Source organism: Lemur catta, chromosome 8, assembly GCF_020740605.2.
Source record: "Lemur catta isolate mLemCat1 chromosome 8, mLemCat1.pri, whole genome shotgun sequence".
In the NCBI taxonomy this organism is placed as follows: domain Eukaryota; kingdom Metazoa; phylum Chordata; class Mammalia; order Primates; family Lemuridae; genus Lemur; species Lemur catta.
In genome coordinates, this window is record NC_059135.1 from 65,771,511 (window position 1) to 66,031,981 (window position 260,471).

Here is a 260,471-nt window from a genome sequence, read left to right on the forward strand (position 1 = left end):
ATAAATATGAATGAATTATCATCCCCTAGGAGCCGTGCTGGCTCAGGGTGGTCCTGCTTTCTCGGTTCAATTGGGATCAAGAATCAGAAAGAGTGCAGAGGGCCAAGGAAGTAGAACTTGCCCACCAGCAAGCTAATCAGGGATGAAAATGTCCGATTCTGATAGATGTACCCCGTGCACGTGCTAAAAGGAAAACAGAAGCAGCCCGCCTGAGGGTGATGGTAAACATTCCCTTCCCGGGCCAGTGCCCTCCTCCTCAATACACTCCCAAACTGACCTTTAGAAGGACGTTTGTATAGTGGGAGGTCTCTTTTAACCTCCAGTGAATAGGGGTATGAAGTGGTGTTTGCTTTTTGCCCTTTGTTCTCTGGCTGAGAAAAGTCTGGAGGCGGTGGAGTGAGGCTGAGTAATACAATTGCCTTCCCTTTCAAATGCTAAAGAGGGTTTTTGCTCCTGGTTTAGTATAATCTGAGAGTTGTGAAGGTCTGGAAGGGATCCACTCCCCTTCATTTTTGGCATCTCATTTCCTGCAGGCTAGGGGTAACTGCAATTAATTTAAAAACCAGAGCTGTAGAACTGTAGTCAATATTCCCCCCCAAGCATCTCTGCGAGGTGAGGCAATGTAAGAGAGTTAAACACTCAGTTTACAGGAAGGACATCCAGGTGAAACATGGGATACATAAAATCCCGGCGGTCCTGAAGCTGGCCACAGGTCCTGATGTTCCTGGGATTCTCTGCACCCAGGAGAGACCGTGAGTCCAGAGAATGCCTGACTCCAGGTGGCATCTTGTCACAGCCTTTGACTCCCACAGGGGCGTGGATGTCAGTTTTAGGGCATGACATTTGTGCAATTTGGAGGGCTTTCCAAATTAAGAAAGAGAACATTATGGATAAAATCAGGTACAGGGCTTTGAAAAGATCTAGTGCAACTGAAGGCCTTCCTTGGCTTCATGATACATTCACATCCCAGCCCTCCAGCCCCCCACCCAGGACACTGGAAAAGCTAAATCTTGGGAGCCCTTGGACAAGTGACTCACTGCCTAAAGCCTTTATTGAGTAATCTGTAAAATGGGACCTTCAATTCCTTTCCATGGAGATAATGTCAAGATGCATGAGACAGTGGTAGAGAAAGTACCTACTGTTTTAGGAGGGGCTCACTACAAATGTCCTCATGGAGACCTTCTTCCTGTGAGTTTATAGATCCCTCTGGGCTACCTTCTTCCCTTGTCTTTATTGAAGTTTTTGCAGATACTGCTGTACTCCACCTGGAATATGTATTATTACCTGGAGACTGAAGGAAAGTTCTCCAACGGGCAGCTGAAGTCAACACATTTTTCTGTGTCAGGTTTTAGTCTGGAATGTCGATTCTTAGTTCGCTCATGGCTGAATAATGACCAGACGCACCAGAGTAAGTTAAGCATGAGGTGAAGTGTATCAAGGGGGAGCAAGATAGGATTATAGAGCAAGAGCAAGGCATAGGTTTACAAAGCATGATACAAATCATGATACAGATGATGACCAGACCCCTTGTTGCTGCAGAAAAAGAGAGAACTTGGTTATGGTCTGGGTCTTGTTTTATGGTGTCTGGGTAGGGACCTCCCTGTGGTTCCAACATCACCCTAGAACCACTTTGATTGGACAGTTGGGAGATGCATGAGCTGAGTCTTACTGCACATGTGGGTTCTAGGTCACTTCCCGGACTTTATGGTACGTATGCTGCTTGGCCCATGGACTAGAGAGTCCTCTGCATTCTTTTGCAGCTGGCGCACCAAATTCTGACTGGTATTCCCTCCTCTCCCAGGTATGGAGAATTAGGGTGGGGCAGGACCAAGATGGGGGCTACAGCACCCACTTTCGTCCCTAGGAGACCCAGAATCCCTCCCTATGTACCTAACATTTAGGTATTACAAAATTTTGTAATAAATTCCATTTGCTTCAATTTTTTTCATATTTTTCTTTGCTTTACTTTTTAAATAGCCAGTCCAAGGTATGTGTGGTTTTTTTTTTCCTTTGGTTTGTTTAATTTGATTTGTTGTTTAATTTTTTGCCACTGTGCAAAATGCAATTCAAAGGTCAGTCTGGGGGTGGGCTATGTGTGTGTTTCCGTGCAGGATGAGGACCATATTGTTTACTATCCCTCACCAACTCCACTTTTATAATTCTGAGGCATCTAAGTTTATAATAAATCAAAATCAGCTAGTACACCTATAGAGGAGTGGGAAAGGAAGAAGGAACATGATGATGACGTGAAGCAATATGTAGCAAGCAGGTCAATAGTATTGGAGTTAGGTGGGGAGCCTCTGGCCTTATACCAGCTGGTTCAACTCCCAGATTTGTCACTTAGCAGTAAAAACTCTTACAGTAACTTCTTGATGTATTCATTTGGGCTTTCTGAATCTCACTTTGCTCATCTATAAAACTGGGATATTTATAGAATTTTTCTAAGAGTTTCACTGTGAGGATTAAATGAGAAAATCCTCTTGAAGTGCTAAGAACAGTCACTGAGACAGGGTAAACCCTCAATAAATGTTAGTTATTATCAAGAACACCTCCTGCGTAGCCTGTAGTGAGCTTTATAGATGCCATCTCAAGTTCACAGCACTGGGAGGTTAAATGACCCGCCTAAGATGGGAAAATGTAAGAGTTTGGATAAGAAGGTAGTTTTGGCCAGGTGTGGTAGCTCATGCCTATAATCTCAGCACTTTGGGAGGCCAAGGTGGGAGGATTGCTTGAGACCAAGAGTTCAAGACCAGCTTGGGCAACATAGTAAGACTCCATCTCTTTAAAAAAAAAAAAAAAAAAGCCAGGTGTGGTGTCCCACACCTCTAGTCCCAGGTACTCAGGAGGCTGAGGCAGGAGGATTACTTGAGGTCAGGAATTTGAGGCTCCAGTGAGCTATGATCACACCACAACACTTCACCCTGGGATTACACAGTGACACAGTAAGACGCTGTCTCTAAAAAAAAAAGTTTTAATGAGTTTTCATATACTGCTTTTTACCAAATTAAAGACTCATGGATTTGTAAGATGAATGCCTATTTCCAAGTATAAAAGTATGGAAAAAACTGTGTGTCTCAGACATGAAGGATAATGGTGCTCTTTCTACCACACTATGTCTTATATTTCTTCCCTAAATTTCTCTTCATTAGCACCCTGTCCAATAGTAGATGTGCCTATTTATGAGCTGGATTATATAGAGAGACATCAATGTGGGGGCCTGTAGAGTTTTTATTATACCTTCCCTTGTCATCACTTTAAAATGTGATCTAGATATTTGGCAGATCAAGCTGAGAAGGTGACCTTTTTCCCAACTAAAGAAAGCCACTAGGCAACTGCATGGCAATGTTCAATTGTATCCTACTCCCAGTTTTCAGCTGACCCATTCTGTAGACCACCTTAGCAGAGGCTGGGGAGACCTGGTTGTGGAAATCCCCTTGTGGGAAACCGAGTAACATAGGATATGAACTCAGCATTTGATGTGGAGGACTTGAGTCCAGTGGCAACTTCTTCCACACAAGTAGCTATGAGACTTTGGGCAAATGACATCCTCTATAAAATGAAACCAATAATCCCATCCTATCTACTTCTGAACATCAGAGTGAGAACTCAAGATGTAAAGATTGAGCATCCCTAATTCAAAAATCTGAAATTTGAAATGCTACAGAATTTGAAATTTTTGAGCACTGACATGATGCCTCAAATGGAAAATTCCACACCTGATCTCATGTGACAGTTCACAATCAAGATACAGGCACACAACACAGAGTTATTCATCTTTCCCAAAGGAAAAAAAGACCCTCCTGGCCCACTTTAGCTATGAAATCTTTTCTGTGCACACCCAGGTTCCGCCAGGAAGGCACGCCCACAAAGGATAGAAAAATGGCAATGTGCAGGCCAGAGGCACCAATGCCAGGCTCCCCAAATGCCCCAGTGGCGCCAAGACCTATGTGCAATGCTCACTGTGGGTTTTTGCTTGTTCTCTGCTCTGTGTTGTAAGGCTATTGTTGAAAATATCAAAAGGGCCTGCAGATACCCTTACAGGTAACAGTGATAAGCAAAAGGGGGAGCAGTCATGTTTGTCTATAGCACAGAAAGTCAAGCTGTTGGAGAAACTGGACAGCGGCGTAAGTGTGAAACATCTTATGGAAGAATATGGTGTTGGAATAACCACCATATATGACCTGGAGAAACAAAAGGATGAAATGTTGAAGTTCTATGCTGAAAGTGATGAACAGAAGTGAGTGAAAAATAGGAAAACACCACATAAAGCCAAAAATGAAGATTTTGATTGTGTATTGAAAGAGTGGATCTGTCAGCATTGCAGTGAACGCAGGTCGCTTGATGATACACTGGTTATGAAGCTAGCAAAGATATATCATGATAACTGAAAATTGAAGGGAACTGTGAATATCCAACAGACTGCAGAAATTTGAGAAAAGATGTGGCATTCAATTTTTAAAGATTTGTGGTGATAAAGCGATTGCTGATCACAAAGCAGTGGAGAAATTCATTGATGAGTTTGACAAGCCCATTGCTGATGAAAATCTGATGCCAGCCCAAACTATATGCCGATGAAACAACACTGTTTTGTTGTTATTGCCCTAGAAAGACGCTGACTGCAGCTGATCCAGTCCCTATAGGAATTAAGGCTGCCAAGGACAGAATAACTGTGCTAGGATGCACTAATACAGCAGGCACGCTCAAGTGTAAATTTGCGGTGAGAGGCAAAAGGCATCCTTGTTCTTGTCCTCGTTATCACTGCTTTCAAGGAATGAATTTCTTACCAGTTCATTATTATGTTTAAAAAAAGTCATGGATCACCAAGGACATCTCCTCTGATTGGTTTCATAAACATTTTGCACCAGTGGCTCACGCTCACTACAAGGAAGCCGGACTGGATGATGACTGCAGGATTTTATCATTCCTTGACAACTGTTCTGCTCCAGCTGTTTCCTCCAGCTGAAATTCTCACCAAAAATAATGTTTATGCCATGTATTTTCCCCGAAATGTGACTTTATTAATTCAGCCATGTGACCAGGTTATCCTTAGATCAATGAAGAATAAATGTAAAAACACTTTCTTGAACAACATGCTGGCAGCAGTGAACGGAGGGATGGGAGTGGAATGTTTTCAAAAGTTTAGCATGAAGGATGCCATATATGCTGTTGCCAGTGCTTGGAACACAGTGACTAAAGACACAGCTGTGCAGCCTGACACAACCTCTGGCCTGCGATTATGTTCTGTGATGATGATGAATAAGATGGTGACTTTAAAAGATTCCATATGTCAAGTGAGAAAAAATGATGTCTGACCTCCTTACATATGCAAAACAATTTACCTTCGGAGGCCGTCCTCAGCAAGCTAGAAGAGGTGGGTATTGAAGTTTTTAACATTGATAATGAGACTTCAGTTGTTCATTCATTTTGCCAATGGTGAAATAGCTGAGACAGCTCTGAATCAAAGTGATCGTGATAATAGTGACAATGAAGATGACATTGTTAACACCGGAAAAAAAAGTGCCTGTAGGCGACATGGTGAAAATGTGTGATGAGCTTTTTGAGGAACTAGAGCAGTGTGCATTCGTAAGAGAACAAGGTATCATGTCAATTTATAAAATCAGAGAGAGACTTTGAAGACAAAAACCATTGTTAGTGAGGCAGATGACTCTGGAGGGAACGTTTAAAAAAGCCATCCAGCAGCATGCCTCCCCAGCCCTAGAAGACCCACTTCCTGGTCTCTCAACTGCTTCTGATGTTTCTTCTCACCTAAAAACCAAGACAGTGTGCAACAGCAACCTTTTAATCGGAATATGGCACTGCAGGTGGAGACTGAAAGCCCAGCACTGCTTGTTGTTGCTGTTGTTGAACAGCTGATACAGGCACTCCGGTGATGCTATTGTGCTGCGTAGTTAACTTGAGCACAAATTTTATCGATGTATTAATTGTATGTCATACCTTTTACTTTTAAGTACTTGAGTGTGAATAAGTGTAAGACAGTGATTGCCTCCTGCTAGCATATAAATTCAGAGTCAGGAATGAGGGTGACGCCAAGCTACCATGGACTGTCCACATGGGTGTCTAAGATAGGGACAGCTTTGCTTTCTGATGGTTCAATGTACACAAACTTTGTGTCATACACAAAATTATTAAACATAGCATATAAAATTACCTTCAGACTATGTATATAAGGTATACATTAAAACATAAATGAATTTTGTGTTTAGACTTGGGTCCCAGCCCCAAGATATCTTATTATGTACGCACAAGTATTCCAAAATCTGAAAAATATTCCAAATCTGAAACATTTCTGGTCTCAAGCGTTTCAGATAAGGTATACTCAACCTATGATGTATGTGAAATGTAATGTGTTGGATACGCTATACACACATAACCTTTATTAATGTCATTGTTAATTGCTATAGCTTGTTATTTTTAGGGGAAATAGGAAATAGGATGGTAGAAGTTGGGCAAGTCACTTTTGGAAATATATATGCACATATAATTATGTATGTTCTGCAAAGTCTGAAAGTGTATATTCCAAATTGTATATGGTAGCGGGGCTTTTGTATTTGCTTCTGCATATGTGAATTATTTAGGTTATTTTTACAACAAATGTATTTTTCAAAACTTTTATTTCAATAAATTCCTACAAAAACAACAAAGAATCCCTGTGCTAAACAGAGGTTCTTTCAGAAGCTGTGGTTTGATCAAATTGAATCCATTTTTAAACAGATCATGTGAAAAAATAACCCCTACTAACCAACTCCTCTCTAAACTCTGTGACCTAATTTTTGGTGGTGGCTGATTTTAGTGTGTTTTTTTCCTTACAGAACTTTAGTTACAAACTCTCATATAAGAAAGGGATGCCCTTTTTGAAGACAAAAACAATGAATTTGCACACCACTAATTATTAAAATTTATAATCAAAAGGAACCCAATTTGAGCAGGAAGGCACAACATCTCAGAAATTGGAATTTTCTTATAAAAGGCTAAAGACCAAAAAAAATTACCTTTTAGGAAAACTAAAACATACATAATTTCACTGCAGTGAATTTGGCTCGTTTGCGGGTGGGACGCCCTCCTCTCACCTGTGAGACTGACAAGATGTTTATACCTCTGCCCTCAGACCCAGTCTGCTCCCTTACACACTCCTCTTTGGAAATAGATCTTCCTCTAGTTCCCCCTCATCTATCACCTCTTTACATCGAATTTTCAAATATTTTTCTCTGGCCTTAACCACCCTTTTCATTCCTGTAAAACTTTTCAATTATCAGTTAGCTCAATTTACATTCATTGCTGGTATCTCAACCCAAACATGCTCAAAACCAAATTCATTTTTCTTTCTTTTTTTATTTTTGGTACACTGTAATTCTTCCCAGTGAACCAAGGCAAGCCAAGACTGTTATTTTTTTCCTGACTTCTTCCTTCTCTGTGCCCCACAATCCTTCACTTAGATTTTTATTATTACATCCATTGCTTCTTCCCGTATCTACTACTCCTACCTCTCTGGTTCAGGCTCTTGCTTTAAAAACAAAAAAAGCAACACAAGTGAAGAGTGACAAGCAACAGGAGGTCAGACAGCACTCACAACGGGTGTAGCATGTGACCAGAACTTGAAAGATACTCTCCTTCAGTAGAAAAAGATATTCTAAGATGATAGAACAGCATCAATAGTGGCACCGCGGGCACAGATAAGCCTGGCATCATGAAAGAAAGGCAAGGAACTGGTGGGGTTTTGTTGGTGTTGGGTAAGTATAAAGATTCTCAGGGATTAGGTTGGGCAGTTATGTTCATTCCATGAAGACTTTGAATTCCATTCTCTAAGCGGTGGAAAAATACACTTATGTGGCAAGAAAATCTGTTCTAAAACTGTTGTGACAGCCAAGGGGAAAAATCATGGAAGCATGAATTATGGCAATAGGAATTGATACACAGCCTATTTTGCTGTTACAATCTATTGTTTTGGTGACTAGTTACTTGTGGGAGGGGGGCAGGTGGGAGATAGAGGTGCCAGAGATGACTCTGAGTTTGGGAGCCTGGGTGCTTAAAAGCATGACTAACCCTGAAGAGAAATGCAAATTAAGCTTTGTGCTTCTGAATGACGGTAAAGTTCAGTCTTAGGCATGTAGAATGTGATGTGTCAGTGGGATATACAGGTGGAGAGGTCCAAAACACACTATTACCTCTGTGAGGATGATCTCCTGGGAAGTCTATTCCTAGCTCCCTGTTGGATACATGGCTTTTATTTGTATATTCCATCAACCCAAAGACAACCTGTCTGTCCCTGAATCTATCATGGTTCCTTTGCCACAAACCGCCCTCACCTTCCCACCAACCCATTTTGGCCAACAATATTTTCATTTTCCAAACTCCTTGTCTAGAACCTATGGGTTTTCAGTTCTTCTCCTTCCTTTAATGCTCATCTTCATGTAGGCAGCAAATCTCCTTGATTTTTCTTTCACACTTTCTCTTACTTTCACCTCTTCTGCCTCTTCTAACTGCTACTGCCTAACTCTGGCCCTTTATATTTTTATAGTCACCCCCTAAGGGGACCCTTGCCTTCAGTCTGTCCCTTAACAATCCACTCTGTCCACCACAATAATGTTGCTCTTCCTAAAATCCTAAATTGATCTTGTTACTCCCTTTCTCACAAACCTTCATTGACTTTCTGTCATCTACAAGATAAAGTTCAAATTCCTTAATATTATACAATTCATAATAAATATACTCTAGCATTTTCTCTGGCCGGACTAAACTATTTAGCATCCTGGGAACCTACTCTTCTCTCTCTGAGCCTTGCTTCATTGCCTGCAGTTTTATTGGAGTATATGAAGGGTGAGAGATAATTTTACAGAAATACCTTGAAATGCAAGAAAAGAGGTGCTTGGTATCCTGGCAAAGTCTCAGGTGGAACTCCGTTGAACACAGCTGGCTAACTTGCCATGCTGAGTGGGCTCCAATCACAGATCTAAAGACTAGCTAGGGGAAAGGAAAGAGAAAAGAAGAGAAAGTAGGAAAAAAGGAAGAAGAGATGAAAGAAAGAGACGCATAGGAGTTGGTCACAAATGACACAAATATCAGCATTCTCAGGCCTATTTTAAATAACCAGTCTTTATAAACTTAAAAGTGGTTACCTTCTTGTCTCTGAGCTGTTCAAGGGCAGAAACCAGGTCTTGGTTCTATCTGTCCCCCAGCACAAAGGGTGGCACATAGATGGGGCTCCAGAAATGATTCTTGAACAAAACAACACCATTCGACTCACCTGCTCGCAGGTTACATTTTGCAACTGTAAAGATTTCTTGTGCTTTCTATGTGCCTTTTCCAAGATGTCAGAACAACATGGAGGGGGGAAAAAAACAGCACCCAGAAAGGATTTCAAAAATACAGTATATAATGAGTAAATTGATTTACCCCAACATACTCGTATTTGTCAGTACATTTTCAGCATCAAGCTTGACTTTCTGTCTCATTTCCAGTTAGGAGCAACTTTTACTGTTAACTCTTTCCAGCAGCAATCATTCGCTGTTAGTCACTGGCCTTGCTATGTTGGTATAATCTGTTTTCCCTCTTAATAAGCGTATTACTCTGTGATCATTGCTAATGAAGTTCATTCTTTTTGCCTCCACCTCTTCTCCATCTTGCCAGACCATTTGGATTCTAATCCTGTCCTGGATGCTCGCCTTCCTCACTGACGATGGGTGTCATCTGCTAACAGCATGCGCTCATCTGTCAGCTCTAGGAGCTTATTTTCTGTTCTATCCGTGTAAATCATTGATGAAATATTAAAGGATCAGTCCCAGAAGGGAGTCCTGGGGGACATGATTTCTAATGGCCCGAGTTTAACATGAGTACTATTGATAATGAACTTGTTGCAAAACTACCCACTGCGGAGCCACGTTTCCCCAGTGTGTTGATTGAATACAGTCTTGGGGAGGGGAATCAAAAGTCTTTCTGGGGCCAAAGAGCTACGGAAAACTTTAGGGAGAAGACTGACATGCTGACGGCCCACATTTCTGCTGAGTACTTTTTGTATGTTTATTTAATCCCTCTGCAACTCTATCAGGCAGTATAGTATAGTGGTTAACACCATGGATCCTTAGTTAAACTGTCTGAGGTTGAATTTATACTCCATCGCGTTCTAACTGTATGCACTTGGCACAATATTGAAATTCTCTGTGCTTAGTTTCATCACCTGGAAAATAAGAATAATAGGATTCACCTCAGAGGATTGTTTTGAGGATTCCACTGCATGGAAAGCATTTAAACAGAGCCTGGCACATACTGGATCTTCTACAAATATTAGCTATCTCATTATTATCTCATATTAAAGTAGAGGAAATTAAGGTTGATATGTCGTGGAGCCAAAATCTGAGACCTAGGGGTGTCTGATTCCAATTCTCAAGCTCTCTCCATTCTATTTTGCAGACTTTTAAATTCATATTCTACATATTTCCAAAAGTGACTTCAGATGAAAATGGCTCTAGCAATCAGAAATGCATAAAATTGTTCCTAAACCTCATAATTTAAGCCACTATTTCTTTGTTGGAGAGGTATTTATATTTGGTTGAAATCTTTTTTAAAAACACATAATTTTATAAGAGAAAAAAACCTAATTTTAAACTAAAAATCAGAAAATATTAGGTTTGAAAAAAACTTCAGGGATCATCTAGTTAAAACTACAGCATAATGAAGTTTCTTTGGTTTTTTTTTCTTTTTACCTTATTTTTTAATTACATATGGAAGTAGTAAGTGCTCAAAGTAGAAAACTTGGTTTCCCTGAAAAGTCCAGAGGAGAAAAATCACCCATAATTCAAACACTACTGATAATCACTATTAATTCTTTTATGTATGTATTCTTTAGTATTATCTTTCTTTGCAAAATGAAAAAAAATTCATTTATCTTTCTTTACAAAAACTTTCTTTACAAAATGATATCACAATATATATACTAGGTTAGGAGCCTTTTTTGACTTAGTAATAGATCATCAGCTTTTTCTCACTTCATTATTTTACTGATTTTTAATATTTGTAAAATCTACAAAATATAAATCATATGAAATACCATAAATAACCTACCTAATCCCCTTTTGTTGGACATTTAGGTTGATTCTATTTTTTCCCCTACTATTATAAATAAAACTGTCATGAAGAGCCTTGTATTATGTTGTTGCATAATTCCCTCATTATGCACAAATCCTTCTTATCCTTAACAGATGGTTAGCCAGCCTCTGTTTGATCACTTCCAGTAACAGGGAGCTCACTTCTTTGCCAGACAGCTCATTCCATTTATGGACAACTCTAATTGTTAGAAAGTTCTTTATTTTTAACCAAAATCTGTTCCCCTTAACTTACACTCATTGATTCTAGTTTTGTGGTCTGGAATTACCCAAAGCAATCTTTCTTTTTTGTACTTGGAAGTCCATCAAATACTTGAAGAAGGCCATAATGAAACTTCCTAAGTATTCTCTTCTTGAAGATAAATATCCACACTTATGAGTCTTATGACAAAAAAGGATGAGAAATTGGTAGTGGTGGGGGTTTCCTCAAGAAAAATGTAAATTTGGTGACAGATCATATTTCCCTTTTTGCTTTGGCCTCCTGGAAGCTCACAGCCTAATGGGCTGCTCCATTTGTATAACAGTAGAACCCTGTCACCTGCATAGGTGCATTATCTTTTCCCTTGGATCTAATCATCCTATTTTTGCCTATAGTTTTCCTGGCTATAATTTTTCCTTTTAAAAGATTTACTGGTTGATCTCATGAAGATAAGAGTGTAGAATGGTAGTTACTAGAGGTCAGGAAGGGTAGGGGAAGGGGGATGAAGAGAAGTTGATTAATGGGTTCAAATATACTACTAGATAGAAGAAGAGCTGGTGTTCAGTAGATCAGTAGAGTGACAATAGTTAACATTAATCTGTTATACATTTCAAAATAGCTAGAAGAGAATAATTCAAATGTTCCTAGGCTAAAGGAAAGATAAATATTTAAGGTGATGGATATCCCAATTACCCTGATTTGATGACTTGAATATATGAATGTATCAAATTATTACATGCACCCCTAAAATATGTACATTTATAATGTATCAGTAAAATATAAAATAAATAAAAATTAAAAACTTGCATCGTACCTCTATAAGTTCTCATAAATCCTCTCTGTGGTACAAGATATATTATTATCAAATAAGTTTCTCCATTGCCTTTAGCCACTCTTTGTATGAGATTAGTTGGTCATTCTTGTTCCCTTTCACCATTTTAGTACACGTGCATGTCTTCTACTTCCAAAAGCTATCAGAACAATAGAATAGTTTTCATGCCCTGCCCCTTTTCTCTGGTGGAGAAGCTGAATGGAATGGGAGGATAGAAAACATAGTCTAAGTTTTCCTGAATCCTTAGTAGTTTCTATCAGATTTTCCGTATCTCCTCTGTCATCCAGCAACACCATTTTCTATGTTAAAGGACATTAGAGCACACAGCTCACCCACTCTCAGAGCAACCATCACCACGTATGACCCTTCAGGGTCGATGGCCTTTCCATACCACGTGGGGAGGGCTGATCCTCTCCACAGCACCCCTGAGAGTAAAATGGTATTATCCTCCTTCTTCCTAAGGAAACAGGGGCTCTAACCCAGGCCCCCTAACTCTCAATCTAAGCGCCCATGCCTGCCCCTCAAACACACAGGGCTCAGAAGAGCTCTGGGCAGGCCCAGGCCGAGAGGATTTCGCTACTGTTGGACAGGAGGCAGCCGCTCTGCGTGCTCCTCCTCTCATTCGGGAATCCAGCTCTGATTATCCTCTTCCCACAGAGAGAAGCGTGGTGGCTGCCAGTTGCATATGGCTTGACGAAGATAGGAGAGGACATAAAGACACCCCCCTCCTCCCTGTGCCCCCGGATGAGAATCAAGCAGATTGTTTCCTACGTGGAAGAAGGAGACGTGAGAAACCTAAGGCAGCAGGCAAACCTCAAACGGGCGAGAATCAAAACCACTCCCCCGACCCCCTTGCAAGTTCCATCTAGAGGAGCCAGGTACGAAGCCACCAGGGCTGTCCGTGGGCCAAAGAGCTAGAACATTCCGCCGCAGGAGCTTCCTTCCTGAGCTCCCCTCCTGAAGAGAGGCCTCGCCTGCCTTCGGCCTCCCTGGAAGACCTCCGCTGCTGGCAGGCTGGCCGATGGAACAGCTCAGAGTTGAAACCCTCTTAAAAATAGCTCTGTTCCCTTCTGGGTTTAGCAACTCACACTTGAAAAGCTCTTTATTCTTTATAATGAATAGAGAGCAGGGACTTTTCATTGACAAAGAAGAGCTATAATACGAAATCCAGGCAGACCAAGGGTAGTTATTCTTTTTGAAGCGGTGGACAGAGAGGGCTTCAGCACTCAGCTTTCATAGATATCAACCCTTTCCTTGGGTTATTCCTGGAATAGAGGCGTGGAGAGGCTTTTGAGTGGCTCTTGCTGTCAAAAGCTCATGTGTGGTGGGCAGTAGTTCAGGTGACAGCATTAGCTAGAGACCAGCAGAGCAGCTTGAAGTTGAAATTTCAATCTAATTAATTGACTACAGGAGCAAAGGACCTGAAAGAAGGGCTTAACTCTTCCCTATCCAGACCCCTAAGGCTCGTGGTCACACTGAGCAAGGACTGGGCAGCCTTGACAGTAAAAGGATGGGAGGAAAGCGGTCAGGAAGTCGCTACTTACCTTGGTGGGAGGAACCGCTGTTGGGTATGTGCTCCGGAACTCTGCGTGCCAGAGAGGCCAGAATTCCTTGATTTATGTCTTTTCCATAATGAAAAAGGAATTCAGATGGAGAGATAAGGTGAAACTCTTAGTCTATAATGTCGAGTCTTATTTCAAAGTAACTTATTTTCTTTAAATCAAATGGAATGCATCTCTCCGAGTCCCACTGAGCCAGGGAGAAATTCAACCTCAGCTATTAGTTGGGTCTCCCCCGCTCCTTCCAAATATAAGCATCTGGGAGGCATATGTGTTGCATGGGAAAGAGGGGTAAGACGTCTAAATTAGGCAGGGTAATTGAAGCTGATCATATGCTAAAAACTCCAGATCCCATTGTCTGAAGGTAAGAATTTCATTCCTTGCTCACACAAAATCCAGTGTAGATATTCACGGTCAGTAAGCCACCCCGGGCAGCAGGCAGTATCTCAGGATCGAAGCCCCTTCTATCGTGGGGCTCTGTCATCATCTGGGCTTTGGAATCCTTTGATTCCTGCCACTCAGACTGGAGAGGAATTGGAGGTACCGATAAGAGAGATCATGAGGACATCTTTAAGGGTCAGGCCCCAAAGTGGCATACGTTACTGTAGCCCACGTTCAGTCAGTCAGACTCCGTCACTTGGCTCCATGTAGATACAAGGGGCCTGGCAGAGAAGCAGAATTGAACTGTGTACCCAGTAAAGGGAAATACCTATTGATGAAATTTAGCAATCTCTGCCAAAGTATATCTTCAGACTATATATATATTTTTTCAATAATTCTCCCTGTTTGCCCCACATGGTCCTCAGAAGCCTGATGCTCTGTTTCTCAGTGAGATTCAGTGAGCCTAGAAACTATACCTGCAGTGGTCTTGCTGCTTCTCCTAGAGAGGGGCACCATGGATGCACCAAACTCTAACCCTGTTCTGCCTGGGGAAAACCTCTTTCTCTCTCCTCTAAAGCCCACTTCTCTCTTCCTCTGACTCCTAGTATAACTTTTCCAACAAGCTTAGCCTTTCTCAGAAGATGAGCAGTAAGGCTACCAAAACTCCACTTCAGCTTCAACCAAGCAATGGCCCAACCATTTCCTTGGAATGAAGGGAGGAGAAAAATATAGACAGCACAACACAAATCAGTACTTCAATAAATCATCATGCTACCAAAGTACATGAACCCCCTGAAGGTCCTGAAGCATTTGACTCAAGGCCACCACAAACTTCCAAATTCAGGAATATCATCTTTTTTAGACCTTTTTTTACTTTAACACAATAGGAGATAGCTTTCTTTTCAGCATCATTTTCATAAAGACAGAAAATTTATAATCACTGTAATGAGATAAAGAGTAAGAACCCAAGTGGGATGCAGTGGCTCAAGCCTGTAATCCCAGCTCTTTGGGAGGCTGATGTGGGACGATCACTTGAGCCCAAGAGTTTGAGACCAGCCTGGGCAATATAGTGACACCCAGTCTCTAAAAATAATGAAAAAGAAATTAGCCAAGCATGATGGTGCACACCTGTAGTCCCAGCTACTCTGGAGGCTGAGGCAGGAGGAACACTTGACCCAAAGAGGTTGAGGCTGCAGTGAGCTATGATTGCGCCACTGTACTCTATCCTGGGAGACAGAGTGAGACACCATCTCTTAAAAGAAACATAAAGAGTAAGAACACAAAGCACACGTTTGAGTTGGGCATGCCGGGCAGTTGGCTAGGCTCAGACGGTAGCTGGCAAGCTGATGTCAATGGGCCAGAGTCTAATGCTTCCGCAAAATACCGAATTTCTACCTATCACGTATCTCTGAATCTCCTGTAGATAGTTGAAAACTTTGATTGACACTTGCCTAGTTTGTTTTAATTTACCCAAAAGAGGCAAGATTTGGTAAGAGTTCACCTGGTGGTTTTTATGAATTCAAGTCTCTAGACCTTGGGAATTACACTCCATGAGGCTGAAGGAAATTCAAGTACCATTTAACCACCACAGTGGGCAGTTTCAGAGGAAATGTGGCCCATGGGAGTGGCCTCAACAAACACCGGGGTGAGGTGGGAGGATCATGTGAGCCCAGGAGTTCAAGGTTGGAGTGAGCTATGATGACACCACTGTACTCTAGCCTGGGCAACAGAGCGAGACCCTGTCTCCAAAAAAAAAAAACAAACAAAAAAAACCCACAAACAAAAGACCACAAATGGAAAGGTAATCTGATTTTTAAAAGGAGAAGAAGTGAGAATCACAGAAGCTAGAAATGTATAAGTTCAAGGCCAACTCTTTTTAATACTCATCTAGATTTTACTAATCAATGGATAACTTTAACTTTTAAAAGAAACATAATAACCTCTTCATATTATGATGAGTTTGCTCAAAGTAAGTCACACTTTTGAGCCAAAATGAATCAAACTCGTTTCCTTTCCTTATTTAGTTGGATTATTAAGTTGTCAGGTTAGGGGAATATGATAGACCCGCTTTATCTGGAATATGTGGAAGGCCTCAATAATAATATGTTTTGATGGATTTGAAGCTGTTGAACAATTAAATTTACAGTGTTGATTAAGATTGAGGTTTGGGAATAGTCAATTAATAACAATTTGCTCTTACCTGTCTAAGTTTGAAGCGATGGATAAATAAACACAGCTGTCAACCAGATGGAGGAAAAAAAAACCCTCACCCTTGTTTTTGGTAAAACTGATGGGAGAATATGGCTTGTTATGTGTCCACAATCCAGCTCCTAATACTTGCTGATATTCCATCTTGCAAACTTCCTCTCCAGTCATAGGCACAGCTGGACCACCCTCCACCTCCCCCAGGTGGCAGCTCAGTGATTGGTGCAGGAAGAGATGCACAGAGGCAGCTTCAAGGACAGACTTGTTCAGGCATTTTCAGTTCCTTTCCAAAATTCACCAACCACCTAGCACAGTTGGAGGTGGAGGGAATGAACTAGAAGTGGTAGAAGTTGTGATCCTGACATTTCTGGAAGGGCAGAAGCTCTTATTTTATAGGCCAAGTTAGGACTGCACAGGGAGGGATAGAGTGATTCCTTCTGGGAGACAAGTGGGGTAATCTACAGTCCTCTCTTCTGGCTGCTGTTACAGTCAATATTTTGCTATTTGACGCATACGAAGGTATAGAAGGAATGTATATCTTTTTTGAAGTTGGTACAAAAATAGGAAGAATGACATGACAAATAATGGGATCACAATTAAAAATTATCTCAACTGAGTGAAACCTAGGCTGAAATCACCTACCTGGATGCAATTCAACAGCAATAAATAGGGAGGCCTTTCTTTAGATTAAAAAAACTCCATACACCATGCAATTGCTCAGATACAGGGTAACGAACAACAGCTTTGGCATCAATTTATATAAAAATGTTCTAGCGGCTTTAGGTCACCTGAACTGACTATAAGACAACTATTATGCATCTGCTAAAAATGTTAGTGCAGTCTCCAGCTGCATTTGTTCAACAAGTGATTGTTCGGCATGTATTCCATGGCAGGCACTGCGCTGGGCCCTGGGAATTAGTGATACCATAGTGTCTGGAATAATCTGCCCACTTAATAGCATATACTTTAAGAGCAGCATTAATGAATTAAATTGGAACTTCAGCAGGTAGAGACTTAGTCTTATTTCTTCAGGCTACCATCATGCAATACTACTAACCCATAGGAACAATATTTCAGTATTTTATTGGTAAGAATTATTTTAGCTGGAAATGACAGAGACACTGGCATAATTAGCTTAAACAAGAGGAAAATTAGTATCTTTTATAACAACAACTTTAAAGGTATAGTAAACACGTTATAATTGGGGCCAGGGATCTATTTCTCAGCCCTTCTTTGAGCTCTTCCACCTTCTAGGAGGATGCTTTTTCCTCCGACTGGTTCTTCTTGGTGACTGCCATCAGCCCCTGGAATAACATGCCTCCTCATTAGAAAATCTTTCTTCCAATCTTTGAACAAATACCTTCAGTCTGGTTAGGCTAGTTTGTATCATGTGCCCAACCCTGGTCCAACAGCAGTCTCTAGAGTAATGTCATGCATCTTCTGGCTGAAGCCTAAATTCTGGAAGCAACCATTTGCAAGAGGATTAGAGCTACTATGATTGGCTTGAGTTGAGGATAAGCTCAGCTTCCTGAGATATTTGGGCAGCATAAAAGAGGGAGGGCTTCTGTAAATAACATCAAGGTTCTATCTGAAAGGAGGAAAACAGTGGGAATTGGTCTAAATAAGCAATCCTAGGAGAAGGAAGGTCTCCTTGGATGTGTGGGTTTCAGGGAAAAGAAGCTAGGCATCTTTCCTGCTTCTCTTCCAGGAAAACCTGACCTTTCCTAGTGCAGTTGCCTTTCATCATGTGGTAATTGCTGTAACTCATACCCTCAAAACCTTGCGCAGTGGTGTAGATTCAGTTGTCCTCCTCTGTATGTGACTGTGTCAGATAAAGTCAATTAGGGTAGGGAGTAGTAGGAAGGCTGGTTGTGATCAAGGTCCAAATTCTACTCTCAAATCTATGTTTACTGGAAATAAACTTGACCTTCATCTTTTGGATTCCTGTGTATATTTCTAATTAATTCATAACCAGCAAGGGGGTGTGGTGGTCACCCCTAAAAACTTCTGGTGTGACCTCAGGAGCAAACCAGAATCTAAAGGATTCTGACAACTCTGGCCCATAGAAGAAATGCAGAATTCAGTATTGAGACTTTCTGCTGCCATCAGACAGCTAGACACGAGAGATATTCAGAAAGTCCAGCGGGCATGAAATTTCCAGGGCACAGCAATAGAGAGAAGAGGGCTCTGCTCGTAGTGGAAACCTTGTCTTTGGAAGTATTCACACACACACTGAATGACCATCTCTCCAGGATGCTTTAAAATGGAATTCTGCACTTTTAGGGGGATGGGCACAGCTATTTCTATGGTATAATCCAAGATGAGGGCCTCAGATGCATTCTCAGAAGCAAAAGTTTTTCTCTGCCCTTCTCTCCTCCTGCCTCTTAGTCCCATTCTCCCCTGAGGTAGCCATAGAAACCAGAATCCCTCTTCCTCAAGGCAGATCATAAAACCTGAACCCCTTTTCCTGAAAGCCTGCCATAAAACCTAAAATTATTCTGCGTAAAAACTGGCTATAAAGAAATTATCTGCCTTACCTTATTTGACTGTAGGTCATAAGACCCCCATTCCAGTGAGGGTCCTGCCCCACTCCAGAAGGAAGGAATGCATGCTCAGAGAGGCCAAAAAGACTCTAGAAAACAGGCCTTGCTGGGTTTCCCCACTCAGTCTGTTAGCATTAGATCATACCCTTTTTGTCCAATCATATTTCTACACGGCTGTCCATACTTTGTTGAACCTAAGCATAAAAATGGACAATTTCCCCTGTATCTTTGGGTCTTCATTCTGAAGGATCCTGTGTATACACATTAAATAAAGTTGTATGCCTGTTCTCCTTTAATCAATCTGCCTCATGTCAGTGATTTTTCAGTGAACCTTTATGGAGCCAAGGGCCTTGGTCCCTACATACTCCTGTTATATTGATTGTTTGACCTGTGGTTTTCAAAGTGTGGTCCCTGAAGCAGCATTGGCACCTGCTGGGAACTTGTCAGAAATGCAGATTCTCAGGTCTGACCCTATCTCTCCTGTTACAGGTTGAATTGTGTCCCCCAAAAGATATGTTGAACTCCTCACACCAACTACCTCAGAATGTGACCTTATTTGGAAATAGGGTCATTGTAGATGGAATTAGTTAAGCTAAGACGAGGTCACACTGGAGTAGGGTGGGCCTTTAATCCCATATGCCTGGTGTCCTTATGAAAAGAGGAGACAGAGACACAGACGCACAGGCGGAGACCTCCACAAGGTGATGGAGGCAGAGAGTGGAGGTATGTACCCATACATCAAGGAACATAAAGGATTGCCAGCAAACTACCAGAAGCTAAGAAGAGGCAAGGAAGGGTCTTCCCTATGGGTTTCAGAGGGAGCATGGCCCTGCTGACACTTGGACCTCAAACTTTTAGCCTCTGGAAATGGGAGAGAATAAATTTCTCTTGTTTTAAACTACCACCCACTTTGGAATAATTTCTTATGGTATCCCTAGAAACTAATACATCTACTAAATTGGAAGCTCACATATGGGGGCCCAGCAATCTGTGTTTAATAAGTGCTCTAGATCTGTGGTTTCCCCCCAACCCTGGGCTGGGGACGGGTCCTGGTCTGTGGCCTATTAGGAACTGGGCCACACAGCAGGAGGTGAGTGGTGTGCGGGTGAAGCTTCATCTGTATTCACAGCTGCTCCCCATCACTCGCCAACCTCCCCCCACGCCCTCCCCAGCTCTGGTCTGAGGAAAAATTGTCTTCCGTGCAACCAGTCCCTGGTGCCAAAAATGTTGGGGACTGCTGCTCTAGATGATTTTGCTGCATGCTAAAATTTGAGAACCATTGATTTCTATTCTAGATCTAGAAAGCAATACCTCTCTCACATTTATGTGCATGTGACTGAAATGGGGATTTTGCTGAAATGAAGATTCTGATTCAGTGGATCCGGAGTAGGGCCTGAGACTCTGCATGTCCAGTAAGCTCTTATGTGATGGCATACTGCTGGTCCAAGGACCAGACTTTGAGTAGCAAGTGTCTAAATCAGTGATACCTGGTAGAACTTCCCATGATAATGGAAATGTTCTATACCTGTGCTGCCCAGTAAGAAAGTCATGAGCCACAGCTAGCTATTAGATGCTTGAAATGTGGCTAGTCTAAGAATTGAATTTTTAAATTTAATTTAATTTAAATTAATAAATAGCCACATGTAACATATAGTGTAGGTCATCCTTTTCCTGTTTCTAATCTTAAATGTCATGTTTTGCAAAACTTTCAGGGCTCTCAACATTTGTTCATCTGAAATATCCATAATTTAGTAGTCAGGACTGGCAGTGTACACTATACAAGACTGTGTGTGCTCAGTAGTATATTAGGAGCCACTGGAGAACGTAAAATAAATAGATTACAGGGTCTTTGCCCCTGAGGAACTTCCTGTTTATTAACTAGCTCTCATTGTGTTTCTTCCAGTTTCTGCCAAGCCTGAAAGTGTTAGTTCAATGTTAAAGGAGGGGGTGGGGGGAATTAAGCAATAATTAGGAGAGATGATGCTTGGCAGGGGCTTTTTTATCTCAAGGCTACCAGATTTTGTTCATGGAATTTGAGAACATGAGTGATTTGCATATGTTGCATAAATTTGCATCTTGTATTCAAGAGACCTGACTCCAAGTCTATGAAGTACAATTTAATTAATTAGTGGAACCTACTATAGTTGCATTCGGAACAGAATTCAGGGCACAATACCCATGAAATAGCTGGCTGTTGACAACAATTCAGGAGATTTCAGACCAGGTCAGGAGACACACAAAAAAGGAGCCAAAGAGGTTGACAGCAAAAGGGGAAGGAGAAGTGTGGGGGCTTCAGTATTATGCCTGACCCCTGCCTTCGGTGCCCCTCAAGGCTTTGTCTATTGGGTGGCTGATTTCCCACAAACTGCACTAGGCACAATGAAGTTCCACAAAAGTATAAAATTATGCCTTTTGTGCCCACTAGTATCTGTTTCCTTATCTTTGGCATACCCCACACTTCTTGCCTTGCTTCTTTGCCTACAACTGAATTCTGCAGGGGATGTTAGCAGATAGTTTTAAAGAGGAAAGACAGTAAAGGAGAGGATGTCTAACGAAGTGAAGTGTCAGGTCCTTTTTTTCTGGCCTCTCTTCTTCATTCTTTCCTCTCTCCTCTGCTAACCACTTGCTCATTGTCTGTGCCAGGTCTATGGTAGGCCCTGGGGTACAAAGTTAACTAACGCAGGCTCCTGCCTCAAAGCAGCTCAGCACTGCAGCAGGGGAGGTGGCCACATAAGCAGAAACCACCATGCTGTGTGTACAGAGAAATGATGAAGGCATGTCCTGGGAAGGGGGGCCCCCGAGGAGACAGAGATACACTCCACTCGCGTGGAGGGATGGGAGGAAAGTTGTCACACAGGAAGAGCTTAAAGAAAGAGAAGGACTGAGGTGGGCAGTGCATTCCAGGCAGAGAGAACTGCATGCGCAGAAACAGAATGATGCGTTTAGCATACTGTTAAGTATCTCTAATGTGAAGGGGAGGAGGGAGGTCAGGGAGAGGAACAAAATCCAGACCAGCCTATAAATGCCTTATTAACTTGCTTTCAAGAGCCGGAGGAATGTAACTCAAATAGGCTACATTAGACCACCTTTCCCAGGAATGAAAACATGGCACAAACCCCCATAGAAGGGCTAAAATATCTTCCCCCTATGAAACAAGTCCTAGCACGTTAGCTGTGGCTCTGCCCTTAACATTTCTTACTTGCACTGCTTTCTAGGAGAACCAGAGTTTTTTCATGACCCAAGTGGCCTAGTGATAGGCATGTGTATAAAATATCTGTTTGCTGCCTGTAACCAAATATACCCCCACCTGCTGGGCAGACTGTAGAGGTCAGTTAGAGCTGAAGGATCATCCCGAAATGATCCTGCTAATCACCTGAAAGACTCCCCTGGATTCTCTTGCCTCCCCATTGTGTTGGTTTTTACTCCCTTTATTTTGGGAACCTCACAACCAAATGTGGCATCTGCATGCAGCCCCGGAGATAACTGAAAATTCATCTGGTCCTCCCAGTGGCCAAATCTGGGAGCCACAGAGCTACCTCTCCCTGCAGAGCCGGCAGGATGGCACAAGGTTGGAGACTGTGTCTAGTGCCTGCCTCGCCATGTAACTCTGCATGGTATGGGAGGACTGGCTTCCATATTTCACTGATTTACTAAATATTTTAGAAAAACAAAAAGTACAGAGTAAACAATAACTAATAGGTACTTGATCTTCAGCTTAAGAATTGTAATAAAACATTTAAAATTCAACTGAAGCTCTTTTCTTTTTTTTGGAGACAGAGTCTCAACTCTGTTCCCTGGGCTAGAGTGCTATGGCGTCAGCCTAGCTCACAGCAACCTTAAACTGCTGGGCTCAAGCGATCCTCCTGCCTCAGCCTCCCGGGTAGCTGGGACTACAGGCATGCACCACCATGCCTGGATAATTTTTTCTATGTATATTTTTAGATGTCCAACTAATTTCTTTCTATTTTTTTTAGTAGAGACGGGGTCTTGCTCTTGCTCAGGCTGGTCTCGAACCCCTGGGCTCAAACGATCCGTCCACCTTGGCCTCCCAGAGTGCTAGGATTACAGGCGTGAGCCACCACTCCTGGCCTCAAACTCTTTTCAATCCCTCCCTAATTACATTCCTTTCCTTCCTCTCAAGAAGTAATCACTATTCTGAATGTGGTGTTTACTATACCAAATGCTTATCTTTATATAGATACCATAGTATATTGTGTTGTTTTAAATATTTTAATATTTACAAAAATGTTATTCAGTGGTATCCTGGTAAATGTTTAACAACTGGCTCTCCAGGGAGGAGAAAAAAAATTTGATTTAATACATTGACTGCCCCACAAAAATACCAGAAACTTTTCCTTGGGGACACAGTGTTTTATTAATATTACAAAAATAGAATAAAAACTTTGAGTGTAATTTAAAGGTAAAAATAAATAGAAAAATGAAATTTATTGACTTCTATTCATTTAATCTATGGTTTTAGAATTAAATTGTCAATATTGATTGTAACCAGAAGAACATTGACAAGTAAGGTTTTATATATGCTTCATGCATCCCCAGGGTCAAAACTAGAGTGAGTAAAATACTACTCTCATGGCAATTAATGTGTTAAAGCATCTGCCAGTTTCCATGGTGTAAATATTCCCACCATGGCCAGTTTCAAGCTACCACATAATGTCAGTGAACAAAGAGTTAGGAGAGAAGACCCCAATACATGTGAGTGCACTCCAGCCCCCCACTGATTTGATATGCTCTATGTCCTTCATTAACTTGATTTTTTTGCTCAACATTATTATATTTGAGATTTGCTCACATTGATACATGTATTTCTAGGTTTTTTTCACTTCTACTGATATATAGGGTTGATTGTATGAATGCACCAAAGTTTATTTTTCCTTTTTTTTTTTTTTTGATGGATATTTAGGTTGCTCCCAATTTTTTGGCTCTTAAAAATAATGCTGTAAAAATAATGTTTGAATGTACTTCATGATGCACAGGTGCAAAAGACTTTCCAAACAGAGTGGAATTAATGGGTCTTAGATATACATGTTTCCACATAACTCGATTTTGCCAGATTTTTCTCCTAAGTAGCTATGATGATTTACCCTCCCACTAGTTGTGCATGTGTTCCCATTACTTTCATTTTCTCCTGTTCTTAGTTTTGACAGATGTTATAAACGGAATTGTGTCTGCCCCAAATTCATATGTTAAGCCCTAACCCCCAATGTGACTGTATTTGGAGAAAGGGCCTTTATGGAGGTAATTAAAGTTAAATGAGGTCGTAAGAGTGGGGCTTTAATCCAACAGAATTGATGTCCTTATAAAAAGAGGGTGAGACAACAGCGGTCCCCCCAGCATGTGCACAAAGAAAAGGGCACAGTGAGAAGGCGGCCATCTACAAGCCAGGAAGAGAGCCCTTACCAGAACCTGAATTTGCCAGTGCCTTGATCTCGGACTTCTAGCCTCCAGAACTGTAAGAAAATAAATGTCTCTTGTTTAAGCTACCCAGTCTATGAGATTTTGTCTTGGCAGCCTGAATAGACTAATACAATAGACTTTTTAAATTTTGCCTTTAAACAGATGTAGTTTTCCTTTATTTATTTTTATTTCTTTATTTTATTTTTAATTTTTGGAGACAAAGTCTCTTTCTGTTGACCTGGCTAGAGTAGAGTGGGGGGCATCATGATAGCTCACTGCAACCTCAAACCTTGGGCTCAAGTGATCCTCCTGCCTCAGCCTCCCGGGTAGCTGGGACTACAAGTGTGTACCACCATGCCCAGCTAAGTTTTCTATTTTTTGTGGAGATGGGATATCGTCCTTGCTCTGGCTGGTCTTGAACTTCTGAGCTCAAGTGATCCTCCTGCCTCAGCCTCCCAGAGTGCTAGGATTACAGGTGTGAGTGACCACACCTGGTCCTCCTTTATTTTATTTTTAAAAATTCTTTGTTTCCTCCTAATCAAACGTTGACTCTTACCTAGTTTGAAGAAACTCTCAAACTGGCCTCTCCCTTAATAATCCATCCAACTTATTTATTCCCAACTTACCTGTTTCAGAATTGCTCCATTCAGGCCGATTTTCTCAGATTTGCCAAATATATCATGCTCATTCTTACCCCACACATTCATTAAAGTAGCTCTACTTGCCCAGAAAACCCTGCATTTTCCCCTGAGCATATTAATTAAAATCCCAATAACCTCTCCACTTCTGAGTTGCTGCTGTAGCTAGGGCATCTCTTGCTTAATTATCAACTATCTTGTGTTTTGTGCTAAATCATAATCTTAAAAATTAGGGATCATCCCAACTACTCAGGAGGCTGAGGCAGGAGGATCACTGGAGTCCAGAAGTTGGAGGTCAGCCTGGACAACATAGCAAGTACCCATCTCATAAAAAAAAAAATGGGGATCATATATTCATTTACTGTGTATCTTTCACAGTTCTTAATAGAGAACTGAGCATATATCACACAGCTAACAAATACTTACTGATTCTCAACCTGTGACCTGCAGATCTTTTAAGTCCATTCCTATTGACTTCAACTGCAGTTTTAACTCAAATTGCAATTTTGAAGTTATAATGAGATTCTAGAGGTAACATGGCCAAAATTGTGTCTAGTGCATTGCAATTTAGAAAATACTCTTATAGTCTATGATCTTTACAAGTGGATAGAAGGCATGTACTGTCTCTACTTTATAGATGAGGAAACTGAGACTCAGTGTGGGTAGTCATCTTGCCCAAAGTAGACCTGCTGGTAAGTGGCAGAAATAGATTAGCCACAGTCTGACTGGGCCACGGGAGCAGTTGGCTTTCTGTCACAGCCCTAGAGAGAGCTGAGTGTTAAGGGAGGTGTGGTGAGGGACTCTTCTAGAAGCACAGCTCTGTGGGCAGCCTTCAGGAAGCTCTGATCGCCGCTCCATTGTGTGAGGGCTCCGTGAATGGATCGGCCTGTGGAAACTCTACCTACATTTGGGCACCCGCTATCTGGAGCGTGTGTTGGAAGCCCGGAACCAAAGCATCTCTGTGGCCCTGAATGTTACTGAGGAGAGATGCAGCCACATTTAAATGCCAGATGATAGAAGCAAGTGGCCAAGCAGTGTAGGCATTTTTGCCAAGTTGGAAGGGGAGCAAGTGTGACTAAGCCAATGGGACTAGAGGTGGCAAACAATTCCTGTCTGGTTGGAATCAAGCTCTGTGTTGGCGATAACACTTCCAGAACAAGCAAGGGTGACCATAAACTCGTGTTCCAAGGAGCCCTGTAAAGGAATGAGCCGCACACACTCATGCTATTTAGCAGAAATCCACTAATGTGGCCCATCTTCTAACCTCAGCAAGAACAGCGACGTCGACAATGTCGTTGCCAGGCTTCCCCTGCCTGCTGCTAGCCCAGCAGAAGCTTGTAAAGACAGAACCTCGGGGCCCAGACGTCTTGTTTCTGCTGCTTTTGCCAAAGACTTGCTCCAGAGGAGGTTTGCATTGTGTTATAATCACATGGTTTGCAAAATGATAGTTAAGAGTCTGTTAGCATTTCCACCCCAAACCTCATATTTTCAGCTGCTCACAGTGACTCAAATATAAGAATTCTCTTTAGGCTGAAATTTGGCACACAGGGTCTCAGGCCCAGCTGGGGAGCAATTTCAACCTTTTTTGGGACCGGATTTCAATAACATCCATTTGGCTGTTTTTGAATAACAGCAGAAGTACAACAGAAGAGAAGTTAGCATTTTTATAGCAAAATGTTGCCATTATGTGACTCAAGAATTGGTACGGAGGGGTGGGGGGAACCCACCCTGGCAACTCCCAGTAAACCCTGGCAGGTGATTAGCCTTTGAGTGGACCAAGCATGTATACTCTTTTCTTAAATATGTATTAAAAAACCCAACTGCTAGTCTGTTGTTCAGAACAGAGGAGAGATTGTGTTTAATAACATATTGTGTTTTTGAAAAGCAAAGTTGACTCAGGAACAATGACACATACCAGTGGATATTGAATTTCTACTACACCCACTCCTCGGTGCAACTGGGGCAGTGGCAAATTATAGGATGCAACCGAGTCCCCAAATGTACAGGGAAAAAATTGTGAGGGGGTAGGGGATAGGGAAGGGAGGGCAGCGCTGTGACCACAAAGAAGACATGAAAAATATTCCTGATGATCTAAGATAAGGGACCTGAGATCGGGTCCCTCTTTCTGGAAGGAAGAAGACATCGGAACTCAGATCCTTTCCTGCTACTCCCCACTCACTAATGACAGCACATCAAATTACAAATGACAGATTCCAACAAAGCAAAATGATTCCAAGCTTGTTTTGTGTTTAATGAAATATTTCAGGGGAAAAAAGGCATAGAGAATAATAAAACCCATACTCATGTATCCACCACTTGGTATATGAAATAAAACATTGCAAATACAGTCAAAGTCCTCTCTGTGTATTTATTTATCAGCCGTCTTGATGATTTCCTTATTTCTTAATGTGAAGATTTATTTTTCTCTTGATACACAATGTTACATCTCCAATTTGTATTTCATGGAAGTAATTGTCTATAATTCTTCCTCCTCTTCCTTCTACCTTATTCAAGTTTATCTAAATTCTGTTTAAATTTATGCCTTTTCTTTCTAGAAGTTCCTACGTTCCACCACTGAACAGTAGTCACCTGTACCAAGGTTGGCAACCTGAGATTCAAAAGCACCTCTCCTGGTTAAAGTCACATCTAGACCATTTTCCTCAACCTCTGCCAAAATGATACCCCAGCATACCTTAGAAATTTTCTAATAGGGATTGATCCCCAGCGCCTTCAAATTCCAGCCTTCGTATACATTCTGCCTCTTTTGCAGTCTAGGAAACGTCCCCTGACGTGGCCATCAGCCCCATCCCTTCTGTGCTGACCAACACCTTTGCAAACAGAAACCTTGATTTATAGGCACCTTGATTCTGTGTGAGCTGCACCCGATGCTGTCCTGATAGGCTAACCGTGATCTCAGACAGAGCTTCGAACACCAGACTGTAAAGAAACTCAGTCAATCATCAGATCTGGAGATACATTTGGCGCAAGAAGTCCCAGTGCAGTTGTCTGTGCAAATCATGGGATTCCCTCTTCAGAAGCCACCCCCAACCATTCCCGACTCATAGACCCCTGATTTTGTTCATGTGCCTCTGGAAGGCTGGGCCCCTCTCCAGCCCCAGGGCAAAAAGCAGTACAGCATAGTGATTAACAATCTGGGTTCACGATTCCTTCATTTAGTACTTGTGTGACCTTAGATAAATTACTAAGACTCTGTGTCTCAGTTTGATTCCTCTTGTCAGAGATTGTGATAGCCAATATGCTAGGGTTGGCAGGGTTAAAAACAAAAAACAAAGAACCCTGGGAACTTGTTAATGCTGTTGAGTCACTGAATTAAAACAACCATAGAATATAAACTCTCTGAAGGCAGAGATTATTGTCTGCTTTATTCACTCATAAATCTCTAGCACCTAGAACAATACCTGGCACATAGTAATTGCTCAATAAATATTAGCCAAATTGAATTGATGTGAATCTCAGATTCACCAAATTTCAGGCAACACTGTTTGTTATGTGAGATAATAAATAACCTGTTACCTATAGCCAAAAAATCTTGATAAACAAATATCATTTGTCTAGACAGTATCATCCTTTTCCAGCAACTGTCCCCTCCACACACACAAACATGGTTATGATGAGAGCTGAGTTAATGCGTTGTGACCCTGTGGCTACCATTGATTCATTCAGGGGTAAGTACTTGACCCAGTCTGAACCAATCTTAGTCCTTTCCCAGGAATTTGGAATTAGACTAAGATTCACACTCAGTCTTGTGCTGCTGATTGAAATGGAGGAAACATGAACTTGTGGCCTGTTGGCTGTTGTGTTTCCCAGGTGCACCAGAGCAGGTTAGCTGTCAGCAAGGAAAGAAGGAAGCAGACTGACTGGCGAGACAAAGACAATAGAGAGACAGACAGAGAGTGCCTGTGGTATTTGAGTGTGGTTCCAGTTGTTTTTGAAATCCACCTACATTCCAGTTCTTGGAGTCTGGGAAACACATGGATTTTCTTATAATAAAGTCTCGTTTCTCCTTTGGCTATTCTGAGTTGGGCTCCTGTTAATTGCAGAGAAAAGATCCTATGAGTTTTTTTGTTTTTAATTATAACTATGAATTCTGAGCAAACCACACCTCACTTGCTATAACTATTATGTACACCCATGAAAAGTAAACACTTTAAATAAAATAGAAACACTGAGGGACAAATATAACCCAAAACATAACCCTAAAACCTTTGCAAACTTACATGAGGAACAAACTATAGAAGCCCAGTTGTCTCAAGTCTGCCTTTAAGCCGCCTTTGTGACCCTTCCCAATCTAATCCTCTTTGTCCATACGAACATGTTGACCAAGAGCTTCTCCCAGGTTTCTAATGCTGTGCTCCAACACCATGCCTGGTTTTTCCATGTGGAAAACTCAGTACCTGGAAAACCTTTCTCTTTCAGCTGTTCAGTACATAATTCCAGAAGTTCTCTCTTTTTCTAATCAGCTTCAAATGACTTCATAGTTTTGCTTTTATTTTTCACTGAGGTGTCAAGGTGCAATTCCAAGTACTAGCTATCTCTATCAACCTGAAATTGGCTGGGTTCCATGTTGACAATTTTTCACCAGACCATAGGGACCATCCGGTCTGAGGCCACAACTCTGTTTGCCATTTGTGCAGCTGCTTGCACATCTGTAGGTTCTGATGCACCCTTTTATTATTGTCTGCTTCCCATTGCATGTTGTCAAAGACCTGGGGACTGCATCTGTTTGAATTTTGTCTGTAGAGCTCTGAACATAGAACAGTGTGTGGTTAAGAACACAGAAAACATTACTCTCAGCAAACTGGATTTATAAAAGAGTCAGGATGAATGGAAATGATGAGATAAATTTGAGCCCAGGAATAGGGACTGAATTCCATATTTACCTCCTACCTAAGAATGATTATTTTAAATGTTCCCACACTGAACTACCTTATCAATACTTTGAGCTGAGACCTGCTCACACAATGATTATTTCCTTATAAATACTTGTTATTTAGTTGAGTTAGCTGTTTAAATATTAATAGTTTTTATACTGGCTTTTTAGAATTGTCATCATATATTCTTACTCTTTAATATGTATTCCCCTATCCTCTCTCTCTCTCTCCCCCTACAACACACACACACACACACACACACACACGTTCATTTGAAAAATCAGGCCTTAAGGCTGGGTCTATACTTGGCCAACATCTTCAAGGTCACTAATGTTACTTCTTGCGTCTCCTGTGTGGGAGCCAGAGAGTGAGTCATCAGGGTGAATAATGACTCTGTAATACTACCAGATTGTGTTTGTCTCCACTTCAAAGCTCTTAGTTTGAACAGAATAGTATTTCTCCATCCCGCCCACCCAAACAGCAGTCTAGATGGCTGAGAGCTAACAGTTAGATGAACAGTAGTATCATTTCCATAGGGTGGACTCTTATCCCACCTACACCCCTCAAAATACTAGCAGGACCCCTTAGGGAAGTTCTCAGGTCACATTCTAGGCAGGTTTTGTTGACTAGAGATCACAGCTCATCACCTGTTTTCCTTTCCTTTCCTTTCCTCTTTCTTTCCTTCATTCTTTTTTTTTTCCTCATTGAAGATTATGCCTTTCCTGATCAGTGTTCAGTTACTTCTTGTCCCTTTAGCTCTTCACTTTCTTTTCCATTCTTTTCCATAAACTCACCGGTGTTTATGACTTTGAGTTGGGGATTGGAGGGGTGGGGAGGGAGAGAGAACTCTTCAGACTCAAGAATCTATTCCCATTTCACAGCATCCTCATGTCTCCTCTTGTAATAACTCTTTGTTTTAAAAGTCATGTGACTTTGGTGACACTATAGCATAGAGTGGCCAAGATGGAAAGAACAATGGTGGGACTGCCATTACTGAGCATCTACCCATGGTGTCAAGTGGTTTATACACTCATTTCATTGACTCCCCACAACTGAAAGAAGACTTATTATCTTTTTTACACACAAGTAAAGTGAGATTTAGAGATATTGAATAACTTGCCCAGGATTATAGCCAGTAAGCAGAAATGGGGGAAATATCTAACTCTGTGTGGTGCCAAGATCCATGCTTTACTTTTTGCTCAGCTACTTGGTGACATTAACCAGTCTAGATTTCCTAGTTTTTCCATGCCCTATTTTTCTTGATGCCAATGTATGGGATAATATGAAAGAGTATAGTTTTCTCTGATAATTCCTACATCACTTCCCAAAGCACCTTCTTCTTGTCAACGGTATTTAGGTATAACTTCCCTACACTAGTGAATAACATATCTTAGAAATTTTGCCAGTCCTTATTCGTGTCCTATGTGTGCTAAGCAAATTTCCTCTAGGCCTAGGGTAATGATATACTCTATCATCTGAACTGGGACATTTTTGAGATAAAAGAATGCTATTAATAATTATACAGGGCATACTGGGATCTATGGCCACCCTCTTAGAATAAGCTATAGCCAACCTAGTGCTTCCAGTGGACAAGGAGGGTGTGACTAGTCCAGCCTTAACTAAACACTATGTAAAACAAGAGAACAGAGGTTGTGGGGAAGAGAAGCTAGATCTACCAGATTCCAATAGCTTTGTCTGGCTAGCAATTGCTGCATTTCTGGGTCTGAGTGTGTGTGGTGAAAAAGGGAAGGTAGCTGAAATCACTCAGAGTTATCAGTATCCCCACTTCTTAAGGAAGTGGTGCTTGAATGTCAGTGTGCTTAAGAATCACTAGTCATTTTTAAATAAAATGTAGATCCCTGAACTCTACACCTTAGACATGCTGAAAATCTAGTCTGAGATGGGCCCAGGAAACTGCATCTTAACATGCTCCTCTAAAGATTTTGATCTAGGTAATTTGTCAACCACCCTGGGAAGAAAAACAGTATTCTAGGATATAAAATCTCAGCATACTCACTGTACAAAGACAGGCACAATTTCAGAGGAAGTTCCTGCAGGACTCAACAACACAACAGTTTACAACTTTAAGATTTGTTCACAGATATCATCTGTATGGCCTGAATCACTATTGGAATCAAATAATTTAAACCACATTAACCTTATAATTACTTTCAACATAGATGCTCAGGGATTCTTAGCCAAATATATATATGTGTGTGTGTGTGTATTTATATTTATTTATATGCTATTATATTTATTCTTAATATCTTTATGTTGTATTCAAAGAAAAGAGAGAACATTTTCTGTGCTTTCTGATGATAGCAGTAATAATATTTGCCATATATGAAATAACGTACTTGTGTCAGGCATTTGTGTTTATCACCTTGAAGACAAAGACCATCAAAGGTAAGTTATATGAACTTTGTTTTATACATGACGGATCACAGGCTCAGAGAAGTTAGATGACTTGCCTGAAGACTCACAGTAGTCACTGGCAGAGTCAGAGTTGCAATTTGAAACCAGGTCGGCTGCCTCACACTTGAAATATTTAGTGAACTCACAAGCACCCCGTGAATACTGAAAAATACTTGTTGGAAGGCCACATCATGCATGTCAGCTAGTATGATCTTTCAAGAATACTAATTCCTAGACAGAGAGAAGACCTGAATGGTGACTTTGAGACATGCTAAAGCATTTTTTTAATATAAAAAGGCTGAATAAAGCCGATATTGGTTAAAATTTGGGGAACTTCGAGTCAACAGCTAACCATTTTTCAGGCTAACCTTTGGATTTATTTCTCTTTTGTTGCCTGTGCTGCTGCTACACTCTTTATTCATATTTGCAAGGAAACACAAGCAAAGCGAATGTTCTCTAATTGCACTCCCTTCCTGCAGTCAGCCTGCTCTCCCTGAGCACCACGGGCTGGTGCCACACGCAGCTCATCGTGTGGAAGGGCTGGTGGCAGCTGCAAGTTGGTGTGTGACACATTGAGTAGTCATATTTCTCTTCTCTGTGGCCCTCCAAAGCCCTTTCCAACATAACTTTTCCCCATCTGTTCTCGTTTGCACTGCATAATAGGGGACAGGTTTTGGAACTTGGGATTCAAAAAAACATTAAGAGAAAATAAAAATGAGATGGAATTTGAGTAGAAAGAAACTCACTGGCTTCCGCCCCTCCCCCCTTCCTCAGTTGCTGGGATCACTACCAGAGTATTAAATCGATTAAGTTTTTACTCTGGTCTATTTGGTTCTCTTTATGAGGTAGTGGGGAGATGTGAGAGCATTAAAAAAATCTCTTTAAACTGTCTGCATAGCAATAAGATAGGTGGCAGGGCTGAGTCATTAGCAGGGATGGCGTTGCCCAATACCTGACTTAAAGTTTTTCCACATTTGCTTAGAATCTCTAATAAGTTACATTAATTGTCTCAGGCTTAAGGTTCTTCTCTATAAAATGGATACCTGATGTGAATCTGAGGATATTTACAGACAGTGTTTTCTGAAGTGCCATAAACCCACCTCTGTACACATACTGAGTGATTTTGGAAATGATACAAATGTCTTTAAATTTTAATAGTAATAAATTTCTTCTGATATGCATTGGGAAAAAAACTGCCAGTAGCACAGCATACCCTTGATTTCACAATATATTTCTTTTTGCTTAGGATGTGGCTAAACTAGGCATTTCAGATTAAGAAGTGAATAAATTTAAAGAAGAATATTAGGTAAATGATAAAAGTGAATATGGTGAAACAAAAACAAGAGTACAAGAATGGCTGCTTAAAAAGCACCTATATCAGAGCAGTGGTTCTTTTATTTTTTCATTATGTTTTTTGAAAACCTTTATTGTATGGGCCTTAGGTTCCCAGTGTTAGAGTAGTCATAATCCTTGGGTCGTGCCTATTATCATCATTGGTCCAGTAGGGGCTTATAATCCTTTTTACATAGCAGCTGTCTTTGAAAATCTGATGAAATTTATAGATTTTCCTGGAAAAAGTATATTCTCATATACAAACAAACTTATATAGGATTTCTGGATTTTCAGGACCATTTGGGGTGCATCTGTGGACTCCTGGAGGTTTCAGGTGTGTCCAAAGTTGTGTCCACTTGCTTCTCTGCTTTCTTGAGTTCACAGGTCAGCAGTTGAGCCTTTATGCCACACCTTTTGTTTGTTTGTTTGTTTTGTTTTTTGTTTTTTTTAGAGACAGGGTTTAGCTCTGTTGCCCAGGCTGGAGTGCAGTGGCATGATCATAGCTCACTGCAGCCTGGGCTCAAGAGATCCTCCTGCCTCAGCCTCCCAAGTAGTTGGGACTATAAGCTTGCATCACTGTGCTCAGCTAATTTTAAAAAAAAATTTTTGTAGAGATGGGGTCTTGCTGTGTTGCCCAAGATGGTCTTGAACTTCCGGCCTCCCAAAGTGCTGGTATCACAGGCATGAGCCACTGCACCTGGCCAAGCCACACCTTCTATATTTCTGCAAGAGACACCATCTTATCTTCCCTCACTGTAAGCCAAGGGAAAAGCTACCTAGCCTGCTGCCTGTGATCACATAGATAGCACAGAAAATATCCACTCCCTTGCCTAGCTCCCCACTCTCATCTTTTTTTAAACAGAAATACTAGAAAAATGTCTGCAGTTGGAACTTGTTGTCATGTTTGCCCAGCTCACCTCCTCATTCCTTGGGATCTGCTCCTTCCCACTCCAACAGCCTGTGTGAGCTGCCATCTCTGCTGGCTGGTCCAGAGACAGGCACCTGCCCCAAGCCAGACCAACCAGCATCTTTCCACATCAGAACTTGGAAAGTACATGCTATGAAAGTCGGGGGCAAGGGGGCCCTTGTTTGTTAATTATGTGGAGAAGAGTGCCAGGTGTGGACAGGTGTCCTATAAATGGTTATGATGCTATTGATTCCTTCAGCAGAGCCCTTTGGAGCTGAAAATGTTTTCAGTAATCACTTCCATAACTCCCATCATCAGTATCCACTCTGTGCTCCAAATACCCAGTTATTATGAGAAGGATGATGATAATATTAATCAGAAGAGTAATAACCGCTGGCATCTATTGAACACATCCCAGGCACTGGACTAGCCCCACTGCATGTATATCCATGTCCTCATGAACATCCTCGGCTCCCTCAGGAGGCAGGTAGCACTATCTACTCCACTTTACAGAAAAGGACACTGAGATTATAGGGTCAGAAAGTGCTAGAACCAGTATATAGAACCAGCACTGCCTCACTCCGGACCCAGAAACTTTTTCTTCTTTTCAATTTTTGAATAGGTAATTTATTCAAATAGTCTTTTTTTTGTTCTGTTCAAATTAGAGAAACATTTGCCTTGTCCTTTACTTCCTCCCTGTTGTTCCAAGCCCCATCCTGTCTCTGAGAATCTGTGTCCAGTTATACTAGCCAACATAGATGTATGTCCCTCCTCCTTTTCTTTAAATGCTAGTATATGGTAGCAAGTGATCCATTTTCCTGAACCTTGCAGAGCTTTTTTTTCGTCACTTACCACTATATTGAGGAGCTCAGTTTATATCAACAGATCAAGAACTTCCGCATTATTATTCTTTTTAAAAAGCTTCATAGTGTTCCACTGTAAAGATGTATCATAATTTACTGATTTAATATCCTGTTGATATACATTTAGGTTGTTTTTAGTCTTTTGCTATCATATATATATATATGTATATATATATATATATATAGTGCTGCAATGAAAACCTTCTACATCCATCTTTTCACAACTGGGTGAAGAGATCTGTAGGAAATAGTTTTAGAATGGAATTGCAAGGCCAAAGCGTATGTGCATTTATAATTTTGCAAGGGAATGTTAAATTGCCCTCCACAGACCTTGTACCAACTTTCCACTTTGACCATAATGTATGAGAGTAACTAGCATCATTCTTCATGATTTCAAGTTATTCTACTCCCACATTTTAAAGTTTCATCTTCTCCAAAATGTCTCAAGTTGCTTTACTAAAAAGAAAAACAAAACTCACTCTCAGTTTCTGCCCTCTACCCATCTTCCATGCACACATACACTTAATTTTTTCTGTTGTGCAGTTTCACCTAATTTGCTTAGAGCGCCCCCTGTCTTCCAAAGGAAGCTCAGAGGATAAATGGTGGGAGGGCTCGGGACACTCTCAGCAAGTCACTCCTGCTTAACCACTCAACCAGCTGACAGTGGATCAGGCATCCCCACCGCAAAGCCCCTGCCTCCAGCCTTCCTAATAGTTCGCCCCAATTATGAATACATCTTTGGAATCCCGCTACTTTATTTATTCTTCACATTCTTTGGAAGGTTAACGACTTTTTGAAAATCTAAAACAGTCCCTCCTCAGGAAGTGGTAAAAGTCTCTTGGAATAACAGAAACAAGTCTTGAAAGAGCCGTTTAGTTCATCTGCATTTTAGGCCAATTAAAATATCACAAAAGAAACAATGATATGCATAAAAATTCAAGATGATATAATGGGCAGTGACTAAAATCTGATAAATTTATACAGATGCTGTCCTTTATGAACAATCAGAAACATTCCCCACTTTCTCTTCTTCACAAATTCATGTCCCTTCCCCCCACTTTAAGTCATTTTAGATAGCAGTTATTTAGCCAAGAAGAACCAGAAGCAGTATCCTCTTTGTAGTAACAAGGCTTTGTCTTCACAGGAACTCAAGTTCAGTTCAGAAACTTTCAAACATGGTTTTAAAGGCTTTCGTGAGTCAACTGTTAGTGAATCACACAAAAGGGGCCTTTATTAATAAGCATATTCTGTTCATTATAGATAAATGAAAGCCTCAGAATAATTCACTAAATGTTTAAAGAGAAAACAAAAACAATATGGTAAACATATCAGGCCTTGATGAGCTGTCTAGGTAATTGGTTGTTTCTGCGCACCTGGTTCAAAAGACAATATTTAATGTGTAATCTGTTTCATTTGCTTGGGGAAGTTAAGTGTAACTCTACCCCCTGGATCACATCTGCATTAAAATGAGGGGAGGCAGAGTCTCGTTTCAGTGAGTGGAAATTTATGCACATGAGTTGTCTTTTACATGGAGACAGCAATTATACCCCTAGAAATGCAGTCTGTGGGAGAAAATGACATATTCAACGCTGAGGAACAAAAGCCTAATGCTAAGGGGACATTAACAAGGTTGGGAACCCCCTCCCAACAATTAACATGATCATTTACAAAATCTGCAATCTATAAAATTATTTTAAAAACATGTTTCTCAAAACAATGTGGTTTTTCTTTTTCCCAAAAAAAAAAAAAAAAAAAGATTCAGCAGCAACCGTCTAGAATCTATTAGCTACTCCACAGTAGCAAATAATATTTTAATATCTCTTACCATATATCTGAGGATTGAAATAAATAAACATCAGGGAGTGGTACGTGATCCCTGGTTTAACAGCCTTATAAGGAGCAGGGGGGCAAGTATGGCCAAGAATTTTTCATTTTTATGTGGGGAAGTTATGGTGTTTAAAAGCAACAATTCTTAATCAGAATTCTAAAATACAGAAAGAATTTTTTTTTTAAACAGAGCATATTCAAATAAAAGTCTTAGCTAAATAAAACTACTTTTTTAAAAAATGATTTGTTGGTTGATTTTATTAATGTCAAAAAGGCAAACCTGGAGCCATTAAAGTGAATTTAAGTTTTTGCTTCTCCCATCTTCTTTGGTGACTTTAAGAAATGGATGAGGAAGGATATGTTCTCTGTTCTTAATGCCCCTGTGTCCTCTCCACCTTGGTACTTCCTGGACACATGGACAGGATTTATTCCTCACACTGTGCTTCACTTCATGTGCTCATTGTATCACCAACAGGAAACTATAGGCCCTGCCTAACTAAGACAGAACACAGTTAAGTCAGTGAAACCTGTCATTTGTTTTTGAAGTTCTCTAAGTTTTTAATGCTTAATTTTAATTTTTGGTACATGCGTATGTGCATAATCGTTCCTCGAGTAGTTTTGTTTCAAAAGCTGAGTGAAAGCACTAGTACTTTCTGCTGATTTATTCTGAGGTTTATTTATTTATTTGGGTTTTTGGAAAATGAGTTTTTCAATTAATTTTGGTATATTTTCAGAAAGTAACATTGATAGAGTAACTTCAACGGGCAAGCTGCAAATTCTAAATGCTGACTGACTTTTGAAAAATACTAGGAATTTTAGATGTAAATAAACATGGAAGGAGAGTTTTAAATGTTTCTAATATTTTCAGAACCACTATGATGGCAAAATCATAGATACTGTAAAATTATAGCATGGCAACATGATATATAGGAAAGGGCACAATAGAATAGGGTTAGAAGACCCGAATTCTACTCTGTATTAACTACCTCTTTTGGAGGAATTCATACAAGCTCTTTAAGCCTGTATTTCTTCAACAGTTGGAAAAAAAGTAAAATGGGGGAGCCCACTGACCTGGTTTCACCAACAAGTCAATGTCATTGTCACCATCATCGTCATCATCAAGAACAATAGTAACAAAAATGGGTAGGGGAAACAAAGAAGAGGAGTGGAGAGGACTAACTGATTTCAAAGTTAAAAGAGACTTAAAAGGCTGAACAGTCAAATGCAATAAGTGGTCATTATCTGGCCCCTGATTTGACAAAAGGCCTTTCTGAGAAAATTCAGGCAATTAGAATCTGAACTGGGGATTGGAGGATACCAAAGAATCATTAATTTTGTTAGGAACCATTACTTTTCTTAGATGAGAAAATGTCATTATGGTTATGTAAGAAAATGTCCATATGTTTTAGCGATGCTTATTGAAATATGTAGGGATGGGATGACATGATGGCTGAAGTTTACTTTAAAATACTTTCCAAAAAAAAAAAAAAAAAGAAGAAGAAATGGAAAATAGATAGATGAATCAAGTCTGGCCTGAGCTTGATCATTGCTCAACCTGCCAATAGATAAATAGGATTCATTATACTATTTTTTCTCTTTTTGCTTTTGTTTCAAACTTCATTAAACAGAAAGCCTAACATTATCAAATTCTCAAAAAGAAAAACTGGAGGCTGTATTAAATTAGTTCTAAATTCTTTTCAAAATTGAAAATTTTATCATTCTATTTCAAAAGCTGAATAGTGATGACTGTAAAAATATAAATTTTTGTTTTATTTTGAAATTCAAATACTATCTAATTAAGACTGTGTTCTCATTATTAAATTTCACTGCTGCCTAATATGTAACTAAGCATCAAGTGGAAGCAGACAATTCACTGTGGAAAAACTTCTGATGAATACTTGATTTGTCAACAAATCTACATTTGCTTTGCCAACAGGGAAGCTCTGGATCTTTAGCACTGATAGAGTAAGCTCATCTCAGCTCCATGGGACATTGTGTAGAAGGCCTTTGCTGTGCGTTAACCCAGATCAATACATTGCCCTTTCCTTCTCTCTTTTCACCAAATAGATTGTGTGGCTATTTTCTATCCAAAAATAATCACCGTCACCAACAATTTTTTTCCTTGTTGGATGCGTATTTCTTTTCCATTCTAAGGTCCTTTCCATTATGGAGAAATTCAAATGCTTTCACATTTCACATTTTGAAACTACAATTTCTTAGATGTGATCAGTGACATCTTTAGCTGTTAAAGAGTGGGACGTTTATTTCCTTCATTCCAAATTGGATTTCTGTGTTAGAAACTGAAGGATTTGGTAACCTTTCGTACTCTGTGCTAGAGCACTAGGAGGAACTGAGTCATAGTCAAACTTCAGACTGTTCATTGGTTTAAAAACTCATGTTTGTCAAAGAGAAAAGTAAAATGAGATTTGGTGCATTTTATACTCTAGCATACCCTAGTTTATTTGGCTCACTATTGATGTTAACTTTTACAGGGATGGATGGATTTGGTTGAACACAGCATATCCGACTACATAGGAAAATCAAACCTTACATAATGCAGTTTTTATACTATTAGAAGTATCTACAATATTATTTTGGGAGCATTAGAATGAAATAGGCAAACAACTGTTTTCTTCCCAGACCATTCCCTCCCTCATCTCTATCCATTACTTTGGTACAATAGAAATGAAAAGAATCCCCACAAGAAAGGCAGCCAAATCCCACTGCAAAGATGTGGAAAATAATTAGTGAAAATCAGGTTAATCTTTAAAAGTTGTTTATAGCTTAGCATTTTTACCTGGTCAGTCCTCAGCAGGAAAGAAAAAAAACCCCACTTCTTTATACTCTTATCAATAAAAATAACACTAACATTCCAATGGAACAATAGGCAAAGGGGATTAACTGAAAAGAAAATTAGAAATATCCAAAAACAGTTAATATGTTTATGGGCAAGGTATAGCCTCATTAACAAGCAAATACATGTAAATTTATTTAATTTATTTAAATGAAAACAGATAACTTTATAAATTTCCAAATTGGCAAAGATAATAGAGGGTGGGTGACAAAGATAATAAAAGGTGTGGTGAGATGGACAAGCCATTGGAAAGAGTTTGAATTACTTAGCAATTGGAAATACATGATCTGGATTCCTACTTTTAGGAATCTATCCGAAAAAAATAATGAGATTCCATCAAAAGTTGTGGTACAACCATAGGTCAAAAAAATCATATTCTCATAGAACATCTAATGAACTGGGAAAATGCTCATAACTAAAAAGAGTAAGAGAAAACTATGGGTACTTGTATATAATATGTGAATATGAATAGAAATGGCCAAGAGAAATTTATCTGACGTATTAACTATTTACATTGAACACTAAAATTAGTTTTACCTTCTTTGAAATACTTTATTTTCTCTGTATGTTTTTTATAGTGTGTGTCGTATTACTTTAACTTTATTTCTAACAAATTTGTTTATTTTTATTATAAAAGTAACAACTATTGCAAAATTTTTAGGAAATACAATGTAAGAATAAAAAGTATAAGTATGGTGAGAAACTGCTAATGGGTGCAGGATTTCTTTAGGGGGTAATGAGAATGTTTTAAAACTGATTTCAGTGACAGTTGCACACCTCTGTGATACACTAAAAATCACTGAATTGTACACTGATTAAAAAAATCACTTTTAAATGGGGGAGTTGTATGGTATGTGAATTATATCTCAATAAAGTTGCTATCAAAAGTAAAAAAAAACAGGATAATGGTCACCAGCACTGCCACCATCCCAAGATTACCTTGGTGAATTACCTGTCAGGACCTTGGTGCACAGCCTTCCAAACTCATTTCTGTGCATCACACATGCTTGTTTAAAGAACAAAAATTGGATCATACCATGCATACCATTTAAAAAGTATTTTTAATTGCAAAATGTATAACTTCATAATTGAAAGTAAAATCAAACTGGAGGAGGGTTAGAAGAACCAAGTTCTAGTTCCAGCCTTGCCTTAACTAGCTAGAGACCTTGAAGAGTCACATGGCTTTTCAGGGACAAACTTTTTCTAGTATAAAAGGCAGGCTGGGAATAGAGGAGATCTTTGGTCTCTTCCAAGTCTAGAGTTCTGTGCTTCCCTGAGGGGGCGGCACAATAGGATACTAAAACCTTGGATGTAACAACTTTGTTGTAATAAGGAAGACTGTTTATCAATAGGAGATTAGTAATCTGCAAGATCCACTATTACGTTAATTAAAAAAAAGCAAAGGATAGAACAGTGTACACACTCTTGTTACTCATGTTATCATCTCTGTTAAGGCAAAAGAGAATACATGTATAATTTCATATACCTAGAACATTTCTTTAAGGATATTAAAGAATTATTGAAAGGGACCTGGGTGGCTGGGAAAAAATGGTGATTCTGGAATTTACTTTTCACTATACAATATATTTTTGTATTTGTGTATTTTGTATCTTTTAAAAAATAATAAAATAATAATTAGGAAAAAAATCTGGTTAACAACGGAATATGGATGTCTTGGGTATAGCGATAAATGGCGTATGAAGCAAACTTGTCACTCACTTCCTTGCTTAAACCCTTTTAATCACGTCCCCCGACCCCCAGTGACTTGTGAGACCTGTGTAATTGGGTCAGGCCACCTCAGTCCTCCTTCATGGCCACCTGGCCACTTCACTTCAGTGACACTGGCCTTCCGTAAGTTCCTAGAAATCTTAAGCTCTCTGTCCCCAGCAATGTCAAATGCCCATCAGCGACTTCAGATAAATTGGCTTCCTATGAATTCCAACTCAAGCTGAGGAATTTCAAAACTCAGAGACCTCTAAGGTGCAACCAACTCACTCTACACCTGAGGAAAAACTAGGTTCTGAAATCTGAAGTTACTTGCCTAAGGTCACACAGCTAGTTCTCCACTACATATATGTAATTAACCTTAGCAGCTGCTCTCTGGAGTTTCATTAAACAAAAGTAGGTTAATAAAAAGGAAGCCTTTGGATTTTAGATATTGGTAGAATGGGGCTATGTTAGGACTTAGAAAATTAATTTGATTTCTTATCCATGAAATTGTTTTCATGATGCCAACACTCAGAGGGACCAATCAGGAAAAAGAATGTTTCCTAAAAATGAAAAGCTACTATAAAGCTGGATTCTACCAAGAACCACACAATTATATTTGAAATGTATTTGTTTAATTCGAGGAAGAAATTAATTTGATCTTCCTGAGGGCATTCATCCAAGGAACTAGCTTTTAAAATCTACATCTAAACAATGTAGCTAAATTAACCATAGTTAAGTAAATTAGAAACTCAAGGAACTTCATAATGTGAGCAAGACCATGGCAAGTTCTGATGGCCATCTATCCCTCCAGGCTGCAAGGAAGTGGGTCACAAAGAGCCCAAGATGCTGGCAAAGGTTGCAGATCAAAGCTGAGTCCTCTGGGAAGTTTTCCTCTGAAAGAAATGGACCTACCAGCATAACACAAAAATGTAAAATTTGAATTCCATTCTCAACACCCCACTTCCCACTTTTCAAATATAAGTCCATATGCATCCCTCACTAGTAAGATTTTGTTCCATGACTGTCAGATCCTTTAAAAATATTTCTACTTCTATGTTTATTATTTCTGCTTATAAAAGGTACATGTTATAGAAAAATTGGAACACAGACATGTAAAGAAGTAAGTAAAAGCCGTTATCCATGATAAGTACTGAACATCCTGGACTATTTCCGTTTAGTCTTTTTTCTTTGTGTATACGTGACTATCAGGGATAAATGTGCTCATAAGGGGTACAGAATTGGTGTATTATTAATACCTTTGTGATCTTTTTTTTTCAATTTATGTTTGTCAGTTCCAAAGTTATTAGATGATTATTTTACACACATTTTTGTGTAACTGATGATTATTTTCATAGCATACATTTCTGAAATGGGATTAAAGTATCAAATGTAATAAATATTTTTAAGATGTTTGATACATATCACCTAATTATTTTCTAGAAATTGCTTTCCAGTTTGCATTCTCCATGGCAACTGTGTCCTTTATAAAGTCAATCTCACCAATAGACAGTATTCTCAATTACTGACAAATTGTGTGAAACATTTTATTTCTGTTTTGTTTGCATTACTTTTTCTTCAATTTTTACAGCGAGTAAAATTTTTTCTAATTCTCATATATAATAGATTTTTTCTTATCTATTCGTGATATTTGTCCAACTTTCTATAGAGGATGCGTTTTGCTGATTTGTAAGACTTTTTTCATATATTAAAGATTTTAACCCTTTGAGCGTATGTTGTAAATAGTTTTGCTTCTTCCTTTATTTCTTCTTTTGTCTCCTATTTGTCTGATTTTTTGCTAAAAAAATTTAGGGAAAATTTCGGGAAAATAGAGAAATTTTTTTATATAGTCAAGCCAACCAATCTTTATTTCTTCTGTAGCTTTCTTTCTTCCATGGTCCTTTTCCAATCTAAAGATAAGTATTTACCTATATTTGCTTTGAGTTAATGTATCATTTTCTAAAAAAACATATTTAACACTTTATTCCTTTTGGAAATATTTTCAGAAATGGTGTGAGGGGAGGCACTATAGAATTTTTGCCAAGTGCTTCGACATCACTTAATGAATAATTAGCACAATTTTGTGATGCCTCTTTTATCACATGGTTGGCCCACAGTTACACACTGGTTTGGATGTCACCTGCTGTGCCAGGAGTGACTGCACCAACTTCCTTAAACTACAGGCAGCTTGAGGACTCCCTGCACAGCTCCCACAGTTCCCTGAATATGGTAGATGGCCAATAAACTCTTGTATGAAATGCACAATTAATGAGTCATTGATACATTTGGGAAAGTTTAACTTGAAGATAAACAAATGTCTGCCCTGACTGGTTTAAACATTTACCTTTTGGGAAAAAGGGTGCCAAACCCGACAGAATCTTTAGTGAAACTTTCAGCTTTTGATTTTCTCTTCTTCTCTCCACTATTCTGATTTAGTCACTTAGATTTTTAGAATATAATATCTGTTTCTTAGGGCTTCAGGACTATAACTAAATTTCAGATTTCAAGACCTTTTAATTCATCATTCTCCAAGAATAGTTATGATGCATGCAGCTGGGGTAGTATTTCTCACACTTAAGTAATGTACATACCTTTAAAAAATTGCCATGGAACTTCAGTGATACCTTAAGTTATTTTTATCAAAGTATCACTCAAATAAACTGCAAGTCCTTATAGGTACATAGCAAAAAAGGCAGTAGGATTGTGGTTGCGTGGTAGACACTCCTATGATCCAGAATATGCATGATTTTGATTTCTTTAGTATGACACTAATTCTTTTAAAATATTGTAATTGAAGTAAAAGCACAGATTTCATGGATTCATAGAGAACTTGGAGACCCCTAAGAGTGTATGTCCTGGTTCCAGTCTAACAAAACAGAAATTGGAGTATCACTTTACCAGAAACCACATTCAATTCTCAAACTTTGCCATTTTTCTAAGCCGTTTGGATGCCTACCCAGTTTTCAATGCTCAATTTTAATGTGAACAATCACTAAACTAGATATAAACTAATCTGCATATGCTTGTAACCATTACACAACTTAATGAAACCAAAATTAAATATGAACAAAACTATAAAACCAATGCTTCAAATAACCTTAATTAATGAGACAGATGCCATTGTGTCGCTGAACAAAAATGTCTGCTTAGATCATAAACTTGGTACTACTGTCTACTTGGAAAACAGGGTTTTTTTTCAGTTTCACATGCCCATTACTTACTTAGCAAACAGGCTTATCTGAATTTGTTCATTCCTTCAACAATTACTCTATTTTTCTTCAAGAAACCTTTAGAAATTGAACGGCAGCACATCAATCCATCAGGATTTTCATCAACACCCCCAGCTCTTGAACATCCCAGCAATATTCTGAAGAATTTGCTTCTGGAAGTTGATAACTAAGCTGACTTTTGCTTTATAGGTTTTAATAAAACATATTCTTATCCCATTATGAAATAAAAACTCTCTCTGAAACCAAAAAGAAATGGCTTCAAGATGAAAGAAAATTACTCAATGTAGTTACTTAAATATTTTAAGTGAAATAATTTTTTTAAATTATGATTTATATCCTGTGTCACTTACAATCTGAGTGCAGAGAGGATGTGGTTATTGTTTGTAAGTCTAAGAGCTTAACTGCAACTGAGAAGCTGTCTGCAAAATTTTATAAAATGAATTCTCCAAATTTTACAGGAAAATATCATACAGGTCTCTTAGGTTGCTCAAGACCCTGTTTCCTAATAGTTTTTGAAAGCTGTTGACTTTTAGAAATGAACATGTTGATCTGGGCATAAAGGAGGAGGATATGCAGAAAACAGAAGAGATGCCAATTCACAATGCAGCAGGCAATTAATTAACAAGAGTTGTGCTCCTTGAAACATATGATCGAGGAGATCTGAGAATCTCAGAATAACAGAAGATGTATTAATATTTCCTTCAAGTAACTATACTGGTGTGATTTTCTACCAGAGTTAAATCAATGGATTAGATCTTGGGGTATGGTGGTGGCGGTTTCAACAGGGGGCTGATCTCCCCTCCTCCAGACATTTGGCAATGTCTGGAACATTTTTGGTTGTCACAACTGTGGGGGGAGGGTGTCCTACTGGCATCTAGTGGGTAGAGGCTGCTAAATATCTTACAATGTATAGGATAGCACCCACAACAATTATCCAGCCATAAATGTCAATAGTGCCAAGGTTGAAAAATTCTGGATTAAGATGTCCAAGCTATATCCTTGAGTGCAAGGGCTTGCGTAGAGGGCTGGATCCTAGAGTATCCTCTTGCTTTATACACACATACACACACATACAATTTATGCTGCAAGGCTACAAGTACCACTCAGAATCCGACCAGACAGTTTCTTGGAACACAAGTGAGTCCTCAGGAGGGTTGTGTTAGAGGGTTTTGCATCGAGCCAGCCACACAAGAAAGACCACCACCAAACGAACTACTTAAGGAATAGATAACAGGAACTGTTCAAAACATAACAGAATTCATTAGTTCATTTAGTCACTTATTCAGCAAACCTTTATTAAGCACACTCATGTACCATTCTGCTAGGATGGATGAGGCATGGTGAACACAACCAGACCTGGTCCCTGCCCTCATGGAGCTTACAGCCTAGGGGGGGACTCTGAGGAAGGTTACCAACAAGAGGCCAGTTTGGACAATGGGGACTCTGTAAATGTCCATGATTGAGCTTGACAAGCTTTCACATATGTGTAATGTCATTTGAACTGCTGCACAACCACTTCATAAGATAGTCTTTATTCCTTTCTTAGGTTAATAACGTGCCCAAGGTCAAAACAGTTTGAGTGGCAGGGCTGACAGCTCAGCCCAGTGACACTGAGTCCCTATTATATTGTTCCATAGAGCAGGGATACATATAGGCACTCTTACCTTGACTGGTCCTGGAATTTTCTCTCCTGATCCCCGGCAATCATATAGGTATAAAACTTCTCTTTGTGAAAAAATGCTCCCACCTACTCCATCCTCTTGCTTATATAACACCTGGGGATTATTTTCTAGTTGTTTCATATACATATGCCTTGTGTTGCTAATTAAATTGTAAACTCCCAACCTGCAGGGGACAGATCTTCCATTTCCTTTGCAACCTTTTGCAGTACTGCAGTCACCCAATAAATGCCCTCTGCATGAATGAACCTGTAGAGATAAAAATACTTTATGGTATTCCCATTTATTGGTTTCATGCTTTTATTTTGCTTTGTGACAGAACTGTACATTATAAGCTTCTACAGGGCAGAGAAAATGGCTTGGTGCTTTCCTTTACACTCAGCAGGCACCATGCAAAATTTGATCCTTGCATGCCTTTTGATGCTCTGGCTCACTGGGGTGTTTTTGTGTATCTCAGGACCAAGGTTGTCAGCCTTTCTGCAGCCAAGAATGTCCCTTCCCTTCCAGTGTAAGCTCCCATGGCGCCTAGGACAGGGCTAGATTACTGCGGAAGCCCCTCCGTGCTTATTTTTATTGCTAAGGAAGACGACTGCGAAAATGGCAAGCTCTTGCATAATAACCTAAGACCTTGCGAGGAAATGAGCAAAGTGGAGGGGGATCTGAAGGCAGGTCAGAGATGGCCTGGATGAGGACGCCGAGGCTTCTCTCTGAGAATGCAGCCCAAGTCTGGCAAGCCGCACTCGAGTTGTGCGCCGCCCGCAGTCCCGGGGCCCGGGATGCAGCCCGCCAGCCCGCCCGCCCGGCCCGCGCGCCCCCGGGAGCTGTCCAGACGGCCCCGCCCGCGCCTACCTGGGCACTCACCCGCGCCGCGCGGCCTCTCCTCCTCCCACCCAGGCCGCGGGGGCCCGGCTCGGGCCTGCCCCGCCGCCTCCCCGCCTTCGAGCGGCCCCGCGGGCCGCGCGCTCGCGGCTTCCACCCGGCCGACCGACCGGCCGGCCAGCCAGCGCCAGGCGCCCGGGGGCGGCGCGGTCAGGCTCGGCGGGGTTCGGCGGGCTCGCCCTCGGCCGGGCGCCTGCAGGGGGCGCGGGGACGGCCCCGCCCCGCCGCCTTCCCTCTCCCTCCCGGCTCCCTGGATCCGCGCCGGGAGGAAATGATGTGTTGCTGCCTGGTTAATCACAGCTCCAGACACTCATTGGCCGAGCGCTCCGCAGCCACTTCCTCCTCCTCCTCCTCCCGCTCCTCCCGCTCCGGCTCCTGCTCTTTGCAGCCGCCGCCGCCGCCGCCGCAGCCTCCCCCTCGGCGCTGGGGGAACTTTTCTACTCTCTGTGACCGTCTCCCGCACCGCCCCCGGGGGCCAGCCCCCGGCCTGCCCGCCCGGCCCGCCCGCGGCCGTCCTCCCAGCCCGAGCCTCTGCGCCTCGGGAAGTTTATTCCGCCCGCCCTCCTCCCCTTCCTCCTCCTCTTCACCCCGCCTCCCCTCCCTCCCCCGGCTCTTTCCCCCGGGTGGCTGCCGCCGCTGCCGCTGCCGCTGCCAGCCTGCTCCTCGGCCAGCCGCGCCGGCCCGAGGGCTGGGCAGCCCCTGGCGCCGCGCACCGCTCCGCCGCCGCCGCCGCCGCCGCGCGGGGCCGACCCCCGGCCCCCGGCCCCGGCTCCGCAGAGTTCCGGGCTCCCTCGCCGGCTGCACCGCCCCGCCCCGCCCCGCGCCGCCCCGCGCCGCGCCGACCTGCAGCGCCCGGCTGCCTCGCACTCCGCCTCCCCCGGCTCAGCCCCCGGCCGCGGCGGGACCAGAGGTGAGGGCAGGTCGCCGGCCGCGCCTGCGGGAGCCGGGAGGACCGAGGGAGGAGGGAGCCCAGCGGGAGAAGAGACAGGGGTTGGCGGTGGGAGGGTGGGCGTCTGCGGTGCCTCCCCCTCGCTTTCATTCCTTTCTCCCCCAAGCCCGATCCCCTCTCGGTGGGGGAAGCAGCCGCGGAACAAAACTGTCTTGCTCTGGCCCTGAACTGCTGGTGGGATATGGGGGAGGGCAGAGGCATGGAGCGGGGGTCGCGGGTTTGCACTGGGCTGTGTGTGTGTGTGTGTGTGTGTGTATGTGCGTGTAGTGAACTCCTTCAGGGTGTGCACCTCTGACTTGTAAATGGATCTGGCCGCCGGGCCACGGGGCTTACCTTCCTAGCTGAGCTTGGTAGAGTAAAGAGATGGGCGAATCACCCCCACCCTCAAAATATCCGTCTCTTCCAAGAGGAATTTTCTGCTGGAGAGACAGCCAATAAACTCTGCTCAACTCCCGCCCTCCCTCCGTTCTTCCTAGCTGCAGTTTCAAAAAGCTTCAAAGCCAGGAATGTGGGATTCATCTTCCGATCCCCAGAAGGCAAATGTGGTTACAGATGTTGCACGGTACTTTGCCAAGTTTAAAACCCTTCCTTCAACACTGTAACCAAAACAGCGAGGCTAGAACCTTGGGCGCGCTGGGGAGAGATGTGGGCCTCTGGGGCCGCTGGATTCGGTAACTTCCGTCGGGTTCTAGACTGGCTCAGCTCTGTCCAGTTTGTGCCAGATATGTCTCCCACCCTCTCCTCACCTCCTCTTTCCCCTGGAGGTTTGAATGCTCCTTGCACGAGAGAGAAGCTACTTGGGGAAGAAAACATTCCACTTAGTAGTAGCAAAAAAGTCTTGGTTGAAAAGTTGTCATTAATTTGGCTTTTGGAGAGAGGTAGCAAGGTGATACAATGGATTTGTTAATTTTATTGGGCTTTTCTTTCTTGTTTGAGGGGTGTATGATAGGCGTTAGATGATGGGAAAAGGAACCGGTTCTATACACGTATTATGTATTTTTGAAAAGAGACCCTTGAATTGAGACATAACCCAGTGGTTTTAAAGAATCCTGTCCCAGAGATGCAGATTGCTCTGACAGCCCAAGGGAAGGCGGTGGCAAAAAATAGACACCACCTCCCTTTTCCCCAAAAAAATTCTTCCTGGAAAGGTGGTGTTAAGAAATTTCAGAGATGGGCTGATCCAAGTGGCGGGCCTTAAATGGAAACACTATAGTATGTCCTGGCACTTGTCTCTGGAGGTGGGTTGCTGGCCAGGGGCCCGGGCTTGGGCAGCCAGCAGACACTAGTCTTGTGCTGACCTTAGACACTGCCTTGCCATGCAGCTTTGCTGTTTGCAGACTGCTTAAGTATGAAATAGGGGCCTCATCCATTTCACTGGTGGGGACACGGGTCAGGAGGTTATCTTAGGCTTGGATGGGACCTGGATCACTGTCTTCTAAGATCAAATCACTTATTTTGTGATTCACTTGTTTTTGTTTTCTGTCTTGGAATGAAAAAACAGAAGTCTTTTGAAGCCTGAAATGTAGACCTTAAGTTGATATAATTGGGAGTTGGATAATAATATCTCTACTATCACCCCTCATGCAGATACTCAAAGGTGGTAAATGGTGTTGAGATAAATTCTGGATAGATCACAAAGACCAAGAATTGAGATGAATATAGATTGAGTTCATTCTCTCCTTTTCCAGCTGTATTAGTGAGTTTTACTTGAGGGTGGTTTTAAATAAAACTTGATGTAGGTAGTAGTCTTACAACTTTCGTACCTTGGAAGAGAGTGATCATTTGAGTCCAAATAGGTTCCTTGCTATCTCTAAGTCATTTAAAAGAATATTAAGGATGTGGAGTAAAGATGCCATATTCAGGAATGTAATGAATTTCAGAAGTGAGGAACTTAATTTGATGAATAGCATTGTAATGATTTTTTTTTTTCAAAGTAGTGATTTACCAAATTTTCTTCATGCATCCACGAGATAACATGATTGAGTCAGTAAACAGAGGTTATACCTCTGGTCTTACCCTAGATCAGACAGAACTAGTCTTGTGATGATCATGACAGGCTTCTAGGTAATTCTCAGGGCTGGACTGAGGAGTCCAGCTTTCTGAGGGAGGGAGGGGAACAGGACAGAAATGGATTTGAAAAATGATCCTGCTCTTCAAGGTCATGAGGTGAAGATGGAATCAATGCTGGGACTGGGAGCTGTCGTCGGTGGCTTGTTTGGCTGTTGGATCCCTGCATCTTGATTTATTTTTATGTGAAGAGATCTCATGCCCAACTGGTTAGGAATTCTGCGGAAGTAAACCGTTGATGGTGGCAAGACCCTATGATATGTTTGGGTGATTTTAACGATGGGGTAATTGGGGGGTATTGGATATGTGCCAGGCACTGTGCTCAGCTCTTTACATGCCCTTTTTCATTTCCATTTTCACAACAACCATATGTTTTATTATCATTTTACCTTCTACAATAAGAAATTGAGGCTTGGCAAATTTAAGTGGTGGAGTGAGGATTTGAACCAGGGGTCTTCGGGACTCCAGAACTCATGTCCTTAGCCACTTTTGCCAGTAATTGTGCAACTGGCATTCGTTCACATATGATCTTCGTGAGTTTACCATGGCTAAGTCTCACTTAGCCTATTAATTACTTAATATTTTTCTTTAAAGCAATGATTCACTTGAAAAAAAAGACATCATCTTTTAAGAGGAAACAATATATCACTGCCACATTTGGAAAGCCAACTCACTTGTTAGGAATAGGAGATAGTCATAAAGATGCATTCATACTTGTACTGAAACCCCCAAATTCAGGATAATGGTTATTTGGGGGTGTGTGTGTGTGTGTGTGTGTGTATGTGTGTGTTGTAGGAACCTGGAATAAGGATGGAGGAGGAAGGTAGATGATATAGTATTGGTGATGTTCTGGTTTTTGGATTGGGTGCTGGGTTCATGGGTGCTGATTTTATTTTTAGACTTTATAACCTACATACACGATACATACATTTTTTGTAAAACGATAAAGAAAATTAAACACATAACCATTAACAATGATCACTTGGGGAATATTTTACTGTGCTATGCTGACTATATAGACTTAGCTTGGTGCCTTGTAAAAAGTAGGTACACAAGAACTATTGGCTGATTGACAGGACCCCAGGTAATAATTTTAAAGCAAGCTTATTGTTTGTTATACTTGAGTAAAGTTGAAGTATGTCCGTCCCCCCCTACTCCTGCCCCCACTATTTTCTCCTGCTTCCACTCTGATTTCCAATATTGTGACTAAAATAATAGCATGGGCTACCGTGAGGTTTTGCCTGACTCCAATTATGGGAGACATGGTCTGGGCTGAAGCTGGTACTTTTCAACATCACCTTGTCTTATATATCTGGTACTTGGGATGGGGCAAAGAATGCTGTGGTGAAGTGTTAAAATGCTTTCATATTTTTTCCCCAGTGGTAATTCAGAGCTGGAAGTGGTGTTTAAGTTAAAGCGGTGCCTAGGTAAAATGTTAACAACATTAAACTGGTGAGGCTGGGAAATAAAGCCATCAGATTTTAATTGGAATCCATAGAGTCTCCTGTTTTATTTTCCCAAGCAAGTACTGGGCACTGTGGCTTTATTCCTGGAAATGAGGATTTGGAATTGAGTTTCCTGGTACAAAATGCCCTCTTTGATCTTTTGGAGTGAAAACTTTGTGTTTCTTTCTGTGGCCAATTCCAGCTCTCAGAAGAACCAAATGGAAGATTTACCTCTTCGTTTTTAGTGGTTGGCCAGGGACTGCTCCTGCTTGCCATGCTAGTTTAAGAATCAGAAATTCCAAACCAGGATTTGTGTGTTGGAAAGGACTTTCAAATGAAAGACTCCTTTTGAAAGAGCTTCATCAAGTTGGTGTGGTCAGCCTTTGGTTCAGATGGGAGGTAGTTTTGCCTGAACTAACACTCTCAAAATTAATAAGAGATCCAGGAGCTTCCTTCTCAGAGTTTAAAAAGAAAAATCCACCCCCTGCTCCCAGTCTTCAAACTGACTGCACAGTTGAATAATATTCCTGTGCTCTTATAGGCAAGTTTGGGAAATCTGAGCTTGTTTATATGTCCAAAGGCTCTTATGTGATCTGTGAGAGCTTTGTTTTTCAGAGCTGCCACTACTCAGTTGTTTGATTTTTGAGTTTCACTCTCTGACCAACATTCCACTCTGCCCATTAGGGTTGCTTCATTGTTGACTCTGGGTATTTGGCCTTTGTTTCTGTGACTGGGAAAGGTAACTTTAAATTTCAGTCTTTCCAAATTTTGTGGAGGTCGTTTTTTGGTGAACAGGGTGAGGTGAAGGGGCCACATTTAGCACAGGTGTCCTGGTGATGTCCAGGAGGTCAGCTCTCCTTCACTCTAAGGCCAAACCTTGACTGCTCTTGCTCTCTGCATCACCCTTTCCCCTCTCTTGTGGAGAGCCAGATCCTTCAGGGCTCAGGGTAATCTCATTGCAAGCAACAATGCTTCCCGGATTTTGCCATTTTTGCCTTTGGAGTCTGCTAGCATTTTATCATCCTCACTCCTCATTTTGGGACTTGATTGATCTCTTTGAGGGCAAGGACTTAAAGTTATTCATTTCTTCATTTATTCTTTTGACACAATTCATTCCCCTTCACCAATTTAAAACCTTCCAAATTCTCTTACTGGACTCCTTGAAGACAGGGACTGTGTCTTTTATTCATCATTTGTGTATCTTTTGCACCTAACACAATGCCTGGCCCAGACCACACACAGTCCATGAATCTTTTTTTAATTGCTGAGAGAATGAATGGATAATTGCATATGAGGGGAGCAAAGGGACCCAGTCCTCTAGGGAATTAGGGAAATCTCAGAGAAGATGAGGCCAGTCACTGGGGTCCTTAAGGATGAGTTTGGGAAGCAGAGACGAAAGACACTCTAGGTAGAAGGAACTTTTTGATACTCCTCTATGCTTGATGTTGTAACTTGTCTGTCCTAAGTCAATTCAACAAACATTTATTGTGTTCTTTTCAGTGTATGTTCCCTTTTTTGTTTGTTTTTGTATTTAAAGGTGATGCTTCCATTTTTGGGAAGAATATTTCAACTAATTTTTTATGTTCTATGGAGCAAGGAATCCTGCATTAATGTGTGTATGGCTGGGACCTAAACACTCAGTGAATCGACCCCTTTACTCCGACTTCTTCCTGTTGCATATGTTCCCAAACAGTTGACCTGTGAAAACACAGGGTGGTAGGCAGTGCTTATGTGCAAGGTGGAAGAATGTGCATAACCTCTTTGGAAAATGGGTGGAATCCAAAGTAAACTCTTATTTTGATAGGCTTTAAGGGTTGATTTGAGCGGACACACCACATAGAACTGTTCAGCTTGCATACTTGATGGCTGGCTGTTTTGCTTATTTGTGAAAGCCAAGATTGGCCATTGATGGTCACTCTGCAGCATAGATGCCATTGAGAAATAAGATGGCTCTAGTTTTGGGGATTTTTCTTTAGCCAATTATGGAAGAATTATTGATTGAACATTGAGTTTGTTGAGAAATGTACAGAGGGGATAAGAAAGGTAGGGGTTATATTGGATAAAACTGGATGTTACAAGTGGGATGATAATTGGAGTTTAGAGAGTGGCTACTGAGAAGAATGTGCAACAAAAAGAATTTGAGAAAAAGCATTCTGGAATAAAGGGATGAGTTGAAGTGGTATTTTAAACCAAGTTCTGAATCTTCCAGTATTGCAGCTATTGATGAGGAGTGCTACACTCTGGGTGAAAATAAAATGTGTTTGATTACTCTCCTTAAGTGGTGGGTTAATGCTTGTAAGCAAACATGACCATGAAAGCTGGAGCTTTTGGAACAATTTCTCTTGTCTTGATGTCACAGACTTACAGAAGATAGCAATATACCTAGGAACAAAAAGCATAGGTGGTTATTCTAGAGTGACCCTTATCTTCCTTTTCAGGAGTAAGGAAAATGGTAAGGGACAAGTGTGCCGAATGATATTTTTCATATGTTTTTTTGCACTTGAAGAACCTGTACTGTTGTGAACAACAGGTGGCAAGAACAAATATCTTACGTGTATGGCCTAGTAAAAAAATGGAAAAGCTCAGTCAGTCAGCAGAGATTACTTTATATAAACATAAATGTTTTATTTCAGTGTTTTAAAAACATTTTTGACTCCCAGCAATACATTTTACATCACAACCTAGTACATGCAACATACATACACATGCATATTTAAAAACGAAGCTGAATTACCGGTTTTACAAAACGATATTGTAAATGTTTTGTAGTTTCTATTTAATTTTTATTAAAATTCTGGTCTCTATCTATTAAATTGATTTCACAACTTGCTAATGGGTCCTAATAAGCGGTTAGAAAAAACTGTTCTAGATATTGTGGAAATTAGCCTTAATTTGTTTATTGACTAGTTGCTGGTCTGGATGATAATTTTTTGGGGGGAGGATATGGATTTCAATCATTCTATAGAAAGTCCACACTCCTATCCTATGCTGTCTTCCCCCGCCAAATTATTTTGTCTGTGTAAGGGTCTTTGCTTGTTTCTCCAAATCAGATTAAAGTGAGTAATCTGTGGTTTGGACCAGCTCCAAGAGTGCATCATCATCATCATCTTGATCCCCATCAGCATCAAAGGTGGGGCGGCTTCATCTAAACTGGTGGCAGGAGCCACTTAGCTCCCTGTTTATTTAGATTCTATTTGAATAGGATGGCGACTTCCAGTAATAAGGGGAAAAGCAGGAGTACCTGCTGAGATCGCATGCACCCAAAGGGTGAGAGGGAAGTGGAAGAGATGACCCCATATATTGTTAGTATGGACAGCTCTTTGCAATTAAAGACATAAGAGCTTAACTGGTGGCAGCAGTCATCATTATTGTCATTGTCCTCATCATTAAAATCTCCCTGTTTTCTTGCTCCTTCATCTTGTCCCCTTTTGTTTGTCCTTCATTTATTGAGCTTTTATCGAGTCTTCCTGTGCTTTGGGCTGGACATGAAAAGCTCAGTAAAGCCAAGTTGATCTTAATGTGCACTTGAGTAGGACAGTGAAGAACTACACATCCAACTGTAAATGGCAGAATGCTGAGTATCTTGGTCGCAAGATACGGAGGGATAAGGATCAACCAACACCTTTGAGGAAGTGGCCTTTGAAAGAGGTCCCAGTTTGATGTTATCATGTTGAGAGGTATCTATATAGCTTGTGGAATAGGCAGCATTCCAAAAAGAGGGAATAGGGCAAGGAAATATGAGGTGGTTGTTTTTGCTTAGGAGCCATGTTGTATAAAACAGTTGCACATATTTTTAATCACTAGAATCAGACTCTGTCCCAAGACCTAGCCTCCTAGGGAGGTATGTATGCAAGACCTGAGACAACTGGAAAGAACAGCAGGTTAATTGTTAAAAGTGCTTTGTGATTCGACTTGACTATACAAAGTCAGTAAGGTGAGCATCACAGAGGCAAGCCTAGAAAGGGAGATTGGGAGCCACACTATGGTTTATTTTGAATGCCAGGCTGAAGGTTAAGATGATACATGCACAGCTGGCCTTCATCAGGCCCCCTTGTAGTATCTCATGTAATGCTCACTCTACTCTGTGAAGTACCTACTCTTATTATCCCAATTTTACAGAAGGAGGAATTGAGACTGGGAGAGGTGACGTGACATGTTTGAGGTCACACATCTGGACTGTAACCCCTCTCTATAGCAGAGGTTGAAAACTGGTGGCCCCTGAGCTGAATACACCTCACATTTGTGCCCTGTATGATACTGTATTTAGAACATTTTTTGTTTTGGCAATGGTTGCCATCATTTAAAAATGGGGAGATTTCATTAAAAGATTTCAAATTTTCAGCTGCTCCTGCAACGTTGAAAACTCTGGCAGCACCAGGATGGCGTTCCTGCAGGAACCTGCCAGAGCTACTTGTGATTGTGTCAGTCTGAGGGGACATGGGCACTGTGTTCACCACAGTCCCAGCTCGTCCTGTTTTCTCCCAGACACCGAGGCCCAGCATTAGTTGCTATTTATTGTTTATTCTTGTGTTGGTGGGTTTCTTTCTTTTTTCTTTTTTAACTCTTAGCCTGCATCATTTCTGTCTGCTAACTGCATCGTGCCTATAGGTGTGTGGGTTTGAGCCCCTCTCACATGGCCTTCTGTTGGCCAAGGTTGATGGGGCTAGTGGCAGAGGGTGGGATGCCTGGAGGCTGGGAGGAAATGAGAATGGATGGAGCTAAGGTTTTGCCCTTGGGCTGGAGAAGCCACAGGGCTTGGCAAATAAATTACTTTTGTGATGAGAAGGAGGGTAGGGGGTGGACAAACATACTTGAATTCTGGAACCTAGATGACTGGGAGAATGGCATTGATCTTTAAAGAAAATGAAAAGTTGGCAAGAGGAGTGGGTTTGAGATAGAATGTGGCGTTGCGGTGGAGGTTCTGGTGGAACAAGAACATAGAAGTCTTGCTGGAGTTCTGTGAGAAGTTGGGAAGTTGGTTCTGAACCCTGGGGATAAGGGTTTGAGGCTTTGGCTTTGTATTGGTTATTGGATCTGTTTTGGCACTGGTAAGAGGATCGGAATGCTCTGGAGGAAAGCATCCTTTTGGAAATGGGAAGAAGCTTTTTATTATTGACCAGGAATAGCCAGCTACAAACAGTTCAAAGTCTCTTATTGACTTTTTTGGGTCAAGTGCCTTATCTTGCAAATAAATCAAATGTTTATCCTAATTAAGGAGTAAAATCACAGTCTTCAACTTTTGAACATGGGAACCGATAAACATCTGCTCATAGAATCAAAGGCAGATATGCTGTTTGATGGGTGACGCCTGTAACTCACGTTTACATCTATTTTGCTAAACGTTATTTAGGTGAAGCTGATTCTAACTATGGCTTCTTTTTTTTTTTTTTGTATCACAGGTGATACAAAAGGGGAAAAAGAGGTTGCTGGAGCCCTGAGATGAGGAAAAAGTGCCAGAGTAGAATGACTCTGCTAGAGATTTACCCTTGCTTTTAGCCAGTTTAGAATGGAATGTCCTTTTCAAATTCAGATGAGTTTTTTTTTTCCTTGGCTTGTTTGCTTAGGATTCCCTCCAACTCATTGTTTCTTAATCAGCTAGGTCCACCTCAGCTCCTCTCCCTTCTCCCACTTGGTTCCCCTTTGATCCCTTAAAGTCATATGGTTTTAGGGCATTCTGAGCATTGGTGGGGTAAATCAACCTCAGATGTCGGTGTTGTGCATGGAAATCTTCCTGGAGGGCATTTCTTTTGTTCTCAGAGATTTGTCTCCTTTTGGGGCCACACAACTCTGACTTTTTAAAAAAAAATTTGAATTGGTGTTTTTATTTTCATCCCAGATAGCACAGTAATGTGGGTTCCTATACATTTTTTCTTAGAAATTAAATAATTTCATTAAGAGGTTTTATGTTTTGATATGTTTATATTATGAAAGGAATACGTGTACACAATGCAAGATATGAAGTAAAGGAAAGGTGTACAGTGAGACCATTGTCAGTAATGGACTGTTTAAATATATAGGATTCAGTACTGTCTGAGGTTTCAGGCATCCACTGGGGGTCTTGGAAGGTATCCTCACACCCACAGATAAATCATTCTATCTGTCTATATGTCTATCTATTTATCTCCTATATATCTGAGGGTAAATACCAAAGATTGAAATTGCTGAATCTAAGGGCATCTGCATTTTAAATTTCAGTATAGGTTGTATCATGAATTTGGTTTTTGTTCTGTATTTGTGAAGCCATGTGGCATGGTGAGAATGAGAGAACAACCCATAGACTCAAGCACCAGTCTACTCTCCGGTGTAAATCAATTTTGTGGCCCAGGAAAGTCCTTTTCTTAACCTTTGTCTTCGTGGTGTTTTCCTTTTCTCATCTGTCAGGAAGGGCACAGACAGCAGTATCGTAGCCAATGAGGTTTGTCCGAGGCGTGATTATTGCTAATTGAAAACTTTTTCCAATACCCCACCATGCAATATAGTCGGCATTAGCAATTTTCGATACCCTCTTCGGAGGCACTAAGAAAAGAAGAAGGACGTAGACTAAGTTATTTCTAAAGTTTAAAAATTTGTTCATTCTCTTTCAGTCTTTCTCTTTTTTGTTCCTTCCAGTAAATGGAGCTTGTTTTTTTTTTTTTTTTTTTTTGTTTGTAAGTTTGAGTCTGTGAAGAACTCAGGGCTTTGGAAGCCTTGCTAACCACAGCTTTACTTTGATTGTTTTAAAGCACCATGTCTGGTTTGTGCTTTATGTTAAAAGCAGAGCTTCTATGGCCGATTATCTTTTTCTTTTTCTTTTTTTTTTAAATATGGTGAGTGGTAAGTAGGCATTTAGTGACCAAGAAACTCATATAGTCAGCTTTTTATTATTGATCAGGAATAGCGGCAAAGGATTTTTAGACTTAGGGAAAAAGTTTTATTTTTATAATAGCTTTAAAAAAGGCAATAGGCATATGACAGTCAGTCTTTAAAAAAACAGCAATATTTTATTTATGACTTTGGAACGTACCAGAGGAGACAGCTTTTGATCTTTTGAAGTATTTTGTAATGTGAAGAAGGTAAAATAGGGATTATTGAAATTTTGAGCTATGTAACCAGTATTGCTTCATCTGATGATTGGATTTCCTGGTGGTTAGCAAACTGGATGTATTTAAAAATTGAAGCCCAAGTAAATAAACTTTAATATAAAATTCATGTTTATTCCTTGTACTATATTTTTTTCTTTAGAATTTGCTCTCCCAAAAGCAAGCAGTGTGTTTGAATTCCAAGTTCAAAGACTTGGAAATTTTGAGTTCTTCATGTAAATGTAATTTTTCTGGAAAATTTTTGAGCCTTTTTTACTCATTTAAAAAAATCACTTATTAAATCCCTTTTTAATTTCCTTTTTTTTTTTTGAGACAGAGTCTCACTTTGTCTCCCTGGTGGAGTGACATCATCGCAGCTCACTGCAACCTCAAACTCCTGGGCTCAAGGGATCCTCCTGTCTCAGCCTCCTGAGTAGCTGGGACTACAGGTGTAGGCCACAACGCCTGGCTAATTTTTCTATTTTTAGTAGCGATGGGGTCTCACTCTTGCTCAGGCTGGTCTAGAACTCTTGAGCTCAAGCAATCCTCCTGCCTCAGCCTCCCAGAGTGCTAGGATTACAGGCGTGAGCCCCACCGCGCCTGGCCTAAATCTCTTTAAGTGTAGAGATTTATTCATCTAGCTGTAGAGTAGCAAATAAAAGAAAAAGGAAACAAATGTTCTACAAGAGGTTAGGTTTATATATATATTCATAAAATGGAAAAATGGAACCTTATGTGATCAGTAAAAAGACTATTTTAGATAAATTATTAGAGACAGATCTCACTTTAAAAGTTACTTTCTCAAAGAGGCTTTTGTTGGCTAGTCCATCCTTAATTCTTTTCTGTATCTTACGTATGCTACCCTATATATACTCTAAGTATGTATATGTGTGTGTGTGTATATATATATATATACACTATCAATATAAATAGGATATGTCTACTTGATACAGTGTGTGTGTATCCTTTGCCTGGTATACTGCCCTATCCATTGTAGACATGGAGAAAGTTTTGCAATGAATTAATGATCACAGAGAGTACTCAGAGTAATATTACATAGAAAAAGCAGGACACTAAAAACATAGTATGATTCCATTCATGTAAATTATGTACAATAAAGTAGTACAGTTCCATACACATAAACATAAAACATAGTACAGTTTCAGATTTGTAGTTATATACATATGGATATAGAGGAAAAAAAGATCGGTAGAAAAGCAAAATGTTAGCTCTGCGCTGTGGGTCATGCATAATTTTGAAGAGACAATCTTGAAATACAAATGAGTGGAGTAAATATTAGAAGATTATGTCACCTCGATAATGTATTTTACCCTTTCAGCATTAAAGGTGGTCACCTTACCTAAAATGATGTATTACAATACCATGGCCTTTTCTCCTCTTGAGTAAAATGTACTGTATCTCTGTAGTGTGACAGGTTTTATATCTACTTTAGGATTAAATTATGATCTGAGAGTTGCACTTTAAAGAAACTGGTTTTAATTTCACATCAGTTGAAGTTAAAGGGTAGAGAAAGTATATTAGATCTGGTACAAGTGTCTAATTATAATTATTGACACATTTTCAAATGCTCTCTTAAGTGTGATGCATTGCCCATGTTTTTGACAGCTGTGACTACATTAAACCTGCTGGAGTACTCTTTTCACAAAGGTTTGTTTAAACTTAGAATTGTCAGAAGGATTCTTCATAAAGTAGAAGAACATAGACTTAGAGGTGAAATGGTAGTTCATTTCCCACTGTGCTTCTTGTTGAGTTTTAGTCTGTTAAATGTTAAACAGAAGATTTTCTGGATTTAGTTTTCATGTCAGGAAACCTGGGAATTTTATTTTCTTATACAGTAAAAAAAAAAAAAAAAAAAAAAGCATGGTGTTGTTCTTTTGTGGTTTGACTCTGCAATGCTAGTGTAGATTCTACTTATTTTTCCTGCTGAAGGTCTCCAACCACATAAATTCAAACTGACAGACTTGATACTGCATAACAGCCTTGTTTTCTAAACGTCTCCCTCAAAGTTTATGCATTATCTCCTTTTCGTGGCCATTCCCTCCTTCTATACAGATTTATTGAGTAGCTATTATGTGCCAGGCACTGAATGTATAGATAGAAAGGCTGTCAGAGAGCTCAGCTTGGCAGAGACAGAAAAATAAATAGCCAGTATACAATAGAGTGAAGTGCCAGATCGGAGCTCTAAACATGAAGTTGAGATGAGCAGTTCTGTTTGAGAGGGCATCGAAGGTCATCTTCTCAAGGGAGTGATGTTCTTGAGCATCCTGAAGGTTGAGTAGGCAGTCATCAGGTAGAGAAAAGGAGAAAAGGCTTTCCAGGCACAGAGGCTTACAGTAAAGACAGCATCCTTTAAAACTGACCATGGCCACAACCTTAGTACTCCACGTGTGGTAGTCCTTGGATCAGCAGTGATGGCATCACTAGAGCTGTGGTCTCAGGCCGACCTGTATCCTACTGAGTTAGAGTCTGCTTTGCAACAGTATCCCCGGGTGATTTGGATGCTTCTAAAAGTTTGAGAAACATCGGACTCCAGCACAGGAAGGGATAAAAGATGGGAATGCTGAGAAAATAGACCACCTGCAAAGGAGTTTCATTTTTTTTTTTTTTTTTAAGCACAGGGTTAGATAATGGAGAAGTAACATTATCAGATCTATGTTTTCTGAAAATTGTATGGAAGTCTATGTAGGGCAGCATTTACCAAGAATGTTTGTTGAAATCTTAATTGTACATAAGGTGCGTCACAGAAAAAAGTCCTCATAAGTTTGGCAGATGCAGGACATTATATCTTTCTTTTAATGTAAAGTATCTTAGTACATTGAAAGTTCTGAGATGTTGGCATTGAAGAGAACCATTAACTTAACCACTTATCCTGGGATGTCCCTGGAGTATTCCACCTTTATTCCATAGTGGATCCCTGGGTAGCCTCACAGCTGTTAATACCACAAGGATAGTGGATACATTGTGCTGAACACATTTTTCTGAAATGCTAGCACTGCTTCCCAAATTTCAGACACTGCCTTATCTGAGTGGGGTGGACTGACTGTCCGGGTTTGCCTGGGACTCGTGATGTGCTGGACTTTCAGTGCTAAAGTCCTGGGCAAGCCAGGGTGAGTTGGGCACCCTTCCTATCAGTTTGCCATATATATGACTATTTACTTTCTTTAGGTACACTCAGCCTTTTCCCCTCCAATTCTTGCTTCAGGCTCATTCTAACGGACTGGTTCTCAAACTTGTCTGCATTGGAAACACCTCCTGGGAAGTTTCTAAACCTGATGCCTGTGCCCACCACATGAGGTTGTGATAGTCTATGCAGGGGTATATATGGCCCATGCTGTATGGGGTGGAATTTTTCAGAGGTCCCCAGTTTATTCATGAAAGTTTATTCAAAGCACTTATACTTGTGGAAATGCAGTCTTAATGTGCTACTTAGGAGTTTATTTTAATATCTAATAGGAAAAACACTAAGCAATAAAAAGGAAAAAAAAAGCCGAAGAAACACCTACCTAGCAGTACGTTGGGGGACCACTGGTAGTACATGTTCCACACTTTGGGAGACGCATAGGGGGAGTAGCCGTCTAGGCAAGAGATGAGGGGGGCCGGAGCTTGTTGTTGGCCGTTGTAGCTGGAGAGGATGTTGGAGCCTCAGTGCTGTCTGGGAGGCGGAGCTGATGAGCTGTGGTGACTGATCTGATCTGTAGGGTGGGATCAGGTGGATGGTGATCAGTTAACAGAATAGGGAGGAGAGTGGAGAATGCTGGAAAGTTACAGGCTCAGTTTGAGCAGACTGGTGGAGCTGTCCAGTGGGTAGTCAGAAGAAAAAGAATTAATAGCTCAGAGGAGAGGGCTGCACAGATGAGAGCGTCTCCCTCCTGGTCCAGGGGGCAGTGAAGTTCAAGGGGGAATCGGAATCTCCTGGGGGAAGGGGAGAGGGTGGATCTGCCCCTTGGGCCCAAGGGATGAGGCTTGGAGGACCCTGAGAGAAGAGCCTGGGAGGTAGGAGGACAGACAGAGGCTCCTCTCATCACAGAGGAAGGCAGGGCCCCTCCCAGGTACTCCTGGGAAGCAAATGGGAGAAGAGCTCAGGAGGGCAGTTTGTGTTGGTAATTTAGTCGTCTTTAGCAATGTTTGTGTAAGTTTGGCACGAGGGAGGAAACCAGATATAGTGGGTTGAGAGGGAGGAGACGGCTAGAGCAAGTGACTTTTTCTAGAATTTTTAAATGAAGAAAAAGCCTGGCATAGAATGGGATCTTAGGGAATAAATCTGGGTTAGTCATCTGGTTACTCATGGAAGTTATTTCAACAAGGGAAAAAAATTACAAGGAATATTCAGATATTCACAGAAAAAGTGCCAGAGCCCTCTGGGGCTCCACGGAATGCCTTTACTTTCAAATTGTAGCCACTCAGCTTCCCTGCAGCTTCCCTGGTCATTCCCTGGGCACAACAATCTCAGTTTCTGAATTTATATATTTATAGATGTCATTAAGGATTTTTTAGTGGTGATGATAAGGCAGCATCTGGTTAAGGGTTCAAGCTTTGTTGCTATGTAGCGCACGTTTGTGGAGGGCTTTGTAGTTTACCAAAGCAACACCATGTCTCACGTGATCTTCTTAACCTCACGCAGGAGGCAGGGCAGAGAATAGTGTTATTTTATTTTACAAGGGGAAAAAAAAAAACCTTTGAAGTTTGAATATATTAGGGAGAACTTGCTGATGGTTAATAATGTACTGATGGATCAGGGTAGAATCCTGGCCTCCTGGTGCAATATTTCTTCCATTATATTGAGGAGGAGGATGTCTCCATTTTTTTCCCAATTAGTTTATAAATTCCTTTAGGGCAGAGATGGTGTGTTCACTGTTGAGACCTGGGTTGGTAGTGGGTAGGAGGGTCCTTTGGCCCAAGCTTCCCACTCACAAGGGGCTTCACATTAATCTTGACATTACCTTTGAATGATAGAGTCCTAGAAATATGCTAACAGGATTGAAGGAAGGTGATGTGGATCATCTAACTTTGAACTTGTGTCTTACTACTGGACCATGTAATTATGTTGAGACTAGCCTGATAGTATTGCCTGGCATGTTTTTTAAGTATTTAAAACATGCACAGTGTTTGTTACCCTGTTTCATCATTAAAAAAATATTTTAATACCGGAAATCAACTGCAGTGGAAGAGGTCCAAACCTCTCTGGACTTCAGCGAGGCCCTTCTCTGTTTGTGTGTGGAGGGACATGAAGATGCATCAGCCCCTCTCACAAAGCTTTAAGTCCGGTAAAGCTGATCTTGTTTTGTAACTACTACACAGCACACGATGGGCTGTGTAGTGGTTACAACAAATACTTGTACTTTTAAATGGAGGGAGGTGTTATTTTGTGTTATACATTCTCCATTTTATCACAGTGGACCACTGTCAATTTTTAAATTTCTAAAATTATCTTTCCCATGAGTCATTAAAGATACACTGTTAGGATTTGGGGAAGGAGAATGATGAAAGAGAATACAGAAATGGGATCAGCAAGTTTTAGGACAAGAGACGAGAGGTTTTGAGTGAGTGGTGAACAGTTGAAAGCAGGAAGGAGTCACTCAGGGGAAGCTGGAACTACGTGGAGGCACTTTTAAAAAAGCACACCAAAGGGATTTGAGGATGAGATAGGAGTAATTCAAATCTGATGATATCTTAGAGGGTAAAACTGAAGGCTTTTCTTTCCAATCTTAATTATAACCATAGGACAAAAACACATAGCACTTTTTTTTCTACCTCTACTAAGGGCTGGTTGGATATAATCTCTTTTGTAGATTCATGTCAAAGAATCTGCACTTCAGAGTATATTGAAATTTATTTTTTGGGATGTCATAGGTTGAGGAAAAGAATAAACATTTGACTCCTGGCTGGGCATGGTAGCTCACTCCTAGAATCCCAGCACTCTGGGAGGGTGGCTTGAGCCTAGGAGTTCGAAACCAGCCTAGGTAACATAGCGAGACCCCATCTTTATAAAAAATTAGCAAGGCGTGGTGGTGTGCACATTTAGTTCTAGCTACTATGGAGGCTGAACTAGGAGGATCACTTGAACCTGGAAGTTAGAGGCTGCAATGAGCTATGATCATGTTGCCCAATCCAGCCTGGGCAACAGAGCAAGACCCTGTCTCACCAAACAAAACCCCAAAACCAAAAAATAAAAACAAAAACAAACTGACTCCCTTTCTTATGTTTACATAAAAATTTCAAGCTGCTGGTTCATGATGAAGCAAGGAACTTTTTAGTCATCGAAGAGATTTAGGTGGATGAGTTAATGTTTGGTCATCAGAAAATGTAGCATGAGGAGCATGTTTCTCTTGGGAGGAGAAAAAAGCAAAATATGAGTCAGAAAAAACATAAAGTCATTTCCCTGTACTTGATTCAACCACCCGTCTGCTGAAGGTCCAGCGACCCTGCAAGTATAATTCAGACAGTAATGACCACCGGCATTTGTAGCCAACTGTACAGTTTATAAAGCTGTTTCCGCCCAAACCACCCACAGTTGCTGTGACTCTAGTAAAGTTGGCACTTCTGATGAAGGAGGGCACAGATGAGTTGTTCTTGGGAAGGTGCTTTGATCGATTTAAAGCCTAAAAATGCCATCTGTGGGTCTAAATGGGACAGAATTTTCCTTTGCAAGAGCCTATCAGTTGTTCATTGGCATTTATGAAAAATACTAAGAGGTGGTAAACTAGCCTGTAACACTGGGAAAATGTAAAGTTTGTTTTGTGGATAAAGACAGACACTCTTCTGTGCATTTTGGATTTGCCAGTCCTACGGCAGAGCACTATCATTCTCTCCCTCTCTCTTTACTCTTGATCTTTCAGAGATTTTTATGTTGTGTTCTCTTTTGCTGGGGATTGAGATATCATCAAATCTTTGTGCAAATCAAGAGAGATAACTAGCTAGAAATACGTCTATAGGATATGGGTATGAAATGTTAGGATTAAAAAAATGCTTCTATCATTTTTTTTTAAAAAACTCTTTTAGAGTCTATTTGATTCATGCTTTTAGCTCTTCAATTTTTCTTTTGCTTTTTTCTGAATACCAGTTATGTGTTAGGCTCTGTGCTGATGACATGGGGACCCAAGTTGCTGTTCCTGGCTTCAGGAGAGTTCACAGCTTAGTAAGGGGAAACGTGAATCAGTGGTTACAGTATAGCTTGGCAGATGCAGAAGGTGCGTAGACCATGAGGCAGTGATCCAAAGGGGGAGCAGTTGACTGGCTTTGGGGGGAAGGCTGTAGGGAAGGTTCTGACCCTAGAAGGTATTAAGTGCATACTTTAATAAGTGGAAGTTAGCCTGGCAATATAGGGGAAGGGTATTCTAGCACAGGGAACATTCAGTGTAAAGATACTAGGCATAAGAAGAGCATGGTGTATGCTGGGAACCACAAGTTGTTTAATTGGACTGTAGCTTAGGGTACGAATGGGAGTTGATGTGACACAAGGCTGGAGAGGAGGGTGAAGGCTATACCATGAAGACTACTTACTGTGTGCTGAATGATTCCGCTCTTATTCCCAAACTGTACTAGCTATGGGGAATTTTATGCAGGCAAGGGATCTGATTAGATTTGGATTTTGGAACAGTCACTGGCTGCAGTTTTAAGGATGATTGTTTAAATTATATGTATTCATCTATGGTGTGGACTGAAGAGTGTCCCGCTCCACTCGTGTGTTGAAGCTCTAACCCCCAGTGTGGTGGTATTTGGAGATGGGGTCTTTGGCAGGTAATTAGGTTTAGATGAGGTCATGAGGGTGGTACCCTCCCGATGGGATTAGTGCCTTTATAGGAAGAGACACCAGAGAACTTTCTCTCTCTCTACCCTGGTGAGGACACAGGGAGAAGGCTGCCCTCTCTAAGCTGGAAGAGAGCCTTCACCACAACCTGATCGTGCTGGCTCCCTGATCTCAGACTTCCAGCCTCTAGAGCTGTGAGGAAGTAAATTTCTGTTGTTTGAGCTACTCAGTCTGTGGTGTTTTGTTATGGCAGCCAGAGCAGCCCGATACAATCTATTTATTATTTGGGTAATTGTGAAACTAGGGACAGAAAAGATATTATAATAATTCAAGTTAGTAGCAATCATTTGGCTATTCTGTTCTGTTTTAAAAATATTTGAACATGGAACAATTCATTTTTACTTAAAATTTATTTTTGAGATGTTACTGTTAGAATATCACTAGCTAAGGTAAGTTTTAAAGCGAGAATTTTCTCCCTTCAAACATCTCAACATAGTACCTTTCATAATATTAAAGTAATCCACTAATGCCATTTACTATAGAAGCCTTGGGTCTTTTTATTGTCTTTCATTCAGCAGGTTGGTACAGCTCAATTATCAGTACCTGGTACCTAGTGCCTGAGGGTTAAATCTGTTACACAGTCCTCTGCTGCTTCTAATTTTGCTACTGTGACATTTATACTGTTTTAAAGAAATCTTCTGTGTATGCTTTCAGGAATTCCATGGGAATTAATATCGTTCAGAGGATCATGGAACTATGGCAGATTGTGGTGTTTGTGATAAAATTGCTACCTATCCCGTGTGTGTTTGAAAAACTATTTAAAAGAGAATATTTTTAAATAGTTTTCTTTGTGCGTGTGAAGATGTGTCTTAGACATCTTATCCAGCACTTAACTCTGTGCCTAATATTTTGAGATTGAGTCTAGGTTTCCTTTTCTGTTTCCAAGGTCTTGCTCTTCATTTTTAAAACTCTGTCCTTTTCCCTCAACTCTCTCTGATTTGTCCTCTTTTTGGCTTTTTCCCTTGAGCTTAGAAATAGGCTTAAGTCTTCTCTATCATTAAAAAAAATGTTTTGACCCCTATGTCTTTCATAAGCCACTTCCTTAGGAAGCATTTCAGAAAAGAGTCCACATTTATTACTGCTGCCTCTTTAGTCTCTGGTCTTCAGAACATAACATTCTTTCTCTCCTAATATTCGTCTGATGTTGCTCCCATACGTTAAATGTTTCTGAAGTGCCTACCAAATGCCAGGATTAGACGCGCGTGCGTGTGTGTGTCTTTCTGTCTCAGGGGTGTTCATGACTTACCCAGGAGACTCTCCGTAGGGTCACAAGATCGGGAGGAGGTATTTAGTCCATCCATTAAGTGCCTGCCATTGCTCTGCATTGTACCCTGTGAGTGCACCCTCATCCGTCACTGAAATTGTGCAAAGCTAGGGAATGTGATATCTGCTAAGAGCCCACTCCGCCTTTGGACAACTCTGGTAAGGTATTTTTTTGGTCTATAGGAAATACAGCTTCTGTTTATCCTTTGCTCATAGATCTTCCCTTTTCAGCTATACAAAATAGAGTATAATAGTATTTTTGACGTGATTAGAGCTGTCATGTTCACCCTTCTTATCTTTTGTAAGCAGAATATCTCCAAGTGGTCATCACCATCCTTGCCTACCTTGTTGCCCACCCTTCTGTTTGATTTAAAGTCTTTAAAAATCAGTATCTAGAGATGATTGCAATATTCTTGATTGGGTTTTCTCTCCCTCTCTCTCTCTCTTTTATTTTACGTCCATGCCTGTATTACGCAGCCAACACTGCTATATTTCAGATTCCAGACAGCCGCATGGTCCTGCTTGCATAGTTGACTGCCAACAGAAACCCCAGTCTTTTTCCTAGATGCTACTGCCATGTCCTCTCTCCCTCACCCTGTGTCTGCTTGTGCCCCCATCTTTTATTCCTTTTACTACATGTAGAACCTTAAATTTACCTTGGTTAAATTCCATTTCCATCATTTTAGGGAAGATAGGTGTTTTTCCTAAACAGCACCCTTTGAATGTAGTAACTTAACAGATACATTTGTTTAACTTTTTATTCATCTTGACCACAAATATTTCATAAGAGATTTTTTTCAAATGCCTTGTTAAAATCTGGATGCGTATGGTCCCTTGAACTGTCAGAATGTAGGAATTTTTTTTTTTTTTTTACGGGACAGGGTCTTGCTCTGTCACCAAGGCTGGAGTGATCACAGCTCACTGCAACTTTGAACTCCTAGTCTCCTGAGTAGCTGAGACTACAGGTGTGCACCACCATGCCTGGCAAATTTTTAAATTTTTTTTGTAGAGATGGGGTCTCACTATATTGCCCAGGCTGGTCTCAAACTCCTGGGCTCAAGCCATCCTCCCACCTTGGCCTCCCAAAGTGCTGGGATTATAGGTGTTAGCCACTGGGCCCAGCCAGGAATCTTAATGAAAAAGGAACTGGATTAATCTTATACGACTTGCTCTTACTATTGGGGTGCCTAGGGATAAACACTTTCTAGGTGTTTAAAATCCATTCTCAAATTTTGTCTGGGACTTTGGTCTGTGTCTGTATGGGCTGTTGGTATTTTTCCCTCATTTTAATTTTCTGAAACATCTAGTGATCACATGATCCTTTCTGATGTGGTTCTTTGCCGACTTCCTTTTCCTAGAATTTTGAATTTTCTGAGATTGCTTTTCCTCTCTTTTTCAATCTCTGTCTTCTGAGATTCTCTGTACCTGCATTGTCCGATAAGGTGGCCATTAGCCACAAACAGCATACAGACGTTACGGGCTCTAAGGAATCTACTGACTTCAGGTTGAAAGCCAGAGCAGGAAACGCTGACACATGGAGTAGAAGGTTAAGGTCGACTATTCCGGGAATCAAGAGAGGAGCATGAGAGAGAAGTGGTCACAATTTAACCAGTTTGACTTGCTTGTTGCTGTTGCCAGATTATCCATGTATGCTCGAGGCCCTGTCTGCTGCTAACAATGAGTCATTCTTGCAAATAAAGTACATATTAATAAATTTATGTGTAGAGTATTTTTTACAAAATCCTATGACTAGTGTGCCAAGAGGTAATGAGTTTTGGAAGCAAAATAAGTCAGTAAATTGACAATTTGGACACATGATTCTGTAGTGCTGCTAACCTTACTAGGTTATTCAAATACTATACAATAATGTTTGTAGACATTTTTTAGTATTTGAATATTTTCTTTATGCTACCGTTTTTGTAAATACTACTGAGCTTAATATTACTAAGCAATTTTAAAAAGATATTCATAATAGTGAGTAAAGAGTATTGGAAGTATTTCAGTACTACCCAGGAATTCCCAGGAATTCCAATTTTTTGTTTCTAAATCATGAAAATTTGATATCTATAGAGAATTTGAAAACAATAGTCTATAGTTCTTATCCCAAGAACTATTTGTTCCTCATCTATAATATGATAGGTATAGAAATTGAGACTAAGCATTCAGAGACTGTTATGGCGATTTGACATTACCATGACTGAACAAGTGGTCATGGACTGAACTCATTGAAGAAGGTGTTTTACAAAAGTATTTGTCTATTACAGATGGTAATTTATTTGGATAAGCACTGGTTTAGGTGAAACATAGTGATTGCTTGGACCAGGCCTACAAATATGAGAAGAGGATGGGTAGAATCAGGATATACTTTGATGATAGAGCCAAAGGGATTTGCTACTGGATTAGATGTCAGATTATTCTAGATTATTTTTCCCTCTCAAGTGCTTCACTTGTAAGATGGGTATAGTTATGAGAGCCACATTCATGATTGTTGTAGCTATGTCAAATGCTTCTTTGAGCTTGCTGGAAATCCCTCATGCATATTGCTGCTAATAAAATCTTCCTAACCCAATCATGTATTTAATAATTCCCTTTACTCATCAACTGCTCACCATTTTATATGGAAGAAACTTTAAACTGCATATGTTGACTTTTAAGATATTAGGTGCATCTTCTTTCAGACTCTTCTCCTTGGTTATCTTCTACCACATCCTTTATATTCTTAACAGTAGCCCAGCTAGACTGCCTACTGTGCCAGTCAGTCTCCTGCTGCATAATAGACCACCCCAAACATGGTGGCACGAAACAATAGCCATTTTATTGTGCTCACAATTTATTGAGTCAGGGATTTGGAACATGCACAACCAGGACAGCTTGTCCCTGTTCCACAATGTCTGGGACCTCAGCTGGGAATACTTGAAGGTTGGGGTCTGGAATCATCTGAAGGCTCCTTTATTCACAACGTCTGGCAGCTGATGCTGGCTGTTGGCTGGGCGCTCAGCTGGGGCTGTCAGCTGAAACACCTACATGTGGTCTCTCTGCATGGGCTATTTTGAGCTTCCTCAGAGCATGGCGGCTGAGTTCCAAGAGCCAGTGTCTCAAGAGACAGGAAGTGGAAACTAACAGTTTCTTAAGACCTGGTTCTAGAAACTGTTACAGTATCACTTCCACTATATTCTATTGGTCAAGCTGTGACAGAGCCTGATTGTAGGGGAGAGGATATAGATCCCACCTCTTCATGGGAAGAGAGCCAAAAAATTCTGAAGCCATGTTTTAAAACTGCCACAGCCTACTATTCACGAGACTTCCTCTACACTCTAAGTCCCTCTGTCAACTGCTTTCTTCCTCCACTCCCTGCACCCCTCCCCCGTGCAAATGCCATCTCAGTCTCTCTGCAGCCTTTCTTGGATCTCATCTCCTGGCTAAAGTCAGTTTCTCCCTTTTCTGTGTTCCTGTAGCATTTACTTTTTGTTGTTCTTTAGTAGTTATTTTTTAGTATTTTCCCTCCTTGGTAGATTATAAACTATTTGAAGGCAAGGGTCATGTCTTGTTTCCCTTTGCATATCTCACAGCAGATAGGTTCCTTGAATCGAGCACTCAATATCAAACTGAGTCTCAGATTTGGGACCCAGATGGGTTGGGACTTAACAGTAGTTAAGTAAAAAATTATAATGAGAAAATTAAAAACTTTCCTTAAAAACAGATGTTGTATTTTAATTTAAAGCTCTTTTAATTGGCTCTCTGTTGTAAAGTAACACTTCTAAGCCTTTTCCGCTATAGCCGTAAAGCTAGAAGAGAGGAAGAGAGTAGGTTTTTGATATTATCAGCATCTTTTTGCCCAGGTCAGTCCCTGATACTCATGCCTTAGTGTTTTTGCAAACTGTAGGTCTCAGTCCATTACTGGATCAATTTAGTGAGTCACACCCAAGATTAGAAATAAAAGGAAATAGATGTTTTGAATAAAAACTCACAAGTTGCCAGAGTAAGAATTGTTTCATGAAAATGTTTGTTTTCATTTTATATACACGTGTGTAATGAGTTGAAGTGTAAAATATAGTTTCTATTATAATTAGGGATCAAAAATTTTTGGAAGGTACTCTCTTAAGCAACACCTTCTAAACTGTTAATATTCTGGTTCATTTCTTTTGTTTTTGTTTTCTTAGCTTATTTCTTTTGGTGTCCTTTCCAGGGGCTTATATACAGATCCCTTCTGGGGACCGTACATACATGGTCCTTAATGCTCAATTTTCACCTGTCCAGCCTCTTTTTATAACAAACGTCAGTTTCCCAGTGCGACATACGTTGCTGTCTCTCTTCTTCTTTGGAGACTTTAAACCCACTCTCCTGCCCTCAAGAAGTGAGGAAGGGGAGTCAGCTTATTCTTTTTTATGTTTTCATTGCGGCATGGAGCCCATACAGTAAAGAGTACAAATCCTACGTATACAGCTCATTGAATCTTTGCATCTGTATTCATCCATAGAAGCATCATCGCAGATGAAGATATAAAAACATTTTCATTACTCTGGAGGGAAGCAGCTTATTCTTAAATCCTTTCTGGAACAGGTGGGCGTGTGAGTAAATCAGTAGATTCTCTCCGACTCCTTTATGTGGCATATGCCGGTAATGATGTATAGTTTTGAAGGGCGCAAAGGTCTGAAGCAACTGAGTTAGGAAGCGTTAAAACAGAGGGAGATGGGATGTTGAACGTGAGCCTTGAAAGAATTCAATGGGACCAGCTTGGGTGAGCTGAGGGGAAAAGCAAGGAAGAATCATTGCAGGAAGAATTCAGGGGAAGAAAGTTTTATCAGAATTCCAGAGGAGAAAACATAAAACTTAGTTTGCTGTTGCCACTGTAACAACTCACGACAAATTTAGCATCTTGAAACAACACAAATTTATTTTCTTGCAGTTTTGGAGGCTCTCAGGGGAGAATCCACTTCCTTTGGCTTGTGTCCCTTCCTCCATCGTCTTCAAAGCAGATTACTTCAGTCCGTTTCCATTGTCATACCACCTCCTCCTCTCCGCAGGTAAATCTCCCCCGTCTCCCTCTTAAAGGACACTTGTGATTATATTCAGGGCCCACCTGGCTAATCTAGGATAATCGACTCATCTCAAAATCCTTAATTTAATTACATCTGCAAAGTCCCTTTGTCACGTAAGGCAACATTCATAGGTTCTAGGGATTAGGACGTGGGCACTTGATTTTTGTTTTTCAAGCATCTTTCTTCACAAAAGGAAGGTCTGCCAGATATTTGCTTCTAGTTCACTCTCCTTTTAAATACTAGATTAATTTTCCTAATACAACACGTTGTACGTTTTATTTCCTTGCTCAAACATCTTTGGTGACTCCCCATTGGCTAATAAAATTAATAGGGCCTAGAATGACATTCAGGTTGCTGTTTAACCCCAAGTTACATGTCGAGCTTTTCTCTTCCTCTTTCCTCTCTGAAGCAGCAGCAGCATCTCCTCACTGTTGCTGCCGTGACTGCTTCTCTCTGTTCCCTCCTCTGACTCTTCCTCCTGCCTCTGGGGCCCTTGCCCGGCCTTCAAGGTCTTCCCCAGAAGCATTTTCCTCGCCATCGGTAGCAGTTTCCTAGGGCCACCATAAGAAATTGCCACAAACCTGGTGGCTTAAAACAACAGACATGTATTCTCTCACAATTAGGGAGACCCAAAGCCTGAAATCAAGGGGCCAGCAGGGCTCTGATGGCTCTAGCAGGGAATCTTCCTTGCTCCTTTCGACTCCTGGTGCCTCCATGTGTTTCTTGGCTCGTGGCAGCATAACTCCAGTCTCTGCCTCCATCTTCATGTGACCTTCTGTGTTTCTTCATGCGTCTCTTATGAGGACACTTGTCATTGGATTTAAGGACCACCTGGATAATTCAGGATGGTCGCATCTTGAGATGTTTAACTTATTTAAATATGCAAAGACCATTTTTCCAAATAAGTTCACACTCACAGGTTTTGGCATTGGGACATTGACATGTTTTCTTGGAGATGACTGTTTAAACCATGACACCACTTCAGCCAGCAGTTGTAGTTTATTTCTTTGACCTCTTGACATTATTGGCATGCTTGTAGAACTTATTTGGACCCCATCATCTCTAGTCTACTATTTTCGGACAAGTCTTACCTCTTGTCAGATCATGACCCCTTATCTTAGCCCATTTAGGCTGCTATAACAAAATACTTCAGGCTAGGTAGTTTATAAACAATAGAAATTTTTCTTTTCATTTATTCACTAATTCATTTAGAGACGGGGTCTTGCTTATTGCCCAGGCTGGAGTGCAGTGGCTAGTCATAGGCATGATTCTAGAGCTCTACAGCCTCGAACTAGGCTCAAGTAATCCTCCCGTCTCAGCCTCCAGAGTAGCTGGGACTATAGCTGTGTTCCACCACACACAGCTGTAAAAAATAGGAATTTATTGCTCGCCATTATGGAGGTTGGGTTCAAGATTATGGTGCTGGCAGGTTTGGTATCTGGTGAGGACTCGCTCTCTGCCTCACAGACGGTGCCTTCTTCCTGCATCCTCACATAGCGGAAGGGGCACGGGATCTCCGTCAAGCCTCTTTTATAAAGGCGTTAATCCCGTTCATGAGGGTGGAGCCCTCATGACTTAATCCCTTCCTAAAGATTTCACTTCTTAATACTACTGTATTGAGTTCCAACGTATGAATTTGTGGGGGAACACCAATACTCAGACCATAGCAGCCCCGAGATGATGAAGGCTTCTTTTGCTCTGTAACTTTCAGCTCCTAGTGGGTTGCTTAGTCATGTGGTGCTTAAGAAATGTTTATCGGATGATCGACATTTTTTTGTGGATAAAATGAAAGATGGCAAGTAAACATCCTGGCATGGTGATTACCGGGAGAGTACTTTGAAATATAGCAGGTGATATTTCTCACTGCCGGTTTTTTATGTTTTTGTTAATTTTTGGTGTTCTACTTTTTGGGAGGAGTAACTAACTGCTTTGTATTTCTCTAGACCTGTGAGTGAGTGGTTGGGAGGGAGCAGAGCTGATGTTGGGACCAGCCAAGCAGAATGGGTTTGGAGGTCAGCCAGATAAACCTTGCAGGCCTGTTGGCAGATCTGTCACTGTTACTTGGGAATTTGTCTTACCTGGTCTTTTGGAAGTCTTTATCTTCCCGGGAATCCTTTGCAGTCGCTTTTACACACTTAGAAGACACTCTTGAAGGCATCTGCACCAGCAGCAGTGGAGGGCTGTGCGGAGGGCAGCCTCCAGCCTTGCTCTCCATAAGGAGATTTCTCAGTGCATCTGCATGACAGGGTCTCCTTGGCCTGCCCTGTAAACACAGTGGGTCTCAAGCTTACCAGTGAGCACAGGTCTTAGGCTGTTTTCCCAGTTATTCTCTTTTCTCTATTTGGCTTAATTTCAAGGTTATCTGCTAATGTCTCCTTTTTTCTTTTTCTTTTGTCTCAGTCTTAACTTTGAGTGGATGCTGGCAGTCTAACCCTATTAAAGTTTAAGTGGCTTTTTGTACTAAGCATTTGAAGGTGACTGATTTTCAGCCTTTTTGGTATTTTTAAGCAGGTAGTCAATGAGTCCCTTCATTTGGGGTTTTACTATATCCATGCATTGTAATGTCGCTGCTCAAGTCTGTGAAATGTATGTAGCCATTACCTACAGCAAGAGCGTTCTATGGCAAGGTTGACCCATAAGGTGCATGTTAATCCTCCCCCATGATATCGTGGGGGAAAGGAGAGGCTGGAAAGGAATGCAGAGACCGTAGCATAATGGGTAAGAATGGCTTCTGGTGTCAGGCACGTGTAGGTTTGAATCTCACCCTGCCACTTCCCAGCTTTGTGACATTGGGGAACTTAATTCACCTCTCTGAGCTTTAGTTTTATCAAGTGTAAAATAAAGATGATAATTGCTATTGCATCATTGTGTGTTGAGAGGATTAAGTGTGGTAATATGCATGCAGATCTCTGTCATAATAGTGTTTGGGTCTGTGGAAGTGTTCAAAAAATTGTGACTGCTATTATTTATTTTTCAGAGAAAAGCGAGGCACTAGCGATAATTACGAAATGTTTCCAAGTCACCCCACAGTAAGAGTCTAACTTGTGGGATTTAGAAAACAGACCCATTAATATGTTGAGTAATGCAATATTGAATAAGTCAGTTATTAAAATCTGGCTCTATGGTGTTTATTTGGTTAGTTTGGAGAAAGACAAATGACAAGACTAAAAGCACTTATTGACTTTCTTACTGATTTGAAGCATTTATTATGCTAGATGTATAAAATTACACTTCTCTTAGTTCAAGGTCTCTACCTCCAAACTGAATGAGAGGATAGAATTTAGTATGGTTTAATTATTAGTGTTAAATTCATATTTTTAGGAATAATTTTGTGACTGAGAGATTTATTCTATATCACGTGGCTTTTATAATAGAGATGTGATTAAATACATTGTTCTTTGTACTAGGAAACCTTGAATTTCTACACTGTTTCTCTGGTTTTCAGATCAAAGAAAAAAAAATCATAGTAGATGAGTCTTAGAACAGTCCCCTGCCCAGAGTTAATATTTTAGATTAAAATTACTTTACTTAAGGCTCTCTGTGTATTACATCATTTCTGAGCTTTTCAGGAGGAACAAAAAGGAGTAGGGGCATAAAGTGCTAGAAATTGAGTAAATTGCATCATTATCTAACCTTGAACATCGATATTGTGACTGGATGTTGAAGACTTTACCAGAATTCATTGGTTCGTGAGTTGAAGAATTCCTTATGTAGGGGCACGTGTTCTTACATGGGAGAAATAATCACAGAATTGGGGTCTTACAGCAGGAGATACAAGGTTAGATGCATGAAAGAACTTCCCATGTAGAGTCTTCTGCCTGAATGTAAACTCTATGAAGGTAGGAACTTGGTCGCATTTGCTGTTATACCTCCCGTGCGTAAATCAGTGCCTGGCTCACTGTTGGTGCTTAGAACATCCTGGTCAAGGGCATGAATGATTACGGGGAGGAAAGGCAGTGAACTTGCTGGGGTTTAGGACACCTTCTGTACTCTGTACTCTGTGCAGTTTATTTCAGGCTTGGCCTTTGCTAAGGGTCAGAAAGTTGGTTGGAAGAGAGATCTATCCACATGTTGGAACACCGGCTGTATTTGAGCACTCTGCCAGATGCAAAAGATGAGATGGTACAAAGTCCTTCTGCAGTGTATTCTTCGGTATTGAATTGTTTGGGGTTCTATCTTTTTCTCAACAGTGGTTGTAACAAGGGATATTTCCCTAGAATGACTTTTCCTAAGGTAGTAGAGTGATCTCTGGGTTCAGGGGATTGGGTGAATTTTTTTTTTCAAAGGGATGGGGTCTCACTATGTGGTCCAGGCTGGCATGCAGTGGCTTCTCACAGGCGTGCCTAATAGCACACTATAGCCTGCAGCCTCCAGCCTTGAACTCCTTAGCTCAAGCCATCCTCCGGCTTTAGCCTCCGTAGAGGCTGGTTCTACAAGCATGCACCACCATGCCTGGCTTTGGGCAGATATTTAACCATTAAGCTTAAGTTAGTCCTGACAATTTTGGTTCATTTTATTGTCCCTGAGAAGCAGCTCGGTAAATGTGGTCATTTAAATATATGATTTCCATGTCTAAGCAGCCTTAATGGCCTTTTTGTGCTTCTTTTTGCTCCCTCTCAATTTGGGAGTCTGGACAGATCCTCCTCTCCCCATCCCATCCCCTTATAACTTCAGACAAAAGAATGAAATGAGGGTTTGAAATTCCTATGATCCTCTTGAAGGAGAAGGGTCGAGAGTGAGTTGGTCTTACTGTTTTCCTCCCTGCCTTCCTATTGCCATTTTGAGCCTGTGTGTTCTATAGTTTTTTTCTCAGCACCAAATTGAGATCTTATTTCTATCTTTTTCAACTTTACCATCTCTTCTTTTTTATGTTTGGGGATGAGAAGCCACATATGGACAAGAGGTAAGTGGGAAACAAGTCTTACCAGGGCATTCGGTAAGCTTTTATGTCCATTTCATCATTTTCACCATACCTGGTAAGTTGTGCTGAATCTTGGGGAAAAAGCCTAAAGTTCTGTTCCTAGCAGGGGAACAGGAGTTGTGGTTGCTGCTGGGACCACAGCCAGGAGGATATTTATAGTCCTGAGTGAGTGGCTGTGAGCCCACCGTTCTGGGTATGCCTCCTGCCTTAAAGTTCCCGGTGTTCTTGAACCGGACCCTGCACTTGTTGGCCAGACAGTAGTTAATGATAAAGTGGATGGCTGCAGGATGTGGCGCGTGATGGCCTTGGCGGCTCACGGCCTGCAGGTGCTTGCGCTTTGGCTGACCTGAACACCCAGCCGCAGAGCAGGCGTCCCCTCCCCCACTCTGGTCAAGGCTGCAGTGGCTTCCTGGCCTTCCCTGAGCCAGCTTCATAGACATGGAGCTGACGGACCGCTCGCTTACTGGAGTCCACTGTCTTTATACCACACGTGCATGTTGGGTTGAGATTTGTGACATGGAAAGAAAATGCAGGTCATGAATTTAGCTTCTTCATCTCTCTTTGAATTCAGGTCAGATATCTAGACTTGCCAAAATCAGGTGACATGTTAGCACATTTTAGCTCCCTGTAAGGTATAAAGACTGAAAGGAAAAAGTGAAAGAGTAAGTTCTCACAAGAAATAACCAAAAATGCAAATTTTTTTTCTTGGTTACATAGTAAAGTATAATATGCGCATTTGTGTTGACCCTTTGGGTCCTTTGGTGGTGGAGTGATAGTTTGTGTTGTGTGTTCGTCTGCATTTGCAAGTGACAGAAAACTCAGCCCAGACTGGCCTTGGTAAGATGAGCGTGCCATTCTGGGGAGTCCAGGGTAAGGGCAGGTTTCAGATCTGTTGTGACCCAGGGCTCAAGCAGTGTCCCTGGGACCCTGTTACGTTCCCCTCTAATTCTTCTTCTTTTGTAGGCTCCATTTTCAGGCAGGTTCTCCGTTCATGGTACCAAAATGACTATGGCATATTCTCTAACATTCTACTGTCATTTCTGGTAGTTCCTATAAAATCCCAAGAGTCATTCTGATTGGACTAGCTTAGGTTCTGTCCCACCCCAGAATCAAATGTGGTATGCTGATTGGTGTGGCCCCTCTTCTCTCACCTCTGCGCAGTCTCAGACTAGGAGTGCGTATATACCAGGCCAAATCCAGGGCTTGTTGCTGGAAAGGGGTGGGGGAGAAGCTGGGGAAGCAAGCAGTTCCTGCAAAATGATTCCATGAAGTACATATTGGGGGCTTTCATTATCATGAAAGAGCACTGTTCTTGGGCTTTTCAGACTGTTGGCTTGGTTTTCAAAAAGTAGTAAGTTCTTGGTGTGGTTTCTGAGTAAGTCTGGCATCCCCCAGAAACAAGGAGCCAGCGATTTTGCGGATGCCCCTGGGGTGCTCAGTGCGGAGTATCAAATTACAGTAGGTTGTAATGGATGCCAGGCTAGGTAGCGCTATGGTGTGACATTAGACCAGTTAGCTTTCCCTCTATGCCATTACATCAAGGACTGTAGCTGGACAGCTATTCTCAACATATGTTTTGTTTGTCTCCAAAAACACGTGTTCCATTTCTCTCTGGCCATTCAGATTCATTTTGGGTGACTGTCTTGTCAGCTTGGGCTTGGGGAGAGAGGAGGACAGGCTTCATGTTGGCAGTGCTTCAAGCCTGGAGCAGCATCCTGCAGCCAGCACCATAAGCTGTCTAATTTGTCCATGGAGGCCTATGCATTATAGAAATGAAAATTCCTTCTCTGACAGCATTCATTGCTTAGCACGCAGCAATTTGGTCGTCAGAAACAGCTGGCCCTGCAGGGTGGGACAATAGAAAGGCGAGCCCCGAGAGGCCAGTGCTTACTCCAGTCTCCCACTGTGAGCGGATCAGGTTACTGAGACTGTCATTGACAACAGGCTGCTAGGGGCTCTGGGCACAGCTTCCACTGAGCAGGAGCCCATGGCTCCGACAGTTAGTGATTTCCCCCTTTTTTACTGAATGTAACAAAAATAAATAAATTAAGAGTAAACTACTAACCTTTGTTGACACTCGCATGTTCGGTTCTGATTGTGTCTTCTGTTGGGTGATGTGCATCTCTGGGGAAGTAAATCCCTTCTAACCTAAGTCAAGTTGTCATCAGCACATTGTAGAAAACTCAGAAAGAAGTAGGGGTGTGGGTTGTGGGGCAGGATGGATCACTTGACACCACATGTTGGAGGGCTGTGTTCTGTTAGGTCCTACTTACCTTAGAAGCAGTGTTGAAAGGAGCAACACTGGGGACCTTATGAGGCATGTTGAAGCATGAATAGAAACCAAGGTGTGCGTTTTCCCCAGATGCATGTACTGGGAAGAGTCATGCAGCCAGGGGGAGGAGGGGGACAGAGGAGCTGTGTGGCTTAAACCTCCTGTGTGAATCTGCAGTGGGGCTGGCTCTGTGCTTCCTGTATCGATTCTGTGACTCACGGAGCATGAGCTAAGCAGAAAGCAACACTTAACTACAGAGGAGACAGCTGTCTGTTACAGGAGGACATATTTTCTGGTTTCATGGCGCCACGTTTTTTCTATTAGTTTGTACACTAGAGATGTATTCACTAGAGATGTAATGTCTCATAAAGGGTCTTTTTTATCCTTTTTGGAAAAAATAAGCACTCTTTTAAAAAATCACCTTCTAAATATTATTCTTGGCTTTTATTTCCCAACTGGACTTCCCATCTAGGAAAACAGCACAAAAATTTTGTTTTCCTTTTTGTAAAAAAAAAAAAGCTACCTATCAAAATGAGATTATTTTTCTCATGATAGCAAGGTCTAGCAGAAGTATAAAGCACTGCAGTGGGAAGTCCCTTGCCTTTTTGAAGTGAAAGGCATTTCAGAGATACTGGGTAGCTCAAGGTTAGTTTGCCTGTTGGAATTTGGTGGTGGTTCAATGTGGCTGGAACTGTACCTCTCCCCCCTCCCCCCTCCCTCTAAATCTGTTTCCCTTTTACGTGATAGAGGCTGAAGTTCCCAGATGTTGTTTAGATTAAAGAGTGTGTGTGGGGAGGGGGAAAAAAAGCTTTCTTAATGATAATAACAGAGTCAGACTGGCTGGTTCTGTACTGACAGGAAAATGGAGAGATAAAAACTCCATTAATGGTGTGTGCACTGCCTAAGTAGCCAATAAAACAATGCTGTCCTCACTGGAAGCTGGTCCCCAGACTGGCAGCGCTTCGTGCCAACTGCAGGAGACAACAGCTGCAAAGAGGGGCAGAGGTATTCCAGTCAAGAGTCCATGTTAAATGACTGCCTTGGGGGGCGGTTCTTTTGTTCTCTTCCTCCTCCTCCTCCTCCTCCTCCTCCTCCTCCTCCTCCTCCTCCTCCTCCTTTGCCCATTTTCCTTGATGAGCCCCTCTTAATGCTCACTGTTCCAGAAATTGAACCACATCTGATTAAAACTTAATGGTTATTCACAGAATGAAGTTGGCTGGTAGTTTCCAAGCCTGTTTGTCTGGGTTAGTTTGAGTTTGTGACAATAGAAATTGTTAATTTGTATAAAAATGTATCCAAGCATTACAGTCCTTAAAGTTTCATAGCATAGTCACTTACCACAGATGTAATGCTGTATTTTCTCCCCAAATACATTTGAATTTCCTTGCTCAAAATTGATAGTAAAAAACCAATTTTTTAAAAAAGCATCTTTTTTTTTTTAGAAGAAAACAGAGAACGGCAAAAGGCTTGGTTTGGTCAGCTTTCATTCTCTGTGTGCTTCCTGAGCCCCCTGCTCTGAGTGAAGCCCTCTACTTGGACTCTGAGCCAGGTAAGGCTTGCGCAGAGGAGACCTGACTTCGGGAATTTATTGTCAGGTCAGGTAAGCTCCTAGATCACCAAAGAAAGGAAGGAAAGAAATGCTGTTTAAGTGACGTAGGAAAGCATCCTTGTAAATTCAAAAGCAAGGTGATCCAGTTACCTAGCTCTGTCTGTGTTACCTGTGAATTTAAAATCTGAGTTACTTTGACTTTTATTCATAGTATACAAAGGGGAGGGAACAGATATTTGAGTGTTTATATTCATGCCGTGTCCTGCGCCACACACTTTACCTATATTAGAAAGTTGGTATCCGTTGCCTCTTTTGACAGGTAAGAGAAACATACATCTTAAGGAACTAACTTACTGAAGGCTGCAGAGTCTGTTGCTCCTGTTCATGGGTGCAGCTGTGAGGATATGAACCAACAGTCTGGTATTTATTGCACATGATTACAGTGGACATCTAAAGAGGAGGTGGGATGTTCTTTATCTAGACTCTTCAGAATGCTGGTGGCGTAGGGTAGAGACACACATTGCTTTTAAATCCTGGAAGGCTTCATGGAGAAGTAGAGACATCCACTTATTTTTCAGCACATTCCCTTGAGTGCACACCCTGTGTCAGGTACCCTGCCAGGGACTGAGGACTCAGAACTGAAGAGGACAAAGGCCATCAGCTGTGAGAGGGTGGTGAGCATTTCCTGGTGGGCAAAGCCATGGGAGAGGAGAGCTTGGAAATGGTTCTTGGCGATGAGTTTAGCTGGGGAGCGAGGCTTGTCCAGGTTACCCTTCTGAAATGGACTTGGAGTGCAGAGTGAAGATAGTGGATAAAACGTGTAGGGAGTAGCAATCAGTAATGCTTTTAGGTGTCACCTGTGTTTCCTTTTTGGAAGCTACATGTGGATTGTGAGATGTCTCAAGGTTTTTGGCTATAGACTTCTCATTCTCAGGCCACTCCCAGGCCACACCAAGTGGCTAGTGGCCATAATATTTTCAGCGTGGTTTCTTCTCTCTTGGGACTAAAGATGGCAAAGTAGGTCATGGGAAAACTATTTAATATGTTCTTTTAGATAAAGCCTTTATGTTAGGCATTTTTAAAAACAGTACTTGGCCTCTCCTAGTATAGTTTTAATTTACATGGCAAACTAGGGAGACTGTTCTGAGAAAATATGACTCCTCAGTGATTAATATTAGATATAGAACAGCCTTCAACATGTCATGCTTGTACTACTGTGCTAGCTTGTCTTTTTCTAAATGTCAGGCCATCACTATGTTAATTGTATATGTTTAAAGGACTTGGGTGAATTCCAGGTATGACACTTTGGTTTCCATTTTCACATTTGATAGTAGTTTCAATGGCCCCAGTGTTCTTGACAGATGCTTGTCTATGTGTGTATTGATGAAGAGTAGTGTATATATTAAATTAAAGGCGTTGTTGACTGATTGGTTGGTGGTGACTTGCTTTTCATTTTCTGTTCACTAGATGATGCTTGGAGGATGGAATCTGCATACTAGTTATCAATCTGAAGGTTTCCCTTTATTCTATCAAAAAACTCTACTGGTTGAGGGATCCCTGCTTTTACCATTGGTTCTTAGCCCCACAGATATAGACTGTAGTTCGTTGTGAGTATTGCTAAGTAATTTATTATGTATTATTGAAGTAAAAATGTTTTGATATGCGTTAGAGCTGACTGAGGACCATGCATTCTTTCAGAGTGAGAAAAGGGAATTCAAAGTAACTATATTTTTTAGTTGGTAAAAGGTAAAAACTATTAAGAAAAGGGAGGAAATAAGTATCACAAAAGTCAGGATTATGGTTATAAGAGCATCAGTGATAGCAATAACTTACCCTTTAATAGTGCTTATATCAGATTCTGAGTGCTTTACATATATTAACTCATCTAATTCTTGAAATAATTCTGTAAGGTAGGTACAAAGTGTTACCTGAATTTAGCAGATGAAGGAAATGAGGCACATTAAGTTAGTGCCCAAGGCCTTAAAGGTAGCAAATGGCAGGGCAGGGATTCTAACTCAGCCAGTCTGACTCAGTTTTGGGTTTTAACCACAGTGCAGGGGAGGACACGTGGAGTGGGGTGGGGCATGGAATGCTAGCAATTTCCTAAAAAAGAAACATTAGGATGCCTGCTAAAGGTTTTAGTTGCAGTTTTAGTATCTATGGTTTTCTTAATCCATTAGAGCTGCTGTAACAAAATACCAAAGGCTGGAAAGCTGATAAACAATAGAAATTTATTTCACTTCTGGAGGCTGGGAAGTTCAAGATCAAGGCACCGGCAGATTTGGTGTCCGGTGAGGGCTTCTTGGCTCATAGGTGGTGTCTTCTTGCTGTGTCCTCCCATGGTGGAAAAGACATGGTAGCTCACTGGGGTGTTTTTATAAGGGTACTAATTCCACAAGGGCACTAATCCCATAAGGCTCTGCCCTCATAATCTTAGATCATAATCTTAGAATCACCTACCTTCCAAAGGCCCACCTCCTAATATCACATTGGTGATTAGGTTTAAATAAATGAATTTTGGTGGGAGGGGGGACACACACATTCAAACTATAGCATGGATTGAATATATATGTATATTCATATAATACATATTACTATGTATGCATATATGATATATATTAATATTTTTCCATGGATTTATACTATATGTGAGAAATCCCAGTAGATGTGTATGTGAGATATGTAGTTCCCTTACCATTCTTGCTGTTTGATGTACAATAAACCTCACAGTTGGGAACCACTCACCTACCTCTGGAGAGAGAACATATTCACATATGGAAGCTATGAAAGCTTTTCCCAACCCTGGCATGCCCCTACTTCTGTGGAATATTCGCATTTATTTGCCTTTTTTAAAAAAACTTACCTTACATATTGGATCTTGTCTTTGCCAAAGGCATTAGGAGTTGACTGTAACTCAGAAGTAGTAGTTAAAGCATTTTTGTGTGTGTACATGTGCTAGGAAAGTTCATCTAAAATTATATTTAAAATAAGATATCTTGTATGTGACCTGCTTTTTTTTTTTGTTTTACCAATTCTAATTTATTTCTCAGAAAAAAAAATTTTCTTCTAAATAAAGAATCAAAACTTGCCCTGATTTCTATCTAGTTGTTCCACTTACCTTAGTAAAGTATGTAGACAGATGACCTGCTCTTCATATGTGCAAAGTAAAAAGCAATAGAAGGACACCTCACGGTTGTGTTAAACCAGACTAAATTTGGTTTGAAGTTCTAAGAGACTCAGTTGAATTTATGCTAATATGTATTGTCTTAAAATAAGCCTAACTGAACAGCATTGCTGGCTGAACCAACAAAAATGCTGCACATGAAACAACTAAAATGTTTTTTTTTTTTTTTTAAAAAGCTATTATCTAAGAGTCTCCCCCCACCCCATACTTAATGCATTTAAAATTAAAACTAACAGAAGCTGGCCTTATCCTTCCTGACAATTTTAGAAAATAAGCCATTCTAAAACTTTTAGAAGATTATCATTTCCCTCCTGGATTTAAAAAGTAAAGAAGCAGAATCAGGGAGACAAATGTTTATGAAGTGGACTAGGGTTCAGTGACCTGAAACTCAGCTGAATTTTTCTCAGAATTGTTGACAGTGTGAATGGTAAACACAGGCAATTGCCAATGTTTTTATTTCCTTTTTATATGCGTGTTGTACTTTCATGTCCCATCTTTTTATTGAAGCGGCACTGAAGGTATTAACTGTTTCTTACCACGTCTCTCTCTCAGTGATACTCAACTCTTCGGTTGTCCCTTTGAGTCACCTGGAGAGTTGGGACAATGCAATCTCCAGGCACTTTTAATGTTCGGCTGAGGGTTTTGGGTCATCCTTCCGTGCCCTGCCTCGTCAGCCCACTGAGCTTGCATATGTGCTGGACATCCGGGATGCGAGGATACAGGAAGCCAACCTCTGCAACACGGAGACTAGTTTATTAACCCGTTGCTCTCTGGAGGAACTTTTAGTGAGAGAATTTAGCTGGCTGTAATGTCGCCTCTACCTGAGGGAGGTTAGAGGACAATTTGCTAATCTCTAGCTCTTCTTGAATTGCTATTTTAAAGGCAGAAATGTGTGTGGCATAAATTATGTACATATATATATGTATGTGTATATACGTGTATGTGTGTGTGCGTGTATATATATATATATTTGAAGATTTTTTCTCCTTTAATTGTTGCTTGGACACATAGAGCACATTTTAAATGAGAATGATATTAAGACCACTCTGAAGAATTAATTTCACATTAGCAATTCTGGCCCAGTTGGGAATTTGGGTTATTGATGGTAAATATAGATTGTTCGTATTAATTGTGAGGTAAGTTGCTTCTTAAGAGTGGTGATATCACAAATGATCAAAAAGCTGATGTTTCAACTTGTGCTGATGTAAATTAATCACAGGTGTGGAATCTTGAGGCTTGCGATGAAAGGACTGCTAACACAATCAACTTCAGGCATGTTTAGTTTTATAGAATTAATCTATAAAAGATGAATCCTGGTGCAAAACTATGTGTTCTAATTAATAGTAACCAAAACCAAGAGGCTGTAATTCCATTAGTGGATTGAATGCTTAATGACACTTAAGCAGATTAAAGTATGGAAAATATCTCTGTTTTGTGGTTACTCATATAAAATTACTTGAGTTAAGGAATCCAGAGATTTAAGTATCATAGATAATGTAGTCTTCATAATAGCACATAATTCCAGGAGTAGGCCTGTAGCCACCTTCCCACCTGACATTATGCCCACCCCAAAGTATCATTGGAACCCCAAAAAAGATTCCAGGTAGGTTGGCCTGACTCTTTACTTGCCATAATCCTTCCTACTTTTTTGTCTTCCCTTTTATTTTCTTCCAATATCTCACATGTCCTTTCTTAGAGCCTGTTTCATTTTAATTATCTGAGTATTTGTCTGAAGTTGGTGGTGATTTACAGGTTCTCAGCGGTCCTCATCAGATAGGTAGGTGGTGTCTGCCTCTTTATTAATAGATGGGGACACAGGTTCAGAGTAATGTGGTCGAGGTTGCAGTGCCTGGGAAGTAACAGGCCTAGGTTCAGTTTCTAAGCTGTGTGATTGCAAAGCTTTGGCTCATTCCTCAAAAATTAATTGGGAGACAAAGTATGTTCAGGTATTAACAAGTACAGCGCAGCATACACTCAAGGTCTGAGTTGTACAGAAAAGGTTTTAAGAGCTTTCAGACTGATGTTTTAAAATAACAATTTTATTGAGTTAGTTCATATTCTAAAACATTCACCCTTTTATACTGTACAATTGAGTGGTTTTGGTGTATCCACAGAGTTGTGCAACCGACACTACTACCTAATGTTAGAAGATATTCACCACCTTGAAAAAGAAACCATTAGCATACAAGACTGATTTTAAAGCTAAAATCACTGGAATAGAAGCCAAGGATTGGCCTCTCAATCATCCTGTGAACCTAGAGAGGGTAGAAACAGTTCCTGGGCCAAACCTGTCATAGGCACAGAGTAGACATCAGTGTGGACTCTCACAGAATCCTCCAGAACAGTGAATTCTCAAATTTATTTAAAAAACCCATTCCCAATTTTGATGAACTCAAGAATCTCACATTACTCTGCCCATGTGTATTAGAAAAACAACAGGACTTAACATTTTTTTCTAGGTGCACATTTATGTTTTTTGATTCTTCCAAAATGTATCTGCCACCCCCATTATTTTGATTGGAGAATCATCTGCATCTCAAGACTTCTAGGTCATTTTCATTGCAGGTTTGCTTGAACACATGAAATGATTCAATACAGTCATGATTTGAAATGACTCACACATTAAGCGATTTCATGTTTAAACTTAAAGTGATCCTGGCCAGTGAATGCTAATAACAGGCAAGCTTATTCCTTGGATCTTCCTACTCTTTTATTTAACATTCCACTTGGGCTGTGGCCTCCTTTCTGTTACCTTTTTCACACTTACTAAAGTAGGTTACATAACATTATGTAGCAATTTATGTTATTTGTTCTTTTTTTCCCATTGTGCGTTATAAACAGGTTGGGTCTGGGAAAATGTGTGGTGGGGTGGGGAAAAACCATTAGGAAGACAGCATCGTCATGGTGAGAGGAAGAACACTTCTCTTTCCTACCTCAGCCTCTTCAGTCACCTTGATTGACAATATTTGGAAGGAGGCCAGCCAGTGAGAGCTTGGCTGCGGGAATTGTATGGGAGCATGGTTCCAAGTGACCATCTCGGGAATAATTTTCAGGAAAAAAAGCAACATTTTTCTTGTAAGATGAAGCATCTCCCTTATATTTTACTGACAACATCTTAGTTTCCAGTAATATTACATTGTGACCATGGTATTTAAGTGTTGCTCTCAAGTTATTTTGTGTGTGTGTGTGTGTGTGTGTGTGTGTGTGTGTGTATGTGTGTGTGAGCATATAAAATTTAGGAAAAAGATTATGTTCTAAAGTGTTGGAGTGGGGAATACCTCTTTGTTTTCAAATGTAAGCCAGTAGGAAGCTATGGTTGGGTGTATATATTTAGTTTACATGTTGTCTTTTTGCATGAAATAAGATATACTTGTTGTTTTCTCTTAGTCTCTACAACTTAGGGTTTAGAGGAGTTGGGTATTTTTTGTTTGTTTGTTTTTGCTTTGAATTAAAAGCCACAACAACACTAAAAGTAGGTTCTGGTAGAACTACCTCCTCTTTTTTGCCATTAGCACAATTATTTCTCTTTCATTTTTTTAATTGTTAATATTTCTCTTGGAGGTTCCCTTTTATGCTTTGATGCTATTATCAGGGTACACCATTCATTCATCTACATTTATTAAGGGCCTATTATTTATATGACTGTCCTTGATGTTTCAGAGGTGAAAAATACAACTTAACTTTGAGGAGTCCATGGACATAGTAAAATTAAAACGTTGGAATGAACTTGTAGGGGCCATGATAGTTACATTTGGGAACACCACAAGAGGGGGCATATAGCTAAGACAGGATGTGGACTTGGGGGCTTCTGGAAGTGATGCTGGAGCTGATCCTGAAGCATAAGGTTTGCCAGGATTTGCCAGATGGAAGAAGACATTTTAGGCAGACAAGTGCAAAAGCAGAAGGTGAACGAGAACATGGCATCCTCAGGGAGCTGGAAGGTGCAGTTAGGGTGAGGGTACCTATGGGGTGATGACTCGATGAGGTTGGAGATGTCTCGGGCCAGATAATGAAAATCAGGAATCTACAGGTGCTAGGGAGAGCCATTGACAGCTTTAAGAAGAGGAGAGGCACCAGTTTTTCCTACTGCTTTCCATTTAAGCCTAGGTTAGACACTTAGCCATTTAGTGATAGAGAAGTTTTCTTATTAAGTTTATGAACTTGAACTTGGTAATGCTTTTGGTTTTTCTATAACTTTAGACTTCATTCACTCCACAAATATTTAAATGAGTTTGGTACGATGGTGGCCCAGGCATTGGAGATACTGCAGCACATTGGCTACACAGAGTCTCTACACAGTGAAGCTTGCTCAATGGATGATTGACTGCACCATTGGGAAACAGAGGAGACTACAGAGGAGTTGGCTGGAGTACTGCTGGTGGGACAGGTCAAGGACTGGAATGAGGCAGTGGTGGGGTTTGTAAGGTAGACTTGGTTTCTGGCTTGGTCAGCAAGGTTCATCAATGGATCCATTGCAGAAGATAGCACATAAAGGAAGATGAGCAGGGTTGGGCAGTGGATGAGGTAGACATGACTTTAGTCCTGGGAACCTGGATGTATTCTTATACCCTTTGAGAGACTGTTCTTGATAGACCCCCATGTTGTTCTACTTCTCTTTGTGCATTTTTTTTTACTCAGTTATCCTCCAATTGGCAAGCAAATTATTGGTAAGCAAATTAAATTAAAAGCAAACCTGTAAGTTAAGAACTAAACTACTAAATTAAGTGAAAAATGTTATTTTTACTTTTTTATTTTAACAAGTTTGTTGGGTGCCATCTCAGTACTGGAGTAGATTGGAAAACCATCTCTAATTAAAGAGTGTCCCTTCCTGTTAGCATAATTCCTGAGGAATCCTGTAAGTAATTGTGAAAGAAATGTCTAAACAGAGTATCTTTGAGCTAGAAGGAAACTTAGCAACTTGGGCCACCACCCTGGGCTTATAATTAGGAGTAAATGGATACCAAAGAAGGGTGAGTGACTTCCCAGTGTCACACGGCAGTGGTGCAGGGGCATGGCTAGCCCACTGGGTCAGTGTTTTCTCTGTTGGACCTTGATGACTCCCTGTGTAATTCCATAGAGATGATGGAGCAGAGTTGGAAGAACTCTGATGTGCAAGATCACTCAGTCAGTGGTAGACCCAGAGTTACCTACATTCTTGACTTTAATCTTATTTGAAATTAACTCACTGTTCATAGGTCAACAAGTATTTGATGACTAACTAGTATGGAAGGGATACTACCAAAATTATTATACAACTAAAAGATAAATAAAAGACTATTTTTCTCTTCAAGAGTCTTGCAGAGTAGTTTTTCAGATAACTCATTTATAGGACTGGCAACTACTTCTTATAAAACACACAGCTTGTCTGACAATAATTATGGGTATGTAGTATATATATACACACACAGTAAGAAAATAAGGCCACACCAAACATCCCCCACCCCCAACTTTACTGGATCTTTTTTTGCGTGTTACCTTGTTCTTTCTGTACAGGAGGCAAGCAGTTTCTTGACTAGCCTTGGAAATGCCTATATGCCTGCAGGCAAATAATAAATTAAACCAAACAATTAGAAAAAGAATGTTGGTTGTCTTATTCAGTTTATTTTTGTTGAACCTTAATTAGGTTGTATGATCTGGTGAAAATTTTATTTGAGTTGGTAACTGACATAAATATTTGCAAGAGGGCATAAGGGTATTTGTTACTTTTTGCTACTGCTTTGCATTTAAGCCTAGTGTAGACACGTAGCCATTTAGTGATAGAGAAGTTTTCTTACTAAGTTCATGAACTTGAACTTGGTAATGCTTTTGGTTTTTCTATAATTTTAGACTTCATTCATTCCACAAATATTTAAGTCAGTTTGGCACGATGGTGGACTAGGTATTGGAGATACCGCAGCACATTAGATAACACAGAATCTCTACTTTCAAGAGGTTCCTCAATGAAGCTTTGCTAAATATCTGTCTAGTGAAGGTAAATAGACATAGGAACCCCAGAGGAAAGCTTAGGAGAAACAAAATGCCAGACACCCCATTAGAAAACCAGAAAATCTGGTCCTGGCCCCGTGGGTGGCAGCCCTGTGAACTCTTGTAAAAGTGCTTTGAGATCCTGAGTTGATGAAAGCCTGTATAGTCTTATGTGTGAGGATAATCATCAAGGATTGCCACACTGCTGTGAGAGGGCAGCTAAAACATGGCTGTCTCATGGTCGTGGGGAGTGCTGAAGTGCTGCTGGATTGGGAGGTGCACACAGGAGAGGCGATCTCTACCAGCGAAGTCTGCTTCTGTTTAGGGAGTAGTGGGTTGGGAGAATGGAAGAAATGACCAGTTCCTCCTTTCTTCCCTCTGCCTGTTCTTAATCCCTGTCTACCATAGGTGCTCTAATTCCTCTCTCAGAACTTTTCTAAGATGTAGATACAGCTGCAGTAGAGCTACTTGGATTTAGTCTTGGGGAGAGGTCATGAAGCTCAACTTCTCATGCAGGAATTGACTTGACTCCAAGGGTCAACGACAGATCTGTTAATTGGGTAAGAGCTGATGGGATTTGAAAAGAATGAAAGACAGATAGAAAAATAAGGGGGAAAGTGTGATGGATCCGTTGGATTTCTTTATTGAGCTACCAACTGCTCTAAAAGGCCTATAGAAAGACCTGCTATGTAATTGGTAACATTATGTAGACCAGATATGTTGTGTCTATTTCCTTTCCCAAACTAGTAAACAGAAGACTCCAGTGGACCTTGTGTAGGGAAAGAAATAAGGAGAGAAAAGGGAGAGAGCAGGAATGGGGAAGAAAGAGAAAGGAGTAGTGATATGGGCTGCCTATGAGTGAGAAGAGTGTGTGTGTGTGTGTGTGTGTGTGTGTGTGTGTGTGTGTGTGTCTTTCTGTCTTGTGGAATCTGTTTTTCTCTGAAGTCACACCTCAATATCTAGTGAGGAGTTGACTAAGGGGATATTCTATTTTAGTCAGTAGCCTTCCTATTTGGTGTCTGGATTTCTTCTAAGTCACCACCAACAGAGGAATGAGTATGGGGCTATTAGTCTTTCATATTCCCTCTTTTCAGGCATTTTTGCAGACCTTTTGTAATATTTATTTAAAAATTGCTATTTTGGCCAGGTGCAGTGGCTTACACCTGTAATCCTAGCACTCTGGAAGGCCAAGGTGGGAGGATCACTTGAGGTAGATACAAGCCTGAACAAGAGTGAGACCCTGTCTTTGCTAAAAATAGAAAAATTCACTGGGCATCGTGGTGTGTGCTTGTAGTCCCAGCTATTCAGGGGGCTGAGGCAGGAGGATCGCTTGAGCCCAGGAGTTTTAGGTTGCAGTGAGCTATGATCATGCCATTGCACTCTACCCAGGGCAACAAAATGAGACTATATATAAAAAAAAATTGCTATTTTGATGAGTCAAAATGGTCAAATTTCAGCAGTTTCATAGGATTCAATGTAATAATTTAACCCCAGTCACTGTCACTCTCTTCTTATGGCCACTCCTTAAATATTAAGTTTATAATAATAGCTACCATTTATTAGCACCCACTCTATGCCATGTGTTTCACATGTGGCAATTCTGCAAGGAAGTCATGATGCCCGTTTTGCTGGTGGGAGACAGCATCTAGGGCAGTTGGCTCAAGATTACATGGTGAGTGATTGGCAGGGCTGGGATTTTAGTTCAGTACTTCTTGGTTCAAGTCCAGAACCCTCTTTGTGCTACTGTAGCCCACTGCCTTTGTTCCCTCAAGATTTATCCTTGATCCTCTTACTTTATATTTCTGGCACAAATAAATGAGTCTTTGGCTGGACAGATGAAAGAGATTTTGATGGACCACCAAACCACTTCAGTTGAGGGTTTTGAGGTTACGGAGTATAAGTAGATTGTCTTCAGAGGTATAGTCTGTTACTTAATTAAGTCGGTAATTAAGTAATCTACAATGGGCCCCTCTTGATTCAGCTAAATTATACTTTAAATTCTGGAGGAGAAAGGTGCTCTGATATTTGGGCCTTACATCCATCACTGGGGCCAAGATGTTAGCAAAGCCCATCTTCTTGGTATCTCCACTTCGGCCTGTCTTCTCTCCAGGCTGTGAGACAGACCTTAATCTTTTCCTTAAAACATTCTAGAGATTTTGTTCTTCCTCATGACCTGCCTTCCCTTCCGTTTTTTTTTTCCCTTCATTCTTTAAAAGTCTGGTGAGTTTGAGCCCTACTCAGTACCCAGATATACATCTAGAGAGAATAGTCTTTCCATGGAAGAATTCCTTCCCCAGATTTCTGGGGAAATTTTTGTGTTTTTCCAAATCTGGAGAAAAATCAGTTATGAGGTAAATGGGAAAAAGTCTTAACAGTTCTCTTGTGAGAATTAAAACAGTCAACGTGGGGACATGAGTAGATAGAAGGAATCCACTGATGTCAGGTTGAAAGCAGGAACAGGAAAAGTTGACCTGTGGTGTTGAAGGTAAGATTGACTTTTCTTGGAGCCAGATCAGGATAGGAGCATGTGGGAGAGAATTGGTCCTGATTGCCTGTAGCTGTTGCTATGTTATAAATGTGTGTTTGGGGCCCAGTCTACTACCAGTGCATCATCCTTGCAAATAAAACAAGTTTATGTGCATAGCATACTGTATACAAATCCTACACGTGGTATTCCAAGAAATAAGTTTCAGAAGCAAAATAAGTCTTTAAATTGTCAATTTCTACATGTGATTCTGTATAGTACTGTTAACTTGTGTGTAGATCTAAATGTGGGTCATTGCACGGGTCAACAAACTTTCTCTTTAAAAGGCCAGATAGGAAATATTTTAGACTTTGCAAGCCATACGGACTTTGTCACAACTATCAACTCTGCCATTTCAGTGTGAAAGCAGCCATAGACTATGTAAAATGAACAAAGTATGCCTGTTCCAATAAAACTTTTATTTGCAAAAACAGACTGTGGGCTATGTTTTGCCCACTATTAGAATACCATCCAATAATGTTTGCTGGCATTTTCTAGGATTTTAATATTTGCTATAGTCTACAATTCTTTGTAAATACTAAGTATGATACTTCCTATTTAATAATCTTTTTAGATATCCATAATAATGAGTAAAGAATGTTTGGAAGTATTTTAAGAATAATATATTTTTGGGAATTCTAGAGAAATTCCTGGAAATTTCCATTTCTCATGCTTATTCTGTGTAAAATAGGAATAGTACTTTCTCTCAATTTTGTTATTATTAGGATTAAGTCAGACAATTCAAGTAATGTCAAGTAATTCCACAGCAAGATCCACCGTGGTTTATTTGGGTTATGGGTCTGGGTGGACAATAGGGAAGGTATGAGTGATTCTTGAAAGGGCAGGGATTTGCAATATTTGGAAGTCACAATTTCTAGAAGCCAGGGATATAGTTATAACTAAAAAGTTGAGAAAACTTGTCCTGATTTTTTTCCCCTGTTGCTTAGCTGCTGTGTTGACTGCCAAGAGCTTGTTTGATTCTAAGTACTTTTTACGCTTGACTGTTATTCAGGTCTCTTCATATTACAATGACTTTTCAGAAACTATGCATGTTCCTTTAACCAAGATTAAAGAAAAATGTACTACCATGTTAAATGCCCAAAACTGGAGTTAGAAAATTTGACTGAGTGTCCCTTTTCCCTTTCTCATAGTCACCCTCCAACCTCCTTTACAGGAATGTACTCTTGACCTTTATGGGCCAGGTTTTTGCACAGGTTGATTGGCTGCCAATAATTAAAACTCCATAGCCAAACAAATAAGTTGACTAAAGTTTTAGGAAAAAACTCAGCTCAATGAAAGTTTTGTGACAAGTGGCTAGAGTTTGTTACATAGACATTTATTTTATAGCACTGAGTTTAATTAGTGTGTGTCATTTTTTTGAAGTTTGTTTTTGTTTTTTTAAATCACCGTTGGGGTTTTGAACACAACCGCTTTCCACTACCTTTCAAGTCTGCCAGGCTTGCATAGTGACATGAGGATATTTGTGGGGAGCTGGATCCTAAGTAGAACATTTGTAGAGTTAAATATGCAGAATTTGTTCAACACTTGAGCTGCTGTTTTACCAACCTGTTCTTCCGTGTAGTACACCACAGTTTTTACTTCAATCCGTGGGTTATTTGAGAGCCCAGTGAATTTTAAAACAAATGCTAAAATATATTTAATTTGGAGATTTGATGTTTATGCAATAACTTTTGAGCACTAACTGTATACTAAGTGCTGTGAAGGAGGGTTGGGATAGAAGAATAACATGTGATCTTTACTTAGTTGTAAATTGGTTTGGCAGTTCATGGCAGAGAATTAAGTGCCAAGTTGAGTCATATAGAATATAAATGCCAGAGGAATTAGAAGGGGAAAGATCTGGAAAATATAAGAATCTTTAGAAAAGGCTGAACAGGGGTAGGAGAACCCAAACACTGTCTTGAAGGATGGGAAGGAATTCCACGCAGTGAAGATGAGAGGGCTGGGATGTTGGAAGGGGAGTGAGAAGTACCTTTGTAATTTAAAAAAAAAAAAAAAAAAGCTGATCTCTGATTCTTAAAAAGAGAATTAGAAAAATATACACCAGTATTTCCTTATTTTCTTGCTTATCTAAGGCTCTCACCTATATGGCATCTATAACTAAAGGACATGGTTGACCCAAGTCCAGACAGGTTAGCACTGGCCTCCTCCTCAGATGCAGCTGGTCTTTGTCAGAGGGGAAGGCAACTTTAGTGCGAACCTGCCAAGTTTCCCTGGCCCCGGCGTCTCGGAAAATACCAGTATTTCAGCAGTTTGTTCTGAAACTCAAGGGTTTGTGGGTGCTGCTCAGCTGATGAGTTTGTTTTCAAGGGTACCCACTTTAGGAATGGAATTTTACTCTTATACTTTGCTAAACCATTGCTGAAAATGGCACGTATCTGGTTGACCTCTCTATGGGGGGGGGGATATTTTTATGTGTCTTATTTTCAGTGTGCCTTTTACATGTCTAGATTTTCTTTTCAAATAGATTGTGAGCCCTAATTTAAGCTGAAGTGAGGAATGGTTTGATCGTATCTATAAGACACTTCCCTTGATTTGCAAGTTGGCTAGGAAGATTTTCTTTTCACATTATTATTTAGGAATGTGGTATTTGGGGCTTATTTTCTGCTTAGTTGTATTTACATGAAAGTTTTCTTGGCACAATGTTCTTTGAGGTTAAAAAAAAAGGTACTGTTTTCCAAAAGAAGTAAGTTCTTCAGTGTTTTGTGTTATTTAATGATTTGAATGGGAAAGTTTGGTTCTAATAAAAATTTCCTTTTCCTCTGGCAAATGTTGATGTTTTTCAAATCTTCCTAAAGGAAAAGGGAGCTTGGGTGGCTTTTTGTTTTTTGTTAGTTATCTCAAACTCCCCTTCCCTTCCTTTAGGCTTGGTGTTCCTTCTCCACTATTGTTTTATGAGTCTTTGAACTTGATCTATCTACCCCTGAAAATGTTGCTTGAAAATGGACCTAAACCAGATATTTCTAGTGAATATGTAAAGAATTGGTTATTCTGGCATACTGGATATCTTTCAGAGGGGCCAGAGGTCTGGGAAGGGAGGAAGACTTTCCTTTCTATACTTTGTACTATTCAGAGTTTGTTTTTAACCAAGTATTAATAGATACAACAATTACTATGTACAAAGTCATTGTTTTTTGTTTGTTTTTGCAGGGAAGGGGGATGGTCTAGCCCAAGTGCATGGTATGTGGGCTTGAAAGGTACTTGATCTTGAAATGTACCAACTACAGGTCTTAACTGGGTTTTGTGTTGTTGAGAAAAATAATTTAAAGACCAGTAGAGATCCATGACCTCCACACACTGCTTATCAGTGTTTTCAAACTTTTCCATACTTGCTGCACTTATAAATAAATCGGCTTTGTTTTATGGTCCCCATTGAAAGGCGTGTCCAATGCGCACTTCCTTTAGCCAGGAACTTAGCTGCCTTTAGCATATTCACAACTGCAGAATTTTCTTCTGCTTAGCTGGTTTCTTTTCTTCTTCCCCTCTGTAGCCCTGAGCACATGGCGTCGCATTGCTATAGTGAGGGCTGCTGGAGAACTTGTAATTCCAGAAGCACCTCTCCTACTCCCTGAGTCCCCCAGTGCACAGAGAGAGAAGCTCTGAATGAAGGCACACTGCTCGAAGGACTGTGGGCAGATGTGACTGGGAACCAGCTTTAAGGCAGCTGAGTCAGCTTTACCCAGGAGCTCTCAGTGGCGGTGCCAGAGCTGACAGTGCAGCAGCCATTTCAACAAATCACCTCTTTTAATGCTCTTCATCAGAGATCAAATCTACAGGGTAAATTCTTTGCCACAAATGATTATGTTGTTGCTTTATATTAATCTATTATAAGACAGTTAGGACCAGGCTCATAGTTCTTAGTTCTTGCATTGCGTTCATGATATACTTTGTTGGGTGCATCTGCACAGCTATTCTTTAACTTTAGCCAAATTGTTCAAATACTACCAACATTTCCCTACGTATAAAATGCTTCTGCCAGATTTTTCACCTTACAGGGCTACTCCATTCCTTTTTTTTTTTCTTTTAAATAGACCTTAATTTTGAGAGCAATTTTAGGTTGAGCAAATTGAGCAGAAAGTACAGAGAATTCTATATGTCCCCTACCACCTCTTCTACTATCAATATCCCACATCTGAGTAGTACATTTATTACAATCAATTGACCTACATTGGCACATCGTTATCACCCAAAGCCCATAGCTTACATTGGAGTTGACTCTTAGTGTTGTACATTCTGTGGGTTTAGACAAGTGTATGGTGACATGCATCTACCATTATAATATCATACAGAGTGGTTTCAGTGCCTTAAAAATCCTCTGTGCTCTGCCTGTTCATCCTCCTTTCCCCACTAGCCCCTGGCAGCCACTGGGCTTTTTACTGTGTTCACACTTTTACCTCTTTCAGAACTGCATTTTAATATTACGTTTCCTATGGAGTACTTTGAAATCTGTATAAAGAAGTCTTGCTATTCAGGATGAAATGCTATTAAGGTTGTGATAAGTTATGGGAATAATATGAATACCTACTTGGAATAGAGTCAGTAAGATGTTTCTATAAGGGGACACCAGAAGTATAAAATGTTGATGTATGTGATCTATATGAATTTAATGTTTGCCTTGCTCAGATGTGGTTTGAATCTTGTATTTGGAGACAGAAGTAAGGAACTCAGGATTAAAACCTGCCAGGGTTGGTCTATATGGCCTCTTTGGATTTAACATTAAAAAAAAAAAAAAATTCTGTTTTTTAGTTTTTTTAGGGACAGGGTCTGGCCACGTTGCCCAGGCTCGTCTTGAGCTCCTGGCCTCCAGCGATCCTCCTGTTACAACCTACCGAGTCACAGATTTAACACTTTCGAGGAAGGTCTCTGATAGCTGTCAGGTGTTTTCTTTTTTTTTTAAAGGAAAGCTTAATTTATTATTTTTTTAAAAGCTATTCTTTCTGTAAAAATTTACTTTTGATAATTTCAAGTAGTACAAAACAGACTACAAAACAGTATAAAATACAGATATATAAAAAGATAAAGATTCTTCCCTTCTTTTTCTTTTTTACCTTTGGTTGATTGCTTGGAACACACACTTTCCCACATACACACCATACAGACATTTTTGTATACAAAAAATATGCATATTAATTATGTTTAAAAATTGGTGGAACATGACCACATATTTTATTTTACAACTTGCTCTTCCTCTGCATTTGATATATTGTGGACTTTTTTCCTTCTAAGCAGAATTTAATCTCAGTCTAAGTAATGCCTGCTTAGTGTTCCTTGTATGTCTGTAACGTAATAATAACCAGTCCTCAAGTGAGAGGACTCCAGTGAGAGGTTAGCCTATAATTTAGAGGAGGATGGGGCGGGGGGAGACCTTTCACGTTAGGGACAAAACTAAGTCCATGATTGTTGACATTGGGCTTGTAGTCATTAAGGATGTGAGTTTTTAATTTCCAAGGCAGATGATCCACTGTTTCAGGCTGTTGCCAAGGCGTCAGTTTTGTCAGATTTTTATTTTCTGGAGGCTGTGTTAATGTATTAGCATAGTTGTTTGTTCTGGCTACTGTCCTTTGAGTATTTTGAGATACTTTCATGTCCTTTAAGGTGATGTGAGGATGAATTAGTGTTGAGAGGAAGTAATGGATAACAGGGATAGCATTAATAGTCTGACTTTATTTTGTGTATGTATTTGAGGGAGGAGAAGGAGATGATGGCTGTAGTTAATCGCTAACGCTGTGATTCTTAATTATGAAACAGGGTTAAAATTATTCAGCTGGGTAGTTTCCTAATGTGGTTAACAGTGAGACTCATCAGAGAAGTTTTCAGATAATCCGGTGTTGGGAATGAATATTTGCATTTTTGTTATTATATAAAGCATTTGTTTTTAGAAAGTTAACATAATCCATGTATGCAAGATTAAAAAGACACAAAAGAGTGTAGGGTGAAGACTAAGTCTCCCTCTTCCCCCTGTTCCCCAAGTACCCAGTTACCATTGCTGCTACTGATTTCTTGTGTATTCTTTCAGAGATTTCAGATCATATATAATATACAAGCATATAACCATATAGAATATTACATATTTTCCTTTATTTTACACACAGGGTAACAATACACAAAATGTTGTACCTTTTTTCATCAAAATAATATTTCTTGGAAGTTCTTCCACCTTGGCGCTGCATTTGTTTCTAGTGGATGCCCGATATCCCACTGTAGAGATGTGCTGTAATTTATTTAACCAGTACTGTATTGATGGGTGTCTAGATCATTTCCAGTTTTTATTATCATGAACAGGGCTATAGGGAATAATCTTGTACGTACATCATTTCAAACTCATGTGAACGTATCTGTACGATCCATTTTTAGTGGAATTGCTGGGTCAAAGGCTACACACATTTTAATTTCTGTAGAAATTTATTGCCAAGTTGCTGTGTTCGTAGACCTTGAGAAGTTTTAGATGACAGCAGCAATGGGTGAGAACACTGCTTCCTCATACCCTTGCCAATCACAGCACGATCGCCAAACTGATTGGCTTTTTTTCTTTGCCAAATCAGTGGTTGATAAGTGGCAGTTTAGTGTAACTTTAATTTGCATTTTTAAATTTTGATCGACATTGAGCATCTTTTCGTAAGTTTAAAAGCCATTTTCATTTCCAGTTCTGTTCCCTCTGTGCGTGTGTCCTTTGTCTATTCTCCTACTGGGCTATCGACTTTTATGATCAAAATATTGACTTCTTATCAAAATATTGATTTTTATTATCAGTTCATAGCCCCCTCTTTTTTCTCCTTGTGACATGTGCTATTTATATTTTTCCTCAGTTGTCTGTTTGTTTAAAAATAATATTTTGTGATGCAGATTATTAACAATTTTGTATAGTTAAGCTTACCAGTTTATTCACTCAACAAATATTTATTGAATGCCTCTCATGTATTAGGAACTTGTTCTAGGCATCAAGCTATACAGTAGTGAAGAAAACAGACCCTAATTCTTACTCTATGGAACTTACATTCTTACTTATATTGGAAGAGATAGTCAATAAAAGATGACCAAATGGATTTTTTGAAATAAATAAATAATCTTTTTGTGGCTTCAGGGTTTTGTATCACAGTTAGAAGACTTTTTCCATTTCTGGATTTCAAAACCTACCTCCTGGTTCCTTTTAGTGTCATGTGGGCTTTTTAAGATTTAAATCTTTGATCCATCTGGAATGTTAGGTATGAATTCAACTTAATTTTTCTCTAAATACTTTATTAATTAGAGAAGGCTGAATTGTTGTAACCAAGGGACTGAAATATGCTGTGGTTCAAAGAACACAGATTATTTTTTCTTCATTTAACAGTCCCAGTGTGAGTAAAACAGGTCAGCAGAACATCCCATATCCACTGATCATTCAGAGGCTCGGGTTCCTCCTGTCCTATTGCTCCAGTAATTGTCACTGTGGTTATCTGCATGGTCAAAGCTGAGTTGCTGCCATATCAGGGTCCCCTTAGTGGGGAAGGCAAAGGAGAAAGTCCAGGGCAAGTGGTCAGAAGTAGCAGACATCACTACAACTTGAATTGGTGAGAACTTAGTCATATCTAGCTGCAAGTTAGGCTGGGAAATGAAATCTCTGCTGGCTACCTTGCACCTGAAAAGAAGAGAAGAAGGAATTTTAGAAGAAATTTAGACGATGAAAATTAGCAGTCTCTGCCACATTGACTAGTCATTTCAATTTTACTGAATAGTTCCAACTTTTCTCCTTTGATTTCTTTTGTAATATAAATTCCCATATACATGTTGGTCTATTTCTGGGATGTCCATTTCGTTTCATTGATCTGTCTGCCTATGCATGTACTGGAATCATACTGTTTTTTCTTTTCTTTTTGGTAGGGATAGCTTCCTTCTTTTAAGTCTTATTTTACAGAATTTTCATACTTACTTGTGTGTGTGTTTGTAGTTTTTTTAAAAGTATGAATTTTAAAATAATTATGATCTAGTCACCATCCCCTCCCTCCAAGAAGAAAACCTGTTAATATTATTATTGGGATTTTGTTAAATGTGTAGATAACTTTGTAAGAGAGTGTTCATATCTTTATAATGTTAAATTTTTTTTATTTGACTGCATAGTGTTATACAGTTCCTTTGGGAAACATTGACATGGACTGTAGTCTTTCTGTATCCTTTGACCCATCAAACTTAGTTAACTGAAGAAGTAAGTGAGAGGAAGGACTAACTGATACAATGTTGTCATAATTTTATTTTCATACATGATTTCTAATTATGACCAGGAAACTGATTGTTATTTCTCTATTCTACTAAAAACAAACTTGGAACTTGTAAAAACAATTTTCCTCAGTTTGAAGATACGGAAGAGTTGATATTTCAGAAGTTTATTGCATAAACTTATTTGTAACGTACAAACCTGGGCTACTTTTTGCATATATACGATACACAGTACTTACTACTTCCACAGTGTGTGTGTGTATGTGTATGTTGTGTGTAACAATACATATTCAGCTTTTGTCTTTTCCTTTTTACCTTTTTAAGTATAAAGTAAAATAGATTTACACATGAAGTGTAAATAGCTTAGTTAATTATTGAAAGGTCAGTATGTTTTGTGATCACCACAGTGGCCAAGAAATAGTATATTATATAGTATACACGCAGTAGTAATTGCTCCCTTGCCTTTCTTTATAGTCTGTCACCCAAGTGTTCATACCTAGTATTACAAGTTAGTTTAGCTCATCTTTTTAAGTCTTGAAAGTCTTTTAAACCTTACATTTCACCTCCAGCGCTTTCTTTCCCTTACAGTTAGTTTCTATGTTGAAGAACCCAGTCATATGACTTCTAGTTCCTTACTGACTGGATTTTGGTGATTGCATCCTTGTGGTTCAATTTAACTTTTTTTCTTTCTCTTGGTAGCAAATGCTATGTTAACACCACAATCTGGGCACAAGGCATAGTCATTGCTACAAGGTGGGCTATTTTTTGTAGGCCTTTTTAGTGGACAGAGCCAGGAATTAAATATATAAAAAAATACTTCATGAGTTCATTCCGATACTTCCAATTCGAATTCAGTTTATAAGGTTTTTCCTTAACCTTTTGTATATTACATCTATATCTCCTTTATTCCACACAGAGAATTCTGATTCTCAGAAATAGCAGGAGAGGACAGAATAAAGCATATAGTTACTCATTTGCTTTTTTCAATATTATACACACAATATTCTCAATACTGCTACAATATTAACATGGCACCATTGGTTATGATAACTGAAAACTGGTAAAAATTTATTTTTTGCATGCTCTCCCCATTTTCCTCTTGATTTTTTTTGGGGGGGTATTTATAGTTGTTGAAAATTGGGCAGATTTAAAACACTGATTAGCTCTTAGATGACATTTGCAGGAGGAGTAATTTTAACTTTGTTAGGTAAAATGTTGGATTTGTAGTTATGTTTAGAAAAAGTCCTTATCTGTTAGAGAATTTGTGGGTGATATGATATGACATCTGTGATTCTCATTAAAATATCCCAGGAAGAAAATGTGAATAGAGGAAATGAGATTGCTTATTTTTGAAACTGGGGGTAGGATGTTGCTTATTTTTGAAACATGAAGGTTTCAAAAGAAGGTATATTATACTTTCTGATTCTATGTAACTTGAAATATTTGTAATAGAAAATTTAAATACTAATTTTATAAACAGTGAAAAGACCAGAAGATAGGGGGAAGAAGATAGTAAGGAAGAGGGGAAATGACTAAAGAATGAGTGAGCCCATTCTCAACCTGGTGGTCCAGGCTAGTGGTCTACAGTGGTCCCTGAATCTAAGAAAATGGATGATAATTAGAGTAAAAAGAAGAGAAGGCTGAGGTGTGGGTCCTTGAAGAAACTAAGATATAAGGGATGAGTGGCAGAAGAGGAATCCCCCCTCCAAGGAAACTGAGAAGGACCAAAGTGTAAAAGTAAAGACACTGGAGAGCAGAGCCTATGAACCTCAGCTAGGGAAGAACCGAAGAGAAGAAGGGCTTCATTGACACCACCATCCTACAGAATAGATGAAACCCTCCCATCAATCTGAGCATCTCCCAAATTGCTTGGGGGTGAGGGTGGATTCTTACACCTCATCACAGATCAAAATCACTAGGAGTGAGTCTTGGGAGTCCATGTCTTGAGAAAGCTGTCTGTGAATCTGAAGGATCAGGTATGAACTAGGACGAGGTAGAAACTTAGCAAGGGTGTTTCAGCGAATCAGCTGGTGCAGAACACTGTGGACTGAGGACTGGGTGGAGGACATGGAGGGCATCTGCATGGATTGCTCTTCTAGAAAGTTCTCTGTGAAAGGATGAAGAGGGTAGACATGGAGGCCCTGGGGCTGATGGAGGTGGTGATGGTTGAAGGAGTTGTTGGTTATGATGATACAGGAGAGATTGCCTATACACGGGGAGAGTGCAAATGGTTCTCAGTGCAGGATGACTGAGTAGTCAGGCTATGCCCATCCCTAAGGAGGAACGAAGGGAGTCTGAAGTGCTGGATGTAGGTAGCGCCATGCCCGCCACCCCGTGTTCTCATAGTTCTCGTCGTTTCCTTGCCTCTTGTTAAATGGCAGTCTTGTATGTGTAGAAGGGCTTGTCTGGTACGCAGTGGTGTTTTTCAGTTATTTACTTTGAGAGTATTGGAGGGATTCCCGCATTTCCACGATGATTTCATAATCATAGCGTTGGAAGGCTGTGGGCGAGGATGGAGGTAAGAATCCTCTTCCTCCTGTTTTCCTCTGCCTTGGGGGTCTTTGTTTTGTTTTATTTTTAAAAACAGAGCGGATTTACCATTTTCTAGCCTATAGGCTTTCTACCTCTGTGTACTTGGGAGCATCATCTATTTTTAAAATTTTGTTTCTTTTCCCCCACTTCACATAGTGCATTTATTTTTACTTTTAACATTGTTTTCCTTTTTAGGGCAGTGAGTGTTTTTGGTTGGGTGGGTGGTTTTTTGGTTACATCCGCTTTCTGGTCTCTGTCCGCTCCGTATCCACCCAGAACCTCTCCCTGTCTCATCGCCCGTCTCCTCCTTGTTTTCTGTTGTGGTTACTTGGATGCTAACCCGTTCAGCTTGTGCACTGACCCTGGTACATGGCTCGTTTTCTTTCTCATGATCATATTTATACTTTTGATGGATATATTTAAATGAACAGCTGTGCATTTGTTGAGTCATACCACAATTATCTGATTCTGCTTTAGCTGCTCGACTGGCAAAAGCATATTTCAAGCTAAATTGTGAGAGAATTCCATTAATCACATTCTATTCGGAGGAGGGCAGAGGAGAAAGACCACTAAGAAAAGTTTTTTTTGTTTGTTTTTAAAGATTAATGTTAATTGGTGATTCCATTATTTAGAGTAGGTTGATGTGGTTGCTATTGGATGTGTCTCTTAGAGAAACTTTACAATGGTGTAAATAACTATAAACGGTTTCATGATGTCAACCTTGTAGGCAAAATTCCCTGGAATAATTGATGTACATACAAAGTTAGTTGTTGGTGCTAACTGTAAAGACCAGGGCTCTTCACATTCCTTGAATTCATTGACTAAGTATTTTGTTTTAAACCTCCTAGAAAGATAGCATCTAATACAGATGATGTTACAACTGTTTTTTTTTTTTTTTCCCCCAAATATACTAATTGCTAACTGTAACCTCTGGTTGAGTCTTTGGCTTCCATAAGCTGGATCTGTTTTTCTCTTGACAGTTCCTCGGGGTTCTTTCTGAAGGTCATTAATAGGCATGGAAGCCTGACTTTCCGAATAGTGTCAATAAATGTTAGAAGACTTCAGGGGAGATAATATGTCAATTTCTGACTTGTAGGAGATGTATTTTCAAGTTACAGAAGCTGTCTCAGAGGTCACTAGGAATGGCTCTGGGCATATCAGCTGGTGTCTGCAATTGGAGACTCAGGCAGTCCTTTCCAAATGAGATATTGTCTACCAGGGAGTTGTCTGGTGTACCAGAGCCTGCCAGCCGTCTTTTTGTTTGGCTGCTTCTCTTGGATGACACCCTTGAAAACTGGAATCCAAGTTACAAATGATATCTTTTAATTTATCTCAAATACCCAGTTGCTACTATATTAGATTGAGGACATGCAACAGCTTCCCCCCCACCCTCCCCAGTCATTTCCTTGTCAGGTGGTATAAAACTTAAACTACAGCTTCCTCTCCCCTCCCAAACCAAAGTGTAGCCTAGACTAAGGAGTTAAAGGGAATGTGTTTTACTTTATACTGAGTGCCCAGTAGGTGCCAGGCATGGGATGTAGCCACGAGCCAGGCAGAGTTCTTACTCCCATGCTGCTTACATTTGGGTATGTGGAGGCGGGTAGGAGAGGGGGAAACACAATAAAAATAAACTAATAAGTGAGAGACAAATTTCACCCAGTGTTAAGTGATATGAGGAAGATATGGCAGGGTAACATAGAGCATGGGGTGGGTGAGAAGGTCTGGGGCGGGAATGGGCTTGGAGCGTGGGGAAGAAGGGAAGGCTCTGGTCAGGCCCGTGTTTAAAGGTGGTTATTTTCACCTCTACAGAAATGTGCTCCAGTGTCTCCCATTAGAGGGGGGAAGGGATATACTTCCCTGGCCCTGACATCCCTTTTATCTTATACAGCCCCCATTCAAATTATCATAGGGTTGTCATGTTAGCCTTAGAACTGGGACAGCTGTGTCAGATGGTAGGTTCTTCCAACAGTATTTGCCCAGTAACGGGAGGGATAGAAAGGTCTACTTTATTAAGTTGAAGAGGAATCTTGAGGTCAGGCATGGTTAGAGGGCCAAGACAGTGTGTACCTAGGACTTTTGGGAAGAAATGGGATTTTTAAATGGATTCCAAAGTTACATATCTAAAAGAATTTTATGGGGGGAATAATGGGGCCCTCCTAACTGTAGGTAAAAAAATGGTTCTGGTCAAATTTTGCAAAATGATGGCAGAGGGAGTGGGCTGTGAGCAGCATTGGAAAATATCACAAAATAGTTGGGAGGTGAATCAGTTGAAACAGAGCAGGAGAACCATGGCTATTTGATACAGAGGGAGTGAAGTGGAAAAAGAGGGGGACAGTCTCCAGGAAGTCAAGCATGTTGAAATAAAACCTAGTTTTGAGGTATCAGTTAAGCATGCAACGAACGGATGATCAAAACATTGCAATCTCAGAAGCTTAACGTAGCTATTATTTGTATATCTGGTAGGGGAGTAGCAAAGTCTATTTCATTCCATGTACAATTAATTACAGTCAATATACTGGGGATTCTTTGATTCTTACATAGCAGCCTAAGCTAAACCCTTCACTTATTTTCATTCAGTAAGCCTTATCTTTTCTTTTTCTTGTCATTTTATAGATCATATTGTTTGCTTTCCTTCCTTCCCAAACCATATCTTGGGTCCATCTGTCACAGCTGGAATGTTTGTAGCGCAACTCAGTCAAACCCTTTCTTTCCTGAAATAATCTATAATTATTTCCTCTAACTACAGGATAAACCGATCCAGGGCCTGGTTTTCAGTTGTATAGGACTTGTCCAAGAAGCTATTTGTATTCATCTATCACGAAAGATCAAATTACATGCTAATATTCCGAAAGTAACACCCCACCAGAAACCCTCCAACAGCAGTGAAGTCTATATAAAACCAAGCCCTGGCAATGTGCACATCGCCAGTTCAGACGGAGTGGGGTGTTAAAAATATTTAACAGGTCATTTTTGAACTGGAGAAAAGACCCTGACTTAACTTACATGGTATGATGGTTTCTGCTTAGCCTTTCTTTGCAGCTTTTACTGACAGCTCATGTCTCTTTTCACCCCTCCCAAAGGCCCAGGTAGTTTGGAGCAAGCTGCCCTTGGGTTAGCTCATTGCCTATGGAGCAAAGAGAGATATAAATGTTCTCACATTATCTAATCAGTTGCACAGATTTTTTTCCCCACTTAGTGGTGGTTGATATAGGTCTATCTTCCTTCAAAGTTTCATGTCTAGAATTTGTCTTACTGGCTCTAACTTGGCCCCCACATGTGCCTTACATTAATTTTTTTTTTTATTTTGAGGTGTGAGTTACAGGAGAACTGAAGAGTACAGAGGGGAGTGGGAGGTAGAAACCACTGACACACTCTTGAAGAGGCTTATTTTTTCTTTGACATCAATGTCTTTTTTTCTGGGGGATAGGGGAGGGAGGAGGTAATTGGAGATTACAGAGTATATGCAATTAATTTTGAGGCTAGAGAAATAGAAAGAGGGCATGAATAAAAGGTGGCCCAAATAATGAGGACAAAAGATTTTCTCTGAGAGGAAAACAAGATTATTGAAGCCCAGAATGATTTGAGACTTGGATAAAATGTTAAGGATGACAAAACACGATTGCTAAACTATGGCTGGCTAGTTAAACAAAAGTTGTTTAGAGTAGGGGTTGATTAAGACCTGAACTCTGGTTGGGTGGTCTTGGGTTTGACCTTGTGTCCTTGGGCAAGTTGCTTCTACCCATCCATTTTCTTATCTATAAAATGGAATTAATATGAGTATTTATCTTAGAGTATTTTGGGGAGAGATTGGATGACATAATGCATTTTGTTCTCCATGCACAGTGCCTGGCTCATTAGTAAGTGCCACTGCTGTTAATGTGATAATGATATAATGTTGACAGATGACTAAGAGAAAGCTGGATTACTCTAATTCTTTTTTCTGCTTTGCCTCTGCCTTTTATATTAAAGAGAATGACTTTTTTTTTTCCTTGTAGAAGGCATAGCACAGACTGCATAAAGAGATATAAAGAAAAAAAAACCGTTATGGGATAGTAGTGCAAGCCCTTCCCAATGGTGAGCAAGCATAGGTTAAAGAGTGACTTCACGTGGTTGATGTAAAAGTCGTTCAAAATAGAGATGGGTTAGATTGTATGACCTGTCTTTTGAGATTCTTTCTATTAATAAAATCTAGTTGAGATGAGTACCAAGAAAGTCCCTATTGAGTGACTTAGGTACTCAGTAAATTATGTATTGAACAAATGGCCAAACCAAATGAGTTTAGGCCACCAAGCCAGACAAATGGACATTTTGTCGTATTTTCCGATGGGAAAGAACCTTAGGTTCCATCTTACAACTTTCCCCTCACTCTCAGTATCATGGATAACAAATTGAATGCTGCTCATAAGTCTAGGTTTTAGGAATATCCTTTATTGCCATATTGTAGGTTGTCACCTAGACTGCCTAATATGGAGTCTAAAAGTTGAACATGGAAGTGTATTCTACTCAGTTATTCTGTGACCAATATCAAAATGTTTTTCTGGGGTGGTGTATTGCAGTGTATCTCTGGCTTTATCCAGCTGTAACATTGTGATGAGTGAAAGAAGTACCGAACTTGGTCTCTTGCCCACACATGTTAGAAATTGAGCTAAACGCTAGCTAACTGGATATCAGTCTGATCTATAAATGGAGTTTGAAAAGTACCATGGGATTTGGAAGGTGGTTCTGTCTACCCTCGTGGTGTATCTGTTTTTAGTAGAGTATCATGGGAATGTTCTGTCTCCCAAGAGGGAAGGCCTGAGAACATTGTAAGAGATGCTACTGCTTTAAAGAGTTTACCTTAGTTAAGGCTGGAAGTTTCTAACCATTTTCTGAATAGCAATTTTTCTTGTGTCTGAAGATCAGTTACCAGGGATAGAGGGTCTTATCCGTGAACAGAAGGAAGATGTGTATACACTAGAGGCAAAAATGCATAATCTGAATGCTCCAGATAATATTTTACAATCCTCAGTAACCTATGGTTTTTCAGTTAGGGATTTTGGCATTAGGACATTGTATAGGGATTTAGTTGAACCTAAATGAAATGAGCAGTTGTGAGTATCTTCTTGTTACAAGTTTATATCTCATTTTAAAAATATTTGTGTGTATAAATTATTCCTACATGAAAAAATATCTAATGCTTTCTTCCTTGACTGTTAGACTTGTTGAATTCCTTGATGTTAGAGCTTAATGAAATTTCTAAAACTGTAGAACAGTAGCATTTTTGTCAGGTATTGGGTAAGTTTTCAGGCTAAACTGTCCCGTACCATTTAGTTATCTGGTATATCAGAAGGATGGGCATTTAAGGAGCAAGGCAGTGGTTCTCAAAGTGTGGTCCAAGAACCTCTGGGGTCCCCAAAATTTTCTCAGGGTTCTGCAAGGTCTTCTGTCTTCCAGTGACATATATAAAGCTGGATTTTATATATATATATACTTCAACCAATACAATATGTCATAACAGATTGAATGTAGAATCATATATGATCATATATGAGAATCCAGCTGTCTTCTACTAAGCCAGAGAGATTTACAAAAATGCAAAACAATGCAACTTTCTCAGTATGTTTTTTTAAAAAAAATATAGTTTTTTAAAAATTAAAAAAAACACGGTAGTATTTTTATAATTATTTTAATACAAAGACAATATTTAAAAAATTCACAGTTTTCATTTCTAACACAGATAGCAATAGACAAGCTCCTCAGAAGCTCCTCTCAAGAAATTTCCAAGAGATCCTGATACCTAAAAGTTGGAAAACCACTGGAGTAAGGCATCTCTGATCTATTGAATCATTGACCCTCCCATCTGCCACTATCAGCTTCTCTTTCTTGCCAACTAACATCTGAAAACTCCTTAGCCAAAAATACTTGACAGCAGAGGAGTTGAAAATTTACTTTTAAAGCCCATTTTTTTAAGTATATTTTAAAATTATAAATAGATCCTTGGGACTTCAGGTTGAGACTTCAGCATACTGATGTTTCTTATAATTAAAATGTGGTTGGGAAATTCCAGAACATTCTCCTTTCTACATTCTTTTTTTTTTCCCCCCTTTCGTTTTCGGAGTGCTATTTTTAATAGCTGAATTAACTGGTCAGGAGAGGCACTCCAAACCCTGAACAAAATGGCAAGCAGTAAGTGATAGTGACTTTTCCCCCAAACTTTCTTGGCAGATTTTGAGCTTTCTTTAAGCAGTAGGTTAGTTTGGGGGACTGAATTTATAATTCTTTTTCTGTCTTCTATTTATGAGCCTCAATTAGTGTTTTAATTTTGCTTGCACAATGATAATTTATTGTTTAGGTATTTAGGGCATGGGTTTTCCTGATTTTGAGACATAGAAAATATGCCAATGGTGATTGCTTCTTAGATTTTCTTTTTTTAAATAGTGAAAGGATTCTGTATTTTGAGGCTTGTTGACTGATAACTTTTACTATTACCTGAACTAAACTACAGATTAAAGTTACGGAGATGATAAATCTTTTAATCTTGCCATTCCTTTGCAGGTGCATGTGGTGGGGAGATGGGGGGGCACTGCTAATTCTTTAGAATTTAAACTTAAATTGAGCTGATTAATCCAGGGGAAATTCTAATTAAACACGTATTCAATGTGCATCTACTTGGCTCTGGCAGTGATGAACAGGATAGACTAGATTTTGCTACCATGGAGTTTACAGTCTAGTGAGAGAGAAGATGTTCAAAAGCACACATAGGTGTGAATATATAATTATTAATTGTGATGATTTCTATGAGTGAAAATTAACAAAGTGGGATGTGAGAGTGAGAAGAGAGTATTTAAGGGTTTAGTCAAGCTTCTGGAAGGAAGTGACGTTTGAGTTGAGATTTGAAGGATGAGTAGGAATTCGTCAGGTTGGGCCCTGGAAAAGGGCCCATCGCAGGGAGCATCCCGTGCGAAGGTCCACAATAGGCAGGAAGCAGGCCGGCTCAAGTGACTGGAAGGATGGATGGTGGAGACTAAGGGAACGAAGGGGTAGTGGTGAGAACCAAGGGGGCTTCATGGCAATGAGGATAGAGAGGTGAGTAGAGGGCTTAGGGTGCCCTACCTCAGTTCTGACCCTGCATCCCTCTCTAGCCTTCTTGGATGTTCTCCAACTTCTTATAACTCTTCCAGGCTCTCTGTGTCCTGGCCACTGTGGTGTATTTTCAGTTCTGAGGTGTGCCTTTAGTCCTTAGGACACACCCTGTTTGCCCTGGCCACGGAGCCTCTAAAGAAGCTAAGAAACTGCCTTTTTCCTTAAATGTTACCCTGTCCTTGTCCCGTGTCCCACGCTGCCCTTTGTCTAGTACCTGCTGCTCATCTTTCTGGTTCCTGGTTCCTATTCAGATTTTACTTCCCCATGGAACCTCCCTCACCCTCCAGAAAAATCTCAAGTTGTTTTGTTAACTATGTTCCTTCCCAACACTTAATTCAGTTTTTAATTATATAATTTTTGGAAGATTATTTGATTAGCGCCATAGATCTTGTGAGCTCCATGATAGCAAGGACCACGTTTGTATGTCTTTATCATTTTAGGTTTCTAATGTGTAATACATAGTAGGCTTTCAGTAGTTTTCAAGTGGATGAATACATTAATGAATGAAGGACTGGGAATTCAAAGGTAAGACTGGGATAAGAAATAATTTAGTCCAGTGATTTTTCAATGGCTTTTGTTGACATATTCTATCAGTTAAAAAGTTTTTTGGTGCATCCTCAATATGTAAGTTGGTTATGTGTTTTATATGAGATAAAAAGTACATTTTATAAAACATACAAAAAATAGAAATTAAAAAATTAAAGATGAAATATTTAAGGTATTGCTAATGGCAATACCTTAGCATCATATTACCATTAATGAAAAATCTCAAGGCACTCAGAATGATGTTTATTATATATGACAGTGGATGCAAATCCACTTTTTAAATATTTTTAAATTTTGAGTTTGAGGAGACTGCTTCATGTCATATTGAACTGAATATTATTACTTTTTCTCTAGGAAAGTGGTTAAGAAAGAACCACTAGGAATAGGCAATGTCAGGCCCATCATTTTCTTATTCTCTGGTGCTTGCATTAATAACATACTCAATCTCTAGTTTCTTTAATGGTTTTAGAACACTTGTTATTTGGGGAGGGCTCATTTCATTATGACTAGCCATTATAATTCTGCTTAAATGGACCCTCAAAACTATTGTGTATGGCTGTGCTCCATAAGCAAATCGTGTCCACCCTTTTGCATTATGTAACTCCTACTCTTTCTGACAGATACCTCTTCTAGACTGTCATAGGCAGCTGAGATAGAGAAGGTTCAAGTTATTTACCACTTTATTAGATTATAACATTTTTATAAAAAAGAAATTTTGTTACTTTCATTTCATAGCTCAATGAATGCCCCTTGGATGTGCCTACCTGTTTTGGAGATGAGTGGGCTAGTACTTGAGACTACCATAGACAAATGATTATGATTCAGAGTGGTGTGGACCGGTGCTGGGGGGCTGAAATTACTGCTGACGGAGAGGTGTTTCACCAAGTGCTTGCCTTTGAGCTAGATCCTGTATGGCAGGAGTAGGGGATTGTAGCAGAGGCGTGGAGGAGGAGGTTCAGGGCAGTTGAAGCAGAGGAGAACAAACAGCATATCCATGCTAAACAGCCCAGAGATGTGTTGGAGGAGGCAGCCTCTGGTAGTGAGGGGCCACGATGAGGGGTTTGTATGTTCCCAAAAGGGTCCACTATAGAAAAGATCTGTGTGGACGTGGAAATAGTAATATTAACAACAACAGTAAAAGGGGCTTGCTCAAATTTCATATACTTTTAAAGATACGAAAGGAAGGTATATAAAAATCCCCCTACTTCATTCCCCACCTTGCTGTTACAGGAGGGATAGACTGAAATATAATTGTGGAAAAAAGGAGAAATAAGTTGAAATGAGGGGTAGTAAGATGTAATGGGGAGGTGGGGGGTAAAGAGTCAGACTACCAACCAAAAATTTTGATTTTTAAGAAGAAAGGTCAGAAGATTAACACTCCAAACAAGTTAGATAGCAGCAGGCTTTTGCTCTTTGTTTTAAAGCTATAAGAGAAAGATAACACACAAACTTATTCTGTTAAAGGACTTTACCCCTTTATTTTACCATCTAGAAAATTGCAACTAACCAAACTTCCATCATATTCTTGATATTTTGTGGGAATTATTCAAATGGAAGAGTTCTTTATTATAGTCCTTTAACCCCCAAAATTGAGCTTCTACCAATGTAGTTTGTAGGCCAATATAGGCTTGAAATTTATATCAAGTATCTTCTTTTGTCTAGGTGATAGTTTCATGTATTACAGATTTACATGATTTCTTATTTTAAAAGTTTTCCTGTCTTAGTTGTGTCTATCCACTCTTAAATTTGAGGTTAATGTAGAAATGCATGGCTTTGCCATAGATGAGGTATAAGGTTTTTTGTATTATTTTTTTCTTGTTCTTTTTTTTGTTTTGGGGCTATATGAGGATGTAGGTTCTTCCACTTCCAACCCTTTTAAAGAAGAACCAAGGCTCAAACATAGTAATTTGGCTTGAATTATTCAATCACTTGATCTTTAACGTTATGTTAGAATAATCTATTCATGCTTCTCAGGGTTTTTAATTTAATGCGAATTTTGTATTCAATAGGGTAAAATAAAATTCAAACCCAAAATCTTTTGGGAATGCCTAGACTGAAAGTTTTTCATTTCCTTATTGATTTCTTCCTAAGAGTAGATTCTGAGAAAGTAGCCTTAGAGTGGCTACCCGTCGGAGGTAATATGTTTAGATTTATGTAAAGGATACATGTTACATGCGATAGATAAGACACAAGGCAATATATGGGCAGGGGAGGATTTGTATGAAGGGCCTTGAATGGCAGTTTGAAGGTGGTGTGCTTACTTTAATTTGTCATCCTGCAGTTCGATTTTTTGTTCTGCTTACATCTCTTCTTTTTCCTCCACAGTTATACAATGGTAGATGGAGTAATGATTCTTCCTGTGCTAGTGATGATTGCTTTCCCTTCCCCGAGTATGGAAGGTAAGTGACTCACAGATGTTTGGGTTAGGATAATTATACTGTATTGTTCAGCTTACTGTAAACTAGTTCTTAAACCTATCAGATTGAACACATACTTTTCATAATAAATATTGGGTAATGCCCTTTGACTATTTTAAAATGAAATTCTTCTATATACTTTATCTTAATTTTTACATGTACATAATTTTAGAAAATTCAATATAATTTCCTACCTGAAATAAATATAAAGGAGAAATAAAGATAATATTCTATAATTAACAATGAAACAATATGTATTAATAAATGTGATACATTCTAGTATAGTCAGGCAGGAGTACACTAAAAGATGTAATGAAGTGGTACACGTTTGCACCTGTATAGGTAATACTCTGACATCTTCAAAAACAGATTGGTACTGGTGGCTTAATTGTCACCATTGGTCTTACTTTCAGTGATTGAATTTTCTGAATTGGTGAACAAATTTTAGTAGAATCCCAAGAAAACAGAACCATTGGGCCTGGATTTATATAGTTATATTTTTGGAAAATTTAGTATACATTAAGACAGTATATGAATACTCTGTGTTTTTATGTATGACAGACCTAGATACTAGTTTCAGTTAATTATTGTTCATACAAATGGATGCTCAGTGGGACAGTCACAACTTGTGGGGGCACAGGCTATGTCTTAGCCTATTTGGGCTGCTGTAACAAAAATACCATAAACTAGGTGGCTCATAAACAACAGACATTCATTTCTCACAGTTCTGGAGGCTGGGAAGTCCAAGTTCAAGGTGCTGGCAGATTTAGTGTCTCCTGATGGCATGTTCCTCATAGACAACACCTTCTCTGTGTTCTTTAAAGGTGGAAGGGGCTAGCTAGCTCTCTTGAGTCTGTTTCATAAGGGCACTAAACCCAATCATGAGGGTTTTTCCTTCATGACCTAATCACCTCCTAATGGCCATACCTCCTAATACCATCACCTTGGATGTTAGGATATCAACATGAATTTGGGTGGTGACATAAACATCAGACCATAGCAGGCTCATTCTTAGTTTTGTGGTACCACCTGGCATTTTAGGGCCTTTTGCATCTCTGGCCCTTGCTTACTCACTTTCACTACCCACCCAACCCCTACACCCCCCATTTCTAAAAACTTGCTTATGGATGATACTGCACTGTTGAAAAACACAAAACAGAAAATCAAAGGGGAAGTTAATAAAAATTACTCATAATTCCCTGAACTTACATGCAGGGAAAGTGCTTTTGACATGTTGGTATATATTTTTCTAGATATATAAAACATAAACAAAACCTATCCTATCATGCAATGAGCAGTGCAGACTATTTTACAAGGGTTCCTCCTTGAAGAGCAGTGCTTATAATGTGAAGCTCAGCCTTTCTGTGATCAGATGTAACAGTAAGACTAATGCCCCATGACAGGCTCTTTGGGGTATAGTGGTTCACTTTGTATAACTGATGTTTCCAAGGACGCATATAATTTGACAAGTTAGTATAGCCAACACTACGGAAAAATCAGTGCTTAAAATACTAGAAATCTATTTAGTTATCTATAAGGTTTATGATATTTGATCTCTTCCCGCCTCCTTTCCATATTTATTGACATATATTATACATCTCCATTTTCTTATATGGTAGCCACTAGTCACATATAGCACTCGAAATGTGGCTGATATGAGTTGAAATATTCTGTAAGTGTAAAGTACAAATTGGATTTTGAAGACAATTTTGGGAAAATGTTAATTTTACCTCTTTCTCTTTACTACTATGAAAAAGTTTAGCATTAGGTGGCACACATTTTGTTTTTATTGGACAGTGCTGTTATAGACCAATTTAGATATCTAGAGTCTAGATTCTGCTCTAAGCAATGTTGTTAAAGATATTCCAATAATATGGCAATTGTGTCAATTAGTGCCAAGAAGGTGTGGAAAAAAGATCCTGAGTGGCAATGTTGAAGGAATTAATAAGAGGAAATAGGCTTATATTAAAGCTGGGAAGATTTGATGAGTTAACAGTGGTTTTCAATTGGGGCTGATTTAACCTCTCAGGAGACACTTGATAATTTCTGGAGCCATTTATAACAGACAAGTTTCTAGGATTTTTCTCCTCTTTTAAATTGCTAAGCGATATGATTAAAAATCTAAAGAATGTTGAGGACTAAAGTCCAAATTTGTACCCTCCCCTACGTACCATATAAGTTCTGTGTGGTATTAAGCAGTTCCTTTGGGTTTCTGTTGATATCGTGGGTGGACCTGTGGTGTAGGCAAGATAGAAGAAAAAAAAAGAATGGAAGAGAAATAGAGGTAGAAATGTAGTGTGAAGAGAGAAGGAGAGGTGGGAAAGAATGGGGAGAAGAGAGAGGGCAAAAAGGCATTTATGGAACAATGGTAACAAACATGCCATTGGTTATTTTCTTCTGCTTTCAGCTCTTAATCTGTCCAAGAATCCAGCAAATGATCTCTTAATGCTGCAGTGAAACCATGTCATGAAACCAGTTAGTTTGGGCTAAAATGGAAATGAATTGCCACTAAAGTTTTGCTATTTGATATATCACTACACTAGGGTATTTACAAGTATGGAAGAGAGCACATCATCCTTTAGTTGCAATTGCTATTTAAAAAAAGTAGAATATCCAGTGAGTGCTACAACCTAGAATGCTCTAATCATAATAGCAGTTGCCCTAGGGCTGTGTTCCCTCCATGACTGAACTCCCTGTTTTTTTTTAAAAAAAAATATATATATACATATTATATATATATGTGTGTGTATATGTGTGTGTGTGTATATATATATATATAAACACATTCTATGGAAGGTATCTGGTTTTTATATATTTACTAGGCATTTAAAAAAAAACACTGAAAAACTTTGTTTCTAATATTTTCAACATTAGACACTCTAATATACTCAACATTAGTTATAAAGCAAATGTTAGGTACCAATACTTAACCAAAACAGGGGAATAGTGAGTCAGATAATGAAAATTTTTGTAATAGCACCAAATTTTAGAAGAAATAGACCCATATTTGATGTTTACAGAGCAGCTAGGGCATCTTATTAGTCGTCCGTCAGTGAAGGTAGATCACATTCTTAGGGCATAAATAAGAGTCTTAGAGATTTTGTTCTAATATATTTTGTTTGGTACCGTACTCTTCTTAGTCCATTACAAAAACAAACAATTTTTACCCCTTTGTCTCCAAAATGTCTCTTAAAGAGTGATAACACTTCAAATAATAGGTTCAAAACAGTGATTTTGGTAGAGTTTGAGTGTACTTGAGAACACTTCTCAAGTTCTATGGAGCCCTAAATGCCCTTGGCAAAAAAAAGATTTTTTTTGCCAAATAAGTTTAGAAAATACTGCCTACTATAACTACCTGTTTGATGATTATAGGTAATATTTAATGGGTGCGTATATGTGCCAGGTGTCTGGCTAACTGCTTTTATGCATTATTTCACACAATCTTCACAATTACCCTAATGAGACAGGTTTTCATGGTACTTTTGGATTGGTTAAAGCTCTTGCTTAAGGTTACTCAGCAAACAAAAGGCATGATATAGTGTTTAAGAGCTTCAGTCATTATCAATCCTCTTCAAAATCTTTCATTTTTTTTTTTTTGGTGCCCTAAATTAGCTATATCCACATTCATGTAATGTCTGGTGCATGCTAGAATCCAGCTTAATCCAGTCTATTTGAGAGGATGAGAAGAGAGCTTGTAATAGCAAATGATGAGGCCCCTTCATTCAGGTTTGTGTTTCTTAACTTCTCTTGTCTCTCCTACCAGTAATAATTTTTCATGTTCATTATATATACAGCTCTAGCTGCAGGAAGAATTTTATTTGCTCTCACAGAGAAGAGCACTTAAGTCCTAATTACCTGTATATCCTTCCCTTTCCTTCCCATTAATAAGACTAATCATCCTCTAATACCACTATTATGCCACCGGGACGAAGGCAGAACCTCCATGTTTGGTTTTTCTTTTGTCACTGTACACATTTGCAGGTGAAGACTATGACACAAATGCTTAAAATGGAATATCGCTTCTTTGGAAATACTTCAAAGCCAAGACAACCCACGTTTTATTAAATTTGCAAGCTACAGTTAGCTTTTATTATAGTAAGGAAGGCTGGACTTAATGCAGAGTTTTGTTGCAAGAGATTTTGGCCTGTTCTGGAGAAGATTGGTAGGCACTAAATTATTTTCCGACTTGACTTGATTTTAGTATTTCCAAAGCTATCACCACTCAGACTTTCCAGCCCAATTACCCAGTGAGGGAAGGAAGGGGTAACTTCAATGGACTTTTTGTTAGGGTCCACAAAGGTGCCCCTCTTTGCCATTGGGGGTAGGAATAGAATAAGCCTTTCTTTGAATTTCTCATTATTAATGATTCAGGAAGTTCTTCAAGGGGTGAATGAATGTAATGGAAATGTCTTAGTATTAAATTTGTTGTTCTCATTTCTCGTTACTGTAACTTATCCGTTTTGTTCAGAATAAAATCTTTTTCTTTGACATATCATCAAATGAGAGACTTTTTCAGGGAGAGAGATGAGAGATTCTGAGCTATTTGCCACTGCTAGGACCTAGAATGTAAATATCTGATGAAACTGTAGACTTTTAAGATATCGCTTCTTTATTGTCAAATTTTCTTATGTAACAAGATGATCATATATTAGTTGATGCAAGGTGAGCTATGGCAAAGCTTCGTATTAGCCTTTCCTTCCTGGGCAATGTTTGTTTCAGCCGTGGGTAGTTAAACTGGAGCCACATACATTTTTTTTTTTTTAAGTGGATGGTATAAGAGGTGTGGGTAGCAGTAGGGTGTGGGAGGACTCTAAAAATTCAGTCAAATAAAGTCAAATATTGAACAGATGGAAAAACAAGTTCAATAGCCAAGCTCATGAAATGATTTCCTTGTGGTCAACAGTGAGTGTGCAGTACAGAAGCTTCTAAGCTTTCTCTTTTATAGAGACAGGTCTCAAGAAGGAAAGGATGAATGCCTTCTCCTCTTTATGGAAAAATGAGTAAAGGAAGAGGTTCGTAGGAATGTCATATATGCAACTTTCACTCTCGAAAAAGAAAATGCAAGGGAAAATAAAACACACTTACAAACTAATTTGCAGCACTCAAAACACTGCAAACTGTCCTTAGGAACTTCCCTCTGCAGCCCAGGATGACCTCAGGCAAGCTTCCACAGATAATGATTATTCCTAATAGCCATAGTGACTCAGAACTCATGTCATTTGAAGAGAGTGTAAGACACGGGTGGGGTGGCTTTTAAACTTTTGACTGTGACTCATATAAGAAACATTTTAGAGTAGGACCCAGTGTGTACATAGGGCCCACACACAACTGAAACGAAAATTTCATGAAACAATAATTACTCTATGTTTGATATGCTCCTATTTCTTCTCTTTTTTATTCTATTCAGTTTTATTTCATTTGAAAAGACAGAAAGAAACCTTGTCTTAAACCACTGAATTGATTTCACTACCCGCTAACCCATAGTTTAAAAAAAAGACAGCACCCGTCTGCTCCCAAGAGTTCATTGCCCAGAAGTTCCTGCTGCCCTCAGGTGAAAGCTCTGACAACTGACCTTAGGTCATCTGGTATCTTCTCCAACAAAGCTGGCCTAGAACCTTTTATTTTTTCACCACTTCATGTAGCCTGACCATCCTCTTTCTCCAAGCTGGTGATTTGGCAGAAGAGGGAAGTTTGCATTTGCACCTTCTCAGCCTTGGTACTAACACTGGAACAGCTGCTACCTGACTCTCATCAGCTGAATCTAACCCCTGCAAACGGGTGTCTGCTCAAGCCACGGCTAATGGGGCATCTAATTCTTCGTTATGGGTTAGAATAGAACACGGACTTTCCTGAGGATGTGTGTATTTGGGAGCTGTGGGAAGGAGAGAGGAAACAAGAGGAAGAAGGAGACATTCCTCTTGGGGAGGTGCTGGTGACATTCACCTTTAAAAAAAATCCTCTGCCTGTATTTTGCATTCATATGGTGATTTTGGGGGCGTAGAGATGGTTTCTTTAATTTTTTTTTACTGCATTTGTTTTGCCTTCTGAATTCTGGTATCTACACCAAGACAGTTTCAACTGAAAAAAAAGAAACACATCCAGAAAACCAGAGAGATTCATTCAGGAAAGTTATGAAGAATAGATGGAAAAAATATCCACAATCCAGTTCAGGATTTGACTCCTGTGATTGATATATATATGTCAATACATATATTTATACATATATATGTATAAAAAGTACTGCAGAATGCCCCGTAGAGTTCCAGTCATGACTTCTGTTTATCTTTAACTTCATGTTCTACTTCATATGCCTCACAATTTTAGTTTTGCAAAGGGTTAGGATAGTTTTTGACAGTCAAACGGTGTTGGTTAAAGTCAAAGAATATCTTCTGAAGGGAAGGCTTATGGCCATGCATTGGAATTAAGCCATTCTCAGGAGAGAGACAAAGCCAAAACACCATCGTTATCCATCTTTTCTACTGTGTCTCTGTATGTATGTTACTTCACCTCTCTGTGCTTGTTGCCGCGGGGTATGATAGAGACAGTAAAAGCACACGGCTTGCATGGGTGCTGTGGGACTCCAGGCAGTGTGTTGGGAATATAGTGAGCACTAGAGCATGAGAGGCCAGAACTTGGTGGTGTTCGTTGTATTATCCCTAGTGTTCAAGACGCTGCCTAGTATGCAGTCAGTCGCAATAAATATTTGACAAATGAATAAATAATGTTAGCTACAATAATAATTATTGTAACATAAAAAAGATAATATTATGAGAGATAGAAGGACTGATCTGGGCTGAGGAGGTAATGAGAGCATATACATCCTTGCAAAGAATTTATTCTGAGTTTGGGAAAAGAGAATCGGTTGTAAAGCGATCTGATATTTTCTCAATGGATAAATTACCATGTGCACCTGTTGGCAGCACTGGTGGGCACGGGTGATGTAAACACCGGTAAGAAGTGGTTCCTGCGGTCCAGGAGTCACAGTCCAGTTGAATAAAGCACAGGTTTGTCATAGAGTGTAAGGGGAGTGGACAGGAAATGCCTTCATCCCATGCGGGGCTGGGATTGGAGATGGCGGTCAGGGAAGTAGAGCTCTGAAGGATGAACAGGCATTAGACCAACCAAGGAAGGGTGGAGCCCAGAGAAATGAGACCACAGGGACATCAAGTCATGAGGGGATTAGGATGGAAAGCAGAGTCCTACAAGCATGGCAGAAGCAGACCCTAGCGACTAGAGTGTTTGTCTTAGATCTCGAAGACAATTCGTGTGTTCTGAAAGGGTAGTGTGGTGAAGTAGACCATAGAGTGTTGCAAATAAACAGATGTGACAAACTAGTCCTCCTGCAGTTTGGGGGCAGACGAACCCACCTGCTGCATTTTCAAAGGCACCCCAGCTGTAGCAACTAAATGGTGACAAACAAAACAAAACCTTAGTCCAAAAAGTAGAACTTTATTACAGGCAGCTCACAAATAATAACAACAGTGGCAGGCAACAACAATCTAATAATAATTCCACTGCTGGTTTTATTATGAAAACAGAAGCCTGAGCTGCTGACTTTTCTAGCAACTTTTGCAAGACATTTAAATCCCTCTAGCTGGCCCTTTGTTCCTGTGTTGCCATGGAGTGTCAATAAGCCCAGCTCAGAATAACCCGGGCAGTGAAATGAGAGGGACAGCTCACTCACTGGCATGCTGACTGGCCAGGTTACACTGTTTTCATTGCTCCCGTCTTGGGAGGAGCACCGGGCAGCTGGTGGCTCTGGCAGTTGTGAAAGGTGTATGTCTCTTGGCTGCCTAGAGTTTGAAATGGAACCAAAACTTGCCTGCCTACAGAGCATGTGCAGCTCCTGATTGAGCTGATAGCAGCTGAAAATAGCCCACTGAGCACCTGTCCCTTGTACACCAGCCCTTGGCCAGCTGCCATGTTAGGACAATGTGGGCTCACTTGGTGGACAGGTGAGGTGCTGAGCAGATTTTAATGGTTCTTAGGAAGATCTTGGGAACTTTGGCCCTACTTAAAAGGAAGAAAAAAAGCAGCAGGCTTGTGAGGCGTTCCTCTTGGCACTTGTGTGGTTAGTGGGTGGCCACATTGGCTATGTATGTACAGTATGTGCCTGAAGACTCCATATAGTTCTCCTTGTTCAGCCAAACAGTGGTCCAATGGACTAAGCAGCATAAGTTTTCTCTTGGAGAGAAAGGCTTTCCTAAAAAACTCCTGGATGGTAGCCACCCACAGTTTATGCTGCCTCAGCTTGAGTTAAACTGTTTTGTTTCATTTTATACCTGCTCTTTAGTCCCCAGCGATTGTCAGTAGGTCACTTCTACAAGGTGTCTCTTTGCTAAGTTATTTCTCAGTAGTCCAAGTGTGAGCACATGTAGAATCACAGAATAGAATCAGCGTGTTAGGAGCTGTCTGTTCCCCTTTGGGACTCCTTCCGTTTCCTTCTGGGCTTTCGTCTCTGCAGCAGGCTTGCCATTGTGGGACAGGCTTGGCGCGCCAGTGTGGATGGGAGCAGGCTCTGGAAGGAAATACTTCTGAAATGACTGGTGGTATTAAAGCTACTATTTAAAAGTGACCCTTCGTAGATACTTGGGTTATCTTTAGGCCGGCAGTGATCTGCGGCTACAGGAGCCAAAGGGAATCTGCAGAAACTCTTGCCTGTTGCTCTCGCCTGGGTTTGTGTTTAGATATTCTTGCTCTCCAGCCAGTGGCCTCGTGACACATCTCAGATTTATCTGGCTTTCTTCTGCCAAGGTCCAGGATTATTGTGGACGCTGGGAATGGTTTGCCATGGCACTGAGATTGAGGAGAAGGGATGGTGTGTTTGAAAAGCCAGTTCTGGTTCATAGCACTCAAAAGAGATGCTTTCTGTTTCTACCTGGAGTGTAGACACCTGGAGCTTTTCTGTGAGCTCAGGGGTAAAAAAAACAAAAAATGGTAAGCTCAAAATGACCCAACGCAACCATCTCATGGTGACTGCAGGATCTTTATTCTATAACTAATAAGCCAATCTTCTTCAATGTGCTGAATTTGGGAATTAATGAGGTCTTTTGGACCATTTAATTAGACTAATGGGAGAAAGAAGATATGCAAAGCCAAGATCAAGTTATAAAGGCTGGCATACAGATGCACCGGGCATGGGAGTGAAGACGTGGTATTCCTTTCTTCATTGACCTGTTGTGGAATTCCGGCCCTGGTAGGGCCTCAGGAAATGAATTGGGAAACTGGGGAATAGGGAAGTTGCAATATCTGGAGGCTTAGACTCTGGCCCAATTTTTTACCCTTTTATTTTTAAATCTCTTTGGCTTCACCTTGGATGGAAATAAAGTACAGTAGTCCTTGTTATCTGCAGGGGATGTGTTCCAAGACCCACAGTGGGTGGCTGAAACCTCAGATGGTACGGAACCCTGTATATACTGTGTGTTTTCCTATATATACGTATCTATGATAAAATTTAATTTATAAATTAGGCACAGTAAGAGATTCACAACAATGGCTAGTAATAAAATGGAACAATTATAACACTATGCTGGCATCACTACTCGTGTGCTTTGGGGCCATCATTAAGTAAAATGAAGGTGACTTGAACACAAGCACTGCAATATAGTTGATCTGCTAACCGAGCCGGCTACTCAGTGACTAATCGGCCGGTAGCCACTGCAGTGGGCAAATGCTGGACAGAGGGATGATTCATGTCCTGGGCTGGATGGAGCTGGACGATGTGAGATTTCATCACATTACTCAGAACAATACACAATTTAAAACTTATGAATTGTTTATTTCTAGAATTTTTCATTTAATATTTTTGGACTGTGGTTGAACGAGGGTAACTGAAACCTTGGAAAGTGAAACCAGGGATGGGAGTAGGGGGTGGCTGCTGTAGTCTAGAATCCCCACTGTGCTTTTCTCTAGGGTAGGATAGGGCGTGAAGCTAGGGAAGGGGAAGTTAACTAATTCAGGACATTTTCACCTTCAGCTTTGGGTGCCACAATGCCTAGAGGCCGCATTCCAAGACTGTTGTTAAACAAATTGGAGTCCTGCCCGATTTTTGAAGTGTTTGTCTGTGTGGTTTGAAATCTTCCATGAAGGGTGTAGGGGTGTGGTGGAGGCTTGCTGACTGCAGCCAGAGCCAAGACTGGCAGCCACGGAGGAGGCCTGGTCCCTGACTCCCGCAGAGAGCAGTAGAGTAGGGTGCAGGAAGAGAAATCGAGGTGGAAAGCCAGGCACTGAAGCCACCTGCTGGTTTCTTCTCCACTGTTCTGTCCCATCTAGAGCCCGTTGTCTGAGGTTTTCTGTAAAACCAAAATTGCCAGATAGAGCCCAGGTAGAAACCCCTGGAATGCCGTGCACTCCCTGGTTAGCCCAAGGAGGTGGGAAAACAAGCAAAAGTGAGTCAGCAAAATCAACACTTCTCCCTGTACTGGGAACAGAGCTTCCAGCCTGAGACGTTCAGTAGATGGAACCATGTTCCTGGCTCTTTTCTAAGGCTAAACAAGGAATGACTTCTGAAATGTTTACAGTTCACTAGGATGAGCTTTTTTTCCCTCTTCCTTCAGGCTCTGGTACTCTCTGTTACTCTTCCTGTAATTGGAGCTTCGCTTAGACATGGGCATTGGCACATACGGGGAGGAGAGTATTTTCTGGTTTCTAAAAGTATTCCGCAATGGGCAATTCCCGTGTAATTGTTTGTTTGTCTGAGGCAGAAATTCAAGAAGTTTGAAGACAAAATGAAGAAAGGGGTCATTATTTCCTCCCATATTAAGGAGTCGCTTTACAGACATGTTGTATTTGTTAAAGCCGAGTCTTTGCTACCTTCAGAGAATCATAAAAAGCATGGAAAAGACAAACCAATACTGTCTTAGGTCATTACCGCACAACGTTCTTTAATTTGTTAGTCACTTGAACACAGGCTGAGTTTTTGGCTTTGAAATAGAAGGTGTGGCTGCTGCAATAGGCTTAATTTACAGGGATTATTTCAGAGACAAGGAGTCAGCCCAGACACAAAATAAACAGATGGCACTTTTTTTTTTCTCAGCTTCAGCAGTTCAAATGCAGGATGACTTAGGAATCCTTATCACCTTCAGCAAAGCAAGAAGGGGAAAATGATGTAATTTACTCTTCCCCGCTCCCTGCTGAAAGTGCCATTATTTCACTGGTGGGGAAAAATGGCAGCAAAGACCAGGGGCAACTATTACTCTGCTAAGCAGCCAAGTGCGGCACAGACCCCTCTAAACAGACTGGAGTGGAAGGTACTTGGTGTGTTTTGCTGATCCTGATCCCCATGGCATCCTAGTAGCCCCAAGTCCTCAAATCAGCCATCCGTAGAAGGACCACCCACAGAAGCCCAGCTGTTCTATTAGTGTATTAAATAGTCCCTTATTTAGGGAGTCTTGTATTTTACCTGTTTCTTCTAACAAACCAAAAAGCAAACAGAAAATCGACCACACCACAAAAAGTTACTAATTTTCTCCCTTTGTGAGCCCGAGTAGGTGAACAGATGTGATGATATAGTGAGCTCCTCTAGGAAGAAATGGTTTGCACAGACATGCCGGCTTGGTGACTAAGCCTTGCCTTAAGATCTATGCTGACATTTAAAGACTTTATGGGCTCAGTCTGCTCTAAAAACCAGCATCAGGTCTCTTCCCACCTCTAAATCCTTTCTGTGAAGAGAAAATTCATTCTGCAGCAAATATTTATCAGGCTTGTACTTCTGCCAAGTACTGAGGCAGTTGCAGAGTATATAATGGATGGTGAATACAAGTAAATACAGTTCTCACCCTCAGGGTGCTTATAGTCTGTTAGTAAAGGGTTGGGCATTCAGCAGCCATACAGACATAAGTTCAGGAGTATCCATAGGGAGTTCGTACTCTAAATTTCGGTGTGTGAACAAAGGCCTCTCTGAGGAAGTAACATATAAAGTGAGATCTACATGGTAGAGTGGCCCTAGCTGGGTGAATGGGGTGTTTGTGAGGAGGGAGATAAGTATTCAATCTGGAGAGAATTCTTCACTTTATTGACCTGAGATCCCAAAGCAGGAAGAAGGGGCCTTCCAAGAACTTTCAAGAACTAAAGAGAAGGCTGAAAAGCATGCAGGGATCAGATCAACCAGGATTTGTGGTCCAGGTTAACAACTGTGGTCTGCATTTTTGAGAGCAATGGAAGCCTAAGAGAATCCGGCTTGTGCACCAGAATGAATGGTGATGCCATTTGCTGAGTCAGGGAACACTGGAGGAGGAACAGATCTGGTGTTAAACTCTTAGAAATTTTTGTTGCTTTTGTTATTCTAATATATATATGCAATCTCATCTGAACGCCTCTATTCTCTCTTATAACTCCTGGAATACATTTTCTTCTTGGCTTTACAACCTTACTAAGTATCAATCCTTCTGATAAGACAAAATAAATAAAAATATGATTTGTGCTCCCTGAATGAGTGTTTTATAATGAGACAGCATTTGGGCGCTTGATGTGTTTTATCCCCGAGTATATAGCCCGCCTTCTTGCCAGAGGATCAGATGCCCTTCACCAGGCATTCCGGATGGACCTTTGTGTTTCTGCCTTAGAAGCAGGCTTGCTGGCAGGGATACCTAGCATTGCAAAATCCTTCCTTAAGCCTTTGTTTAATGCCAGAGATCTCAAATGCTTTCAGATTCTGGAGAGATGCCAAACTGCGCTCCCGGATTAGGAGCCGACGGAAGGACTCCCATAATCTATAAACCTAATATAAGCTGCCATTTCAAATGAATGAATCGTTCAGACTGTTGGAAGGAATCCAGGGATGTTTGAGTTCCTTTTTTAGCCTATACAAATACTGAGCTATTGGACTTTTATAATTATAGTCTAATTATTGCATTATCATTTATGCTACTTTGAGGTGAGCCTGTAACAAATTCAGTCTGTTCCTTTTGCTGACCCGTAGGGTGGATCATAGCTACAGACTGGTTTACTTGTAGCATTTTCTTACTTGTCTTTTGTGTTAAAAACCTTAGTGGGAAATGTGGGGTTTTGTGCACCATTTAGAATGATACTCAGTTTAAATGCCTTAAAGCACGATAGGGGCGCATGACTGGGCAGGTGGGGATGGAGAAGTCTGTCGTGTTGTGCCTCGCTAGATTACTAGATTCCCACTTCAACGTAAATGTGAATACTTTTACTATGAAGTACAAGATTATCCCAAACTTTGGACAATTTTAAAAAGTCCACGATGCTCTTTGCTCTGCCTCTTTCTCTGCCAGCCTTGCGTTAGACTCAGAGTAGGTGTGTCCAGATGGTGAGCTGAGTATTGCCCAGAAGAAGAAAGATCTTTTTAAAGATTTGGCCGTGGTGAACTCCTGGGATTCCCAGCCTGTGCCTCTGGTGTGCGGAGCCAGCCCCGGATCCTCCCTGGCGGCGTCGGTCTCTTCCAGGCTGTCTCCATTTGTGGTCAGAACTCCCTGCTGTTCCCAGCCAGCCCCGGCTGCAAGTGTTTTCACACGGCCCCGGTTCTGGTGATACAAAGGGCACACGGTGCCAGCCATAACACTGAGTAATGCCAGGAGGTGCCTTCTAGAACAAACAATGTGGGTGAGCTCCGCAGAGAGGGAATACCTCTGGCTTGACATTTAAATTACTGAATTATTCAAATGAATGTCAATTAGGTGGAGTAGACTTGCTGCCTTCTGCCAGGGCACTTCCTGGTTATTTGCACAGGCAAGTATAAAATACTTCACATCAGACGTGGTGCTTCCTGTCTGTACTGTTGAAAATTAGTCACAGAACGTGATTTTTTGTTCCTTGGTGTTCCTTGATGTGTACTGTATTTCTATCACAGTCTGAGCGATCAAGGGTCCACACACCCTTACCTGTGACCCTTAAAGGGGCTTTGTGATCATTCTGGAATCCTACCTCCCACTCCACACCTATCCCAAATTAAATATCACAGGCCTACACAGGTTAGGCTTATTCCTAAATATGACAAGACTAATAAAGTGAGTCATGGGCATTTTGAAGCCTGCTGTGGTTTTTAGAATTGTGGATATTAAGATCTGAGAATGTTACTACCTTGCTTTTAACCTTCTCTGTTAATTTAGTAATCCTGGCTCAGAAAATCCTTTTGGTATCTCTTCAAATTCCTCTATTCTGTCCAATGAAATGGCATTTAACTAATAGATGTGTATATGCATGTGTGTGCACGTGCAGTCATTCTCACATTCTTATGAATTTAGGGTCTTCATTTATTAATATATTTGAGTGTATATGAAAAATAAATACACAAAGGGCTCTGCTAATTAGTTATATGGGAAAATATAAGTTAAGAAGACTAAATGTTAGGTGAGGAGCAAAATAAGAAAAAGAAGTTGGTGAAGGTTTTGTACTTTCCCATTAGCTAACTGTTGGACTCAGCTCACGGTTCCTCCATATCAGATGTTGAGTTAATTATTATGTATCATTAACAACTGTCTTTCTTTGCCTTTTTTCTTTTTCCTGATTGGGGGGGGTAGGATATGAAAACCCTGGTTTTAGACAACTTACTGAAAAGAAGCAACAACTTAAAGGAGTTAACCCCTGGTTGTTTATATGCAACTATAGGAAATATATAAGGGATTCAAGGAGCATATTTAATAAACAAATGAATTCCTTACACTTAGTTCATGACCCCACAGGATTAAGATCTACACCACTTTACAACTATGTTCACTGTAGAGTTGGGTAGAGTGAGTTGAATTTTACTAAAGATGGTATTTACTTGAGACTGCTCACTTCTGGCAAAATTCTTTAGGTTTTAGTCCAAACATCTGTTGGACCGTGCACATCCTATCAAAAACTGGAGACCTTGGAAAGGCAGTGTCCCTTCTTGCACCTGTGGACTTAGCATTTAGTTTGGGCTGGAAATTTAAAAACAGAGTTCATTTCGGGAGCACATTAGAGAAATTTTTTTGTCGTTGTTATTTTAGCTTTAAAATACTTGACATTTTTCATTAGAACCAGAAAGTGTCACTGATTCTTTGGGTCCCTGGACTGTCTGTTTCTATAGGATCAGTCATGAGTGAGCCCTGTCTAGTCCGGAGTTACATGTTGCTGTTGTTCCCTAGTGGACCATAGGTGCAGCGAGTTGAGTAAATCATACTCCTCAGTCCATTGTCAGTCCGTGAACAGCTACTCTCCTATTTTATTTTCATTTTGCCCCTTTATCCCAACACTGACCCCTCATCCCCAACACAGGGTCAATAGGCACATACTCTTCACTATGTTAGGTATATATCCTTGGATATCTACACTCTTTTAAAAATATTCAGGGCTTTGAAATATATGCTTATGTTTAAAATTTACACAAATTGCATTATTTTACAGTTTTTGAACATGCAGTCTTTTCAGTTCCCTGCTGTATGTCACAGATGAATCAGTCTGATGCCATTAACTCTCCCCCTCACCCCACCCATCTATTTCCCTCCAGAGAATCATCACCTGTTGGCAGCATAGTTGGCAGCCCTCAGCCCCGCGTTGTGCCATTCGAGAGTGGCAAGCATGTCTAGACTCCCTAGAAATATTATCTTTCAACTCTCTTTTGGCAAGTGTAAACTTTTTGCTGGATTATGTCAACAGATATATATGTTTCTCATCCTCATAGCAAATAGATGGGGGCTGGCATTTCTTTTGGATTTCTCTAGGCAGGGAAAATAAAGGCTATCTCTTCACTCATTACAATTTTTGCTCATTAAAGATGTCTGAGGGCGCTTGATTCCCAGGGGTGAGACTGGTGACATACATAGACTGTCAGTGGCTATTTTGGATTTTCTGCTTTCAGGCATGTCTTTGCTCTTGGATGAGCCCCTTGTGGTTTTCAAAAGAACTAGCAAGTCAATTATAAATAGAAGGCTTGTGTCTGTGTGTCTGCGTGCACTTACTCTGTGGGACGAGGCACCCACATTACAGTGGGCAGTGAACTATTTTTCCACTTCTTTGAAGAGGGAAGAAGAAAGATGAAGAACGCATTTCTCTTTTTGAGATAACCTACATCTCTACGCACACCCACACAAATCTGTGTAAATGAGCTTGACATTTTCAAAGACCTTACCTTAAGGTCTTTCTCTGGAAAGCGCAGCCACCGACCTGTTATTTTAAGAAAGAGGCAGTTATCTCGCAGACACACTACTGAGGGTTCAAGGATTAGGAGGCAGCCTCGATGTGCCCTTCGGAGGGAGCTCTGAGAGCTGAATTTCCTTATGTGAACAGTGCTTCCGTGAAAACGGCCTTGACTAACTCATCAGTGGCCTCCAGCACCCGGCTGTTTACATTCTATCTTCACTTTCCTCACCCACTAGAGGAAACTGTTGGGACCAGCAAGTCTGAACTATTCATGCCAACAAGGGAGGGAAAAAGAATGATATGAAAAATGAAACTGTAAATAAGTGTTTTCAGAAAGAGACAATTAAGAGGTGTGACTAGGTGTGCTTCCCTGATGATATGTTTCTCTGTCTTTCCATCACATCTTGGGCTCACCAGGTGTGGGCTCTTCCTTTGGTCCAACCTGTTAACTTATTCTGCAAACCTTGTTCTGTTCCCTTTGTCTCCTTTGCCCTCATCTCAATATTTAGTGCCAGTTTTTTTCCTGCTAGTTGAAAATTCTTAAGTAGCTATTAATTTCCATTATAATCAATGTAAAAACTTCAGTGTTGCTACTATTAAAAAGTTGGTGTAGGCATCGAGCTGTAAATATTGATAATATGGATTTGTAATTGTAGGCTATGCATCCTTGCATATTCTTATTATATACAACAAGTTGAGCATCTGAAATCAATGCTCCAGAATCCAAAACTTTTTGAGAGCTGACATCATACTCAAAGGAGATGCTCATTGGAGTATTTTCGGATTTCAGATTTTTGGATTTGGGCTGCTCAACTTGTATAAATGCAAATATTCCAAACTCCTCCCTCAAAAAAAATTTCCAAAATCTGAAACATTTCTGTTACCAAGTATTTCAGATAAGGGATACGCAGCTTGTAGTATATTTCCTAAACAGTCACTTAACTGCATGTATGTCAGCATTCCTTGTTTTACTAGTTGATGGACATTTGTACTAAGCTAGTAGGAACTAGTAACAACAGCTACCAGATATTTAGGAGCCAATTTGTGTGTAAAATAAAGGCGTTGAATATTATGTTCCAGTAAAACATTTTACTTTGATGCAAGAATTGGGATATGAGTGGGTGTGGTGGCTCATGTCTGTAATCCCAGCACTTTGTGAGGCTGAGGCAGGAGGATTGCTTGAGGTCAGGAGTTTGAGACCAGCCTGGGCAACATAGCAAGATTCCATCTCTACAAAAAAATAAAAAGAATTAGGTAGACATGGTGGCATACACCTGTAGTCCCAGCTACTCTGGAGGCTGAGTTGGGAGGATTGCTTGAGCCCCAAAGTTTGAGGTTATGGCAAGCTGTGATCATGCCACTGCACTCTAGTCTGGGTGACAGAGTGTGACCTTATCTCCAAATAAATAATTTAAAAACAGAATTGGGATATGAGTGTGAGCCCATTGAGCTGAAGGTAACATGAAAACCGTAGTGCAAGAAGCTCATTTTCAGAAGTCTGTGGACAGATGATAATCAGTCTTTGGTCTGGTATGATCCAGAAGAGTGCATAACTTATAAAAATGCATTCTTATATTGAGAGGTGATTATTATTATTTGGTGGTTGGTCAAGTGACAAGGTCACAGAATGTGGACATCATGGCCAGTGGTGATGCTTAGCTTGACTTTCTGTTCGGTGAAGGTGTTTGCAAGTGGTCGTTCCCCCAGTGGGGGCAAAACCTGTACAGTGATGTTTTTTCCTTCCTCTCTCCTTTGCAGATGAGAAGCCCAAGGTCAGCCCCAAACTTTACATGTGTGTGTGCGAAGGCCTCTCCTGCGGCAGCGAGGAGCACTGTGAAGGCCAGCAGTGCTTCTCCTCGCTGAGCATCAACGATGGCATCCAGGTCTACCAGAAAGGCTGCTTCCAGGTCTATGAGCAGGGGAAGATGACCTGCAAGACCCCGCCGTCCCCTGGCCAAGCCGTGGAGTGCTGCCAAGGGGACTGGTGTAACAAGAACATCACAGCCCAGCTGCCCACTAAAGGTTCCCATGGACTTTTCTATTTCTCGATCAAGGAGTTTTGTTAGTATGGTCCTGAGTTTGCATATTGTCCTGAGGCTAAAGATCTAAGTAGCCATAAGGCTTCCCTCTTATTCTTTGAACCAGAGGTGATGGGCAACCAGAAAGGTAGCTCTTAGCTCTAGGTGAGGAAGAGAGAGGCATGGCCTTTGGGCATCTAAAAGGAGGATGGGCATTTTGGGGGATGTGGGCAAGGTGACATCTGTCTTGGGGGTGCGTTGGCTGATCAATTCTCTTTTGGTCACTGCAAACAGGTAAACAGCTCTCGATACCCTGCTTTATGAGGAAGGAGACAGGAAGGCTTACTAACCTCTTCTCCCATATCTGACGCCCAGTGACCCATCACTGAAACTTGATACAGGATGAGGCTTCCCATGAACCCTGTAGTTTATGTGGAACCTTCTCTCTACTGTATTCAATATGGATTCCATATCCTATGGAAATCAATCTTTCTCTGAAACTATTTCCTTATAAAATGAAATCTCAAAAGTCTCTGCAAATACTGATGTAGACTCACCCCAAGCCAAATTTAGTTTCTTTATGTAGTACATTTTTAATAGGTATAATCATTTAATTTTGTACTCCCAAAAGAAGAAACAACCCTCCAAAATGGAGTAGGAAAGTTTACTAGGAGGATGCACTCCCAGAAATGTCAGCCAGCAAGGGAGGAGACAGAAAAATGGAAACAATGTCTGCATTCTTACAAAAATTACGATCCACATCAACTGTATGAAGTTCCTAGTCTGCCCAAAACTCTGCTGGACCCTGAGTGTTCATAGAAGATTTATTTTCTCTATTTAAGGAATTTCTAATTTAATTAAGGAGGTCACAATATTTGTAATTTAATGTTGTATGTCATTTGGTTTTACACTTTATCGTACAAAAGACGTGCACCATGGAGTATCGTGTGTGCCAAGTCATTAATTATTTGGGCTTGGAAAATTAAAGAAAATGTAAAGGAAATTAGGCTTGAGATTGGATTGCTGAAGGGACTAGGAACATAGGAATGAGAAAGGCATATGTAGGAAAGAACAGGGCCTAGTGACATCATGTCATGATGGGGTCTGGAATCCAGAGATGATGATTGTTTTGGGATCCTTTAATTATGGACCTTCACTGTCCAACTAAGAAATTTGGATTTAACTCATTTGGCAAGTAGAAAACCTTTGTGAATATTTGATCATGTGATAATGTGAAGTGTTTTGAGCGAATGCACCAACGTTAGAATAGGTAATATAATAATGCCTGAACAAGGGAGTGAATCAGGGAATGAATGCTTGAGTAAACGAGTAAATGAACAGATGAATGAATGGTTTTTCCTAGGCAGAAATCATGACGTCAAAAGATCAATGAGAATTCAGCAATAGACATCCAAGATATATGGAAGAGAGAGACCACAGATTATACAATTTGGTTTTAATTCAGTACTTTCTTATAGGGATATTGCAGCATAGTGTCTGTCTGTAAGGGCTTGATGATAAAACAAAACAAATCCAAGTTAGTAAGAGTAATATCAAAGATTTGTACAGTACTTTGTATTTTAAAAGTACTTTTCATATACATGCATTAATACAGTTGATTCTCAGTGGAATGTTTTTCAACTTCCAATTGTGTCTAATTGAATGATGGTTAGAATGCCCGGGCCATTGGCCAGGTATTAGGAAGTATTTTAGTTTTAATTCTTTGTGACATGCAAGACTGTGTGGTCAGGATCCAGGAGCTGCTTATTAGGATATTATTGGTTATACTGAATTATAAGTAAACAGTGATGCTTACAGCCAATTCCCCCTTTCTCCCCCATCTCCAGGGAAATCCTTCCCTGGAACCCAGAATTTCCACTTGGAGGTTGGCCTCATTATTCTCTCTGTAGTGTTTGCAGTATGCCTTCTAGCCTGCCTACTGGGAGTTGCTCTCCGAAAATTCAAACGGCGCAACCAGGAACGCCTCAATCCGCGAGACGTGGAGTACGGTACCATCGAAGGGCTCATCACCACCAATGTTGGAGACAGCACTTTAGCAGTGAGTTTGGGACCCCACAGGCAATCTGGAGCATAACGAAGCTGACTCAAGATACTTTCTTATTTTGAGCATGGAACTCTAACTAGTATGGGGTGACTGGACAGGGTACCCACATGCTGTTGGTCATGTATGTCCTAAGCAAACATATGCCGGCACCTATTTGGTCCACCCTACATCAGAACATCCACTCTAGACAGACATATAAATAAAGGCAGGGATTTATTTTAGGAGATTCTTGGTATAAAGGAAAAGGACCGAGGCAGAATGGAAGAGAATGTAATTTTTTGGAGGGCTTGGAGTTTGTAGTCTTCAGTTAACTCTAAGTAATAAAAGTGATTTTTTTTAAAGGACATTTTGCTTAATATTAAAAATCAGTTTCCCTTCTAGATTATTTTAGCACCTTGTGATTTAAGACTTTAAAACTTGACATCCAAAAAAGTGGCTATTAAATGTTTTTGTGCTCCTGTGCTGCCCCCTTGTGGAGTGCAGTCGAGTGGTGCAAGCAGTGCTGTCCAATAGAAATAGGGGCACCACGTATGTAATTTTAAATTTCAAGTAGCCTCCTTAAAGAAAGTAACAGTAAAAACAAAAACAAGGAAAGTTAAAAAAAAAAGAGGTGAAATAAATTTTAACAATGTATTTTACCCAACATATACAATTTTTATCATTTCAACATATAATCAATACAAAGTTTTTAGTGAGACAGTTTACATTCTTTTTTAAACTAAGTTTTCAAAATCTTTTGTGTGTTTTACACTCACAGCAGTTCAGACTAGCCACAGTCTACTTGCTAAGAGGCAACACCTGACTAGGACTATCTTATTGAACAGCACAGGGTTAGAAACCATTGTATTTATACATTTTAAAATGACTCTTTTGCATATTTTGAAATGATGAAATCACATTACAAAGCGACTGTCTTATTTACTTTTTAAGGTCGTTTGTCAAGCATTAATTTCAAAGAACCTTTAAACTTTAAGTGGGAAAAGGATATCACTTGTCGTAAATAGAAGTTACCATAAGATGCAAAAGAAAAAAGTAGTTAACATTCCACACAGATGCTATGCTGGGTCTAATGCTTGCTCTGAAAGAATTTTGACATTTGTGGGTGTTAGAGAGATGTGAGAGACATGCCAATACCAAATCGAGATTCTCTCCTTGTCACAATCCAATGAATGAAAGACAATCAAGGTAATAACTTTCAAATGTGACTCAATATTATTTAATGCTATGCCTATGTATCATCCCAAATCATCTTGGAGCAAGTTGTGTTCTGCTAGATGACAAGCTTGAAAGTGCCTGGTAGTTTTGCAGCTACACTTGCCCCATGGCTTCCTTTTTGCTGGAGAAGACTTCCCCTCTCCAGTGGCCACCTTGAGAGTGCAAGTGCTACTCCTGGACAACTGCAGGACCCACCCTTGGCCAGTTGTCAGAATACTGGGGTGGTGGCTGACACGGGCTGGGACACATCCCATCCTGCTGCCTACCCCATCACTGGCCACCAGCCCAGGGTACTTGTAACTTGTGTAGCTTCCTTTTCCTTACTTTTAAAATGGAGGTACAGTGGCCTTGGAGAAAGAGGATACATACAGTACAGTCTAAGGACATTCCATTTTGAAAAGTAGAGAAATACAATTTTTTTCTTTAGAAATATACTTAGAAGTCTATTTCAAGCTTTAAGGAAAATTAAATTAGTTTATTGAGTTAGTAGCAAGAAGATGTGAGGATGAATCCTGACAAAGCTTCAGCAAAGCAAGATTCTAAAATAGACTAGTTAGAACTTCGTTCCTTGGAGCTGCTAACATAGCTAATTACCCAGGGCAATAATAGGAATATCTACTGTAAATTACCATTTATATAGCTTTTAGAATGTTGAAAGAGACTAGAGTATATGCCAAAACAGTCTTCTGATCTCAACTATATCAGATGACGGTATATCACGATATAATAACAGCAGAGAACACTATTGAAAACAAGTTGTCATTACTGGTCTACTTGCTTGCTTATTTAAGTGGTATGCACATTTTGTGGTACGCACATTTACACGATTCAACAAAGCATACCCTTACTAATCCACTGGCCTATGTTGAAAAAGAAGCCTTAGGATCTGGGAGGTGAGGTCGATGTTTATTAGTCTTTGGTTCTTTTTTTTTTACCCCCTTGAATCCATGAACTGGGTTGAGAAGCAGGATCATACACTATGAAAAAAAAGCAAACAGCACATTAGTTTAATTGTCAGAATTATTCTACCAAAAAAAAAATTGAACAAATAAAGAGAAAAAAGAACTGCAAGAGAGAAAATGGTTAGGAGATGTGAAACTCTACTTCATCTGCACTCATTTTCTTGTTGATTATCCCTTTTGTGGTTTGTAAGGGTTCTAAATTTCTTCCGTTGGATGTTCAGCTTTTGGTAATTTTGTCGATCAACAGTACTTCACAGTAGTGCTCAGAGGAAGTGTAAGAAGATGAAATTCACAAAAATCAATGTTTTGCTTTAATAGACCAGCTAAAATGTTTGGGAAAGGATGAGATTTGGGGAATATTAACTCAACATTACTGCAGTCCTACCCCTGTCATCAGGGGCCCAACATTGTTTATTATAGATAACCCAGACCTGATACCAAAAGACTTCTGCTTCTTGGCTTACACTGAAAGTAAGAAGGAAAACATTATGAATGAACTAACTGGGAATCTTTTTGCCAACATATTCATTTGTAGAAGTTGATTTGGGGCACTGGTTTGATTTTTTTTTTTTTTTTTTTTTTTTTTTTTTTTTGAGACAGAGTGTCACTTTGTTGCCCGGGCTAGAGTGAGTGCCGTGGCGTCAGCCCAGCTCACAGCAACCTCAAACTCCTGGGCTTAAGCGATCCTACTGCCTCAGCCTCCCAAGTAGCTGGGGCTACAGGCATGCGCCACCATGCCCGGCTAATTTTTTTCTATATATATTTTTAGTTGTCCAGATAATTTTTTTTATTTCTATTTTTAGTAGAGATGGGGTCTCTCTCAGGCTGGTCTCGAACTCCAGACCTCGAGCGATCCACCCGCCTCGGCTTCCCAGAGTGCTAGGATTACAGGCGTGAGCCACCGCGCCCGGCCTGGTTTGATATTTTTAATGAAGGTTTTATTTATTTTTTTTCTCTGATTTATGAGTGATTCATATCAAGAAATAACAAGTAGGTGTTAATTTAGTGACCCATTTGTTCCTCACCCACCATAAAGGAAACCTGCATCCAGGGAGCCCATCCCTGTCCGAGTGTACCAATTTAATGTCCACCTGGTTAATGGAGTCTTTGCATTACCAGCAACATTAGAGTTGTTTGTTCCTTATTCCTAATTTGTTTGTTCCTAATTAGAGCTCCTTAGTTGGTATGGCAACTAAAGTGAATCGTTTGATAGATATTCAGTGAGCAGAGCAGAATATGGTAAATTATACCCAGCATTGGAGCTGAAAGGATCCTCCCTCCCCTTTACGTTCCACCTGCTCTTCCTTCTACTGCTTCCCTTGTGCTCAGCCATGCTTCTTGGACTTTCTAATTTGCATCTTAAACTTTGCTCTGTCTGCTCAGCTTGTTTCATTATGTATTTTATTCTAAAACTCTGGGTACAAGAGAAGTAATCTTATCCCTCAGGAAAGCCTGTCCTATATTAGGGAAAGGGCTAGCTCCTAGTTTTCCTAAGAAATAAAACCAGTCTTTTTTCCAGTGGAGCTTTCCATGCACACTAACGGGCCACGTGTCCAGGATTGCTACCCTCCATGTGAGTTACAATAGCATGCATGCTAACACCCCAAACTGGGAGCTATTGCTCAATCGTTTCTTTTTCTCCTTTTCTTAAACCACAGGATTTATTGGATCATTCGTGTACATCAGGAAGTGGCTCTGGTCTTCCTTTTCTGGTGCAAAGAACAGTGGCTCGCCAGATTACACTCTTGGAGTGTGTTGGTAATTCTTCTTCCCCTTCCTTTGTGGGTAATATACAGTGTTAATTGTGGTCTTAGAAGGAGGATGGAACTTGGAAAATCTCCTTTTTGTTGTTGATTGCTTTTTTTTTTAAAACTTATAAGATGTGAGGTAGCCACGTGGTCTCTACTCTCTGTGACTCATATTTGAGCACCTGAACTTGTCGAATCTCTCGTCTAAGGAGTCTATCACTAATTAGTACAGAGAGGGACTAGTCAAAAGCTTTCAGTTGCAAGTGTACCCTTTGGGATGATGGGAATCCTTGGAAAATGAATTGATATGATTGCTCCTTATTATAGCTGTTAATGACCTAAGGTAAGTAGGCTTCGGGACAATGAAGTTGTTTATTGAAATTCTCAAATCCTGCTCACTTTTCCCTTCCCTTTAAAGATAATTAATGAAGCCAACTTTAGTAAAGGTACCTTTATAACTCCTTTATTTAAACAAGAGCTACATACATTTCTCTATGACCTCTCACATTTTCCCCATACATGAACGTATTTATAAGTAGAGGTAATTATGGTATGTATGTAATTTGTGTCCCTTTTCAGTTTTAAGCTTACATACATCTTACGTACACATTATAAGTATTTTAAAAGATTGTGTATTATAATAGTCCATTGAATGATAGTTTCACTGTAACTATTGCATGCATTGCTTCTTTCTTTTGAGTTCTCAGAATAAATTCCCAGGAATTAGGAGTTCCTGGGTCAACATTTGTGAATTTTCAATGGCTTGTTTGATATACTGCTGAATTGCTCTCTAGGAAGATGATATAAAGTGCATTTTTGAAAGTCCTGATCTTTATTAGTTTTACTTTTATGTGACAACTATTTGCAAGTCCCATGATAGCTTTTGCGAATTTCTCCTTCAGATGGCGCGCAGGGGTGGCTACAGTAGCCACTCTCTCCTCCTGGTGCTCATGGCTTTTTTGGGCTGAGCTTTACATCCCATCCCATCTTTTGCTTTTGGGAGGTGACAAGCCATCATAAGCTAATTCTACCTCTTGGCTATTATCCTCCTAATTTTCTTATTGTTTTCATGGAAAGAGGGGCACCCCAAACTCAGTAGTAGAAAGGGGGACGGGCAGAGGTGGGAAGAGCAGCTGCCCGAAGGCACACAGGCAACCAGCAGGGGCTTGTTGCCTTTTCTCTAGGTCTGCTGCTACTGCCACCAAAAGCTACTGCCACCATGACTGTTTCCCTCCTTCTTGCTTCTCCACAGCAGATTGTGAATAGAGAAAATAAAGATGGAAAAGCCTCAGATGTGCTCATTATGTACAACCAGAGTTATCCTACTGTACAACTATAATAGTATCCTGTTTGATTATGAACGAGGGTATCTGGGTAGTGGCGGGCAGGCCGAGAGGGGCACATTTCCCCCTCCTGCTTCCCCTCCCTTCCCCTTTTCTCCCTTCCCCTCCCACGCCACTCACCATTCACAAAGCAATGAATGTGCTATGGTAAGATCAGTCCTATAGATTTCCTTCAGCATTTTTTGGAATAACGTAACTACAGTTGTTACATTTTGTTGAGTTGGCACTAAGGACTTTAATAAAATCAATGCCTTTTCAGGAACTTGTGGTTAGTGTGTTTATGTGGTACAGCTTTGAATAAAAATCTATGTGATCAACTGCATGGATAGCATGTTATCATTTTTAGTTCAGAAACACAGGGAGTTGGACTAGGTGAGCGATACCCAGATGATGATCAGTGAAAACACAAATTTCAGGTGCTTTAGGGATCTCCTTTGTGGGGCTCCATAGCCAGGGCTTTTGGGCAGCTCTTTTGTTTTAGGGGCTTTTGCATAACATTGCATTTGCAAAAAGCATTTGACAACATAAAAGCATTTGAAAGCCATTGGAAAAGATTTCTGTTATAATTCTGTCTATCTGTCCACCTTGCCATCCATCTTCTGCTTTCTTTCTTTCTTTCTTTTTTTTTTTTTTAAAAAAGGATTTGCGGTAACTTTATGCCCACAGTTCCCTGGCATATTTTTTTCTCTTCCATAATGAGAAAATGAGGACAAATGGAAAATAAAGATACAAAATGGAACCAAAGGCAGGAAAAGATTACCATATTATTTTCTAGTAGTTGGCTTTGTAATATCTTATCACTAGCCCTCATCTTGAGCTACGAATGCTGGACAACTGCTATGATTATTAAAAAGAATCCTGCGCTAAGTGGTATTTATGTGACCTGACAGCCAGCCCACGATGAGCACTTACTGGCCACATTTAACATCCTTTTGGATTAGTCATTGGTATTTAATCGGGACGTTGTTTCTTGTCAGGGAATCTAGATTTAGTGGTTTTGATTATGTTTCCGGTGTATCGCCTGTGCAGACAGACCCGCTTCCCTCTCCGTGTTTGGATTTGCTGTGGCTCAGTGTTCCAGCAAAGAGCTGTATTCCTGTGTGTGCAGGTGGTGCCGCAGCTGCTTGTTAGGAGCCGCGTGATCCCAGCAGCCACTTGCCTGGGTAGAAAGCCCACTGCCCTGAGAGTTGTATCTCCTGCTGCACTGTTATCTCCGCTGATTATACCCCTTCTTGATGCCCTTAGTCTCATGGTAATTACCTCCTCCTCCCAGCCTCCCTGATCATCCCTACCTATAATTAAAGAGAAGAATGGAAGAGGGAGGATGCAGTTGACAAGCTGACAAGTGTGTTGACGCTGCTAAAGGAGGCCGTGCACCAAACAGATCGGATCACAACTAAAGGCACCACGTTTCTCATAACCTAGTGGACTTTTCCGTGTAGCCTTGTGGTGTCACAGGGGCTGTCTAACAAAGACCCATGACCAATGTCAGAAATCAGACCTGCTCTGGGATTATGTGTTTAAGACTTTGCAAATCCTCTTTTGAACTATGTCTTCTGCCAAGAAATCCTTTAGGGATGGTGGTGGCTGCTTATCCATCTCCTACACCGCATTGTGTTTTGTTTTTGTTTTTTAATCCTCAGAACACACAGCTTAAACTTAATCGTCTCCTTTGTGAAAAAAAACATACATATGTAAATTCACAAATGTGGACAGCTTAGGAAATGCCCCTGTTGATTGTGTATGAAGGGAAGGGAGACAGTGACGCCATTCAATTGAATGACATACTTTTTTGGCTTTCAGCACAAAATTGACGTCTGATCAGTACCATTTTCGAAATTTCACTTTCGTGTGTTTTTAAAAGTCCTATACATTTTATGCCTTTCAATGGAGAAATTTAAATGTAAATGGAATAATTAACAGCTAATTATACAATGCAGATACAGAAGGTGGTTTGATTTGTTATCACAATAGATGGGATAGGAGGGGCAGTTTCCACCTTATTTTTGTATATCTTTACAGGCAAAAGGTTGTGATATTTATATCTCCGAACTGAGTTTCTCCAGTAAGTGATGGGAGGGATTAAGAGTTGCAGGCGCTAAGTTTATTGGCGGTCGGCTGCCTCTTATACACGCCTGCTGTTCAGTGTCACCTGTGCTTTGCTCTCCACAGGGAAAGGCAGGTATGGTGAGGTGTGGAGGGGCAGTTGGCAAGGAGAAAATGTTGCCGTGAAGATCTTCTCCTCCCGGGATGAGAAGTCGTGGTTCAGGGAAACAGAGTTGTACAACACTGTGATGCTGAGGCATGAAAATATTTTAGGTAAGTACAAGGATAATCCCCTCGTTAATTGTATCTAGATAGAAATACTTGCCTGCCTTTGCCCTCTCTGTTTCGGTGACTGAATTTGAGAATCCCTCCCAAAAAGCAATATAGGGATCCTCAGCATTTATAGACAGTTTAATTTTCTTTTAACACCAATTTCTTGTTTAAATCTGCAAATAAGCTTTAAGATTCTCTGGATGCTGAAAAGGAAATCCGTCATTGCTAATTCTTCTCCCTACATCTGCAGATCGTTATTTAAACAACAAAAATTTGCCCCATATTGTTCACTTCAAGGCTTCATTGGTTGTTCTACTTACCCCACCCTTTTTGAATATTTATTACTTGAATCAAACTAAGAAAGATCTTTGGACTATTTCCTAGAGATTCACAGCTCCCAGGGATATCGTAATTAAATGCACATTCCCTCAAACTAGGCATCATTTTTAAAGCCCAGATTTACAGAGGGATTCGGCATACATTTTAATTTGGAAGCTGAAGCTTAGCAACATTTGTGAAATATGCAAAGTGCCCGTTGCAGTACTGCTATGGCAGTATAAAGGGTGAGCGTACTCCGTGAGCCTATTGACTTCTATATTTTTGAAAAGTTTTTCTAAATGTGTTTATATTAATACATGTATGGGGAAGGCTGCCTAGAGTGCTTCTTTAATAGTGGATATAAGGTTTATACAGAATTTAACTCCATATAAGACCGTGTTGGGCACTTTTTGGCTGTTGGATTAGGGCTGGCTTATAGGAAGGCCATTACTAGAATTTATTTCTAGTCCAGTGCTGCCAATTTAGTATTTAAATCTGAGTCGAGTTGTCTGCAAATAATGGTTTGATAGTTGTCCAAAGCTTTGCTTCAACAGTACAGTGGTAATGTTCCATCTCAGAATTATTTCAGTTTCTGCTGTTGACTTCTCACTTTCCTTTACCCCAGCCATTGCTTAACCCTCCTCACCTCGGCCATCAGCTCCCCTTTCCAATCTACCTTTCCACACCGAGTTGTCTTCTGCTGGGGACCAGGGATAATTCTGCTCAAAGTGTCTTTGAGGGCTCCCAGAAGCCTGCAACATTTGTGACAGGCATTCAAGACTCCCTATTTCGGGGCTCCAAGGAGTCTCTTCATCTCCACCTACAGACATGCCCACATTCAGCTACTGCCAGTGTTTGACACTCCTTGGGATCACCACAAACATTTAGGCCTCTGTGCCCATGTTCATGTAGCTGTCGAACTGTCCCTATTCCCTTCCCACCCTGTCACCACCCCTTCCTCCATCACAGCATCTCAGTCCCATTCCATTTCCCCCCAGTGGGACTGACTGTGCTTCTCTGCACTCCCTCACTTCACACTACGACCGTAACTCTTGTCACACACTGCCTTGCGCTACAGCTTGATGTCTGTGTGTGACAACAGTAATGACAGCGATAACAACAGCACAGATGATAATGGACAGTACCAGGCAGTAACCACTGCTTAAAGTGCTTTCTGTGCGCTTTCTCCTTTACTTTCCACCATGACCCTAAGAGGGTAGGTATCCTTACTGTCCCAGTTTTAACTGATGAAGTAACTGACACTCAGAGAGGTTAAATAGTGGAGGTGGGAATTACACCAGGCAGTCTGACCCTTAGCCACAGTTCTGCACTCTAAACACAAACATACCATAATAATGCTCTCGCCTTATGAAGTAAGTGTAGTTACATTAATTCACACTTGAGAGAGAAATAGTTAAAACAAATCCTACTTACTGAAAAGTCATTTTTTCCTAGAGGTCTAGAGCATAATTAACGGGACAGACAAAGATCCTTCTCTGAGACTTAGGGGGCTTAGGAAAGGCGAGAGAACAAAAATTATTTGTTTATTATGTATTTATTTAATTGGAAGCATCACTTCCTTTGAGGGGAGAAACTAGACAAATATACAATAGTAGTTTAATTTATCTTGAGTGGTGCTTTTATAGTTTGGGGTATTTATTTTTGGGAAAATCACTGAAGACTAATATTTGGTTTAAATTGTTAAAGCAGGAATATTTTCTTATAAAGAATAACTAACATCCAAGTACACATTTGGCTTCCTGTTATGGCCAGTTAAGGGCTCCAGGAGAAGCAGCTGTGGGGGCACAAAGACAGACTGGAGACCGGGGTAGGTGTGGGGGACTCAGGGCTGGCCGCAGGAACGGGCTGAGGGGAAGAGAGAGAAAGAGGTAGGGGGAATAGGTGCTGAAATGTTACTCAGTTTGCTTTTCAGATGTTGCGTAAGTGCAGATGTCAAATTAGTTTTCTCCGAGTAGAAGTCACCTTGTTAGGGGTACTTTGGTAGATGGTGAGAGGCTGGATTCTAGAGCCAGACCTGCAGGGACCATAACTGACCTAATGTCAGCCATGTGATCTACCTACTTCATGTGGTGGTTGGAGGATTGCATATAAAGTGTCAGGCACATAGGTGGTACTTAGTAATTATTAGCTGCTTCTGTCATTGTGGTTGTTGATGATAATGGTAAAACAGGACCTTTTTTGGCTCCCAGAGCATTCCTGTGCAAGGTCTCAGAACAGCTGGCACTAAATTTGGAGTTGCTAGCAACTTAATAGCCGTGTGATCCTTGGCATCTCCCAGGAGCAACTTTATTATCTGTAAAATGAGTATAATGATGTCTTGTCTTACTGGCTTGTTGAGAAAAATCTCATGAGAAAATGTGAAAGTGACATAAATTTTATATAAAGCACTATGCAAGTGTGAGGCATTTTTATGTATTTTCTTTTACATTTTCACAAGTCATTTAATTCTTCCTCAAGCCATATCTGTCCTTTTTTAAGAAAAAGTTTCCTTCTCTTTGTAAGTCCCAAACTTCACTGTCCATCACATGGTTCACATATGTAAGAACAGTGCTAGCAGGTACCTGGGTAGCAGCAAAGGGACACACACATAATTTATCTCACAGCACAGGGAGTGCCTCTGTCTTCTAGAGCTCCTTCATTCTGCTCAAAAGTTCTCTCCAAATGTCTAGAAAAATCACTTCCTACCTCTTTATCCACATTTGTCAATGTTTTAACTTCTCTTCAGGACCAGTTTAGTTGTCACTTCCTGATGGAAGCCTATTATAACATCTAGTCTGCATTATGATGATTCCCTACTCTGGGCCCATGTTGCTCTTTGCAGATATATATTATAGTACTTTTCACATTTTATTGTAATTCTTGCCTTTTTCCATCTGTCTTCTTTTCTAGCCAACAAACACTATCATCTTGGTTTTTCTGAGTGACTGACAAAGAGCATCATGAATGCTCATTATATTTGATTGGTTCCTTTTTTTATTTGATGAATTAGTCAATCATTTACGATAAACTCACCCATTTTATTTGACATCTGAGCAGACATAGGCCAGAGAGCCTAATTGAGTTGACCAAATAAGACACAATGACTCACAGGCAGTCAGGAGGACAATCCAGGTATCCAGGTTTCAGGTTTGGTGTTCTTTTAGGATGATTGATGAATGATCTGTGCTTGAAATATCAACAGGATGAAGAATTTGGCACTTTCATTATGGGTGAGCACAAAGATATTGCTTCTGAATCTTAATGCAGTGTAAAATATTTTTTTAAAGGATTACTTGATGGAAATGAATATGAAATTTTTCTATTTATTAGCAGTGCCCTTTTAAGCAATGAATACTACTGTTCTTCTCTGTTGATGCTTCTGTAAACCTCCTCTTATGACAGTTAACCAACTATTATAAATGTTCAATTATTTTTTGTTATAGGTGATATTTACTATGTAGGTCACTATTTCTAAATACTAAAAGTTATAGTATAGAATTCTTACATGTATATTAATTTTGTTCTTGTTCTTTCCAGGTTTCATTGCTTCAGACATGACATCGAGACACTCCAGTACCCAGCTGTGGTTAATTACACACTATCATGAAATGGGATCGTTGTACGACTATCTTCAGCTTACTACTCTGGATACAGTTAGCTGCCTTCGAATAGTGCTGTCCATAGCTAGTGGTCTTGCACATTTGCACATAGAGATATTTGGGACCCAAGGGAAACCAGCCATTGCCCATCGAGATTTAAAGAGCAAAAATATCCTGGTTAAGAAGAATGGACAGTGCTGCATAGCAGATTTGGGTAAGTTTCGGAAAAAAATACTTTTGCGTTACCAATTTTACTTTTGTTGTCCTCTAGTGTTTAGCTGAGTTGCATCTTTTTTTCCCTCCTAACATATTGTTAGGAAAAATTTCAAACATGCAGACAAGTTGAAAGAAGTTTACAATGAATAAAACTACACACCCACCAACTCAATTCTTCCATTAACATTGTACTAATGTAGCATTTTATGTTTATTGTTTATCTATTTATTCGTCCCCCATCCATTCAGTCCATCTTAATCTTTGATACACTTCAAAGTAAATTGCAGATAGAAGAACCCTTCCCTCTAATAATTTCAGCATGCACACTACTATATCATTAACTAGAGTGCATTATTTATTTATTTGTTTTTCTTTTTAGGTAAAGTTTACATACTGTGAAAAACACAAATCTTAAGCACATTCTCAGAGTTTTGACAAATGCTGTAAAACCCAAATCCCTATCAAGGTGCACTTTCCCATTACTCTAGAAAGTCACCTGAGGCCCATTCAGCTCCGAGGTAACCAGTGCATTCTGGTGCATTCTGATTTCACAAGCCTTCACAGGAAGTAGGTGCACAGCTTGTTATTCTATGGAATGAGTTTGTCTAAAAAGTGGTTTCTAAAATCATTCTGCTATAACCAAGATAAAATTCTCAAATTGAGAAAGAGGAAAATAATTCCCAAACCAATTCACCCTTTGCCATACTGGGATCTCTCATTTTTATGGTGTTAGGGTAATGCTCAGGGTAGCTTTAATTGCATTATAAATAAGATTATTTTTACTTATACTGGTATTTTACATCAACCCATCTTCATCCTAGACTCCTAGACTATTGGCTGACTCATTGTGCCAGTGAGAACTGGATTGCAATAACCATATTCATTCCAGTGGACTATTGAGAGTCCTTACACTACTTCACCAAAAAATGGTTTATGTTATATCATCGCAGTTATTGTCAGAATGATAAAGGTATAGATAAAAATAGCTTTAATTGTGTAAATAATAAAGTTTATTTATTTTTGTTTGTTTTTAAACACAAGAGACTTGACATGTTAGGAAAATTTACTTCCTTCGAATCCCTTTAAAGTCTGATTTTAGGTTGAGAAATTATTTTACAATGTTTCCTAAGTATGAGAAGAAAAAATATTTAGGGTAAGCATTGAAAGAGCCTGGCCTTACAGTGTTTTGCAGGCAGTTTTAGTTATGGTATGAAACTGTGGTGCCCCACCCCTGGGCCACAGACTGGTACCAGTCCTTGGCCTATTAGGAACCGGGCCGCACAGCAGGAGGTGAGCAGTGGGCAAGAGAGGGAAGCTTCATCTGTATTTGCAGCTGTTCCCCATCACTGGCATCACTGCCTGAGCTCCGCCTCCTGTCAGATCGGTGGTGGCATTAGATTCTCACAGGAGTGTAAACTGTGCATGCGAGGGATCTAGGTTGTGTGCTCCTTATGAGAATCTAATTTCTGATGATCTGAGGTGGAGCTGAGGCAGTGATGCTAGTGCTGGGGAGCGGCTGCAAATACAGATTATTATTATCAGAGAGGTTTGACAGCACAGAGACCATAATAAGTCAGTTGTTGCAGACTCACATCAAAATCCTATCAGTGAGTGGCCAGTGACAATTAAGCTGCATCTGGTGGCAGCTTTAAGTCAGAATCTGACACTTACTTTAGTCTGCATGTGGCCCGCCCATTGGTTTATTTACCACTTCCATCCGTGCCGCTTTCCTGCACTGTACACTTGTCTCAGTCACAGTTTTGGTAAGCCCATGAGCTAACCCGAGCAAAAATGAGTGAAAAAACACACGTTGCTGGAGAGCTTCTTTGAAAAGGGGGAAAGACCTAAAGAAAACAGAAGACTCTAAGACTGTCAACAAAATGAAAGCTGCATTTAAAAGAAAATACGAAGAGTCCTGGTTAAGTTACAGGTTCATTGCAATAGGTAACTCCCATTCTCCGAGCTCGCTTTGTATAATATGTGGCAACCAGCTATCCAGTGAAACCATGAAACCTTCAAAACTGCTTTACCACGAGGAGACCAAGCACCCTGCATTAAAAGACAAGCCTTTGGAGTTTCAAAAGAAAAAAATGTGAACACAAAGAACGGAAGAAATTATTGAAGGCCACCACTTAAAGAAATGTGTTTGCATGGAGAGCATCATTCTTAGGGGCTAACCGCATTGCTAAAACTAAGAAGCCCTTTGCTGTTGGTGAAGAGTTGATCCTGCCTGCTGCTAAGGACAGTTGCTGTGAACTTTTAGGAGAGGCTGCAGTTCAAAAGGTGGCACGTGTTCCTCTTTCGGCTAGCACCATAACTAGATGAATTGATGAAATAGCAGAGTATATTGAGGCACAACTGTTAGAGAGGATTAATGAGTCACTATGGTATGTGATCCAGGTTGACAAGTCTACCGATGTTGACAACAAGGCAACAATTCTTGTTTTTGTGCAATATATTTTTCAGGATGATGTGCAGGAGGATATGTTATGTGCACTTTTGTTGCCAACCAACATCACAGCTGCAGAACTATTCAAATCTTTGAATGATTACATATTAGGAAAACTGAATTGGTCATTTTGTGTTGATGTATGCATGATGGAGTGGCTGCCATGACTCAGTGGCTTTCTGGTTTCACTACTCAGGTCACGAGGTCACTTCTGAATGTGAGTCTATGCACTGTGTCATCCATGGAGAAATGCTGGCTAGCCAAAAAATGTCACCTGAACTAAACAGCATTTTATAGGATGTGATTAAAATTATCAACCACATTAGAGTATATGCCCTTAATTCACATCTGTTCTTGCAGAGCACAGTACCTCTTCTCTTTATACAAGGAAATGAGATGGCCTCCTAAAGGTAGATCACTGGCCAGAGTTTTTGAGTTACCAGAGCTGCTACTGAGATTTCTTTTAGAAAAATAATCACCACTGGCAGCACATTTCGGTGACACAGAATGGGTCACAGAACTTGCTTGCTTGTGTGATATATTCAACCTGATCAACAAACTTAATCTGTCACTTCAGGGGAGAACGACAACTGTGTTCAAAGCGGCAGATAAAGTGGCTGCATTCAAAGCCAAACTGGAATTATGGGGGCGATGAGTGAATACTGGGGTTTTTGACATGTTTCAAATATTAGCAGAGATTTTGAAAGAGACTGAGCCAGGGTCTACTTTCTCCCAGCTGGTGCATGCTCACCTATCTCAGCTTTCAAAAGAGTTTGAGCATAATGTCCCTATCACAAAAGACCCCTGAACTGGGAAGGAATGGATCCGCGACCCATTTGAGAATAAACCAGGTGAATCAACTTTGTTCATGCTAGAAGAGGATCAACTGCTCGAGATCGCAAGTGATGGTGGCCTTAAAAGTATGTTTGAGACAACTTCAAATCCATACATTCTGGATTCGAGTCAAGGCAGAATATCCCGAGATTGCCACAAAAGCACTGAAAAGCCTTCTTCCATTTCCAACATCCTATCTTTGTGAAGCAGGGTTTTTTGTAGCAACAGCAACCAAAACGAGATTAGAATAGACTGAACATAAGCAACACACTTTGGGTGTCACTGTCTCCCATCACCTGCAGATGGGACCATCTAATTGCAGGAAAACAAGCTCAGGGCTCCCACTGATTTTGCATCATGGTGAATTGTATAATTATTTCATTATATATTGCAATGTAATAATAATAGAAATAAAGTGCACAATAAATGTAATGTGCTAGAATCATCCAGAAACCATGCGTGTGCACCTCCCCACCCCCCATGCTGGTCCTTGGAAAAATTATCTTCCATGAAACCAGTCCCTGGTGCCAAAAGGGTTGGGAACCACTGGTGTTAGAGGACTTTTATGGCTTATTCCATGGTTTTTAGAACCAGGGTGATTTGGGTTTGAATTCTGACTTTCCCAGTTATTCACCCTGTATTTTTGTGCAAGTCTGTTTACCTATTCACATATCTATTTACCTGGCCCAAGTGCTGACACTGCTTACACTCAGTGAGAGGGATGGGGGGCCTTAGCCACGAGAGACTCCAGTGTTTGACGCCGAGCACTGTATTTCTGCATTGTTTGAAACTTTCATAACAGTGTGATCATGTATTACTCATGTAACTAAAAAACAATTAAGGCCACCTCACAGGACTCTGATAAAATTAAGAAATTATTCTAAATGCCTAGAAGATAATGAGGATTCAAATGGTAGTTGCTGTTATAATCCAATGGTCTGGGAAGGGCGGACAAGTTGAGGCAGCTCTTGGCTTTGGTTTTTGGGACTTGGTGGGGAGGGCGTGTGGGGAGTTTTGCAGTAAGTCCAGCTAATTAATTCTTCAACTACATTGTGGCTTACAGCCTTCCAATTAAGTACATAGGTTGGTGTAAAAATCTGTATTAAGAAGTCATTATTCAGGGTATGATAGGTACCATACTACAGAAAATAGCTCCTATAAGACCATAATTTGTATATAATTTTTTCACTTTATACCTAGTAATGAAGCATCTGTCATTAGAAATAGTGTTCTATTATTAATACTGCCAAAAGACCACTATACTATTTATTTTTCTACTTTTTATTAACAATTCAAACATACAGAGAGTTGAAAGACCATTATAATGATCACTTAAATCCTCAACACCTAGATTCAAAAACAATTGAAACTTTGCCATATTTGCTTCATCTATATGTTGTTGTGTGTATATTTTTACTAGCACATTTGAAGATACAGTGTTACAGACATCACATTTTATTCCTCAGTACTTAAAAATTTATGCCCTAAAAATACTTCAAAATGCATCTCCTGCATAATTTCAGTTTATCACACCTAAAGATTATTGATAATTCTCTAGTATCATTTAATATTCAGTTTCAGATGTTTCCAGTTTTTTCAAACAAGAATTCAGTCAAGGCTCACATACTACATTTGGTTGTTTTGTCTCTTTAGTATCATAATTATCTATTACTAGGAAACAAATTACTTGTCAAATTTAGCACCTTAAAACAATGCACATATATTATCTCATATAGTCCCCTGAGAGTCAGGAACCTTGGAATGACTTAGCAGTGTGTTTCTGGTTCAGGGTCTCAGGGAAGGTGCAGTCAAGCTGCTGGTCAGGGCTGCAGTTTTCTGAAGGCTTGACTGGGGCCAGAGAATACAGTGCCACGAAGGCACAGTCACATGGCTGTTGGCAACAGGCCTCAGTTCCTTGCCATGTGGACCTCTGCACAGGGCCACTTGAGTGTCTTCATAACATGGCAAGTGAGCCGAGGGAGAACAAACAGGAAGCGTTTCATAATTTTATAATGCCTTTTATGTCCTGATTGTGAAGACACACACTGCCACTTCTGCCATATTCTATTCGATAGTCCAGCATACACTGAAAGGATAAGGAATTATGCTTCATTCACCTCTTGAAGGGAGAAACATCAAAGAACTTTGGACGTATTTTAAAGCTACCAGAGAAGTATCTCCATGTTCTGTTTAAATTGTACCTTTTTGATATTCTGATATTTTGACTTCTTGGTTCTGGAAATGGTGGAGGGGCACACAGTAGTCCCCCTTTATTCACAGGGGATGTGGTCCAATACTCCCAGCAGATGCTTGAAACCACAGATAATACTAGATTCTACATATATTAATACTATATTTTTTCCTCTACAAATTGACCAAGGGGTTGAAACTCACACTATATTTTTTCCTGTACATACATACCTATGATAAAGTTTAATTTATAAAGTAGGCACCGTAAGAGATTAACAACAATAACAAATAATAAAACAGAACCCTTATAACAATAATATGCTGTAATAAAAGTTATGTGAACGTGCTTGCATGCATGCTTTCCTCTCTTTCTTTTTCTCTCTGCCTCCCTCAAAATATCTCATTGTACTGTACTTACCTATTTTCAGACTGCAATTGACATAGGTAACTGAAGCCATGGATAATGGGGGACTACTGTGTATGATTTGGGAAACATTCGCAGTGTCTATAAAATTGAATCTTGGGGTTGATGATAAAAATAGGGGGAGGAAGAACCTGGCTGCCTTAGCCGAATGCAGTTGGCAGTATTGTGCTGATTGTTAAAGATGGGATGATGTGTGCTAGGTCCCTGACATCATAGGGAATCGTCACCCCACATAGTCAAAGCCATGGAGTGGGAGAAGCATTCTCTGTAGATGGCTTGAGAGATCCCCAAGGGATCTTAGGATTGCGAAGGTTTACAGGACCTGCTTGCTCCAGTTTGGCACTTTTCATTATATTGAGTGTTACAGTAGTCATTTTCAGTTGGTCTGCATATGCATCAATAAATAATTTCATCCCCAGATAAAGCATGCATGTATTTGTCTATTCCCACTGGCCAGTGCGGAAGGCCAGGTCTCCCTAATGGGCTAAGGGATTCTAAAATGAGGCACAGTTTAAGAAACTGTTTCAAAGCCATTTAACCTGAGAGTTGTGCTTTCAGTTGAGGTCCAGTTTAATGCTCTGTTCTCATGATCCTAGAGAAAGGCCTGTGAGTTTGGTCAGTGTTATTGCTCAGATAAGCAGCTCTTCCTTTAGGGATAAATCAGTGCTTATAGCAGTCTGCCCTTTATGTAGTGGTAAATTACTTCAAATGCTTTGTCTCACACTGTTCAGAATTTGTGTTTGGAGACTAGTGGGAACAGTGGTGGAGCTTGAGGGATTAATTTGCTTCTTGTTAAGCCACTTTGAGGCTCACAGTTAACATGTGAGCCTGTTTTCCTGTGGACTTCAAACACTGGCCTCATATTGGTTTAGTACATTGGTCTGCCATCTACCCCAAACTTTTTCTCTTAGAGATTCGTATATTAACCTAATAGCCTCAGAATGCTTCTGGCATTGGTCCTTTTTCCTGTTCCATGGGTTATTATGCAACAGTGACCATGGGTACCACAAGAGGGTGCTTTCGATTGGAGTTGGTTTAAAAGCCTTCAGCAGCCCATTATGAGAAAGGAAGTGAGCTGATCACACTGTTATCTTCTTCCTTTTAGGCCTGGCAGTCATGCATTCCCAGAGCACCAATCAACTTGACGTGGGGAACAACCCCCGTGTGGGCACCAAGCGCTACATGGCCCCTGAAGTTCTAGATGAAACTATCCAGGTGGATTGTTTTGATTCTTACAAGAGGGTCGATATTTGGGCCTTTGGACTTGTTTTGTGGGAAGTGGCCAGGCGGATGGTGAGCAATGGTAGGTATCTGATCTAATATAATATTGTCTTCGTCCACGTTCTCTTGATCCTGATACTTTTAAAAGGGCAAAGGAGAATATTGAAGCCCACATTGTTCCTTGAATCATACTTGTCAAGTTATAGACATTTATATTTGACTTACGGCTGGTAGGTGGAATATAATGGCTTTTATGTTTGAAATACACAATAGCAAATGATGGTTGAAAAATAATATTTCTGGAAGAGAATAGCCATTCCTTGTTTTTTTTGAGGATTGGTCCATATTTCTTTTTTAATATTTTTTTTATTGATGTATAATAATTGTACATATTTGTGGGATTCATGTGTTATTTTGACACATGTATACAATGTGTAGTGATCAATTCAGGGCATTTAGGATATCCATCACCTCAAACATTTATCATTTCTTTGTGTTGGGAACATTCCAAATCTTCTAGCTATTTTGAATTATATAATATATTGTTAACTATATTCACCCTACTGTGCTGTTGAACACTAGAGCTTATTCCTTCTATCTAACTGTATGTTTGTATCAATTAACCAATCTGTCTTCATCCTCTTCCCGGCCTCTGTTACCTATCATTCTGCTCTCTACCTCCATAAGATCAACTATTTTAGCTCCCACATATGAGTGAGAACAGGTGATATTTGTCTTTCTGTGCCTGGCTTATTTCACTTAACATAATGACCTCCAGTTCCATCCACATTGCTACACGTGATAGGATTTCATTTTTCCTTATAGCTGAATAATATTCCATTGTGTATATAAACCACATTTTCTTTATCCATTCATCCGTAGATGGTCACTTAGGTTGATTCTGTATCTCAGTTACTGTGAATAGGGCTACAACACCACGGGGGTGCAGGTATCCCTTTGATAAACGGATTTCCTTTCCTTTGGATAAATACCCAGTAGTGGGATTGCTGGATGGTAAGGTAGTTCTGTTTTTAGTTTTTTGAGAAACCGCCATGCTGTTTTCCAGTATGGCTATACCAATTTACATTCCCACCAGTAGTGTATAAGAGTTCCCTTTTCTTCACATCCTTGCCAACATTTATTATTTTTTGTCTTTTTGATAATAGTCATTCTAATTGGGATAAGATGATATCTCATTGTGGTTTTGGTTTGTATTTCCCTGATGATCAGTGATGTTGAGAATTTTTTTCATATATCTGTTCACCATTTGTATGTCTTTGAGAAATATCTATTCAGATCCTTTGCCTACTTTTTTTAAATTACAATGTGGTATTAATAAATCTATTATTGCTCCAACATGCTCATTTCCCCTTCTAATATAAATATTTTTATATTCCTACCCAATGATAAGACTTTCAGTGCCTCTCGTGGGAGAAGCATATTACCCTGTCCCATTGACATTGAGCTTGTTCATGTGTTCTGTTTTGACCAATGGAATATGAGTACATGTGTCACAGCATTTTCTGAAGAAATCTTTCAGAATTATTGCATGGTTCTGCCATCATCTGTCATAAGAACAACATATCCTAGATAGTTATTGCTCCTCAGTCTGGATTCTGGAATAAGAATTTCTTTGAGCAATGCTGGCATCTATCCACAACCATGAATATCTATCATGAATGGGAAGTAAGTGGTGGTTGTTTTAAGCCACTGAGATTCTGAGTTGCTTGTTACCATAAATAGCAGAAAAAATATGTAAACACTCATTGCATGGGTGAGGCATGAGTAATTTCATATATCAGTAAAACTTTTGTTTAGGAAAAAAACTTTATACATCTTTTTGGATCTTTGGCCACTTTTAGACTATTTGAGGTTTTTTGCTGTCAAATTGTTTGAGTTCCTTATATGTTCCGGATATTAGTCTGTTGTCAGATGAATAGTTTGCAAATATTTTCTTGATTCTAAAGGTTATCTCGTCAATGTTTATTGTTTCCTTTGCTATATAGAATTTTTTCTTCAGAATATTATGGGGGTACAAATGTTTAGGTTACATATATTGCCTTTGCACCACCAGAGTCAGAGCTACAAGTGTGCCCATCCCCCAGACAGTGTGCACCACACCCATTAGGTGTGAATATACCCCATTCCTCCTCCCCCTAGAAGTTTTTAGTTTAATGTAGTCCCATTTGTCTATTTTGGTTTGTGCTTTAGAGGTCTTAGCCATAAAATCTTTGCCTAGATCAATGTCCTGGAGTATTCACCCTCTGTTTTCTTCTAGTAGTGATACAGTTTCAGCTTTTATGTTTAAGTCTGTAATACATTTTGAGTTGATATTTATACGTGGTAAGAGATAGGATTCTGGTTTCATTCTTCTGCATATGGAGATCCGATTTTCCCAGCATCATTAATTGAAGAGGATGTCCCTTCCCCGATTTATGTTCCTGGTGCCTTTATTGAAAATCACTTGGCTGTGACTACATGGATTTATTTATTGGGTTCTCTGTTGTGTTCCATTCGTATATGTGTCTGTTTTTATACCCATACCATGCTGCTTTGGTTGATATAGCTTTGTAATATGTTTTGAAGTCAGGTAGTGTAGTGCCTCTAGCTTTGTTCTTTTTGTTCAGTATTGCTATGACTATTTGGAGTCTTTTATGGTTTCAAACAAATTTTAGGATTGTTTTCTCTATTTCTCTGAAGAATGTTATTGGTATTTTGGTAGGGATTGCATTGAATCTGTAGATTGCTTTGAGTAGTGTGGTCATTTTAACAAAGTATTAATTCTTCCAATCTGTGAACATGAGTTGTCTTTCCATTTGTTTGTATTCTCTTCAATTTCTTTCATCAGTGTTTTGTAGTTTTACTTATAGAGGTCTTTTACCTCCTTGGTTAAATTTATTCCTAGGTATATCATTATTATTATTTTTGTGGCTATTGTACATGGGACTGCTTTCTTGATTTCTTTTTCAGCTAGTTTCTTATTGATGTATAGAAACGCTACAGATTTTTGTATGTTGTTTTTTATAGCCTGCAACTCTACTGAATTTTTTTTTAAATCAGTTCTAAGAGTTTTTTGGTGGAGTCTTTGGGATTTTCTAGATACAAGATTATGTCATCTGCAAAGAGGGACAATTTGGCTTCCTGTTTCCTAATTTGGATGCCTTTTATTTCTTTCTCTTGCCAGATTGCTCTGGGTAGAACTTGTAGTACTATGTTGAATAAGAGTGATGAAAATGGGAATCCTTGTCCTGTTCCCAATTCTTAGAAGAAAGGCTTTCAGCTTTTTCCCATTCAGGGTAATGTTTACTGTGGGTTTGTCATGTATGGTTTTCATTATGTTGAAGTATGTTCCTTATATGCCTAATCTGTTGAGAGTTTTTATCATGAAGGGATTTGAAAATCATTTATCAAATGATTTTCTGTATCTATTGAGATGATTATGTTTTTTGTCTTTCATTCGGTTGATGAATATATCACATTTATTGATTTCCATATGTTGAACCATCTTTGCATCCCTGGGGTAAATCTCACCAGATCATGGTGTATTATCTTTTTCATGTGTTGTTGGATTTGATTTGCTAGTATTTTGTTGAGAATTTTGGCATCTAGGTTCGTCAGGGATATTGGCCTATAGTTTTCTTTTTTTGTCATATCCTTGGCTGGTTTTGGTATCAGGGTAATGCTGTAGAATGAGTTAGGAAGAATTCCCTTCTCTTCAATTTTTTGTAATAGTTTGAGAAGAATTGCAATTCTTCTTTATTAGGTACAGTTGAGCAGTAAAGCCATCCATCCTGGGCTTTTCTTTGTTGGAAGACTTTTTATTGGTGATTCAATCTCATTACTTATTATTTGTCTTTGCAAGCTGTTTTTTGTTTCTTTCTGGTCCAGTTGTAGTAGGTTTGTGTGTGGCCAGGAATTCATCTATTTCCTCTAGGTTTTTCAATTTGTTAGAAGATAATTATTCATAATACTCTCTGACAATCCTTTGTATTTCTGTGGTATCAGTTGTAATATCTTCTTTTCTGTTTATGATTTTGTTTACTTGGGTCTTTCTCTTTTTGTCTTGGTTAGTGTAGCTAGTGGTTTATTGATTTTTGTTTATCTTTTTAAAAAAACAACTTTTTGTTATTGATTTTTTTTTTGGTCTCTATTTCATTTAGTTGTGCTCTGATCTTTCTTATTTCTTTCCTTCTACTAATTTTACGTTTGGTTTGTTCTTGCTTTTCTAGTTCCTTGAGGTGCATCATTAGATTGTGTATTTGAAATCTTTCTTCTTTTTTGATATAGGCATTTATTGCTATAAACTTCCATGTTATCATTGCTTTTGCAAATCCCATAGATTTTGGTATGTTGTGTTTCCATTTTCATTTGTTTCAAAAATTTTTTATTTCCCTCTCAATTTCTTGATTGACCCAATGGTTGTTAAGGAACATCTTATTTAATTTCCATGTATTTGCACAATTTCCAGAGTTCTTCTTGTCATTGATTTCTAGTTTTATTCCATTGTGATCTGAGAAGATACCTGATTAGATTTTAATTTTTTTTCAGTTTGTTGAGACTTGTTTTGTGGCCTAAACATATGGTCTGTCCTGTAGAATGTTCCATGTGCTGATGAGAAAAATGTGTATTCTGAAGCTGTTGGACAAAATGTTCTGTAAATGTTTGTTTGGTCCATTTGGTCTAAAGTGCAGTTTAAATCCAGTGTTTACTGATTTTCTTTCTAGATGATCTGTCCAATGCTGAGAATGGGGTGTTGAAATCCCCAACAATTATTGTATTGGATTCTGTCTCTCCCTTCAGATCCATAATATTTGCTTTATATATCTGGGTGTTCCAGTATTGGATGCATATATATTTAGAATCATCATATCCTTTTGCTGAGCTGATACCTTTATCATTTTACAGTTGACCCTTGAGCAACATAGGTTTGATCTATGTGGGTCCATTTATACATGGATATTTTTCAACCAAACATGGACTGAAAATATAATATTTATGGGATGTGAAACCTATGTATATGGAATGCCAACTTTTCATATATGGGTATATCTACCATCATAGAAACATGTCAGTTCATATATGGGTTCCACAGGGATGACTGAGGGACTTGAGCATGCTTGTATTTTGGTATACACAGTGGGTAATGAAACCAATCCCTACACATACTGAGGAACCTTTGTATAATGATTTTCTTTGTCTCTTTTTACAGTTTTTACTTAAAGTCTGTTTTATCTGAAAATAGTATAGCTAGTCCTGCTCCCTTTTGGTTTCCATTTGCATGGAATGTCTTTTTTCATTCTTTCACTTTCAGTCTATATGCATCTTTACAGGTGAAGTCAGTTTCTTGTAGGTAGCATATAGTTGGGTCTTGTTCTATTATCCATTCATCCAGTCTATATCTTTTAAGTGAGAATGTAATCCATTTACTTTCAAAGTTGTTATTGATCGGTAAGGACCTATTCCTGTCTTTTTGTTCATTATTTTCTGGTTGTTTTGTGTATCTTTTGTTCCGTCTTCTCTTATTGTTTGTATTTGTGGTATAGTAGTTTTCTGTAGTGGTAACATCTGAATCCTTTCTCTTTCTCATTTGTGTGTCTGCTCTAGAAGTGAGTTTTGTACTGACATGTGTTTCCATGATGGTAGATATTATCATTTTGCTTCCAGATATAGGACTCCCTTAAACATTTTTTGTAGGGCCAATCTAGTGATGAATCCCTCAGCTTTTGCTTGTTGGGAAAAGATTTTATTTCTCCTTCAGTCATGAAGAATAGCTTTCCTGGGTATAATATTTTTGGCTGGCAGGTTTTTTTTTTCCCCTTTCAGCACTTTGAATATATTCTCCCATTCTCTCTTGGCCTATAAGATTTCCTCTGAGAAATTCACTGTTAGTCTAATGAAGATTACCTTATATGTGACTTGATGATTTTTCTCTTGCTGTTTTTAGAATTCTCTCTTTGTCTTTGACTTTTAACAGTTTGACTATAATGTGCCTTAGAGAAGACAAGTTTGGGTTGAATCTATTTGGGGATCTTTAAGCTTCCTGTATTTGGATTTCTATATCTCTTGCAAGACTTGGGAAGTTTTCAGCTTTTATTTTGTTAAATAACTTTTCTATGCCTTTGCCCATCTCTTCTCCTTCTGGAAAACCCAAAATTCGAATATTTGGTTGCTTTATGGTGTCCCATATGTCACACAGGCTTTCTTCCTTCGTTTTTATTCTTTTTTCTTTTTTTATCTGTCTGGGTTATTTCAAAAGACCTGTTTTCAAATTCAGAAATTCTTTCTTCTGCTTATCTATTCTATTGTTAGATGAAGCTCTCAATTGTATTTTTTATTTCATTAATTGAATTCTTCCATTGCAGAATTTCTGTTTGGTTCTTTATTGTGATATGTCTCTTTGTTGACTTTCTCATTTAAGTCTTGAGTTCTTTTTCTGATTTCTTTGTATTTTTTAATCTGTGTTCTGGTATATCTCATGCAGCTTCTTTAATATCATTATTCTGAATTCTTCTTCAGGCATTTCATAGATTTCTTTTTTGTTGGAATCTGTTGCTGGAGAATTACTGTGTTTCTTTGGAGGTGTCATGTTTCCTTTTTTTTTTCATGTTTCTTCTGCCTCTCCATTAATATCTACATATCTGATGTAATAATCACTTCTTCCAAGTTTATGGGTTGGCTTTTGTAGGGAAAGACTTTTTCCTATAGGTGTATCTATAGTGTTGGGTGGGTATAGTGCTTTGGCCTTGATTCTGGGTGGGCTCAGTAGTGTAGTCCATGTATATAATCAGCGTCAGTGGTGTCTATGAGGTATTGTGTGGCTTAGGCTGCAGTTGTTAGTTTAGGCTGTGGTGAGGTTTTGCTGGGGAGAAGAATGCCAGGTATGCTTGTCCTTGGACACCAGTGGTGGTAGCAGCAGGTAGTCCCGCCAATCCTTGGCCCTCCAGGTGGCATACACAGGCACTGGTGCTTATGGGTCTGGGCAAGCGGATCCTTAGGCCCTTGGGTGGCAGGCATGGCAGTGGTGTTGGCAGGCCAACCCATGGGCTCCCAGGTGGCATGCATTGAGTGGGCCGGCCCCTAGGCTCCCAGGTGGCATGTGCTGATGGGTACCGGCAATGGTTGTGGCATCAGGCTGGACAGGACCATCCTCAGATTTCTGGGAGGCATGCACAGGCTCTGGCACTGGCGCATGGGGTAGGTCAATCCCTAGGGTGCTGGATGATGTGTGTGGGTGCCAACAAGCTGTTGATAGGTAGCAGTTATAGCAGGCTGGGGAGGTCGATCCTCAGGCCCCCGTATGATGCACATTGGCACTGACAGGGGTGGTACTGGGCGGAGCAGGTCAGACCTTGTCTTCAGGCTCCCGATGGCACACACGGTGGGGCAGGCCTGTTGACAGGCTCTCCCTTGATGCCTGCAGGCGCCAGCAGTGGCAGGCGGGCTGGTCCATATCTTTCCATTCTTCCTCCGTCTTCCTATTTTGCCTTTCTTCCCACCCTCCTTCCTTCTTTGCTCTTCTCACAAGGTAGGTTTAACTTGAGGAGAAGGCTCACATAAATTTAAGCGTGATTTCTAGTATTTCAGGTTATTTTTATTTCTTAAATTTGGATTATTGAGAAAAGGCTCAGTTTTTACACTCAGAAGTCACTTCTTTGTAATAAGCAGGCTGTACCTTTTGAACAAGGCAAATTTAAATTCAGGAAGCCCTGAAGAGGTGGCTTGTGTTGATCTTTTGATAAGTAGTTTTATGAAATGGTGATGCCTTAGCAGTTAAGGCAGCATTTGTCAATCACTTTTAACCTATGCCCTCTAAAATGCACTCTCACTCTTGTCTTTGCTGTACCCAAATCAGCCACAAATACAATGTTGAACTTTACTTTAAGTACATTATATTCTGAAAGCACTAAGTATACTCTTTCAAATTGGGTATGCCCCAACTACCCACAAAGTGGTTTTTTTAGCAGAATCCTTTGACTCAACTAGATGAACCTCTTCATATCTTCACAACTGAAAATTTTATTTCACAGAGCATGTGTCTGAAATTGTTCCAGGAAAACAGAAGAAAGTGCCATATATTTAGATTATTGTTCATTTCTAAAAGATGCTTTTCATTTTACCCTCCTGTGACCCTTTGGAATCCTGGATTTGAAGTATTAAAGAGATATAACGCATGAAATTTCTAACATCTGTGCTCTATGCCACCTTCCAAATCCAAAGGATTTGTGGGGCAATTATAATTTTCGTGAATAACACAGCCAGAGATTAGGAGGTTTTGTGAGGGAGGTAGAATTGGGGTAATTTAATATAGTTTTAGTGGACAATAATTAAAATTGCTGTGCTTTTATGGTAGCTTTTTCCCTAACTCCAGAGCATGTCTGCCATGAATAAATCCTTCGAGGGCATCAAAGCAAGCATTTCAGATTGAACATGCATGGATTGTAACTTGACAGTTCTTTTAAAGGTTTCTTGTTTTTTTTTTAAATGGAATCGTGAAGATTTTCTTGGTAATTGTTTCTCAATTGTTGGGAGCTACTGCCTTACAGTTTGTGCCCTTGAAGCCCCTTGAGAATTGTTTGCAACAGAGAGATTGTTTTGCTGATTTATAAAGTTCTGAACTTTGCCTGAAATTACACAGTGACTTCATTTCCTCATCCCCTCCCCAATCATTCTTGAGTACCTTCAAACTGGGGAAAAAAAAAAAAATCTAATTCTGATTAGTTTATCTTAACAGACAAGGTAGAGAAGGATTGGTGTCTGAATAAACTGTGATGGGGGACCTGCCCCAGATGAAGAGGAAGTTGGCATTCCACAGCCAGGACGGTAGCATTTCCAGCTGTGGGTGGGCCGGAGCAGAGCCAAGCAGGCCTGTGGAGCAGAAACTTGGGATTTGGGCTTTGTAAGAGCTCATGTTGCAAACCCGCTCCCTGTGTTGCAGGCGTATACCCAAATGGCTTTTAAAGATCAACTGTGATTAATAGTAGTCAGTTTGAAGTTAGAGTCATCAATTTAAAATTTAGCTTAACAAATCGTAGCTTGCTTGCTAGTTCCTGTATTTAACATTATTTTTGAAAACAAGAAATCACGGAGGGCAGAGGAAGGGAGAATGTTTTGATTGTTTTTTTGATTTATTGATCTCTCCCTTACATCATCATTCAGAGTGTTAGCTAGTTCCTAAAATTTTGTGGGTCGAGCTTCTGTTCTGTGGTGTGGTTTGATTTTTTAGCAGGGAGATAAAGGTACCTCATGTCTCATTTTAAATCCGCTACTGTCCTTTGGCAGTGACTAATTTGATATTTCCCCCTTCTCTTTCTCTAGTCCTTCTTCTCCTATGAACACTCACATACACACCCACCCACAAATCAGTTTATCTAAACTTGAAAGTGTTCAGTGCTGGTTGCAAACTTATTTCACTAATATTAATATTTAATCATTAGTCTTCCAAAACAGAAAAAAAAATTAGTAGAAAGAAAAATATGAGAAATTTTGTCCTCAAATTCCCACATTCATTTTTCTTTTTCCTCCTCTATGCATCCATTTTTAAAATTTTGTTGTATTCATAATATAAATATAATTCTGTATCTTTTTCACTTTTATATGTGTTTTTTAATGTTGTTTAATTGTCTGTCTTTTTATTTTAAATGGTCACACGATATGTTAGTAACTCAACCATTTCCATATTTTTAGACATCCTGTATTCTCCATTTGTGGCCTATAGTAAGATTTTTGTGCACATAACAATTTCATTTGGGGAATTGATTTTTAATCTGAAAAGAAGTAGATTTAATAGGTCAAAGAGTATGGGCGTTTTTATGGCTTGACACATATTGCCAAGTTGCTTTCCATAAGAGTTGTACTAATTTACAGCATCTCCTTCACCCCAGGGTGTGATGTACCTATTTCACTTTCTTACCAGCTTTAGGAACTGTCATTAAAAGAATACATATTTTTGAAATTATCACATATAAAATGTACCTCATTTAAATATATGAATATCTTATATTAAGAAGGTCATTATAATTATGTATCCTTTGAGTTTCTGAGTCCATTATAAAAATTGATGACCACATAGTTCTCTTGGAGCAATATGATTCTCAAGTGAACCATAAGCATAAAAATATGTTACATTTTATATTTTCATTGGAATTTTACATTTATTTGCCACCAATAATAAACCTCATGCTGTTTCTGTACAGGAAATGAGAGTTAAGTCCATTTTCATATCTGAAAATTTCTCAGTAGTATCTTTTGGAATTTACTTTTGGCGTTTAATTTGACACTGAATTTGGAATTAGTAGGAAGGAAAATGGTTTTCTCACGTCTCTTGTGTGAATTTTCTGTATGAACTTAAGGCAGGGGTTTGTGTGGATCAATAGTTCCTAAACCAGAACACGCACCAGAATCACCTAGGGTGCTTGTTGAGACATTGTGTGCTGGAGCTCAGCTCCTGAATTTCTGACTTAGTAGTTCTGTGGTTAGAACATGTGATGCTAGGGTTCCCATTCAAACACACACTAGGGTTTTGGAAAAGGCAGTGTACCCAGATTCCATGGGCAAACACCTGTAGAAGACACCTTACTGTGATGTGCTTCTGTCTTCCCTTGCCGTGGTTCTCCCAGGGCCATTGCACTGCATGCAGAAGCAGCCTGTGTGAATAGTGCCCTCCAGAGATGTGTGGTGCTTCTGGGGCCATGGAGGCAGTGAGAACATTCCAGGCTCTGATGTCATACTCTGACTCGCTCACTTACATCAGTGTCATCATTGAAAAAAATATTGATGATAATAGTATCCATTTTAAAGGGTTATGGTAATTAAATGAGATCGTGTATGTAGAGCATCTAGTGTGCATCTGGCATATAGTAAGTGCTTTGGTATTATCGCCTTCCACTGGGAATGGGTGGGGAAGGCCACCCAGGCGCTGGCAGATCTCGGTTGCCATGTCCTGCCTTTTGTTGTGCTACCACTTGGTCCTTAAACCACATTTGTTTCCCCTTTTCACTGACCACAGAAAGCCTCCGTGGACACACTCTTATTTCATTGTTACTGGCTCTGAATATTTTGTGATGGCATCTAGTGTGAAAATGTGTTAAAAGCCATCTCATAGAAAAATCCTTGCTGGCCAGCATGCACCTCTTATGGGGTAAGGACTAGGAAATACTTGTTAGAAGAAGCTTATGTTTGGCCCATGTACTTTGGAAAAACTTCTTGTAATTAATCCTTGAACTAGCCAGGGAACTGCGTGTGCTCCTGTTCCTAAGCACAATGGGCTTGTGTATGGAAACCATGACAACTCTTATTTTCTTCAGCAACTTAATATCCAACATGTCTCATGATTTTAATTCACTGCTTTAGTGTATGTTAAGGTTTGAAGAAAAGGATGAATCATATTAGGGAAAATTTTTCATATTCATTAAAGTAATTTTAATTAGTTTGTTTGTTTTAGCCTTTAGATAAGTGACTGGGGGGTAGGAATATGGAGGTGGGGTAGGAGGGAAGAATTTTTCCACCCTGATTTCCTGGAATTTCATGTCCCTGGTTTAGAGATCCAGAACAGAGGAGGGTAGTCAGCTGACCTCATGACAAAATAACCTGAAGCCCACAGAACTTTGTTAGCTGCTGTTTACTGACGAGTAGTCTCTTTTCCTTGACACAGTCCTCCACCAAGACAAGGATCAGTGTCTTAAACCTTATAATGACCCAGCAATCAGTGAATGGAACCACCTTCTCAAGAGGCTTCTTTCATAGCTACCATGTTTGGGACTCTTGTGCTTCTCCCTTTCTAGGATTTGGTGGAATGCAAGCTCTAAGGCATGTTATAGTTTAACTCAGAGAATGGCCATGCATCTCTCCTAGGCTTCTTGCCCTCTCCTCTGAAAACTTACAGTGATATCGACAAATATTTTTAGTAGGACCCAACTACACAGGAATCTATAAACCATTTACTTTTGCTATGTTACATCGATGAGAATCCCAGTGATAGAACATAATTTTATAATTTTAGCATAGATTTCCGAGAATATACTTAGTTTTGACTTTGAGTAATGTGCATGGTTCCATATGCCCATGCATGGCAGCAGAGGGGGAGGGGTGAGGACACAGCTGTCACAGCATGTTCTTTACCTAGTAGGAGACAGGGCTGTCCTTCCAACTCCTGCTTTCAGAAAGGAGTACCTGCGGTGGGTGATGGGAATGCCTGAGGTACTGACTCTCTTAACCCTCTGGCAGGGAGGCAGGGCCAGGGAGCCAGAACTCTCTGGGCTGTCATCCTCTCTGCCATGAGCAGCCTCATTTATCTGTAAGTCATTTTTTATGTGTGCCATGGCATGAAAAATACTCTGAAGTCTTCTTGTGAGGTACGTTAGGTGAATTAACACAAATATTAGATATATCTTTTTGAATCCTGTCTTACCAGGGAGAATGCCTTGCTGTAAACTCAGTGTTTCTCAAGATTTATTCAAGGGCGTGATACCTTCATGATTTTTTCCATAGCCAAATGCTACCCATACCATTATTCATATACTCTTTTCCTTCAAACTGGCTGATTCTTTTCAAACCTAATTTTGTTTTGAAAGGGAATTAATATCACTGCTGGAAATGGAAAACCAGTATCACATGGCATGAAATGGAAGGTAACCATGAAAATAAATGTGCAATTAAGATGAAAAAATTTTGTCCATGAACCACATCACATTTTCTCACATGCCGCCCCTGAAGGAAACACTGTATTAACTTATAGTCCTCTCGGAAGCCAAATATGAACCATTCTATTTTTTTCCTCTCTAAAGTGACTTTACTTCTAATGTTCTAGTCTCCGAAGGATTTCAGTGTTGCTGTAGGAGTTAACTGTTAGCAGTAGCTCTCTGTATGCATATAGATGCCGGGGTCTCTGTCCTTACCCTGGATATCAGATGTAACTATGGAAGTTGGAGGATAGTGAAGAGAGATAGTGTGACAAGAAGTGAGCTTGCTGTGGCACGAGATTCATGTGGAGAGGGCACATTTCATTATCCCATGGTTGGCTTGTTGGGGAGAATGCTAGACTGTAAACAGGAAATTGGATTCTAGTTTAACTTTGTCATTAATTAGCGGTAAACTTGAACAGGTACTTTTTCCATTGTGGTCCTCACTTTCTTCTGAAGGAAAAGAGAGTTGTGATCCACATGGCTCTCACATCCCATCAGTGCCCCCTCACCTCACCTTTAGATTATTCCAAAGTATAGCTGGGCCCACAATTCCTCATCTGCAGCTGAGAAGTCCCTAAAGCTTTGAAACACAAAAGCTTTTTCATAACTTATTTGGCAGAACTCCTGACCTGATCTCATGTGATAGTCAAATCTGATCTGAATGAACGCGAATCTGTTTATAGGCCATATTCATTTCATTTAGTATGACTATTCATGCACTTTGCTGAAGAAATGTGTTTGGTCATGGGGTGCTCCTCAAACTCTGCTGGGGATGTCATGTAAAATACACGGTATGCCTCCTATTACTCTTATAAAATGTAAAAATTCCAAATTCTGCAAACACATCTAGCTTCAACAATTTTGGATAGAGGATTATGAATATATATATGTGTGTATATGTATGTGTGAGTATATATATTTGTGTGTGTGTGTGTGTGTATAAAATCAATACTCACTTGACTAATATGTATTTTGTGTCTGTAATATTCTAGGTATTGTGTATGGCTGGGGAAGAAGTTGAGAAAAAAACATCCTAAAAATCCAATTTAAAGGTGTTCACATTTTCACCGAAGGGTCAAGTTATTGTAAATCAATAGATCAAGCTACTGTGGCTGAGGTACACAGGGAGGTAACTGAGTGTAGGGTGGGCACTGAGCTTTGTGTGGGCCCTGGTGCTGTGGTAGCGTGGTAGGGGGTGTTCTCAGTGGCCAGGAAGCATGAACTGAATCATAGGCAAGTTGAATAAGAGCTCAGTTGGACGAGGTTGGGGGGATGTGAGGTAAAACCAGACCGTGATGACGGTTGCTCTGCGAGGCAGAAGGAAGAGCTGGGGGAGGTCACAAAGATACCCTGTGAACAGAACTGCAAGTAATTGAGGTACGGGCGATGCCCAGGTATGTGAGGACAGTGGTGGGGAGGGAGGGAGCTCCGTGGACAGCCCTGGTGGAACGCACGCAGAGGAGGGGCACATGAGCTGTGCCCTCAGTTTTCTCCTAAAGATCTTGCTGGAAGCAGTGGGATGTGGTGGAGGGTTGGCAGGGGAGGACTGAAGCAGACGGACCTGTAGGTCCCACATGTAGCTGTCAAGGGGGGAAAAGGTGAGGGTCTAGTCCAAGGCCTCTGTGGGCAAGCCCTGCAGGAAGGACCTATTTGTGGACGTTTGCATTTTATAGAGACATGCTTTTCGAAGCACTCTCCAGGGTGTTCTTGTTTATCTGCATGTTAGCTTTGTGATGTGTGCTTTAAAGGTAGTGGAAAACCAAGGTCTGGCAGCTGAGGGGTTCACTCAGAGCCAGATAACAAATTAATAGCAGATATTGGTTGGTAAAGATAGGCTTGCCCCAAAGAAGAGAAAACTTTCAATTAGACATATGCCCAGAAAAAAACAATTGTACAAATCAGATACACATGCCAAAAGGTTGCGGGGGAGTAGATTATGAATAATGTTTCTGATTCCTTCCTGTGGTCGCTTTGAGTCACACCAGCCGCCTTATATAGGAAGGCAAGGCCTGGCTCGGTCTGTTCCTTGACCACTATTTAAGAGCTCCTCTTCCCCTGCATTCCTGTATCATTTGTTGTTTGTACCACTCGTTTGGCACTTGCAGTACTTTGTATTTTTAGTTGCTTTCCTGAATTCACGCTGTCCTCTGTGCAGGCTCACGATTTGGCAGCTAGCTGCTCATTGGGTGCCGCCTTTAAAGGACTCAGAGTTCACTTTTTTTGCCTGGCTACCCTGATTGTTTGTCACTTTCTGGCAGAAATGAGGCGCAGTTGTAAGTCTGTCACTTCCCACCTTGACAGCACATGTCATTTGACGGGCCACCCTCCCCTCCCACCAGGCCCTGCTTCTCCTCCCACTCTCCTGCTACCGCGTGTACCCTGTGTCAGCCACAGGGAGCTTCCCTCCATCTCCCCACCGGCTGATTGTTTGTAAGTTCTTGTCTTTGTTTCATACCCTCCCTCTGCCTGGACTGCATTGTCTCCTTGGTATTTTCTCTTTCTTGTCCTCTTTTCTGCCTTGTAAACTCCTTGTCTTTCTGTGTCTGCCCAGGCCCCAGTTCCTTCCTGGAAAGCTGCTTTGTGTTTCCATGGCACCATTTATCCGTGGTGCTCAGTAAGCCACACAGGTGATCCTCCTCGAGCCCTGCTAAGTACCACTGTCCCGTCCATCCTCTCCTGGCTCCTACCTCTAATGCTAGTCTGTAACATTTTTTTCCGTTATTCCTCTCCTTGTCACCGGCACCGCACCTTTTTCATTTTTGTATGCCTTCCGCCAAGCACGATCTCAGGCACACACAATTGAAGGAATCAAAGTGGTTATGGAGTCAACTTAGGAGCTAACAAGTGAAAACAGAATGGGAATTTCTAATCTACTTTTGCCTTTCAAAATATACATGGTGGGGTGAAAAAATTTTGAGGTTCTTGTTGACAAGATTTCTATTATCTAAGGGAAAAAGAGAGGGACTTGTTCTAATCTTCCACTAGATTTTGATTTCCTTGAAAAACAAGAGCATGTCTTATACTTTTATCACCCCTGACATTTAATACGCACTTTATACATAGTAGGTGCATAATGTACATTCGACTGATTGAAATAATGTTTTCCTTGTTCAGAGGATCAAAGGTGATCCAAGTGATTGCTAGAGTTTAGTCCCAACTTTATTTTAGTTTGGAAAAGCATGGCCAGTATCAGATGGAAACAATCAATACTTGGCCAATAGTTGAAGAAAAAAAGGCTTGACTAAGTCCCAGGCATAATCAGTTAAATGGTCTTTTTAAAAAAAAAAAAAAGATACTTGACTCCTTCTGTTCAAACATGGGGGCATTTAATAAGATTAAAATACAGGAAATAGAAACAAGCAAAAACTTCAGCTCATGTAGTGCAATTCATTGTTGGGTGTTCCCAGACCCATGTTTTAAAAATCCAGCAATGCTTTATTTTCTTTTGCATGCATAGAAAAATCCAACTTTGTATTACTGTTCAAATTCACATAACCCTTCTCAAGCTGAAACAGGCAAATTACCCCAAACAGCTGGCTGTTAGGCTAGATTAGATTTTTTTAAACAATTAAGCCATGTTATTAAATGTGTTCTCTCTCAGAAAAATTAAGAGAGAGCAAAGGGCACATTTCTTACTGTTTTCTATAAATTCGTTTGGCCCTGAAAAAGGTGTAAGTCACCCTCTCTACATCCATGTTCAGTTGTGTTTTAGGTGTTGTCTGTTAGTACTGAGAAGAACTAAAGTATTTTTGTTTGAATGCTTTCTGGGGTCCTTACAAGAGAAGTAGGTAGGGCCTCTGTGATGAGGGGTTCCAAGTCTTCTGAAAGCAGCCATTTATGCCCAATATGAGCTGTTTATGATTTGCTAGGAAAGGTTTTAATCCATTGACTGATACACATTACAAATGCAGTTAGGCAATGTAGATAAGTTATTTAGAATTAAGAAAGAATGTTAACTAGAGTTTTCAAAAATATAGACCACTTTCCATTTTTAAAATAAACTCTTATTTAGTTTAATTTGTGAAGTTTTAAAAAAAATCTGTAGTATTTCTTGAACAGATGCACCTTATCATATTTAATCTTTGCAGAAATGGTTTGTATTTATATGGGATTTGGGAGAATGGATTTCCACTGTTAAGTAATTTCTATGACAAATGAAAAGGGGATTGAAGCTTTTCAGGTGGTTTGTAGGAACTAGAAAAACTTAAATGATAATTTTTCTCACATCCTCTGTCTCCTCTACCAACCTCTTGGGTATTTAGGAATAGAAGAAAGTTACATGGAGGAAGGAAAGAGGGCAATAAACCAAGTTATCTATCTACTGACCACACTGGTAAAGACTTTGAAGAGGGAAAGGAAATCATCAATATTTTGGTTTTATCTCTGCAAGAGGAAGAATCAGTTTTCTAATTCCAAATGATGATGTTTTAAATTTTTTTTATTTAAAATAAGGAATTGATGTAATTTTGCAGAAAAAACAAAAAAGGCTTCCAAGCCATTGGAAATTATGCAGGGATAGAAGCTGAAATTAGCCACTTTCATATTTGCTTTGAGGTAAGGGAAGAGTGTCTCCATCTTTAGTCTCCTGTGCCTTCCCAAGTGGCTGTCCCCTCTACATTTTATTTTGTGCCGACAATCTGAGAGTAAATAATGGAGCCGTCAAACAGACAGCTGTGTCTGACAGAGGGTACCCAGTACACATAGAATGAATGATGAGGAAATCATTTTACATTATTTGCATCCCTATAGAAGGGATTATTTTTATAACAGTGATTTTTTTACAAAATATTTTCTTAGCAAAATGGGGTATTTTGGTGATAGTCTTGATTCATTTATTTGCCTCTATCTCTAGTTTATGGATGACTTTTTATTCCTATTTATAATTTGAAACCACTAATTCATGTACTTTCTTTAGATGTCTTGTATCTTTTTTAATCACTAACGGAATTTTTATCCTAGGTCTCCAATGCCCCTGTTGGGCATTATAGAGCTATCAATATATACCATTGGAGTATTTTGTTAATAATTGTGATTACCTGAGAAGTTTTCACATTTTTTCTTCTAACAGTTATTCTTCCTCCAACTCCCAGCAGGGTATATTTCTATTGCCTTGTTCTCCACTTATTTTAGGACCCACCTGTAGCTTACAGAAGTGCCATGCTGTGTGAGGAAGGTGATTAGTACTTTTTTCTGTCACATTATAATCTGTGACACTCATCAATAAAACCTTGGGGGAACCTCCACTCTCTTGCTAACCCAACACAATTTATGTACAGGTATAGTAGAGGATTACAAGCCACCATTCTACGATGTGGTTCCCAATGACCCAAGTTTTGAAGATATGAGGAAAGTAGTCTGTGTGGATCAACAGAGGCCAAACATCCCCAACAGATGGTTCTCAGACCCGGTAAGAGCGCTGGTTTCTTAGTTTTAGAGCAATCCCCAGTTGTTTGCTACTTGCTTGCCCTTGAGTTTGACCTGGTATAGTATCTGAGTGATCTGCCCTGCGTATGTGTTTTCGCTTCTTATTTTGTGTAGAAGGGTCTTGGACCTAGTTGAGAAGTTTCAGAAAAATTCTTGCAGAAGCCATATCTGGTAGATCTTGCTAACGAATGATAACATTCACAAGAATTTCTATTATCGACCAGCTCCAGGAATCCAGAGACTCACTACTACTGCTACTAGCCCTAGAACTGCAGTGTCATGTTTAAACCAGGAGACTGAATGATCCTTTTAATCTCCTTTCCACCTCTGTGTATCTGAAATCCCAAACACAAGCTCCTCAATGCTGAAGATCCTGGAATGCTACTCGTAAGTAGTAGCAGATCTAAGACATTGAGAAATGACCCTGTTTGGAAATTTCAGTATTATCTTGAGGTCAGTATTATTGCTTTTAGCACCCATAAAGTCATCAAGGAGTTCAACCTGGCGTATGTCATTTATGTGATAAAGTAAGTTGGTAATATCAGGAGTCCAAAGGACAAAGTTCATAAAACTCTAACAGTGGCTTCTTTATCAGTGGTTAAGGCTTTGATTATTTAGAGAAGATGACAGTAACATCACTTTAACCACAAAAGACCTGCAGAGTTCTTCAAAACAGTTCACATGACATCAGCCTAGCTGCCAGGGCCACTAAAAAGCCAGTTTGTTCTTATGTCATTTGTTCTTTCTCTCTTCAGACATTAACCTCTCTGGCCAAGCTGATGAAAGAATGCTGGTATCAGAATCCATCTGCAAGACTCACAGCTCTGCGTATCAAAAAGACTTTGACCAAAATTGATAATTCCCTAGACAAATTGAAAACTGACTGTTGACATTTTCACGGTGTCAAGAAGGAAGATTTGATGTTGTTGTTGTCCAGCTGGGACCTAATGCTGGCCTGGTTGTCAGAACAGAATCCATCTGTCTCCCTCCCCAAGTGGCTGCTTCACTACGGCAGACATCTTACCCAGCCACGTGTTGGGGAGACACCAAAACCACCCTAACCTCGCTCAATGACTGTGAACCGGGCATTTCACGAACTGTTCACACTGCAGAGACTAATGTTGGACAGACACTGTTGCAAAGGTAGGGAACTGGAGGAACACAGAGAAATCCTAAAAGAGATCTGGGCATTAAGACAGTGGCTTTGCATATCTTTCACAAGTCTCCTAGACACTCCCCACGGGAAACTCAAGGAGGTGGCGAATTTTTAATCAGCAATATTGCCTGTGCTTCTCTTCTTTATTGCACTAGGAATTCTTTGCATTCCTTACTTGCACTGTTACTCTTAATTTTAAAGACCCAACTTGCCAAAATGTTGGCTGCGTACTCCACTGGTCTGTCTTTGAATAATAGGAATTCAATTTGGCAAAACAAAATGTAATGTCAGACTTTGCTGCATTTTACACATGTGCTGATGTTTACAATGATGCCGAACATTAGGAATTGTTTATACACAACTTTGCAAATTATTTATTACTTGTGCACTTAGCAGTTTTTACAAAACCGCTTCGTGCATATGTTAAAGCTTATTTTTATGTGGTCTTATGATTTTATTACTGAAATGTTTTTAACACTATACTCTGAAATGGACATTTTCTTTTATTATCAGTTAAATTCACATTTTAAGTGCTTCACATTTGTATGTGTGTAGACTGTAACTTTTTTTCAGTTCATATGCAGAACGTATTTAGCCATTACCCATGTGACACCACCGAATATATTACTGATTTAGAAGCAAAGATTTCAGTAGAATTTTAGTCCTGAACGCTGTGGGGAAAATGCATTTTCTTCAGAATTATCCATTATGTGCATTTAAACTCTGCCAGAAAAAAATAACTATTTTGTTTTAATCTACTTTTTGTATTTAGTAGTTATTTGTATAAATTAAATAAACTGTTTTCAAGTCAAACAGTGAAATTGTTTTTCAATGTATAAAAAAGACCTGTATGATATTAAGCATTTTCTTATGGGAGCAATAGGAGCACAAAACTAATTTGTAAATTGAATTTGCTTTTAAAGTCTAGTAATGAACTTGAGGGTACTCGAAGGATGTCTTACAGCTTGAATTTGATATCAGGAAACTTGAGCTTTATTTGTTTCTTCTTTTGCCTGTGAGTTTTTTTTCAGTTTCCTCAACTTTAAAGTGAGGATAACAGATCTCCCTGACTGCTTTTCTCACAAGGGTCTGGGAATATAAATGGGATGAAGGGTGTCATAGCATCGTTTGGTATAAGGAATTATGTGAGTGTAAAGCATCTCAGCTTTGGGAACCTTGCTGCTTGGGAAAATCCATTCCTGACATTTTTCACTTGTGCACAACAGAATTAAGAAGGTAGGGATCATAGTAGCCCAGTAAGTGAAGAGGAGTGAAAATTCTGGAATATCCTCCAGAGGTAAGTCAATAACTTTGTTAGGATGCATTTACTTGGAGGATATATATTAGGGTCACATTCAACTTTTTTGAAATTAAAAATTAAATTTTTAATTTTTGTTACATATAACATAAAATTTACTATCTTAATTTTTACATGTACAGTTCAGTAGTATTAAGTACATTGACATTCTTGTGCTACCATCACCATCATCAATCCACAGAACTCTTTTCATCTTGTAAAACTGAAACTCTGTATCTATTAACTATCCATTGCCCCCTCCCCATAGACCCTGGCAGCCCCCATTCTACTCTTTGTCTCTATGAGATTGACTACTCTAAGTAGCTCATATAAGTGGAATCACACAGAATTTGTCCTTTTCTGAGACTGGCTTATTTCATGTAGCATAATGTCTTCAAGGTTCATCCATATTGTAGCATATGTCTGAATTTCCTTCCTTTTTCAGGATGAATGATATTCCAGGTATATATACACAACCTTTTGTTTATCCATTCATCTATTGATGGACACTTGAGTTGCTTCCACCTTTTAGCTTTTGTGAATAATGCTGCTTGAGTGTATAAATGTCTCTTTGAGTTCTTGCTTTCATTTCTTTTGGGTATATACCCATAAATGGAATAGAGTCACATTTAACTTTTATTGAAGTATAACGTACTTATATAAAAGTATACATATATAAAAGTGTGCAGCCTGATGAATTTTGATAATTTTTTTATAACTTGATTACACCTATGGAAACAGCACCCAGATCAAGACGCGGAACATGCTAGAAGCTTCCCTCTTGCTCCCACCTCACTCCCAGGCCCCAAAGTAACTACTCTCCTGACTGCTAAGAGCACAGGTTTTACTCACTTACTGTTGAACCACCTTATAAATAGACTCATACAGGATGTGTGCACACGGGCAGAATCTCTGGGTGACAGGGTATGTGTCTGCTCAGCTTCGGTGGATATTGCCAAAGCTTTTTCCAAAAAGCGTTGTCCAGTGTACATTCCCCTCAGCCGTGTATGAGAGTTCCAGTTGTTCTGCATCTACAACAGTACTTTGTATTTTATTCGTTTTCATTTTAATCATTCTGGTGGGTGTGTTGTACTCATTTCAGCAAAACAAAAACAAAAGGGAGAGAGTAAATGACACTGTTGCCATCCTCCTCCGTGAGTATTTGTGAAGAGCCTTGCTCCCGCCAGCCTGCTTCTGGTTCCGTCAGCCTCACCCAGCCTCCCCTCCTAACCCTAGATGGGGCGGTTCCTTGCGGTAGCAGCAGACGACTCCAGTTTGCAGTTGTTCTGATCTTTGCAGAAGCAGCTTTGTTGTGCCCCGACCTCAGAGGCACTAGCATCAGCTGACCAGGGTCACTGCTCAGGGGGCCGGGTCCCAGCCACACGGGGCCCTGTCTCTAAGCTCAGAGACGCCAGTAGCAGCCCAAGGCATGCCCTCCTCCAAGTGTCGGCTGTAGGGGTGCTCGCCTTTAAAGCCTCCAAGTGCTAATAATCCCATCCTCTTCCTTTGTTCCGCCAGCATTAGGGGTGTCGCTGCAGTAGTTGTTTCCTTCGTGCTTTAATGTTGTGTTTTTGTCCTTTTTAATGACTCGGTTAATAACTTGTGACTCCTAGTCAACAAAAAATTCCTCTCTACAAAAAAAATAACAACAAAAACCTGATGTGTTCTGTTTCCTGACTGGACACAGTGATACTTTTTGAGGTAGGCAGAACAGATGTCACATCCCCAATTTACAGATCCGAAAACTGAGGCAGCAGTCGAGTGTGACTGTTCGGCTAATTAGTAACAGAACTGAAATCGGATCCTTAACGTTTTTAGTGAGAGCTCTGGCAGTTCCCTGACTCCTTGAATCCTCTTTCGTCTCCCCGATTCTCTCTCTAGGAGGATTAAGGAAAGAAAGGTCATTTGGCCTGGCATTTGTTGTTTTATTTCTTAACGTGTTTATATTCCACAGGAAGATCAAGTGACACATGTCCTGGATGTGCTTTTTTCTAGAATGTTAGCTCCCTCACAGATGGACTGATCTTCCCGTCTCCTCTCACCCCTATCCCTAAATAAAGAATAGTTTCCCCACTGGGATTGGAATGCCCTGAAGGACCCTCTCAGTCACTAGAGGTCTGTGTCATGTCTGAGAATGAGCACTTCTGTGGCCCCCACACTTTCCTTCCAGAGCTTCCTGCCCGGCATTCTTTGTCTGTCAGGGACCCCCGACACAGTACAGTCGTCCCCTGGTGTAAGTGGGGGATTGGTTCCAGGACCCCTGCATATGCCCCGGTCTGCTCATCCTCAAGGCCCACAGTCGGCCCTGGAGGACCCGCGTATAGGAAAAGTTAGCCCTCCCCAAACGTGAGTTTTGCTTACCAGAAATATTGTGTTTTCAATCACTTTTGTCACATGTAAGTGGACCCAGGCAGTTCAAACCTCTGTTGTTTAAGGGACAACTGTACTTCAAAACTTAATTAATTCATGTGTTTCAGGAAGTTTCCAACCGTGGAAGACCTCTACTCTAGAAGGTTCTCTGCTGCGCTCTCATTTTGACAGTTTCCGCCCTAAACTGTTAACTCTCCTCATATATCCCTTTCTTCATCAATCTAAAAGTCTGATGAGGTCACTAAAGTTGCTCCAGAATTCCTCAGCTTTGACATCAAAGTGCATCCATGATTCACCTCATTAAATAGATACTGAGTGCCAAGTACCAGAGAGGAGAGGCTTCCATCCTGTCCCTCCTGTCACACTGCTGACCCTTTGTGCTTGGCTTTGTTAGAGTCCTTTCTTCATCTTGCCTGATCTTATGTATGTTTTTAGTGTAAGTTTCACCCATTAAATGGTTACTAATCATAATAATTACAATTGCTAATAGTTAATGTTTGCTGAGCATTCACTGCGTGCTGGGTCCTTTGCTTACTGTTGAACAGGTACTCCTCATAGGAACACTAGCAGGTAGGTGCTATGATTTTTATTTCACAGTTAGAGAAACTGGGGCTTGTTGAGGTCATGACCATGTCTGTCCTACAACCAGAAAGCAGTAGAGCTGGGATTTGAAGCCAGGTAGATTGATTCCAGCACCTGAGCTCTAATATACTATATGCTGCTGCTTATTACAAAGAAGTTATGCATTTTTTCTGCTTTTTTGCATGAAAATGATGTCATTGACTTCTTTTCAGTAGAATATGCATACTGAATTGCTGTGTTATGAGAAGTGAGTGGTTGGCTTCCGCCCCCCCAACAAATGATCTTTTTCTCTTACTTAGGTTCAGTGTTTTTAGAAATGAATTCAGGATACAAATTTACATGGCCAGTATGAACTCAGTTATTGAAAAAATGACTAGGAAAAAATTACCCAGTTATACCAAAATATTTAACGTAATTATCTTTGAGTGATGCTGCCCTAGGTTATTTTTTCCTATTTTCTATATTTTCCATCTTTCTAAAATAAGAATGTGTTTTAGAATATTGAAGGAATGGCAGTTTTGTGTTGGTTTGTGAGGTCACGTCAGTCTGCTAATTACCAAGTGACTTAGGTGGCTAATAATTATTTTAGTGGGTTTGTAATTTTCATCTTTTTCTAAATTATACATGTCAGTGTTTAAAAAGAGAAAGAGTTCTGTAAGGTTTATAACAAAAAGCAGCAACCCTCTATTATTTCCCACTTCTGTTTTCCCACTCCCCAGTGGCAAAATTTTTTTATTTTTTATACTGATCTCTTCTGGTCTTTGTTTTTCAAAAATAGCATAATTACCCTTCTATTTCTTATTTTAAGTTGTAGACATTATCTATTGACTTTTATTGTGGAAGATAAGGGTGTAGCTCTTTTACCAGCATTTCCTCACCTTCATCTTACATGTATACATCCTTTTTCCTCCTGATGTTCATTCTCGGACACAACAAATATTTATGGAGCACCTACTACATGTCAGACACAGCTTTGATTGCCAAGAAAAAAAGCAGCAAACGGAACAAAAGCCTCTTCCTTCATAGAGCTAATGTCTGTTGTTTATTGTCACCAAGTAAATATTAATTCACCAATGATTACATTTCCTTTCCTATACAGCTTATTGTTTTCCCTGAAGTCAGTGATTTTCTTCCCTTTGCATTTGGTAAGTTTACAGTGCACTGTCATTAATTCCTGACCAAACACTCTCTGTCAAAGTATAAATCTCAACTCAGTCCATTCACATAAGATAACCTACCGATATTTCTCATGAAGTATTCCTCCTGGCGTCCTCTGTCCTCTAAACCTGCTACTACTGTCCTCCTGGGACCTCCCTTCACAATTATGAATTTCCCTAGCTCATTCCTGTGTAGGAACCCTGGTTTCTAGCATCTACCTTATCATTTACTCTCTTATTTTATTGAATTGCATATCTCAAATTTGAAAATGTCTTAATTCTACCTTCACAACTAATTAAGAATTTGGTGGGACATAGAATTCTAGGTTGGATTTTTAGAATTTTGAAGGTATCGCTACATCATCTGGCTTTCTGTGTCGTTGGTGACAAGTCTCAGGTATTCTGATTGTCAGGTCCTTGTAAGTGACATTTTTTTCTCAGCAGAACTTTTAGGATTTTTTCTTTGTTTCCACAGTTCTCTCTATCTGGAGCTCCTGTTATTTGGATATTAGACTTTCTGGGTTGGTCTTCTAATTTCTGAAAAATGTTTTTCTCCTATTTTTCAGATCTTTATTTTTGCAGTATAGCATAAACATGAAGAACAGTGACTCTAGGAACAGATGGCATAATGATAATCCCAGTCCTGCTGCTACTTAGTAGCTATCTAACTTTGGGCAAGTCACTTCACTTCTTTATTTCAGTTTCTTTATTTGTAAAGTAGGGGATAATATAATAATAGTGCCCATCGCATAGATTTATTGTGAGGATTAGATGAGTTAATACCTATAAACTGTTTAGAACGTTGCCTGGCACATAGTAAATTCTCAAGAAATATTAGCTATTAATATTTCTTTGGTTTTACTGTCTACCATTTATACTGTTTTCCTTTCTCAAAATTACACATTTAATAATAGATATTATTTCATATTATTTTAATTCTCAACATTTTAATTTCCAAAAATTGTGAGAAGACCTTTTTAAAGACTCTTATTCTTGTTGTAGGATGCTATATCTTATATCTCTCCAAGAATGTTATAGATTTTTTTAAAGTTTTCTTTTTTTCCTTCTTATTTTACTCATCATTCTCTTTATTTTTTATTTTGTTTTACTTTTTAATTTCAGGATATTACGGGAGTACAAATGCTTCAGTTACATATATTGTCTTTGCACCACGCGAGTCTAAAGTTTTCTTTAACTCCTTTGTTTCTACTTTTTCAGGGTTCTTTTTCCCCCCTGTTGTTTGTTTGTTTTAGTTTCTATGTTTCTCATTAGAAGAATGCCTTAAATGTATGAAGATCCTTGTCTGTCTGTTCATATTTAAGACACTAGAAAGCTAATTGGAAGGAAGAATTCATTATTAACAATAGTGTGTATCCATTCATATTTAAAAGTCTTCTGGATAATTTTTTCCCCCTTTGGCTAACTTGTTTAATTTAATCTTATTTGGTAATCATGCTTTTACCTGACGATGTGGCTGATGTATAGCTCATTCTAAGAATAAGAAAAGTATTGGCTCTGCCATGTTCTTGTTCATTTGCTGGCATTACTAGTATTGCATTTAACCTGCAGTTTCCTTGTATGAATCAATTGTCAATTTGTGAGAATTAATTTGGCAAGAAATAGATACATAATTCACAAATCCACTTCACTGAATAAACCTTAACGGCAACTTGTTTCAATACATTGGAAGCAAACACGTTTGGGGAGGAATGCTCCTCTGTCTGGTATACAGCACAGAAAGCCTACCAGTGCTCACCCTGGATTAATATTAGCAATGCTTACAATCTTCTTCTAGATGTAAATTAAATATATATACATAGAAACTTTTTCTCACACCTCATTGGATCATCGTGTACACCTCTATGTTGCATGGACCCCCAGTTTGTGCTTTGGAGACTCCCTTTCTCATCATCACTGGGTCAACTAACTCAGATCTCAGTCATCTGGGAAGCAGTAGTCAGAAACCTAGGTGCACGGCAGCATGCTTTGGTGCTAATGAACTAAAAATATGGATTCTCTGATGATAGTGCCATTTACGTCATTCTGACTAGAGCCTAGAAGATTGTAATTTTTGACATCATCTTAGTGATTTAGAGAAAGTGGTTGCCATCTACATTAATTTTGGGACCATTGATAGGGAAAGAATACTAGATGGAATAAGGAAGTGTAAGTTCAGGTACCTCCCTGCCAGGTTACTTACCTGGGTAAGGCACTTTACTTCTTTCCTGTCTCTATTCAGTAAAGCGAAAAATTTGGATGAGAGATGATCTTCTAGTTCAAGGTCTTTCTCAGTGCTAACATTCCATTAATCACCCACATGATAGAAGGTAGTTTTTCTTTTTCCCTCAATGGGTTGAAAATTTTTTAATGGAATTAGCATTAACATTTCTATTGCCCAAGATGTTTGTAACAGAAGGTGGTCTCTAGTCATACAGAAACTTAAAAATTGTGATTCAGAGAAAATAATCCCTAAGAGTTAACCAGTTGTGTCAATCCATAGTCAGAACCTCAGTTGAATTTAGTGACATAAACCTTTCGTCGCCCAACGTAGATTTTTAAAAATTTCAATGAACAGACAATTCATTTATCCCGATACAACAGTATAAATTGACAGTAATTGGTCAAGATAGTGACCAATTACTTTTGAACAGGGCCCCGGATGGGCCACCTATACGGAAGGAATTCTAGACGGAAGGAAGAGCAAGTATAGAGACCCTTGGGCTTGTTAGAGAAACAGAAAATGTAAGGGTGACTACAGTGAGGTTGAAATGCAGATGAAGTAGAGTTAGGAAGAGCTCAGATAGCAATGGCAGGGAGTTTATGCTTAGTGACTGGAACTAAGCAAGAAAACTACAGAAAGAAATTATATACCCAACTGGGTATTGATGCAGTATCTCTGAAGTTCAGTTTGGGGCCTGATAAACTCCACAGAAGCTAATTGAAGCTTCATCTGCAGGAAAGGGGCTATAAAATACAGAAATATGACATATGACCAATCTTTGAGTCTAAGTGACCCTTAACTGCCATGCCTCCCAATGGTAGACTTGTAAATCAAACAGTCAAGAAGCCAGATATAACATAATGTCTGCAACCAATCCATTTATTCTGATTACTGTGATTGATAAAAAGTATCTGAAGACATTGTACTATTTGATGACCATGATGATTCAAAGAATTTTGTTCTCTCATTCTGTTTGTATCTTATATTTCCTTGTATCTTATATTTCTTACAGTATAGCATTCATATGAATTTTTCAATTGGTTCTCAGAAGAACTACGATTGAACCTCAACCATGAAAGACTCAGTGAAGAACCATGAAGGACTTCATCCCACTGTGGTTGGGTGGCCAGGGTCATGAAGTACTCACAGGATCTCTGTACAGGCAGTTGTCTGCAGGAAAGCAGCTGCCTTCTTGGGGTTTGATGATGGATTTTGATTACTTTGTTTAGTTTTTCTCCAGATTCAAATTCCAGCTGTTGCAAACACAAGAGATAAATGTCTATTTGATCAAGAGGAAAGAAGTAAACTTCATTCTCTCTCATATTCTTGCTCCAACATCAATAGAAAGTACTTGTATCTCAAAGCCTTCATTAGCAAAGTATCTTCTTTTGAATAAATCTGTTCTTTTCCTGCCATTGGATCTATCCCTATAAAGACTCCAGCAAAAAGTTCTATAGGTACAAGCTAATGATATGCAAAGGTAAGCACATCTTAAGAAAAAGGCCTAAATTTATTTTTAGGCTGTTATTTGGCAGAGAAAAAGGGAAATTATGTTAGGTACAATTTATTATTAGGTACAATTTATTATTGCCCTTCCTGAGGAAGGGCAAAATGGATGTAGGGGCTAAGAATGTAATAAAAAATTTAAATGTGAACCCTGTGTATAGAACATGTGAAATTAAAAGGATAAGAAGAATCAGTAGATATAATATCATATAACACGTAAATGTTCTCTCTTATAAGCATCCTTTTGGTTACAGAATGGAAAATTTTCCTATCATATGCCTTTTCCCCTTTTTATTGTAGTAAAATATACATAACAAAATTTACCATTTTAGCCCTTTTTAAGTGGCATTAAGTACATTCACAATGTTATACAACCACCTCTATTATTTCCAGAACTTTTTCCATCCCAAAGAGAAACTGTACCCATTAAACAATAATTCCCCATTCCCTCCTCCTCTTAGCCCCTGGTAACCATTATTCTACTTTGTCTCTATGAATTTGACTACTCTAAGTACCTCTTATAAGTGGAATCATTCAGTGTCTTTTTGTGACTGGCTTATTTGCATTAGTATAGTGTACTCAAGGTTCATCTGTGCTATAGCGTATGTCAGAATTTCCTTCCTTTTTATGGCTGAACAATATTCCATTGTATGAGTATACCACATTTTGTTTATTCATTCTTCTGTGGATGGACACTTGGGTTGTTTTCTCGTTTTGGCTAGTGTGAATAATGCTGACCCTAGACTTTGTGTGGAGTACATTATATACATGTACAGTTTGGCTAACACCACTTTCAACATTTTGTGTCTGAAGTTGTCTCTTGAATGGGGTATATTATGAATGTCACATGGCATAAAATGATGTAAATTCTGACTGGTCACGTACTTAAGTATAGCCTTGTTTAGGCTCAAAGGAGAGAAAGATATACTTAAGTTGGGAGGCTGATCATTGGGCAGGAAAATGGTCATAGTGGCCATTTATTGAGTACTCAGCACGTGGCAGGAACTGTGAGTGCACTTTATGCTTTCTAATTTGGTCTTCATGAAACCCCACAAGGGGACTTTTATCCTCTTTTACACATGAGGGAATGCATTCAGAGAGGTTAGGAACTTGCTGAAGATGATACTGCCAGTAAAGGGTTGAGCTGAGATTTGACTACCTGGGTCAATTTTAGTCCAAATTCTGTGTGTGTAAAAATTGTACTTTTCTGCCTATCAAAGGATGGTTTATTTGTCATTCTGCAATTTTTAGACTTCTAGGCAAGTCTGAAGGGAGCTATGAACAATCAGACTGAAGAAATTTCCTGCATGCAGAAAAAAAGAATTATTTTTATTTATGATGAGTAGTTAATGTGATTCTGGCTATTTCTGGGAGTTCGGGAGACCCAAAGAAACCCTCAGATAAATCCCCATAAATGGATTTGTCTTTTGTTTGTTTTCCCATGAAAAAACCGTGGATTTAAGAATTCCAGATTTTCTGTAGTTTGTTGCTTGACAAGAGGCTAAAACAATTTTTGTTGATAAAAGTAGATTTAGGTGTGGACAGCGGAGACATAATCTTTTTAGAATATGAATGACCAAGTATGATTTGATAATAAGCCTAAGATAAGCAGCTGAGGAGGAAAAAATAATTTCTCAAGAAGAGTAACAAGGCATACCTGAAACCCTCCAGAAAGTGAGCAGCTCCTTGTAAGTCAATTTAAGTGTAAAAGTTGACTACATAGTGACAGCTATATCTCATTAAACATAGCTCTTGTAATGAAGTTAATCGAGACTGTTGACATTTTTCCTATTTCATTTCAAAGACAAGGGCATGCTGGCTTTATGCTACCTATGTGTCTTTTCCAGGCCTTTTTTTTTTTTTTAATCCTTTATTTTTTTTTTCTGGGTATGTGTGAGAAATTGAGGGAAAAGAGCTCATCTAGATAATTCCTAGTTACTCAGGGAGGCCTGGAAGGGAAGTTTTAAAAGTTTAAATAATTTAAAAGTCATATATACTTACCCATGTAGTTACCATTTCCAATGCTCATTTTTCCATTGTATAGATCCATACTTTCATCTGGTGCCATTTTCCTTCTGCATTTAGCATTTCTAGTAGTGTGAATCTGCTGGTAATGTATTCTTTCAGTTTTCCTATGTCTGAAAGGTCTTTATTTCAGTTTAAGTTTTGAAAAATGTTTTTACTGACTATAGAATTCTTAGGTGACAGTTTTTCTTTGCAACATTGTATATGTTGTATATGGATATGTTGTTCCACTATTTTTTCATTTGCATTGTTTTCTATGGGAAATATGTTAGCATTCTTATTTTTTTTTCCTGTATATTTCTTTTTTCCCCACTTCTGACTGCTTAAGAGTGTGTTTTTTTCACAGTTTTTGAACATTTGATTGTGTTATGCCCTGGTGTAGTTTTTTCTTTTTTCATTTTACTTACACATAGAATTTGTTGAGCTTTTTCAATCTGTGAGTATATAGTTTCCACCAAATTTGGAAAATTTTCATTATTTCTTCAAACTTTTTTTAGTTCCCCCATCTTCTCCTTTCTTTTGGGAACTTTGATTACATATATATTAATATTAGGCTGCTTGAAGTTTTCCTATAGTTCACTGATGCTCTGGCCATATTTTTTCCTAACTGTTTTTTCTCTCTGTGTTTTATTTTGGATGGTTTCTATTGCTCTGCCTTCAAGTTCACTAATGTTTTCTTCTGCAATGTCCAATCGGCCATTACTCTCATCTAGCATATTTTTTATCTCACATATTATAGTTTTTTACTTCTAGAAGTTCAATGTGAGTGTTTTGAAAAATATCTTCCATGTCTCTAATTGAAATTTTGCCCATATGGAATATAGCTATAGTAACTTTTAATGACTTCATTATAGGTCATATTTTCTTGCTTCTTTATGATCTTGGTAATTTTTTATTGAATGCTAGACATTGTGAATTTTACCTTATTGGGTTCTAGGTATTTTTGTATTCCTATAATATTCCTAAACTTTGTTTTAGGATGTAGTGGTTCTTGCTTTTAAGCAGTCCTCAGCCTAAGGGTAGTTATTGCTCACTACTGAGTCAAGACCATTCTATATAATTTACTCAATGCTCCATGTATCATGAGTTTTTGTGCCTCAGCTAGTAGAGACAAGCATTATTCCTGGTCCTGTGTAAAGACCAAGGGAAGCTGCCTTTAATCCTTTCAGGTTGTTTTTTCTCCATCTTTGGATAGTTTTTTCATACATGCACTGATTAATACTCAGCTGAATGCTATTGATACAATTATAGGCCTTTGCATCCAGAAGATCCCATTTGAGATCCTTACACTTTTAAATGGCATGCATTTTTTTACTCTGGTGCTAAGTGATTAATTTTTCAGATTTCGAGTTGGTACCTTAGGGCAGTGGTTCTGAAAGTATGGTCCCAACTCAATGGTATCAGTATCACCTGAGAACTTATAACGGATGCAAATTATTAGGTCACGATTCAGACCTGCAGAGTTGGAAACTCTGGGTGGTGAGGCATTATGTAGGACCAATGTTAATAAGTGACATAAAATGAGAGTCACACTCAATTGAGGTTTATTAAGGCAAGATTTTGAGGACATGCCCACAAAGTATAGCCCACAAAGTATCTGTTGTGAGCTGTGCTCCTCGTAGAAGAGGTTGAGAACTTCACATTTAAAGGAAAAGGGGGTACACAGGACAAGGGGGGAGGAGGAGAGCAGTGAGGCAATTGATGGTATTCTCGTGAAGTTCTATTTGGTGCTCAGTAAATCCACATAAGATGAACATTCAAAAAAGGGGGTAGTGGAAATAGTCAATGTTATGATCTTCACAAGGTGGGTAGAAGAGTGATCATATCTCTTCCTTGGTTTACATCTGTACAGAGAAATTTGTAATTGAAATTTAAGAGTTTATTCAGGGTACAGTCCTAAGGTTATAACTGACATGCAATCATTTTATAGGGGCTGTGTATCTTGAAGTTTTTTGTTTTTAGGCTGAAGGAAATAAATATTTTACCCCTAAGTACACTTCTTTGAATATTTTGAGATGGTTGTGGGCAAACAGAAATAATGCTGTAAGGTTGTCTAGGTGAGGAGGCTGGGGAAGAGATTTGCATTTGTAGAGAGTCTCTTATTAGTTCAAAATATTAAGGGGGTACAAATGTTTTTGGTTACATGTATCAATTTTGTTATGCTTGAGTCAGGGTTATAAATGTGTCTATCACCCAGATAGTGTTCATTGTACCTGTTAGGTAGGTTTTTGCCCATCCCCTACTCTCCCCTCCCCCCACATGATTTCCACTGAGTTTTACTTTCCTCTATGCACATGGCTAGTTCCAATTTAATAGTGATTATATGTGGTGTTTGTTTTTCTATTCTTGAGATACTTTGCTTAGGACAATGGTCTCCCATTGCTTCCAAATTGCTGCAAAACGCATTAATTCATCCTTTTTTTTAACAGCTGAGTAGTACTCCATGGTATACATATACCATATTTTGTTAATCCACTCATGAATTGATGGGCACATGGGTTGATTTTAGATCTTTGCAATTGTGAATTGTGCTGTAATAAACATTTAAGTGCAGGTGTCGTTTCGATAAAATGACTTCTTTTCCTTTGGGTAAATACCCTGTAGTGGCATTGCTTTTACTAAAAAGTTCAAAAACAGATGCTGGTGCAGATGCAGAGAGAGAGGAACGCTTCTACACTGTTGGTGGGACAGCAAATTATTAATAGTACAACCCCTATGGAAAACAGTATGGAGATTTCTAAAAGAACTAAAAGTAGACTTTCCATTTGATCCAGCAATCCCATTACTGGGTATCTACCCAAGGGAGAATTTCTATTAAATGCAGACAGACCCTGCCTGTTTGATCTGGGACTGATTTGCTGAGAGACTGACATTGTTAAAGCTCTGAACAAAATAATTTCCCTGAGAGCTGTTGTCATGAGGCTTATCTGCCTAACAAGACCACCTTGCCAGCCAGGTTTCCTTTCTCCCTCCCATACCCTGCCTGCCAAAAAAAACCCTGTTTAGTTATTTTTTAAGCTCCTTCATTTCTTAAAAGAGAACCCCTGTACCTCATTATAGAGAGGATGGCAGTGCTCATGTAACTTGGTTCTCAGGATTAGTTCTCCTTTTGGCATAATGAATTTAGGGGGGTCCTGAGATTTTTGTTTTCCTTTACAGCAGCATTCTGTATTAACAAGCCTTCCAGATAGGTGCTCAAGTTTGAGAACCATTGCCTGAGAACCAACAGTTCGAGTAGTGGGGGAAAGAGTCTTAGGAGACATTTTACATGCTCTTGAATTGGGCAGCTGCCAATCCCACCTGCACACAGGTTGGCCCTAATCAGGCAGAGAATTGAAGAAGACAGGGGTTACTCAAACGGAACAGAATATAGGGAGTAGAAAATGTATTTCTTCTTGGAAAGTTTCTTGGTTAGAAAAATTATTTCCAAATCCCCTCTTTCCTCATAGAAGAGGGAGTTAGGGAGGTGAGAGAAAGTTTGGCACTGACAGTAACTAGTGCTATTGTGCATGTTAGGCTTTCAAGGCAAACGAGCTAAGGGGCTGTGCCCAGGGACCATGTCCCCAGCTTTTGGGATTTATTGGTCCCTGATGCCATGTCTGGTAAACAGGTTATTGGCTCCACAGCGGGAAGTTGGCAGCATCGATAAAGGGGAGAGGGGTTCATGCCATAGGGCAGTGTGCATTGGACAAGAGTTGCAAAAATGTTGGGCAAAAGCATTTTTCTTAAGAAAAATGGCCATTTAACAGCAGTGGGCCAGGTTCCCAGACAGGCAGATTTGTCCAAAAGGACTCACTCTGTGCTCTCGATCTGTCTCTCTTGGCCACACGATGGCCCCGCCTCTCTTCTCTGCCATTCGAGGATGAGACAAGAGGAACAGGGAAGAGGAGACAGAAGTTGCTGCTCTATTTCCCTAAGTGGTTTGTTTCTTTCTTGTCACAAGGTAAAATCATTCATCTTTACATAATCAGGCACTTCCTGAACAGACCCTATTTGGGAAAGAAAGATCACTAGCCCCAGGAACACCTTGCATAGTACAAAAAAGTGATCTAATATATATAAAAAGAAAAAGAAGCTGATTTTGTTAATGGCTGGATGATATATACAGTTGATACAATTGCCCCAAAGCTGTGAGTACTCAGGAGTTATTTAAATAGGTCCCATATATTCTATGGAGCTGTTTACTCCCCTGGCTGGGGCCCATTTACCCTCTCCTCTAGGCTCAGCCCTGCCGTTCCCATGCCTCTGGGCTCAATCCTGTTTCAAGTGTCCTCATTTGTTCATATACTTCTTTTTAAAAAAATAACCTTTTATGACAGTCTACTAAGAGCCAAGCTTGTAGAAGGTGCTGAGAAACACCAAACAAGAAGTATCCTCCCTGTTTTCAAAGAAGATAGCCATGCCAAAACACACAGGATACTCTCAGAATACCAGGAGTCCTGGCCCGGACTTCTTTATTGCTCCTGCAAGGTCTATATAGTCTCTTGTCTGGATGCACCACCGAGCTCTGCACGTGTTCCCTGTGACCAAGGCAGGCTTGGTCTCTGTCTCCACGTTCCCTCTCGCCACCACCATAATCAAGTTCTTACCTTACAGCCTGTCTAAAAGTTATTATAATAGTTATTAAATCATAATAATAACTAGGATTTATAAGCTATTTTATATGTGCCAATAGTCTCTAAAGGCTTAAAAGTAACTCCTCTAATATATCATCTCATTTAATTCACAGCAGCCTAATGAGAGGCTTTTATTATCCCCATTTGCACATGAAGAAATTAAGGTATGAAGAATCCTCATGCCTGCCTTGCAGTGCCAGTGTCCTCTAGTTTTTGAAGTTTCGTCCTGAGTGCAGATTCCCATGTTCGAGTTTCTACTTCCTGCTGCTAGAAGAACTCTGCCAGTGCCTGCCCAGAAGAATGCAAGTTGCAAACACAAAGCTGTTCCTTACCTGGGTCCTGGTGTGCATCTTACTGTACTTGGGCTGTTTGTTTTTTGGATTTCCCTCCTTCTAGATAGAATGTGAACTACTTAATAGCAGGGATCATTTGGCACATACTTGATACCTGATAAATATTCTTTTTTTATTCCCTTCATAGTAGATATGGAATGGAAGTATCACAAATGCTGCGGGACCAGCCTTTCCTGGCAGTTTTGTCTGGTCCAGGGCTCTGATATTTAAAGGAATCAGGTAGGCTGAGGGACTGGTGGGGACTGGGACATACTGGAGAGAACAAGTCTGATTGATGGAAGTAACTGCTACGCATGTTCAGCCCATTGCTCTCACGCAAGAATGATGACCCCATGTTGTCAAATTTTCTGGTTTTCAAGATAAGTCAGGAATCTGGATTATTAAGTAACATTTTCCAATTTTAAAAAACACTGTGCCAACTCCAGAAAATCTGAGCTCCAAATTTTCTACGTTTTACTTTTGTAAGAGAAGTAGTTTTGTTTTTGCTTTGTTTTTTAGATGGTTTAGCACACAGAGACACACAAACACATGAGCACTCAAAAAATGTTAGTTTATGATGATATCCAGTAACTGACCGGATCAGGTGACACAATCATAAAGCCAGTGGACGGGGTATCTTCAGACAAGTCAACTTACAGGCAAGGATTTCAAAAGAAGAAAGCACACAAGTGGAGGCATTAGAAACCAATGATAACAGCTCTGGGATAATGGAAAAAGTCTAGAAAATCTCAACACTGCCCAAACAGGGCTTTTATTAAATCTATCCTTCTTGCACTAAAATGGCTATTCATAGGATATGGCTAAGGGGTTGTGATGCTTTGTCATTGTGGTGTCAAAATGACAGGGTGGCAACTTCATCTGTGTTGGAGTTAGAGGGAATGTCTTTGCTGGGTTGCTCGTTGGGGAATCTGCTAACTTGTGGAAGTGTTTTCTAGAAACTCCTTTGGCCTACAATCACACTCATAATTATCATTCATGTTTGCTATGAGCCCATAAAATCACACAGGTTCTGGAAGAATAATTTTTCACGAAAGGATGATTTTGAAAATATCATACATTTATATGAAATATATAAGAATTTTCTGGGGGATGGCACCATCTTCGGGAGAGTGAGAGGCGTTTGCTGATTTTATGAATGTTTCCTCAATACCTGTTATGCACCAGGTGTGGTCCTAAGCAACTTCTACTGCAGAATGATGGATTAGAAGAAATAAAAGCTGTCATATCTATCTTTTCGGAAACATACAACTGGCTTGGGAAGAGTACAGAGTCAGTCACAGGGGAACATGTTCAAAGAAGTTGCAAAATGAGAAGGAGGAGATGAGAGAAATCAGAGAAGGGAGCAAGCATTCTGACTTTTGACTGAGAATCTCTGCCAGTTTCTCCTCACGTATGAAGACTTATTTACTTGGCACACTATTGCAATCTGTAATATTGCAAAACATAAAGTCAGATTCCATCCCTGCTTGTTTTAATACTCAACAAGGTCGCAGCCTTATTAGCTTTTAACAACTGTTATGAAAACTTAATATGGCCTCTGAGTAGCATTATTCTCAGACCATATCCCCAGCTGTGAATGTTGTACCTAAAGTAAAGAGATTAGATGTTGCATACATGGAAAATAAGAATTATAACTAAAGAAAAAACAGAAAGAACCCACATCTTAGAAAAGGAAATGTCCATGCATATGAGCACATGACTTTATGGTAAAATCTGCAGCTACTGTACAGGAGATGAACGGCAGTGACTCTCTCTGTGTATCTATCTATGTACTTACTACAACTTGTTAATATGTATTAAGAAAAATAAGTGATCAATATTAAAATCTGTAAATGAGAATTTTTCATTTATTTTCACATCTATGTTCTAGTTCACAAAACTATAAATGAAAATTAATTTTATGCTTTTGAAAGTTTATTGCCAATGGCATTTTTAAGACAGTAAACAGCAGGATTTTAAGGCTGCATGAGAAGTCACTTTTTTTAGATTTAAGTTTTAAACCAAATCCAGGTTCAAAATCAGAGGATGTTATGGTGGATTATTTATTTGCCCTTTGTGGTGAGCAGACTAAGAGCCCCTCAAAGATGTCCTCATTCTAATTCTCAGAACTATGACTATGTTAGGTTACAAGGCAAAGGGAGATTAAGGGTGCAAATGGATTAAGACTACTAATCAGCTGGATTTAATTTAAAATAGGGAGATTATCCTGGATTGTTCAAGTGGGCCCTATGTGATCACAAAGGTCCTTAAAACTGGAAGAAGGAGGCAGAGGAGAGGCAGAGGGAGATGTGACTATGAAAGAAAGGCATAAGACATGCAATGTTGCTGGCTTTGGAGATGCAGGAAGGGGGTTTTTAGAGGCTATGAAATGCAAGGAAACAGATCCTCTTCTAGGGCCTCCAGAAAGGACTGCAATGCTGCCAATACCTTGCTTTTTGCCTAACCTGTGTTGGGTTTCTGACCTGCAGGACTGTAAGATAATTTGCATTGTTTTAAGCCAATAAATTTGTGGTAATTTATTACAGCAGTGAGTAGAAAATTACTACACCTTAAAATTAGTCAATATTGTCAAATTAAACTTTTTTCTAAATGTTAATAAAATTCACCTAAAACACAGTAGACTTTTGCTTCTGACCAGGAGAAAGTAACAAAGTTAAAATTACCCTTTGGCCATAAATAGAAAACTGGAAGAAATATATGAAAAAACAATTTTACCTGACAATAGGCATCACAGGACTATGACACTCAAGAGAAGGAAAACAAATGAAGCCCTATAATCATACCCACTTTCTGCTGTGGAAAGCAAAACACCAAATGAGATAACCCTTACAAATCAGGTAAGCTCACATACACTGGATTTCTATAACGTAAGGATGGAAAACCACAAAGCATTCTCACAATATTGCTGAGCTGAGATTGGGCAAACCAAGGCAGCTAGAATTTGTGGGGCAGAGTAATGGAGAGGGAGGAGTTATGTAGAGAAGGAAGAGCAAAAATATTTATAGGGATGTACTTGAAACTTTGGCTTAATAACAATTTGCGCATCTTTAGGCTAAAATCACATAAAGCTAGACAAAAAAATTTCTAAGAATAAATGATTATAGGGAAGCTATAAGCCAAATAATTCCCCAGGCTCATGCAGGGATAGAAATTGTTTGTGACAGCTAGAGTGAAGAATCCTCATTGAATACATGGAACATTCTATAGAGACTCCAGAAGGGCTGCATCTTAGTAGTGGATTTTAGAATAAAAGCTCTCGTAGGCCTACTTTAGAAAAGAATAAAAACAAGCATTCTAATTATCAAACTGATTCACAAATAACTTAAACATTCTCCATATCAAAGTCTGAAACTCTTTAAAGGAATATAACAAAATCCTACACTCAATAATGTAAAACTGACAATGTCTAACATAAAATAAAAAATTATTACACATACAAGAAACAGAAAAATGTGATCCATTGCCAAGAGAAAAATACAAATCTCTATAGAACCAGAAATGGTAGAGATGATGGAATTATGAGGCAAGGATGCTAAATCAGCTATTCTAAATATGTCTGATATGTTCATGAATTTAAAAGAAAATATGAACATAATGAGGAGAGGAAGGAAAGATATAAAAAGAACCAAATGGAACATCTGAAGATGAAAACTACAATATATGAAATGAAAATTCACAGGCTAGGATAGCAGTAGATTAGACAGTAAAAATCAAAAGTTCAGTTATTTTGAAGACACAATAAAATGACACAAAATGAAGCCCAGAAAGGAAAAAAAAAAAAATCTAAAAGAAATGAATAGAGGCTCAGTGATTTTGGAACATATTAAGTGTTCTAATATATATGTAATTGAAGTCCCAGAAAGCAAGGAGGAGAAAGAAAAGTATTTGAAGGAATAAATGACTAAAGCAAATTGACCAAAGCAAAATAACAGCAATGTATAGTTGAGTTTATAACATATATGGAGATAAAATGTATGACACAACAGGAGAAGAGAAGTGGAAGTAAATTCTTATAAGTGTACATATACATTCAGGAATTAGTATTATTTGAGAGTAGTCTATCATAAATTAAAAATGCACACAGTAAACTCTAGAATAACCACTAAATTAGACCCCACCAACTCCCCTCCCTATAAACCCAGAAGCATAGCTTAAAAGCCTATGGTAGAGCTAAAATGAAATTCCAAAAAACAATCCAAAAGAAAGCAAGAAAAGAGAAAAACAAAAAAAAACAAAGAACAAATAAAAAAGTAGAAAAAACTAGTAAAATGATATATTTAAATCAATAGTTACATTAAACATTCCTATTAAGAACCAAGACTCAACTCCATGCTGCCTGTAAGAAACTCACTTTAAATATAAAGACACAGATCAGATAAAAGTAAAAGCATGGAAAAAGGTATATCATCCAGATTCTAATTAGAAGAAACCTGGTATTGTTTTACTGATATCAGACAAAGTGGATGTTAGGACGAGGAGTATATCCAGAGATAAAGAAAGGCTTTTCGACTGGGTGCCATGGCTCACACCTGTAATCCTAGCACTTGGGAGGCCGAGGAGGGTGGATTGTTTGAGCTCAGGAGTTCGAGACCAGCCTGAGCAAGAGCAAGACCCCATCTCTACTAAAAATAGAAAGAAATTATCTGGCCAACTAAAAATATATAGAAAAAATTAGCCGGGCATGGTGGCACATGCTTGTAGTCCCAGCTACTCGGGAGGCTGAGGCAGGAGGATCGCTTGAGCCCAGGAGTTTGAGGTTGCTGTGAGCTAGGAGTATGCCACACACTCTAGCCTGGGCAACAGAGCAAGACTCTGTCTTAAAAAAAAAAAAAAGGACTTTTCACAGGGGTCAATTCATTAAGAAGACATAAAGATATCATAAATGTATGTGGACCTAAAAACAGAGGTTGAAAAAATTGAAAGGAGAAATGACAAATCTATAGTTATAGTTTGAGATTTCAATAGTCTTCTCTCAGTAATTGTCAGAACAAATAGAGATTGATATGATTTAAACAATTTTATCAACAAACTTGACCCAATTGACATTATAGAACTCTTTAATCATTAATTACAGAACACACATTCTTTTCAAGTATATGTGGAACATTCAGCAAAAGGGATTGCATCCAGGGCCATAAAAGAAGTCTCAATAGATTAAAAATAATTAAAGTGATATAGATTATGTTTTTTGACTACCCACAGAATTAAACTAGGAATCAAAAACAAAAAGAAAATGAGACTATTACCCAAATTTGGAATCAATCAACTAAGCAACCAACAGGTCAAAGAAGAAATCACAAGAGAGAGTAGAAAATGTTGTGAACAGAATGAAAATTTTGTGGGATACAGCTAAATCAATGCGTAAAGGGGTAAGTTAAAACTTCAAAAGCTTATATTAGAAAAGAAACAATGGTTCAAATAAATGATCTAAAATTACTCTTTAAGAAGTTAGAAAATAAAAGCAAATTAATTCCAAAATAAAAAAGAAAGGAAATAAATGTAAGAGCAGAAATCAATAAAATATAAAATGAACAAACAAAATGAAAATATCTGCTTCTTTGAAAAGCTCAATAAATGTATAAAACTGACTGTTCAAGAGTAATCAAGAAAAAAAAATACACAAATCGTCAAGAATGCAAGATGGATTATCACTAGAGATTCTATACACATTTAATAAACAAATATGAACGAATTTATACCAATAAATTTGACAACCAAGGTGAAATGAGAAAATTCCTTAAAAGACACAAATTATGAAAACTGATTCAAGAAGAAATATAAAACCTAAACAATCTTATATCATTTAAGTAAGTTAAATGTACATTTAAAAACCTTGTTGTGAAGAAAATTCAGGACGATATAATCACTGGTGAATTTATCAAATATTTAAGGAAGACATAATACCAATCTTATGCAAACTCTCAAAAATCGAGAAGAAAGAAACCCTGTCCATCTATTTTATGAGGCCAGCATCATCCTGATACTATAACCAAAGATCTTATAAATAAACTATAAACAAAAGTTCTCATAAAAAAATTCTTAAGAAGATAATAGAAACGAATCCAGCAATATATACTTTGAATCTAGCCATATATAAAAAGCAGGGTGCATTCTAGGAATGCAAAGTTGGTTTTTCATTCAAAAATCAATGTATTTCAATATTGATAGTACAAAAGAAAAATATCATATGACAATTTCAGAAGATACGGAAGACATATTTGACAAAACTTAATACCTATGCATGCTAAAAAAGAAATAAAACAAAACAAAAAAACAACTACTAGGTAAACTAGGAATAGAAAGGAATTTCCTCAACCTGATAAAAGGCATTTATAAAGAACCCTCAGCTAACATGATACTTAATGGTAAAATAGTAACTTGCTTATCCTCTAAGATTGGAAAAAAGATAAGAACATACCCTTTCACCCCTCCTATCTGACATTGCATTAAAAGATCTGAGCCAGGCCATAAGGCAAGAAAAAGATATAGAAAGCACAGCGATTGGAAGGGAAGTGATAAAACTATATTTACTTCTAGGCAACATGGGGTTCTAAGGATTGTATGAAAAAGCCCATAGTACTAATAAATGAGTTTAGCAAGATCAGTTTACAAAAATCAATTATACTTCTACCTACTAGCAGCAAACAGTTGGAAATAGAAATGAAAAAACAATGCCATTAGCAATAGCATCAAATACCATCAAATTTGAATATTGCTAATGGGAATGTAACAACCCACAAATTTCACTTTTAGGTATTTGCCCAAAAGAAATAGAAATATAGAAATATATACCCATATGCAAGTAGCGTAAAAGACTTGTACACTAATATTTGTAGTAGAACATTAAAAATAAAACCTAAAGCATATAGAAGTACATAAAATAGTGAAAATATTATCCCTCTCCCCAATCCCAATTGCTAGATATATCCATTGTTAATAGTTTGTCATATATCATTCTGGACTTTTCAATGCACAAATAAGCACATACATAAAACTATAAAAACTGTTATGCAACCTGATTCCTCACAGCACTATGTAACATGGACATTATCCCTGTTACTATCTTATCTTTTATAATAGCTGATGATGGTTCTATAATTTACTTAATGAATTACCTATTAATAAAGTAGGCAATTAGTGCTGTAAATCATTCTTTAGAATTAATTCTTAGAAATGAAATTTTAAATTCTAATAGCTACTGGCAAATTGTTCTCTTTAAATATTTTTCCAATGTATACATCTATCTACAGCATTATTAAAAAGTTACTTTAAAATTGGATAATGCATAAGCCAATAAGTTCGGTTTTTTCTTCATTGCTGAACTTACTTTGAGAAAGCTTCATCTTTGGTTTGCAGCTGAATTAGGGAAATCTGGGGAATAACATCGGCTTCTTTGTAGCTGCAAGTTTAGGGTCTGAGTTTTGAACGCTAACCATCATTTGCAGGGAATATTTATTGAACATTTCTTGTTCCAAATTTTTAGAAACAACTGGGAGATCATTTTTTTAAATGGTGAAATCAATCCAAGTGGGACTAGTAGCAGAATTCATGTTCTAGATTTTTACTTCATCCTTACTCTTTCTTTTAAGAAATGTTCTCTCTTATCTTCTTACTAGCTTAACTTCATACTAGTGTAATTTTTCCTTTATATATTTAATTCATTAAGAATTGGAGTCTCTTTTCGATATTTAACGATTGCTAAGAGCTAAAGCAGCATCTAAAACACCCTGGCTGGAAGAATAAGATTTTCAACCAGGTGGGATTGGTAAAAACAAAGTATAATTAACTTTTATGTTAATGGATGTTAATGGGCACTTGCAACGATAAGATATTGGTTAAAATCATTCTCCATCATTTAGTGAAACCCTACTGTGTGTAGAACACAGATAGGCAGACATTAAAGAGACTTTACCACTCCATTAAGCATTTGTTAAATGAGTTCCGAATCATTAGTAAACTGAAGCCCTGAGAAACCACTTACACGAGCTTTTTACCTTGAGAGAAGGTAACTACTTAAAACTATGGCTCAGCTGGTGGGCACTGCAAGGGGTCCTGTCTATCCTCCTATGAGTGTTCAAGACCTTTGTGTCCAAAACCAGAAGGCCTCTTGAAATGTAGGTTGGGATACTTAAGCACGGTTTTTATTGTATGGTCTAAAGCCTTTGAGCCCACAATCATGCATCTGTGAGATTATAATATTAAGGAATGGAAATACACACGTTGTGAATGTAATATCTTTGGGATTTGTCATCCCTTTCCTTTCTCCTCTGACAACCTCAAAGCCCAGGAGGACCTGATGCCCAGCTCCATCAAGGAAGGGGGCTATGTATGAATTTGAAGAACTTTTAATTTTAAGATGAACAAAAGGTCACTCAAACTTAGCTGATTTTGACTAGGGACAAGTTGGAGCTCCTTGATAGCATGAGGCTTGAGGGAAGACGACTTTCTGAGTGCCTGACCTGACATAGTTAATTTAGAATCAGTGTCCCCACATTAGGATTTCCTGGCAATGTCTCCAGGCTTCATATGTCAGGCTCTGCACCACTTAATAAGTCTCTGAAATTAAAGGCTCCAGTTAGTAGTGAGTAGGTATGTGTTTTAACAACTGGCTGTCTGAAGAGAAAAGAAAAGAAAAGAGCCTGATTTGTAGGATTTGCTCACTTCCATGGTGTAAATACTCCTACCAAAGCAGATTTCAAAATACCAAAGTGAGATGACTGAATGCAAAATTGGGAAGAGCTGCATACGATTGACTCTAGCACAGCACTGGCTCTGAGTAACAACCCTAGAAGGAAATGTTGATTGAAGGACTTTAACCAATTTGGGGAGTCATTAACAGCTCCCTAACAGAAAGATGACAACTACAGTTAAATGTGGGCAGTAGCTCAATGTGGAAGATTCTAAATTGGGGTTAGCGAATGAAATCTAAAAATGATACTGTGTACTATAAGGACACCAGAAAGTTCAGCTTTTCTTAAAATTGTTTTTGTACCTCATAATTCTTTATGAGTTAGAAGCTTCGAAATCACGAAAGCATTTTTTTCTTTTCTTTTATACATGCAATGACTATTTTTTAATCTGGCAAATATTTTTCATTGAATAAATAATTACTAGGTCCCTGCTCTAGGCCAGACTCTGAAGTAAGTGCTGAAATATAAAATAGATATGGTCTCGGCTCCCATAGAGCTTAGAATCCAGTAGAGGAGAAAGGACTTTTTGTGTTTATGATTGCAGGCAAGTGCTGTAAAAGAAAGGAATACAATCTATAAAGCAAAAAAGGATTAGCTTCTCTTAGGAAGAGATGTTTGAGGGACTTCGGAAGAAAGAAATAGGTATTAACCCAACACAGGGGAAGCTGGAAGAGGAGGTGAGCAAAAGAGCTCTTGCTATGGTGAATTTAAACTGAAAAATGGCCATGATAGCTGGGAGTCAGTGCTGGAGACAAGACTAGACCAGTGAGTGTGGGTCTGGCCATGCAGGCCCTTGTAGCACATTAAGTGTTTTGTTTATTTTAAGACTAATGGATACCCACTAAAGGGTTTTAGGCAGTGAAACAATGAGATCAGGTGTAGCTGCAGTGTAGGAGAATGGATTGCTATCTTATTCACTCATTCCTTCTTCAAACCATTGCTGAGAACCCACTGGCTAAACACTAGAGTCAATCAAAACATGGAGAATATACTTCTTTGAAGTGTTCACAGTCTAACTGGGGAGAAAGGCATGTATTTCAGTGTCCTGTTGCTGCTGTAACAAATCACCATGAATTTAGTGGTTTGAAACAACACACATTTATTGTCTTACAATTCTGGAAGTCAGAAGGCTGAAATGGGTTTCACTGGCCTAAAATCAAGGTGTTGGCATGATTGCATTCCTTCTGCAGGCTCTAGGGGAAAATCCGTTTTTAAGTTTATTTTTTTATTCCAGCTTCTAGAGGCTTCCCATATGCCTTGGCTTGTGTTCTTGTATCACTTCAACCTCTGCCTCCATGGGCACATCTCTGACCTTCTTGCCTTCCTCTTTCTCTTTTAAAAACCTTGAGATTCCACTGGGCACACCTGGATAATCCAGGATAATCTTCCCATCTCAAGACCCTTAACTTAATCATATCTGTAAATTCTCTTTTGTCATATAAGGTTACATATTCACAGGCTCAGGGGATTAGAGGCACTATTCCTTTTATCACAGCATATAATCAAATGATGGACATAAGGTTGTTGCAGAGGAAGGTTGGAACCAAGACTAGAACATTTCTCTAATTTGCCTTATTTCTTGGTACTTACCTAAGAATACACTGCCACAATTCTGCAAAGGACAGTTGGCTTTCAAGTTTCAAATCAGACTATTTATGAAATATTTTTAAGCCTTAAGTGAAAAAAATCCATGTGGAATTTTAAAAATTGTGACCAAAAAGGGACAAGACTGATGATTATTTGTTTTTGTGGTGTGGGAAATAGCAAATTTCATCAGGGTTTTTTCTAGCTCCTAAGTGTAAATTGAATAGGGCCTAGAGCAGCCCTTTTCAAAAGTTAATGCACATTTTAATTCATTAGATCAAGAGTGCAACCTGAAATTCCACTTTTATGAAATGCTCTCAGTAGATGTCGTGCTCCTTCTCTTAGGACCACACTTTGAGTAGCAAAAACCTAAATTGCTAATTGCCAAAAATCCTCCTACTATGTACAAAAGGACATAAAGAGTGTATAACTTGAGGGAGAAAAACAATCATTAGTCCATGAAGAATACAGTAAGATGTGTGTGTGTAGAGATCAAATACTTTATTAACTAGTCATGCTATTTCATTCAGAAGATGAGCTTAATATCTACCCATTTGCTTGGGATCAAGGATCAAGATATGTAGAAAATGCTCTGTGAACTTATTTGGTCTGGGTTAGAAAATTTGAGGGCTTTCATTCCTCTAGGGACTATTAGAGGTAAATCGTTTTGTATTATCTAAACTGCCCAATAGTTAAAGCCAATGACTGATGGAGCCAGTGATGTACCAGACCTGACAGGAACAAGTGACTGTGAAATATTCAGCAATTTTGTGAGCTAATGGTTGTTGAACCATTGGTAGCTTGATTTTTGTCCATGTATTTCCATGGGAGTATTTATACCATGGAAACTGATCAGCACTACAAATCAGAGCCAGCCTTCCTTCCTTCCTTACTTCCTCCTTCCTTCTCTTCCTTTTCTTTCTTTCTTTCCCCCAGGGAATTGTTTTACTAGCACATCACTGTCATGAACCCATTATTTCTTTTAATATGTTCATTTCGGCCATTGGTAAATGAGTTCAGACTCAGCCTTTCTCCCTGGCCACACCTGCCTTTGCAAGCTGTCCACGGTTTCCACTCTGTAAATGCAACTCTATGTGTGGAAGTGGCTTCACACTGGCATCCTCTAAGCCTGTCTTTCTCCTGGTTTGCTAAAGCTGAGTTACTGTGTTTAGTCATAAATGAGTTTCTTGGAAGTAATCTAATGTACTCTACAAAGAATCATACACTCCACTTGAATTATTATATTTTTCTTGTGAGATGCTCCAAGGGCATCTTGGAATAAGCCATTTATCAACAAATCACTCCATTTAGAAAGAAAGTTGGCCAGTCAGGATATTTATTCTGCCATTAGTGGTTTAATCTGAAGAGGAACAGCTGAAAGAGAGCATGCAAAAATCAAGCCTAGTGGGTGAAAAAAGACCATCCTAGGATACAGCCGGAGCAGGTAAGAATATAGTGCTAGGGATGTGGTACCTGCGTGTGTGTGTGTGTGTGTGTGTGTGTGTGTGTGTGTAGGAGGAAGTGTGAACAGCGATTAAGAGGTGGAGAATTGAGCAGAGAGATAGAAGAAAGGAAAACAAAGGTGATAGTTTTCCAGGAGGCCAATATTTGTTGGTTAAGCCTCAATGTTTTGTGTACTAATTAAACAATTATGTCAGCACTGGACAGTTTACAAAGTGATTTTATATAAATTATCTAATTTCATCCTCAATACAACCTTATCATATACTCATATTTACTGATGAAGACAGGGAAGTTCAGAAAGTTTGAGTTTCTTCCCCCAAGATCACAGAACTGGTCTGAGAACAAGCTTAGACCAAAGGTAGACAACTTCAGTTTGCAGATCAAATAAAACCCACTGTTTTTATAAATCCAGTTTTATTGAGACACAGCCATGCCCAGTCGTGCACCATTTTCTGTGACTGCTTTTACCCTTCAATAGCAGAGTTAATTAGTCATGGCAGAGAAGTCTTAACAGAGACTGCATGGCCCACATAGCCAAAAATTGTCAGCAATCTGGCCCCTCACAGAAAAATATCTGCTGACACCACCTGTAGATTCCAGATCCCGCTGTGCACACTGAGTCAGTCTGATGCTGGTAGAGCATATGAGCACAAACTCGTCACGACATTAGCAGAGTGTTATATACCTCTGGTGTACAAATTATACCAAAAGAGAGCCACAGTAATGGCTTAACATTCCTATCATTAATTGCTACTGGGGGTTAAGGCATGGAAGGTCTTATTTAAGATATTATCTGAAGAAAAATGGTAAGTCTTTATCAGTTTGTAACATTCTACCAAATAAACCTAATTGACTTATTTACTAACCAAAGGGCAGTATGTCCTAAAAGGAGGGACCATGAGGTAAGAAGTTTTGGTAGGAGAGTAGATGTCATCTGCAGCAACACTGTATAAAGACTTTGACAATCTTGTATTCAGTCCCATTTTTGATAATTACTAACCTGTGGCCTCAAGAAAGTTGATTAACTTAATTGAGCCATATGCAGAATGGTAAAATAGTACCTATCTTCTAGGATTGCTCTGAACATTAGAAATTATCATGTAATGTCCTTCACACAAAATATACAATACATGATGGTAACAGTTGTTATAGGAGAAGTAGTACGTACAGTGATTGCTGCCAGTAATAGTAGCAGGATTAGTAGTAGTAGTAGAAGTAGTAGTGAAGTGTTAGTAAGGGAGCACCTGAGTAACAGAACTCTGGGACTTTCTGGGGCCTCACTTAGGGAAAAGGCAATACTGGAACTGAGTATCAAGGCAGCTGAACACAAACTCTACCTGTTTGTCAGTGATGCCGAAGATGTGATTGATTGATAGCTCCTTAAAGACAGGAGTCTGATTTTGTCCCATTTGTATCTCCACCTTCATCACAGTGCTAAGCTCAGAGCCAGGTATACAGTATATGCTTCTTTTTTTTTTTTTTTTTGAGGTAGAGTCTTGCTCTGTCACCTGGGCTAGAATGCTCTGGCGTTAGCCTAGCTCGCAACAACCTCAAACTTCTGTGCTCAATTGATTCTTCTGCCTCCGCCTCCCGAGTAGCTGGGATTACAGGCTCATGCCATGATGCCTGGCTACTTTTTCTCTTTTTAGTAGAGACGGGGGTCTCACTCTTGCTCAGGCTTGTCTCAAACTCCTGACCTCAAGCGATCCTCCTGCCTCAGCCTCCCAGAGTGCTAGGATTACAGATGTGAGCCACTGCGCCCGGCCTACAGTGAATGTCTGGTGAATGTGCCTGTTAAATTCAATCAAACTAGATTTGCCCTTGGAAAATCATGATTTGACTTCTACACTAGCATTTCTAGAAATGGAGCCTTGGTAGGGCTGCTCAAATATCTTAGACTTTCTGACATAGACTTCTTTCCTGCAGTTCAGGGAAGGATGATAACCAGGAAGCACTGGCTGGTAGTTCACGGGTATTTTGTTTGGTTGTCAGAGCATTAAAAAAAAAAAAAAAATGAATTGGTGGCTAACATTTGAAAATGGAAATATTTTACATAAAAATACAAATTTCCAGTTTTGCTTGAAAAATTGGAAAACCTGGTGTCATTGATCCATTACATGGTTACATATGTTGGAGAAAATAGCAGCTGCCTTGCTATAAGGTATATTGACGTTCTTCACCATAGGGCTGTAGGCTCACGGTCAGGGGCTTGCAAGATCAGGTGCTCAAAAGAGCCAGGCAGGTACAGAAATGCATGAAGTGAGTCTAAAGAAGCCCCAGCGATTGGTGTACTGAAGGGGGATTGCCCCACCCAAACTGGGACAACCTATATGCAGATTGGATTAATGCCATCTGAGAAGGGCCCAGCGTTTCAGTATCCTGTTTTTCATGAGAAATTTAAAATCTAAAGTTTATATTGAAATATTTATGTTTCTAAACTATAATGATCACATTTTTTGACCAAAATGCTGTATGAGCAAAATAAAACATATGTGAGAGCCAGTTCTATCTTGTTGCCTACAAGGCTGCAAACTCTACGTGGACCTACCAATAATTACCACCTAGTGTATTGTGCAATGGGCAGGAGACATTTTGAGGTAGCCATTTTGACAATGTGACCATTTTGATGTGTTCACATCTAGTCATTTCATAATCCCTCAAAACAAAACGTTAAACTTTCAGCTTTTAAAAAATTATCAAGTAATACACTCCACAGCCCATCCCATCCCATCCCTAAGTCTTATACCACTTCAGCTCCATTCCATTGAGGACTGTTCTGTCTCTTCTTTTCTTCCACTCCATCCCGCAATTCTTCCTTACAGGCCGATGCACAAGCATTAGATGCAGCTGTGGTAGATCTTTATCCAAGTTCAACTTCAGTAAATGAATGTATTTTATTAAAAAATTTTCTTGTTGATATTTCTCAAAGGAGTTATTTTATAAAGTAGAAAAATTTCAAAATTCTGCATAACATGTTAAATCCTTAAATTCCATTATAACTGTGGAGTAACATGGCTCATTGTTTTTCTTTCATTTCTATTTTTTCACCTTGATAAACAAATAAAACAAAACAAAATAAAATATGTGTTTACCTGTAGTAGACAAATAGATCAGTGAATACATTTCACAACTTGTGGATGGTTTCATATACTCTGGTGGGCTCTAACTCTATTAAAAAATGGGCAAAGGACCTGAATACACATTTCTTAAAAGAAGAGATACAGATGGACAAGGGATATATGAAAAAATGCTCAATATCTCTAATCATTAGAGAAATGTAAATTAAAACCACAAAGAGATATTATCTCACACCTGTTATGGAGGTTATTATGAAAAAGAGGAAAGATGACAAATATTAGCTAGGATGGGAAGAAAAGGGAACCCTGGTACACTATTGTTAGTAAATTAGTATAGCTGCCTTAAAAAATAGTAGGGAGGTTCCTCAAAAAACTAAAAAAATAGAACTTCCATAAGAGCCAGCCATCCCACTGCTGGGCATACAGGCATGCTTCATTTGATTGTGCTTTGCTTTATTGTACTTTGCAGATATTGCATTTTTACAAATTGAAGTTTCATGGCAACACCATGTTCAGCAAGTCTATTGGTACCATTTTTCCAGCAGCATATGTTCACTTCATCTCTCTGGGTCACATTTTGCTAATTCTTGCAATATTTCAAACTGTTTCATTATTATTATATCTGTTATGGTGATCTGTGACCAGTGATCTTTGATGTTGCTATTACAATGGTTTTGGGGCACCATGAACCATGTCCCTATAAGAAGGTGAACTTAATCAATAAGTGTTGGTGTGTCCTGACTGCTCCACTGACCATTCCCTCATCTCTCTCCCTCTCCTCAGGCCTCCCTATTCCCTAAGACACAACAGTGTTAAAATTAGGTCAATTAATAATCCTATAGTGGCCTTCTAAGTTTAAAGTGAAAGGAAGAATAACATGTTTCTCACTTTAAATAAAAACCTAGAAATGGTTAAGCTTATTGAGGAAGGCATGTCGAAAGCAGAGAGAGGCCAAGAGTCAGGCCTCTTGCACCAAACAGTTAACCAAGTTGTGAATGCAAAGGCAAATTTCTTGAAAGAAATTAAATGTTCTACTTCAGTGAACGTGTGAATGATAAGAAAGCAAAACAGCAGAATTGCTGGTATGGAAAAAGTTTGAGTGGTCTCAATAGAAGATCAAACCAGCCACACAACATTCCCTTAAAGCCAAAGCCTAATCCAGAGCAAGGCCCTAACTCTCTTTGATTCTATGAAGACTGAGAGAGGTGAGGAAGCTGCAGAAGAAAATTTTGGATATAGCAGAGATTGGTTCATGAAATCTAAAGAAAGAAGCCATCTCTATAACATAAAAGTGCAAGGTAAAGCAGCAAGTGCTGATGTAGAAGCTGCAGAAAGTTGTCCAGAAGATCCCCCTAAGATCATTGATGAAAGAGGCTACACTAAGCAACAGATTTTCAATGTAGACAAAACAGCTTTCTATTGGAAGAAGATGCCATCGAGGACTTTCATTGCTAGAGAGAAAAAGTCAATGCCTGGCTTCAAAGGACAGGGTGACTCTCTTGTTAGGGGCTAATGCCCCTGGTGACTTTAAGTTGAAGCTAATGCTCATTTACATTCTGAAAATGCTAGGGCCTTAGGAATTATACTAAATCCACTTTGCCTGTGCTTTCTAAATGGAAAAATAAAGTCTGGATGACAGCACATCTGCTTGCAGCATGATTTACTAAATATTTTAAGCTCACTGTCGAGATCTACTTCTCAGAAAAAAAAAGATTCCTTTCAAAATATTACTGCTCCTTGACAATGTACCTTGTCACCTAAGAGCTCTGATGAAGATGTACAGGAAATTAAAGTTTTCATGCCTGCTAATGCAGCATCCATTCTACAGTTCATGGATTCAAGAAGTAGTTTTGACTTTCAAGTTTTATTATTTAAGAAATGCATTTTGTAAGGCTATACCTGCCAATAGATAGTATTTCCTCTGATAGATCTGTACAAAATAAGTAAAAAACCTTCTGGAAAGGATTAAGCATTCTAGATTCCATTAAGAACATTCATTATTCATGAAAGGAGGTCAAAATATCAACATTAACAGGAGTTTGGGAGTTGATTCCAATCCTCATGGATGACCTTGAGGGAGTCAAGACTTCACCGGAAAGAAGTAACTGCAGATGTGGTGGAAATAGTAAGAGAGCTACAATTAGAAGTGGAGCCTGAAGATGTGACTGACTTGTTGCAATCTCATGATAAAACTTTAATGGATGAGGAGTTGCTTCTCACAGAAGAGCAAAGAAAATGGTTTCTTCAGATGGAATCTACTCTTGGTGCAGATGCTGTGAACATTGTTGAAATGACAAGAGAGGATTTAGAATATTTCATAAACTTAGTTGATAGAGCAACAGCAGCAGAGTTTATGAGGATTGATTCCAGTTTTCAAAGAAGTTCTACTGTGGGTATAATGCTATTAAACAGCAGCGCATGCTACAGAGAAATCCTTCATGAAAGTAAGAATCAATCGATGTGGCCAACTTCATTGCTGTCTGATTTTAAGAAATTGTGATAGCCACCCCAACCTCCAGCAACCACCACCCTGATCATTCAGCAGCCATCAACATCAAGGCAAAGCCCTCTACCAGCAATCAGATTACAACTCAAACTGAAGGCTCAGATGCTTGTTAGCATTTTTTAGCAATAAAATATTTTTCAATTGAGATATGTACATTATTTTTAGACATAATATAATGCTATTGCACACTTAATAGACTATAGTATAGTGTAAATATAACTTTCACATGCACTGGCAAACCAAAATATTTGTATGACTTTATTGTGATGGCCTGGAACCAAATCACAATATCTCTGAGGTATGCCTGTATATCTAAAAGAATTGTGATAAGTATGTTGAAGAGATGTCTGCATTTCCATGAGCATTGCAGCATTATTCACAATAGCCAAGATATAGAAACAACTGAAGTGCCCATAAATGGATGAAGGAATTAAAAAATGTGGTATATATACACAATGGAATACTATTCAGCCTTAACGAAGCAGAGAATTCTGTCATTTGCAACAATATGGATGAACTTAGAGGACATTATGCTAAGTGAAACATATGCACAGAGAGACAAATGCTGTATGATCTCACCTCTAAGTGGAATCTAAACAAATTGACCTCTTAGAATTAGAGAGTAGCATCGGGGACTGGGGCAGGTGGATAGATGGAGAAAGGGGAGATTGGTCAAAGGGTACAAAGGTTCACTTAGGAGGAATAAGTTTTGGTGATCTATTGCACTGCATCGTGACTATAGTTAATAATAATGTATTGTATATTTTAAAATAGCTAAAAGAATGGATTTTAAATATTTTCACCACAAAGAAATGATAAATATTTAAGGTTATAAATATGTTAATTGGCCTGATTTGATCATTCAGATATCTTTCAAATATTACATGTATCCATATGTATACATTTGATCATTCATGTATCAAAACATCACATAGTACCCCATAAATATATACAATTATTTGTCAATTAAAAATAAAACAAAAAAGAAGAAAATATTATAATAATCCCTTTGATATCTCATTACCAATGTCTTTCTAAGGGTCTCTTGTTCCTTCTTCTTCCTAAGTGGGATTATTCCTGAATCTTCTAATTTTTCCCTCAACCAATGTTGGCTGACTTCCATCCACATTAGCCTCAGTCTCTTTTACTACTTCTGCATGCTAGTCTAAAGCCATATGAGTCCTCTATACCCTAATTGGACAACTTAGAACTTTGTTTTGTTGGAGCACTGAGTTTGGATATAGGGACTTCAAGAGTTCCCTAGGTGGTCATAAAGAAAAATAAAGCTTCTTATCCACTATTTCTGAACTGTGAAAATCACCATTAGGTATGACCCTTGGGTAGTATGTAAGAAAAACTATTGAAACAGCTAAATTAAAAAGTTATATTTATTATTACCATAGAAGAATGTCTTAGGCACCCAATGCAGAAAGACCACTGGGCCTCTGTAAGGAACCAGAAGTAAATACTGTCAGTCCATATCTCTCTATGTTTATGCATCCTTCTTCTTTCTCTTTGCAGTCAGCTTTCTACTTCTCCAGACCACAGAACAGATCATTAGTACCCCTAGTTCCTGAGCTGACAGATTATCATTCTGCCTATCCACAGAAACTAGCTTGCTGTCATTGTTACAAGTCCACATTTCAGAAAAAAACATCAGATTGGTCCCCACCTGGTCCGATTTGCCATAGCTGGTGGCTGGGTCACACTGAACACATATGACTGCAGTTCTAGTAAAGGAAATTTCTCAAGACAGTGTGAGATAATTTAGCTTGTAGGATAGGAGTATACCCTAAAGTATGTTCCACTCAAATTATCTCATTTAAACAATGTGACTCATCAAACAAGCCATGTAAACAAATAATGAAACCAAAAGCTGGTTCTTAGAAAAGAGCAATAAAAATCATTAATCTTCTAGTTAGGCTAACTAAGAAGAAGAGGAGAATGCAAATTATTAATATCAGAAATGCAAGAGGGGACATAACAAATATTATAATATAGTATATTTCCTTCAAACTTCAGTATCTGCACACCATCCTCACAATTTTCTTTCCATTTTCAAGTGCCAACTATCCCATCATTTACTAACTATATTTCTTACATCAAATTTAGGGCACCATGTTGCCCTACTTCTTAAGAAATTTCTGGAAGTCACAGATTTGATGTGTTTTATTTTTTCTAATACTCACTAATATATATCTATAACTACTAAATAAAGCTGTTAAAATAGGAGGGAAAAGTTTATAAATAGTCCATTAATGGGTATCTTGCCTGGACAACCTACTACGTAGCCTCCTAACTATGCTCTTCATTTTCACCCTTGTCCATCTCCAACCCATTCCCCATACTGCAGCCAAAGTGATCTTTTAGACAAAAAATATGGTCATGTCACCCTTCTCCCCAAGGTAAAATGCCTTAAAAGTGGTCTCTCTCTGTTCAGTGAATGGCAACACCATTCAACCAGGGTTCAGGTCAAGACCCTGGAGTCATTCTTGATTCCTTCTTTTTCTCTAACACGCTTCATCCGATTCATTTGTATGTCAGGCAGTCTCTACTATTGAAATGCATGCAGTATCTGACCACTTCTTGCCGCCTCCACCACCACCCTCATCCAACCCACACCATTTTTTACCTAGATTCCTAACCATTTTCTCTTTCTGCCCATACCCTCCTGCAGTCTACATTCACAGATCAGCCAGGGTGATCCTTCTAAAACATAAGTCAGATTATCTTATTCTCATGCTCAAACTGCTGCATTCACTTCCCATCCCATAAGCCTAAGTTTTTATCCCAAAGCCCTATAGACTTCTCCTTCTAAGATCTCTTCCCAGATCCTTACTCTTCCCCTTGCTGGCAGGGCTCCAGGCACATTGGCTTCTTTGCTGTTCCTCAAATATTCCAAACATGTTCTTATCTCAGGACATTTGCCCACACCATTCCCTCTACTTGCAGCATTCTTCCTTCTTAGAGCTAAAGAGCTCCTCCTTCACTTCTATCTCTGCTCAAAATGGTTCTTAACAATGAGGCTTTCCTAGGCACTCTTTCTAAAATAACACTTCACACCACCACTCTCTGTCCCCCTTTCCCTGCTTCATTTGTCCTCATGACACCTTTCACCAGCTGAAACATTATACTTTTTACTCATTTCTTTATTATCCTTATCTCCCTACAACTAGAATGTAATGCCCATGAGGGCAGGGACTGTTTTGGTGATTGCTCAATCTTTGGTGCTCAGTACAATTTGCTTCTCAGTGAGTGCTCAAAAACGTGTTGAATGAATGAATGATATAAGAACAACTGAGGAAATGGATAAATGAATGAACATGACCTACAAAGTCTTTTATGGTCTACCTTCAGTATCCCTCCCCAGTCTCCTCTCTTGCTGTTCTGCATTCTCACAGAATTCTGTGCCTTACTTGTCACTTGTCACAGCTATAATTCTATAGTTATTTATGAGATTATTTGACTGTCCACCCACAAAGCTTTATAGGATGGTATTTTTCTATCAAGGTGCTCCATAAATATTTTTCCAGTGAATAAATGAATACAGACCCAGGTTCTAGCAATAGACCAGCAGCTAATTTCTGTGTAGCTCCGGACAAGTCAGTTTTTCTCTCTGGCTAGCAATTTCCCTCACAGTAAAGTGCGGAAAGCTGGTTTATACTATACAAGGCCCATTTCAGCTTTCCCTTTGATCTCTCCAATTTTCTCTTGAAGTGAAGGTAGCCATACTCCATACTGCCTTCCGGTTTAGGCCAAGAAAATCTAGTAAACTCAAAATGCATCCTATAACTCAGTGAAGCAAACTCTGTTTTCTTTTTTCTTGAGTTCAGTTCATTTTATAGGCAAAATTTACTTTCCGAGTTCTTTATCTCTTTTTTCTTCTTGTTCTCTGATCCTTTCTCCTGGGAGGACACTGTCATCACGAAGCCTGTTTAGCAAAGATGAGTAATGGCAGAGCTACGCTAGAGTTCTCTCCTAACCTCGGCTCTTCCCACCAATCGTGCTGCCTCTGACAATGGGTTGATCCCTTTGTGGCTTGTCTGTTCCTTCATTCATCTCTGCACAGGAGTGTTGAGGACACTGTTTGCTTTAAGAGGCTTATTATGGAGTAGAAGAAGAAAATGTGCTCCTGCATTAATGAAGCAGGCCCTAGAAAAATATTTTAGGGAAGGACAGTTTTCCAACTAACGTCTCTTAGCTCCTATACTTGTCATCTTTAAGTTTCCTGACTGATTTCTGAGAATTGTGGAATTAGCTGGAAGGGACCTTATTCAATCCAAGCCCTAAAGTGTATGGGTGAAGAAACCGAAAGCCTGAGAAACTGCGTGAATTATCTAAGATGACAGAACTAGTTAAATGACAGAACTAGTTAAATGCAGAGCTAGGAATAAAATCCTGGTCTGATTCCTAGTCTAGTGTGTTCCTAAGCACACTTAGGTTCCTAGGAAACTCTAGGGACCTAACATCAGTTATCTAAGTTGATGAGGTGGGCATGACTAAGTTAATGCAAATCAGCCCTCCCACCACTGAATTCAGTACTGAATTTCAAGGCCCCACATCACAGCGTGGGGTGTTCAATTATCTCTATTTTTAAGTATTCAAGAGTCAGATTGTGTTACAGACCAATCTGGGCTTGGTGGAGGCAGGGTATCAGCACCCGAAAACCCTTCATTTCAAATTCAAAGTAAATTCACTCTGTTTTCCCTCCAGGTGGCTCTCTGCTTTAGTTAGAGCCTTTCTTTCACAGCTTAAAGCCACTGTAGGAGGCTCCTATGTGCAAAGCTGTTGGTTCAAGGCCAAGTGGGTCAAAACAGATTGCCTGAAGGAAAGAAAAAACTGTGTTTAATCAGAAGTTTCTTATTTCAAATGGAAGAGCAACCTGAGGACTTTGGTGGGCGGCTCCTCTTTCAGAAAGAGCTGTGGGACTGCAGGTGGTACTCAATCAAGTACATTGAGAGTATGTCACTAAGAAAGACTAGATGACTTTTCGGGAGGCAGCTATGCTCACCGCTATACCACCAACGCTACTAAGATGTCTTTGATGCCGGGAGAGCCATAGTGTGGGGTTAAGAAGGTAGGTCCTCCTGGAGACAGACTGTAGGATCTTATCCTGGTATCTCCAGTTAATAGCTATGTGGCCTTAGGCTAGAAGCTAAATCTCTTTCTGCCTCAGTTTCACGATGTCAAGTGGAGATTTAAAAATGGCATCTACCTTGGAGGGTTTTTGTGAGTTTGAAATGAGTTAAAACATATATGGTGCTTTGGACCTGGCACATAAAATATATTAGCAACTGTTTTTGTCATTATAGTTATTGATATGATTCCTTCTCCTTCCTTTCTTGTCTTGGAATCACTTCAGCGAAAGGTGGGTGGTCTCTGGGTGAGGATCCCGCCTCCAGACCTGCAGGACAGCAGATGCCACAGTCTACGGAGAGGTAGGGGGAGGAAAGGTTGCAAATGCATCTCCCAGACCATTTTCTGCTGGGAAAAGCTATTTCCCTTCTTAGGCCTTTTTTCTCTCTTTGGTGCTGTGGTAGACACAGAGATGGGCCATCCAGATCCTTCTTCAAAGAAGGACTTGTCACCCTCGCTGTAAGACGATGGCTTCTGGCTGTCAGCTTTCAGCTGCAAGGGGCCATCTCACCAAAGGTTATGCTCTTCCTTGGGAATTTTGTATTTAATTACTGATCAAAGACCTAGTAGTTAGAAGTGACTATTCTGCCCCAACGTGGGACTCTCTGAGGGTCCATAATACTTCTCTGTGACTCCCTTGGCATTGACAGAGGATTTGCTGGCCTGCTTCACAGTTTGACTTTCACCTCTGCCCAATTCAGCTTCTTCCACCTCCATCTCACAGAGTTTGATCCCTGATACACACTCTGTGGACAACTTCATCTCAGCACCCACAGCTGGAGAACCCATCTGTGAAAACTGACTCCCAAATGATGTTACTAACATGCAAAAAGAGTTCGGGAGCCACTGACAAAATATGAAAATTTGGAAAATTATTTGAGCTCTCAAAGTCTCAGTTTCCATATCAATGAAATGGTGGAAATTATCTTTAATTTGCAAGGTTGTTGTGAGGATAACAGGTAACCGTTGATCTGCTTTCTATCACCATAGATTGGATTTGTCCTTTTAGAGTTCCATATGAATTTAATCCTACAGTGTGTATTCTTTTCTGTCTGGCTTTTTTTGTCTCAACATAATGTTTCTGAGATCATCCAGGTTGTTGTGTACTCCAGCAGTTTGTTCCTCTTTATTGCTGCACAGTATTCTATTGTATGAATGTATTACAGCTTGTTTGTCCATTCACCGGGTGTTGGACCTTTGGTTGTTTCCAATTTGGGGTTATTATGAATAAATCTTCAATGAACATTTATGTACAAGTTTTTGTGTGAATGTATGTCTTCGTTTCTTCTGGGTAAATATGTAGGAGTAGAATGACTGAGTCACATGTTAAGTTATGTTAGGCTTTATAAGAAAATGTCAATATCATGTTGCATCCCACCAAAAAGAATGCATGTTTCAGTGGCTCCACATCCTTTCCAATAGCTGGCATTGTCAATCTTTTTTATTTTAACTGTTCTAATAGGTGGGAAGTGGAAAGTTTCTCACTGTGATTTTAATTTTCATTTACCTGATGACTAATGATATTAAGAATCACTTCATGCTTTAATGACCTTTTGTATATCATTTGTGAAGTTTTTGTTAAAATATTTTGCTCATTTTAATTGGGTTGTTTGTGTTCTTGTAATTGAGTTGTGTGCGTTTGGTATATATTTTAGATACAGGTTCTTTCTTAGGTGCATGTGTTGAGAATTTTTTCTCCTGATTTGTGTCTTGCCTTATTTTGTTTAGGTAATTTTTCAAAGAGAAGTTGTAAATTTGATGAAGACCAATGTATTAGTTTTTTCTTTCATCATTCACGCTCTTTGTGTCCTGAGAATCTTTGCCAACTTCAAGGTTGCAAATACTTCTTCATATTATTTTTTCTGAAAGTGTTTATAGTTTTAAGTGTCACATTTTGGCCTATAATCCATTTTGAGTTAATTTTTTCAGAGAATGTGAGGTGCAAGTCTCATTTTTGTTATAAAGATACCCACTTCCAGTGCCATCTGTTAAAAAGTTTTTCTTTTGCCCCACTGAATTACTTTGGCACTTTTGTCAAGGTCATCTGATCTTATTTATGTGTTCTATTTCCTGTTCCATTATCTGTATGTCTCTCCTTATGCCAATAACAAACTCTCTTGATTATTGTGGTTTTATAATAAGTCTTAAAATCAGGTGTGTAAGCCCTCAAACTTTGTTTTTCCTTTTCTAGTATAGTGCTTTGGTTACTCTAGGTCCATTGTATTTCCACTTGAATTTTAGGATCTGCTTGTCAATTTCTACAAAAATGCCTGCTGTGATTTTGATTGGGATTTCATTGAGTCTATTTGGGGAGAATTGTTATTTTAAAAATATTGAGTCTTCTTATCCATGAACATGGTATTTCTCTTTATATTTTGTCTAATTTTTCTTAGTGATGTAATTTAGTCTTTAGTATAGATTTCTTGCATATCTCTTGACAAATTTACTCCTAAATATTTTATGTTATTTAAATTTTTTTTTTTTTTTAATTTCACATCCCTTGGGGCCGGGCACAGTGGCTCACACCTGTAATCCTAGCACTCTGGGAGGCTGAGGCAGGTGGATCGTTTGAGCTCAGGAGTTTGAGACCAGCCTGAGCAAGAGTGAGACCCCGTCTCTACTAAAAAAAAAAAAAAAGAAAGAAATTAGCTGGACAACTAAAAAATATATAGAAAAAATTAGTCGGCCATGGTGGCACATGCCTATAGTCCCAGCTATGCGGGAGGCTGAGGCAGAAGGATTGGTGGAGCCCAGGAGTTTGAGGTTGCTGTGAGCTAGGCTGATGCTACAGCACTCTAGTCTGGGCAACAGAGTGAGATTCTGTCTAAAAAAAAAGAAAAAAAAATTCACATCTCAGTTGTTTATTTCTAGTATATAGAAACACAATTGATTTTGGTGTATTAATATTGCTTTCTGAAACCTTGCTAAACTCACTTATTACTTTCAGGAGATTTTTACATAGTTTTTTTAGTATGCATACGTAGACAATTATATCAACTGTAAATAAAGACAGTTTTACTTTTTGTTTTCTAATATGAGTACTTTCATTTCATTTCTTTCTTTTTTCCCTTATTTCACTGGCTAGGACCTCTAGTACAACAATTGAAGAAAACTGGTAGGAGTGGTTATCCTTTCATATTTCTGATCTTAGACAGAAAGCATTCAGTTTCTCACCATTAAGTTAGCTGTAGGTTTTTTGAAAATGCTTTTTATTAGGCTGAGGAAGTTTCTCTCTATTTCTAGTCTGCTGAGTTTTTATCCTGAATGGCTATTAAGATTTGCCAAATGTTTTTTCTACAACTATTTATATGATCACATAATTTTTCACTTAATTCTCTTAATATAATGATTTATTAGTAAATCAATTGATAATTAAAATGTTAAACTAAACTTGCATTTCTGAAATAATGCCACTTGATCATGGTACATTTTCCCATTTATATATTGCTGGATTCAATTTCATAATATTTTAGTAAGGAACTTTTCATTTATGTTCATTAACAATTTTTTGGTGGGACTAGTTTTGGTATCAGGGTAATACTATCTTCATAAAATTAGTTGGAAAGTTTTCTGTCTTATTTTCTTTCTGAAAAAGTGTGGGTAGGATTGATATTTTTTCTTCCTTAACTATTTGATAGAATTTAACAGTGAAACTTTAGTCTTGGAGTTTTCTATTTGGGAAGTTTTTAATTAGGAATTCAATTGCTTAAATGATACAGGGCTGTTTTAAGGGTTTTTTGTTGTTGTTGCTGTTTGTTTTTCTTCTTGAGTTCTCTTTGGTAATTTGTGCCTTTCAAGGAATTTTTCTATTTCATCTAGGTTGTCAAATCTATTGGCACACATTTATTTATGTTATCTTATGATTTTTTAATGTCTATAGGGTCTATAGTAAAATCCCCTTTTATTTCTGGTATTCGTAAATTGTGTCTTCTCTCATTTTGTTTGTCCAGTTTACCTAGAAGTTTATCAATTGTATTGAAAATTTCAAATTACAAGCTTTTGATTTCATTGAGTTTTATTTGTTGTTTCTGTGTTTATTTCATTGATTTCCACTCATCTCCATTATTTCCTTCCTTCTACTTACTTTGAATTTAATTTTCTTTTCTTTTTTCTAGGTTCTTTGAGGGGTAAATTTATATAATGAATTTTGGACATTTTTCCCCTAAAATCATCATTTAATGATTGATCATTTCTTCTAAGACAGTGCTGATTAGTAGACTTTTCTGTGATGGTGTACTGTTCAATGAGGTGATCATTAGCCTCATATGGCTATTGAGTGCTTGAAATATGGTTAGTGTGACAGAGAAACTGCACTTTTATTTTTCAATTTTATATAATTAAAATTAAAATATTAAGTAGTCACATGTGGTGGTACTATATTAGACAGCACATCTCTAAGTACCATTGCATCACACAAATTTTTATGTGTGTTTGCATTTTCATTTTTTTCAAAATATTTTCTAATTTCCCTTGTGATTTCCCCTTAAACTCATGGGTTACTTATAAATGTGTTGTGTAATTTCCAAATATTTGAACATTTTAATTATTGATTTCTAATTTAATACTATTTCGTTCACAGAAATACTCTATGATTTCAATCCTTTTAAATTTATTGAGAATTATCTTATTGCCAAGCATAGTATCTACTTTGGTGAATTTACCATGTATACTTAAGAAGGTGTATTCTTTGGTTTTTGGTTAAATGTTGTATTCATGTCAATCATTCAATTTGCTTCATAGTGTTGTTAAAGTATCTTATTTTCCTAACAATTTCAATCTACATTCTCTATCAGTTACTGAGAGAGCTATTTTTAAATTTCTAATTGTAATTGTGGGTTTTTCTATTTCTCCTTTTAGTTCCCTCAGTTTTTGCTTCATATACTTTGAAGCTGTTATCATGTGTATACACATTTAGAATTATTATATTTTATTAAAGAACTGAGGCCTTTATTATTTTAAAATGAGCCTCTTTATTCATTGTAATAATTCTTATCTTGGACTCTACATTGTCTGGTTTTAATTTAGCCACTCTGCCTTTCTTTTGATTATTATTTGCAATATATATCTTTGCCGTGCTTTTACTTTTAATGTATTTGTGTCTTCATATTTAAGGTGAGTTTGTTGAAGACAGCTTATAGTTGAATCTTGCTTTTTATCCAGTCTAATAATATTTTAATTATAGAGTTTTAATTGTAGAGTTAAATTGCATTTTAGTTGTAGAGTTTAGACTATTTATACTTAGTGTATTTATTTATAGGTTTGAGTTAAAATCTATTAATTTGCAATTTGTTTTGTCTTTTCTATCTGTTCCTTGTGTATTTCTTCTTTTCCTTCTGTTAGATCAATTCATTACTTATATTCTTCCATTTTATTTCCACTATTGGCTTATTACTATACTTCTGTGTTTCATTTTTTAAAGTGTTTGGTCCAAGATTTACAATATGCATTTTAAACTTAACACAGTCTATCTTCAAATATTGAAAAAGATCACAAATGGAAGACATTTACAGCAATATAATTTATTTCCTCTCTCTCATCTCTTGTGGCTTCATTTCTATATATTAATATTTTACTTCTATAAGATTATAAACCTCCAAATATATTGTTTTACTATTGCTTTAAATGTTAACTCTTTTAAAAAATTTAAAAATGATAAATATATCTATTTACCCAAATATCATTACTGAGTCCTGCTTTCTATGTGTAAATTTAAGCTGTCATCTGATATATTAATATATTTTTTCTTGTTCGGCTAACAATGCATTCACTCAGCTTTTGCTTGTATAAAAATGTGTTCATTTTTGAAAGATATTTTCTTTGGGTATAGAAGTCTAGATTGAAATTTTCCTCCAGTACTTAAGTGTATTGTTACATTGTCTTTTGTCTTTCGTAGTTTTTGTTGAGAAACTTGCTGTAACTTTTAATCTTTGTTCCATATTATATAATGGCATTGCTTCCTCTGGCTGGCTTAATATTTTTCTCTTTATCACTAGTTTTAAACAATTTAATTATTATGTGCTGTAGTTTTCCTTATGCTTGACCTGTTTGGGAATTATCATCCTTCTTGAGCTTGATTTATAGTCTTCTTCAACTATGGAAAAATTTTAGCACGTATGCTTTGATATATTTTTTCTTCCCTTCCCCCACTTCTCTTTTCCTGGGATTCTAATTAAATGTATATTATGTTAGACACTTTGATATTGTTCTACATGTTACTGAGGATCATCATTTCCTCCTCTTTCTCCTCCTCCTCCTTTTTCTTCTTCTTCAAGTCTTATTACTCTCTATAATTTATTTTGGAGAGTTTATATTCCATTGTATTCAAGTCCAATTTTTTTGCAGTTTCTAATCTATTATCAATCCTATCCAGTTAAATTTTTATTTCAGATGTTTTATTTTTTGTCTATAGAAGTTCTTTTTTTTATATTTTCCATTTCCCTGTTCTTTGCATTTATTTTTACTTAATTCTAAAGCATAATGATCATAGCTGTTTTAAAGTTCCTGTCTACCAATTTCACATCTCTGTGATTTCTAGATTTGTTGCTATAGACTGACATTCCGCCTGTTTATTTGTTGTACTTTCTTTTTTTATATACATGTATAGTAATTTTCTTTACTGGATTCTTAATATTGTAAATTTTATGTTGAGTGTTGGATTTTGTTGTATTTCTTTAAAAAGTTATTTCTTTGTTTTGGCAGTCATTTAGGTTACTGGCAGATCAATTTGATTAATCTTTCAAAGTTTATTTTTTCAAGCCTTTATTAGGGAAAGTCTATAGTGGGCTTTAGCTTTATGACTAGTTAAGTACCACTATTAAGAGCTGACCCTTCTGTAGTCTATACTGAATGCCCTCTCTATTGAACAAGGGCTTTTCACTTTGGCTCATGTGAACTAAAAATATTCCAAGTCATGTATGAATTCTGGGACTGTTTTTTTACAGCTATCTGGCAATTGTTTTCCCTTCAGAAGTGTTTTTTATTTTATTTTATTTTATTTATTTATTTTTTTGCACAGATATTTGGCCAAATTCTAAAAGGGACCTCTATATTTCTGAATTGCTTTCTCTTTCTCTTCTCCATTACTCTTTCTTGCACACCCAATGTGTGAACTCTGAACTCTGTCTCTTCAACTAAGTAAGACTGTTAGAGTCTTTTTGGGCTCCCTCTTCCTGCACTGCGTTTTGTAAATTACCTCCAGGCAGAACTTATAGGCACTCATAGGGCTCACCCATTATAATTTGTTTCCTATTTCTCAGGCATCACAGTCCTCTGCTGCCTATTGGTCTGTTTAATAACTATTGTTTCATATATTTTGTCCAGTTTTCTAGTTGAATATGGCCTGACAGTAAGTCCAAACTTTATTTCTTCCTAATAGCCAGAAGCAGAAGTCCTAATTTTAATTTTTATCCAAGGTTATACATGCACGTCATTTAAAGAGTTAAATAGTTTGACAAAGCTGTTATAAAAAAAAGACAAACAGTGCAACGACATTCTTTCATCCTTGACCCTATTGCTCAAAGGCAACCACTTTTAAATCTTTCCATTGTTTTCTCATTTTCCTTCATTTTGTTTATGTTGCTATTTCTTGAGTCTTTAGCTTTTAAACATCAACTTCCCCCCAGGGAACATAGCGTTGACTCCATCATGTTCTCCAAACTTACCCAGTACATATACCTTTCCCATCCTCCCATGCTCCCAATATTATTATATCTCATTTTGGTTGGATAAATATTCATATATTCATTCTTATGGTATGTGAATATTTTTCATAGCCAGGCTTTATAGTATGCTATGATTATTTTTATTTATTGAATGCACTTTTTAGTTAACTGGAGTTAACTATCTTGTTTTTTCCATTTGCATAATTTTCTAGGTCTAGAATAGTTCTTCTCCAAATCTCCTCTAGTTGTTTATTGCTCCTTTTATCATGTGCAAACACTTCAGATAGTCTATCTCTATTATCTTACTGAAGACATTTTTAGAGCCTTTTGACCCATTCTAATCTGGTCTTACCACGAGTGCAGCGTTTTTTGTGGCATCTCCCTTGACCGTCATCCTATGGATTACTTCTGCCTGTCTGTTGGGTTATGTTCCCTGTTTGTTATGTCTCATGTCTCCTTTCTTCTTAGTTTACCACCTCATTTTTGGTGGAGTAAATCCTTTGGTACCTACTTGAAAAAGGATACATGAGAATCTGTTTTCTTTTGTTTTGTTTTTGTTATTTGTTTGCTTTTTGTGAAGTTGTATCCCTTTATTTTACTTGCATATTTCATTAATATTTAATAGTTTGGTTGGTTATATTTTTATAAATACTTTTTATTTAGTTAAAGATATTTCCTCTCTTTCCCTGTTGTCTAAGTGTCTTTTCATAAGTGAGTGTTAAATTTTATCAGATGCCTTTTCTGCCTCTGGTTATAGCTACAAAGGTTGGAATTTTTTTCTTCAGAACACGAAAAGCTTTTCTTCATTTTCTTCTAGCTTTCCGGTGTTGGTACTGTAATACTTGACTCTCTGTATGTGACCTATTTGTTTTTCCTTCCAGACGCTTTTAAGATTTTTTTCTTTATCCCTGGTGTTCTAAAATTTCATGATGATATATTTTGGTATGTTTTAGCACTAGTTTCCAAGAAAGTAAACTTGAGGCAAAGGCTTATTTGCTATCACTGTATTGGGAGTGCAAATACAGAAATCAAGAGTAAGAGACAATAGCAGTGAAGCAGAAAGGAAATAGAGCCAATATGGGGACAAATTAGTCAGGGTCTGATTCCATGAAACCATCCTCCAGGATAGAATGCATCTGAGAATCATCCATCTGAGATGAAAAAAAAAAGGAGGAGAGAAAGAAGTTTATCTGTCAGCTCCCATTTCCTACTGGTCAAGAGTGTGCCCTGAACTTCAGGGTGGGCACATCTGTGGGTGTCACACAGAGTTCTGGGGCATCCCACTCCCCAGCGCCAGCCGAAAAGCCTCAGGTAAGAGTGAGGAGGCGCACAGCGCTGGCAGGTCCGGTTGCCATCGCGGTGATTGAACTAAGAGACGAGGGAGACCAGGAGGAGCTGATGTGATACATAAGAGGTGTCTGATTCAGTAATGGGTCTTTTTTGCTTCTAGCATGCTGAGCTTTTGATGAGCCTTTTCAGTCTGGAAAATTATGTTGTTCAGTTTTGGAAAATTTTCTTGAATTATTTCTTTGATGATTCCCTCCCCTCATTTTCTCTGTTTTCTCTTTCAGGAACACCTGTTAATCAGATTTTAGACCATCTGGACTCTTTCTGAAATCTCCTTATGTTTTCTCCCTTATTTCCATACTATGTCATATTGCCCTACTTTTGGGGGAGATTTTCTCAACTCTACCTTCTGATTCTCTGTATTTTTAAAAATTTCTACTACCATTTAAATTTCCAAAGGATTTTTTAATATTGTTGTCTCTGAATATATATGTACATATATATGTACACACACATTGCTGTTCTTGTTCAATGGTTGCAATATTTGTCTTTGAATTCTCTGGGTATTAATTATAGCTCACATGATTTTTCAGATTTTCCTTATGATAATAAGTTCTTTGTTTCTTCTCTGATTTTTTCTTATTAGTTTTGACTTCTGTCTTCATATTAGAGTTGCTCTCTAGATGTTTGTTGGTTATACACACGAATGGCGCTCTGAAAAGCTGATTAAAATCTCTCTCTGCGTGGGGTAAATATTTAATTCATGAGCTTCCAACATCATTATCTTGAGAAAATTCTGACCACCTTTAACCTGGAGGGTATATTCCAGCGCTGCCAATATTAAGGAATCCAAGTGGGGCAAAGGCTGTGGGGGTCACAACATTTACTATGCAAACTTTTACACATCTTTTTTTTCTGGTTCTAACACCCACTGTCAATTGTGTCTGGGGTCTCCCAGCCAGAGACCTTCTACTTCACTTTCTCCAGAGAATGAACTGCAGCATTCTCTCAAGAAGGGGAGGGAATCTTGGAAGCCAACTGTTTCTTCAACAGACCTGGAACCAACCAACCTGATTTTAACCCTACCTTCAGCCTCTAGAGGCAATTCTGGAATCTTTGGGGGTTCTGCAGTATAAAATAAGCTGCTTCTCAGCTCCCCTCACTGCCAGTTTGGGATTTAGCTTCTTGGGTCTGCTAAGTCATCCATCTGCTTTCCAGCTTCCAAAAATCTGTGGCTGGGATCTCTTCTGTTCTCTTTGTGGTATCTTCTTCCAAATCTATTTTTCATGGAATGTAAACATATACTTGAAGGTCTGCTCTTTCTCCCACTCTTACGAATATAGATGTTGACCAAATTAAGTCTAGTGGAAATTCCACTACTTCTTGTGCCTTGGAAAATTTAGGTCCCCTCAATGTGTGGGTACCATAATAGCATTTGTGTTTCTTAATGTGTCAATTCTGGCTTACTGGGGGTTACAAAAGACTATACAGTTAGTATAGTATATAAAATAAAACCTCATTCATGGATTTTTACTCCATCCAAACACAGTATAGTAGAACTGCAAATCTTTCAACTGGCTTCATTTTTATCCCCACTGCACTCAGCTTCTAGGTGAGAAGAACAAGTTCAAAGTTAACAACCTGTCAAGAATTTAGTTAAAATAAAAAATAAATATCCCTGTATGTATCCTGGGGCTGAGGAGATGTGGGGCCACGTTCTATACTTTCCATATCTAAATGACAAAAAGAATTACTATTCCAAATGGTAATCTTAAGACACAGAATATATTGTATTGAATAAATGTTCTACCTAAAGTGGAACCATAGACATTTCAGAAAACAGTTAATGAGAGTGGAACATGAAGGTATTTCAGGTTAGCTGTAAGCCGTTTACCAGAATGCTCCAGTCCCCAAAGTTATTCTAGCTTTATGGCACAAAAGTAAATAAATAAAGAATTGTCCAGAATATTTAACCAGGGAGTGTGCTTAGTTGGAAGAAGCTGAGTCTACAGAATTGTAGACTTGAACCCACATTCAATACAGAAAACTATTTTTCACCCAGAATCTGTTTTAGTAATTGCTTTGCAGTTGGTGCCTCTAATGAAACTCCAGAACTACAATGAACCATTGAAGCAATCTGGTACGGAAAATTAATACTTCACATGACAACTCAAAAAATTCCGATTAAACGCTCCTGATACAGATTTTCCACTCTGAGCTCTGGGGGACCCAAACAAGTATGAAACAGTCTTTTTTCTTGAAGGTTGTATAATTTAGTCAGGGAGAAAGACATTAAAATAGTCTCTTGTTATCCACGGTTTTGCTTTCTGCAGTTTCAGTTACCTGTGTTCAAATGCAGTCTGAAAATATTAAATAGAAAATTCCAGAGATAAACAATTCATAAGTTTTAAATTGCATGCCCTGCTTGGTAGCATGATGAAATCTCACACCATCCCGCTGTAAGTAAGACCTAAGGATGAGCTAAGAAGCAAAAGCAAAATGACTTTAATTAATTCCTCCTTCAGTTTGATGTCTCTACTTTCCTCTTGAGGTAGGTAGGTGGCTCTTCCTAACTCCTCTATATTACTTCTAAAGCCATTAACTTCCCTACCACTAACATAGCGTGTACCCTTCTACTTTACATGCATATTTGTATAAAAAGTAGTCCCCCTCTATCCTCAAGGGATACATCCCAAGATCCCCAGTGGAAGCCTAAAATCATGGATAGTAACAAACCCTTAAATCCCGCTTAAATCTCACTCTGTCCCACCCAAGACATGAGTCCTCCCTTTGTTCAATGTAACCATGCTCCCTGCACGTTAGTCATTGAGATTGTCCTGACATCCAACCACTGACATTGTCAGGGCTCCATGTTCTAAGATCACCTGAAGCAAATGATCCTCCTTGTAATGTCTCATCAGAAGGTCAATAATAGCCTAATGCTACCTACATCACTATGCCTGTGTCTTTCACCTCACTTCCTCTCATCATGTAGGCATTTTATCATCGCACACACCATCACAAGAAGGGTGAGCACAGTACAATAAGATATTTTGAGAGAGAGACAGAGAGGGACTATATTCACATAATTTTTGTTACAGTATATTGTTATAGTTGTTCTATTTTATTATTTTGTTATTGTTAATCTCTTACTGAGTATAATTTATAAATTAAACTTTATCATAGGTATGTATGTACAGGAAAAAACACAGTACATATAGGGTTTGTTACTATCCATGATTTTAGGCTTCCACTGGGGATCTTGGGATGTATCCCTTGAGGATAGAGGGGGACTACTTTATATACAAATATGCATGTAAAGTAGAAGGGTACATGCTATGTTAGTGGTAGGGAAGTTAATGGTTTTAAAAGTAATATAGAGGAGTTAGGAAGAGCCACCTACCTACCTCAAGAGGAAAGTAGAGACACTAAACTGGAGGAGGAATTAATTAAAGTCATTTTGCTTTTGCTTCTTAGCTCATCCTTAGGTCTTACTTAGGTGGTAAGAACTCAAGGGAGTAGTTTAGATCTAGCAAGTTGAAATATATGGCAGCTCCACTGACTATATTTTAATATACAGTTTGGATTTCCCAAATATATTTGAAAAATATATATATATTAATCAAGTTTCTTCTGTTGGCAGAAACCTATCTTAAAATAATCAAAATGACAAAAAAAATGTATTGATCTATGTGACTGGCAGGGTCAGTGGTAGAATGGGTCAGGTATTAATGGATCTAGTTGCTCAGATAATGTCAGCAGAAATTTTTTTATATAATGGCTCTGCTTTCCTGTATGTTAACTAAACTTTTAGGCAGGCTTTCTCCAAGTGGTGGGAATTGTGGTCAACTTGAATCTTATGTGGCCCATACAGCTTTCTGTCTAGAAGATTAGAGAATCTTCAGTCTCAGCATCCACATATAAGAAGTGTCTGGGAGGTACTCTGACTGCCTACTTTGTGGACCAGTCACAATGGACAAAGGATGACTGAAGGGCCTTAATCACATGAGATAAGGGAAGAGCAGTTTCTCAGTGAAAAGTTGCACTGGGATGGGAGAGACAACAAGTGTTGTTACAGACTTGGAATAACTCATTTTGGCTTAATTCACAGATATATCTGTTCCTTGACTTTCAGGTTGTGTATAGTAAGAGTCACTGACTTTGACATAGGTGAAAGGGTAGAGGGTTGGATGTGGAGATATTACACATCTTATATATAATTTATCCTATCTTTTATGTATTTTCCATTGTCAGTGACTCCTCTCATGAGAGCTTATTACTAATTGTGGCCCCAGTTCCAGCTATTACCATTAACAAATCTGGTACTCACAATGATAATGTGCCAATGAAGATAGTGAAGACTATATATGTTCAATAGAGCTTAAGGATTCCATTGTTTTTTCTTCTTTCATTCATGGTTTTAAGGGTTCTTCCGAGCATTCACATTCTTTTTAATTTCCTGGAGATTCAGAGGCATAGAAAATTACAGTTACTGAAGTCCAATCTGTAAGACCTGGTGACATGAATTTAAGAACCAAATCTTTTGAATCTCATATCATGAGGAAAAGAATATCCAGAGAGAGGAATGCAAGTAGTTTAAAGTCTAGGAAGAAGACCAATGCCTTAAGACCTGCAAGAGCTGAAAGGGCAGGGAAAACTTTACAGCTCTGGGACAAGGACAACCTTGATGACTGTGGCAACTTTACAGATTCAGGGTTTTTATGTGACTTGGGTGTATAAGAAAGAATGAGAGAGAGAGAAAGTTAGAGGCAATGACTGGGAAATCATGATTTGGAAGGTAGGCTGGCAGTAAGGACAGATAAATCTTGGGCATCAGAAGTACTGCATAGGCCTGAGCTGGTTATTTAGTAGTGACCGTCTTGAGCAATGTGTTGAGCCGGATTCAGAGGCTGCCAGGAAGAGGGCTGTAATCAGTTCAAAGGTCATGCAGGGGCTTGAGCATGGTAGCAGATACACAAGCCCAGTAAGTCTCCCAAGGACATTTGATAGACTGGTCTAGGGAAACATCCAGAACTGAAATCTAAACACAAATGTTTAGATTGCTGCATGGAATAGGAAATCAGAATTATAAAATGCTTTATTCTGTCAAGTATTGTGGAAATTAAAATAAAAAACACATTAATAGATTCCTCAGGATTGTTGGTTGGGAGGTAGAGTTTGGGAGGACTGATGGAGAAATACATAGAAAGGATTATGTCAATGGCTTCAAAAATCACTTGTGAATTTTTTGGAAAGAATTTGTGCTTAGTAACCAAATAAATGCAAGGACTATTAGAGCAGACTAACAATTAGCAATCAGGCACTGCTGAATCTCCATGTTTTTCAGTTTCAGTTGCTACTCAACCAATTTAAGAATATTACTTTATTTGTGAAATAATACAAAGTTTCCAAATACCTTCTAACACACCTTCCAAGAGCCTTACTCCATTCAGTAATCAAATGTTTACTGAGGATCTACTATACACCAGGTGTTCTGGGCTCTGGGATACAAGGATTGTTATGACACATTTTCTCCCCGTGTGAAGTTAGAAGTGTATTAACCATTCCTCCAAAAAATTCAGTGCAAAAAATGCTCCCACGACCCACAGCCACAGAGAGGAAGGAGAGATTCATCATGACTTGGGACTTAGAAACTCTTTCACAGAGGAGGTGACATTTGAGACAGGCCTTTAAGGGTTGACTAAATGCCATTGGCTCCAAAATTTCCCCCTGATTCACCAGTGGGCTTCAATTTAATTGCCATGTATTTATTGTATATTTATAAAGTGCTAAGTATTATGCTGGACCCTGAGAATATGGAGGGAAAAAAGGCAAAGTCTTTTTTTTCTCAAGAAGATTAAAATTGGCTGATTGGAAGATATAGACAAGTGGACCCAAAATAACAGTAGTGTGAAGACTGTTCTAGAATTTAGAGGAGGGCAAGACTGGAAATAGAGGAATAAACTATAAACGTTCTGCTGCAATCCAGAGGCAAAATGATGAAAGCTTGGAGGTGGTAGAAGCAAACCCAGGTTTCTCAATAAAAAGATAATATGGTTTTACATAAATTTGGATTCCAAAGGAAATAGCCATCTTTATTGTGAGGCTATATAGCACAATGGTAAAAAGTACAGCTCTGGAGCCAGTGTGCCTAGGTTTAATATAAACTTAGACAATTTACTGCACCTCAAAGTCCTCATCTGTAATAAGAGATACAGGATGGTTAATAGTACCTATATCCCAAGGCTACTGTGAGGAATGAATGTGTTAGTCTAGGGTAACCTCTATATTCCTTGGCACATAGCAAACTCTCAATATATGTTAGCTAATATTATTGTTCTTTTTGAAGACCAAGAACTAGATTGTATAAATATTCCTATTCAGGCTCTATCTCAGCTAATATTATTATTCTTTTTGAAGACCAAGAACTAGATTGTATAAATAGTCCTATTCGGGCTCTACCTCATCAGGTGTGAAAAATTTGCAGACCCTTGTAACTTTAGGCATCCTGGTTAGGTGTGAGACCCCAGTTGGGGAGGACAGGGTATCACAGATTGTGAGATTTGCTTATTTTGTCAATATAGAAAATTTATTTAAATTCTTTTTTTAATCCACCAAGAACAATGCTGTCTTCCCCCCATTTTTCTTACTTTTTTAAAAAATTGAGGAATAATAACATAGCAAAATGCACAGCTCCTCAGTTTGCAGTTTGATGGGTTTGTTTGTTTGTTTTAAACCTATGTATGTGTCCACGTAACCAACACCCAGATCAAGGTGCAGAGCATTTCCAACACACCAGAAGGTTCCAAGGCCATCCTTAGCTGGTGTTTCGCAATATTAATTGCTGGGTCACCAAGGAGCTTGCTTTCCCTTGGTTTTCATTTCAGGATTCTCACATCTGTACCTACAATGCAGGGCCAGATTTTTTCAAAGTGATAGCTCTTTTTCAGTCCAAACTGAGATTGTGGAATGCTACAATATTCTCCTAAGACATGACTATATTAGATTCAATCTAGCTGCTTTCAAAGCTAGGTCTCACCCCCCTTGAGTGCATTGCCACAGCATCTGAAATTTGAACTTTGGTAGAGGCCACAGCATACAGTAAGAGAATATCATGCTCAGTTTCTCAGAGGAGATGGTCCATGATCAACTAAGTTTGGCTACCATTCTATGTCTTCCCTCTTAGGATCCCTCTTGCATGTTAGTGTATTAAAGGTACTGAGAAGTCCTGTGGTAAAGAAACCTGGTAATCAAATGTCACCCAGAGGAACTCCACCTTGAAATGTTTTTCTCATTTTTAAAAAAAATCCCATCTCCAACTTAACATTTGGAAAACTACACTCATTACTTTGTTCCACAAACTGGGTGTATTCTTTTCCCAACTTTCTCGATGTGGTAGAATTCCTTTCTCAACTCTCCAGGTTCAAATCTCAAACCTCTTTTTCACCCCTTACATAAAGTCTCTTACAAAAACACTACTGAGTCTTCAAAATTCCTCAAAATGTTTTATGTCTTCACCCATTCTGTTTCTCATCAAAGCTTTAAAATACTTGAAGGAAAGGATTGTAATCAATTAGTTTTAGATCACACTGGAGCTTTAGAAAGATGCTTAATTGTGAACAAAATTAAGGTTGTCATCATTGCTTCTCAACCCCTTCCATATGTTCCTTCATACTGCTACTTATTGCATTAGTTGTGAAGGCTTAGCTAGTATAACAGAGAGCCCCCCAGAATACAGTGGGTTAAACAAAATATGAGTTGGCGTCTCTTTCACACAATAGTCTTCATCATTGGTCTAAGTTGGTGAGGCAGCTCTTCTCTATGAAGAAATTCAGAGATCCTTTTTTTTCTAATTATATCTCTGCCAGTCCCTAGGACATGTCCTCATCTGCACAGTTGAAGCATAGTCATTGTCAGGTCAGAGTTCCAGCCCATGAAAAAAGGAAAAATCAAAAACCAAGAAAGCAATTTGTCTTTAGGTTAAAAATAACCTGGAAGTGGCACATGTCACAGAAGTTGGCCCAAACTCGGTCACATGGTCACATCTAGCTGTGACCAGTGAGACTGGGAAATACATTGTCTAGCTTCTTGGCTATGTGCACAGGAAGAGAAGTAAAATGGATCTTAGGAAAATTAATGTTTTGCGTTACTATCTTATGTTTACTCTAGTGACAAAATACTTTATTCTCTCATTCTTTCATTCATACAGTCAGTGGGTCATTTATTATTGTATTTGTTCACTCAATCAATACATGTTTAAGTGCCTACACTGCCTTGTTCTGATTGCTTTCTTAAAAAGGTCCTTACAAAGTTGAACAAATGATGGATATTTTAAGACCCCTAAAGAATCTGGGGGAGATATTTTGGGCATGGGGGCTACTTAATCTTTTTATCAGTGAGGTTATCTCTGTGGGAATGCTCACCCCACCAGCACAGTGAAGGAGCCTACTCTAGTGGTTGGGAAAGGCTGTTTGGAATGAAGCTTGCTGATTAGGTAGATTGAAGTAGTTTGGATGCATTTCTCTTTCCTTCTGAAATGTGAGTAATTAGTGAAGAAAAAGGTAGGCCAAATTCTTTAGCAGCAATATCACAGCTGTTGTTTCCATTTCATGTTCTAGTATTTTGTACCTAGTAAATTGCTATTTTAATTGCCTCCAGAATCTGTCATCTGTTGCCTAGACTATGGGAAGTCTGTCAATGGTTGCCCATGATTTAATGGAATGGATTTGTAAAGGCAAACACCCAGATGTTTTCATGTCAAACACATAGTCTTATTCTGTCCATTCTTGATAAGAACTTCTTAATGGATAACAAATGAAAACCAAATTCTGCTCTCTAGTTTCTCATCCCCAAGTTAGATGCTTTGTTTGTCCTTAGAAAATCTGCTAACCTTTTGGAACCTACATTTCTGCAATGGGGAACCACTGATAATTAATTTTGTGATGTTAGTAATCTACTTGGAGCACACTTACCCTCTTTTCTTTTTGTTTTTACTTCCAGTTCCCCCTTTTCTTGTTCCTTTTCTGTTAGAGTTTGGCGAAGTCAATGTCACATATCATCAATACTGAGCAACTTGCCATTATTGTCCAAACCGATAAAACATGAGCATTATGTGTAATGCCTCACATTTTTAAACATAATCCAATTCACACTAGTACTTATTATTTATTAAGTGCCTAGTTTGCATAAGCTATTGACATGGTATAGCACAAGTAAGCCTACATCATCATTTGATAAGCTTTGTACAAAACTCTTCTGGCTGTTATTACCATCCTGAAAGACATTTCTATCTTCATTTTACAATTAGAAAAAATTGAGGCATTGAAGGATATTTAACTTGCCAAGATCACAAGCTAGAAATGGCAGAAACATGACTGTGAGTCCCTGCCTATGAGATCTGATACACCAAAGGAGTAGTTTGGTGGTTTGAGATATTTTTTTCTCAGTAGCACTTAATATTCAGTAGTAGTAAGTCCTTGTCTTCTAAATAGTTGATTTTTTCTGGCCAGTCAAAAGATTGCAGAGTTTCTGATATGAAGTACCATGACAAAAACAAGAGATTGGCACACACTACGAATACAAGGCTCCTTTGACCTAGCAAAGCCATTATTTTCTAAAAGCAACAAGGATAACATTAATAAAAGACTACTAGGTAGAATAGTGGAGAGGAAAGAAAACACCATATGCATCTCATTTCCTTCCATCTGTCTTTCATTCATTCAACAAATATTTAAGGAGTCTGTTGCCTGTCAGGAACTATGCTTGGCATTGAGCCACAGCAGAGAGCAAGATACAGGACCTGCCATCAGTGGGCTTCTAGTTTATTGGGGAAGATGACAAGGAAAAAGAGGATGCAATACAGAGTGGCAAGTTCTGTGATGGAATTAAATTTGCATTGCATTGTGAACACTTAAGAGGAAATACACAGTCTAGACTTTGGGGAAGGAGAAAAATTGACGAACTTGTCCTGACAGTCTCAGAGATCACACCTTTTGCCTCATTTCTGTAAGAACATATATTTTAGATCACTGTCTAAGTTAGCAAAAGTTTTAATTCAAGTATGGCCAAGTCCACTGCTGGGATTTGGTTATTCCCTGGACATCAGTTAGCATGAGAAATACAATAAAAAGCCTACTAGGTGCCAGCCTCTGTAAATGCCTGTAAACACACCCTTGATAAATGGCAACCATTAATGAAGGAATTCACTCAACCAAGGATACTTATCTGAGAGGCAGTAAAAACACAATGCAATGCCTCCAATGCCTCCAATGCCTCCAAAAATAAAGTTAGCATTTTTGCAGGCCTTTATCTGGGGCCTATGAAATTTACATCTGCTGTGAAATTCATATCTTAGGCCACTTTCTCTTCTCATACTGCACATTCTCCATGGGCAATTTATGGTTTTATGGGCAATTACTATCTACACGGCGATGACCGTCCAGTCATATATCCAGTCTGACCTTTTCTCATGTGTTTGAGATTCGAATATGTAGCTAATCGCTGATGGGTATTTCTACCTGGATATTCTATAACATTTCAAAGTTAATATGCACAAAACTATATTCCTAATCATTGCACCTCACTTACAACAACCACTGTGCCTCCTCATCTTATTGAATGGCACCACTATGGATCCATTTGTTTATGGCAGAGAACTAGAATTCATCCTTAACTCTTCCCTTTCTCTTCCTCCTTGCCACCTCATCCCAACAGTCAACCTAATCAATTACCAAGTTCTGCAGATCTAGGTGCCAAGTAGCTCTTGACTCCATCCACTTCTTTTATCTCTGTTGTCACAACCCTAGCTGAGGCCACCATCATCTCCCACCTGGATATTGCAGTAGTTGTCCAATGACCATCCTTCCTCCAGCTTTGCTACAAGGCATCCAGAATGATCGTTCTGAGGCACAAGTTTGGTCATGTCACCCTTCATCCTAAATATTTAACAGCTTCCCACTGCCCTTTATGTAAAGACCTATCTCCTTCATATGGTTTATAAGTAGGCTGACCATGTGTCCCACTTTCCTAGAATAGACTGAGTGTGTGCTTGCTATTTCAGCATAATTATTAACAGTCTTCCCTTCATTCTCACCAGTGTCCTGGTTTGGTCAACAGATTATATAGCTAACCTACTTATAAGGCCTCTATCTGGGTTTCGCATACTTTTCTAGCCTTCTCTCTCACCACTCCCTACTTCAACTCTGCTCCCCTTTCACTAGATGCCTCTCAGTTCTTCCAACACACACTCCTCTTTTGGCTTCCAGACTGTTGCCCGTACTCTTCTCTTCTCCCCGATCACTTTTCATCCCTGGATCATGGCGAGTCGTTCTTCAAGACACAGCTCAGTTCAGTCACAATGTCAGTTCTATCATCACTCAGAGTAGCAGTATTTCTATCCTTATCGAAGCTTAACTATGTATTGATATTTATTTGTCTGATGCCACCACTGTACCACAAACTTTGAGGATAGGGATCAGAAATGTCCTGTTCATGTTTTCCCCAGGAATTAATGCTATCTCAGTTAAAAAAAATAGATGCTCAGTAAATGTTTTATGAATAAATATGGGAATATGAGAATGCCTAGTAGAGTATTGACATGTGTAGGCTCTCAAGAGTGGAATGGGTCAGTTTAGGGGGGTTAACAGTTATCAAGACCAAGGGGTGGGCCATCTCCCAGTGCCTTCAGGGATGTGTTTTCTCCTTCTGGCTCCCGAAAAACATTTTAATTGTGATTTCATCTGTCTTAACAAAAGGCTGGTGGTTGGAACATGAGCTCACAGGATATAAACTTGCCATATTCCTGTACTATTCCTAGGTCCCTAGGGAAGACCCAAGATGAACACAGGTAAGTTGTATGTAAAATTGTGAAGTGGGATAAGTGGTCTATGCTGTTGTACCTCCACCTCTCATGTCCTGTCTGTCTAGGGCACCAGGGTAGGCTTCTAGGGGGATTCCAAATTTTCCATGAGGATATTCAATCCCAAGTTTGCTTCCTGGTTGCTCCCTTGGTTGGGTTCTGAACATACAATCTTTCTCTTTGCCTTTATTAGGCATGGGTAGAGCAGGGGTTAGCAAACTGTGACCTATGAACTAAACCTGTCCTGCTGCTTGTTTATGTAAATAAAGTTTTATTGGAACACATCCACGTCTATTCATTACATACTATCTGTGTATACTTTCTTGCTATGATGACAAAATTGAGTGATTGCAACAAAGACCCTAAGCCTGCAAAACCTGAAACATTTACTATCTGGCCCTTTCAATAAAACTTTGCTGACCCCTGGCCTTGAGTCCTAATCTAGGAGACCTTAGGAGGAGTCTAGGAGCTCACTACTTTAAGTATGGTCTGCTGACTAGCAGCATCAGCATTAAGAAATTTATTATTAATATAGAAATCTTGGGCCCATCCCCAGACCTAATGAATCAGAATCTGTATTTTAAATAAGATCTCCAGGTAATTCATGTGCACATCAAAGTTGGAGAAGCATTGATCTAGGTCCTTCTCCAGAGACCGAGGAGAACCCCCAATGGAACTCACTCTTAAGAACACATTGCCTCTAGGATGTACAGAAAGTCTGGATGGTGGCCTAACGTTTATGGGTTTTAGGAGCATCACTACATTAACAGGCCATCCGTCTTAACCCCAAGGAATGAAGCCTTAACAATGAAATCTTCAGATTACGGAAACTGACAGGGTGAATATTTTGAGGGGCAGAGAGACTCCAAATACTCCTCAAATCACACCTTTAGGCAGCCACATACTTTACCTATGAAGGAACCAACCCTGAGCATTTTTTGAGCTCGACCATGGCTATGAGAGATTAGATTGGTGATGCCGACCAGAAGCAGTTGTTGTTTTGTTACATGCCACAGTGTTCTGTTTTATTGCAATGACAAAAATACCCTACTCTCTCTTTGTCCACCTCACTATTTCTGATTTCTTTTCTTTTAAAGTTGCAGTTCATACTAGCAGCTTTGATAAGATGGGGCTTGTTGAATTTCTAAAAAAATAGTCATTTGCTATCCATGATTTGTTTTGGTGGTGGTAGGGAAAAAAGTCCTGCAAAATAAGGCTTTTTAAATTTTTTTTTTATTGCTCTTTAGACATCACACTGGGGACAATTCCTGGAACCCTGCAAGAATCATATTGAACAGTGGAACAGCATGATAGTGTGCGACACAAGACATAAATTGATTACCACCAAACAAAGCTTCCATGTGAATACTGGTAAAGGCTGTGGAATATTCTGTAAGTCACTTAGGTGGTAAGGCAGAGAGTTTCTCCAATAGCACATGGTATTCCTCTAGAGCTGGAGATGTGTTTATACTTCAAAACAATTCAAAAATAAAAAGTAAAGTCAAGGACACAGAATACTCTCTTGTCGTGGTAAATAACCCAGTGTGTCCACCTGGGAAATTTAATAAATCTCGACATTACCTATGTCACCATAACAATTTGTTACAGCGAGGAAGACATACAAGTTGGTTTTGTTTGTCTCTGTTTTTGTTGCTATTGCTTTACTCAAGACTTTTATTTTACTAACCTTGGGCTCAGATTCCTTTATCAAAGAAGAAAGAGCCCTCTAAATGTATTACCTTATTAATTTGGGTAAAAGTACACTTTGTATCTTCTGGAACCTGAGAATAACAGTCCTAGTCACTCTCAAATTCGCCACTATAACAGGGGATGACAATGGTTTTTTTTTTTTTTTTTTTTTTTTTTAGACAGAGTCTCACTTTGTTGCCCAGGCTAGAGTGAGTGCCATGGCATCAGCCTAGCTCACAGCAACCTCAAACTCCTGGGCTTAAGCCATCCTCCTGCCTCAGCCTCCTGAGTAGCTGGGACTACAGGCATGCGCCACCATGCCCGGCTAATTTTTTCTATATATGTTTTTAGTTGGCCAGATAATTTTTTTATTTCTATTTTTAGTAGAGACGGGGTCTCGCTCAGGCTGGTCTCGAACTCCTGACCTCGAGCAATCCACCCGCCTCGGCCTCCCAGAGGGCTAGGATTACAGGCATGAGCCACCGCGCCCGGCCGGCAATGGTTTTGATGTCATCTTTTGCTGCCTTTACTGAAACCATTTCTATAGCTAATACATAATAACTTTGATTGAGTTTGATAATTTTCTTTATTTCACTTTACCATTTCCCTGATGCAGGTTCAAATGAATCAATTAAAACAAAAATTGTGTCTAAAAGAAAAATAAAAGAGAAAAAGAAGAGAGTTGGTTACTTCAAAATGGATATTCAGGCCATTGAAATATGAAGCTAGTTGTGTGGATTCATTGAAGTAGTCTCTCAGCTGGGCAGGGCTTGAGATGCTGGCCCAAGGGGGTTTAGAGTCCTAAATTTCAAGTTGTGCTCCCTAGTACTCCTAAATGACTTGTGCCCCATAGTTTAGGAACACACGGTGAAGGGGGCGATTATACAGATTTAAGGTTTTAGATTGTTGCAAGTTGCTCTTGTCAAAATCATTTGCTGTTATAAATGTAGTCTATAAATCCAGGGAATGGAGACTGTCTGTAAATGTTCTTCATAAAGCATGGAAATTCACCTCCTCGTCCTGTAGCAGGCTGTTCTGATCCAAATAAACTCTGTGAATAGGTATAACTCATGCCCTTTCCTTGCCTATTAACTCATTTAAACGTATCTAAGATCCCAGTTTAGCAAACAGCCCCAGAATACCTTCTTTGGGCCAAATCCTATGTCAGCACATGTTGTTTAAGTTACTCCTTACCGTTATCCGGTAGGATGGGTATCACTCCACTCAATTTATGGATGAAGAAATGGCACTCACAGAGGGTAAGTGTTCTAGCTGCTACACCATGCTGCACTATTTTATGAGTGGGTTAAAAAGACCTCATTTTTAAAAATTTATTGTCAACAAATAATGATTAAGGCAAAGAATTTGTACATGCCAGGCACTGTATTCGATGTTGGGGATACAAAGATCACTGTTTTTGCCCTCATGGGACTCTGCCAAATGGGAAGATATGGATTTCATTTCTCCTTACAAACTTGAGGTTTTTTTTTTTTTTTTTGTAATCTCTTTTATTGCTTTTACTTGGTGTTAAGAGCGTGCTTGCTACATGGCGATGCTGAGTGGGACCTATGAGAATGAGGTGAGGCAGAACCTTTGCTCTTTGCACGTGTGTACTTTCATGGCCGGCAAAATAGACTTAGGGAGAGGACTGAACAACTCCATCATCCATACAGTGATGACAGATTCGCTCATTAGCTACAATAGCTCACTAATTCAAGAATCGCAAATTTTGAAAAATAGCATCAATCCAATAAGTAAAAATCCAATAAGCTCCTAAGCACCCAAAATAGAAGTCACGGAGTCTATCTAAAGCTAAGCTAAAGCTCATGTACTTAATTTGCAGGAAAACAATTCAGACCCTCAGTTTGAGCCAATTTACTCTTATCTCACACAAAATTTTCACAAAACAATTCAGGCCCTCAGTTTGAGCCAATTTATTCTTATCTCACACAAAATTTTCATCTGCTTGAGGCTTACAGCAAATTTAAAAAGGAACCTGCTTATCCTTAGGCTTTGGTCAAAAGAAGAGAGTAGATTTCCCAAAAAACCTTATTAATAATTTTGCTGAGGGGTGATTCTGTTCACCTGAACTGAGAGATAGCATTGAAACATGCGTTCAGAAACACAAAAAGTTTAAAATAAACACATTTGATTTGCATTTCCCACGAAGAGCATGATTGAGGTTAAGTCTGCTTTCAAAGCCACCATACTTTTTATTGAAAATAACCACATCCCTTTCCCTTTGCTCCATCCCCTCATCTCCCTCGGTGTGTGCACTGACAATGGCTCTAGTGCACTGGTAACAGAGCCGGTCAATTAACGACAGAGTTCCTGCAAACCAAAAAAGAGTGGCTTTTAGTCTTATATCCCCACAGTGTCACGGGGACCTGCACTTGAGGCGGAAAACCTCAAGCTGGAGGTTCACTATCTTTTGGCGAAGCAGTGCTTCCTGGAGCCTGCCCAAACTGCATCATGTTGCCAATCACCAGACTTGGTTTCTCCAGGGAACAGCAACACCAGTGGAACTAGTGGCCCTATGAATTAGGAGAGGAGCCAAGGGGCACACTCCACTCAGGGGTGGAACTGCTGACCATCTAGGATTATTGATCTTGGCTTTGAGAACTTAACTTCCATTTCCACTTACTTCATTGACTTGGGAAGGGTCTTTTGTTGTAGGATTATGTGGCTAAATGTTTCTGAGAGATTTGTAAAGCAGTGTCCAATGGTAGCTCTGTTCCTGAGGGGAAAAAAAGAGGAAGTAAAAAAGGGTGCCAGAAAGGCTTCATTTTGACATTTTGAAGAACTGTAATGTTAGTTACTTAAGGAAAAGTGGATCTTTGAAACTAAAGATGAGATATCAACTATATATTCTTGTTTTTCTTTGAATGATGTAGAAAAAGGACGTAGAGTGCTTTTGTCACTTTTAAGAATTCCATATTTGGATATAGAGCAATTCAGAATCTTGACCAAGAGGAGCAGAGTGAGACAAAATGGGGAGAGCTACAAATACAACATGGATCTCTTGGTTTGCATTTACATGTTCTACATGCTAGTCTCATGTTTCTGAAGCTTGTTTGGATAAGTGGCATACTCGTCAAAGATGACATTTTATGACCAAATGACTGAGAGAAATCCATCTCTAGGTTAGGATGGTGGGAGAAGCACAGGATGAGGTACACCACTGGATAAGAACAAGACGGGAAACACTATATTTGGGTTCACTCTCAATGAGTCTCTATTTCTAATTTTAAAAAAACTTACCTTTGACTGTTGTTCAATCAGTGCCCATATGTGAAATCAAATGTTTAAATTTGATGCAGTTTTGTATTAATGTTTAAAGCAATTCATAGAATTGGAGATTTATTTACCCAAGTTGCAAGTTGGCACAAGTTGCCTTAAAAATGATAAACATACACGGGACTTATATGACAAAATTTCACAACTGAATTTCTCCTTTGACCACTTTGTGTGTGTGTGTGTGTGTGTGTGTGTGTGTGTGTGTGTGTGTATTTTTTTCTTGTCTTGAGACACGGTCTCGCTCTATTGCCCAGGCTAGAGTCCAGTGGCACAATCATAGCTCACTGCAGCTCACTTCTGTGCTCATGCAATCTTCCTGCCTCAGCTTCTAGAATATCTGAGACTGCAGGTGAGCACCATCATGCCCAGCTAATTTTTTTAATTTTTTTGTTGAGACAGGGTCTTGCTATTGAGTATTTTGCCCAGGCTGGTCTCAAACTCCTGGCTTCAAGTGATCCTCTTGCCTTGGCCTCCCAATCCTGCTGGGATTACAGGAGTGAACCACCGTGCCAGGCCATGAACACTGTATTTAATCACACCTTGTATTCTTCTAGAATTTTATATAGTTTATAGATTATCCACATTTTTTTTTTTTTACTTTACAGTCTTCTATCATAATACTCAGTTCATAAAGTTGACATCATCATCACAACCACCCACCACCATCTCCATCACTGTCATCTGCTATGGTTTGAATATTTGTCCCCTCCAAAACTCGTGGTGAAATTTAATTGCCACTGTAACAGTAGGACCTTTAAGAGGTGATTAGGCCATGAGGGCTTAGCCCCCATGGATGAGACTGGTGCTGTTATAAAAGGGCGAGTTTGGCCCTTTCGTGCCATTTCTCACCCTCTCACCTTCCACCATGTCATGATGAAACAAGAAGGCCCTCACCAGATGCAAGCACCTTGGTATTGGACTTCCCAGCACCCAGAACTGTGAGCCAACAAATTTATGTTCATTATAAACTACACAGCTTCAGGCATTATGTTATGGCAGCACAAGATGGGCCAAGACACCATACTACTATTGAGCATGTGTTAAGCTCTTGACACATATTAACTCATTGGTGACTCTCAACAACCCAACGAGGTAGATAATACCATTATCCTGATGAAACTGAGATATAAAAAGTTAATAATTTGCCCAAATTTACACAGCTAGTAAATATTGCTGAGAACACCCTCTTGAACACTATTCTATGTTGTCTTAGACCTGGTAAGACCTTGAGTATTTTAGTCCTTCATTTTGCAGAATGAGTGGACTAAGGCCTACTGAGAACTGACTTTCCTTTGGCACTTGGCCAATTCTTGACAGCATTATGATTAGAATGCACATTTCCTGACTTCCAGTGCAGTGATTTTTCTAATATTTTAAATATTATACTTGTCCCTTATTTTTTAGGCAATACAATCTTCACCAGAATGTCCTCTTCAAAGAGAAAAAAATGTAGAAACCAAAGCCTTACACTCTTCCACAAATAAAATGTTTGGTAGGAGTGAAGAATTCTTCTGTTGGTGAAACTGGACTCTAGGAATATGTTTATATTGCTACCTATGAAGCCCTGTTAAGCTAGATATTTCATAAATGGCATAAGATAATCATCCATCTTCAGCCATTTAGGGGAAGCCATTTTATCTCCAATGTCCTTAAATATGAAGGGCTGTGGTCTAGTAGTCTTATTTCAATTGTCTTAACATTATTTGTAAATGAGTCATGTTGAGTTATATTGCAAAAAAACTTAGTATACATCTCTAGTCTCTAATAATAAATTTAAACATCCACCTTTCTGGAACAAAATTGAACAGTACTTGAGTAACTGAACAGCACTTGATTTGCCTTCTTCAGTTCTTGGAGGAGTCCATTCCCTATGTGATTAGTTCCTCAGGCATATGCAAAAAAAATAAGTGACATCTTTTGAAGATTGATAATTTATTATTGGTTAATATCTGTTGAATACAACTAAAGATTCAAGTACACTAACGAACTTGTGGGAAACATGCTTTCTTCCCGTTAATAGCTGGCATTCTAAAAAATATGGAAGTGAAGGTCTTCTGGTATTTTAGGTTGCTCAATGGCATTCAATTGTGAAAACTAAAGAACATGGTCCTTATTATAAGCTCTGCTAATTACAAAACAGAATTTGGTTTGAATGAATTAAGTTTATTCCTTCTTTGTGGCAAGAAACTTAGATTATGAAGTACCCAAAGGACTTCATTATGAGGCAGTTTTCACTTATAAGCAGAGCATCAATCTGCCCATTTTGCATTTGAGCAAGATTTAAACTTATGGGTAAAATATTCCCTTAGGTTAAGGCAGACGCTTTGAGAAGTTGCATTAATAACTATTTACAGTAACTGTTTATGATTCATGAGCTAAGCAGGGGTATTTTCCTGCGGCTTGCCAGACCATCTGTAAATTGGCCTGACACAGGGCTTCAGAAGAATAAATACATAATAAAAAATTCAGAGTTAGTATTGAGGCTGTTTTCTTAATTTAGAATCCCAGTTGTTTTGAGACCCAATCAAGTGCCTTTTATTTTAAGCTCTTTATCAACCATTTCTTTTCACTGAGGTCTAAATGTTGACTATAGGTTAATTTCAGCATATAAATTTTAACATATGGCAAACAAGTAAATATTTCTCAGTTATTTGATATGCATGTCCTAATGTTTGAGCATATTGAGTATATTAAGTAGAAAATACAGTTGAAAACATGCATGTCTGGGAAACTCAGACAAAAATAATAAAATAACTTAATATTATATAACTGTTGGGTCCCTGACATTTCCATCCTCCAAATACAAATAAAGTCTCAATGACTTAAATTACATATTTTTAAATATGAATGTAACACATGATCTTGTAAAATTCAAACAACACAGAAGTGAATACAAAAAGAGTGATTACCTATCCCCACTCCCTATTTTTCAGATATCCATGGTGTATAAAATTCTAGGACCTCTTTCATAAACATATTTACATGTGTGTGTATACATGCACACAGGTATTTTTTGTTTTATAAGCATTGGGATCAGATTATACTTATTGTATGATAACCTGTTTCTTAAATATTAAAAATGAACAACTGTGTATAAAGATTAAATTAATTTTTAGCAGCTGTACAATATTCCATGTGTTACCTTTTAAAAAATCATTTCTTTGTTGGTAGATATTGAAGTTGTGTTCAACATTTTTTTCTATAAAAATGCTTCCTGGTGAGAACATACTTGTAGATTTCCCAATAACAATAATTATAATTTTAATAGGTAATATCTATGCTGGATTCAAAATTCAAAAGGTACACACAGATATGTGGTTAAAAATAAATCTCCCTCCCATTCCTACTTCCTGACCATTCTGTTACCTTCATTTTTAAAGAATTTTCCCAGACATTTTCTGTGTGTGTATGTGTATACAAAATTTTCCTCTACATATGCTACCATAATCTGTACATTCCTCTGTACCTTACTCTTTAACTTAATAATAGATCAGTCTGTTTAAGCTGCCTGTTTCTTTTCTTTGACTATGAAATATTCCCTTGTATTGATATAGTATAATTTATTTAACCTATTAAATATTAAACAGTCCCTTATTAATTAGTTTCCCATCTTTGCTATTATAACAAAGTGATTATCTCTATATGTATGCCATTTTCACAAGTGATCATATATCTGTAGCATCTTTCTTAAGTGTGGAATTGCTAAATCAAAAAGTATGTGCAATTTTATTTTGAAAAATTTTAAATTTCAAACCTCTTATAAGGAAGTTATAACAATATACTCTTCTAATAGCAATGTATAAGAAAGCATTTTTCCTACAGTCATCTGACATAATTTTCCTCTCTGTCTTTTTTTTTTAATCATGACTAAACTGATAGATGAAAATGGTACCACATTATGATTTTGTTTTCTATATTTTTAAATTATCAGTGAGGATGAACAATAATTCATGAACGTAAGAATCATTTGTATTATCTTTTCTGTAATTATTTATTTTTTATTTCTTCCTAGTTTGATTCTTGGACTTTTCTTACTAAGTTATGTGAGCTCATTACGTTTAAAGCTATTGGCCTTTTATTAGTGATATTAGTTGCAAATCTACCTCCCCTATAACTCCTGCCAAAGTTTGTTATTTGTCATGTGGCTTTGTGGTGATTTTTGCAATGAAAAAAGTTTTAATTTTTACATTGTATTATTTATTAATGGTTTATTAATGGTTTCTGAGTTTCTGAGTTTTGATATTTAGAAAGTTAATTTCCACTTCCAAGTTGTTTTTTAAAAATCACTTGATCTTTTTAGTACTTCTATGGCTTATTTATTTTTACATTTTGGTCTCATATCCTTTTGAAAATTATTTTATTTTTCATATCAAGTTTCAAATCTACTTAACTGATTTCATGCTCAACTTATATGACACAAAGCCCTACTTACTAGATTTGAGGATATCAGCCATTACAGTAGTCTTGCTCAGTTGTTATTTCATGAACCATCTAAATATGAGGCAGGATAATTTCTTAGTTATAATTGTGGCTTCTGGAATTAGACAGACTTTGATTTAAATTCTGGTCCTTTTTACTAGCCGTGGCACCTTTAGAAAATGCCAGTAGATGCTAATGGCCATAATAGCAGTAATGCCTCTATGCTAAGTTGCTGTGAGGATTAATGAGATGATACATGTTAAGTGCCTGGTACACAGTAAGTACTTGGTAATGTTATTAGTATTACCATCATTATTAATGTTGTTATTAATAGTAATAATGTTGTTGTTATTGTTATCATTAAAGCCAGTAGAGTAACAATGAGCCAGCTTTCTCTGCTGATTGGGAGAGGGGCCCAGTTATGTCAGAGGTGTACTTAGTGGGAATGCCATATCTAAGGTGCTGTCTCTAGACATGCCATGCTACCAAAGCCACACAGTTTTAAAGCTGGATTATGTTAAAGGTGGATATAGGGCCTGTTCCCTAATTATGCACCAAACATTTCTACTTGGCCCTGAAGAGTCCTGCTTATACTCAATGTCCACCAGGCTTTTCAAGAAGCCTGCAGACTCATATCCATCTAATTATGGGATAAAAATTCAAGCCAGCAGGCCCAGTAGGTAACAGGTATAGAAAATAAAGGAAAATATATTATAACTTTGAGGTAGGTAAAACCTTCCTGGAAATTCACAAAATTCAGAAGTCATAAAGGAAAGCATCAACAGATTTTAATATTTAAAAATTCAGAATTTCTGTGTCAAAAAGTTCAGAATTTGTGTGTCAAAAAGTTTAGAATTTCTGTGTCAACCTTGTTAAAATGTTTTGCAACACATACATATAAAAAGATAACAACCATAATATCTAAAGATTTCATGCAAATTAAGAGGGAAAAGACAACCTAATAAAAATTCAAAGAATTACAAATCACTAATAAAAATTTGAAAAATGGTCACATGCAAATTAAAATAGAGGTATATTTTTGGCATTTAAACAGGCAAACACTTAAAATATTTGCAATAGCCAAGAGCATGGGAAATTAGGTATGCACACATTGCAGGAAGAATGCAATTTGGGAGTACCTAAAAATTACACTATACATATACTTTGAACTTACAAATGCCACTTCTAGATAACTCTTCTACATACTCACGTGTGTGCACTCAGATATATGATTAAGGGAATGAATTGCAACATCATAAAAAAGTGGAAACAATCTAAATATCCATCAGTAGAGGAATAGTTGATATAGAATGTTATATAATAGTTAAAAATCATGTAGTAAATTCTGATGTGGAAAAATTTCCCAAACATGAAAAAGAAAGTTGCAGAATGAAATGTATACTGTGATTCCACAACTAATGAGAAATCCTCCAGACAAAAGAATATGTTGTATATATAGCTATGTAGAAAAATGTCTGGAAAAATGCACACCTAAGTGTTAATTTAGAATGCTTCCGATAAGGAGAGTGGAATTCATGGGAGGAGAGAGGGCAAGGCAGTGGGGAAGTAAGAGAAAGAGTATTGTCACTTTTTATTCTCTTTATCTCTCTCAAAGAGATTGTCACTTTTTATTCTCTTTATCTCATTGTTGCTTCAAATGTTTATAACCAGAATGCATTTATGTGTACTTCAGTAAATAAAAATTTAAAAAAAGATATCATGGGCATCCTTACACAATACCACTCCCTGTGAAGTGTAATGGAGTGATTACTTCTAAAAATCTAGCCTAAGATAATTTATATTTTCAGAATACAATTGGAGAACCAATTATGAGATTACAAATATTCAGGGCATATAACAGGATTGTTCACAAAACATTAAACATAGGACTGGCTTCGCCACAGCCCATGTTTTAAGATAATGCGTAGGTCCTCGTTAGAATGGGAGCTGGGTTATAATGAGGTGATTTTGCTGACAAACTGCACCCAGCCCCATCATACTAAATTCTGCTCTGTAGCAAGTGGTGTCACATCCTGGGATGGACTTTCTTTCTCTGCTGCAATCTTATTGAACTTTTGCTCTTTACAATATAAGAAAAATGGTGGCAGAATAAAGCTTCCCTGGTATCATTAAAATTGTGAAACGGACTTATAATTGTTTGGTAAAGCCTTTGCACAAAGACATTCTTAATCTTCTTTCTTGAAAGTTCATGAGAAAGAGATTGATGCCCTAATATGAATGAATTTTCTGCCTCCAAGAGTGGCCTTTTTGGTCTGTCATTTTGTTTCTTCCTGTTGACAGCTATCTATATAAGCAAAACAACAGTGAAAACACAATAGTAACATCAGTAAGATTCATCTGCAGTGGCAGGGAGGCATGGGGGAATGAAGAGGACCGTGATCAAATTTTTACAGAGAAGCAAAAAATAAAAAAATCCCAATTTTATGGGATTTCCCCCAATTTTTAAATATTTGGAAATATAAACATAACATGTAAAATATAAAAATCACTTAGTCAACCCTGTAAAACTTATCTGAAAACCAAATTTAGCTTGTGTGCCACCACTTTGCAACCTGTGGAAGTTATTAAAAATACAGACTCTGAGCCTCCACTCAAATGTACTAAATTCGAAACTATATTTTTAACAAGCTCCCCTATTGACTGTGCACAGTAAGTGCAACAACAGCTTCTGGCTAGCTTCCAATCAGCTATAATTGGAATGGTAGACGGAATCCATCTCGAATGCAAATTCCAATCCCTTAATGGTGGCTGCCTGGAGCACTAATTTGAGGAGGACTGTCAGATTGTGACCAGGTTCAGTGGAGAAAGATTGTTGATCTTTTAGTAATGTCTACCTTGGGCACAGGCAAGTGGACAGGTGGTACATGTGCACGTTCTTTTCTGGCCATGACCATAAGGATCTATGCTTTTTAAGATAATATTTAAATCCCTTCATTATGAGGCTCCATCTTCATCTTCTTCCCTGAGACGTTTGTGTGCTTTTTGATGAGAGAGAGAGAGAGAGAGAGAGAGACAGAGAGAGACAGAGAGAGACAGAAAGAAAGAAATTGTGAGAATATATTTGGAATCAGGACTCAGAACCATTACTTCTAGGTTTCTAAACTTGGATTTCCAGAAAGTTTTCAAGAATTTATTAACTTTAATTTTCATTTAGTAGAAATTGGTCTAATTAATCTTTGGCTAGAAAGCAAAACGCTGTTCCCCTGGGCTGCCAATTCCATTCCTAAAAAGACCTGTTTATTCTGATATGTCCACTGGCTATTCTACGTTCCTTATTTAGGCTCTCTTGTTGGTCACAATTTTGGGGAGAAGTGGCATGTATGTGCATAGTTGAAAATAGCTCATCATTATTTGCATCAAGACGCTTTTGGTTAAAAGTAAGCAGCTTAAACCATATAATCATGTATAATTCATTACAGGAAACTGGAGGCAGGCAGTCTCGGTGCTGGTTTGGTAGATCAACATTGTCATAAAGAATCAAGGTTCTTCTTTTTCTTTTGTTCTGCTATACTCAGTGGATCAGCATTGTCTCTCTTTAGAGTCTCAGAATTCCTGCTCAGTTCCAAGCATTAATTCCTCACATGAGTGTGTCTCTAGGAAGAAGGCAGAGAGCAGGGGCAAAGGGAGCATTTCTCCTTGAGCACTATTCTCATGTCATGGAGGAAAGACTCTCCCTGAAGCCCCAGCTGCCCTCCCCTTATTTATCATTGGACAGAACTGTGACCTAAGCACACCACTAGACTCATCATTGGCAGAGGGGAATGAGTTGGACCAATGGCAAGGCATCCCATGGTGCTGGACACATCACAACTGACAAATCAGAAAAAGGGCATTAAGTGGTGGGGAAGTAACCAACAGTGTGTGCTACATCACATCTAGAAATCAATTCAAAGAACATGTCCTAGTGCTAGGATGTTGGGTACCATCTCATACCAAGGATGGCATTCCTAAGGATCAGAGATTTGCATTCATAAGCAACTTGGAGGATAGAAGGTGTACAAAAGTGATAAATATTATGAATTTAGTTGTGGTGGTAAGATGTATTCTATTTAAAGACTGCTCTAGTCTCTGTGCACAAGTGAGATATATTTCAGAAAACTTCCATTGTTACAGACCAGTAACTGGTGTTAGTTAACAAATAGGATTAGCAAACATTCTAGTTGTTCCCAAACCTGGCCGTGAATCTGAATCACATGAGCTTTAGAAATTCCAAGGGGCTATGGAATAGATGAAAAGCATGAATGTGAAAAATAGAATGGCCCAAGGTCTTTGTAATTTGAACAATAAAAATGTTTAGAGATAGTTTTGTCATCTATAGAGCTTAGACTAATGATATATAAAATAAATATGCCTGCTCTGAGCACACTGCTGTTCTTAAATGGTGAGTGAGATACAGTCAGACATGGGTAGAAATCTTCATTAAAAAGTAGAGCAAACCAACTTGTGTTTGCCTCTATCCAGTGGTTTTTAACCTTCTGGGTTTAAGGGCTTCATTGAGAATTTGAACAAGGTTATGGAACGCTTCCCAGAGAGACGCACATTTGCATACTCACACGATGCTTTGAATATTAATAATCTCTTCTCTAGTGTTCTGGGTCTTATTAGAAAAACTAAAGCTGCATAACTAATAACTAACAATAGATACCATTAATTGAGTCCTTACAAGTTTTCCAGGTTCTACCCAGATTTACTGAACTAGAAGTTTCAAGGGCTCAAAAATACATAATTTTATAAAATTCCTTTGTTGTTTCTGATGAAATTAATTGAATCTTTCCTGATTAGTCAGAGAAACAAGGGCTTTAGAGGGAGATAAACTTGAGTTAAAAATTAAAATGTTACACTCATTGAGCAAGGGCGAGTCCCCTGAGCCTTCTGAACCTTAGTGTACCTCACCTGTGAAATGGGAAGGGTAACTGTCCTCACAAGCGTGTGGCAAAGATAAAACGAGGTAATGGATAACAGCACCAGAGCACGCCCCTGGCGTGTGGTGTGCGCTATGTGTATTCTTTGTCATAGGCACTCGTAAGGGACCTGATTTGTTTGCAGTGAGGATATTGACCAAATATTAAATAGTTATTTGAGCCAAAAAATTGATGGCTCTAATATTTATATTAAATGTCAAAAACTGAAATTATGATACAAAAACAAAGAGAAAACAGCATGGTATCATCTGGAGATGGCTTTTATTTGAACTATGTAATATATAAATACATTAGCAAGGCAAAGTTTAAGAAAACAAAGCTCACCAACCCCTAAGTCTGTAAGTCTCATCTTCACTCTAACCCTAATTTTGCAAGCCTTTTGGAAGGTTTCCAATTACTAAACATTTTCATGCCAGTACAGTAAATTTCTCGGATGTGTGGAAGGAGACTTGTTTACAAGTGTCCAAATTGTTCTGAATTAGGAAAAGAATAAAAGGAACCATACCATATGTCCAATAACAAACATAAAGTGTCTCTGAGCATGATGCAATAAACATTGTGGAGAAGAGTGAAAATTTGAAAATTTACTCTTATTTGTTTGGTCAAAAAAAAAAAAAGAATATTCTTATTGTAAATGCCTCCTTGAAAAAGGACAACAATGTGTAATCTGGGTTAGGCAGAAAAAGGAGAGTAAAGGCATGGGCTAAAATAACTCAGGGGATAGAAAAGGAGAGAAAGAGTGGACAAAAACCAGGGGAAGCAGTGGTGACTGCTAACATTCTGGGAGAGATTTTTAAATAGTTTTGCATAGGTTAATAACTTACCTGGGAGATTTTCCATCATTTCTAATGTGAATAGATCTTTGACCCAACCAAGGACCTGTGGGGTGAGTCAGGAGCATTAAAGTGATCAATGGAGTGTCCAGAAATGGAATCAGATCAATGAAAGCTCAGTAACATTTAACAACCCAAGAAGCTACTATTGTTTCTTAGAAAAACAACATATAAGATAAATATGTGCTCTGAGCTCATGAATGTTCTCCCATCATTGAGAGTGGGGAGCAGGGGCTGCAAGTCAGTACCCTCCTAAAGAGCAGAGCCCACTCACATTTGCCTCTTTCCAGTGGGGCTTTATATTTTTTGATTATGGACCTCACTGAGAATCAGAAAAATATTACACATATTCTTCCTAGAGAAGTAGTTTACATTTACACGGAAGCATGGTGTTTTGTGATCACCCCTTCTCTAATGTTCTTGGTCACGTTGGGAAATGGAACCACATAACTAATAGCTAGTCACAACAGTTTAATTAATTAAGCTAATAATAACTAATAGCTACTATTAAGTCCTTAGTATGTTAAAGACATGATGTGAAACCCTTCACGTGCCTTACCTCATTTAATCCTCACTTCTACCTTATAAGGTAAACAATATTATTGGCCCCATTTTATAGATGAAAAAACTGAGGCTTAGGGAAATTAAATAGTTTGCTTAAAGCTCTATGGCTAGCAGGTGGTCAAGCCATAGATCAGACCGAGTGTGTCTGAGGCTGGAGCATGTACTCTTACATACTCCCTTATACTACCTGTAATTTTTTTTATAGACACTCAACATCTCATATTTCAACTTGGGCTCTATAGGATTTGTGAATCCTCTGCATTTATATGCTGTGGTGAGTGTGTGCACACAATGTTTGTTTTCCTGAGGGTCCATAGGTTTCATCAGATTCCCTAGGAAGATCCCATCTAAGACAGCAAGGGATTAGTCAGGATTCAGCTCTGGATCAAGTCAGGCTGCCACAGAGCCATTTCCCTGGGTCACACTGATCATCTTCCTTCTACTTTTTTTCACAGACTTGCTGTTATTAAGTTGTTTTTGGAATCGAGTTTAAATCTGAAATTAAGGAACACTACCAGAAGAAGCTATACAAAATCTACTACCGTATTTACTTTAGGAACATTTTTGAGTATTTTCTAATATGTCTTTCAGTGTCTTTGAAATAAAATTCCCAGTAATCAACTACTTGCAGAAGAAAGAAAATATTTTCCTTATGTATAATCAAAAATATAATGGTGTTTCTCTTTACTCAAAAGCCAAAATTTCAGACTCGAATCTGCAATCCAACTTTAGTACCTATGTAGGAGTCTTTGGCCTACATATTTGCATTTTAACTTCCCCCTCAGTCATAGCCATATACTCCAATTTGTATTTTCCTTTGTTCTGAATATATATACATATATTTCACTCCATGTATACTTGTAAGGCATCTCAAATTCTTTGAGGAACAAAGAGGAATATAAATTAAAAATTTAACTTTTTCTCCTTCTTCCTCTTCTACCACCCCATGCTTCAAAAGAAGCAGAGCTTTGAAATATTGCACAAGTTTGTTCTTTAATACCTCAACCTTCAAAGATACAAGAAATGATTCCCAGTTATGGGAATATAACAGACTAAAATAACACAAAAACCTTCAATGACAACCACTTTTCTTGCTGATTATTTAACTAATAGAGGACTCTATCTTGCTTCCCTCCTCCCTGCTCTTTTCCTCAGCCAAAAATAGATTTTTCATTCATGATTGAATTATCTGGGAAGTAGCTGTATTGTAGCTATTTTGTGTTGTGAATAGAATGAATGTAATATGGTTCAAACCCTAGGTTTGAAAGGACAAAGTTCTTTTTCAGTTGTGTACACTTGAGTATGTGAATTTAAAGTCTATCCCAGTCAAAAGATCAACACACCAGCACAGGTGTGGGCCAATATATATATCTACACATAGAGTCAACATTTTTCTCAGGAAAGAACTTTGGATTTTCTTAAGCAGTTACAATAAGTAAGCAGTGAAGAGTTTAAACCTTGGTGCCATATAGCATGAGTCTTGAAAATGTTTTAAGTCAGATTGAACCAATTATGAGCTTTGCTAGGAGTCTATAAAAAATCAGGGACCACCTTCAGACAGTTTCATTGGATGTCTGACCTAAAAACATTTATCCAGAAAATCTTACACACAGTCTAGTCTTTAATTACTTCCCATATAAGAGATCTCTCAGATTTTTACTTCCAGCCAAGACCAATCCTTCAAGCCCTAGACCTATATACCTACTTGCAGACTCCTTGGTTCTACTTGGGCATCTCACAGCCATTTCAAACTTAAGGTCTGAAATGGAATTTATACACATCCAACCTGACTCTTCTCAGCGGTCCCTCTCTGAGTGAATGGCATCTTTGTCCACCCAGCACACACATCAGAACCCTGAGGGATATCTTGAATCACTCCACTCCTTTTCTGTCTCCTCCTCCTTCAACACAATTCTATTTTCTCCATCACCCCTGCCCAAACTGGTTCCTGCCAACATCTTTTTTTTACCCAGATGACTGCATAATCCTCCCAAGATGACTGCATAATCCTCCCAGCTCGAGCCCTAGATTTCACTCTTGCCTAGCCACAGCCCACTCTCCACACTAGAAGCTAGGGTGACATTTTCAACATTTCCATCTAATTATATCATTCCTTTGCTTGAAATTCTTCAGTGACCTCTTATTACTTTAAAAATTAAGATTCAAATCCTTTATGTGGCCTAAAAGGCACCTGCCTGATCTGAATACCTCTTCAGACCCATCTCTAGCACTTTCCATATCTGACCACATTGGCTTTATGCAGCTTCCTCTAAAACCAACTGCTTTCTTTCCCTGAGTCATTTACACACACACACACACACACACACACACACACACACATACACACACACACCCCTGATGCCTAATTTCTATTTTACTCTCAAATTCTGCTCAACACTCACCTCCTAAGAAAAATCTTCTTGCCACCTCTGACAGATTCACCCATATGGTTTGTACAGTACCCTGTATTTGCCCTTTGTTATACTTACTATAATTTAATAAATTGTGTAACTACTTGTTTAAAATCTTTCTCTTTCGTTTTGCATAAATTCCATTGATGGTGGATGGCATCTCTCTTTTTCACACTATATCCCCAGTGCCTGGCATGTTGCATTGCACACAGTAGGTGTTGAAAGAATTAATAAATGAATTAGGTAATAAATGATGAACTATCTGAATGAGTTAGGAAATCCCATTCTAAACAGTTATGTGATTTTACCTTGTGGAAATTATTAAAAATTAATTTTCTAACTAGTCCTATTTGATTTTGGTAAAGTTAATTCTAAGCACAAATTTTAGTAAAAACTAGGAAATAGGAGGATGAGCATTTACATTTATTGAATGCTTACAATGCACAAGGCCTTTAAATAATTCAAAGAATACTAATTCTAATGTAATTGTCACAATTTCCCAGTGTGAATTCATGGTAAAGGAAAGAGACCCAAAGAGTAAATTGACCACTGTTACACAGTTGTCACATGGTAGAGGTGGCAATAACTCGATGGTTTTAGCAAAATAAGCCCACTTTTTTGAAACACCAGCACCAAATGTATCTACTTGTGTATCATAGGGCTATGATATCACTCTCCATGTGGTAGACATTCAACAAATCTTTCTGAACAATTATGTCAATTTATTCAAATTTTGTTAACAAAAGGGGATGCTGGGACCCAGATCTGTTTAACCCCCGTGTCAAGAAACCATTTTCATCACATAGTAATGTTTTTTCATTTATGAAATAAATGAAAAAAACAAAGATATTAGCCATAGTGCTTTGATATACTCTAAAGATTTATTAATGGCCTGAAAAACTTACAACTTATATAAGAATTTGAGGCTTTGTGGAAATAGTCATAATTACATCAAATAGAAAATAGCAAGTTTTCTATCTGCTTCTATGTCATGAGCTGTCAGATACTTTGATCTCTGCGGTTTATGAAAGAATATGGAAAATTCTCATTCTCCGTTTTATTTTTCCTAAGGACAAAGAGCTAGCTAGATATGGCTGTGCTATAGCATGATATGTTCATTGATATGGGAACTTCAAGAAGCAGATAACAACTGGTTATCCACTTCTCTGCTTCTACCTTATTTTGGGGGCTTGGCCTTTTAATAGATAACTGCAGTGGGGTAATGGGACAGGCCACCCTCTTCAGGGGAAACTCGTCTTTTGTGCTTTTGATTGCAGACTTGACTGTCAGTCATCTACAAAGAGAGAAATCTGGTCCTGCAATGAATTGGGTCCCTTGTTATAAAGTGTGAGGGGAGGGGCGTGGGGATGAGGGTGGGTGTATATGTTTGTGCTTCCTTTGGTGCTTCTTTCTTTGTATCCTGACATGGTTCTCCTATGAAGTGGGAAGGCCACGCATATTGGGTGGGAGGACAGTGAGGGATCTCACTTGAAAGAGTTGGATATTCCTGGAATCAGTCATGGGCTGAAGAAGAGGATTTTTGGAAAAGAATGAACCTTTAGAAGGTGGGCTTTGGAAAAGCAAGAGGGAATGCCTGTTGCTGTCTGGAATCAGCCTCTCCCTCCTGTTAGCGATAGGGTCTGCTGCGTGTGCCACAGGAAAATGAGCCTGGCGCTAGGAGAGGAAATGCCTCTCTAGGAAAAGACAAGATAAAATATGAGTAAATTAGATTTTATGAACTATATTGCCTGGTTGTGTGTTCCTTTCTGGTTTTATTTCCCTCTTTGTTATCTCTGAGCTTTAAGTGGAGTTTGTTTAGAGGTTCCAATGTTGTGTCAACTCTAGTACTGGGAATTTAGAGAACAGTTGTGTTCCACATTTGAGCGGGAGTATTAGAGGATGAACATTTTCTGCTACTTGTGGTCCCTCATGTTCCCACTCTGAACCCATGTGGTGGTGGCAGAACTGATTATTGATGAATTTTTCTATCTACCTCTTCCCACAGGATAATATTTTCCACTGAAACCTCAGAAGATGTTAGACTTGATTAAGGCAGAGTCTGGTCTTCTCACAGGAACACCTTCAGAGTCTTCTTGAAAGTGAGATTTCAAGTTTTGCCATAGTTCTCAAATTTCTCCCTTATGAGATTGCTGTTCCATGAAAGTTCTTTAAGAATAAATTTTCTTTCTTCACAACAAGCTTATAGGCATAATATACAAATACCTGCCTATAGTAATATCATGATAGAATCTTGTTTATTCTGAAATACAATTGACCAACCAATAAATGTACAATTTCATAATTTTTCATGTTTGAATGGGAGGAATGGGTGGGAAACTAGGAGGGCCATTGTGTAGGTGAGAGGAGCAAATGGGTTGGAATAAGAGGCTGGATATATCAAAGATGAGCTGGGGTTACTTTAATTATTTTGCTTGGGGTGAGGCATATTTTCTTTCAACTGGATGTGGGCCAACAGACCCTGTTGCAAGTCCTTTGGCCCTGTGTAGCTAAGGGGGAGGGGATGATAAGCTATGAGCCAACTTGGCTTTGAGTGGTGGACCAAATATTGGGTGACATTATCTCCCAACCACAGCAGTTTCTTAAGATGAACTTGATTCCCAGAGAATTTACGACTAGAGGGTGTCCAGTGTATTCTACATCTCTACACAATAGATAAAGATAAAAGGAGCACCAAGGAAATAGTATACTCATCTTCCAAAAATGTCATAGTTTTGCTGTATACAACAGTTAATAATTTTAATGCAGGAGTCATCTACCCATTTCCGAATGGGTAGTTTGATAATGATTTATTGTGAACTTCCAAGAAAGGAGAAACATTTTGGGGCACTTGTTTAAAAGACAAGTATCCTACTTGGCAGCAGAAAGGTAAACGCTATTGGGTCGCATGGACCTTCTAATAGGAAATTGAGTTTGGATTTTATTGAGATCTCCCCAGCATCTTTCTTATCACTCTCAAATTTGTACCTTTGGAGCCTCAGGCCGCAGCAATTTCTATCATTGTTCTTTTCTTTCAAGTTTCTTTTCCTGCTAGGTAACACATTTGCAATCTTTTTTATTTTTTACATTTGCTTTGAGAAATGTAGGAGAACCACATTGCTGCTCAGACAAAAAAAAAAAAAAGGGCAAATAAAAGGGAACAAACCCAATCATGTGGTCCCTTTCATTTGGAAACAGGTCACTCATGGCAACCAATATCTGTACATAAACTTCATTTATCATCATAACAGGAATAGAAAATAAAGATCTAGTGCTTTTCAAGATTTTTAATAACCACATAACTAAATATTTGTAAATTTTAATTATATTTAATATTCTATACTTTTTTCCTCATGTCAGTAATTCTTAATTACTTAATTCCAAAGGACCTCATAATCTCATCTCATTTCAAAGGTTTTGTATATGGAAAAATATTAGTATCCCATTTGTGATAATAATCATGGTAACACATTATATTTGTTTAATAGTCTGAAAGCATTACAAAACAAACCTTGGAGGTACATTTTCCAGTTTTATAGATGAAGAATATAAAACTTGGTAACATTGTGGCTAAAGAGAGAGTATAATAAAGAGGTCCAAAACCTCAGTTCCTGACTGTAACTTTGGAAACATTAACTTGCCTAAATTCTGGAAAAGTGAGATTAAATTCTTGGGCCTTTGGATCTCAGCTTGTAATTCTTTTGGACCTGTGGTCCCTTGCACATTCATCTTATCTGGGAGAATTTCCTACCTTATGAATCCCTACGTCTCTCTGAATATCCTTGTAAAAGCCTGATACTTAGTTCCTGGACTCCTCTGAGCTACAGCGAGGGTAAAGAAAGCCACATTCAGTGTTCAGCGGCAGCAGTTGGAGAGTTCTAGCAGAATCAGCCATTGTCCGTCCTCAGGGTGTTGATGGTGCAAGATGTACTGTCTGTCGCCGGGGAGGAAAGGGACAGTAGCTTCTCTGAGGCCAGTCTGTGGCAGAACCTGGCATGTTGTCCCTAGATGTATAACTTCCAAGCCTGGTTCTTTGGCCTTTCTGGAAAAGCTATGAGCTACCTAATATTCTTTAATGAATTTAATTTCTGCTTAAACTTATTAAAGTAGGTTTCTTTTGTTTGCAACTAAAAACTTTGACTGACAAAGAGCTAAAGTGTGTTTTTATTTTTGTTTTTGTTTGTTTGTTTTACTGAGGTGACTTAGCCTCCAAGCCAGAGAGTTCCATAACGAGAACACTCTTTGGTCACTTTTAAGGTTTATTCATTCTTAGCTTTGGCATCTCTTTCATTTTCTGTACTTCTTTACTCAAGCTACTGTCTCAGGTTTGGCAATATGGGTATAAAGGAGATGAATCTTTAGTTATAAAAATGCTTTTGTTGAGCTTGCTCATTTATTCAACAAATAGAATGTTAGTGTGTGGGGAGCAGAGGGAAAAATGGAAATGCGCTTAGAAGGGTAGGTTTGGGGAAACATGGGTGAGGGTTTTAAATGCTACTTATTCATTCAACAAGTATTTACTGAATGTCTATTATGTGCCAAGGTGATTTTCAGTTCCCAAACATAGAACAGTGAAGAAGGCACAATTCCTGCCCTGGAAGCTTGTAGTCTAAGATGGTAGACAAACGAAGCAAGGCAATTGCAATACATTGTCATCAGTGACCAGCAGATGTCAAGTCAGAGCTGTGGTAGCAAGCAGGAAGAGGCACTTAACTCAGAATTTTTTGCTGGGGGACGAGGTTGGGAGAAAATTTTCCTGAGATAGTGACTCCTACGCTAAGAACTGCGGAATGAATAGAATCTAGCTGTGAGAAAGAGAGTGTGGCAGGAAGTCATGTTGCAGATAGAAAAACACGGGTCACATTTGGAGAGACAAGAAGGCATAAGACAAGTTGCAGAGGATGAGTGGGGAAATGAATTGAGGTTGGATAGATAAGCAGTGGTTGGATGTTTCAGGGCATTTAAGCCAAAGAAGGAGGTTTGGAATTTAAACCTGAAGATAATATTAAGCCATGGGAGGGTTTTTAAATTGGGGTATGGTGGCATTAAGATCGTGAACATCACCCTCATAATCCAACACACTAAAGTTTATTGTCGGCTGATTATGAGTCAGACACTCCCTGGCACTTCCATGCTGTCATATAATCCTAACAGCAAACAGGGGAGGAGTCACAAATAGTACCTTCATTTTATGGATAAGGAAACTGGAGTTTAGAGAGGTTAAATAATAAATAACGTCAGTGTTAGATCTGGCATTATATCTTGGATGCTTTTAATGATATGAACACATTTGTGCTATAAATAGATCCTTCTGGCTGATGGGTCTAGCATGGAGGGGAGTGAGCCTCAGGAAAGGGAGAGCAGTTGGGAGGCTTTTATGACATTTCAAGAAAAAGAAGGTGGTGTTCTGAAATAGGCTGGTGGCAGGGAGGTGAAAAGAAGTGAAAAAATTTGGGAGACTTTTATAAAAATTAGAATCCATAGAAACTGCTGATTAACTAGATGCGAAGGATGAGAGAGAGGGAAGAGATAAGGAGAAAAGCAAGGTGACTGGTTTGAGTGGTGACAATCACTGAGATAAGAGAGACAGGAAGAGGAGCAGGTTTGGGGAGCAAGGTTCTGCTTGACACATTCATTTTGACTACCTTGGGGCTATTTAGGTGGAGATGGTGGTAGGATATACAAATTTGGAGTTCAGAAGCAAGATCAGGGCTAGTGACAGAGATTTCAGAATCTTGAGCACATAACAGAAATCAAAGTTGTAGTCCTGGGAATGGGTGAGATCACCTAGGAAAAGTGTATGGAAATGAGCTAGACCAGTGTTCACAAGGTATAGCACAGGTACCCCTGGGGGTGCCCAAGACCTTTTTGTGGTCTACAAGATGAAAACTACTTCCATAAGTAATATAAAGATGTCATTTGCCTTTTCCACTCTTAGTCTCCCGCCAAGTGTACACTGAAGTTTTTCAGAAGCTCCATGATGTGCAAAGATGTCATTGCTCTGAAGGTCAATGGAATGTGTCCTTGCATATTCCTATGTTTTAAGAATTTCCCAATTTTAATTTTTAATATGTTAAATACTGACAGACATAATCCCATTTAAAGATAAGTTCTTTGGGGTCCTTAAAATTTTTGAAGAGTATAACAGGGTCATGATATCAAAAAGTTTGAGAACAGCTGTGCTAGAAAATTTTGAGAATTTCGCCTTGATTCCATAGGCAAGTGTGATCACTGAAGATTTGAGAGCAGTGGAGAACCTAATTTGAGTTATGTTGGCAGAAAACTGTCCTGATGGCAGCCTTGAAAATACATTAAGATGGGGATAACATGAAGTTACAGAGGCAATTTAGGTGATAATTATGACTCAAGTATGAAATTACTAGGGGCTTGGACTGTAAAAATAACAGCTAGGAAGACAATGGACAATACAAAAGAAAGATAAACATAACTTAATTATTGACTGAGTATGGGTTACTATTGAAGATAGGAAATGAGTAAAGAATAGCCAAAGTTGGAACAATGTGATTGGAAGAAAGGTCTTGCTGCTGTTACATTTCAAGCACAGAAAAAAATGATTGTTAATATCCAGTAACGATTCATTAGATGAGCATTATCCAGTAGAAATATAATGACAGCCATACATGTAATCTAATATTTTTAGGAATTATATTAAAAAGTAAAAGGGTGAAATTAATTTTAATAATATATTTTCTTTAACCCAATATATCAAAAATATTATCATTTCAACATGTAATTAATATAAAAATTATTAATGAGCTACTTGAAATTCCTTTTTTAGTATTAAATCTTTGAAATCCAGTGTCTATTTTACACTTACAGCACACAGTAAATCAGACTAGTCACATTTCAATACTTAGCAGCCACAATTGGCTAGTGGTGGTTACCTTTGACATAGCAGCTTTAAAGTACTTTTTCACTTGAGTCAAGATCATCAAAACCCTAATGTTGTTTTTATCTGGGGTTTTTAATAACTCTGTCTTTTTTGAGCTATTTTCCACGAAAGGATGGATTTATACTAATTCTCTTACTTCTTTGTGACCTCACTCTGGGAGAGTGTAATTATGGGCCCATTCTAAGGAAATGATCCAAGTGGTGGTGGCTTGCTTACCTGGAACTGAGTCTCTGACCTGCCCTTTATAGGGCCTGCATTGAATGCAGCTAATCAACCCAACATACTGACACTGGTCAGCGGAAGAGAAAGCAGACAAAATCTGAGTAATGCAAAAAGACTGTATCAATGGTATTAAATGGATATGAAAATTAGTGAAGAAGTATAGCCATCTTGGAAAGTGGTGAAAAGAGATAATGTGGGTACTGAAAATAGACTTTAAGCTTTTCACAGTGGCAGTAGAGCTAAGAAATTGTTTGCTATCTCCCCATTATCCATGTTCACAGAGGAATTATTATTTTTCTTCTTAATGAAACCTAAGCTGTCCCATGAAGTAGACACACTGAGGATACATATTGTAGAATCTCAATAAAGGTCCTAAAATATGAGTATTTTCATGCAATGGAAATTAATAATTTTTTTAAAAAAGAATAGAATTGAAACCAAGATTTTCCGATGCAAAGATGTCTGGGATTAAGAGATGAGACAAGAAGAGTGGAGATGAGTGTCTCATGCACTTCTTAGGGACAATGTTAGCTTGGGGAAGGAAAAATTCAGTAAAATGAGAAAAGATTAGACCTTGATAGTGCATAGCAAATTATTGTAGCATGCCTCCTCACCATATGCTCATTCCATGATAAATTCATGTTCCAAGATGAAATTAAGATGCATGGCATTGGAGATTCTGGAAAGGATAATAATAAAAGAAACCTGCATGATAAAAAATCCCAAACAACCACACTCAACAGATAGTCTTTCTCAAAGTTCAGTTATTATATAATACATTTATCTCTCTTATTAATTTGGAATGTTATTCTGCAAATGTATCAAATCTTTACAATTTAAAATTTTTATACCTGCTTCTCTTGCTTATATAAGATTTACTCACACAAAGTCTGTTTTGCCAATGGGTTATGAACCCCTCAATTATTTGTTATTGTATTCCTTCTTTACAAGAATCTAGGAGTGATGATGTAATGTTGCTATGGCAATGAGTATGTACAAATAGATGATTAAGGGTGGGGGTGAATGTTAAATCCTGAGAAACACATTTGCACGTAAATTTCTGTCTAGTGAAATAAAAAAATCTTGCATGTAAAAAAATCTTGTTATGTACAGAAACTTGAAAGAAAGATGTGTTATATCACATCTTCAACAATGCACTTCTATTGTTTATATTAAATAACGAGAGTGCTAAATATGCTCCAAAGAGTATTTTCTTAATAATAATTTATTTAAAAAGACATTGGATTAAGACTGGATTAATTCCATAGGGATGTGTGTGTGTATAAATAAAGTATAAGTTGGGACACATTATAAGGATAAAGGTCTTTTTTTGGTTGCCATGAAGGTGACATTAAGGACTCAAGCATATTAAAAATATTTATAATTGTCTAAGAATATGCTTTTCAGCTATTAAAATTCAATATATTGAGAGTGGCTAGCACCTTACTTCAAAGTTTTTATAGTATTGACATTGGAATATACAGAAGAGGATGGGGAAAATGGTATTTGAAGACCTAGTTTAAATTTTCCTACAAATAAAGTACTTAGATTTTTTATATCTTAATCTTTTTTGTTGTGTCACAGAACTCTGCACCAAGAATTCAGATGCAATTGGGTGTGTTCAGGGTGGTATGGCCATAAGCTCTGCACCAAGAATTCAAATGATTCTGATTCCTTCATTGGCTGCCCATGTATTGACTGGCCATGTATTGACTGACAAGACACCTAACCACTCTTTTGTTTTTTTATAATGTTCTTAAGAACATTAAGGATCCTTGCCATCTGATGAGGATTCTTTAGAATAGTACTGTCCAACAGACATATAATGTGAGCCATGTATGTTATTTAAAATTTTCTAGTAATCATATTAAAAAGTAAAAAGAAATAGGTGAAATTAATTTTAATAATATATTTTATTTAACCCCACATGTCTAAAATATTATCATTTCAACATGTAAACAATATAAACCATCATCTTTGTTCTAAGTCTTTGAAATCTAGTATGTATTTTCTTTACAGCACATGTCAATTTGATCTAGACATATTTCAAGCACTCAGTATTTACATGTTGCTAGTGGTTACCATATTGACAATGCACCATTAGACTAAGAGGAAAACATTGAGTTTGTTTGTAAAAAGATCATAATATTGAAATTATTCAATATCAGACTTCTCAGGATTATCTTGCTTTCTTAGAAATGAGAGCCTTCCAACTTACAGTGGACATTGCTTACTATATTCCAGACAAAACAAATCTGTAGGGAGTAAATACCTGCCCTTAGTGTAATGCCTATTGTTTAAGAGTGCTCTCCCATACACTATGCTTTTCAATCCTGGTCATGGTTCTGAGAATAGGGAGAAATGAAGTTCCATTTATTTTGAGGTAGCAGGCCCAGAAAGTACATGAAATCCTGCTCTTTAGGCTGCAAGTCTCATGATCCAATGGCAGATCACAATCTAGGGTACAGTTACCAAATAATGAGCAAGCCAAGCCAGTCAAAATATAATGTGTCCTGGCATTTTTCTTGCCTTTTTTTAAAAAGCATCTGTTTTGTGGGTGTCTGGAAGGGCTCAGACTAGTCCCACATCTCAATTTTTTTTTTGTTTGTTTGTTTGGATCCAGGATAAAATAAGAACAAAGTTTTTAATGCTTAGGAATATTTTGATTCATCCAAGGTGGTGGTGGGAGAGATGCTCAGGACTGCCACCCACGTCTTAAAGTCCAACTCCCACTGTAAAATCAATTAAATACATCATTTCACCATAGGTCTTTCATAGAGCTCAGAAAGAACACTCAGCTAGTTATTTTAGTGCTGAGCTAGGTGAAGAAGTAGGTAATCTCTTACCTGAAAGCAATTAATTTATATGACACTGTCACTTTTCGAGGAACTCCCTGACAGCAGTAATAACACCAATATTGTTTTCTTGGGGATTTTTTGTCGTTCAGGTTAAAACAATCCTATTCACATTAATGTATAGGCTACATAGATGAATGGAATTTAGACTAATTTCTATTAATTAGTAATGTTGTCCTTTTGGTTTTGGTCACAATCCACATGTGAAGCACAACCGTTTGACAGTAATCCGTCAGGGATTTAAACAATACTCAAACAAGTTTCTAATATATTACTATTACTTTAAACAATTCTTCCCCTCCCCTTTATCCATGTGTATTATTATTATTTT

The 260,471-nt window shown here is 39.0% G+C and overlaps 1 protein-coding gene and 1 pseudogene across 4 annotated transcripts; both read left to right on the forward strand.

The window, feature by feature from the left end:
* Positions 1-48,299: 48,299 nt before the first annotated feature.
* ACVR1 (activin A receptor type 1) lies at positions 48,300-173,421 on the forward strand. 4 transcript variants are annotated; one of them, XM_045558946.1, is made up of 12 exons: positions 48,300-48,384; positions 72,991-73,108; positions 81,759-81,865; positions 114,271-114,344; positions 132,186-132,449; positions 134,293-134,504; positions 138,346-138,445; positions 141,951-142,097; positions 145,953-146,228; positions 153,233-153,430; positions 171,305-171,435; positions 172,208-173,421. In XM_045558946.1, exons 4-12 carry the CDS (start codon positions 114,278-114,280, stop codon positions 172,340-172,342), a joined length of 1,530 nt encoding a protein of 509 aa, XP_045414902.1. In that variant the 5' UTR covers positions 48,300-48,384; positions 72,991-73,108; positions 81,759-81,865; positions 114,271-114,277; the 3' UTR covers positions 172,343-173,421. The 4 variants fall into 4 exon arrangements, with proteins under 4 accessions (XP_045414902.1, XP_045414903.1, XP_045414904.1 ...); XM_045558948.1 differs by lacking the exon at positions 72,991-73,108 and having other exon boundaries at positions 48,313-48,384; XM_045558947.1 differs by lacking the exons at positions 72,991-73,108; positions 81,759-81,865.
* LOC123644299 lies at positions 58,331-58,449 on the forward strand (annotated as a pseudogene).
* Positions 173,422-260,471: the final 87,050 nt, after the last annotated feature.

Excerpts from the sequence above, each read along its gene's own strand:
- ACVR1 (XM_045558946.1), top strand. The coding sequence starts at position 114,278 with ATGGTAGATGGAGTAATGATTCTTCCTGTGCTAGTGATGATTGCTTTC. Across the intron at positions 132,450-134,292 it reads AGCCCAGCTGCCCACTAAAG|GGAAATCCTTCCCTGGAACC; the intron begins GTTCCCATGGAC and ends CCCCATCTCCAG. Across the intron at positions 134,505-138,345 it reads TTGGAGACAGCACTTTAGCA|GATTTATTGGATCATTCGTG; the intron begins GTGAGTTTGGGA and ends CTTAAACCACAG.